General features: G+C 43.9%; 5 protein-coding genes and 1 non-coding gene across 10 annotated transcripts in view; 1 reads left to right on the top strand and 5 right to left on the bottom strand.

The window, feature by feature from the left end:
* Positions 1–23,278: 23,278 nt before the first annotated feature.
* On the bottom strand, positions 23,279–27,157 carry SLC25A1 (solute carrier family 25 member 1). Its single transcript, XM_038575909.1, is given in 10 exon segments — positions 23,279–24,675; positions 24,888–24,961; positions 25,043–25,158; positions 25,358–25,427; positions 25,429–25,463; positions 25,626–25,710; positions 26,175–26,313; positions 26,413–26,512; positions 26,658–26,765; positions 27,031–27,157. Coding segments are annotated over 10 exon segments (927 nt in total). The 5' UTR covers positions 27,116–27,157; the 3' UTR covers positions 23,279–24,560.
* Positions 27,158–27,831: 674 nt separating this feature from the next.
* Positions 27,832–122,877, bottom strand: CLTCL1 (clathrin heavy chain like 1). 3 transcript variants are annotated; one of them, XM_038575908.1, is made up of 33 exons: positions 121,982–122,044; positions 110,796–111,003; positions 103,702–103,970; positions 80,850–81,011; positions 79,377–79,490; positions 76,113–76,286; positions 74,791–74,988; positions 73,590–73,790; positions 73,342–73,494; positions 72,582–72,704; positions 70,864–71,001; positions 67,633–67,797; positions 66,869–67,049; positions 65,365–65,528; positions 64,105–64,230; positions 63,425–63,567; positions 62,850–63,084; positions 60,272–60,394; positions 57,673–57,818; positions 49,543–49,726; positions 48,291–48,483; positions 47,519–47,676; positions 43,066–43,230; positions 41,024–41,131; positions 38,408–38,575; positions 38,178–38,327; positions 35,728–35,859; positions 34,660–34,770; positions 34,262–34,432; positions 31,198–31,419; positions 29,149–29,224; positions 28,585–28,624; positions 27,832–28,365 (listed from the first exon to the last, which is right to left on the bottom strand). In XM_038575908.1, exons 1-32 carry the CDS (start codon positions 122,027–122,029, stop codon positions 28,605–28,607), a joined length of 4,929 nt encoding a protein of 1,642 aa, XP_038431836.1. In that variant the 5' UTR covers positions 122,030–122,044; the 3' UTR covers positions 27,832–28,365; positions 28,585–28,604. The 3 variants fall into 3 exon arrangements, with proteins under 3 accessions (XP_038431836.1, XP_038431835.1, XP_038431834.1); XM_038575907.1 differs by lacking the exons at positions 28,585–28,624; positions 121,982–122,044 and adding an exon at positions 122,745–122,877; XM_038575906.1 differs by lacking the exon at positions 28,585–28,624.
* A 20,420-nt stretch (positions 122,878–143,297) lies between these two features.
* Positions 143,298–143,404, bottom strand: LOC119866265. The gene has a single exon (XR_005379586.1). It is a non-coding gene; the product is annotated as a U6 spliceosomal RNA (small nuclear RNA).
* A 19,903-nt stretch (positions 143,405–163,307) lies between these two features.
* HIRA (histone cell cycle regulator) lies at positions 163,308–252,454 on the bottom strand. Of its 3 annotated transcripts, XM_038575905.1 has the most exons (25): positions 252,316–252,454; positions 232,739–232,801; positions 230,764–230,874; positions 229,456–229,546; positions 228,017–228,111; positions 221,565–221,660; positions 220,175–220,335; positions 218,196–218,363; positions 215,758–215,871; positions 213,860–213,930; positions 212,897–213,002; positions 211,188–211,403; positions 210,129–210,214; positions 205,555–205,752; positions 204,281–204,442; positions 186,053–186,257; positions 185,581–185,685; positions 184,179–184,327; positions 182,841–183,002; positions 182,269–182,327; positions 181,754–181,859; positions 180,122–180,244; positions 179,463–179,626; positions 177,299–177,387; positions 163,803–164,058 (listed from the first exon to the last, which is right to left on the bottom strand). In XM_038575905.1, the coding sequence occupies exons 1-25, from the start codon at positions 252,350–252,352 to the stop codon at positions 163,942–163,944; spliced, it is 3,054 nt and encodes a 1,017-aa protein (XP_038431833.1). In that variant the 5' UTR covers positions 252,353–252,454; the 3' UTR covers positions 163,803–163,941. The 3 variants fall into 3 exon arrangements, with proteins under 3 accessions (XP_038431831.1, XP_038431832.1, XP_038431833.1); XM_038575903.1 differs by lacking the exon at positions 177,299–177,387 and having other exon boundaries at positions 163,308–164,058; XM_038575904.1 differs by lacking the exons at positions 177,299–177,387; positions 230,764–230,874; positions 232,739–232,801; positions 252,316–252,454 and adding an exon at positions 230,555–230,749 and having other exon boundaries at positions 163,308–164,058.
* An 880-nt stretch (positions 252,455–253,334) lies between these two features.
* On the top strand, positions 253,335–257,038 carry MRPL40 (mitochondrial ribosomal protein L40). The gene is made up of 4 exons (XM_038575901.1): positions 253,335–253,496; positions 253,789–253,872; positions 255,203–255,361; positions 256,598–257,038. The coding sequence occupies exons 1-4, from the start codon at positions 253,444–253,446 to the stop codon at positions 256,920–256,922; spliced, it is 621 nt and encodes a 206-aa protein (XP_038431829.1). The 5' UTR covers positions 253,335–253,443; the 3' UTR covers positions 256,923–257,038.
* Positions 257,039–260,346: 3,308 nt separating this feature from the next.
* The window catches only part of C26H22orf39 (chromosome 26 C22orf39 homolog), a 4,179-nt gene continuing 1,642 nt past the window's right edge, over positions 260,347–262,883 (bottom strand). The window contains exon 3 of the mRNA XM_038575902.1: positions 260,347–261,422. Within this exon, the coding sequence (XP_038431830.1) occupies positions 261,294–261,422 (129 nt within the window). The 3' untranslated portion in view covers positions 260,347–261,293. The remainder of the gene's footprint in view (positions 261,423–262,883) is intronic.

Below are 262,883 nucleotides of genomic sequence, written 5' to 3'. Positions count from 1 at the left end.
TTAGAGAAGTTCTCTCCACCGTCGCCAAAGCTTGGAAACAACCCAGATGGCCACCAGCTGGTAAGCGGGCGGACACGCCGTGGTCCCCCACCCAGGGAGGGGCCCAGGGTGCCGGTGACAGGTGCGGCAGCACAGAGCCATCTCAGAAGGTTGTACCGAGTGGAGGAATGGGTCTCAGAAGTGTCCATACCGTGGGAGGCCGTTTATATGACACTCTGAAAATGGCAACAGGTCTGGGGAACAGAGCAGAGGTTGGGGTGGGGCAGGAACGGGAGGGAGGGTTTGGGGACCACTTGAGGGAGATGGAGGGGAAGGGGAAATGCTAAGGGGGAGGTCCACCCTCAGCGAGGTCAGGGTGCACAGCCTGTCTCACCAAGGTGGCTCCACCGAGTCGATGCTCCAGAGAATCGGGTCAGCTCCAGGTCACCGCTCACGCAGCGGATGCTTACCCCAGCCCTGCTACGCTCAGCCCCACACCAAGTTCATTGCGTTCAGGTCCCCAGGATTCTGGTCGGTCCCAGTTTCTGGACACACGCAGGACAGGAGAGCTACTGCGATGGGCTATGGCCTCTATTGCTTACTGTAACCAGGCACCACCTGTTCCCTCTTCCCCCACCTTTTCTAGATCCTCCTCTCCTAGGAGTGCCTAGCACTTCTGAAGGTCTGGGTGCCTCATCGGATGGGTCGGCGCAGTTGCTCCTCCCCGGGTACCTTGCCCTCCTCAGGCTGTGTGGCTGTATCGGCCCATTCGCAGTGACAACTGGGCAGGGAACACCACAGGACATCCAGGGCACAGGAAGACCAAACATCCCTGTTCCTAGGATCTGGGTGTGGGACCCTTGCCAGTATGGGTACCCCTTTGCTTGGTGGCATGAGGAGCCCAGAGTGACCTAGCAGATGTCATAGCTCATGTTTTGTGCCACTCTTACCGTGTTCCTGGTGAAATTACCCCCTTCTGAGACCCAGAACCAAAAGTTTCAAGAATGAGGACACACATTCCCCAGTTGGGTCTCCGGGAGTACTGGGGAGCAGGGTGTCCCATCTGGACCCCTGGGTCCATCAGTTGGAAAGCCATTACATGTCACACTGGTTTTCCAGGTGTCCCTTCTTCTGACTTCCTTGTCTCAAATTCTGTTCTTGCAATGTCTGCGCCCCCCTGAGGCAACCAGCTCAACTGTTTGCTGTGGCAAACGGGTGTGTGTCTTCCTTTCCTGGACACTTTTCCCTCCATACAACGTGGGCGATACAGCGCTCTGCAGAAGCTCTACCCTTTAGAAGGCTTTCCCCTCACTGCTGTCATTCAGGGTCACCCAAGGTGCAGTGAGAGAGGCCACCTGGGGGTGGCAGTCACTTGCTTAGGCAGCTTACCACGTCTAGATTTGCTCGGAGCTGGTCCTGGCAACGCCACTTCCATTGTGCAACGGTACCTTAAGTCTTGGTGGCTCTGACAGTGTCCAGCTCTGATGAGCCATTTTGGTCATGTGGTCACTTAATAGCCCAAGGTCAGATGCCCAGTTCCTGCTGGGGCCCAGTAACATGCCAAGAGCTGTTTTGTGAATGGTGTGTGGCGTGGTCTCACTCTAGAACCCTAAGGGCTCTGGTGCAGCTCTCCCATTGGAACCTACCAGAGGCCCCAACTCAACCTCTTTGTCTGCCGTAGCATTTGCCATGGGCTCGCCAGATCACAGGGCCAGGCGCAGAGCTGCTTGTGCCAAAGTCTACACCTCCTGCAGACCCCTCTGGGCTCCACTTAAAGTTGGCACGCTCTGTATCACCCAACAAACTGCTCAGGGCAGTATTCCCAAGTGCGGAACATGGGGCCTGGAAACCCAAAGAAGCCTCTCTGCAGTGTATTGTGTCTTAGTGATAGGAGGTGTGGATCATAATTACTTGTCCTGTACTTTGAAGGAATGTTCTAGCTTGGAACAACTAGCATAGGACCACTGGAGTCCTAGAAACTTGTTTTATCTTTTCATTATTGTGTTGTGTTCTTCATATATTTAAGACACAGTCCTTATCAGATATATAATTTGCAAAACCTCTCATTCTATGAGTAGTTTTCCACTTTTTAGATGGTGTCCTTTGAAGGACAAAGTTTTTTTTTTTTAAAGATTTTATTTATTTATTTATTTATAAGAGACACAAAGAGAAGGCAGAGACATAGGCAGAGGGAGAAGCAGGGAGCCTGATGCGGGACGCGACCCCAGAACTCTGGGATCACGCCCTGAGCCAAAGGCAGACGCCCAAATGCTGAGCCACCCAGGTGTCCCGAAGCACAAAGTTTTAAAATTTGAATAAATCCCATTTTTTCTTTGATTTTTAAATACTTCTGCTATTGTATCTAAGAAACCATTGCCAAATCCAAGAGCATGAAGATTTACCCTAATGTTTTGCAGTTTTATTTTATTTTTTTAAATTTTTATTTATTTATGAGAGAGAGAGAGAGAGAGAGAGAGAGAGAGGCAGAGACACAGGCAGAGGGAGAAGCAGGCTCCATGCACCGGGAGCCCGACGTGGGATTCGGTCCCAGGTCTCCAGGATCGCGCCCCAGGCCAAAGGCAGGCACCAAACCGCTGCGCCACACAGGGATCCCCGTTTTGCAGTTTTATAAACTACACAATTTATAGTTACATTGATCCATTTTGAGTGAAGATTTTTTAAGATTTTATTTTTTAAAGTAATCTCTACCCCCAACATGGGGCCTGAGATCAAGAGTCGTAAGCTCTGCCAACTGAGCCAGGCAAGCACCCCTTGAGTGAATTTTTATATATGACATGAGGTAAAGGTCAGCTTCGTTCTTTTGCAGGTGGATACCTAGGTGCCTTGGCACCATGTATTGAAAAGATTATTCTTTTGCCCGTTGCATTGTTTTTGCCCCCTGGTTGAAAACAAATTGACCAAAGGGTGAGGACTTATTCCTGGATTCTGAATTCTCCATTAACCTATATATCTATCCTATGGCAATACCATACTGTCTTGGTAACTGTAGCTTTGCAGTTAGTTTTGAGATTGGGAAGTGTGAGCTCTCTAATGTGGTTCTTTTTTTTTAATTTTTATTTATTTATGATAGTCACAGAGAGAGAGAGAGAGAGAGAGAGGCAGAGACATAGGCAGAGGGAGAAGCAGGCTCCATGCACCGGGAGCTCAATGTGGGATTCGATCCCGGGTCTCCAGGATCGCGCCCTGGGCCAAAGGCAGGCGCCAAACCGCTGCGCCACCCAGGGATCCCTGTGGTTCTTTTTCAACATTGGTTTGGTTATTCTGGTTCCCATGAATTTCCATGTGAATTTTAGAACCAGATTTATTAATTTCTACAAACAGGTTGGGAAGAATTTTGACAGGCATTGTGCTGAAGCTGTAGATCAATTTGGGAATTTTAACATTAGATCAACAATGTTAAGATCATCTTAACAACATTAATCCTTCCAATCCATGAACATTGGAAATCTCAATTTATTTAGATCTTCTCTTTTTAAGTTTTTTTTTTTTGAGATTTTATTTATTTATTCATTCATGAGAGACACAGAGAGGCAGAGACAGAAGCAGTCTCCATGCAGGAGCCCAATGTAGGATTCGATCCCGGGACTCCAGGATCATGCCCTGGGCCGAAAGCAGGTGCTCAACCGCTTGAGCCACGCAGGCATCCCTATTTAGATCTTCTTTAACTTATTTCAGTAATGCTTTATAACTTTCAGAGTATCCATTTTTCACTTCTTTGTTAACATTCCTAAGCATTTTATCCTTTTTGGTATTATGGAATAGTTGTCTTAATTTCATTTTCCAATTGTTCACTGCAAGTGTATAAAAATACAATAGATTTTTTTTTTGAGAGGGAAGGGGCTAAGAGAGAGGGAGAGAGAGAGAAAATCCCAAGCAGGCTCCATGTCCAGTGCAGGGCACAGCAAGGGGTTTGATCTCACAACCTTGAGATCATGACCTGAGCCAAAATCAAGAGTCAGATGCTTAACCAACTGAGCCACCCAGGCGCCCCAAAATACAATAGATTTTTTTACATTGATCTTATATCCTGAAACTTGCTGGACTCATTTATTAATTCCAATAGGAGACTCTGTTGGATTTTCTGTGTACAAGATCATATCAGAGAACACAGCTTCATCAGTGAACACAGCTTTTTACTTCTTTCTGTACAATATCCATGCCTTCTACTGCATTTTTTCAAAAAAATTTAATATCGAATTTATTTATTTATTTATTTATTTATTTATTTATTTATTTATTTATTTATTTTAGAGAGAGAAAGCAGGCATGCAGGTAGAGGGGGAGGGAGAGAATCCCAAGCCAATTTAGAGCTGAGTATGCAGCCTGTTGTGGGCTCAGTCCCACAATCCCAAGATCATGACTTGAGCCCAAACCATTAGTCAGATGCTTAGCCGACTGAGCCACCCAGGTACCCCTACCTTCTACTTCATTTTCTTGCCTAATTGTCCCTAATAAAACTTTCAATACAATGTCAAGCAGGAGTGGTGAGAGTGGGCATTCTCATGTAACTCCTGATCTTAGAGAGAAGGATTCAGTCTTCATCATTAAATATGTTAGCTGTGGGTTTTTCATAGACATCCTTTACTAGATTGAGAAAGTTCACTTTTTAAAAAAAGATTTATTTATCTACTGGGGAGCCTGGGTGACTCAGATGGTTAAATGTCTGCTTCAGCTCGGTTGTGATCTCCAGGTCCTGGAATCGAGCCTATGTCCGGCTCCCAGCTCATCTAGGAGTCTGCTTCCCCCTCTCCGTCTCCCTGTCCTCCCTGCTCATGCTCTCTCTCTCTCAAATGAATGAACAAAATCTTTAAAAATATATTTATTTACTTTAGAAAGAGAGAGAGAGTGCTCATAAGCATGTGAGTGCAAGGGGGGGCAGAGGGAGAGGGAGAGAAAGAGTCTCAAGCAGGGGATCCCTGGGTGGCGCAGCGGTTTGGCGCCTGCCTTTGGCCCAGGGCGTGATCCTGGAGACCCGGGATCGAATCCCACATCGGGCTCCCGGAGCATGGAGCCTGCTTCTCCCTCTGCCTGTGTCTCTGCCTCTCTCTCTCTGTGACTATCATAAATAAATAAAAATTAAAAAAAAAAAAAAAAGTCTCAAGCAGACTCCCCACTGAGCAAGGAGCCCAACAGGTAGTGGGAATCAGGGATCCATCCCAGAACTCTGAGATCATGACTTGAACTGAAATCAAGTTATCCACTTAACTGACTGAGCCACTCAGACCCCCTGAGAAAGTTAATTTGTTTTGAGTGTTTTATCATGAAGGGGTGCTGTGTGATCCTTTTGGTTTTTGCAGGGTGTCAGACTAATGAATTAAATTGAGTTTCACTAGAGATCAGCACCCTACTTGCATCCTTTAAGTCTTTAGCCATGACATAAACCTCTGCTGTTCTTCCAGGAAGCGGCATTGGTTTTTTGGTGGTTTTTTTTTTTTTTTTTAATCCTTTTGAAGGGGGTCAGTTCAGGAGTTTTCACTTACAAAATAACTCTTATTCTCAAGGTCAGAACCACTGTGGAAGTTTTGCCAAACGCTAAATGTCTTACAATTATACATTCAAAAATTGGAGAAGTAACCAGTGGGTAGGTTAGGAACCCCATGTGAAATGGAATCAGGCCAGTTCTCCATTTGTTACCTGAGTCCTCTACACTCAACTCTAACGTGGAGGCTGTGATGGTATTTTGCGTTCCAGGTATCAGTGATGATGTAGAGCCCACTGTAAAATGGTCTGGGTTTTCCCTTTCTCCAGGATGCAACCATTTGAGTAAATGAACATGGTCCTTTCACAGAGCGATTAGGACATCACTCCTATATACATTTTTCATGGTGTTGCTGGATCCTTCCCCATGTGAAAGAGACTTCAGTAGATGAGGTCTGAGAACTGGCTGGAAATTGGGCAAGGGATTGTGACAGCCCCTTGGGCTCAATGATCTCAGCTTTCTGCTTTTCTATTATTTTTATTTATTTTTTTTAATTTTTTTTTTTTTTTTTTTATTTACTTATGATAGTCACAGAGAGAGAGAGAGAGGCAGAGACACAGGCAGAGGGAGAAGCAGGCTCCATGCATCGGGAGCCTGATATGGGATTCGATCCCGGGTCTCCAGGATCGCGCCCTGGGCCAAAGGCAGGCGCTAAACCGCTGCGCCACCCAGGGATCCCTATTTATTTTTTTTAATGTGGTAAAACGTACATAGCATAGAATTGACCATTGTAATCATTTTTAAGTGCACAATTCTGGGGCACTGAGTATATTCACAGTGTTGTTAAGTATAGTCACAGTGTTGCATAACCATCATCACTGTCATTTCTGGCACTTTCCATCAGCCCAGACAGAAACTCTATAGTCATTAAACAATAACTCTCCATTCCCTCCTACTCCCAGTGCCTGCCAACTGAGGGTTACCGCCGAGTTCCATTGAATGGATATACCACATTTTAAAATCTGTAGGTGGGGATTGGTTGCTACCACCTTCTGATTATTGTGAATACTGTTGCTGTGAATGTGGGCATACAAGTACCTGCCTGAGTCCCCACCTTCAATTCTTTTGAGTATATATACCTAGAAAGAAGCACAATTGCTGAAGCATATGGTAATTCTGTTCAGCTTTTTGAGAAACCATCAAATTGTTTTTCCACAACAGCAGCACCATCTTACATCCCCACCAGCAAAGCACAGGGGTTCCAATTTCTCCACTTCTTTGCCAACATTTGTTATCCTTCCGTTTTTTAAATTTATAGTTGTCATAATGGAGTGGTATCTTGCAGTTCTGTATTGCATTTCCCTAATGATTAATGATGTTTAGTATCTTTTCATGTGCTCACTTGCCATTTGTATGTCTCCTTGGAGAAATGTCTATTTAAGTCCTTTGTTCATTTTTTAAAAGATTTTATTTATTTGAGAGAGAGAGAGAGAACATGAGTGGGAGGGGCAGAGAGAGAGAGAGAGAGGAAGAAACAGACTCCCTGCTGAGTGGGGAGCCCAATGCAGGGCTCCATCCCGGGACCCTGAGATCATGACCTGAGCTTGAGTCAGACACTCAACAGACTGAGCCACCCAGGCATCCCCTTTGTTAATTTTTATTTATATTTATTTATTTATTTATTTATTTATTTATTTAATTTTATTTTATTTTATTTTAAATTATTTATTTATTCATGAGAGAGACACACAGAGAGAGGCAGAGACAGAAGCAGGCTCCCCGTGGAGAGCCTGATGCGGGACTTGATCCTGGACCCTGGGTTCAGAACCTGAGTCAAAGGCAGATACTCAATCGCTAAGCCACCCAGGCCCCCCTGTTCATTTTTAAATTGAGTTGTTTTGTTTTTGTTGTTATTGAGTTTACTTACATTATTTTGCCCAATATTTCATTATGAAAAATTTCAAAAGTTCAGAAAATTTGAAAGGTTCGTGAACATCCATATCCTCACTACCTAGATTCTTTGATGAGCGTTTTGCTTTATTACCTATGTATGCATCCATCCATCTCCATCTGATTTTTTTATGCATTCCAAAATAGGCTACAGACATCAGTACACCCTACATCTAAAATCTTCAGCACGCATATCATTAACTAGAATTTAATATTTGTTTGCAAATTTAAGGTAACATTTATATACAGGAAATTACACAAATCTTGAACGTACCATTTTGTGAGTTTTGACAAATGTATACACCTATGCTATCCAAATCCCCTATCAAGACATAGAATATTTCCATCACTCTGGGAAGTTTCCTCATGCTCCTTCTGGATAATCACCATCCCCAACCCATCCTCAAGAGGAAACCGCTGCTCTGTTTGTCAACGTAGGTTGCTGCTCTGAGAGTTCATTGAAATGAACTCCAATAATATGATCTACTCTTGTATAAGCTTCTTTTGTTCAGCATAACATGTATTTGTTTACTTTTATTTGCATTTATTTTATGCAGAATTTTCTCCTGGACCATTTAGTTTTATTTCTTTTTTAAAAAAAATTTTTTTTTTTTTTTTAGTTTTATTTCTTCATTTTCTTCTGGGATATCTTTTTCTTCTGTGCAACCTCTTCTTCTGGTTTAGGGACAGTTTGCTCTTTTTCAGTAAGGCTCATCTCTGTGGCAGGGAGAACTCACATACGGGTTAGCCTGAACATGTGCTCTGTAAGTTCTCACCACACTTCAGGGGGTTTTGTTCACCTGGATATGCTCAATGACCACAGAATTACATCTAAACCCTTAAGTTCAGCATTGCTCTCTGCCTTTTTAAGCATGTGCAGTAAAGATTCAGAACTGTTTTTGGGTCGCTGACCCTGTGTCCAACCCCATTGTTTGGCCTGAGCACACCTACCAATTCCACCATTGCAGCGACAGAATGGCACACATTGCATCTGCAAAGTGACATCCTCCAGATACTGGGTGACTTTTCAGATATGCATACCCTTGATGGCCTGGGCAGTTTCACAGGTGTTCTTTGAGGGAACACAAAAGATTCGAACTTCTTGATTTGCATGATTCTGTAGGGTTTTGTTTTCTGGGTCAAGTGCATATAGCAAACCATTTTCAGAGATCACCTCAGACCTTTTACAGGAAGAATTCAGCATAGTATTTTCAAGATTCATCCATCTTGTTGTGTTGTTTTGTGCCAGTCTTAGCCTCTCAATAACCAATGTTGCGGTTGGACCAGCCCATGGTTCTTATTATGAGTGCAAGATACTTTTCAGCAATAAACATCAGGAAACTTTGAAAAAATAAGAATGTATTATTTACAGGAGCTGAAATTTACACAGCACACCCAGAGCCACACAGCAAGGTCATAGGTAGGGAGAGAGAGAGGCACACACCTGGGGTTTTACTTTTATTGGGGTTAAGGGTAGAGACCTAAGATTTCAGGGACTCGGTGTTTTGTTTTGTTTTGTTTTTTCTAAGATTTTATTTACTTGTTTGAGAGAGCACGAGAGAGATAGCATGAGCAGGGGGAGGGGCAGAGGGAGAGGGAGAGGGAGAAACAGACTCCCTACTGAGCAGGGAGCTGATGTGGGGCTCGTGGCTGGATCCCAGGACCCTGAGATCATGACCTCAGCCGAAGGCAGGATGCTTAACCGACTGAGCCACCCAGATGCCCCTCAAGGGCCTCAATATTTCTTGGTGAATTTAAAACCTAAGAGCAGAAATTTAAAGCATGGCAAGAGAAAAAAAAAAGAGGCCCAAATGGTCAATTATCAAAATCAACCAAGCTCTCTAAAACAAAGGAGACTCAGTGGAGGAAAGGGGCCTGGTTCTTTATCTAGTAACGTGGCTGGCAATATATTTATTGGAGATAATCCATCTCTGAGGTAGATGCCTCAGCTATCAAAGCTTAAATCAGGCACTTGCCTTACAAAAAAGAAGAAATCTAACTGGGCTTACACCATATGTGTGAATCAGAAATTTTTTCTTCTTATCACTAACTAGTACTCCTTTGTTGTGAAGATATTTTCCTGTTTTCTTCTAAAAATGTTGTAATTTTACATTTTGTGTTTAGATCTACAATGGCTCTCAAATAAATTTTCATATACGGTCTGAGGCAGGAGTTAAAATTAAATTTTTTCACATAGATACCTCATTGTTACAGCACCGTTTATTGAAATAGTTGTCCCTTCCCTGTTACATTTCACTGGCACCTTGTTTAGGAGTAAATGGCCTATTTCTAGGCTCTCTATTCTGTTCCACTGACCTACTTATTGATCCTTATGTCAGTAGCACAGTTGATTGCTGTAGCTTCACAGAAAATTTTGAGAAACATCTCCATGGGTTCTCCAAGTTTTTTATTACTTTTCAAGATTGCTTTGGATATTTCTGGTCCTTTGTATTCCTATAAAATATTAGATTCATTTCTTCAGGAAAAGCTTATTGGGATTGTGTTTACAATTGGATTGAAACTATAGATCAAGTTCGGGAGAATGGATATCTTAAATATATTGACCCTCCAAATCCATGAACTTGGTATCTTGCTCTCCATTGATTTATATCTTCTTTACGTTCATGCAGCAATATTTGTAGTTTGCAATGTAGATGTCTTACAGGTTAATTGTTAGATTAATTTCTAAGTATTTCATGTTTCTAGATGCTACTTGTAAATGGAATTATTTTTAATTTTTCAATTATTTGTTACTACTATAATGGAAATATAATTAATGTTTATATATTAACTTCATATCATGACTGTATTAGTTTGCTAGAGCTGCTGTAACAAAGCACCACAACTAGGTCATGTAAAACAACAGAAGCTCACACTTCTGGGAGCTAGAAGTCTGCAAAAAGGGTCTTAAACAGGACCATACTCTCTGAAGCCTGGAGAGAAATCTTTCCTTACCTCTTCACAGCTTCTGGGGGTTTGTTGGGAATATTTGGCAGTCCTGGGCTTATAGTTATGTGACTCCAATCTTTGCTTTTGTGTTAACATTGCATTTTTTTCCTGTGTGTCTCTTTTCACATGGATGCATTCTTCTGAAGACACCATTCATGTTGGATTAGGGGTCCATCCTACTCTGGTAGGACCTCATCTTAACTAATTACACCTGCAATGACCTTACTTCCAAATAGAGTCACATTGTGACATACTGGGTATTAGGACTTCAACATATATTTTTTGAAGGGGAAATAATTCAACCTTGCTGACTTCACATATTAACTTATAGAACTCTTTAATTTGGATTTTGTAGATACACAGAGATTTTCTATATAAAAGGGTATGCTGTCTGAAATACCATCTGTCTAGTTTTACTTCTTTTACAATATTATAACTTTTATTTCTTTTCTCTTCCCTTATAGAATTATCCAGACCTCCAGCACAACATTGAATAAAAATGGTGATATCAAGCTTCTTTGCCTTGTTCCCAATCTTAGAAGGAAACAGCTCAGTCTTTAAGCATTAAGAATGATTATAGGGCAGCCCTAGGTGGCGCAGTGGTTTAGCGCCGCCTGCAGCCCAAGGTGTGATCCTGGAGACCTGGGATCGGGTCACTCATCAGGCTCCCTGCATGGAGCCTGCTTCTCCCTCTGCCTGTGTCTCTGCCTCTCTCTCTCTCTCTCTCTGAATAAATAAATAAACAAATCTTTTTTCTTTTTTTAAAGAATGATTATAGAAGCAGGTTTTTCAGAGATGTGGCAAAGATTTTGAAGCAACTATTATAACTATGTTCAAGGATATCAAAGAAAATATATTCACGATAAGTCATAAGATGGGAAGTCTCAGCAAAGAAAAAGAAACTTTAAACAAGAACCAAGTGGAAATTCCAGAATTGGAAAATACAATATTAGAAATAAAAAATTTACTAGATGGGCTTACCGGTAGAGGGGAGGTGACAGAAAAATCAGTGAACTCAAGATAGATCAATATGAATTATCCCAACCTGGACAATAGAGAGAAAAATGATTGATTTAATAAATGAACAAAATCTCAGGGATCTGAGAGGCCCTGCAGTAGCTTCATGCAATCTATCAGGTGTGTTACTGGAATCCCAGAAAAAGCAGAGGGATAATGAAGGTGTGTATTAGTTTCCTATCACTGTTGTAACAAGTTGTCACAAACTTGGTGGTTTAAAATAATACAAATATATTATCTTATATTTCTGTAGGTGAGAAGCCTGACACGGGCCACATAGGGCTAAAAGCAAAGGGTTAGCAGGGCTCCATTCCCTTCTGAGAGAAAGTCCATTCCCTTGCCTTTCCCAGCTTTTAGAGGCTGCTTTGGCTCACATTTCATTCCCACATCTTCCAAGACAGCAATGGTGGGTCACTTCTCACAATTGCACCACTCTGACTTCTCCTGCCCCCCTTCCACTTTTAAGGGCCCTTGTAATTACACTGGACCCCCTGGAATACTCCAGGATAATCTCCTTATCTCAAGGCTCTAAATCTAATCACATTTACAAAATCCTTTCTGCCATGTAAAAAAACATATTCCCAGGTTCTGGGAATTAGGATGAAGACATCTCTGAGGAGATCATTATTCTTCCCACCACAGGGAGGAGAAAAATATCTGAAGAAATAATGGTTCAGCTTTTTAAAAAATGTAATGAAAGACATACGTTGACAGATTCACTGAGGTCAGCATTCCCTCAACAGGGTAAACACAAAGAAAACCACGGCTAGACAGAACCTTGTCAAACTGAAAGCACTGAAAATAAAGAATATTAAAAAATAACCAGAGAAACACGGCACATTATATACAGGGAAAGGATACAAATGTTAGCTGACTTTTCATCAGAAATGATTGAAAGACAGGGGGCCTGGGTGGTTCAGTTGGTTGGGCAACTGATTCTCAGTTTCAGCTCAGATCAGGATCTCACCGGTTGTGGGACTGAGCCCTACATCCAGCTCCCTGCCTAGTGAGGAGTCTCGGCTTGAAGATTCTCTCCCTCTGCACCTCCCCCCACTTGCACGCGTGCAGGTGAGCTCTCTGTCTTTTTATTTTATTTTATTTTTATTTTTTTTTCAATTTATTTATTTATGATAGTCGCAGAGAAAGAGAGAGAGAGGCAGAGACACAGGCAGAGGGAGAAGCAGGCTCCATGAACCGGGAGCCCGACGTGGGATTCCATCCCAGGTCTCCAGGATCGCGCCCTGGGCCAAAGGCAGGCGCCAAACCGCTGCGCCACCCAGGGATCCCTGTCTTTTTTTTTTTTTTTTTTTTTTAAGATTTTATTTATTTATTCGTGAGAGACACACACACACACAGAGAGAGAGAGAGAGAGAGAGAGAGAGAGAGAGAGAGAGGCAGAAACACAGGCAGAGGGAGAAGCGGGCCCCATGCAAGGAGCCCGACGTGGGACTTGATCCAGGGTCCAGGATCAGGCCCTGGGCTGCAGGCAGAGCTAAACCGCTGCGCCACCAGGGCTGCCCTATTTTCTTATTTTTAAATCTTTTTTTAAAATTTTTATTTATTTATGATAGTCACACACAGAGAGAGAGAGAGAGAGAGAGAGAGAGAGAGAGAGAGGCAGAGACATAGGCAGAGGGAGAAGCAGGCTCCATGCACCGGGAGCCCGACGTGGGATTCGATCTTGGGTCTCCAGGATCGCGCCCTGGGCCAAAGGCAGGCACTAAACCGCTGCGCCACCCAGGGATCCCCCTATTTTCTTATTTTTAAGTAGGCTCCATGCCCAGTGTAGAGCCCAATGTGGGGCTTGGACTCATGACCCTGAGATCAAGACCTGAGCTGAGGTTGAGAGTGGGAGGCTTAACTGAGCCACCCAGCTGCCCCAAGAAAACTATTGATATAAGCACAACATAGACAAATCTCATAATCATTATTCTGAATGAAAGATACTAGTCCCCTTCCCCTCTAAAAGAATACACATTATGTGTATCTTGAAAGTCTATAAAATGAGAAGTGTGAATTTTTGGAGGTGATGGTTTCATGGCTGTATATATATGACAAAACTCATAAAACTATACATTTTATTTTTTTAATACATTTTAAATATATGTGGTTAATAGTAGTTTGTGTCTCAGTAGGAAAAAAAAAAAGCTATTTGTCAATTCCAAAATCTAGAATCATTCCGAGGCTGGTTTTCACTGATTGCCTTTCCTCTTCTACATGGCCCATTATTTCTTGTTTCTTGGTATGTCTAATCATTTTGGATTGTATCCTGGACATTGTGTGATCTATCATAAAGACCATAGTTTCTGTTATGTTCCTCTGAACTTGTTTTGGCAGACAGTTAATTTGGCTGAATGGCAACTGCAAAATTTGTTACCCCTGTAGTGTAAGGCAGCTAAAATCTCTGTTCCATTATTTTAGCCTTGGGTGGGCTACTTGGAATCTATTCTCTACATGCATCCTTCAGACGTTACCCAGAGATCTGGGCAGAATTTCTATGCAGAGTTTGGGACTCACCCTCCGTGGCTCTCTCTGAGGTCTCCCCCCGCACTTTACAGTCACTATGGTTCTGAAGTCAGCCTCAAGCAGAACAGCTCTTGGAACCAGTAATACCTTCCGGGCTCTTTTCAAGTTCTAGCCACTCTACTGGAGACTTCCTGATAATGGGAAACTCATGTTTTTTCCCCATGTGTTCACTCCCCTCTAGTTCCTGTCTGTTCACTATCCAATATCTTCAGATTAAAAATATACATATATATTGTCCAGAGTTTGTCATTGTTATTCATAGGACTGGTCCAAAACCTAGTGACTTCATGCTTACCAGAAGTGGAACACTTGTCCTTTTATTTATTTATTTATTTATTTATTTATTTATTTATTTATTCACTTCTCATTTTATTTTAATTTTTAAAAATTTTTATTTATTTATGATAGTCACACACACACACACACACACACACACAGAGGCAGAGACACAGGCAGAGGGAGAAGCAGGCCCCATGCACTGGGAGTCCGATGTGGGATTTGATCCCCGGTCTCCAGGATCGCGCCCTGGGCCAAAGGCAGGCGCCAAACCGCTGCGCCACCCAGGGATCCCTCACTTCTCATTTTAAGTATCTTTTGAGGGACGCCTGGGTGGCTCAGCGGTTGGGCGTCTGCCTTTGGCTCCTGGCCTGATCCTGGATTCCCAGGATCGAGTCCTATATAGAGCCTGCTTCTCCTCCCTCTGCCTATGTCTCTGCCTCTCTTTTGGGGTCTCTCATGAATAAATACATAAAAATCTTTTAAAAAATAAATATCTTTGAAGCTTCTCTAAGTTGCTAGATACTGTTAAGCCATCCCTGCAGATCCTGTAGTCCAGGCCTCCTCGACTATTTTTCTATCTGGCAATCAATAGAATAAGCATTTCCCCTTGCTCCTTGCAGTTCATTCAGCGCCCAGCACCTGCTACACTAGGCTCCTGTGGTCCCGGTTCCCACGAGGAAGCCAGTTCTGTCGCGGCATCTTCCTCCTCACCCACAGGGGGCAGCAGGGGCCTCTCTGGCTTCTCACAGGGCACTCCTTTCACCAGGCCCTGGGAAGGATCTGGGGCGCTCACAGGCAGCTTGTGGTTTTTCTAATCATGAGCCCCATTCAACATGCTACTTTTCTGAGTCTTCTGATCTCTTTCTTTGCATTTTTTCCATGGCTATTTTAGTATCTCCATTTTGTTTGCTGTAGACCACGACTTTTTCCCATAGGTCACCCTGGCAGCGTATTCGAATTATTTCTTTTTAAAATTTTTTATTTATTTATTCATGAGAGACACAGAGAAAGAGAGAGAGAGAGGCAGAGACACAGGCAGAGGGAGAAGCAGGCTCCATGCACCGGGAGCCCGACGTGGGATTCGATCCCGGGTCTCCAGGATTGCGCCCTGGGCCAGAGGCAGGCGCTAAACCGCTGCGCCACCCAGGAATCCCTCGAATTATTTCTTGAGGGTTCCTGTAGAGTCTCCTGTGTCACAGGAGAGTACCTCTGTGTGGATCAGCTCTTCCTTATCAATCCTTGTGTCCCACTTTCTCCATCGACTGCCTTCAGGGTTCCCACTAAGGCATCTTGTCCTGGTTCTTGCCAGCTCTGCTCAGACAAACCTGCAGTACCCCTTGCACACCACCCATGCCCTCCCAATGGACCCAGCATTTCAGTTAGTCTATGCTGAGATATGATCCTATTTTGGGGTGTGGTGGCTGACAAGGGAGGCGGGGGTGACCCAGAAGCAAACACTGTCTGATACGGTGCCTATCTCTTTTGAGGTGTGTGCAGAGTTCTGATGTATGGTGGTGTTACCCATGGATGAATCCTAGAGGGTTCGGGGGAGTCTGGGGTTCAAAGTGCTCAAATCCATCCATCCAGATATCCCCACTCACTCCATGTGTCAGGGTCCCATTTCTTCAGTATTAGGGCCCTGACTTTGATGCAAAGAGGCTTAACTAGGTTAAGATCCCTACTCTGCAGTGTCTCATCTTCATTTTCCTCAGGCTGCAGGGTCTCTTGACATGTGCCAGGTGGTCTCTGACACTCACTGTTGATTAATATCTCTGAACTTGCCATGTTCTCTCCTTAAGGAATCAATAATACTTCGCAACGGCCACGGCTCTTATTGGTACCATTTCCTCCCTCCTTCTCCAGTGCCTGAGACAGTGCACCGGCTACTACCTCCTTCTCCACTGTTTCCTATCCCGATTCTCCCAGGTGACAGTTTTCAAAGTCACACTGCTACTCACGCCAGGCGCTATGAATTTTCCATATGTCATCAGTGATGGTCTCTCATTGCCACCTGGTTGCTAGGAATCCAATTGTAGAGTGCTGTCCTTAAGGTCGGTTTCCTGGGACCACCTGCTCTGGTCAAGGCCAAGTTCCCTAAACGCAAAGCCTGATACTGAGAGTCTTATCCAAATGAGATGTTTTTGAGGGTGTGGTCTTAGGAGTGAAGAAATCTGCATCAGTTTGCTAGGTCTTCCTTAACCACGTCCCACAGTCTGTGTGGCTTACCACAGTAGAAATTTATTCTCTCAGTTCTAGAGGCCAAAGGTCCAAAATCAAGGGGTCCACAGGGCCGTGCTCTAGGTGAGAATCTGTTCCATGCCTTTTCCTTAGCTTCCAGTGCTTCCGGCAATCCTTGGTGCCCCCTGGCCTGTAGATGCATTGCTCCATTCTATGTCTGTCATCACGTCACTTTCTCCTTGTGTGTCTATGCATCACGTGGCTTTTCCCTCTCTGTGTGTGTCTGCCTCTGTCTCTTACTTCTTTTAGTTTTTTTTTTTAATTTTATTTACTTATTCATGAGAGACACAGAAAGAGGCAGAGACACAGGCAGAGGGAGAAGCAGGCTCCATGCAGGGAGCCCGACGTGGGACTCGATCCCGGGACTCCAGGATCACACCCTGAGCCAAAGGCAGGCACTCAACTGCTGGGCCACCCGGGCGTCCCTCTGTCTCTTAACTCTTATAAAGATATCAGTCATATTGGATTAAAGGCCCACCCTATTCCACTATGACTTCATCTTAATTTACATCTTAAATACAGCTGCAAACACCCTATTTCCAGTTAAGTTTACATTCACGGGTACCAGGGTTTAGAACTTCAACATCTCTTTTTGTGGGACACAACAGAGGTGTAAGGTGAGCAACCATTCTGGTTTGGGCAATGACATTTACCTTCTGGTAAAGTCTTTAGTGTCAGGAAACTGAGATGGTCAGTTACCCTGGAAGCAGGACAGGGCAGGGTGAGGAATGGAGAGTGCTAGGTGAGAAGGTGGTCTTGGAGTCAGCTTCCTGAAATCCCATATGGAAGCACTGGTGGCTTCACAGATCTGAATTGCCTTGAGGCAAAGTAAGGACCAGTCTTTTGCACCCTTATGCCAGTCAGTTCTTGGCTGAGCTCTGCCCTGAGCAGAGGGAGTGTGGGAGGGCCCGTCACCAGGGACAGTGCTTCAAGGTGGAGGCAGCTGTGCTCCATTAGCCACCAACACTCAAAGCAGCAGGACAGATGGGCTGACCACTGAAGGCATCCGGACAGAGTCCCAGCAGCCTCCACGACGCCACCCATGGGCGCACACCCGTCTACTTGACCCCCTTGGTAAATGGCCCACCTTTCTACCTAGTCACCTGGATAAATGCACACCTGTCCATTCAGGTTTCGTGGCCCACCTGCCCACTTGAGCGCCTTGGTAAGTGCTCACCGGCCACAGGGCCGTCCCAGCCTCAGAGGGGTGAGCCTGCCCACAGAGCCAGCAGTGATCTCTACAAACAAATCCAATCAGAGTGCTCCCCTGCTTCATATTCTCAGGATAAGAGGATCCTGAGGATTAGTCCCTTTGCGTCCGTGGTCCCCCAGCCCCTGGACTTTGCCACTTCTGTCCGTCTGCCCCACTGGCCTCTGGCTTCTCCCCTGATGCCCACATTCCGGGTCAGCTCCTCCAACGAGTCTAGTGCACAGCCAGCCTGGCTCGTCTCAGGCCCACCCCAGGGCTCATGGTGGTCTCTGCAGAGGGGCCCTTCCTACTCACCCCACTGCAACACCAGAGAGCTCAGGGCCTCTTTCCCTGCACACGCTCCATCAACAATCCTAGTCAACACTGGATGCCCTCATTTCTGTTTTCCACACTGAAGAGCAGACCCGGCTGCTTCCAGGACTGGTCAAAGCCGGTTACTGCCAAAAGAGAGGGACAGATGCAGGAGCATCAAGGGCCATGGGAAGAATGGATCTGCAGAAGAGCCCTGAGAGATCGTCGGCTTTGGACAGACACTGGAGTGCAAGGCAGGCGCAGCAAGGCCCCGGTGGGTTTGGGGGTTAGGTCTCAGCAAGTGCAAGGATGGTGCAAGAGGGGAGGGGTCCTCGCATCCAGCAGAGAGGCAGCCAGGGTGGAAGTGGGGAGGGGTCCTAGGTGCAGTCCAGGGCTGGGTGAGGCAGGCTCAGGATGGAGGTGGGGAGTTGGGCTCCTGGAGGCAGCACCCCTCCTTTCTCCTCCCCCTCCTCCTACATCCCCTCCTCTTTCCGGACCCCCTTTCCTGTTTCCCTCCCAGGCCCGGCAGGCGAGGCCATCAGGATTCCCCTGATTGCTTTCTTTCATCCTGGTGCCTTTCTCTGCAGCAAACGCTGCTAATGCCTCCTTTATCACGGAATTAGGGGATTTAGGGCCAATAGCACAAAGAGGCCTTCTATAGCAGCCATAATCAAACGCCAATCGGCCGATCTTGAGCGGGCCGGGGAAGAAAGCGAGCGCCGGGGATTAGCGCGGGACCCGCGGGCCGGGCGGGCTGAGATAGTATCGGCGCGGTCGCGGGGCTGAAGCCGCGGGGAGGGCCCGGCCACGGCCACAGAGAAAGGCCGGCTTAGCTGCTCAGCGCCGGGGATTCTGAAGCCATTAGGGGGGATTAGCACCCGGGTTAATCTGCTTTGGCCGCTCAATTGTCAGCAGGGAGTGCGCCAGCGGTGGAGGACACCTCTGGCCCCGAGTGGCCACGGGACCTCTGCGGTCCAGGCCCAGAGGCTGCTCTCGGTTTCCCCAGCTGCCTGGGCCGAGCCTGGTCCTGAGGAGCAGAGGTAAGGATGCGCACCCCATTTCATCAGGCCAAGGGGCTGATGCAGACACCTACCCCCTAGGTGTGAGTGCAGCCAGGCTCTTGGCTCTAGCCTCCCCCTCTGCCAGCCTTTTTGGGAGATCAGAGAACACGGTCCCTGCCCATCCTTGGGGACACCCTTCCCTTCTGTCCTCCCCCGCACTCCACCTCTGGCCTGATCACCGCTTGCAGCCCTGGGGGTCAGCTTCCCCACTGAGCGTGGGTTCCTCAGTAAAGCATACACCGTCCCCATCATGACCGGGAGGCAGGACACAGGCCGAGGGATGCTGATGGAGATCGCAAGGAGCCACCACTTGCAAACCCTTCTTGGGTCTCTCTTGGGGTCCCTTCTCAGGGTCTGGACCCCCGAGGGGCCTATTTGCTGACTTATTCAGTCAGAACTGATGTGATGCTGCCTGCTGTCTCCCCACTGCTTGTCTCCAGCCCTCTCGCACTAGCTGAGGCCAGTGGGGCCGTGCAGACTGGGGCCTCCATAGGTCCTGGATAGTCCTTTGTCTCTGCCTGGGTTTTCCCATCTGCGAAACAGGGCTGGCTGAGAGAAGGAAAGGTCCAGCCAGGAGGCGCCATGGTCCAGTCGCACCACCTGTGCTCACTGCTGCCTGCTGGAGGGACACCCTCCAGCCCCTTTGCCTCTTCCTGGGCTGCTAACGACAGGCTCCTAGAGTAGGAAACTCAGAGGGGTGTCAACACCCTAGGCAATGAGGATGTGGCAAGGCCACTGTGCCTACACAAGCCCACGGCCAGCAACAGATGGCTGGTCCGAAGGTGGCCAGGCCGGCACGATGGGGCGGGAGGCGGCAGCGGAGAGGCTGGTGGAGCCCCGTTGGTGCCATCCCCTGACCCCATCTCCTCTCCCGCGGCTGAGGCTGGGGGCACCGAAGTAAACACATGCGAGGGGAGGAAAAGACGGTCTCCCAAGTTCCCTTCCCTCCCTCGGCAGAGCCCTGTCCAGCCCGGGCTCCGTGGAGGGGACACGCGGAGCTACAGGCCCAGGCTCTGCCCCGGGAGCTCGGCTGTGGGCGCCCAGGCAGGCAACCGGGCGCCGGGCCAGTCCCCACCTGCACGTAGGTGGAGCGGACCGCGGCTGCCGGTCTGGGGCGAGGCGGAAGCGCGCTGCCGCGGGGAGGCCCAGCCCGGGGCAGCACCTGCAGGCGGGGCGCGGGGGGCGCGGGGGCGGCTTCCTCCGGCCGGCAGCGTCCCGCGGGGACAGTCGGTCGCCGGCGCGGGGCCTCAGCGACTCGGGGGAGCGGAGAGTGTCGGGCACCGGCGGTAACACGCGAGGCCCGCGGGCTCCGGCGGCGCCCACCACCGGCCTCCGACGCCCCAGCCGCTCCGAGCGCGGCCGAGCCCCAGGGCGCGTGCGCGAGCCTCCGCCGGGAGCGCGCCCGTGACGCCATCAGCGCGAGCCGCCCCGACTTCCGGGCGCGAGCGTCCCCGCCGCGGGCGGCCGCCGTTCCGCTCGGGCTCTCGCTGGCTGTCCCCAAGGCCGGGAACACAGGTGGGCCCGGGCAGCCCCCAGGGTGCCTTCTGCGCCCGCGGGCCCGGCCCCGGACCTCCAGGGCGAGGGCTGAGAGACGCCCCGACGGCCTGCGGCCTCTCGCAGCCGCCCTCGCTCCTTCCCCGTGGCCCGGTCCGGACAAGGCCCCGGGTCACCAGCGCGGGCGGCGGATTACCTTCGCCCGTCGCAGCCCTGCGGGGTCCTCGTCAGGTCACCGGGCGGCGCGGGTGCGGAGGGCGCTGCGGGGCCTCGGTCAGCCTGTGTGGGGCCCCCGGGCGCAGACGGACGGACTGGCCGCGCCGCCCGAGGCCCCCGCGTCTTCGGTGCTTTCGGCCGGGGGTCGGGCGGCAGGCCCCGGCGGTCATCTGAGCTCCGCTTCGGGGCAGAGGCGGTGGGATGCGTTACCCCTCGAGGTCACTTCGGGACAGCCCCCCCTCCACCGCGGCCGAGCCCCCCGGGTCCGGCCTGCCCGGTGGAGGACTCTGGGGAGGTGGGCGTGGCCTGCCTGGGACACAGATGACAGCCGCTGGGGAGGGTCAGGGTCCGCCCCAAACTGAGGGGGGCGGCGAGAAGGGGAGCTTGCCCTCAGGGGTATTGCCAGGCGGGTGTGGAGGAGGGGAGATGGAGACCGACCGCAGCGGGGCCGCCTTGCTTCCCACGGGTCACCCACGTGGTTGCCTGGCTCAAGTCCCCCGCAGCCCTGAGTGTTGTCCGGGGCCTCCAAGTTGCCCTTTGCGGCCAGCTCTTCACTGCATGCATCTCTGGCCTGGTCCCTGGGGCGACCAGACCCTGCTCCCCGATCTGGTTGTGGCAGGAGCCGCTCAGACACCCCCCCCCCATTCTGTGCCCCTCCCCAAGGACCCTTTCTTTGTCTGGGGAATCTGAAAACGCGGAGGAAGTACAGAGAGGAAAATACTCTGGCATCGTCAACTGAGATTCTGTTGGCCATAAAGGCTGAGGGCACGATCCGAAGAACAATTCTCTTTGTTGGCTAAAAGGGGACAGACCCACTTCAGGAGTGACTGGGTTTTTTGTGCAGTAAACTCTGCCTGCCATTCATCACCTACACAAGGACACAGAAAAATCCAGGGGATGCCTGTGCAGTAGGGGCAGAGCAGGGGGTGGGTTCAAGGCAGCAGGGGGCTGGAGGACAGCTGCGGGCGTGCGGCCCCGCCTAAAGCGGTAGGACACCCGGCCCCAGCCCCGCAGCAATGACCACAGAGCTGGCGGCCGGCCGAGCCCTGCCCAGGAGTAGCCACCACCTCACCCTCTGCTCGGTTGCCCTGGCCGAGGCCATTGTCCCCTTTGGCTACATTAGGTTAGGATCCCCCGCTCGAGGCCATGCGTGACAGTGAGGCTGCCTGAGGCCGAGTGAGGCTGGCTGTGGCCTCCGGCCTCGCACTGAGGCCCTGAGTGGGGCCGGGACACGGTGACCTGGACTCCCCACACTTGTCAGCTCCCATCTCTCCCCTGACGTGCAGACCCCCCCCCACCTCCTGGGGTTCCTCCACCGCACCCCCTACCCACAACGGGGCTGTGTCCAGGTCTGTGGGAGACGGGGTTGGAAGTTGTTCTATCAATTACTTGAAGACCTGCACACATTCCTCCTCTGTTCCCCCACTGCCACAGGGCTACGGTCCCCGTCGTCCTCCTCTGCACCCTTTTGGGGTCTTGGTTGAATGCAGCTGGGCTCCCTCCAGGTCCCTACCTGCTTGTTCAGCTGCTCTCTGCACGCCCGGACACCTGCTCTTTCCCGCATACAGGACACCCCTCCCCTCCTGCCCCCTCCCTCAGGTCTCCACAGAGAACCAAGGCCGCCTACTAATTCAGGCTGCGTGAAGGGGGTGGGATTGCCTCCACCACAGTGGGTGGCTCTTCTGTAATCACAGCCCCAGGGGGCTGGCCTCCCATTGTCCACATTGTGCTGGAGGCACAGGAGAGGCAATGTGGCCCCGTGATAGGGTTCCTGGCCCTCCTGGAGAGAGGAATGGGACCTAGGTTGCTCCTAGGTGGGGTTAGCTTCAGCCCTATCCTCCCAGTGACTGAAGGGGACAGGCCTCTGGGGTGCTGGTGTGCAGCCAGTGAATGGATACCATTCTGGACAGTCAGTGTTGGGGATATCGAGTCCCCTTGGGGCTCAGCACTGGGCTTGCCTGCTCTACGAACTACCTGGAACTCTGGGAGACTGTAAATAATCTCCTGCAACCCAAACAAAAACTACACATGCGAGGGCTTACTGTATTAGGCATTGTACTAAGCACTCTAAGGATGGGACGGGTTTTTCAGTCACCCCATTTCACAGATTAGGAAATTGAGCTTATACCTACCCTTACACGGTGGGCAAATGAGAGCCAAGGTTCTTTCTGTTCCCCACCACTGTCCACAGATGCTGGCTGCTGTGTGCCCCCTGGCCTCAGTGGCCTGTGCCATAGGCAAGCGCTGCCTGTCACCACAGAGCTGGCGGCCTGTGTCTGGGCCTGCATGCCCTGGTATGTGTGTGGGAGACAGCCGCTGGCCTCAGGGGGCAGGCAGGCTTTGCTGTGGGGCTCGTTCTCCTCAATTGTGGCTATGATTGGTATCTCCCAAGAGCACCAAGTGTGCACTGCCCAGTCCTTCAAAACCATTTTCCTTGTACCCCTATGCCTACAAGTGTTCCTCGGATCTTGGCGCTGTGGGAGGTTGCGGGGGCAGGGCACTCTCCCCTAAAAGGAGCAGCTCTAAGGACCAGACCTGCTTACTGAGAGGCTCCTGTTGGCAAGTTATTTCCCAATCTGAGCCAAACCCTTGAGTGACTCTTACCCATAGATCACTTGGACAGCAAAGTACCTTCTGCCCCTGCAGTCAGAGGCCCTGGTTTATTCCATCCTGCTCTCGGATCTCTTCCACTTGGCCCTGGGTTGTGGTTCCCAGCTTCTGATCTGGGGGCGAGGTGGGGTCCTGGGGCCCTGGTTGGGCGGTTCTACTCCCTGCTGCCCCACAGCAGCTGTCTCTTAGCCAGGGTAAAGAAGTGAGCAAAGCCCCCCTGCTCAGAGCCTCAGAAACTGGATGCCCCAAAGCACTTCCCTACAAGCAGACCACAGAGAAACTGTGAGGGAGTAAGGTATGCGGGGCCATAGGCTGAGGGGCAGTCAAGGGTCCTGGCGTGCAGTCTCCCAGGCCCAACCCCTGGGGATGGGCAGTTCTCACTCTGTTCACTCAGTGCTGCCTGCCAGGTGACCCCAAGGGCATGTCTACTAGCTGACCCTGCAGAACCTTGCCCAAAGGCCACAAGCATGGCCTGGAGAGAGTCCAAATGTTCCTTGGCTTCATGGAGCCAGGCCTCTTGGGAGCTGACGCTGTGGCCACAGCTGGCTCACCCACCAGCCTGCCTGCTGCCCTCCTTCCCTGTACTCCTGCCACTGTCCTCTGGTGAGGCGGTGGGCCTGCTCTCTGCAGAGGCACAGCCATTGTTATCCCATAGATGGGCCCACACAGGGACAGGAGGCTGCGACAGGATCCGGTTTATTCTGCCTTGGGAGGGTGGTCCTGAGAGTGGCGGATGCCACCCTGTCCCGGGCGGAGGGAGGGCCCAAGGGCCAATTAAGGCCAGTGGCGGGAGAAGCAGGGGGCATGTAGCCCCTGGAATGCGGTGAGGCCAGGCTGAGGCCCGGAGGCAGCTGTGGTAGGCTGGAGCAGGTGCCCCTGCTGCCCAGGGTGGAAGGCACCGGGCTGGGACCGGGCCATGGCTACAGGGCCGTGGACCCAAGCCACATGGGCACCCCGGGAAGCGGGGCACAGGGTCACTTGACACTGAACATGAAACACAGGCACACGGCTCATGAGTAAGCACATGGACAAGTGGGCACAGATTCAAAGGCCAGACGGATACCTAACCTTGGCCAGACACATGGACACAATAGTGGTGTCATACACACCACAGGGGACGTACGGCACTAAGGGACATATGGACTCGATGGCTACAGGGGATAGACCCAGGCCATGGAGTGCAAGGAACAGGGGAAAGGGGCCTTTTGGCACGACTGCACTGGAATTGTGAGAAGAGGGCAGTGGGAGTACTGGTCTGGAGGCACCTGGGGGCAGCCCCCATGCAGACCCCCTCAGTGACTCAGTCTGTCTTCCATACTTTGTTGAGTAGCTTCACCACTTCATCGTAGATGACAAACACGATGGCCACATCCAGGCAGACCCGGCCCAGGCGGGGGATGGTGCCCTTGTAGAATCTGGGGTTGGAGGGGAGAAGGCAGATGAAGAATTGTCCCTGGACAGTGAGGATGGTCCAGACACCAGAGGGACAAGGGCAGGAACCTAAAGGTAAAGACTCCCTGGAGGATAGCCTGGGGCTGGCAGCAGTTATGGGGGGAGGCCCAGGTAGAAGGCCGGGGAGGGCCTGGAGTGGGGACTACAGCCCTGGCCCGCCCCCTGCCACACTCACGCCTTGAGCCCCTCATTCCTCAGGATCTGCAAGCCACAGTCCCATGTATTCCGGTATTTGTGCGCCTCCAAGCCCTGAAGGACAGCAGCATGCCACAGGGGGTTCAGCGGCTAGCCTGTCACAAACTCCTACCCCCTTTCTGGCCCCACCCTTACCTGCATGCGAGTCTTGATCACATCCAGAGGAGTGTTCCCGAAGACACTGGCTGCACCAGCCACAGCTCCAAACACTCCAGTGATCAGTGGGTTCATGGGCTTGTTGGGGTTGTCCCCTGGGTGGGGGTAGGGTTTCAATCAGAAAGTGATAGGAAGTCAAAGGGGAGGGCTCTTCAGGGCTGGGGAGGAGCATGGACCAGAGCCTTTGAATGTGGGGGCCCCAGGAGGTCCTGGCCAGGAGGATTGAAGAGAAGGAGCCTAACCCAGAGTGGCTGGAGGTAGGGTCTTGGGGTAGCCGACCCAACAGATACATACCTCTGTACCAGTTACGCAGGGAGGTCATGACGAAGAAGCGGATGGCCTGGTTAGATCCCTGCTTCAGCACAGGTGGCTGTGAGGCCCTGGTAGGTCCCCTTCAGCCCTAGGGGCAGACAGACATGGGAGTCATACTGGTGTCTTCCAGGCCCCAGTCCGGGGAGTCGGGGGAGTGGCGCATTAGAGCACCAAAGTAGGAAGGGGGAAATGCAGGCCAGTCTGGCCAAGGTCCCTCGGCCGACCTGAGGAGGAAGGCATCATGGCTCACCTTGTTCCCGCACAATCTCCCGGACCCCATGGAAGAATCCTCTGTACTTGGGTTTGGGAGAGGTCTGGTCGTGGATGAACTTCACCTGTGAGAGGGGAGCAAAGGCACTGGTTCTCAGGATTCCACTGGAAGGGCATGCTTCACCCTTTGCCTTGCAGGCAGGCCCAGGGCCCAAACAGCAGATCAAGGTTGGAGGTGCAGCTCTTTACCTGGAAATAAGGCCACCCAAGGCCACGAAGGGACACAAGGCCCCAGGAAACAGAGGGCTGGCCAGTCTCTGCAGTTGTATTTGCTGGTTATTTCCCACAGCTTAGGCAGGAAACATGCATTATCTTATGTTTTCTGTTTATAAAAGTGTTGTTAAAAATCCTAATGTCACTTGCTCCATTGCCTTTAGGACAGAGTCCAGTCTACAGCACACTTCCTGCACCCAGCTCCCTAGGCCTGCCCCCTGCACGCCTTGCCAGGCTCCATGGAGCACAAGAGCAGACTGGCCCCGGCCACCCCAGCATCCCTCTGCACCCCTCTGCACCCCCTACCCCTCCTCACCTTGATGGTCTCCATTGGGCACACGACCACCACAGCTTCGGCGACGCCGGCACCCAGGCCGCACAGCAGCCCCCGGGTGCTGTCCAGGCGTCCCTGGGGATCCCGCATGTGGTTGCTGAGGAACTCAAACATCCCGAACCTGGGGACGGGGGTGGGTGGGGGTGGGGCAGTGGGGTGAGAGGGGCTGCAGCCGCCCGGGGTGCCCTCCCTCGGCCGCGGCCGCCCCAGCCCGCCTCACCTGACGGCCGCTTTGGGGATGGAGCCGTAGAGCAGGGAGCTGAGGCCTCGATACAGGCCCAGGACGCCATGGCTGCGGACGGTCTGCCGCACGCAGTCCCCTGGAGGAGGGGGCGTTCAGCGACCCCAGCCGCCCCGAGACCCGCCCCCCGCGGCCCGCCAGGGCTGCTCCCGCGCGCAGGGGCCCGCCGTGCCGGAGCCGCGCCGCCCCTCCCCTCCCCTCCCGCGCCGCAGCGCCCTACTCACCGATGCCCCGGTACCGCGGAGGGTGCGAGCGCTCGTCCAGCTGCAGCTGGGTCTTCACGTACTCGGTGGGGAAGGTGATGCAAATTTCGATGCCGCCCGCCAGGCCGCCTGAGGGGACCAGGGACCCGGCCCTGAGACCCCCGCCCGGCGCCAGGCCGGCCCGCCCAGACCTTGTCCCGCGCCGGCGGGGAAGGGGAGGGCCCGCGGCGGCCCCCGCCCCACCCACGTCGCCCTGGCCCGTGGGGACCCGGGCCGCGCCCCCCGCCCGACCCGGAAGTGGGGCGGGGCCTCGGTGTCCCGGGCCCACCCGGAAGCGTGGTGGGGCCGACGGAGGGGGCAGCCCGGGGGCCCGTGTGCCGGGGAGGGGGCCCACCTGCCAGGATCGCCTTCCCCGGGTGCGTCAGCTTGGCCTTCCCGGACGCGGGCGCGGCGGCCGCCAGGGCGCGGGGCGCGGCCATAGCAGGCGGGGAGGCGGGGAGGCGGGGAGGCGGGGCGCCCGGCGTCGGCCTCGGGTCCGAGCCTCCTGCTCTCCGCGCTCGGTCCGCGGCGGCGGCGGCGGCGGCCGGTTATGGCCCGGGGGGCGGGGCGGTCGCGTCAGCTCCCGGGCTCCGCCCCGCGTGGTCCGAGCCGGGCCCCGCCCCCGGCCCGCCCCGCGCCGGCCGGGAAACTGAGGCCGGGGCGGGGCGAGCGAGGCAGGCGCCGGGGCGGGGCCGGCAGCCTAGCCAATGGCCGAGCACAGAGACCTTGGGAGGCGGTGCTGTGCCCCGGCCTGGAGCTGCGGGTCAAGGTGCAGTTTCTAAAACCCGCCCCGGCCTCTGGCACAATCCGGCACGGGAAGGAGCTTGTCTCGTGGTCTTTGCCTCGGCCTGAGCGGCTGGGTCCCCGGGAAGTCGCGGGCGGAGAGACGCGCAGGCCCTCCCCCAGGACACACGGGGCTCGTCCCGTTCCCGGTGCTTCAGGGTTTGGCATTCCGACACCCAACGGGCAGTGCAGCTGCCCTTCCCCCTACGGTATCTAGAGCTCCATGGGGAGCACGCAGGAGAAGACCCCCGGTGCACCCTGGCTATCCTCCTCCTGCGCGGCTTCTTCCCCGAGCAGACGCAGGTCCCCATCCCAAGAGGCCCCAACAAATCTTTTGTCCCCTACCACCCACACCAGCACCAAGCAGGGAAGCTTTGCCTTGATAAACCGACTTTAATATTCATGATCGGTAGGAGGCTCAGGGCCAGGTTAGAAAGTCTGTTGTCTGCAAAGGGGCCTGGAGCCGGCAGATTCGCCAGTGCAGAGCGAAAACTGGGTGCCCCTCCCACCAAAGGCGGGGAATCCCTGATGAGAACTCCCCAGGAATGCTGGCTCCAGCCAGAGGGCCTGGAGGCAGGAGTCCACCAGAGCTGGTCGTCTTGTGCAGTCAGTGGCTACCCTGGCCGCCCCAGGTGTGAGGATGGTTCACAGGCTGCCATCACTGGGCCTCAGCAAAAATAAATAATGTCCAGGTGTCCCCGCCTCCCATCAGGATCCTCTGTGCTTCTGAGGTGACATACTCCTTGAGGTCAATAACCCCATAGAGTTGTGTAGCCACTGAGCGCCCACTACACGCTGAAGCCGTACACAGGAGGCTGGGCGAAGGCAGGTGCAGCAGTATATCCATAGGGGAAGCCAGCAGGAGCAGGGCCTGCAGCAGGGCCTGCTGTCAGCATCAGCTGCTGGCCTGCAGAGGGAGAAGCAGAGTTAGGTAAGCAGAGCTCCTGCTGCCCCCAAGTGGCCAGGGGCCCGAGGAGCAGGGTCACAGACCAGCCCTGACCACCCAAGGCTCAGGCACTGGAGAACAGGTGCCTGGGGGCAAGGACAGTAGGAGCTGCTATTGTGGGAGCAGCCACAGAGGCTGGCCAGGCTAGGGGGTAAGCTAGTCCCAAAATGGGACACTTACTTAGCTCAAATGGCTGGGTCTCAATCATGCCCATCAAAATCTAAAAAAACCAGATTGACATTAATGGTGGTGGTAGGGGGTCACAATGATCGTGAGGACACAGTTGGTGGGAGACTTGAGACTAGGCTCACGTGCTGTGTGCTCACACGACACCCTCAGGCATTTGTTAGCCCTGCAACACACTTCAGACCCCAACCAATCTGTCTGCTCAAAGGCCAGGCCATCCAGACAGGCTCTCAAGTCAAAGCCAGCAGCAGCCTTGCTGCCCGGAGCCAGGCAGAGCAGTGCACAGCAGCAGACCCGAGTTAGGCAGTTGCTAGGCAAAGGAGCAGGCAGGGGCACCTTCGCAGAAGGCACGTACCCTCCGAAAAGGGAGGACGATGGCTGTGCACATTCCTGGATACACTGACCTCTTCACACCCAGCAGCTGTTGGGTGCTTCTGTCCCCCACCCTGTCCATTCCCTCTCGGATCTGAAGCCCAGCCAGGGAAGGACACTATGAATCACCTTCCCTCTCTCCCCTCCCTAGGGACAGGGGACTAGGGGCAATGGGGGACCACCTACCAAATAGGAGAGGGGCAGGCTCCACCACATGCTCCTCTCGCTTGCGCAGGCTCTCTGAGGCGTCTAGTCTGTCTACCTGCAAAGAGGTGAGAGCACTCAAGTGCTTGCCTGCCAGGCCGTGTTCAGTCTGGGTCAGGAGGTGAATGTGGGGCAGGGAGGTGGCACACAGCCTCCAGCAAAGTCAGAGTGGGGGATGGCTGGAGGGCAGAGGCTGTACCCACAGTGACCACTGCCCTGCTCCACAAGAAGGTGAAACCTCTATAACTGGGTAGGACATGGAATGGCCAAGGGGGCCCTGGTGACCTCTGGCTGTTGTTCCAGCCCAGTGCTTTCCAAGCAGGCACTGGGCTGCCTGGTGCATCAGAGCAGTGGCCAGTGACTGCAGGCTGCATGTGCGGCACGACTCATAGGGCTAGGTCCTCCTCTGGATCAGGGACACTGCTAAGACAACGTAGCACTTCCTACATCCAGCTAGTCCAGGCTGCCCTGCCCCCCTTCCTGAGGAGATCAGTCACTTGACATGTAGGACATCCCACCTGGCAGGGAGGATGAGCCACCTCAGAGAGAGGGGCAGCAACAGCCATCTGAGGACAGGCTGCCTCCTTGCTCTTCCTTGAGGCTTCAGCAGGGGCTGCCCATGCAGTACCCACAGGCTGGAGCAGACACACATATGGGGAGGGAACAGAGCAAGGCAGTGCCAGGGGCCTGCAGGGCAGACAGCACTGTGTGTCTGGGGCATCCCTCCTACCCCTTTGCCACCCCCCACCCCCAAAACAAGAAGAAATTCTTGTGTGCACTTGGGCCCAGGAGGGATGAGGCCAGGTACCAGAACATTAGCAGAAACAGCCCTGTTACTGGCCCCGTTACACCCCCTTCCCCTTCCCTCCTTGGGACCAGAGCTGAGGGGAGGAAGGAGCAAGACAGTGCAGGAGACTGGCAATCCACTCTCTTCCTTCAGCTAGCTCACACTCAGACTGAGATCTAAGCTAGGCCTGCCCTCCACTGAGAGAGCCAGGGGGTTCAGAGGTGTGAGCAACAACTTTCCTGCAGCCTTAGAAACAAACCAGACTAGGTGACAAGGGTCTCTGGACAGTGGCTCAACTAGGCCCCAGACAGGAACTCCTAGGGCTTCAACACACAGGGAGAGCTAAAATCAGACACTACCACCTCATTAAACAGCTCACCAGCCTGCAAAGAAAGCCAGAGTAGGATGCTAGGGCCACTAAGTGACATCCGGAATAGTAGAAGCAATTTACTGAGACATGAGTATGGCCCTGGGGCCAGGAAGATGTGGGTCTGAGCCCAAGTCTTCATCAATCAGCTTTGGACCCAAACCCATGACTACAGCTGTAGAGGGGATGATTACCTACCCGTCAAGGTGTTGCCATTCCTACTAAGTGCTCAGCAAAAGGGGGGTTACCATGACAGGTATGCCAACAAATGCACCCCAAACTCCACTGGAGGTGCGCTGAAAGGTTAATAGACCATATGGGGATGGAGCCCATGGGCTGTGTGCTGGTGCCTTGCTATTCTCACATCACAAAAACCCTGGGCTGGGGATCCCTGGGTGGCGCAGCGGTTTAGCGCCTGCCCTTGGCCCAGGGCACGATCCTGGAGACCTGGGATCCAGACCCACGTCAGGCTCCTGATGCATGGAGCCTGCTTCTCCCTCTGCCTGGGTCTCTGCCTCTCCCTCTCTCTCTGTGTGACTATCATAAATAAATTAAACAAACAAACAAACAAACAAACAAACAAACAAAAAAACCCTGGGCTGTGGGCAAGCACATAGTGCACAGGAGAGCTGATGTAAGGGGAAGAAGTGCTTACTTCTATCCAGAGGCCCCCAAGGTGATTTTCTAGAATAAGTTAATGTTGGGCAGAAAACCACTCAACTGTGAAGGCAAAAGGCCCCTCTTCAAGGTGAGAGGGGCTGGTTGGACAACTTGGGCTGGTCCCACACAGGCCACTGGCTACCACATGGCCTCTGTGGACCTAGGCTAGCGTCACAGCCGAGCTACATGGGGGATCCAGGGCAGAGCCTGTACTTACTTTGCTAAGGTACTCTCTCATCACCTGGATGAAGTAGGGCATGGCCAGGTCCACAAGGTTGTGTCTCCAGGCCAGCTCCAGCACCACATCTGGGGGAAGCAGGTCATAGCAGGTGAAGAGAGAGGCTGCGAAGCACTCTCGCTTGCCCTCCTCCAGGAACCACTGCAGCAACTTCTCAGCCAGCTCAGCATCCCTGGATTCTGCAGCATGCTGCATGGCATCCTGCAACCAAGGCAGACACACAGCTCAGGTCTGTCCTGCCCGAAGCACATTCTGGATCGGCAGGACATCCTGGCCCGTCTAAAATAAAGAATTATACCCACCCAGTGAATAGTCACCAGCAAATTAGTGATTTCAATTTTCTAATCACAATGATAAGAACTGAACAGCCTAAACTGCCAGTGCGTGCGTCAGCTCCTCGGACCCTCCAACAGCCCTCTGTAGCAGGTATCCCACCATCTCCTTGAGGACCTGAGACCGAAGCCCGAAGATGAGGCCTCTCAGCTGACAGGCACAACCAGTCTCAAAGGCATTCTAGTTGCCTACTAATTGCTGACTGCCATCATGGTCTCAGCTCCTTGCCTGCTCAGTCCTCTGACACGAACCTCTGAGGTCTGTTTGGGAGACTCTCCCATGGGACCCAACATCCTGTAAGCTAGCTCTGTGGAGGCCCCCCTCTGGATCCTCCTCCTAAAATGATCCTCTCCCACCTGCTTGTTGCTGTCTGCTGAATCCTGTGTCATCCCCACGCTGTTCCTATGAAGGCAACTGGCCTTTTTATGGCAGGGGTGCAAAGTCAGCGGAGGCTCAAGTGAAAGCTCCAGGACGCCTTCAGGTCTCCTTGGACCTCTGACACCAATGCTGTCGCTGCTCGGCACTTTCTCTGCATGTCCTCCAGTCCAGCAGAGCCCACCCTTGGTTGGCTCATCTTCAATGTGCACCTAGAATTTGGCACTTCTCTCCCTCCACAGGCCTGGAGACCATCTCACAAACCCTCACAGCCTCAACTGCCTTCATCAGAAAGTGGACGTTTCCAGAACCCTTGTGCTTCAACTGTCTACAATGGCAATTTCCTAGAGGATTCAGGTGCAGTGAGGCCCACAGATGATCTCAGTCTGTGCCCTCCTCCTGCAGCCTAGAACCAAGCTTGATTCTCTCACACCTTCTTACTTCTTGTAAAGTAAGACCTGGCCCATGTCACTATTGGGGGACTTCTCTACCTTGTCCCCATCCCTCAACCTCCCTCCCAAACTACTGGCAGCACTTGCCAGGGCCCTGCTCCAGGCCCTCGCCCTGTCCTTCATCATCTCCAGCCTGTGACTATACCTCTGCAGGCTCCTGTTCTTCACTTGTGGGCGTGAGGTATCTGTGAACCTATTGTCTGTTCACACACCTGAGTATGGGCCCCTAGCCCTCACCTTCCCATGTCCTGATACATTTCCTCATGCCCCACCTGTCCCGCTGTTCCTCAACAATCCCAGCCTCCAACGTGAGTTACCACCACCTCTACTCCACTGGCTTCTCAGGTAGAGTGAATACACCTCAAAGTGGCTACCCCTAACAGCCAAACGCCCACTATGCTTTTACATCCAAGCTCTGCAATCTGGAAAATGTGCTTCTTATTCCTTTATGACTATTCCAGAAGCTAGCACTGGCCACTCACCAATCCCTCCAGGTGGCACACTGACCAACCACTCACTCAGGACTTCCATGTAGGGCGGGCTCTACTGCTAAGGCATGGCTGACACTTGCATATGTGTATGGGGTGGGGGCCTGTGCATTGTGGGCCCTTCTAGCACACAGTGGCCTCCACTTACTAGATGTATCATCACACCCCCAGGTATGACAACCAAACATCCCCTGGGGGTCAGAATCGCCCTCGCTAAAAACCAGGGCACTGGAAAGTATGCCCACAACTTGCTGCCTATGGCTTTGTCCTTGTGGATTCTCTTCCTGGCACACATTGCTCTGAGTGGGACTGCTGGCTGAAGTGGACAGATGCCCTTCTGGCAGTTCTCATAGCACTGCTTGCTCACTCACTCACTGACTGAGTGATAAGGGGCTGCACTTTCAAGACTCTGGTATGCACACTGGCAGGATGGGACAGCTGGGACCCCTAGATGGGGGCAGCTTCCCACTGGTGTGTTGGAGCCCCCACTGCCGCCTCCCAGCACCAGAGCCTGAGCACCCTGACAAATTGTCTCAGAGTTCCCTTTGCAGGAGCTCTGTCAGCATCTGAGGTAACACCATGAGCACTGTCACTAAAAGAGAGGACATGTCACATAACAGTCCCAAACTGGAAGTAACAATTGGGATGAAGCTTGATGTGCCCCTGATATCCAGGGTTCTCTGGCCTCAGCCAATGTGCTCTGAGGGAGATGCCTGTCCTCGTCCTAGAAAGGAACTCAGGAATGACAAGGACAGTTCTGGGAGTAACATCTTTAGGTCAAGCTCATGGCTTGGGAAAAGGCTCTCCAGAAGCTCCTTGCATGGGGACCCCCTGGATATCAGCTTAGCCACACAGCACATTACAATAATGGCCCTCTCATGCAACTGCACTTTACCCCACTGGGGAGATGCTGAGGCCAGGTGGAGCAAAGGGCCTGAGACCTCTCCAAGCAGCCCACCCTGGCTGCCAGATGCCCAGATCTGGATCCAGACCCGAGGGTGGTACCAAGCCACCACTCAATGGCAGAAATAAGTATTGTGAATGTGATTTTCACTTTGGAGTCTTTATTCCCCACATTTTTTTTTTTAATTCCCCACATCTTGATGGATAGAAAGCAAAGTAGGTGCCAGGTGAATGCTGCCACACTCTGCTTAGGGAAGAGTGAGACTCACAAATACCTGCCAGGAAAGACTGAACTCCATGGGAGCTAGTCTTCTGATCCAAATAACCGTGAAGAGGCTCTATGTTAATGATAGATAAGGATCCTAACCCTGTGTTCTACAAGCACATCTCCCTTAACTTCATCCTTCTTGTCCCCACCATGAGGGTCTCCTGGGAGGGGGTGGTGGTCATCAGGAAGCACATGGGGGGTGGATGGAGCACTGGGACACTAACCTTGTAGAGATGGTCCTTCTTGCAGAGCTCCACACTCTGGGCCCACCGGCTGTTGCCCTTGTATAGATAAGCTGCAATGCGCCTGAACTCAATCAGCTGGTGCTTCTCCAACCGCTGTGCCAGGGCGATGTTGTCAAAGTTGTCGTAGGCATCGATAGATGCCCTCAAACCCTAGGAAGACCCAGCCTTTCGTGGGTGAGGGTCACAGTGGAATGGACAACCAAGAATTACTCCCTGGCAGTTGCTGCCACCATGACCTCAAAAGGCCCCTTCCCATCTCCCTCTGGTGGGATCCATGACCACTCCTGTGCAAGGTCAGCCTTTGGGGAAGAAGGCTGGTGTGGAGAAGGGCTCTCCAGTCCCTGAGCGCCCAACATGGCTGCTTCCCTCACACCCACCTGGTAATCCTCCTCTTCCGTCAGTAGGTGGTTGAGAGCCTCATTCACACTCTTGTTGTTGTGGCTCTGGACTGACCGCAGGTAAGGCTTCACTAGGGGCAACTGGCCTGCCTGACGAGTCAGGAGAATGGTTAGGGTACTCAGGCAAGTCATCAGGGCACTAAGCTGGGGGCCCTGGGACACACTGATGGGCCAATGCATACAGCCTAGCTCCAGGTCTCCTTCTGGACACCCACAACTGATATGCTCTACACATACTAACACATGAAGGGCTGTCTGGGTTACTAAACAAATACCATTTCATCTATGGACATTTTGGTGGAAGTACAAAGCTATATCTGAAACCTAAAGCGGTTTGATACATTTAATTTTTATATTTGCTAAGGATCAATTTAATAAACTACTCATTAAAGGATCCCTGAGTGGCTCAGCGGTTTGGCGCCTGCCTTTGGCCGGGAGCGTGATCTTGGAGTCCCAGGATCAAGTTCCGCATTGGGCTCCCTGCATGGAGCCTGCTTCTCCTTCTGCTCGTGTCTCTGCCTCTCTCTCTGTGTCTCTCATGAATAAATAAAAATCTTTAAAACAAAACAAAACAACTATTCATTAAGGAATGAGTGCCTGGATGGCTCAGTTGGTTAAGTGTCTGCCTTCGGCTCAGGTCATGATCCCAGGGGCCTAGGATTGAGGCCTGTGCTGGGCTCCCTGCTCAGCAGGGGGTCGCTGCCTCTCCCTCTGCTGTTCTCCCTGCTTGTGTGCTCTTTCTCTCAAATAAATAAAATCTTTTAACAACAACAACAAAAACTTTAGGGACGCCGGGGTGGCTCAGTGGTTGAGCATCTGCCTTTGGTTCAGGTCATGATCCTGGGGTCCTGGGATGGAATCTCACAACGGGCTCCCCGCGGGGAGCCTGCTTCTCCTTCTACCTGTGTCTCTGCCTCTCTCTGTGTGTCTCTCATAAATAGATAATAAAATCTTTAAAAAAAGAAAAAAATTTAATTAAGAAACTACCATTCAGATGACCTTGGCCCAACACACCCTTCTCTGGCCCTGGGATGCTGGCTGACTCACCTTTGAAAAGAAGCCAACAGTCCGGGTATGGTCTAGCCGGGGCGCCAGCACAAGCAACAGGTCATTGAGGAGCAGAGGTTTGTAATCCAAATAGAACTGAAGGGCTTTATAGTAGAGCTCCACATTGGCAACCTGGAGGTGGGGACAGAGCTGAGGGTTGGCCTCTGTCAATCTCCAGACTGCCCCACCCACGTGTCTTAGATGCAGCATACTCTACTGTAACTCCTGGTATTTGCTCAAACGTACTTTATTAGCAAGGCTTGTTGTGAACGCCCCTTTTAAGACCACATACTCCCTCCCAACATGCCCCCTTTCCTACTTCTGACATTTTTCTCCTCAGCACTTGCCCCTCAATGACCTAAGAGGCAGACGTTTGTTTCCTACCTTGCCCTAGTATTTGACAGAGGTCGATGCCCAACGAATAATTTCTGTTGAGTGAATGAAAGAGGGGTAACAAGCCACGATAAATCCAAACACCAAAATGTGGTTTTATCCAAGCAAGAGTCCCTCAGTCCTCCCTGGATGTGCAGCCTGAGCTGTAAACAAATCCATAACACATCCTATTATGTCTACATTGCTCTCAGGTAAGACGCCATGGTGCTCAGACTGGGCACCCTGGTACACAGAGGAGGAATGAGTCACTCCAGGCTGACCCTGTCTATTTTATGGATGGGGTCACTGAGGTTCACAGTGATGACATTAGCTCAAAGTGACAGAGACAGCAAATGGCTGAGATACAACCCAGGCCTGTGTCACCCCTATCTGGCCCTCCACCGCTCAGTCTTATGGTCAGGTGATTCTGAAGCTCTCCTGTTATGTGCCCAGAATGCCAGCAATGTCCTCTCTGACAGGTACCATTCCAGCTGGTGTCCTCTACCTCCCTTTCTCCTCCACATGTGACCTGACAGGAGGCTCACATGGCAGACGCAGATGCACCAATGTGTTGCACCAAGAACAGAACTCAACTGTCAACTGTGTGAACACTATTTTGCCACAAGAAATGGTCTTGTCTGCAAGCATGAGACCTAGGGCCCAAGATGCCATGATGCCCTCCGTCTCTCCTCTTATCCTGACCTGAAGCTTCTTATCCTGACCACCATCCAGGTGGACTGAACTCGGGTCATGGGCCACATCAGCTGCCTGGACAACTTAGAATGCTCCAGATACCACTAAGAAACAGAAAGCACTGCCACCTCAACCATGGCACATCATCAATTTTAAAATGCACCCTGATTATCATTTGAGTTCAATGTGAAAAAAGCACGCCTAGAATTGATCAGGTGTAGGTTTTCCAGCATGGCTTTCACGTGCTGGGGGCACAGGAACGTGAACTCCGGCCACCCTTCCTCAGCAACCTGCAGACCTATACAGGGTGGGACATCTGCAGGCAGCCACTGATTCCACATTCCACCACACTGGTATGTGAATAGCACTGACATGTGACCCCAGACACTGAGACCTGGCTAGGCATCCCACCTGTCACCCACACCTGCCCCCAGCAGCCATATGTAGAACAGAGGCAGACAATTCCCTGGACCCAGACGGTGAGGAGTTCACATGCTCCCCTGTCCCTGCCACCCTGGGAGCAGTAAGACAGACACACAGTCAAAATGCCATCTTTCACTGACAGACAACAAATGGGAAAGATCTGTAGACAAGTTACTCGTATAAGGCCACTGGGACAAAACGAGGACACTCAGAGCAAAAGACCCGGGCCTGATGACAGAAAACTTCATGTCCCTACCTTCAAACATACAGAGCTCACAGAGGAAAAGAGAGGCTTGAAAGCTGGGCCCACTCTGAGCCCAGAAACAAAACAGCAGAGGTCCACTCAGTGCTTGCACCCAGACCTGACACCTGCCAACATGAGATGGCAGCTGGGAGACTAGTTCAGCACCCTGGTTTATCCCAACTAGACTACTGGAGGGTGGAAACTCCTAGGAAGGGCAGGGACCCAGAGGCCAGCAGATCCAGGCTCAGGACTCCACCTCCACAAGTGGCTCTGAGGGTGGCAGTTTTGGGAGGAGAGATGTGAAGAAAAAATATGCCAGATGGTAGGAAATATGAAACAACAGGAAATGATATAGACAGAGTCTGGAGGTGGGCCCCAGTATGACAGGGCAGAAGGAAGAGCAAACACCAGGGTGTGGCTGTTCAGGACCGTGCATGGGAGGGAGGGAGGGAGGGAGGGAGGGAGAGTGGCCCTGGCCCCTGTCCCACCTGCAGACCAGCTATGAGGTCAAGGCCAATCACTACCCATCCGAAACATCTGTCCCCTCTGTGCAGACAGAATCCCCACCGCCCGCACAGAGGGCACAGAGACTCACGGGATGAAGGCAAACACAAACACACTCTGGGCACACATGCTGGCAGTCATCCTAGCCCCCCGACCCCCGCAGGGCAGGCTGGGCAGAAGCAGAGGGGGGGATGATGCTCAGGCACCCTCTGACCTTGGCAATGACGTCCTTGAACTGTCCTTCCCTCCAGGCGTCAGTAGGGTGATTGATCATGGTAAGGACGGCATTGTCATACTCCTCATACTTGTCATAGAGGAACACCAGCTCTGCCCAGAGATGCGCCTGCTCTGCCGCTCTCAGCACCTGCGGGGACAGCCATGGCCGAGGGCTGGGCTTGTGCCACATAGGCTCACGGCAGCTAGAACCTTGGAGGGCTACATTACCTTTGGGATGTTGACTCGGGACCAGAAAAGCTCCAGGTGCTCTGGCATCTTCTGAGGCTTGAATTTGGAGTAGAGGATGGCCAGCTCTGTGAACATGCCCATGTGGGCTCGCTCCAGGCCCAGGGCAGCCTCCAGCAGAGAGATCAGTTCCTCAAAGTATCCCCGATCCTGACAGACCGACAGACATACTTGGCGTAGGGCTAAATGTACTCGGAGTGGCCAGCCCTGCTCCCTCTCTCGTATGCGCTCTGGTTCCAGCCTGCCTGGCATGCCTAAGCTGAGTCTGACTGGGTCTCATCACAATAATGCCCGAAAATCTCCAGGGCCACCCCCAGGGGACTTCACACTCTCCTCATTGTCTTCACTCTACGGATAACCTTGCTCCTGCTTCACTGAGAAATGGAAGCCATTAGAAGCAAATGCCCGTGTTGACCCTGCCATCATCTGTACCCATGTTGTCTGCTGGCGAGCTGCTCATGTTCCTGCTTAGGACCCAGCCAACCTGGAGCCCAGGCCCCAGCACCTGCCACCTACTGAGGCTGCTAGGTCAGTAACTGTCCCTTTCTCTCTGGGCACCAGCTTATCCCTCCACAGCTTGCCTTGAGCAAACATCCTACTAATTTTCTCATCCTGAAATGCTCTCTCCTGACTCCATGGCCCCTACCATCTCTACCCACCGATTCTCTACTCTTTCCAGCAAAACTCCTCAGCAGGACCCTGCCTGGCTGACTATCCTTCCCTCCTGGGCACAGCCATCTTGTTCTCTGGAGCTGCTTCTTGCTTTACCCCAACATGCTATTTCAGCTATTCTTTATCTGCTCCCACCCCCCACCCCCCATGCCCTCACTTAAGTTGTATGTCTTTATGTTCCATCTATGTGTCAACCAATGGATCCTATTTCACTTCTCTAGCTGAGCTTCTTCTCTGAACACCCAGGCCCTGTTTCCCTCTGCCTCCCTGACACCTCTATATGAACATCCAATTGGCAGCTCAAACTTGGTGTGTCCAAAACTTAACCCTTGTCCTTCCTTCCACTAGTCTCTTTAGTCTTGCCCATGTCCACTAGGGAGAACCTCAAGTTGTTCAGGCCCAAAATAAATGGAGTCATCCTTGTCTTTTCTCTCTTAGTCATACACAATCCACTAACATATTGACTCGGTTGCACACTCAAAACTCCTGAAACCTGACCACTTCTTACCCCACACCACCCACTTCAGGGCTCTCCGGGCTGCCACCTGCACCGTCCCCCACCTGCTTATCCCCAGAAGAGTCTGTTCTCAACCTGCAAGTCAGAATAGCCCCTTATGCTCAGGTCCTGTGTCCTTCTGTGAGTCTTTCATGAGGGCCTGTGTCCCCGATCTCCCTTCCCCAGGACCCTTCCTCAAATACTTGGCATATTCCTGCCTTTGGACTCTGCTCTGGCTGCTGATTCTTCCTTCAAATATCCCCATGACCAAGCCTCTCAACTTCTCCATGTCTCCTTTCAGGAGAGGTCCTTTCAGGACCCTCTCAATAACCCCTCTGTGGTTTCACCTAGGCCCTCCTGGTCTTAGGCTCCACTGCCCTTGTTAGGCTCCAGTGCCCTTGTCACTCATCACTTCCAAACATGTGTGTTGCCTGTCAACCTCACTGAATGTAAATTCAACTGAGTGAGGGTTTTTCTGTTTGGTCCGCTGCTATCATTACCTAGAATAATGCCCAGCATATGGCAGGTGCTTTAACACCTGCTGAACAAATGAAATATTTGTTTAGTCACCAGACTGCTTCATTACTTTCCCTGTCTACTTTACAGTTTTATTTTGTGAACTTCTGTAGAATAGGAAAGTGTATGTCAAGAAAAGTCATCCAGCCTATCTTGACATTTTAGTCTCCAGTGGCACTCATTTTCACAAGGTCACAGCCCCTTGAACCCCGTGACTTGCTAAGTCCCCCCATAGTCCTTACTATACAGTCAGTGAGGGAGGCTGGGGCTTGAGTTCCATGTGACCAATAACACTGCTGAGCAAAATCAAACTTTTAGTCTTCCCTGCTACCTTCACACTTTCACACATATAGTTCCAGGATTTCCAGACAGAGGCCCAGGCCCTCAACACACTTGATGTCTGTCAACCACCTGACAGTGAAGATTAACTAGGATACCAACACGGGTAGCTCCCACTCTTCTAAGGCCTCCTGGGTTCCCTCCCCTGGACTGTTGCAGGCCCCCTGTCTCCATGGTACCTGATAATCATACCCTCTGTAGGCCACATTCTGGGGCACTAGGATGTGGGCTGTGTCTCTGCCATGACTGGCCCAGTGTTCCCGGCAAGGTATCCAAGGGTTATCCAAGCCACTGGCTGGGCTTCTGAAGGTCCAAGGACATAACAGGAGGGGAAGGGCACTTAAAACCACAAATATCAGCCAGAAGTGAGGTCCAGGATATCTAACACACCCATCCAATTTGTGGACAGGTTGTCTAGCACATGAAAAGACTTTCCCGTAGAGACAGTGCTTTGTATGACTTCCTGTGGATGTGACCCATACTAAGGGGATAAGCGACCCTCTATGTGGAGTGTTTAGGTGTTACTTGTTACCTTCACTGTTAATAGAGATAATCTCTGGTCAGAGACTAGTTACCTGGTAATAGTGTATCAGCTCCTCCAGCTCATCTGCGTGAATGACAATGTGAAGACCACACAGCTGTGCAAGGCGGAACTCCTGCCCATCCACACATGCAAAGCACACCTATGGGAGGCAAGGCCAGACAGTGTGAATGTCCCCAGACGGGGCACAGGGCCCCAACAGCTGGCTACCAAGGATGTAACTACAAATGCAGAAATACCAGCAGACGGGGTTTTTATTTTTATTTATTTTTATTTTTTTATTTATTTAATATTTTTTAAATTTTTATTTATTTATGATAGTAAGAGAGAGAGAGAGAGAGAGAGAGAGAGAGAGGCAGAGACACAGGCAGAGGGAGAAGCAGGCTCCATGCACCGGGAGCCCGACGTGGGATTTGATCCCAGGTCTCCGGGATCGCGCCCTGGGCCAAAGGCAGGCGCCAAACCGCTGCGCCACCCAGGGATCCCCAGACGGGGTTTTTAAAGTTAGATTCTGAACAAGTAAATAACTGAAAGGTGAGCTGTATGAGACTGGGAGGAAAAAATAATGAACTTTCTAATCTGCAGGCCAAGGGGATGTTTGAGACCACAGAGAGAAGGCGGCTCATGTATTACTTTTAAGTCCTGAGATGTTAAGGTCTCTTTAGGTGACAGGAAAGCTATGCTGGCATTTCAGGTTTGGGGTTTGAAAACACTTTAACAAAGCTCAAGAATAGCTGTCAATGGAGCACAGTTCATCTGAGTGCTGTTTATGTGGGAGGAGCTTATACTTTAATAAATATTTTTCTAACTGGGCTTTTGTTTTAAGATACTCTGAGGTATATACACATAAGTTCTAGGGAGTAAAAGCAGCCCCGTGCATTTCTGCTCAGAAAGACTCGAAAGAGGCCCCTGAGTTGCTCTTCTTCCTTTGTCATTTCCTTTTGTTTCTTTATTTCTAAGATTTTATTTATTTATTTATTTATTTATTTATTTATTTATTTATTTATTTGAGAGAGACAAAGACAGAGACAGAGAGTGCGTGTGCAAGAGAGCACAAGCAAGGGGAAGGGCAGAGGGAGAGGGAGAGGCGGAAGAAAACCCCTGCTGAGCAGGAAGCCAAGTGAGGCTTGATACCAGAACCGTGGGATCATGACCTGAGCCTAAGTCAGACACTTAACCCACTGAGCCACCCAGGTGCTCATAAGCTTGCTCTTCTTTCAATGGCTACAGACAGTCCTCATACCCACAGGCAGAGCTGGCTTCTCTTGAGGTTTCCCAACTTCATCTTCTATATACGCATGTGTTTTCATGGTAGATGAGGCAGGAAACCCAGATAAACAAAAATAATCCCACAACCCAGAGATAATTGGTCGTTACCTTGAGACACAATTGTTACCCACTATTTTCCCTGTGATAGAGCACCCACCAGCTCTCTCTCTCACACACTCACAAACAGAAGGGAATTACACTGGACATTCTACTTCGATTTCTCACAGAATACTTCAAAAACCTTCCCTCCTGTAACCCTGCCTATGCAGTTTGGTAGTTACAATATGTATACTATTTAACCATGCCCTTGATATTGGACATTGATGTTGATTTTAATCTTTTATTAAACAGTACTTCAGAGATTCATTGAAGCTAAATCTTTTGCACCTTTCTTTAAAACTTTTTTCTACTTACAGATACTGATAGTATCAGTGAGCTATAGATATGCCCTATCAATTTACTATAAAAGATCAACAATGCCAATTACAGTGATTACCCTGAGAATATGGTGGTTTATACAAATATCTTAAATCATGATACCACTGCTCAGACTGATAATTCCATGCTATTAAGACAGCTTCTGGGGGCTGATTGGTCCAACACGGAGTCCTCCAGGACCTTTGCTACAACCACAACTGATAGCTTATGAGATTCTCTGAGCCTTCCCCTGCTGAGAAGACTCAGAACCCTGCCTGGACAAGGCAGGCATCCAGACACATCCCATGTGGCACAACGGTGTGGAGGAAGGAAGGACAAAGGGGGAAGGCTTGAGAGACCAGTGGTCCTCTGAAGACCAACTAAGCTTACCTCCTTCCACGTGCGGGTGCTGTTGGCCTTGCGGCTGCTGTCCACTGCTGCCTGATATTCCCCGAGGTGGACCAGGGTGGAAGCTAGGCGGGCAAAGTTAGAAACGCTGCTGTACAACAGCTTGGCAGCTTCATACATTCCCTCCTCGTAACAGCGGTCTCCAACCTATGAACAACCGGGTAGCTCTGCTGAGACCTTCTTAAATGGGAAGATCCTCCAGAGGTAGTCTAAAGTTCCAATTGATAGGGTATTTCTGTTTTCAAAGAAGGTATCTTTCTGATCACACAGCAGCCTGGGCCACCACAGAGCTTCTGAAGGATGAAGCGTGACTCTCAAGCCCTGGACCCACACCTGCCTGCTCCTGTGTATGCTGGCTATCATCTCCCACAGCTGCACCCCGGTGGGCCTGGCCTCAGAGCTGTGCTCCTTGCTGCTTCTAGTCTCCTCTCCACAACAGCTGCCTACCAGAGAATAGCCTGCCAGGGATCACACACAGCCCTGGTTCTTGCTGCCATCCAAAGATCTCCCTCACTCCCTGACAGCTTTAGCTTCCTCTGAATTCCTCTGGTCTGAGGACCTTGTGTCTCTAATGGTAGCCAGTCACTGTCAACTGCCAATCCTGGGAAGCTTAGTACCAGAACCTACTCTGCCTGCCATCTCCCCTCCTCTCCAGCTCACCACCTCCAGCCCCCAACTCCTAACCCACCACTCCCATCTGCACCTGGCCAACTCTCCTCCTGGCTTGATGGCTGTTGGCAAGCCATGTGGGCTCTATCTTCACTCCCTTGGTTGTACTTGGCCAGACCCTAGTCTTGGTTAGAGCGGTTCTCTGCCAACTCCACACACCCAGGACTGCAGAGCTAAGTTCAGAGAGCTGAACTCCCAAGTGCTGCCTGGGCTCTCTTAAACTTCATGATGGTGACCCCAGAGGAACTCGTGACATTAGCCATCCTACTCCCTCAGCCCAGGTACTTGCTCCTTTCCATCATTCATTTCCTAGCTTCTCTCCCAAAATCTCCAACAGCTCAGGCTGAATGCTTGGTTCTCAGATCCTGAGGAGACAGACACAATCAGAAGATCCTGTCCATAAGCATCAGGACTGAGTCTGCCCCCTGCATCTGTGGTCCTCACCTGGCCACCTGGGCCAACTCACCTGGTACACACGATCCCAGCTCCCCTCCCCTACTCTAGGTCAGGGGCCCAGGAAGCCCTAGCAGTGATTTTGCCCTCTATCCTAAATCACTGCTATAAGCTTAAGGAATCACTACTGCTTTCCCCAGCTCCAAACCAAACCAACCAATCTTCACTGTGACCTCAGCCCAGCTATTGGCTACCACCCAGCTTTTAGCATTTCTTTTCAAGCAGTACTTCTCAGAAGAGGTGTCTGTGTGTCTTAAGAGCTGTCCCCAGTCTCTTTCTGTGCTCTCTGGAATCTGCTGCAATCAGTCTCTTGCTGATTCACCAGCAGGGTCACTGCTTTAAGTCACCAGCACACCATCTGGCTTCCCTAACACTCTCCTGGACAGATATATACTTGCTTCCCTGTACAAACCTTTGCTTTTGTCCCCGCTACCTCCAGCCATCTTCCTGCACCTGGGCTTAGGAGTGACCTAGTCTCAGGCCTCAGCTTCCCCCCACTGTACAGTGTCAACTGCACACTGAAGGCTGCCACTTTTACAGCTCTAGTTTCAAATTCTCCTTAGAAATTGGACTTCTGTACCCAGCTGGACAGACATCTCTGGATGTCAAGATTGAACTTGTCTGCATATGAGTCTTGACTGTCCTCAAGGCAGGCCTCATACAGGGCCCCACCTTGGCAGACACAAATCCATCTGTCCAAAACTGTCCCGTGCCACACATGGCACAGATGCCTCACTCCCGCTTCTCACTTAAACTCCACCTACAACCCAAGCATATCACCAGCTCTCTGCCACTCATCCCGATCACTTTCTCTGAGTGGCCATTGACTCTGGCCCGGGCTACTGAATCACTTATCTGCTCTCATTGCTTCTGTCTCTGTCCTTCAGTCTATTTTCAGCACAGCAACCAGCGGAGTTCTGTTAACCCCTAAGACCAGATCATATCCCTCCTCTGTTCAGTGTCCTCTTCCCAGACTGAAAGCCAGAATTCTGCCCATGGCCTCCAAGTCCTGACATGCCCTGCCAACAACCATCATTCCCCAGTGTTCCACCTTTGACTTAACTGAGTCCATGTTTGACTGTGCTGCTTCAGCCTCCTAGGCCACCTCTGCACTGCACTGTTCCTGCAATATGCCCAAACACTCCTCAAGGCACCCTTGAATAGGCTGTCCATGCTCAGGCCTCCTCCCCCACAGAGATGCAGACTCAAAAACTCACCTCTAGACATCTTCCTGGCCACCTGTCTAGAAGTGTACCATCCACCTCACCCACATCACCTGCCCTACACTGTCCACCCCTCCCTGCTGTACTTTTCTTCTATACATTTACCATTTAACATACAAGAAATTTCTTGAATGGATCATAAGATCTACAAAGACAGAAATTTGACTACGACTACTACTTTCACATCTGCATCCACAGTCCCTATCCTGGCACATGGAAGATACTCAAGAAAAGTTTGTTGAATGGATTAATTAATGAAGTATCATATCAAAGCACATGATCCTTTAAGACCTGTTATTGTTGACTTATAGGCAATACAGGGAAAATGAGTAAAATGACATCATGGGAATTCAGTCAGCAGAAGCCAGACTGTGGGAAACATAAAAATAGGTGGTGGGTTGGAGCTGGTTGATGTGTACTGAGCCCACCTTGGAGGACTGTGGAAGGCAGTGAGTACAGCCTTAGGGTCACCATGAACAGAGGCAAAGAACAAACAAAGCCATCTGAGTTTCCCAGGCCAGCTAGCTTTCCGGTAGGATTTACCTTTGGTGTGACCCAAAAGAGCATCTCTGGCTATGGTATTTAATGGGCTCCCCAGTTAGGAGAATTCTGTTATGAATTCAGAGGGAGATCTCGGACAAGGCTTCATTTTCTAACATCTTACTAATTTTCTGATTATAAAGACAATTTAAAAAGTTTTGGTCACCAATCAAAACAAAACTTGGCAAAACGGGCAAATGAAAGGAAAATGGAAGACTACTGCCTAAACTGTATCTTTGCTGTCACACTTGACATGTTTTTTCTAAGTACATAGATATGTTCATCATATTGTACATGCAGGTTTTCACTCAGCTGCAACTTACCTCAAAAGATTTTTCTGTCACAAACAAGGCTCTAAATACCTGTAATGGCTATATTATATTCCACTGATGGATGGTGTTTCATTATTTCCTTTTTTGGGACACTGGCTTTCAACTATTATTGGTATAAACCATGGTGCAATGATTAGATATTTATATTAAAGTTATCTGTACTTTTTTTTCTTTCTTGGGATTTATTTTTACATTTAGACCTATGAGACCCATGATTAGGAATATACATATATGTAGAACTTTTATGCATTAGATGAACTGATACTTTCCTTTGTGCTTTCTTCAACTGCTTATATGCTTAAAAACTCCTTCCTCATGGAAAGACTCAAATAGATATTTAAAACTTTTAGATAAAACCCCCTCAACTTTTACCTATAATTCTTTCATATGGAATTTTAGTTACAGAATTACATGATGAACTTTTAAGCCCTTTCAAAACTCCAACCTAATTTCCAACAGCTAATTGGATCTTACTTTGTTTTTTTTAAATTTTTATTTATGATAGTCACAGAGAGAGAGAGAGAGAGAGAGAAGAGAGAGAGAGAGAGAGAGAGGCAGAGACACAGGCAGAGGGAGAAGCAGGCTCCATGCACCGGGAGCCCGATGTGGGATTCGATCCCGGGTCTCCAGGATCGCGCCCTGAGCCAAAGGCAGGTGCTAAACCGCTGCACCACCCAGGGATCCCTGGATCTTACTTTGAAATAAAGAATCCTAAGTCCACTTTTGTGTTACTTATTTCAGTAAAGTGTGTGTATTCTTTACAGAGGGGTTAGAATATATTCTATTAACCCTTCATCTCTATCACTTTTTCTAGGGGTAACACTGTATGCCAGGAAATAGACTTTACAGTTATTTAGATCTTTCTTTTATTTAACACTTTCCCTTAAGGCTTATTTAAACATTTTGGTGTTCTTCCTACTTTAAAAAATATTTTTCCCATTATGTTATTTGATAACTGCTGACATATGGAAAAACTCTTTTACCTGGCTAGTTAGTTCACTTTGTTCTCCCATGATAATAGCTAGAATACTGGCACATAGTCCTGGCACCTTTTTTTAGGAGTATCTTTCTGATGTGCACAGCCAGGGCCCTTAACTTCCATACTAGGGACAGTAACAAAGCTGTGGCTTGTTTCTCAGGGTCAGAGATCTGGGCCACTCTAGGGAGTAATCCCTGAACCTGCCTGTAGCAGTTCACGGTCCCCAGGGCACAGCCTACCTGCTGGATGTGGGCATTGTTGGGTCCATTAATACAATCTTCTAGTTCAGACAGACGGCTGGTTTTAGCCAGGGCAAAAATAAGTTCAGTCTCTACATAGGATTCTCGGCCCTTTTTCCTGGCCATCTGTAGAAATTTAACCAGATCCTCCCAATTGTCTAAAGACAGAAAATAGAAATAGGTTAATCCAGAGCTGCTAAGTTTAAACAGGAGGCTCAGTTCCTCCCATTCTATCCTCAGGTAAGATGTTTACACTCCCACTCTGCCTTAGTGAGGGCTTGGACTCCAGGTAAGGTCTCGGAGGACTTTTGTCTGCTAAGCAGAGCCCTATCCCAGATGGGAGAGACAGAAAGAGCAAAATCACACAGGGGCTGACCCCGGGGATGGGAAGCTCTACATCATCAAGTAAAGACCTCACCAGGAGAGAGGATGCTTATTCCAGTCCCTGGAGAAGCAAGCACCAGTTAACTGGAAAGGCTAGAAGAAGCTCTGGACCTAAGGTTCTGACCTTAAAATTATTATGATAGTGCTATCCATTGTGCTTAAACTGTCCAGTCAACCAAAGAGCTAGTGTCTAGTTAACAGTCAACTAAAGAGCTAGTGTCATTAGCAGATTAATAGTAATAGATTCTTTTGGAAAACTTTTACTTAGTGGTGTCTCCAATATTTCTGGATGCGTAACATGTGCAGATTCCTGGGAAGGCCACATCCTTCTCTTGCCAGGCTTCACACCAGTGAGAAGCAGAGCCTCAAGGAGAGGAAGTTCACTTACTGCTCTTGCTGGCTGCCTGAACGACCTCTAAGTAAGAGGAAGGGTCGTCCGCTCTGATGTAGGAGTCGATGGATTCTTTCACCAAGTCTTTCTGGAGCTGGGCGCGGGCCAGCTGACTCCATACAGCAGGCTCATTACATCTCTCTGCAAACTCGTATGCTCGGTCCAGGTTTCCAATGTGCTCAATCAGGACCTAGGGGTTATAAGAGGGCACTTATTTTTTACCACACCTAGTCAACTATAGGGAGCAGATTTTTGTTCAAAATGTAGAACATTTTGCCTAAAGCTGCATGGCCATTTCAATTCAGTCCAAAGCAACCAGGCATTAAGTATTTCTCAGATGATGAATGGAAGGAAAAGATAAGACCTATACTGTACAGGAGGAAGATGCCTCATGGAGAAGAGACACTCCAAAAAAGAGAAATAAAGAAATGGGAGACAGTCAAGCTAAGCTTTTTGGTCCAGAACAAGGACATGGGAATTGCCCTTGATCCTGGTAAGACAGTACAATGGAGCATACAGGGTGTAAAAAGCCTCAAAGGAGCTACTGTAGGGAATGAAATAGCTTATCAGGAAGAAAATACCCTTGAAGGGTACTGTCATCTGGAGGCCTGGGGTGCAGCAGTTGCCCCCTCATACAGTTTGATCTCAGAGCAAGGCCACAGACCATGTATGAACCAAAAAGAGGGGTGTTTATGTCTGAGATTTCACAGGCAGGTACAGAAAAATGGTAAGGGAAGAGGCAAGGACATAAAGAATCTTGGTGAGAGAGTAATTAAAGTGATCTGTCCCATGGTTTATAATTGATTTGGAAATAAAACCAGAAAAGACCAATAGGCTGGGAGGAAACAGAGGAGGGTTATGGGAAGGGCTCTTGGTGGGGCTGAAGGTGGGCAGGAGGGCTGGCAGGACTGCTCTGGAGAGGTGACTGCTCTGGGGAGGTGAGGTAGCAGGGGGTGAAGGACTGGAACAGTCATCACATGCAAGGACCTCAGTCACCAGGGCTGATCACATGACCTGGCTTCAGGTACCCAAGTCTAGAGGAATGACCGGGGGTGACTGCCAGAGAACAGGAGTACTAGCAGAATAGGAGCCAACAGGCTGGGAAGACAGGTTACTGGTGAAGAGAAGAAAAGAGCACAAGAATCTGAGAGAGACATCGAACAGCCAGATGGGGGTGACGACAGATGATGATGAGGACTCGTGTGGCAGAGGTCACTAGGGTCTACCATGACCGCACTCAGCAGCCCACCTGGATTGCTGAGGCGTTTACATCAAACTTGCGGAAAATGGCAAAGGCCTCCTCATACAGTGCGCTGCTTACGGCGATGTTTGCAATGTCTGGGGCATCGTAGTTGTCCAGGCGGCTGATGTACTCCATGACCCGTGTGCGGTCTGCCTTAATGGCGGTTAGGATCAGCAGATTCTGGAGATTCCTTAGGAGAGGTGGTAGTCAGCACAGTGTCACAGGAATGAAAGCCACACGACACTCTTTGGCAGGTTGACCGGCCCAAGACTCTCAATTTAAAAGTATTTAAAACACACACACATGACTAATGAATGATACAACAGAATATTTATAAAGTATATGTGGTCCAAAGTCTTGAGAAAGCACCAGGTAGGAGAAATCAGAAAACCACCCACCACTGGAGGGCTGCTGTGGCTTCTCCAGAAGCAACCACCACCCTTACTTCACAGGCTTTCCTCTAACAGCTTTTTTTTTGTGTGTGTGTGTTTTTAATAGTTCTGCCATATAAATTGTATATCTAGGGGTGCCTGGGTGCCTCAGTGAGTTGCCCATCTGTCTTCAGCTCAGGTCATGTTCCCAGGATCCTGGGATCGAGCCCTAAGTCAGGCTCCCTGCTCAGAGGAGAACCTGGTTCTCCCTCACCCACTCCCCATTTTTGTGATCATTCTGTCAAATAAAGAAATCTTAAAAAAAAAACTGTCTATCTAAGCAATATAGATAGTTTTGCATGTTTTTGAACTTTTCTTTAATCATACTAGATGCATTCTTATAAAATGTTTTATTTTGCCTTATTTAAAAACATGGGGGGAAAATCAAGGTAATGTACCATATTAAGAATCTAAAAAAGAATAACATGAACATCATGTTGACTGAGAAAAAGTATCTGACAAAATTCAATACCCATTAATGATAAGGACTCTAAGCAAACTAGAACTAGAAGGGAATTTCTTCAATCTGATGATGAAGGCCATCTACATAATATTCACAGCTCTCAATACTGAGAGACTGAATGCTTCTCCCCAGGATCAGGAATAAGACAATGATGAACACTTTCCCCACTTTTATTCAACATTCTACTGGAGGCTCTAGTCAAGGCAGTTAGGCAAGAAAAATAAATAAAAAGCATCTAGACTAGAAAGGAAGAAATAAAACTGTCACTATTTATAAGCAACAAAACTGATAGAAAATTCCAAGGAATCTATGAAAAAATCCTAGGAGAAATACATAAGCTTAGCAAGATATTAGGATAACCATTAAGTCGTTTGTAGTTCTGTATACTAGCAATGTACAATTGTAAACAAAGAAACCCCTACCGATTTACAGTAGCTCCCCAAACATGAAATATTTAGGTATTAATCTAATAAAACATGTACATGATCTATATGCTGAAAAATATAAAATGCTGATGAGAAAAAGTAAAGATCTAAATAAACGGAGACATGTTGTATTTATATACTCAACATAGTAAATATATCAACTGTCCCCAGATTCGTCTATAGATCTCATGCAATTCCAGTCAAAATTCCAGGAGGTTTCCCTTTTGATACAAAGCTAATTCTAAATCTTGAACAAGAATAAAGTTGGAGGGGGCAGCCCAGGTGGCTCAGCGGTTTAGCGCCGCCTTCAGCCCAGAGTGTGATCCTGGAGACCCAGGATCGAGTCCCACGTCGGGCTCCCTGCATGGAGCCTGCTTCTCTCTCTGCCTTTGTCTCTGCCTCTGTCTCTGTCTCTCATGAATAAATAAATAAAATCTTAAAAAAAAAGAATAAAGTTGGAGGAATCATGCTACCTGGCCAAGTGATTTTTGGCAAAGATGCAAAAGGAATCTGATGCACAAAGGACCTAACAAATAACCCTGGAATGACTGGATATCCACAAGAAAAAAATGAACCTAAACCTAAACCTCATATGTTGGTGGGCACTGGACCACAGATCTAAATGTAAAACTGTAAGACTTTTAAAAGGAATTTAGAGAGAATTTTTGACCTGGGACCAGGCACAGAGTTCTTAACACCAAAACACAATCCATAAGAGAAAAGTCTGACTTTGACTTGATCCAAATGAAAACTTTTAAGGGCACCTGGGTGGCTCAGTTGGTTAAGCATCTGCCTTTGGCTCACATCATGATCCTGGAATCCTGGGATCAGACCCTGTATCAGGCTCCCTGCTCAGCACTCTATCTCACTCCCGCTCTCTCAAATAAATACATAAAATCTTAAAAAAAAAAAAAAAGAGAAAACTTAAAAAAAAAAGATTTTATTTATTCATGAGAAACACACAGAGAGAGAGACAGAGGCAGAGACACAGGCAGAGGGAGAAGCAGCTCTCCATGCAGGGAGCCTGACGTGGGACTCGATCCCAGGTCTCCAGATCACGCCCTGGAGGCAGCGCTAAACCACTGAGCCACCAGGGCTGTCTGAAAACTTTTTTATTTTATTTTTTAAAGATTTTATTTATTTATTCATGAGAGAGAGAGAGAGAGAGAGAGAGAGAGGCAGAGACAGAGGCAGAGGGAGAAGCAGGCTCCATGCAGGGAGCTCGACGTGGGACTCGATCCTGGGACTCCAGGGTCACACCCCGGGCTGAAGGCAGGCACTAAACCGCTGAGCCACCCAGGGATCTCCACGAAAACTTTTTTTTTAAAGATTTTTAAATTTATTCATTCATGGGAGAGAGAGACACACAGGGGGGCGGGCAGAGACATAGGCAAAGGGAGAAACAGGCCCCATGCAGGAAGCCTGAAATGGGACTTGATCCCAGGTCTCCAGGATCACGCCCTGGGCTGAAGGCAGTGCTGAACCGCTGAGCCACCCGGGCTGCCCAAAGAGAAAACTTTTGATCTTCAAATGATGCTATTAGGGGAATAAAAAGACAACCTCTACACTGGGAAAAAATATTTGTAAATTTTTTTTGCAATCGAGTCCGATATGGGACTTGATCTCAGAACTCTGGGATCACGACCTGAGCCAAAAGCAGATGCTCAGCCATTGAGCCACCCAGGTGCCCCAAGGCAAAAGATTTAGAAGGATCCTTGACCCAAGAGAATATATGGAGGGTAAATAAGCACAGGAAAAGTTGTTTAACACCATTAGCCATTAGGGAAATGCAAATTAAAACCACAATGACACACCACTATACACTTATTAGAATGACTAAAATAAAAAATACCGGTAATACCAAGTGCTAAAGAAGATGTAGAGAAATTGGAATTCTCACACATTGCTGGTGGGAATGCAAAATGGTACACTCTGAAAAACAATAGTTTGGCAACTTCTTAAACAGTTAAACATATATATACCATGTGGTTCACCAATTGCTAGATGTGTTCAAACAAAAATCTGGACACACGTTTATAGCAGCTGTATTCATAGTCACCCCAAACTGAAAACAATCCAAAATGTCCTTCAATGAGCAAGTGGATAAACAAACTGCTGTACATTCATACCACAGAACACTATTCACCAATAAAAAAGAACAAACTGGGATCCCTGGGTGGCGCAGCGGTTTAGCGCCTGCCTTTGGCCCAGGGCGTGATCCTGGAGACCCGGGATCGAATCCCACGTCGGGCTCCCGGTGCATGGAGCCTGCTTCTCCCTCTGCCTATGTCTCTGCCTCTCTCTCTCTGTGTGTGTGACTATCATAAATAAATAAAAATTAAAAAAAATATTTTAAAAAAGAACAAACTATTGATGCAGATAACTTGGATGAAGCTCAAAGGCATTACACTGTGTAAAAGAAGCCAGCTCTCAAGAGACTGCATACTGATTCCCTCTACATGACATTCTAGAAAAGGCAAAACTGCAGTGATGGTGATGAATCACAGATGGATGACTGTCAGGGGATGTAACTGTAAAGGGTAGTTTACACAAGGCAGTTTCATAGTGAGGGAACTGTTCTGTACCCTGACTGTGGTGGTAACTTACACAAATCTTAGGCATGTGTTGAAATTTCTAGTATTGTACATCCCCCATAAAAGGCCAATTTAACTGTATTATAATGAAAAAGGAGGGAAAAAGGTATTAAAAAATTAGGTCCTAGATTCACCTGTGCTGTTGGACAGCATTCATTTTCTCTGTGACATGGTACTCCACTGTACGACAGTACGACAACCCTTTTACAGTTGGGTATCTGGATTGCTCTCAGATCTTTGTTGCTGGAAATTGTGCTTTGTGCATTCTTGCACATGTCTCCTGATACATGTGAGCCAAGTTTCTCCAGAGTTCTGAACCAAGAGTGGAAACCCTTCCAACATGCACTGCTTCCCAAGAGGAATGCACATTTCCAACAGGGCATATAAGAGGCCCAGTTGCTCCACACTGTCATCAAGGCTGATTAGGAGAGCTAGATCCTTGCTGCTCTGCAGGAGGAAAGGGATGGCACACAGCAGTCACACTGTGCTTCCTTGATGGCTGATGAGGCTGCATTCCTGCCGTAGGCTCACAGGCTGTCTCTCTTGCTGAAGGATCACTCAAGTGCTTTGCTGAGTTTTCTAACAGGTTGAGTTTTTCTTTCATTTTGTTCTCTGGGCTAGTTTTTGTTGGTTATGTATGTTGCAAATGTCGTCTGTTTGTAGCTTACCCTTTTCTCATTATGATAAAGTTCTTAAGTTTAACATAGTCCTATTTACTAGTTTTTCAAGCGGTTTTTATATTTTCGTGGCTGGCTTATGTGTGCATTAGGCCACAAATACATTCTTCTTCTAAACATAAACTCTAAAAACATTATAGTTTTGCCTTTATATTTAAATCTTTACATAGTATGGCACAGAGGTCCAATTTTAATTTTTACCTATATGGATAATCAGTTGTCCAGACATCATTTTACTGAAAAGTCTATTATTTCCTTCTGCATAACCAACTCTGTCATAAATGCATGTTTTACATATGTGTAGGTCTATTTTAGGGCTCTTTGCTCTACTATAATGGTCCATTTCTCTGTTCCTTGCCTAAACCATCAGGACTTGATTTAATTTTATAATAATTCTAGATCAGAGTAAGTACCTTGCCATCCCTAAACCTACTCCCACCTCTTGGGTGACTTATTATTTGTGTTGGCAATCTTGATTATTCTTGGCCTTTTATCTTTTTTGATTTCAGTCCCCTTGCATTAAAATCTCCTATCAAGTTTCATAAATAAACAAATAGAGAGTTTTATTGGTATTGCAGTAAATCTGAATGATGTGGTAAAACTGATGTCTTTTTTTCCTTAAAAAAAACTTAAGATTTTACTTATTTATGAGAGAAAGATAAAGTGAATGCATGTGCGCATGAGCAAGGGGAGTTGCAAATGGAGAAGCAGGCTCCACACTGAGCAGACAGTCTGACATGGGGCTCGATCCCGGGACCCTAGGATCACAACCTGAACTGAAGGCAGACACTTAACTGAGCAAGCCACCCAGGTGCCCCTGATGTCTTTTAGTATGTGATCATTCATAAATTTACATCAAGCTCTTTATCATGGTTGAGTGGATAGGATTATAGAAGTTTGTCTTTTCATTTATTTGTCTCTTGATTTGTTTTTTTTAAGAACCATGTCTATTTGTTGAATAGATGTAAATTCATTCTAGTAAGCTTATAATTCAACAGCTATATTATTTTTATTTACTTTAAAAATGTATTTACTATGGTCTTTCTTTATGTATACTTTTTAATATGCTCATTTTTAAAAAAGATTTTATTTATTTATTCATGAGAGACACAGAGAGAGAGAGAGAGAGAGAGAGAGAGGCAGAGACACAGGCAGAGGGAGAAGCAGGCTCCATGCAGGGAGCCCAACGTGGGACTCGATCTCGGGTCTCCAGATCACACCCTGGACTGAAGGCAGTGCTAAACCGCTGAGTCACCAGGGCTGCCCTAATATGCTCATTTTTAAAGCTAATTGTTCTATCAATTACCCAGAGATGTGTTAAGATGTTCTAATGTGGTGAATCTGCCTTTGTCTTCTTGCAGTTTTGGCAATTGCCACCTTACATATTTTGAAACTATATTATTAGGTATGTACGAGTTCAGAATTATCTCCCCGATGAGTTAAATATTTCATCATTATATATAGTAGTCCCCCTCAGCTGCAGGTAATTATTCCAAGACCCCCCAGTGGGGGTTTGAAACCACAGAGAGTACCAAATCCTACATATATGATATTTTTTCCTGTATATATATCCTTTGATAAGCTTTATTAATCAGGTACAATAAGAGATTAACAATAAAAACTCATGATAACATAGAACAATTACAACAATACATTATAAATAAAATTTATGTGAATGTGGTTTCTTGCCCTCAAAATATCTTGTACTGCACTCACCCTTGGGATGATGTGAAATGCTAAAACGCCTATGTGATGAGAAGTGAGGTGAATGATGTAGGCACTGAGATATACTGTTAGGCTATAACTGAGCTTCTGACACACTATTTTCAGACCGAATATAGTTAACCATGACAACTGAAACCATAGGACATGAAATCATGGATAAGTGGGGGACTACTGTACTGGCCCTTTTTACTATTAATGGTTTTTACCTCAAAGTGTATTTTGTGTGACACAAATATAGACCATATAATATATATAAGTTTTTCTAGTAATGGTGTAAGTATATAGGGATCTAGTCTGCCATACTGCCAACTCTGGCTATTTACACCTACACAGAAAACTATGTCTGATGAAGCAGCCAGTCCTAGAAAGAGGGGCAAGAACTTGAAGGTCCCCTTGCATGTATGAGAAACAACAGTGTTCAAGGAGTCAGCACACAGAATCAGAACCACCTTTAAGTATTTTTCTGTGGAAAGTACTAACAAGCTAGTATCTATCAAAGGAGGTTGACCAGACAACAAGATGGAATATCCTAGTCACCTCAGGCATCCTGTAATCAAGAAGGGCTCAGGATTCCATTAAAATATAATTTTACATTCCATAATTTGCCATTTAGCATTTCTGAGTTTAAAAACAAACACATACACAAAAATATGCTTTAACACATGCCACAGGCCTTGAAAGCCCTTCTGGCCTACAAAACAAACCTTACAATTAAATCTTTACAGCAGGATTTATGGTGCAAATATACTGGTCTGTTTGACACAGAATCTCTGATAATGAATTTTAAAGTGGAGATTAAGTGCTGAGTGTGACCACATTGAAGCATGCTCTATTACTTCCAAAGTGTCTGCCCATGGAGCATCTGGGTGGCTCAGTGGGTTAAGTGTCTGCCTACAGCTCGGGTCATGATCCCAGGGTCCTGGGATGGAGCCCCATGTCAGGTTCTCCTTTCAGTGGGGAATCTGCTTCTCCTTTTCCCTTCTGCAGGTTGTGTCTTTCACTCTGTCTGTAAGTCAGTCGGAGAAGGACAAACATTATATGTTCTCATTCATTTGGGGAATATAAATAATAGTGAAAGGGAAAATAAGGGAAGGGAGAAGAAATGTGTGGGAAATATCAGAAAGGGAGACAGAACGTAAAGACTGCTAACTCTGGGAAACGAACTAGGGGTGGTAGAAGGGGAGGAGGGCGGGGGGTGGGAGTGAATGGGTGACGGGCACTGGGTGTTATTCTGTATGTTAGTAAATTGAACACCAATAAAAAAAAAAAAATAAATAAATAAAAATCTTAAAAAAAAACCCACACACACACAACAAAACAAAAACAAAAACAAAAACAAAAAAAAAACCCAACAAAGTGTCTGCCCATGCTGTTGTTTCTGCCTAGAGTGTTCTTTCTACCAAAGCTCTTACTCATCATGTCTCTACATTACATATCCAGCAAGTCTTCCCTGATACATGACCAGATTTAGTTTTCTTGGCATCTGTTTCCAAGCTTTGTTCACCATGATTTCAAGAGTTTAACATGCTTGGGACATAGTAGGCACTAATGAATATTAGCTCCCTTTCTGAGCATTGTGGTTAAAAAAGAATAGTGCAGCCCAGAGAATCAAGAGGAAGGATGGCTTCCTGGAAAAAGGAGAATTTAGGTTGGGCTAGAAGACATAGGTAGGACTGAAAATACAGAACACAGTGAGAAGACACTGGGGAGCAGTCAATGAGGCTGGGCAGGTGAAGAAAGGTCCAACAGTGTAATGGAAAGTGAACGTCAGGCAGGTGCTTGAATCTGACCCAGTCAGCACTACCCTTGGCATACCCTTACCTGTGCTCACTGAAGACCGAGTTATCCAGAACAATCTTCTCCAGCAGCTCAATCAGTTCATTAGGCAGATCAGCTGTCATGAAGGCTTTGACAGTGACTGAGACCTCTTCAGGATCCTGTGTTTCTGACAATGCCGTCTGTACCACCTGGTTTTAAAAATCATTTGAAAGAACTTGATTAGATACAGCCAATTCAAGACTATCTTTGAAGCTAAACCGAAGGGAAGGATTCCTCCATGGCAGTCTGAAATAGTCACAGAGAAAACAGATTTCTCAAGGCAAAAAGGGAAGGTTGTCTAAAGGAGTCCATTTCAGAGATCTCTGCCTCCTCTATTTGACAGTTAGTTGCTCTCTCACATCAAAAGGGCTGCAGATTCATCTCTGCCCGAGTGAGCATACCGCAAATTTACTCCACACTCAATAACACAGTGCACTAAACAGGCAGCTGAAATGCATGTCTGCTTTCATCTTTGTTTTTTAGGTCACTGTTCATAGCAAATACGGCCTCCATTTCTCTAATGAAGACACCACTCTAGTGAAGCTCTTGCTACCCTAGAGCACCACTGGCCCAGCCCACTTCCAGGCCTGCAGTCCAGTATACCCTGAGCTCCACAGCCCTCAGAACAAGGCCAAGGGAAAGACTGGGGAAAAAAAAAAAAAAAAAAAAAAAAACTGGCCACACCACCCCTCATCCAACTACAGGTGTCTCATTACAAAAAAAAAAAAAAAACTCACAAGTGGGGGAAAAGACACTTTCCCAAAGAGTACACTTCCCAGATGACAGCAGGCTAGAAGGTCAGCATCGTTCTCTTTATTTACACTTTGTGCCAGGGGCCTTTGGTGGCTTCAGGATCTATCAGTTTTGCCAAGTTTGGGTGTTTATCAGGGGTGAGCAATAGTAGTGCATTAAAGAGAAAGAACTGACAGCTCAGAGAAGGTATGACAGATAATAGATGATACACAGCTCTGGCCATGAGCTTTTACCCTGCAAACAGGAGGGGCTGCAATAGAACTAGAATCAAAGCCCAGTCCACCTTGCAAGTGGCCACTGTATACTCAATGGCCTCATAAGATACAAAAGTTCTTCTGAGGAGTTTATAACAATCCTAACAGTTATTCCAAGGAGTTTGAGGAAAGGGGCTATCACAGGAGATAAATAACAAAAAGGGTGCACTTAAGGGAAAAGAAAACTGTCATAGCACACAGAATCCATCCAGAATAGGAGGTATTTCCTGCCATCATGACATCTATCCATTCTTGAAAACCTTTGAGTGCTTTAAATATACACTGTTTATTTTAAGGGCAAAAATAAATTTCCATCATCTATTTGAGTCAACAGGATGCCTAATCTAAGGTTACTTAAAGAAGCTGCTGCCTCTAAGTAAACTTTCCATAATGAGCTAGCTTCTCCTCCAGGCCTACAAGCAGTCTGCCTCTGGCCTCATGCAGTCTCTCTAATTAGAGAGGTAAGGTAGGTAAATGCCCCCTAGGAGGTGGCTATGAATATTCAGTCTCAGCAGACATAATGACAGGATTAGCAGCCCTACACAGACATGGGGAGACCAAGAGACACTCTGCTGGCTTCAGTTCAGCAAAGCATTAAAGCTGCTCGAGCCAATGCAACATGGCCTACAAGACATGTCAGGCAGTTGGACAACACCTGGAGAAGTATCTGTTGTCTGTAAATCTGGAGATAGATCGCTAGTGGAATATAAGCCTACTCTGTCCCAGGCCCTTTGCTGCTCAGTATCTGTCAAGTCTGGATGAATGAATCTTCAGGCAAATCTTACAGATGGGTAACTCCAAAGTTAATATGAGATCCAAAAAACCAGTCTTCTAGCCATCTAAAAGTGTTCCAAAATGAAGTTTATTAATAAAAATATAATGGCAGAAACATGAAGAACAGTGGACAGAAAACAAGAAGATGAAATTCAGGAGAGATAGAGGTGAAACCCAGCAAGTGCACCCAGTGGTTGGTAATGCACACAAAGGAGCAGAGGCACTTTAGTTGACAGGCTCAAGGCTGAAGGCCACTTCTTGGACCAGGGTGTCTTTTTCCCACCTTGGTCTTAGCCTACCCTCCAAAGAGTATGCCCAGCAGCTGAGGGGAGAGTGGGGATGGTGAAGTATCAATTGTTGCCTTGAAGCTATGGGAAGCCTACCAAGTGGTTGAGGTTGACACCCATCCGCCAGACTGCACATAGGAGGAACCCTGGCCTCAGCACTGGAGGAGAAGGAGGCAACTAGATAGTTATAAGAGTGCAAGGGGTTCCTCAACAAAGGCAAGTCCAGCTGAAACAATCCTGAAAGTCATTTACCTTGTGTCACCGGGGGCTGAGCTGAAAAAATACTAAGGATCCAGCATGTAGGCATGCCATCAGATATTCCTTTTACTGGAGCAGCACATCCCTGCTTTGGAGATTAGGGCCAACTCTGTGCCTTTAACCAGTAAACTCCAGAGAGGATTCACAAGATAGTCTGTCTGGTCACGCGTCTGAAGATGTGTTAGACGTAATAGTTCAACTAGTCACTCTGGCCACAATATGGTAAGACAGCAAAATGCAGGCATGCATACCCATACTCCCATTTCCATTCCTCACCTGGTCAATCAGCTGTCTCCTGGACGGGTTAGTCTCCTCAAGGACATGAGCCCAGAGCTCAGGATCCTTCCTGCGCACCAGGTAGCGGGCCTCACTCTTGAACAGAGAATTCTCATTGCAAACCTGAAATGAGCACACTAGTGTGTATAACACAACCAACCAATGGATGCTACTTAAGGGACCCACCCTAGTCAGTTCCCTCTGTCCCCAACACTTGTTTAGTGTCAGCCAGAGCCTAAATGAGAAACAGTACTTTGACATGTGATAAGCAGCATCCCAAATGAGTGACAATGCACTTCCCAGAGTGACAAATTAGCTCAAAACACAAGTTTCTCAGTTTAAAACTTAGAATGGGTATGACTGTGAGGCAGCTCCTCTCCACAGCAACCTGTTGCCCTAAAGTAGTGCTACCCAGCAGAACTTTCTGAGACAATGAAAATGTTCTAGACCTGTGCAATGGAATGCGGTGCATGAAGGAGGGACTAATTTTTAAATTTTAGCTAACTTAAACAGTCATCATCTCTAAAATGTTATCAGAATAGCCCAGAACTGGTACAAAACAGCATATATGCTACATTTCAAGGCCTATAAACTTTATTTTTATTTATTTTTAATTTTTATTTATTTATAATAGTCACAGAGAGAGAAAGAGAGAGAGGCAGAGACATAGGCAGAGGGAGAAGCAGGCTCCATGCACCGGGAGCCTGATGTGGGATTCGATCCCGGGTCTCCAGGATCGCGCCCTGGGCCAAAGGCAGGCGCCAAACCGCTGCGCCACCCAGGGATCCCTCAAGGCCTATAAACTTTAAAATACAGGGATCCCTGGGTGGCGCAGCGGTTTAGCGCCTGCCTTTGGCCCAGGGCGCGATCCTGGGGACCCGGGATCGAGTCCCACATCGGGCTCCCAGTCATCCCAGTGCATGGAGCCTGCTTCTCCCGCTGCCTGTGTCTCTGCCTCTCTCTCTCTGTGACTATCATAAATAAATAAATAAAAATTAAAAAAAAAAAAGAAGTAAAATACACTTTCATTGATTGAACTTGAGACCCTTTTTCTGAGTGTTCTAATACACATCTCTAAGAAACCAGCTGTTTACTGGAACATCTCAATGTGTGAGGCACTTGCTAAGGCCTAGTGGGTATCAGACTGGCTGGGTACCACAGGCCAGGCACAAGGCTAAGTGCTGCATGTGTGTCCATGGGCTGCTCATGTGTGCATAGCATGACTTCTAGCTTGCCCCAAAATCTCACTGCAGCTTCTCCTTCTGACACAGCAGACCTTAATGAGCATTTTTGGGTCTGAACTCTGCCTTACTAAAAGGCGATGTCCAGGTAGGACAGATGAGTGTAAAAATCCCTGAGAGGTCACTGAACTGAGTTTTAATAAAAAGGTGGTAACATTCAGCCAAAAGGTTGGCTTATGGTATCAAACCAACTAAAGTCCCAACTTCACACAAACTGGCTCCCTAGAGACTGTAAGACAAGGTGCTGTGTCAACCTGGCCTATCACTTGCATGGTCAGTGTCCAAAGCTAAAGTAGGATGACAAACTGGTACACTGCTCTTGAGCTTTGGCTCTGTATGCTTGATACCCTAACATATTCCTTCCTCAGTTGCTGAGTTTCTACCATGTTGTCAGGCACTCTGAGGTGCCCAGGGCAAACAGATGTCTATAGATCTTACAGTCAAACAAACATCAGGCACACCCACATGAGATTTCTGGAGTTTAAGGTCACAATAAAATATGTAGATCCAACCGAGGGCAGAGGTAAGCAGACCTGAGGTGGATGTTCCAAGGAGGGGCCAGTTAAGAGCTCATGGTTGGGAAGAGTTGGCAGAGGGTATGTGTAAGAAGCTGCCTTAAGGAATATAAATAATAGTGAAAGGGAATATAAGGGAAGGGAGAAGAAATGTGTGGGAAATATCAGAAAGGGAGACAGAACATAAAGACTCCTAACTCTGGGAAACGAACTAGGGGTGGTGGAAAGGGAGGAGGGCGGAGGGCGGGGGTGAGTGGGTAACGGGCACTGAGGGGGACACTTGACGGGATGAGCACTGGGTGTTATTCTGTATGATGGTAAACTGAACACCAATAAAAAATTAATTTATTATAAAAAAAAGAACCATAGTATAAAATACAAAAAAAAAAAAAAAAAAAGAAGAAGAAGCTGCCCTAGAAGAGCAGGAAGTGCTAGGGCACACAGGATGGAAGCATCCAAGGTAGAGAGGCAAGAGGGGAGGTAGTCAGGCTGCTGAGGACAGGACTTGCAGTTCCCAGAGGAACTGTGTGAACCCCAAGTCAGACTAAGGGGCTCAATTTTGCCCTCAGGACACTAAGTAACCTTAAGGACTGTAAACAGAAGGCTGACAGGTCAGACTTGGAGCAGCAGCCAGGCTTATAGGTACAATATATACAAACAGGGTATAAGGCATCTGAATGAAAAGGAAACCAAGTTTATGGAAATGTACCACATGATCTGCAACTGTGGGGCTCAGAGGAAGTCCTCAGCAGCCCCCACTGATGAAGTCCTGCCACAGGAAGCCAGGGCAACAGCTGGCAGCTAGGTGTATTTGCTCCCCACCTTAATGAGTTCAAGATCACACTGCCCCCTCTCGTAGGCAACGCAGGCCAGATGTGGGTCCCGTTTCTCACAGTAGCGGCCCACCACACGGCTGTCATAGTAAGCATTCTCTCTCAGGAAGCGCTCGGGGCTATTGTTGCTATCAATGTAGATCTTGGCAAGTGCATTGTGAGTGGCAGGCTCTTCACAGCCTTCGTGACTCCGGGACTCCAGCCAGGGAAGCAGCAGCTTTAGCCTTTGGAACAAAGAAGAACATCATAAAAGTCTCAAAACGAACATCCTAAGCCTCCAGGGCAGACCCTGAACTCTGAAGGTTGCTTCTAGAAACAAAAATCTCATTCTATTAACCTCAGGTTGTTCTAGGGACCAAAACAGACTTGAGTTCCAAACTTATTTTAATTGTTACATTTTCCTGAAAGATCTGCAGTACCAATAGCAAATAACTCACTACTATGAATCCAGCCATAGAGACAGTTTACTCTTGGGGTCTGGAGGCTGACTGAAAGGGATCTTGGAGAACTTAACAGCAAATAGAACCCAGGGGCAAGAGAAGATACCAAGCTAGGATCCCTTACCTGTTTCTTTTTTCTACTTCAGCCACCAGCTCATCAGTAGAGAACTGTCCTCTCACCACCATGATTAAGTTTTTAATTACTTCCTCAGAACAATCCACATCAAGCAGCCCTCCAACCACAGCAGGGATCCGGCTAGGGTTGACCTAGAATGGTCAAGGTGGTGACTTCAGTGCTGCAGGCACAGGTCACTGCTACAAGTTCCCCAGTGCCTGGACACTGTGGCTGTCTTAAAGGGCTCCTGTGGTGGGCAGAATGCATATTTGAAACTCTAAGCCCTAATGTGACTGTATTTGAAGATGGGCCTTGAAGGACATAATTATGGTTCAATGAAGTCACAAGGGTAGGGCCGTAATCAAAGAAAAGGCCATGTAAAGGCACAGCAAGAAGGCGGCCATCTATAAGCCAAGGAGAGTGGCTTCAGAGAGAACCAACCCAAGGTGGTGGGGTCAGCACCTTGATCTTGGGACTTCCGGCCTCTAGAACTGTTAGTAATAAATGTCTATTGCTTAAGCCACCCAGCCTGTGGTATTGTGCTATGGCAGCCTGGGTTAAGATACCAGTAGTCTCAGACACATTCAGGGAGCAGAATCAGTCTCTCAGGTGTAGGTTATTACCACCAACCAAGGCACAAAGGTAGCCAGGTGTCACTTGGGAGCCAGCAGCGACGGTCCCAGTAGTACCTTCTGAACGTAGATCTCGATGTACTTCTGCAGGTTGTTGCGGTATAAGTACAAGACGAGGTCATGGACAAAGTCAAACCGATCACACACAATGATGAGGGGAAGCTGGTCTGTGAGCTTGGCCTCCTGTGTTTTGGGAAAGCACAGAACAAAGCAGGCAGTGAAGACCCCACAGAGCTAGACTGCAGGAATCAGGAATAAGCACAGGGATGGCGCTGCTTCTATAGAAAAGCAACTCTAAGAAGACTCAGGATGAGAGTTTGTTCTAGAGATGCTATTGTTTTAAGTTATTTGCTTTTGGGGATATAGAGTTTGCTTTGGGAAACAATAGAAAGATAATACTATTTGGTTAAAGAAGAAAAGAACTCTGCTAAATTTGGCAATACCATTGCAAACTGGTCCAAAAGCAAATACCATTTGTGTTAAGATAAGCAGCCCATTATGTATAAATGCGACCCAAGCCTGGCAGCAGACAGTGTGGGCTACTTTCAAGAACACGTGCCAATAAGGGCTGCCTTTCTGGGCAAACAGCCACACTCCATGGAACATCAGCCATCAGTGCAGGGGGCTCCCCCCAACCCACTGCCAACACACACAGTCCATCATAATAACGCCTCCCCTCATTTGGCCATACCTACATGACACTTCTCAGGTGCCCTTGCACCTTTGCAAGGTTCTGGGTATGGCCATGTGATCCAGTTTCCTCTAATGGAATGGGAATCGAAGTGCCACATGCCACCTGCAGTCTCACCCATAAAAACCACCCATGCTTACTCCTCTGAACTCTCTTTCCTTCTTCCTGTTGACCATTCAAGGTGGTATGCTGAAGATGGCAAAGCAGCCATCAGCCTGGTCCTTGAAAGATGGTGAAATAGAAAGCCACCCTACTTTAGCTCCACATTTACCCCAGTCTGTGCATGAGGAAAAAATACACTTCTCACTTTTGATGCCACTAGCACTGAGTCACTTATTTGCTTCTATAGACTTTCCTAACCTAATTAACAGGGGCATAGTTGGGACATTGTTGAAACATAATGCAGCAATAAACTAACTCCCTCTACTCATACATTGGATAATTAACAGCATAGCCTCATAGGTTGTTAAATGAGCAGTGGCCTCCTCCAAGAACTTTAGGCCATAAAGTAGAGCTCTGCACTAAGGACCTAGGGAACACTAATGGAGACAAAGCTGGCTTTCCACCTCTTGGGCAGCTGCCTGATGGTTTGCTCAAGGAATGAGGCAATGCCTGGACACACTTACCTTCAGGAAATTCTTCACTCGCTCTGGATTGTAGCAATTACTCTCCCGGCATATCCTCTCCACCTCCTTGATCTGCCCCGTCTTACAGGCAGCCTGAATGTATTTCAAGTGCACATCTGGATCTTGGCTGAAGTTCACAATTGAGCCCAAGAAGTAGAAGAGGCCTACAAAGAGAGATTGTTTCATCTTATGCCATCATAATATCGACCTGCCTTTTCCACAGTCACAGCCCACCTGCCCTTGAAGGCCAGCCCACAACAGCAATGCTCCAGTCTCCCAGCTCACATAGCCCACTCACAACTTAGAAAATCTACATGAAGTTCTTCTGCTTTGGCATCTCCCCCCAAATAACTAGTTCTGATTTCCATCAAATTTGGGAGGTATACCTGAGATGTTCTGATGTAAAATACTGTGTGTGTGTGTGTGTGTGTGTGTGTGTGATCCTTCTGGGGGGCCCAGGCACACCCTATCTTCAAGAATAATTCAAATTCAGGTAACCTAAGAGGGCTGTGTGACTGCTGCCCTAAAAAAGACAAACCAGGGAGAGAGGAAAGCAGAGGCTTTCAGTGGCAGCCTCCCTGACACTGAGCTGCTGGCACACATGGAGCCACTGTGGACTGGGCTGCAAGGTGAGTCACAAAGCACCGTTATTCATCAGAGGCTGAACATCTCCTGACTCTCACAGAAGCCAGCCAGGGAATACTGGTGATAAGAACATGACAGGATACCACAGAGAATACCACTTTCTCTGAGGAGGTCTTTGGCTTTAACCTGGGGGAAGGAACCAGAGCTCTGAAAACAGACAGCTCCCACTGACCCTACTCTACTGCCATCTCCTCACCCAGTGCAATCTAATAGCTGCTGCAGCCTTTCCTGCAATGGCGTCTTCTGACGATAGGGGCAGCTTCCTATAGGCAGGTCTTGCCTTTACTCCTCCAACATTCCAGCCTCACTAGGTCCAGGGAAGTGGCTTAACACCTCACTGGACAAATGCTCAGTTTCTATCCCTGCCCCAGCCTGTCTCCAGCAGACTCTCACCTAGGAAAGCCATCACCTTCACCAGCATATTCTTGGTGTGATACCCATAGGAGGACAGAGGTGGCTAACCACAGTCAGGCCTGCCAGCCCAACAACCATACACCACTGAGCCTCCATGGGGCTTTAACTTGGGGGACGCCAAAGGCACTGCCCTCTTAGGGCCATGCACTAGTGCAAGTGGCTCAGGCTTTCTGGTGAACATTCAGCAGACTGTGTGACACAAAGATACTCAATTCCACAGAGGCTCCAGGGACACAAGGGGGATTCTAACTGTCCCCACCCAACACCAACCAACTAATTTCTTCCTTTGCAAATGCCAAAAAACTACCTAAGCTGGGTAACACGCACCAGACAGCAGAAATCTTCTGCCAACGACCGACACATCGGCCTGGCCTGAAGGAAGACTGTGAGATTACTACAGGCACCTGAGCAAGAGGTGCAGTTGGCTAGAGGCTGTGAAGTTTACCTTCGTAACTCTTGAAGGATTCAAAGAGCTCCACCAGGGACTGTGTGCCCAGCTGCTCGTGGTACTTGGAGGCTACCTGCACACACAGCTGAAGGTTCTGTCTGATACTGGCAGACAGCAGAGCATGCAGACACGCCAAAGAATCCTCAACCGACAAGGAGCCAAAGAAGCTGATGAGCCACTGTGAAGCAAGGAAGAGTTTGTCCACAGCTAAGTACCATTGTAGATGTTGCCGACACTGGCAAAATAACTGGGTCAATTCTTCCCACTGAGTGTCAAAAATATAAAGAATCTTCACTTAAGAGGACTGAAAAGCAACTATCCCTTGTGGTAAAAAGTACGAGCCAGGAGTGAACTTAGGATAAGATACTAAACTTCAACTATTCATTAAGCTGTCCCAGACCCTGCAACACCCCACAGTTGAAAGAAAAATCTATTCTGTAAATGGAATGCAGTACCAATTAGTTTCTGCTAATGGTTTTAGACAACCCTGATAGAGCTGTCAGTATTAATAGGTTCTTTCGGGCTAAGTCAAAGGTAGACAATGGAAAGAAAGAGGTGATGCAAGCCCAGCTGTGTGGGTAAGCAAGTGGAGCTTGTGTGGGGGCTAAATGAGAACTGTATATAGCAGTGACGAGGTTCATGCACAGGGAAGATACATGCCACAGTCCTATAACCACGTACGTAGGAAATTTTGGGAGCATGTGATCCTAGTGATAGGTGGGTGTCATCCACAACAGGAGTGCCCCAAGGGTGCATGATACCTCAGGATTGAGAAGGTGAGTGTGGACCACAGCCCTCTTGATGTCGTAGAGGTCAGTGTAGTGCTCCAATGCACGCTGCAGGAGGCCTGCCTTTTCACAGAGCTGGGCAATGTGGGCCCGATCATAATGAGTAAACATCTGATTTCCAAGAATGGCATCTGCAACCTGTGAAATAGTGAGGTCAGGAAGAAAGTCTAAATGGTGGCAATTTTAAGAGCAGCTGCTCAAACCTTATCCCTCAGGGCACAGCTCCAGAAAGTGCTCATAGGAGAGAGGGGCTTCACCAGGTCTAGGTTCTTCCCCACTTCTGAGCAGAACCCTAGCCAACCATCCAAGCCACGTAAGGCTCTTCAAACAAGGCTCTAGGGTACAAAGTGAGGTATGTATAAAAGGCTGACGTTCTGCCCTAAAGCGTGTTACTTGGGTCATTCCAGACTATTACTCTGGCTTTTTAGCCATCATATCTGTACAGTTTTCTATGGCAAGTGAAGGTCAATGTCAGGGTGTGAGTCTACAAGGGTCTCCCTTAATGAGCTCAATCCTTGGACTAGCAACAGTTAAGATTAGACCTGGAAGTAACAAATCCTTTTGGCATTCACTAAGCATCTCAATTTGGTAAAAGGCAGAATTAGGGGTATGTTTTGTGGGAGTCGGGTATGTGAGAAAATAACTAACACTCCTAGAAAGAATTCTGGTAAGATTTAATATCTATCATCTTTAAACAAGCAATCTCTGGCCTAAGAATGAGTAGGTCAACAAGCAACCTGTTATCTTGTTAAGTGATCTGACCCTCAGTATCTAACTAGTATCAAGTCTTGATGAGATGGGTGTCACCCAGCACACTCTTTCCCAATCCTTCCAGAATATGGAGCACCAACCAAGTATGCAGTGTCCACAGACCTAGTCTAACAACATGCTGCTCCAGGGAAATGCATACTCTGTGTTCCCTATAGAGGAAACAATCCAGACCAAGGGCTAAGAGGAGAGTTTTGTAATATCTGGAACTTATCGATGTCCCTACTCTTTGTTTTCTCCAGATCTGTCTTTACTATCCTCTTTAAAAAAAAAAAAAAGTTTTCTCATTATAGCAATAGCGTCATTTAAAGAACTCAGAAAATACAGATGAGCCAAGAAAGAAAATATCATCCAGCCTCTGACATCCAGAGAAGACTGCTCCAATATTTCTGGTGTTGTGCCCAGCTGTGCACCCATCCAGGCTGACCCTCTTTCAGGTTTGGGCTTTTCTTAGGGTCTATCTGCTCAGTTCCTAAGTGGTGCTTAGTTGCTGTTTCAAAACTCATTTACTAGGACAGCTTGGGTGGCTCAGCAGTTTAGCGCCTGCCTTTGGCCTAGGGTGTGATCCTGGAGTCCCGGGATCGAGTCCCACATCAGGCTCCTTGCATGGAGCCTGCTTCTCCCTCACCTGTGTCTCTGCCTCTCTCTGTCTCTGTCTCTGTGTCTCTCATGAATAAATAAAATCTCAAAAAGAATCTCATTTATAAGATTTCAACAGAACACCAAACAGCAAATTAATAGCATTTTTGCTTCCTAAAGGTAGGGTATGAACCACACAACAACAGCTGACTTGTGGACTGGATACCTGAGATCACAGAACAATACAATGAACATACTGTTTCCTAATCACAAAAACAGTACATGATTATAAAGAAAAAGAAACTGGAACACAAACAAGTAAAGAATAAAGTGAACTATGATCTTGTCCACTCAGACGACTGTGGTTAAGAGCTTGATATAAATTTCTCCAAACTCCTTTCCTGCATATATATCCAAAATTAACCCAAAAAGGCACATAAATGTAATTTAACGTCACCCCTCAACTTTCAGTTCAAGAAATGCCCTGCCACAATGAGCTACCACTTCACACCCATTTAGGATAGCTATTATTTAAAAAAAAAAAAAAACACATACAGAAAATAGCAAGTGTTGACAAGCATATGAAGAAATTGGAACCCTCATATATTATGGTAAGAATATGGTATAACTGCTTGGAATACAGTATGGTGGTACCTCAACAAGTTACATTCAGTATTACCATATGATCCAGCAATTCCACTTCTGGGTGTACACCCCAAAAGCTGAAAACAGGAACTCACTCAAACTGATCGATACCTGCATATATTCACAGCAGCACTATTTGCAATAGCACAAAGTGAAAGCAACCCAATGTCTATCAACAAATAAATGGATAAACAAAATGTGATATACACATACAAAGGAATCTTATTCAGACATAATAAGGAATGAAATTCTTTTTTTAAGATTTTATTTATTCATTCATGAGAGACAGAGAGAGAGAGAGAGAGAGAAAAGAGAGGCAGAGACACAGGCAGAGGGAGAAGCAGGTTCCACACAGGAGAACGTGAGGACTTGATCCCCGGTCTCCAGGATCATGCCTCAGGCTGAAGGTGGCGCTAAACCACTGAGCCACCTGGGCTGCTGCCCTGGAATGAAATTCTAATCCATGGTATGACATGGATGAATCCTGAAAATAATATGCTAAATGAAATAAGCCAAACAAAAGAACAAATATATGATTCTACTTATATGAAGTAACTAGAATACGCAAATTCATATAAAAGGTACATAGAATAGGGGGTTACCAAGGACTGGGGAAGGGAATGGGGAGTTACCACTTAATGGGTATAGATTTTCTGTTTGTGATGATAAAAAGTTCTGGAAATACATAGTGGTAACAGTTGCACAATATTGTGAATTTAGTTAACGCCACTGAATTGTGTGCTTAAACATGTTTAAAACTGGGGTGTCTGGGTGACTCAGTGGTTGAGTGTCTGCCTTCGGCTCAGGGCATGATCCCACAGTCCTGGGATCAAGTCCTGCATCGGGCTTCCCACAGGGAACCTGCTTCTCCCTCTGCCTATGTCTCTGCCTCTCTCTCTGTGTTTCTCATGAATAAATAATATCTTTTAAAAAATGATTAAAACAGTAAATTTTTTTATGTATACTTTACCACAGTGAAGAAAAGAAGAGAAAGAAAAGAAAAAAGGAAGCAAAAGAAAAGATGCCCCAGTTGTAATTATTTTTATGAAAGTTTTGCACCATGGATTCTGGAAATCTCTTATAAGAAAGTCCTAGAGAATGTCCACTGAGACACGAGCACATCCCAGCCCAAAGCCTCTGTGTTTAGGTGTGCGAGTCCTACACAGAAACAGGTCCTTTGTCCCTTGGTTTCAGCCTAGAAATAGCACTTGCCTGGGGTGCATGAATCAGGTTCATCTCCAACAGGCGAGTCTGGAGGTGCCCCTCAGCTGGGCGATTATTTTTCAAAGCATCCAATAAGAAGGAAGTACACTGCTGAATTAAACTGTTTTCCATGAAAACATCTACAATCTGAAACAGATAGCAAGCCACATTTTTACCCAAAGGAAATGGTTTTATTTTCTTATTCAAATAGTTCCTAAAGATGAATCTCATTTAAAAATTCAATAATTAGCTCCTTCCTTTGCATTTAAAAACTTTTAATTTATTTTAGTAATCTCTACACTCAACATGGGGCTCAAGCTTACAACCCTGAGATCAACAGTCACATGCTCTTCTGAATAAGGCAAGTAGGTGCTCCTGCATTTTCTCTTATCATCAGAAGTCAAGTAATTCATGGCCATTTTTTATTAGGTAATTTTGTGAAATTTATCACCCATGTCATACTCACCAACAGGGCATTTTATTCAAGTCAATCAAAGGAAGTAGTTGTATCAGTATGAATCCCCAAATTCCTCTACAGTGATCCAAGCAATCTTAACAATCTATTACTTAATCAAATCCTAGAGGCAGTCAACACCTGGTTTCTAGCCCTTATACTCTTATTATTCAGGCACAGTTAAGAAAATGCAAACATTGACTTAGACACCAATCATTAGAGTTAAAATATATATTAAAGAATAAGCCTAAGAAGTGAAATATAGGTAATGAATTTATGAATTTGTAACTGTTTCCAAGTTTAAAATACAAGAGAAAGTTTATAATAAAAATACTTCAGGGGTGCCTGGGTGGCTCAGTGGTTGAGCATCTGTCTTTGGCTCAGGTCGTGATCCCAGGGTCCCAGCATCGAGTCCCACATTGGGCTCTCTGCAGGGATCCTGCTTCTCCCTCTGCCTATGTCTCTGCCTCTCTGTCTGGGTCTCTCATAAATAAATAAAGAACATCTTTTAAAAAATACATAAATAAAAATACTTCAGGAATATGAAATATAATCCAGATATAATCTGGAGTTTTTTTTCCTCTTGAGATCTATGTAAATTTGCCTCAAACCCCTTAATCTCCAAAATCTGCAAATTCCAAGATGTATATAACCTAGTGTGACTGTATTTAAAATTGAATCTATACAGGATATTGATTTTGCTTTGCTTCAAGCTTCATTACACATCTCTGCATTACCCAGAGCTCTTTACACACAGTTTAATGAAGGTGACTTGACAGGTGTTTATATCTAAACACTAACTATGTTATGCTAAAATAACAGTCTCCTGTTCACCTACCTCCAGGTTAGCCAGACACCCACAAGATGAAAGTCTGCAGACTCAAAAGCACTCACCATAACCAGGTATGCAGGCAGAATTGGGTGGCTTTAGTCAGCAGAATATAATGAGGTGGGGCTGGGGGTGGAGTGGGGCCACCATTCCCAATGACATCCTCACTCTCCACCACAAACCACCACAAAGAAACAAGATCCTCACAACCTGACACATGAATCCTCTAAAATACTTCAAAAAAACGGTAAATGATATGTATTCAAACAATAAAAGACTAGAAGACAATCTTCTCTGGTACATCATATCTTTTAAAACTGGAAGATTAACAGCAGACAAAGAAAAGAATTGAGACACTAGTAAGAGTAAAAAAAACAAAAGGGAATCTTCTTGACAGCTATACAAGCCACAGAAAGCTGTCCCAAACAATCAGCCAATGCTCACCTGGTCAATATTGGCCAATGGCTCTTCCTCTCGCACTAGCATCTGAGAAAACTGCAGGCCCTGGTCTGGACTGATCCTCATTACACTTCTTAGCAAAAAGATCCAGTCTGGGACATAGCCAACCTAAAAGCAAGGGAACACCCATCAGAAAAATAAACAAAACACTGTGAGTGGCTAAACAAAAATAAAAACAATAAACAACTCCCATTTTTTGTTTTAAACTCGTGTTTACAAAGAAATGAGGAACAATATAAGCATGTGTACATGCTCGGCCTCTGCCAAACACAACAACCCCTTCAGTGTGATGATGCCATGTATTGCAGAGGTGCAATCAACTACACAAATAGCCTGGACCACAAAAAAGTCACTCCAACCAGTGTGCCAGCTCTGACCCATACCCAGCACACAAGCCGGTGAACTTTGGGCACAAGCTGCTGTGGAAGCCTGGGAAACACAGGATTAACACACAGATGATGCTGAGGAGGGTGAGGGAGAAAGAAGAAAAAGAACAAAATAAAATTACAGGAAAATCCCCAACTGGAAGGAAATTGGAAGGACTGTAAACATAAGACAGGAAAATAAAAAACTGAAGAGAATAAAAGAGGATCATTATCACTGAATGACAGATGCTAACAGCAACATCAACAACTCACACTAGAGCACGTCTGTAGGAGGAAGGGTATTTTATAAATTTCAGAATCAGCAACCACTCACCACTAATTAATTATCTATGAAATGCTCACGGTTAGGCATATATTACCTTTTTGGCATAGAGGACAATTTTCTGGAATTGGCCTGTTTCTGCAAAACATTGGATAACTTTGCTTGGCACATTTGCCCGAAGATATACACTCAGAGCGAGTGTAGGGTCAGCAGTTTTGACCAAATCTCCAAGTTCTTCTGAACACTCCAGCTGTGATGTGCCAAAGAGACAGGATTAGGACCAGAGGAGCCTGTGACCTTGTTTTCAAACTGTGCTGAGGGTTGTGATTTCGTAAGTGTTTGTACCTTATCTTCTTTCAGCCACTTTTCTAAGAGTTGCTTTCGTCCCTGCTGAAGCACTGGACGGCAAAGTTCTAAGGATTCAAGTTTATTGAGCTGACCCTGGTCAAGCAGGATTCCAAAGTACTGGAGCAAAGGAGAGGCCTGCCCCGGCTGGGCAGGAATACTCTGGAACTTCCGAACTGTGTCACTGGTACGCAGGACTCCCTGATGACAAATGGAAATATAGGTTGTTATGTCATTAATCACAGGCTGTCTCTTTACTTAACTGGCTTATATTTTTAAAAAATCTGCCAGGGATCCCTGGGTGGTGCAGCGGTTTAGTGCCTGCCCTTTGGCCCAGGGCACAATCCTGGAGATCCGGGATCAAATCCCACGTCAGGCTCCCGGTGCATGGAGCCTGCTTCTCCCTCTGCCTATGTCTCTGCCTCTCTCTCTCTCTCTCTCTCTCTCTCTCTCTCTGTGACTATCATAAATAAATAAAAAAAATTAAAAAAAATCTGCCAATGGAAATTCCTCACTGAATTAATTGTCAAAGACAGAAAGTCCTCTACCAAGGCAATGGCTTCCATCTTCAACAAAAAACCACGAACACAGTGGGTCTCAGTTCCACAGATGACTTCTAGCAAGGGTGAGAATTAGGCTTCTAAATCAGCTTTGCAGTAGTGAAGTTCTACTACCACTACATTTTAATTCAAAATACTCGAAGTCCTGGGTGAAGACTAGAAATAGTTTGTTCATATGCATCACTTGAAAGAAAAAATCCTTTCAAGGAGGAGCAAATCAAAACCCTTTATCTGCTCAGAAGCAGATCTAGGCCTAGGACAATTTATTTTAATGAAATAAATCAAAGAAAATGCCCCAAGCAGTACTATTAACATTCCAGATGAGTGGAGAAAGTAGAATAGAATGTGACTAAATAAAACTGGGGCATAACCACTTGATGTATAATATATCTCTGTATTTCCTATGTTAAGAAGCTGGGTGTGAAATATCTATGCACATAGGTAATAACTGAAAGAGAATTTTAAAAAATATTGTAGTAGGATTGTACTTTTCATTGATTTGTCTCATTGTTATGCCAGTGGCATAAAATTTTAAAGCTAAAACAAATAACAAAACAGTAAGACAATCCAACAACAGCAGTGGAATGCTTTTATAACTGATTTCACTCTCAGACTAGAACACAGCATTCGAGGGCCATTACCTTTGGTGCAGATGCTGCTACTTTCGCAGCTTCAGCATAGCTCCCCTGCGCAAAGAGGGTACTGAATTTTCTCACAAATAATTCCTCTGCCCCAGCCAAGTTGCTACGAATGGCCAAACGCAGACCAAGGTCTGGATTCTGAAGCACAGTGGTTGCATAATTCACAATGTTATCTTCCTCGACACAAATGGACAGCACCTATAAAGACCCAACAGGTGAGACTGGCCTACCATAGAAAGTGCTCCATATATACCTACTGCCAACATCTCGCCCGTAGGCACTGCAGTATCAGCAAAGTTCTAAAGCTCATGCTGAGTATCCCTAGAACATTGGCTCTAACAGTGACAGGATGCACAGGAGCCAAATACCTAATGATAATAAAACAGAACTTCATGACAGAGCTACAGCATGGTCAAATGAGAAAAATATCAGGTTGCATGGATACTGACCAGTGATACATTCAAGATAACTCTGCCAAAATCACTGGGTGTGGGGGTGGAACTGACAGTTTTTCTTCTCAATCTTCTTTTTTTTAAAGCACGGGATCCCTGGGTGGCGCAGCGGTTTGGCGCCTGCCTTTGGCCCAGGGCGTGATCCTGGAGACCCGGGATCGAATCCCACGTCGGGTTCCCGGTGCATGGAGCCTGCTTCTCCCTCTGCCTATGTCTCTGCCTCTCTCTCTCTCTCTCTCTCTCTCTCTGACTATCATAAATAAATAAAAATTAAAAAAATTAAAAAAAAATAAATAAAGCACAGATTTCCTTCTTTTAACTGTTTTAACTTTAGTTGAGAAAGGTAATTTAGGTAGCATAGCACCTGCCTTTCAACCCTCCCCAATTAGCCTAGCCTGAACATGTTAGTGGTGTGTATCAGCCTGAACATGTTAGTGGTGTGTATCAGAACCACTGCTCCACTGGTAGAAGCTTTGTGCAGGACGGGAGCTACTCCTCTCGGAATTGATCCTGTTTAATGGTGCTGTCCAGGGGCACCTGGGTAGCTCAGTCTGTTGAGCATCTGCCTTTGGTTCAGGTCATGATCCCAGGGTCCTGTTCGGTGGGGAGCCTGCTTCTCCCTCTCTCTCTGCTCCCCTGCTCCTGGTCTCTTGTTCTACCTCAAATAAATAAATAAAACCTTGAAAAAATGAAAAAGAATAGTGCTGTCTGAGAGGTGAAGTGATGGTAGGAAGGAGAAGGGAGACATGGGTGTAAGTTGAATAACAGGAGCTGATAATATTTGACCACCTTCCTGAGGAAGGAGGAAAAGTTAAGCTCCAGTCCCCAATGAATGGAAAATGTGGGAGATGAACCCTCAAAGTTCCATACCTGTCCCTTTTTGTTGACACCGATAATTCCAGAAGTAGGTTCATGTGGAGCAGTGACAAAAATTGTGTCAGCACTAATACGGTTCATGTAAATGCACACGCCAGACTCTAGGTCATACAGATGAAGATAGCCATACTTTGTGATCAAGTAAATAACTCCATGTTTAGCTCCAATCTACAGGGAGAATAGAGAACAACAGGTAGAAATGTAAGTAAGAAGAAGCCAAAGAGGACAAAAGAGCTCATAAATGATGAAAGAGGAGTTTTCAGCCCAAGAGATCATTTATCATTGGTGGGAGTGGATCCCAAGTTGATTCCAGTCATATCCATTTGAGAACTAGTTTTAAAGCCAATACTTTGCTTGACTTTTCTCAAATAAAGGTGCAATAAATCAGGCTATTCCATTTGTCTTTCAGGTCTAACTATCTTCTCCCCACTTCCTTACCAAATCCCTTTAGAAAAAGCTGTGAGTTCATAAAATAAGGGGAAAGTTCTGGATAAACTTAAAAAAATTATTATAAAACCCATAGTAATTTTATTTTTTAAAAGTTTATTTAAGTAATCTCTATACCCCAAGTGGGGCTCAAACTCATGACCCTGAGATCAAGAGTCACATACTCCTCCAATGGAACCAGCCAGGCACCCCAAACCTATAGTGGTTTTAAAGTATGGTAGTAAAAAAATAAAGTGAGTACCAGCATAGGAAAAAATATAAACAAACAGAATTGAGAACCCTGAAATAGAATCAAATGTACATAAGAATTTAATATAAATGAGTAGATATTTCATATTAGTGGAAAACAGACTTTAACCAGTATACAGTGCTGATACAACCAGCTGTCTATATGGCGATGGAGGATGAGCATAAAGAACTGTCTCTTTGGGTGCCTGGGTGGTTCAGATGGTTAACTGTCTGCCTTCAGCTCAAATCGTGATCTCAGGTGCTGGGATCAGGCCCCAACGTCATCGGGTTCTCTGTTCAGCAGGGGGTCTACTTCTCCCTCTGCCTTTCCTTCTTGCTCATGTTCTCTGTCTCTCTGTCTCAAATGAATAAATAAAATCTTTTTTTAAAAAAGCCCTGATCAAAAAAAAATAAAAAATAAAAAAAAAATAAAAAAGCCCTGATCTTGAACATGAGAGACTCCTAACTCTGGGAAACGAACTAGGGGTGGGGGAAGGAGAGGTGGGTGGGGGGTGGGGGTGACTGGGTGACGGGTACTGAGGGGGGCACTTGATGGGATGAGCATTGGGCATTATTCTATATGTTGGCAAATTGAACACCAATAAAAAATAAATTTACAAAAAAAAAAAAGACTAAAAAAAAAAAAAAAAGCCCTGATCTTATTATTTTTTTTTTTTAACATTTCTTATTTATTTATTCATGAGAGACAGAGAGAGAGAGGCAGAGACACAGGCAGAGGGAGAAGCAGGCTCCATGCAGGGAGTCTGACGTGGGACTTAATCCTGGGTTTCCAGGATCACGCCCTGGACTAAAGGCGGCACTAAACCGCTGAGCAGGGATCCCTGGGTGGCGCAGCGGTTTGGCGCCTGCCTTTGGCCCAGGGCGCGATCCTGGAGACCCGGGATCGAATCCCACATCAGGCTCCCTGCATGGAGCCTGCTTCTCCCTCTGCCTGTGTCTCTGCCTCTCTCTCTCTCTCTGTATGACTATCATAAATAAATAATAATAAAAAATGTTTAAAAAAAAAAAACGCTGAGCAACCCAGGCTGCCCTTCATCTTACTCTTTAAAGTAAATTCCAGATGGGTCAAAGATTTTAAGCAAATAAAACCAAGAAAGTAATAGAAGCAAATATGGGTGAATATTTTCATCACATTGGGGTGCAGAATTCTTTACAAAACATGATATCAAAGCCACACAAAAATGCAAAATCTTCCACAAAATGGAATATACCACAAATAAACTTGAGATGACTGGAAAGAAATACCTATTTGAAACACACCAGACACTCAGTACCCCAAAACTACAGAGTTCTTACAAGATAAACACCCCAAGAGAAAAAAATGCCAATATTAGGAAGAGGCAATTAACAGGATGTATAGGAGTGCTAAACCCATCCCATCTTAACAATAATCACAGGTAGGGAATGAACATCACTGGACACTGTCCAGAGTGGTTGTGCACCTGCCCCTGACCAGTAGTTTCACTTGCAGGAGTTTATCCTTGGACGGAGCATTGGACAACAATGCTCCTACAAGTGTTACTGTAAACATAAATACCCAATGGGTGATTGTCTACATGAGTCAGGGACATCCACCGAACAGATGATACAGACATTAAAATATTATATGCATTTAATTGGTGTGGGATAGTCTACAACACAGTGAAAGAAGGTCATAAAGCTGAAGGTCAGTGCTAAGACACGTCATAAGACTCTTTTTGTAAATATCTTCACAAATGCATGCATACGAAGATACTTCCAAAGGGGCAGTCAGTTTTCAGTGGGGTAGGATTTCAGTCGCTATTTAATTCTTTGCTTATGTTTATGGATATTGATGGATATTTATGGACAATATGTATTTCTCTAAGACAGAAAAAAGGCCAATTTCACTTTGTGGGAAAAAAATGCATTTGATTACATATTTATTTCCAGAAGTCTAGCTTAAAAAATTATCATCTAAAAAATACTTTAAAAAGAAATCATTAAGTATTATCAAATATTTGAGAACAGGAAAAAAGGCAAACAGCTAAACCATCCTACCATTATGGTAGATCCCTAAGAATAAACATTTATTTCTCAAAATATTAACTAAGAATGTCATATCTACTATAGAAATGCCAATGATGTACTGAGCAGAAGAGTAATAAGGGAGAGTAGATTGTATGCTCTTACATATATAATGTGATCCCAATTTTGTTCAAAAAGTGTATCTAACTTTTTAAATATGACAAGTAGTGAGATCTTCGATGTATTTTATATCCAACTGGTTCAGCTACAGAAGATTGTTTTCCTCTTTATATTTCTGTAGTACAGTAAACATCTAATCTTTTATAATAAAAAGGAAAAGGCCTGGGACTTTGGTATGTGAGTTGTACAAAGTTCTTGTTTGTAGAAAAGAGTGCTCCTTTCCAGAGAATGTTAAGACAGCATTAGCTAGAACATGAGCATCGACATTATCTTCTCCACAATCTAATATTATCTATTTGGGCATCTTCTGAAGCACAGGAACCTGCTATCTTCTATTCCCCTCCCCACAAGATCTGTGATTTGTTTGAACTCACATAGTGGGCAGCACATTCATACCTGCATAGCCACTGGGAAATCAGTCTGAGCCTCTGGAGGGAAAAACACATCCACAGCTTTCTTTACAAAAGGCTGGTTTCCTGCTGCAGGCTGCCCGACTTCAATTATGTGCAACTAGAGAAGAGATTTAAGTCAATGTAAGTAAACATATTGGTGGTAGACTGATGCTAACCAATGCCCAGTGGTAAGCAGAGCCATAGCCCATGCTTTGTAGGGCTAAAGATAAAACTTACATCAAACAAAACAAGACAGTCTTGGAGTGCTCATGCTATTCATTAACCTGCTGCCTACCACACCAAGGACACAGGAAAAACCAACACCAGCAAACATGAGCAATGTTTAGTACCACATTGTAAGCCAAGTCACTTCTCCCCTCTCTGGGCCTTAGTGTGGAAGCCCATGAAACAAGGGGCTCTCCTGGACACAGCTCAGGCTAACACAAATCAGCCGACAAGATACTGTAACTGAATGCCAAACTCACAAGACAGTCAACTGTGCCAAATGCCTGAGAGTTTTTCAAGGTTATGTTGGGGTAGTGGTGCTAAGAATCTTTGGAAAATCAGAAAGAATGAGAGTGAACAAGGGGCTTCATCCCTGCTACTATCAGAACAGCTTCAAGTTCCTCTCATCTAATGAGAAGGTACTAAAGCTAGAACAGGTCTGGAAAAAGTCACGAGTAGGGGTGGATCAAACACACAAAACAACAAGGGTTGGAGAGGGTGCCCAGCAGAAGAAACTGACGAGTGTACACTTAGAGAATAGTTTGGATTTGGCCTGGCAGAGAGGAGCTGGGAAACACCAAAAAGGCTTGAGGCAAGCAGAGCGATGGGCTAGAAGAGGAGGATTGATGTAGGAAGTGAGCAGGGGCCCCTGGGAGTTAAGATGCAGGGAGACTAAAACTTCTAGCATACAGGCACCTGAAGAGAAATGGTAGTTTGGAAGAATTATTTTTGAAAGGTGAGGTGGGTCTGAAGACCTAATAAATGACTATTCTCTAACCCAAATACAGGTAACAAGGGGCTGGTCTGCCATAGAAGTGACACTTGCTAAAGATGGACAGTGGCAACACAAACAGAATGGAGCTAGAAAGCCATGGCTTCTTGCTTGGGAGTTGGGAAGGATGGTGCCATTGCCAACAGAAGGGGGGGAGGTGATGGGTAAGGAAGCCAGGCTTCTTTGGGAGGTAGAGGGAAAAGGGCAGGACTATGGACAGGTGGCATCTGCCTGTAAGAAAGGAACAAGGAATTGGAGTACAGACAAAACTCAGATCCACATAAGGAGACTACAGAACCATTCCTGTAAGTACAGCTGGGTGTTGTTCTAAATACTGTAAGAGCCTTCATTTACATGAAGCACCTGCAGGTCATTCCCCACTCCCAATTATAAATTGGTTTTGAAATGCGGGTTAAGTGGCTACCAATTTACACTTATACAGACTCCCAACACAAAGAGAAGACAAAGTAGAGAGCTTACCTTGCCCCCTGTGGGACTTCGTACAGCAAAGCAGAAAAGGGTGGCAGGCTTGGTGTTCCCCTCGCTCTTGAACTCTGCAAAAGCAGCAGCATGGCCTTCTATGGGTTGTGAAACCTTCCTATCCACAGAGTAGAGCTGCATTGCCCCAACTACACGGTTTTGCTAAGACAAGACATTTGCAATGAAAGGGAAAGAAAAGAGAGGATATAAATTGTTAAAACAAATGTTTCTATAATGAAAGTCTCATATGTTGATATAGTTTCTCTAAATAAAAAACAAGCCTATTTTTTAAAGATTTTATTTATTTGACACAGAAAGAGAGAGAGCACGAGCAGGGGGAGCGGCAGGCAGAGGGAGAGGGATAAGCAGGCTCCCTGCTGAGTAGGGAGCCCAATGTGGGGCTCAATCCCAGGACTCCAGGACCATGACCTGAGCCAAAAGTAGATGCTTAACCAGCTGAGCCATCCAGGTGCTCCCCAAAACAAGCCTATTATATATTAAAGACACGATATAACTCTAAATCTGATATGGAAAGACGGCTGCAAACACCAGGGAAAAAATAAGATGACAAACTTCTTGATTTGTTAAATGTAAAATGTGAGTATATACACAGGTATGCATTTAGACATATGTTTGTGTATATGTGTAAGTGTACATTCCATGTTTGCATATGTTAATAAATATACACATATTATACAAACACATAAATATTCATGTAAAGTCTTGGGAAGCAACTCTAAAGGAGTAGTTATATCAAGAGGAGGAAGTTATGGGCTAATTCTGAAAATTGGGTTTCTGAAATCTATAAATAGCAAAAACTGTATTCAATAAACCCCAATAAGGCTGGTATCTTTTATAAAACTTAGAATGTACATTTTTGGGCAAAGAATTTTAGTACATTTGTATCCAATGTCAAATGTTCAAAAAGCTAAGTAAATGAGATATGACAGCATCACAGCTCAAGCTCTTAGAATTCAACATTCAAATCGCCACCCCAGCCAAATGAGGCCCCATACAGTCGGTGGATAAAATTCAGATCCTCAATGTATCTGCCACCTACTCCCACTCCTTAGAAAGGGAAAAAAAGGCTTCAACATTTTTCTTTTTAAAGAACCTTTCCTTTGTACCTCTGTACTGCACACTTATGTTAAAGTACTACGGAAAGTAGCAGTTCATGCTACAACACTGATGAACCTTGAAAACATGCAAAGTGAAAGAAGCCACTCACAAAGGCCACACATGAAATATTCGGAATAGGGAAATCCAGAGAGACAGAGTAGACAAGTGGTTGCCAAAGGCCGAGACGGGGAAGAAATAGGAGAGCAAGTGGTAGATAAATGTGTGCACTCTAACAGAAGAATGAACAAGAAAAGTTTTTTTTTAATTTTTAAAATATTATTTATTTATTTATTCATAGAGATGCAGAGAGAGAAAGAGAGAGAGAGAGAGAGAGAGAGAGAGAGAGAGAGAAGAGAGAGGCAGAGACACAGGCAGAGGGAGAAGCAGGCTCCATGCAGAGAGCCTGACGTGGGACTCGATCCAGGGTCTCCAGGATCACACCCTGGGCTGCAGGTGGCGCTAAACTGCTGCGCCACCAGGGTTGCCCAAGAAAAGTTTTAAATGAGAGTAAGGACAGGACAAGACTCACCCTCCTGGGTGAGGATGGGAAGATTGGAGACCATATGGAGACAGTACCTTTAAGTCTCAATGCTAGAGAAGACTAACCTAAAGCCAAGAAGAGGTGAAGCAGAGAAGACCTGAGATCAAGCCTGAGACCTGGACTCTGCACTGCCTGTCCTCATGTCCCACCCAGAGGCTGCATGTGCGGTCTTAAAAAAACTCCCTGTGCCTATTAAAAGTTAGGGCCGCTTCTGAAACTTAGGCTCCTGTCTGGTAGTCCATCTTGCAGGAGTGCTGAGTGTGCTTTGGGAAAGGGCATACTGAGGACTGTAGCTGACAAAGTCTCAATGTAAAAATGCTTTCATTTGGGACGCCTGGGTGGCTCAGTGGTTGAGTGTTTCCCTTTGGCTCAGGGCATATCCCGGAGTACTGGGATCGAGTCTCACATCAGGCTCCATGCAGGGTGCCTCTGCCTGTGTCTCTGCCTCTCTCTCTGTGGGTCTCTCATGAATAAATAAATAAAATGTTTTTAAAAAATGCTTTCATTTGTGCCAGGCACCATGTGAAGGGCTAAGGATAAGGAAAAAATGAATGTGACTCAGACCCTTCCCTTAAGGACACATGATAAGGACTCTGGCAAGGAAGCAAGCAACAGCAATACAGAGTGCTGTTATGGCCCAGGATAGAATGATATGCTGTGACTTCATGCAACCTGGTGAGTCAGGAAAGTCTTCCTAGTGACTCCTAAGCTGGAGTAAGAGGTCACAAGGTGAAGAGGAAAAGCTGTTTTAAACAAAGGGAAAACATTTACAAATGCTTAGACAGGGGGTTGCAAACCATGGTCTGTGGCCCAAAATCCGTCCTCCATGTTATCGTCCTGTATCCTTTTAGTTGAGATTAAATTCATATACCTAAAACTACCCATTTTAAAGGAAGGATTCGATTCAGTGGCATTGAACATTCACAATGTTGTAGAACCATCCTCTTTATGTAGTTTCAAAACATTTTTATCATCCAAAAAACTCCCTGTGCCTATTAAAAGTTAGTTCCCATCTCCCCGCCCCTCAGCCCCTGGCAACCACCAGTCTGCTTTATCTCTACAGATTTACGAATTTCATATAAATGGAATCATAAAACGCCTTTTGTGTGACTTGTTTCACTCAGTGAGGCTTTCGAGGTTTATCCATGTTGTAGCCTGTATCACTAATTCCTTTTTTTAAGCCTAAATGATACTCCATTTTGTGTAAAAGTCATATTTTATCCATTCAGCCAGTGGTAAACATTTGGGTTGTTTTCATCTTTTAGCTATGACAAATGCTGCTGCTATGTTTGCGCACAAGTTTTTGTATGGATGTTTTTTCATCACTTTTCTTGGGTAGATGCCTAGGAGTGAAATTGCTAGGTCAAATGTAACTTTATGTTAAATTTTTTGAGGAACCATCAATCTGTTTTCCACAGGAGCTGAACCATTTTACATTCCCACCACTGACATACAAGGATTCCAATAACTCTGCATCCCTGCCAAAACTCATTATTTCCCATTAAAAAAAATTATGCCACCATCCCAATGGGTGGTACCTCATTGTGGTTTTGACTTGCAATTCCTTAGTGACTAATGATGTTGAATACCTTTTCATGTGCTTGTCGGCTATTTGTATATATCTCTGGATAAATATCTGTTCAAGTCTTTTTGTATATTTTCTATTTGGGACATCTTTTTGTAGTTGAGTTACAAGTGTTCTCTATACATTGTAGATATTAGATTCTTCTCAGATATATGATTTACAAATCCTATTCTGTAGGTTATCTTTTCTCTTTCTTAATAATGTCTTTTGATTCATAAATGTTTTTAATTTTTTTTATGATAGGCACACAGTGAGAGAGAGAGAGAGGCAGAGACACAGGCAGAGGGAGAAGCAGGCTCCATGCACTGGGAGCCCGACGTGGGATTCGATCCCGGGTCTCCAGGATCGCGCCCTGGGCCAAAGGCAGGCGCTAAACCGCTGCGCCACCCAGGGATCCCCAATGTTTTTAATTTTGATAAATCTAATTTACCTATGTTTTCTTTTGTTGCTCATACTTTGGGTGTTATATCTAAAAATCCATAGCCAAATACAAAGTCATGAACATTTCTCACATCTTCTAAAGGTTTTACAGTTTTGCCTCTTATATTTAGGTCTTTGATCCATTTTGAGCTAACTTTAAAGATTTATTTGAGGGAGAAAGCAAGAGAAACTAAGTTGTGAGCTGGGGGAGGGGCAGAGGGAGGAGAGAGAGAATGTTAAGCAGGCTCCATGTGCAGCATGGAGATCGTGACCTGAGCCAAAATCAAGAGTTGGGACACTCAACAAACTAAGCCACTCTGGTGCTCCAAATTAATTTTTATATACGGTATGAGGTAGGAATCCAACTCCATTCTTTTGCATTTGAATATCTTGGTGTGCCAGCATCATTTGTTGAAGAGAACAGTCTTTCCCAATTGATTGGTCTTGCCACTACTGTCAAAAATCAAATGTCCATAGGTGTATGGTTTATTCCTAGACTCTCAGGGGTGTGTGTGTGTGTGTGTGTGTGTGTGTGTGTGTTTTAAGATTTATTTATTTGACAGAGGAAGAGAGAGAGCACAAGTAGGGCAAGTGGCAGGCAGAGGGAGAGAAGTAGGCTCCCTGCTGAGCAGGAAGCCTGATACAGGGCTTGATCCTGGGACCCTGAGATCATGACCTGAGCTGAAAGCAGACATTTAACCGACTGAGCCATCCAGGCATCCCTGGACTCTCAGTTCTATTCCATTGGTTTCCACTGTCTATCCTTATACCCATGGATTTTGGTTGTTGTTGTTTGTTAAATACTTGTGTGATAGTATAGTAAGAAATACATATTCATTTTTGTCTCTTGTTCCTGGCACAGAACTCCTAAAACCTTTAAAATATCCTAAATGATATGAGTGACAGGTGCATCTTTGTGACACAAAAGCCTATGGGGGATCTTAGATAGCTTCAAGTTTGGAACTTTATGTCCCACCCCTCTGGAGACAAAGTTAATCCCCAAAGACCAATGCAAATCTACACAGAAACCCCCAAGTGACAGAGTTCAGAAAGCTCCTATCATCAAAGCAGTGGTAGGGTGGAGGGCCTGCATGGGGCATGGAAGCTCCATGCATACCACTTTCCTCCATGCCTTCCTTGCCTTATACATTGCTTCCATTTGATTGTTCCTAAATTGTACCCTTTTTATTTTATTTATTTATTATTTATTTATTTATTTATTTATTTATTTTAATTTTTATTTATTTATGATAGTCACAGAGAGAGAAATAGAGAGAGGCAGAGACATAGGCAGAGGGAGAAGCAGGCTCCACGCACAGGGAGCCCGACGTGGGACTCGATCCCAGGTCTCCAGGATCGCGCCCTGGGCCAAAGGCAGGCGCCAAACCGCTGCGCCACCCAGGGATCCCAATTGTACCCTTTTTAATGAACCAGTAATAAGTGCCTTCCGAGCCATTCTAATAAATTATTGAACCTGAGAAGGAGGTTGTGGGAACCTCTGATTTATAGCTTGTTGGTCAGAGGTGCTGGTGGCCTAGGACTAGAGAGTGGCATCTGAAGGCATGGGGGCAGTCTTGTGGGACTGAACTCTTAACCTGTGGAGTCTGCGCTAATTCTTGGATATCCAGTTGGTGTCCACAGGGAATTAGAGAATTGTTTGATGTAGAAAAGCCAACACTTGATGTCAGAAGCATAGTGAGAGTCAAAACAGCTTTTGGCTTGGATTTTTTTTGTTGGTTTTTATTTTTGTCAGTAAAGCACAAATAAGTAACACTGTGATTGATAATCTTTTCTTTAAAATATTTCTCAGAGGAGGGGCAAGATGGCAGAAGAGTAGGGTCCCCAAATCACCTGTCCCCACCAAATTACCTAGATAACCTTTAAATCATCCTGGAAATCTACGAATTCAGCCTGAGATTTATTTATTTATTTTTTTTTTTTTCAGCCTGAGATTTAAAGAGAGAACAGCTGAAACGCTACAGTGAGAAGAGTTCATGCTTCTATCAAGGTAGGAAGATGGGGGTGGGGTAGAAATAAAAAAACAAAAGGCATCCAAGGGGGAGGGGCCCCGCGAGGAGCCGGGCTAAGGCCGGGGCGAGTGCCCCCAGGACAGGAGAGCCCCGACCCGGAGAAGCAGGAGCTGCACCAATCTTCCTGGGCGGAAAGGGGCCCGCGGGGTGTTAGAGCAGGACCCCAGGGGGGCGGGGATGCCCTTGGGCTCCCTGGGACACTAACAGACACCTGCGTGCCCAGGAGAGTGCGCCGAGCTCCCTAAGGGCTGCAGCGCCCACGGCGGGACCCGGAGCAGCTCGGAGGGGCTCGGAAGGCGGCTCCGCGGAGGGGGCTGCGCGGCTCCGGGGGCAGCTCCAAAGCGGCGGCTCCGGCAGAGGAAGAGGCTCCGTGCAGAGGGGGGGCTGCACGGAGGGGGCTGCCCGGCTCCGGGAGCAGCTTGGAGGGGCTCGGGCGAGGCTAAGCGGAGAGGCGGCTGTGTGGCCGGGAGCACGAATCCAACAGCGCAGACCCGGAGCACAGGGTGCCGGAAACAGCCCAGGATCCGGCCACCCCCCGGGACAGGCAGAGGCCGGGAGGGCCCAGGACAGCAAGGACGCTCCTGCCCCGAGCTGAGAAGATCAGCGGCCCCACCCCCCGGAGCCTCCAGGCCCTGCAGGCTGAGAGCTCTGTAGTTACTGCGGGAGCTGAATCCAGGGCTCTAGAGCTGCCGCAGCCACTGGGGTTGTTCCTCCTGGGGCCTCACGGGGTAAACAACCCCCACTGAGCCCTGCACCAGGTAAGGGGCAGAGCAGCTCCCCCAAGTGCTAACACCTGAAAATCAGCACAACAGGCCCCTCCCTCAGAAGACCAGCTAGATGGACAAGTTCCAGGGGAAGTCAAGGGACTTAAAGCATACAGAATCAGAAGATACTCCCCCGTTTTTTTTTTCTTTTTGATTTCTGATTGCTTCCCCCACCCTTTTTTTCACCTTTCTTTCTTTTTCTTTCTCTTTTTCTTTTTTCTTTCCTTTTCTCTCTTTTTCTCCTTTTCCCAATACAACTTGTTTTTGGCCACTCTGCACTGAGCAAAATGACTAGAAGGAAAACCTCACCTCAAAAGAAAGAATCAGAAACAGTCCTCTCTCCCACAAGAGTTACAAAATCTGGATTACAATTCAATGTCAGAAAGCCAATTCAGGGATCCCTGGGTGGCGCAGTGGATTAGCGCCTGCCTTTGGCCCAGGGCGCGATCCTGGAGACCCGGGATCGAATCCCACGTCAGGCTCCCGGTGCATGGAGCCTGCTTCTCCCTCTGCCTGTGTCTCTGCCTCTCTCTCTCTCTCTCTCTCTGTGACTATCATAAATAAATTAAAAAAAAAAAAAAGAAAGCCAATTCAGAAGCACTATTATACAGCTACTGGTGGCTCTAGAAAAAAGCATAAAGGACTCAAGAGACTTCGTGACTGCAGAATTTAGATCCAATCAGGCAGAAATTAAAAATCAACTGAATGAGATGCAATCCAAACTAGAAGTCCTAACGACGAGGGTTAACGAGGTGGAAGAACGAGTGAGTGACATAGAAGACAAGTTGATGGCAAAGAGGGAAACTGAGGAAAAAAGAGACAGACAATTAAAAGACCATGAAGACAGAGGGAAATAAACGACAGCCTGAGGAAGAAAAACCTACGTTTAATTGGGGTTCCTGAGGGCGCCGAAAGGGACAGAGGGCCAGAATATGTATTTGAACAAATCCTAGCTGAAAACTTTCCTAATCTGGGAAGGGAAACAGGCATTCAGATCCAGGAAATAGAGAGATCCCCCCTAAAATAAATAAAAACCGTTCAACACCTCGACATTTAATAGTGAAGCTTGCAAATTCCAAAGATAAAGAGAAGATCCTTAAAGCAGCAAGAGACAAGAAATCCCTGACTTTTATGGGGAGGAATATTAGGGTAACAGCAGACCTCTCCACAGAGACCTGGCAGGCAAGAAAGGGCTGGCAGGATATATTCGGGTCCTAAATGAGAAGAACATGCAACCAAGAATACTTTATCCAGCAAGGCTCTCATTCAAAATGGAAGGAGAGATAAAGAGCTTCCAAGACAGGCAGGAACTGAAAGAATATGTGACCTCCAAACCAGCTCTGCAAGAAATTTTAAGGGGGACTCTTAAAATTCCACTTTAAGAAGTTCAGTGCAACAATCCACAAAAACAAGGACTGAATAGATATCATGATGACACTAAACTCATATCTGTCAATAGTAACTGAACGTGAATGGGCTTAATGACCCCATCAAAAGGCGCAGGGTTTCAGACTGGATAAAAAAGCAGGACCCATCTATTTGCTGTCTACAAGAGACTCATTTTAGACAGAAGGACACCTACAGCCTGAAAATAAAAGGTTGGAGAACCATTTACCACTCAAATGGTCCTCAAAAGAAAGCAGGGGTAGCCATCCTTATATCAGATAAACTAAAATTTACCCCGAAGACTGTAGTGAGAGATGAAGAGGGACACTATCTCATACTTAAAGGATCTATCCAACAAGAGGACTTAACAATCCTCAATATATATGCCCCGAATGTGGGAGCTGTCAAATATTTAAACCAATTAATAACCAAAGTGAAGAAATATTTAGATAATAATACACTTATACTTGGTGACTTCAATCTAGCTCTTTCTACCCTCGACAGGTCTTCTAAGCACAACATCTCCAAAGAAACGAGAGCTTTTTTTTTTTTTTTTTTTTTTTTTTATTCATGATAGGCACACAGTGAGAGAGAGAGGCAGAGACACAGGCAGAGGGAGAAGCAGGCTCCATGCACTGGGAGCCCGACGTGGGATTCGATCCCGGATCTCCAGGATCGCGCCCTGGGCCAAAGGCAGGCGCCAAACCGCTGCGCCACCCAGGGATCCCAGAAACGAGAGCTTTAAACGATACACTGGACCAGATGGATTTCACAGATATCTACAGAACTTTACATCCAAACTCAACTGAATACACATTCTTCTCAAGCGCACATGGAACTTTCTCCAGAATAGACCACATACTGGGTCACAAATTGGGTCTGAACTGATACCAAAAGATTGGGATCGTCCCCTGCATATTCTCAGACCATAATGCCTTGAAATTAGAACTAAATCACAACAAGAAGTTTGGAAGGACCTCAAACACGTGGAGGTTAAGGACCATCCTGCTAAAAGATGAAAGGGTCAACCAGGAAATTAAGGAAGAATTAAAAAGATTCATGGAAACTAATGAGAATGAAGATACAACCGTTCAAAATCTTTGGGATGCAGCAAAAGCAGTCCTAAGGGGGAAATACATCGCAATACAAGCATCCATTCAAAAACTGGAAAGAACTCAAATACAAAAGCTAACCTTACACATAAAGGAGCTAGAGAATAAACAGCAGATGGACCCTACGCCCAGCAGAAGAAGAGAGAGAGTTAATTAAAATTCGAGCAGAACTCAACAAAATCGAGACCAGAAGAACTGTGGAACAGATCAACAGAACCAGGAGTTGGTTCTTTGAAAGAATTAATTAGATAGATAAACCATTAGCCAACCTTATTAAAAAGAAGAGAGAGAAGATTCAAATTAATAAAGTCATAAATGAGAAAGGAGAGATCACTACCAACACCAAGGAAATACAAACGATTTTAAAAACATATTATGAACAGCTATACGCCCATAAATTAGGCAATCTAGAAGAAATGGACGCATTCCTGGAAAGCCACAAACTACCAAAACTGGAACAGGAGGAAATAGAAAACCTGAACAGGCCAATAACCAGGGAGGAAATTGAAGCAGTCATCAAAAACCTCCCAAGACACAAGAGTCCAGGGCCAGATGGCTTCCCAGGGGAATTCTATCAAATGTTTAAAGAAGAAATCATACCTATTCTACTAAAGCTGTTTGGAAAGATAGAAAGAGATGGAGTACTTCCAAATTCATTCTATGAGGCCAGCATCACCTTAATTCCAAAACCAGACAAAGACCCCACCAAAAAGGAGAATTACAGACCAATATCCCTGATGAACATGGATGCAAAAATTCTCAACAAGATACTAGCCAATAGGATCCAACAGCACATTAAGAAAATTATTCACCATGACCAAGTAGGATTTATCCCCGGGACACAAGGCTGGTTCAACACTCGTAAAACAATCAATGTGATTCATCATATCAGCAAGAGAAAAACCAAGAACCATATGATCCTCTCATTAAATGCTGAGAAAACATTTGACAAAATACAGCATCCATTCCTGATCAAAACTCTTCAGAGTGTAGGGAGAGAGGGAACTTTCCTTGACATCTTAAAAGCCATCTACGAAAAGCCCACAGCAAATATTCTCAATGGGGAAGCACTGGGAGCCTTTCCCCTAAGATCAGGAACAAGACAGGGATGTCCACTCTCACCACTGCTGTTCAACATAGTACTGGAAGTCCTAGCCTCAGCAATCAGACAACAAAAAGACATTAAAGGCATTCAAATTGGCAAAGAAGAAGTCAAACTCTCCCTCTTCGCCGATGACATGATACTCTACATAGAAAACCCAAAAGCCTCCACCCCAAGATTGCTAGAATTCATACAGCAATTTGGTAGCGTGGCAGGATACAAAATCAATGCCCAGAAATCAATGGCATTTCTATACACTAACAATGAGACTGAAGAAAGAGAAATTAAGGAGTCAATCTCATTTACAATTGCACCCAAAAGCATAAGATACCTAGGAATAAACCTAACCAAAGAGGTAAAGGATCCATACCCTAAAAACTATAGAACACTTCTGAAAGAAATTGAGGAAGACACAAAGAGATGGAAAAATATTCCATGCTCATGGATTGGCAGAATTAATATTGTGAAAATGTCAATGTTACCCAGGGCAATATACACGTTTAATGCAATCCCTATCAAAATACCATGGACTTTCTTCAGAGAGTTAGAACAAATTATTTTAAGATTTGTGTGGAATCAGAAAAGACCCCGAATAGCCAGGGGAATTTTAAAAAAGAAAACCATATCTGGGGGCATCACAATGCCAGATTTCAGGTTGTACTACAAAGCTGTGGTCAAGACAGTGTGGTACTGGCACAAAAACAGACACATAGATCAATGGAACAGAATAGAGAATCCAGAAGTGGACCCTCAACTTTATGGTCAACTAATACTCGATAAAGGAGGAAAGACTATCCATTGGAAGAAAGACAGTCTCTTCAATAAATGGTGCTGGGAAAATTGGACATCCACACGCAGAAGAATGAAACTAGACCACTCTCTTTCACCATACACAAAGATAAACTCAAAATGGATGAAAGATCTAAATGTGAGACAAGATTCCATCAAAATCCTAGAGGAGAACACAGGCAACACCCTTTTTGAACTTGGCCACAGTAACTTCTTGCAAGATACATCCACAAAGGCAAAAGAAACAAAAGCAAAAATGAACTATTGGGACTTCATCAAGATAAGAAGCTTTTGCACAGCAAAGGATACAGTCTACAAAACTAAAAGACAACCTACAGAATGGGAGGAGATGCAAATGACATATCAGATAAAGGGCTAGTTTCCAAGATCTATAAAGAACTTCTTAAACTTAACACCAAAGAAACAAACAATCCGGGATCCCTGGGTGGCGCAGCAGTTTGGCGCCTGCCTTTGGCCCGGGGCGCGATCCTGGAGACCCGGGATCGAATCCCACATCGGGCTCCCGGTGCATGGAGCCTGCTTCTCCCTCTGCCTGTGTCTCTGCCCCTCTCTCTCTCTCTGTGACTATCATAAATAAATAAAAATTAAAAAAAAAAGAAACAAACAATCCAATCATGAAATCGGCAAAATACATGAAGAGAAATCTCACAGAGGAAGACAATAGACATGGCCAACATGCACATGAGAAAATGCTCTGCATCACTTGCCATCAGGGAAATACAAATCAAAACCACAATGAGATACCACCTCACACCAGTGAGAATGGGGAAAATTAACAAGGCAGGAAACAACAAATGTTGGAGAGGATGCGGAGAAAAGGGAACCCTCTTACACTGTTGGTGGGAATGTGAATTGGTGCAGCCACTCTGGAAAACTGTGTGGAGGTTCCTCAAAGAGTTAAAAATAGACCTGCCCTACGACCCAGCAATTGCACTGTTGGGGATTTACCCCAAAGATTCAGATGCAATGAAACGCCGGGACACCTGCACCCCGATGTTTCTAGCAGCAATGTCCACAATAGCCAAACTGTGGAAGGAGCCTCAGTGTCCATTGAAAGATGAATGGAGGGATCCCTGGGTGGCGCAGCGGTTTGGCGCCTGCCTTTGGCCCAGGGCGCGATCCTGGAGACCCGGGATCGAATCCCACGTCGGGCTCCCGGTGCATGGAGCCTGCTTCTCCCTCTGCCTATGTCTCTGCCTCTCTCTCTCTCTCTCTCTCTCTCTGTGACTATCATAAAAAAAAAAAAGTCTAAAAAAAAAAAAAGAAAGATGAATGGATAAAGAAGATGTGGTTTATGTATACAATGGAATATTACTCAGCCATTAGAAATGACAAATACCCACCATTTGCTTCTACGTGGATGGAATTATGCTGAGTGAAGTAAGACAATCGGAGGAGGACAAACAGTGTATGTTCTCATTCATTTGGGGAATATAAATAATAGTGAAAGGGAATATAAGGGAAGGGAGAAGAAATGTGTGGGAAATATCAGAAAGGGAGACAGAACATAAAGACTCCTAACTCTGGGAAACGAACTAGGGGTGGTGGAAGGGGAGGAGGGCGGGGGTTGGGGGTGAGTGGGTGACAGGCACTGAGGGGGACACTTGACGGGATGAGCACTGGGTGTTATTCTGTATGTTGGTAAATTGAACACCAATAAAAAATTAATTTATTAAAAAAAAATAAAATAAAAGATTTCTCAGACATGACGATCTCCTTATAAATGATCAGGATTCCTAAAGGTATTTTTAACAACTTTGAGATATAATTCATTTACCATTAATTCATTCATTTGAAGCATACTATTCAATGTTTTTTAGTTTATTCACAAGATTGTACAATCATCACAATATAATTTTAAAACACTTTCATCCCTTAACAAAAACCTCATTAACAGCCAACCCTCATTCCCACCTCCCACACTCCATCCTCAAAGCAACTGCTTATCCATTTTCTATCTCTGTAGATAATTACTATTCTGAATGTCTCATAAAAATGGAATCATACAATATGTGGGGTTTTTTGTGCCGACACCTTTCACTTAGCTTATTATTTCCAAGATTAAGCATGATATAGCATATATCAGTAGAGATGACTTGAGCAATATGAAGAAGGTTAGGGTCATAGACCCAACACAGTAAAAAAATTCATGTATTAACTTTTGACTCTTCAAAAACTTAACTACTAATAGTTTACTGCTGACCAGAAACCTTACCAATAACATAGTCAAATAACACATATTTTGTATGGTATATGTATTATGCACTGCATTCTCACAAAACTAAAAAAAAGTGTTAAAAAATCATGAGAAAATACATTTACAATACTATACTGTATTTATTGAAAAAAAATTCGGCTGTAAGTAAACTCATACACTTCAAACCCATGTTGTTCAAAAGTCAACTGTACTTCATTTCTTTTTAAGGTCAAATAAATATCCCACTGTCAAATATCTACACAGTAGATATATTTATCAGTAGATGGACTTTCGGATTACTTCCACGTTTTGCCTAAAATAGTGTTTTAACTGATGGTTAACAGAGGGGAGGTGGGGGAGGTGGGTTAAGTGAATTTGATGGGGATTAAGGAGTATATTTGTGATGATCATCAGGTGTTATATATATTGAAAGTGTTGAATTGCCATATTGTACACCTGAAGCTAATATGACACACTATGTTAACCAATTGTAACTTACTTTTTTTAAAATGATTTTATTTATTTATTCATAGAGACAGAGAGAGAGAGAGAGAGAGAGAGAGAGAGAGAGGCAGAGGCACAGGCAGAGGGAGAAGCAGGCTCCATGCAGGGAGCCTGATGTGGGACTCGATCCAGGGTCCCCAGGATCAAACCCCGGGCTGCAGGCGGTGTTAAACCACTGTGCCACCAGGCTGCCCTGGAATTTACTTTTTTAAAAAATTTTATTTATTTATTCTCGAGAGACAGAGAGAGAGACAGACAGACAGACAGAGAGGGCTCCATGCAGGGAGCCCAACGTGGGACTCGACCCCAGGTCTCCAGGATCACACCCTGGGCCGAAGTCAGGTGGCTAAACCACTGAGCCACCTGGGCTGCCCAACCAATTGGAATTTAAATTAAAACTCAAGGTGGGTTAGTGAAGTAAGTCAATCGGAGGAGGACAAACATTATATGTTCTCATTCATTTGGGGAATATAAATAATAGTGAAAGGGAATATAAGGGAAGGGAGAAGAAACGTGTGGGAAATATCAGAAAGGGAGACAGAACATAAAGACTCCTAACTCTGGGAAACGAACTAGGGGTGGTGGAAGGGGAGGAGGGCGGGGGTTGGGGGTGAATGGGTGACGGGCACTGAGGGGGGCACTCGACGGGATGAGCACTGGGTGTTATTCTGTATGTTGGTAAATTGAACACCAATAAAAAATTAATTTATTATAAAAAAAAACTCAAGGTGGGGGGTGCACCTGAGTGGCTCAGTTTGTTATGTGTCCGACACTCGATTTTGGCTCAGGTCATGACATCAGAGTTATGAGATTGAGCCCTCTGCTGGGCTCTCCACTGGGCACGGAGCCTCCATTCCTTCCTCTCCTTTGCTTTGTCACATAAAGTACATATTTCTTTTTGTTTTTGTTTTTTGTTTTTTTGTTTGTTTTTTGTTTTGTCACATAAAGTACATATTTATACATCATTAACACAGATTTATAATTATTGCTTTAGTAGTCATCTTTGAACTCACATAAAAAAAATAGTCATACACAAAAACTACCTTTATGCAGTCTTTTATGTTTACCTATACAGTTTACTCATACTGTGCTCTTTAATTTTTTTTTTTTAAATTTTTGTTTATTTATGATAGTCACACAGAGAGAGAGAGAGAGAGAGGCAGAGACACAGGCAGAGGGAGAAGCAGGCTCCATGCACCGGGAGCCCGACGTGGGACTCGATCCTGGGTCTCCAGGATCGCGCCCTGGGCCAAAGGCAGGCGCCAAACCACTGCACCACCCAGGGATCCCTACTGTGCTCTTTATTTCTTCATGTGGGTTTGGGTTACTGACTTCCATTTCCACCTGAAAGATTCACTTTAGTATTTCTTATAGGGCAGATGTGTTAGAGACAAATTCTCTGTTTTTGTTACTTGGTAATGCCTTAATCTCCCCTTCATTATTTGAAGAATAATTTTGCTGGATATGGAATTCTTGCTTGACAGTCTTATTTTTTTTAAAAGCACTTTGATTATATCATACCACTGCCTGGATGGGTTCTATTAAATCAATTGTTGGGATCCCTGGGTGGCGCAGCGGTTTGGCGCCTGCCTTTGGCCCAGGGCGTGATCCTGGAGACCCGGGATCGAATCCCACATAGGGCTCACGGTGCATGGAGCCTGCTTCTCCCTCTGCCTATGTCTCTGCCTCTCTCTCTCTCTCTCTGTGACTACCATAAAAAAAAAAAAGAAATCAATTGTTAATCTGAGAGTCCATTGTGTAAGTTTGCTTCTTTCTTACTGCTGTCAAGATTTTTTGTCTTTTGATAGTTTAATTATGATATATCTGGGTGTAGATTAATGGTTTTCATCAAATTTGCTAAGTTTGGGGCCATTATTTCTTCAAATATTCTTTTCCCCTTTCTTTCTCTCCTGTGGCACTTCCAGTATGTGTACTGACTCACTTGATGTGTTCCACAAATCTATGAGGCTTTTTTAAGTAGACTCTGTGCCCAGCATGGGGGCTTCAACTCACAACCCTGAGGGGCCAAGAGTCATATGCTCTACCAATTGAGCGAGCCAAGCATCCCATAGGCTGTTTTTTTTTTTTTTCAATACCACCTAGTTCTTTATTATTATGATTTATATGGAGAGACACTGTTCTCATAATTTCCTTTAGTTCCCTGGACATACTTTCTATTAGCTCTTTGAACATACTTAAAATAGTTGACTTACAGTCTTTTTGAAAATAACTCCAATGTCTGGGTTTCCTCAAAACAGTCTCTACTGACTAATTTTCCCCTCTTTGAGCATGGGCTATACTTTGTTTCTTTGCCTATTTCATTTTTGGTGCTGTTGTTGAAAGGTGGATATTTTAAATAGCATAAAGTGACAACTCTGGAAATCAGATATTCCACCCCCCACCCCGGGCTTATTGAAGTTGTTTGTTTAACAAATCTCCTGAACTAAGTCCGTAAAGACTGTATTCTTTGCCATATGTGGTCACTGAGGTCTCTATTCAGCTTAGTGGTCAGTTAATGATTTGAAATAGATTCCTTAAATGCCTTGAGTTTCAGCCTTTGCTGAGAGGGTGTGTATGTGTGGAGACATACCTTCAATACTCTGGCAGGCAGCTTACAATACTGCCTTGGCCTTCAACCTTCCTGCTTGTACAGAGCCTCAAGGTCAGCTAAGGGTGAGAGTTTAAGGCCTTGTCAATCCTCTCTTGGTGCACAGCTCTGTGCATGTACATTTCCCAAGAATATGCTGAAACATTTGAAAGCCTCCTATGAACATGCTTTTAATTTTTTTTAGCCAGCTTCTTATTTACCTCAAGTATTACCATCCTACCAGGCAGTTGTGATGTTAAACAATTGCTCCTGATGGTACATCACAACCATCCCAGGAGGTAAGGCCATTTGCACTGAGGAAGAGTGAGTCAAGTCAAATAAAAGGCAAGGTCTGTGAAAGGAGATTTCCAAGAAACTATTACATAAGTCAAATAATGACATTTATCTGGGAAAGGTGCTTTGGGGAGAAGTTCTAAGCCTTTCTTGCCTCCTTCAGAGGCTGTAAGGTTGCTGTATTTCATCAATTGGTGGAACAACATATTGGTTTTTAACACTATCAGAAACCGTACAGAAGGAGATGGGACTGGCACAAGTTAAAATGTCACCAAACTTGCTGTTCTGAGATGTAGCAAATTTTCTTAAATAAGAGTTCTTTGGATTTTTAAGCCTGTGGTTAATTTCTAGAACTCTGAAAAAGTTGATTTTGGAAATTTTTTGCCATTGTTCTCAGTGCTTTTATGGAGGAGCGAATTTTCAAAGGCCTGTATTCCACCAATCCTGCTGATATACTGTGTTTAATATTTTATGTGGATGTATATTTACATTTCTCTTGGGTATATAAATGGGAGTGGAATTCCTAGATCACACAGTAATTCTACATTTAACTTTTTGGGGGATTGCCAAACTATTTTCCATCAACACTCTGTGTTTTACATTCTCACCAACAATGTATGAAGGTTCCAATTTCTCTACATCCTTGACAACATTTGTTATTGGCGATCTTTTTGATTATAGCCATCCTAATACGTGTGAAGTCACATCACATTTTTTTGGGGGGGGGGGTTGTTTCGTTTGTTTTTTAAGTAAGCTCTACACCCAATGCGGGGTTTGAACTCATCACCTTGAGATCAAGAGGGGCATGCTCTTCTGAATCAGCCAGCCAGCTGTCCCTCACACTGAATTTTCAATTTGTATTTCCACAATGACTAAGGATTTTTTTTTATAAAGACTTTTCATTTATTTATTCATGAGAGACACAGAGAGAGGCAGAGACATAGGCAGAAGGAGAACCAGGTTCCCTGCAGGGAGCCTGATGCAGGACTCAGTCTCTGGGATCACGACCCAAGCCAAAGGCAGAGACTCAACCACTGAACCACCCAGATGGTTCAGTAGCCCCAATGACTAATGATGTTAAACAAATTTTCATGTGTTTTTGGAGAAATATCTGTTCAAATCATTTAACGATTTGTAAACTGGATTATTTGCCTTTTTATTATTGAGTTGTAAGAATTCTTTATATATTCTGGATACAAGTCCCTTGTCAGATATATGATCTTGAAATATTTTCTCCAAATGGCGGGTTATTTTTTCACTTTCAAATGGTATCATTTGTAGCACAAAGGATTTTAATTTTGTTTTACCTGTTTTTCTTTTGTTGCTTATGCTTTTGATGTTGTATCTATAAAGGTTCTGCTTAACTCAAGGTCACTAAGATTTGCTATGTTTTCTTCTAAGAGTTTCATAGCTTCAGCTCTTACATTTGGGTTTGATCCATTTTGAGTTAATTTTTAGTATGTTGAGAGGTAGGGGTTCAGTTTCATGCTTTGGTATGTACAGATATCCAGTGTCCCCAAACCATTTGTTAAATGGACTATTATTTCCTGTGTTGAATTGTCTTAGCATCCCTATCAAAAAAATAAACTGATCATAAATGCAAGGATATTATTTCTAGACTCTCAATTTTACCTTATTGATCTATATGTCTACTCTTATCTTGGTACCATACTGTCTCGATGACTGTAGATTTGTAGCAATTTTTGAAATTGGGAAGTATGAGTACTCTAACTTTGTTTTCTTTTCATCAAGACTGTTCTAGCTATTATGAGTTCTCTGCAATTCCATATGAATTTTAGGGTTAGCTTATCAATTTCTACAAAGAATTTATCTGGTATTCTGACAGAGATTATGTTGAATTTGCAGATTAGGGTGTATTAACATCTTTTTAAAAATTTTTATTTATTTATGATAGTCACACAGAGGGGGGGGGCGGGGCAGAGACACAGGCAGAGGGAGAAGCAGGCTCCATCACCCGGGAGCCCGACGTGGGATTCGATCCCGGGTCTCCAGGATCGCGCCCTGGGCCAAAGGCAGGCACTAAACCGCTGCACCACCCAGGGATCCCAGTGTATTAACATCTTAAAAATATTAACTATTATGATACATGAACATGAAATGTTTTCCCATTTATTTAGATCTTTAGTTATTTTCAACAGTGTTTTGTAGTTTTAAGGATAAAAGTATATAACATATATATAGAGAGAGAGAGAGACACTTACAAGTATATAACTTATACATATAAACACATATATAGTTATATAAATTATATACTTCTTTTATTAAATTTATTCCTATTTTATTCATTTTGATGCTATTATGAATGGAATATCATTTTTAATTATTCATTGAAAGTGTATATTATCTTGCATTCTATAACCTTGTACTTGTTAGTTCTAGAATTTTATTGGATGCCTTAAGATTTTCAATATGTAAAATCATGTCATCTGCAAACAGATGTTTTTAATTCTTCCTTTCAAATCAGGATGCCTTTTATTTCTTTTTCTGATTGTTCTGACTAGAATCTCTAGTCCATTGTTGAACAGCAGTGGCAAAAGTGGACATCTCTGCCTTGTCTGATCTTAGGGGTAAACTTTCAGTCTTTCGCTATTAAGTAAGATGCTAGCTGTGTGTTTTTCTCAGATGCCTTTTATCAGGTTAAGGAAGTTCCTTTCTATTCCTAGTTTGTTGAGCATTTTTATCATAAAAGGTGTTGGGTTTTATACTGTGCTTTTTCTATGTCTGCTGAGATGACCATGTGGTTTTTGTATTTTATTCTATTAATACTGTACATTATTTTCATTGGTTTTCAGATATTAAACCCACCTGATATCACCAGGTAAGTCCCACTTGGTTGTGACATACAATTCTTTTATATGTTGCTGGATTCAGTTCACTAGTATGTTGCTGAAGATTTCTGCATCTATATTCAGAGGAGATAGTGGTTTGCAGTTTTTTTGTGATGTCTTTGGTGTCTGGGTACTAATGGCCTCATAGAATGAATTGAGAAGTGTCCCCTCCTCTTCTATGTTTTAGAAAAGTTTGTGAAGGATTAGTACTACCTTTTCTTTGAATATTTGATAGAATTAACCAGTGAAACCATCTGGGTCAGAGTTTTTCTTTGTAAGTAGTTTTTTCATTAGTAATTATCTTAGCTTGTTATATAGGACTATTCATATTTTCTATTTCTTCTTGAGTCATTTTCATAATCTATGTTTTTCTGGGAATTAGTCCTTTCATCTAAGTTATATAGTTTGCTGGTATACAATATTCTTAGTATTCTCTACTAATTTTTTTTATTTCTGTATGGTTTGTCCCACCTGTTTTGAAGCCATGCCCATTCACTTATGTACTGTCTATGGCTGCCCATACTATAATTTCACAGTTGAGTAATTGTGACAGAGACCAAATTTTGGGGGCCCACAAAGCAAAAAAATTTACTATCTGGGTCTTTATAGAAAAAATATGCTGACCTCCAGCTAAGAAGAACAAAGTAACATTTGAAGTATGCAGGTCAAACTGGAGCAAAGGGCTTTTAAGAAAATATTAGAGGCAGTTAAAAAGTGCAGAATGAATTAACTGTTGTCTTAGTTTTATAAGTCTCAGCTCAAATTTCATTCCAACCCCTCAGACATAATCAATCCTGGGGGAACAAACATATTTCCAGACCAGATTCAGTACCAAGACAGAGTTTCATGGAATAAAGAGGAAACTCAAAAACAAAAAGTATTCTGGGCAAGTATTTGGGAAAAGTGATAAAGGCTACCCTGTGAGTAACTTTGTTCCTTGGTTGAGAGTCCTGCAACTCTACGTACCTCTTTCCAAAAGCAACATAAAGGCTCAAAAAGTACAGCTTTCCCACTGACTCTTGAATAGTATGAAGGGCTATGGAAGAGAGATCTTCTGGCTCCCCTGCCTTCACAAAGTAGAGTGAATCAATTTTTTCTTTTCATGCCCATACCACCTTGAAAATTCACCATGACAGCATATGTCATACAGATTTTATCTGTCTGTAACTCTCTCGCAATTCATCCCAGCATCTCCAGGCTCTCCTCAGCCCTAACATCACAAACACTCCTGTCTTCATTTATATTAGCAACACCTGAACCGTCTGCAACCTCTGTCCACCATTAGGGCCAGCAACATCCAAATCCTTTCAGGGGAAAGCCAAAGGTAGAGTTTTCACATGAGAAAAACTTCATAAATAGCATCTAATCTAGGGTTAGTTTCCTTCCAAGAGGAAATCATTCAAGCTAATAGATGATACATCACAGAAAATGTCCTAGGTGTAAAATTATTCCTTTTATGGAAGCCTGGGCAATCAGACCCAAACAAGCTGTTATGGATGAATCATAATATCATGTGTAGGGGCAATGGGATTGCCCATTATTCTAGATATATATTCCTATAAATACACTGTCATTCCAGCTTAACCCTCAGCCCTGACAATAAGTAAGTGAGGCTGAATGGAAGTCATGGACCTATCTATAAAAGGCTCTGTGACTAAGCAAGTCCTTATATTACACAAAAGAACTCCCACATCATCTGAGGATGCAAACTTGTCAGTGTAATACAAAGATGAAGGGTTAGAGCAGATATACTTCAGTTCTCCCTTATCTATATCTCATTCTAAGACAAATGCTGGGCCATCATCCAACTCTCCTCTCCCTGAGAGGAGTCCCATGCATCACCAATTTCTAGCCATTTCTCCTCTAAAATCTAAAGCCTTGCATCGGGGCACCTGGCTGACTCAGTCATTAGAGCATGTGACTCTTGATCTTAGGGTTGTGAGTTTGAGCCCCACATTGAGCATAGAGATTACTAAACAAAATTCTCTCTCTCTCTCTCTCTGTGTCTCAAACCTTGCCTCTACTGTTCATCTCCAATGCCAGTGCTTCCATCTAAATCACACATGGCTTACTTCTCCTGGGAGCTGCAGATTGGAAGAGACTTCTAAAGTGAAGAGAAGTACTCCTTCCATCTTTGCTCGCTCTTTACCTTTCTCATACATGTCTTTATTCCAGAACATGCTATATGGTTTCTTCCTGTATCTGCCTATCAACTAGCTTCCCAGCCTCCAGTCTTCATGGTGGTCCCTCCTCGACATCACTGATAGCATTATTTCTATGCCATCATGCTACAGAGAAAGAAAATAAATCATATCACTTTCACTTTAAAATCTGCTGCAGAATTCCCACTGCCAACAGCATGCACTTCAGTCTTGCCCCCACTGATCTCTCAGCCTCTTATGCATCCTATAGGTATCAGCCAAGGTGATACCTGAGACTCACATAAAGAGCCATTCTCTTCCACTTCCATGCCTTTGCATACAGTTTCCTTCCCAAGTGCACTTTTATAGCTGGCAAAATGCAGCTTAAGAGGCCCTTTCTGGGATCCCTGGGTGGTGCAGCGGTTTGGCGCCTGTCTTTGGCCCAGGGCTCGATCCTAGAGACCCGGGATCGAATCCCACATCGGGCTCCCGGTGCATGGAGCCTGCTTCTCTCTCTCTCTCTCTCTCTCTCTCTCTATCATAAATAAATAAAAATTAAAAAACAAACAAACAAACAAAAAAGAGGCCTTTTCTGTTGTGGTCCCTCTCTGACTTAAGGTATTTTCTTACAGCTTCCACAGCACTGTCTTGAAATGTTTGACAGTTTTATAAGTGCTAGAATTCTGTATTTATACTCTTCCCACTAGGCTATGGAAGACCATTCAATGGCCAGAATTAGCTAATAAAGATCTAAAACCAAAAATCCTGTAGTCAAGTATCTGGTGACTAGATTAGCCACCAGGAATGAAAAAAAAGAAGCACAGCAGAAAGTTACTGCTTCTATCATAAAAATAAACAAATTAGTAAGGGCACCTGGGTTGCACTGTCAGTTAAGTGTCTGACTCTTGGTTTCAGCTCAGGTCATGATCTTAGGGTTCTGAGATGGAGCCATATGTCAATCAGGCTCTGTACTGAAAGAGGAGTCTGCTTAAGACTTTCCTTCTCCCTATGCCCTTCCACTCTTGTACTTGCTCACTCTCTCTCCCTCTATTAAAATACATAAATGAATCTTTAAAAAAAGTATATGAATTAGTAACATTCAATTAAAGCCCTTAAAATAGAGCCCCCAAACTACTTTCCATAAACCTATAGGTTCCAAGTGGCTTTACAAAATTCCTCAACAATTAACTTCTCAAAACTATGCCAGAAATAGTTTACAGAATGAGTATCAGTAATCTGATGGAATACAGAGTTAAACTACAATTCTTATACAATCCAAAGTTTGAATTTCTTGTAACCTCTATTTCTTTTAGGCCTGGACCTATTTCTTCTGCCTCAACCCTAATACTAACTTCAGTATTATACCTCTACATTCCATCAGACCAGTCCCTGAAGGCAGCCAAAAGCTTACCTGAGCTGAGATGCCAATGAGGAGCAACCACTTCTGGTACTCATCAGTCCGGTAGTGGATCATCTGGCACCCTGACAGACTGGCATGTCTATCAAACATCTTCACGGGTTGAGAGTCACCTTCCATGCTCCAGTGGTAGACTGTGGTCTCAGTCACCAGGGCAACAGTGTTCACAGAGACCCATTTCCAGAAAATCACCTCTTCTGCCATTGTATGAGACTTCATTTTACTCTTCATTTCAATATTAAAGATCTGAAGTGTCTTCCCAGCTAGTATTTGATGTGATGGAGATTAGAGAAAGATAAATTAAAAATGTGAAAGACAAATTCTTACACTCCTAATTCTGAATCGTTTTAATGTTACTTTAAGTTGTACTACTTACAGGCAATCTGATTAAGAAGGGAAAAAAGCTGCCTCAGTAGTAATTAACCACACTTTGATGTCTCAATATTGAGAAGAGCCTTCTTCAAAAGAAGAATGTAAAAGTGTGTGAATATATAATGTATGAGTAACAGTCAGAAATTAGTTCTTTTGAAGCAACTATCAGGAGAATCAGTTTTAAATTGTTATCTTCTAGTTTTAAAATGTTTCTGGATAAGTCAGCAAAAACAAGACTCAAAGATTTCAGTTTTACAAAAGGAAAATCATTCTGAAGGTGGATGGTCCTGATAGGTGTACAACAACATAAATGTACTTAAGACCACTGAACAATACACTAAAAATGGTTAAGATAATAGACTCCATGATATATATTTAGCTGCAACTCTTAAAAATTGAAAAAACTTGGAGATTTCAATACCCCACTCTAAATAATAAAACAACTAGACAGAAAAATATACTTGAACATTACTGACCAATTCAACCTAACATCTTTAGAACACATTACCCAATAAGAAAATACAATACATTCTTTCCAAGTATACCTGAAACATATTCTAGGATAGATCTTATGCTTGGCTATTAAAAAAGTATCAAGAAATTTTAAAATTTAAAGTCATATAAGTTATCTGATTACAACAAAATTATTAAAAAGCAACAGAAAAAAAGTGTGAGATATTCCCAAATTTTGGAATTCAACCACATACCACATGCTTCTATATAGCCCATGCATCAAAGAAGAAATTACAAAGAAAATTAGAAAATATGTTGAACTGAATAAAATAACAAGTACAACATATCAATTTTGGGGTTGCAGCTAAGGCACTACTTAAAGAAAAAATATCATTTTAAACATCAAGATCATAAAAGAATATCTCAAACCAATAAAGTTTCCAACTTAATAAACTATAAAAAGAGTAAACTAAACCCAAAGCAACAAAAAACAGAAATTAAGAATAGAGTAAAAATCAAGGAAGGAAACAAAAAATAATAAAGAAAAATCAATAAAATAAAAAGTTGACTCTTCACAACAATCAAGAAAATTGACAAAATGATCAAGAAAAAAAAGGTAAGATCCAAATTACCAAAATTAGGAATAAAAGAGAGGACATCAGAGGTGATCTTGGAGAAATTAAAAGGACTATGAGTGAATAGTATGAACAATTTTATGTCAACCCAGTAGAGGACTTAAATAGAGAACTTGGATATAAATTCCTAGAAAGAGAAATTACCAAAACTGACACAAGAAAGAAAAATCTGAACAAATTTACAGCAAGTAAAGAAGCTGAACTCTCAGTTTAAAATCATCTCACAAAGGAAAACCCAAGCTCAAAAGGCTTTCACTGATGAATTCTATCAAGTACTCAAAGATGACTCAAGTAACAAGTCTCTCACAAACTTCAGGAAGCAGAAAAGGGACCACTTCCCACCTCATTCTGTAAGGCCAATACTAACCTAATTCCAAAGTTAAAGACATCACAAGAAAACACAGACCAATCATCATAAAAACAGACAGAAAAGTCCTTAAAACAGGAGTGAACCAAATCCAGCCACATATAAAAACAATCATGGGGCACATAGGTGGCTAAGTTGGTTACATGTACAACTCTTGGTTTCAGCTCAGATCATGATCTCGGGGTTGTGAGATCAAGCCAAGCTCTGCGTTGGGCTCCATACTCAGTGCAGAGTCTGCTGGAGAGTCTCTCCTTCTTCCTCTTTCTCCCCTACCTCTTCCCCCTACTCTTGCACATGCTATCTAAACAAACAAACAAAAAATCTTTTAAAAAATACTTTGAAAAATATGAAGTTGGAGTACCAACACTGATTTCAAACTTACTATAAAGCCATAGTAATCAAGTAATTGGCACAAGGTTGAGGATATGGATCAATGAAACAGAATGAGTGTCTAGAAGTTGATCTTTCTATTTATGGTCAATTGACTTTAACCAAAGGTGCTAGATAATTCAATGGGATATTCATTCTCAACAAATGGTGCTTGGACAAGTGAATGCCCTTACCCCACCAAAAAAATGATGATGATGATGATGATGACAAAAAGGAGGAAGAAGGGGCAGCCCGGGTGGCTCAGCGATTTACTGCCATCTTCAGCCCAGGGCGTGATCCTGGAGACCCGGGATTGAGTCCCATGTTGGGCTCCCTGCATGGAGCCTGCTTCTCCCTCTGCCTACTTCTCCCTCTGCCTGTGTCTCTGCCTCTCTCTGTGTCTCATGAATAAATAAAATATTTAAAAAAAAAGAAAGAAAAAGAAAAGGAGGAAGAGGAAGAAGAAGAAAAACCTTACACCCTTACCACACACAAAAACTAATCCCAAATAGACTATGAACTTAAGTGTAAGAGTTAAAACTTAAAAAAAAACATTAGAAGAAATGCAAAACATCATCATGACCTTGGGCTAGGCTAAGCATTCTCAGGTAGGACTCCAAAATCATGATCCATTAAAGAAAAAAACTGGTAAGCTGGACTTTAACAAAATTAAATTTTTTCTTCAAAAGATACATCAAGAAAATAAAATGATGAGCTACAAAATGGGAGAAAATATGTAGATCACATATTTGATAAATGATTTATATCCAGGATATATAAAGAACCCTTAAAATTCAGTAAGACAAATAAGCCAATTAAGAAATAAGCAAAAGATTGTAGATACTTCTCTAACAAGATATGAGTGGCAAATAAAATAAAACAAAAAAGATATATAAATGGAATTGCTATGATTAAAAAAAAAGACAATATTATAAAGCTTTCATATATGTTGCAAAAACTAGAATCCCCATACATTATTGACAGGAACACAAAATGTACAGCCATTAAGAAACAGGCAGTATCTTAAAAAGCTAAAAAAATTTATCATATGACCCAGCAATTCTACTCCTAGGTATTTATCTAAGAAAAATGGAAACATACATCCACGCAAAGACTTGTCAGCAAGTGTTCATAGCAGCAATATACTTAATGGCCAAAAACTGTAACCAATCCAAATGTCCACAAACTGATAAACAGAGAAACAAAATGTGATATATCTATAGAGTAATGGAGTACTGGAATCTTACTCAACTATAAAAAGGAACTAACTACTGATACAAGCTACAACATGGATGAATCTCAAACATGCTATGCTAATTGAAGGAACCCAGATGTAAAAGACTGTATGTTGTATGATTTCTTTATTTGAAATGTCCAGAAATGGCAAATCTATAGAGTCAGAAAACAGATCAGTAGCTACCTAGGGCTGAGGGTGGGAGTGGGGAACAACTGCAAATGGGAATAAAGGAACTTTCTGTAGTAGTAGAAATGTTCTAAAACAGAGCATGTTGGTGGTTCCGCAACTCAATAAATTTACTAAAAATCACTGAATAGTACACTTAGAATAAATGAATTTTATGGCATATAAATTATACCTGAATAAAGTGGTTAAGAAAGAAAAGACTAGACTAGCAGTTCAACTGTAGGATGGGGGTACCTTTTAGTTTCCAATAGCCTGGGATCACAGAGGGAATTTCCACTAGTTCAAAAACTTGTCAGGTTGTCCTTAGACTGGTTAAGAAGAACTTGTTTTACACGACGTACTAGATATTTAGTGTCACAAAGAGAATAAAACAAAACAAAAACCCTACCAATCTCCTTTGGGAATCAACCTGCTGTTAGACTCTAGTTGCCAGGGTGAAGAATGTGCTACCACAAGGGGGCTCCATCCCACCACCTTTCCTCTCCCCAACTGGGCTAAGAGCTAACTACTAAGCTGGCACCACCCTAGCCTATACACAATCCACTTCTAAAAATTAAGAAAAAAGGGAGAGTTTGCAAAAAGAAACACACATGACTACTCAAAAAGCTATGTTTCTTTATTTTTTTTAAGATTTTATTTATTCATGAGAGACACACAGAGAGAGAGGCAGAGACAGAGGCAGAGGTTAGAAGCAGGCTCCATGCAGGGAGCCCAACGTGGGACTCGATCCCAGGTCTCCAGGATCATGCCCTGGGCTGAAGGAGGCACTAAACCACTGAGCCACCTGGGCTGCCCAAAAGGCTATGTTTCATAATAAAAGTAAAAAATATACTTGGGCCAGTAATGCAAGTAGTCAGTCAACTTTTTCTATATAGGGACATATATGATCTTTGTCACATATTTGTCTGTTTTTACAACTCTTTAAAAATATAAAAACCATTCTTAGCTTGGTGATGTACAAAAACCAACAGTTTACTGACCCCTCACTTGGAGCATTAATGTTCCACTAAGATGATGAGCAACTAATGAGGAATTCTACTCCTCACTTCCTCCTCCTTTAGTCAAAGGTAAAAATTTATCTCTGGTTTTATTTATTCTTTTTTTAAGATTTTATTTACTTATTTATGAGAGACACAGAGAAAGAAAGGGGCAGAGATGCAGGTAGAGGGAGAAGCAGGCTCCCCACAGGGAGCCTGATGTAGGACTTGACCCCAAAACCCTGGGACCCTGACCTGAGCCAAAGGCAGATGCTCAACCACTGAGCCACCTGGGCATTCTGTATCTCTGATTTTAAAATATTCACCACAAAAGCACCAGTACAGAGTTTCCAGAGAGACTGGGGTGAGTGAATCTGCTCCAGGCTTCTCCAGAAGGATGGGCAGTGATATGGGCTGAGAACCTCAGGAGGTCTCAGCCAGATAAAAGGACAGACTGTGAAGGAAGACCTTTTTTAAAAAGAGGTTCATCTCATCACAAACCTCTTTCCAATCACAAGACTTCACCAGTCAAAATGGGGTATCTGTGAGATTCAAGACCAGGCCCCTTCACTTCACTTTCATGCTTTCACAATGGGACCTATGGAACAGCTAAGTCATACGACGCAATAAAAGTATAATTAAATTATCTCTGTAATACAGCCACTGTTCAAATACCATTTTTTTTTTAATTCTTAAAGACAGTTTTCCTCATTTTGGTCTAGGGTCTTTGAATCACACTGTGATACTTGCCCACAATTTGTAGTATAAGAGTCCAAGATCATTCTAATGGTCACAAGATTGCCGTAAAAATAGGATACTTGAAATTATATCACTTTGGTTCCACAGCTCACACTTACTCATGTAAAAGAAAACAACACTCAATTACTATAGCTGAAGCAATTCATATGAACACTAAGAATGGAAAGAAAAAAAAAAAATAAAGAACAGCCCCCGCCATTAGAAAGCTGGCCTGGTCTTCACAGCCAGGCCATGTTGCTCTCCTAGCAGACATAAACCATCTTAGACAAGTCCAAGACCATGATAAAGTGAGACAAAGCAAGGTCGCTTCAGAATTTTATCTAAGTACAGACAAAAACAAGGTAAATGTGCAACCCACAAAATATGAAACAGCCCCTCTCGTAGCTGAAATGAGTGCCTGCTACTTCTTTAACCAATGCCAGTTTTATCCTCGCTCTAGTCTGTCCTTCTCTATAGATAAGATTAAGATAACCTAATAAAATTACTCCCATTTTCTAGCAGCAATCTACAACAAACTCCTATTTCCTTAGACCATCCCCCAAATCCCTCAACCAAACCCCAAATCCTACAAAAGGCAAAAGGTTCTTTCTAACACCCTCAAATAGTAGTATGATACATCCCAGCTCCCCATGGTGTTTTGTCCTCGCTGAAACAAGTAATAAACCCAACTTATTCAACTTCAGGTGTGTTGCCAGTGGCCTTTGGTTGAAGAGGACTGACAGCATGTAAATACGAGTTCTCTCCATTCCCTTACCACACTCCAACAACCTCTTCCAGGAGATCCATAGTGCACAATGGTAAAGAGAACTGTATTAGAGGACCAGGAAGACTAAAATGCTGGTCATCTGTGAGACCTGCAGAGAACATCAAACAGCAAACGACATGATAGATAAGGGCTCTCAAAAGTAATGAAAAATAGAAAATGCAGAAAAGCCAAAAGGTCATGAAGAATCCATAAAGGTTAGCAATTTCTTCAATTAAAATTAGTTTACACTGCTTACACTACATGGTCATAAGTTTCAGATGTCTATTTACCTACTGAAAGGACAAAGTAGACCCTATTTCTGTAACAAAAAAGAAGCACAGGCAAAGCTAATATTTGGCATTCACTAATTTTAGCTCCAGAAAAAACTCTCACTTTTCAAGGTAGGTGGCAATACACTTTGCATAAAATACTAACAAGTCCAGTATATACATAATCCTTTCAATTTCCCAAATCATGATAATATGAAAAGATTTTATACTCTCAAAGTAACTAGGATGTTTCAAGCACCCAATATTCCCTGATTTCAGGGAGGTAAAATTCTATTAATCAACAGCTATACTGTCATTGATGTGCTTCACAGGAGAAGTAGTACCTTGGCTCATATTCCGGGATGCCTGGAGCACCACCGTAAAGCAGCCCATCATGAGGTCCAGGGTACCACATGGCCCTCCTGGGGAACATATGCAGTGTGGTGTTAGCTTTTCCAGATGTGTCAGTCATGAGGATGAGGCCTGGGCACTCTCTCCTGTATTTGGTAGTGTGCATGATGTCTCAAAAAGCTGGGGTGCTCAGGGGCCTCTGGTTAAATAAGGTATGTAAAACAGAGCTTTGGCTAAAACTTTTGGAGTTTAATTTAACATTACCGATGACACTTCCCTGTGAATTTGCTGACAGTTGTCTGATATTTAAGGTAACACAGCAGGTAAAGTGAAGTAAAATTCCTTTCTGAAAATCCCATCAGGCTTACCTTTCAGAGCTATCACCTTAGAGGCTGGATTCATGATGGCACTCTCAGCAGAGATGGGCCGTCTGATTGGCACCATTGGCTCACTCATGTCAATAATCACTACTTGCGCCTGTTCGCCAACCTTCTCTCGGACACATATAAACTTATCAGATTCCATGGTCAGTGTGCTAAATCCAATGTTGGCTGGATTAATTCCCAGGTTCTGGAGCTAAATAGAAAAGAAACATTTGATTAAAAGCAAGTCTTTCCTCTCTGAAATAGATTAAATCTAGCCTATCATTTCCCAAAGCCTAACAGAAGGAGGAAGAAAAGTTAAACAAGAGTTTAGAAAAAACTTAACATTGACTATTTGAGGCAAACACTGACTTGTGTTTCTATACCTTTAAAGGCACAGGCAATGCATCAACAGTAGGCTGTGAATCAACTCTCAAGGAACTTTTTTTTTTTAATTTTTATTTATTTATGATAGTCACAGAGAGAGAGAGAGAGAGGCAGAGACACAGGCAGAGGGAGAAGCAGGCTCCATGCACCGGGAGCCTGACGTGGGATTCGATCCCGGGTCTCCAGGATCGCGCCCTGGGCCAAAGGCAGGCGCCAAACCGCTGCGCCACCCAGGGATCCCTCAAGGAACTTTTGATCCTGCAGGCTGATGAGAACATACAAGAATAAGGATAATACCAAGAAGAGAGAAGGATGCCACGAGTGATACAGATGGGAAAACATCTGGTTGAGTGTTGGGGGGGTGGAGGAGCCCACAAAGAATACCTCACAGATAAGCCCATAGTTGAGGAGAGCCCATAGTTTGGAGAGGTGAAGGTGGAGGAAGAGAGGAGAAAGGAAGAAAAGACAAAAACTGATTTCTCTGAAAGCAAGCAATAACAAAGAACCAGCCAAGAGTTTTTCCTTAAAGCAACCCCACATATCATAAAATCTGATTTAATTTCTCAGTTTACTTTCATTTTTAAATTTCTTTTAAATGTATTTATTCATGATAGACATAGAGAGAGAAAGAGGCAGAGACACAGGCAGAGGGAGAAGCAGGCTCCATGCAGGAAGCCTGACGCGGGACTTGATCCCGGGTCTCCAGGATCACGCCCTGGGCCAAAGGCAGGCGCTAAACTGCTGAGCCACCCTGGGATCCCCTCTCAGTCGGTTTAAATATTTCTTGGCAAGTCCAAGGTTAACAAAAAGTCAACACATTTGGTACATCTTTGGAGGCAGACTGCTTGAACTTGTGTAAAACTTAAATCAGGTGCCTTTCTCCAAAGGTCACTTTACATAGTGCCTATTTTAAATAAAAACCTATGGATGAGGGATCCCTGGGTGGTGCAGCGGTTTGGCGCCTGCCTTTGGCCTAGGGCGTGATCCTGGAGACCCGGGATCGAATCCCACATCGGGCTCCCGGTGCATGGAGCCTGCTTCTCCCTCTGCCTGTGTCTCTGCCTCTCTCTCTCTCTCTCTCTCTCTCTCTGTGACTATCATAAAAAAACAAAAAAACAAAAAACCTCTGGATGAGATAAGCTTCAATGAAATACTCTGGGAAAACACACACTCAAGAAATTTCTATCACCCTTATAAAGAATGGTGCTTATTTCTATAAAACTCCCCTGCTCCAACCTATCTACAAGGTATCTTTGTTTCTAAACATTGTTCTGCTCAACCCAAACCCTACTGCTACTGACTTAACCCTTTAGTACCTGTTACTCTGTGTGAACTTGTATAAAAGAGTATGCTAGCAACAAAGATTAGGGACCATTTGTTAAAAATAACTACCAGCCTTTGGAAGAAGCACAAACAAGGCTGTTCAAACTGCTAGTGTAATTCTTTACTCTATCTTTTTTTTTTCTATGAACTCCTCAAAAGCAGGGATTGTATCTTATTTGTTTCTTGTGGTACAGAGTCTAGCATATATTGAACATTCCAGCTGCTGAGTGGAACAGACTACAGGACAACAGGTCACCTCATCTTATCTTTCTGCTAACTCAGGAGACAAGTATGCCATGCACAATTTACACAACACAGGGTTTTCAGATTATCTTCCCAAAGCCACCATGCTTATTAATGATGGAGATAGTTGTGAATAAAGCTTGTGCTCTGGACCACAAAATTGAGTTGAAATTCACATTTTATTTTCACACATCTGAAATAGCAGCTTAATGCAATTGTAAATGTAGTGTAGTGAATGAAAGCTGAGACTTTCTCATAGAAAGTAATTTTCATACATTCGTTCCATAAATAAGTACTGAATACACAGTACCTGCTAGCCACTAATTAGACTCTGAAAGCAGTAAGATACATAAGATATAGTTAGTCACAATATCCAGAGCCCACAGGCTGCGGAGACTAACGATCACTATTTGGTTGAACTATATGAAGATGCTGATAGGAGGGCACTGAAAAGTTCCCTTGGGGGCAGAGGGAGGGGGAGAAGCAAAAGGGTGAAAGAAAGTTCCCAGGAGACCTACACAGTCTTCCTTTCTCATTATGAATTATTGTAAGCGTTATACTATATTAACATATAGTAACATTTCGCGAGCACCCTAACACTCAAGCACCCAACACCCAACACTGTCAAATCTTTACATTTCAGAGCCATATATTTAAGTGGACCTAGATTTTCTAAATTTTCATTTTATTCTTAGCTTGGGATTATATGGCTACATTCTGATTTCAACTCCAAATATCAAGAAATATTTGTACTCAACCTCTTGAGCACAGTAGGTTCTTAAGTATTAGTGACTGAGTCCAGTTCCTCACACAAGAGCATATACACATATTCATGGCATTCTGAAAAGGTAAAATCACTTCACAAATCAAGACACTGTTTTAATAGCTGAGAACAGTGTATCCAAAAATAAGAGACTATTAGAACTAGAAGAAAGGAAGACAGTGGTTCTCAAGGGGCGCTAGTATCCTGTAATCTCTGGAAATGGGCAATTCGAATTGTACAATGACTAGAGAACACTAATTAGCTAGCATTTACTGGGGCCAGGGATGTCAAACACAGGACAATTCCACAAAAAGAACTTTTACATCTAAAATATCAAATACCGGCGTGCCTGGGTGCTCAGTCAGTTGAGCTTCCAACTCCTGATTTTGGCTTGCGTCATGATCTCGGGTCGTGCAATCAAGCCCCGAGGCAGGCTACATGCTCTCCTGGGGGGCGGGAGGGGGCTTTAGATTCTCCCTCCCACCCCTGCACACCCTCTCTCTATTTCTCTCTCTAAATAAACAAATCATAAATATGTAAATAAATAAAATGTCAAATACTATGTTTTCTCATTAGTAGCTATAACTAAGGACTCCTGATTCCTATAATAATTATTCTGAAAGGTAACACAGATACACATTTAAACAGCCAATATATATGAGTTAAGCAAAAGTACACAAGATACTATCTAATAATCCTTTTCTGTTCTCAAGACCCGCAATTAAATGAATCCAAATTCAAATCTGACACTGGGGAAAACATAAAAAGAAATTACTCATCCAACAGTCCTGTTGCTTCTATATTTAAAGGGCTTAGGGACAGTAGTCTGACTGGGAGGGAAGGTTGCAGCTGTGTTTACATAGGGCTGTTAGTGAAAACACAAACTGCCAGTATCAAAGAGCCAGAACGTTCCAGTTACACTGAACATCCAGGTTTTTATGCCTCTCTTTGAAAAACCTAGTCCTTTTTCCTTTGTATAAGTCTCTGCAGGCTCACTTACTTCTGCCTTATCCCTATGCCCAGCACATGGTCGTTCAATAATTAATTAGTAAAGAAGTTAACAAGTTTTAGGCAGTCAAGAAAATAATTTGAAGTAACTTAGAAATCTTTTATATCTCAAACTTATCAGCAAGCTTTTTCCTACCTTAAAGAGGGAGCTCTGTAATTGAGGACCTAGGAAGAATAATGATACTGAGGTCCTTCCTAGGAGTAACCTAAAATTCTAGGACTAGGTTAGCTCAGAGTAGTTTAAAAACAACATTTGTAGAGTGCTTTATAGAACCTCTCTCAAATTACACCAATGTAGGTTTTCTGTATTTTAAAACCAACGCACAAGACCCTATATTTATACCTGTTAAATGTCAACTAGTTGGATCCTAGCCTGTCAAGATCTGCCTGGATTCTAATTTTGTCATTGAACTTTGCTAGGGCAGCTCTGCGGCATCCTTCTTCAGCCAGCCAAGAGATGGTAATCTTTCCCTGGCATGGAGACCGCCAGCAGGTCCCAAGCAAGAGAAACAAAAGAAAATACAGAATAGACTGAAAGCAATAGATTTATTGAAGCAGGAAGGGAAAGCAAAGAAATACAGGATGGGGTGACAGGTGTCAACAACTACAGAAGGATATTAGTAAGCAATACTGTCAAATACATGCTGCAATCTGTGTGTAATCTTTTTTTTTTTTTTTTAAGATTTTAGTTATTTATTCATGAGAGACACAGAGAGAGGCAGAGACATAGGCAGAGGAAGAAGCAGGCTCCTTGCAGGGAGCCTGACGTGGGACTTGATCGCTAGACTCCAGGATCACGACCTAAGCCAAACTGAGCCACCCAAGCGTCCCAATCTCTAGGTAATCTTTTATTTTTTTATTTTTATTATTTATTTATTTTTATCTGTAGGTAATCTTGAAAGAGCTTCAAACTCTGTTAACTTACAAAAGCAAAAGGAGGGGAATTTTAAAAAAAAGATTTTATTTATTTGACTGACAGAGCACAAGCAGGGGAGTGGCAGGCAGGAGATGAGAAGCATGCTCCCCACTAAGCAAGGAGCCCAATGAGGGGCTTGATCCCAGGACCCCAGCCAGGATCATGACCTGAGCCAAAGGCAGCAGCTCAATTGACTGAGCCACCCACGCGCCCCAAGGTGGGGAATTTTATAGCAGGATTCTTTAAATTATTTTTTGAAAGATATAATGATTTTTAATAGTAGTTTCTTTTGGGAAAAGACCCAGTGTTTGAACAGAAAGGTTTACTTTTCATTTATACTTTCTATTTAGGGCTATTCTTCCCATGTATACGTATTACTTTAAAGCTTGTTCCAGGCAGACTTTGCCCCAGCTATGGACTTTGCTCAAGAACCTTGTGGAGAGGGACCTTGACTAAGATCTTCCTAGTACATGGTAACTCTTTTAACCCAATAAATTCAAAAAGTACTTATGTAGTTTGGGGATTTTGAACATTTAAAATATGCTCAATAGTAATAATTTATTCTTCCAAAGAGGACCTGTCCAAATACATTTAATATTTGCTCACTTAACATGCCACTGTTGTGGACACACTCACAAAGGCTGACCCTTCCACATTCTCTGGTTACTTTCTTCACTTTGTAAATAAGAAAGTCAGAAGGTAATGACTGACCCAGTATCTCCTTCCAATACAAGAATCATCAGTCCACCAAGAAGCAAAATTTAACAGCTTATACAAGACCATAAAAACATTTTACATGGGTGCACAACAATTTCAGGACACAAGCAGCCTACCGCTGTTTGTCTTAGTATATCAAAAACCATTTCACAAAATAAGATGGCTACATAATGGCAACTTAAACTAAACACATACTAGGCTGTGAGTACAGCATCCCTTTCAGAGTGACTCCCCGCTTCTTCACCAGCAGCCACAGATACACATGAACTGTTTTCAATTCACGCTCAATCTACTCCTCAAAGTGCTGCCTTCCCTACTCATGTGCAAAAGGCTTCAAATATCAACCTCTTTCTTTAATTATGAATGACTAGAAGATTGATTCAATACAGTCGCATGTGAGACTCACCTGGAAAGAAAGGCCAAAGTCCTTACCTCTCAGAGATCCTGATTTAATGTTTAAGGTGCGCACTTATGTGTTTCTCAGCCTGGGCTAGGAAGCACTGATTAAGACTAGTGACCACCTTGCTCCTATAATTTACATAGATCACCTTGGCAGACTCTGTAAGAACATCACCTCAAAGATATGCTACATAACCAAAACTCTAAGGGAATGCATTTATATGTTCTTTGTGTATTGAGCTGTGTCACACTTCAAAACTCTTTCAAATAACTATTCCTCTTCTGAATTAAGGTGTCATTGTTTCTTAGCTCTTTTGCTTTTTTCCATTCTAGCATAAAGAGCAACAACTTTCAAACTTAGATATTGGAATATAAAAAAGTTAAAATAGTACATATAAGAAAAATATTTCTGCAGGATAAGTACTCCTCTCAAAATCAGGGTGACAGGATAAATAAATTCATATAAATTGTAACATCCCAAGCTGAAGTTGAAGGATGCTTTATTACAATGCATTAGATCTAGAAGTGCAGCTTCTGCTCTTGGTACATTTCTGAAAGGTTCTTTGTAGAATAAAAGTTCCTATACACTAATTTTTTTCTTTTTTTTTTAAAAAAAGATTTTATTTATTTATTCATGAGAGACACAGAGAGAGAAGCAGAGACACAGAGGGAGAAGCAGGCTCTATGTGGGGAGCCCAATGTGGGACTCGATCCTGGGACTCCAGGATCACGCCCTGAGCCAAAGGCAGACGCTCAACCACTGAGCCACCCAGGCACCCATTTTTTTCTTTTTTAAAGATTTATCTTAGAGAGACAGAGAGAGGGGGTGAATGCACGAGGGGGCGGGGGGAGGAGGAGAGGGAGAATCCCAAGCAGATTCTCCCACCTACTTTGCATGAAGCCTCTCGTGGGGCTTGATCCCATGACCCTGAGATCACGACCCCCAGCTGAAATCAAGAGTTGGAGACCCAATTGACTGAGCCATCTAGGTGCCCTGCTATACACTGATTTCTATTTTCCAACTGACCATTATAAAACTATTGTTTTTCCTCTAGGGAAAATCTGGCCCAAGAATTTTCATATGAAAGAAACCAAAATTAAAAACAGAAAAAAATAATAAGATTCATAAAATGTAAAGTGATAATATGGTAGACACAGGGTAGGGGCAGAAAAAAAAATGTCAGTGATATAAGCAGGAGTATATTTTTTAAGATTTTATTTATTTATCTATTTATTTATTTAGAAAGAGCAACAACCAGGGTTGGGGGGTAGGAGCAGAGGGAGAGGGAAAAGCAGACCCCCCCCCAAAGCAGGAAGCCCGATGCAGGGCTTGATGCCAGGATCCTGAGATCACAACCTGAGCTGAAGGCAGATGCTTAACCAACTGAACCACCCAGGCACCCCTAGCAGGAGTATTCTTTTTTTTTTTTTAATTAATTAATTTATTCATGACACACACACACAGGCAGAGACAGAAGCAGGCTCCATGCAGGGAGCCCGACATGGGACTCGACCCTGGGCCTCCAGGATCACACACCCTGGGCTGAAGGCGGCACTGAACGGCTGAGCCACCCGGGCTGCCTGTAGCAGGAGTATTCTTAATAAAATAGACTTAAGAATAAATTGGTCACAGGTGAGCTATATGGAGGGCCTGGAAAAGCCTACAAACTGTATCATTAGACAATCTACATTATAATTAGTTATTGATTATACATTTTAATATGAGATTGGGTTCCATTCCTTCAAAGATCTCAAGCCTGTTATATACCAGGCAGTGGGAATACAACTGCAGATAGGAGGAGATCCTGAGCTTACAGTACAGTAGGGACCTATATACCATATGGTTAGGGCCATCATGAGGGAAGCCCTAAAGCTATGGGGGCACTCAGGAAGGACTCCTAATTCTGACATGTCACGGACACCTTCCTGTCATTTAAGCAGATAGATACCAGAAGGCTAAGTAGTACTTGGCTGGGTAATAAGAGTGAAGGGAGGAATGTTCTGGAAAGAGGCAATAACCTGCAAAAGCCCAGAGGTAAGAAAAGGTCCTGAAGGACAAGATGGGGAGCAGCAAAAACCTGAGCAGGTGCTGGATTAGGCACAGCTTTACAGGGCATTGGAGAGTCTGGCATTTTCATCCTGGAAGCAAGAGGGAAGCATTCACTGACGAACTTTAAGCAGATGTTTAGCCTTTGAGAAGATCTCTTTGCCTGTGTGCTAGACTGGAGGTAGAGGACCAGAGACAAAGTTAGTGCAGCCATCTAGGTGAGGAATGCTGGCATAGTCCAGGGTCATGTCAGTCATGCTCAAAGTGGCAGAATAATGCCCAAAATACACAGGAGGAAGAATCAACAAGTTAGGGAGAAGTCATGGCTGTCTCCTAGGTTCCTGGCTGGAAACTGGAGAAGATACACATTTAGAGAAAAAGAGGAACCCTATTTGGAACGTGATGTGTTTGAAGAACCTATGGATCCAATGCCCTTCTCCAACAGACAGCTGTCATCATGGTAGTAACAAATAACAAGAATAGAGTGTTTTATTATGTACCAGACATAATAAAAATTTTACAAACTTTTTGTAAAATTATGTCCCACACCTTACATTTACCACATTTATTTTTTTTCATTTACCACATTTATTAACTCAAAACCTCACAACAGCTCTATGAGGTAAAAACTGTACCTTTTACCTTTATATTATAGATGTAGAAATGTACTTACAAAAAGGTTACAAAAATTGCCCAAATGCACTTGTATGTGCCTGAGTCCAGATTTAAACAAACCCTTCCATTGGTCTTCAGTCTGTGCTCTTAACCAGAGCCTTTTATTGTCTCTCCTTCATGTATCTCTGAGGATCAGCAAAAGTATGTAGCCTGCCTATGAACACTGAGCATATGGATATACATATAAATCACCCAGTAGAGCATACAGAATGAAGAGATAAAGGGTAGGGCAGCCCAAGTGGCTCGACGGTTTAGCATCGCCTTCGGCGCAGGGCCTGATCCTGGAGTCCTGGGATCAAGTTCCGCGTGGGCTCCCTGCACAGAGCCTGCTTCTCCCTCTGCCTGTGTCTCTGCCTCTCTCTCTCTCTGTGTCTCTCATGAATGAATAAATAAAATCTTAAAAAAAAAGAGAGATAAAGGGACTCAAGACAGACCCCAGGCTTATGCCTAAGAGAAGCTCACAAAGAAAACTGGGTTGTGGGCAGAGAGATAGGAGAAACCCTGGGAGACTGTGGTACTAGCAAAAGCAACAGAAAAAGGGTCATAAGGCGGCAGTAAAGCACATTGTCAACTGTAGATGTTTGTAATGCTGGGATTTGAGTTCTTTTCTTTTTTTTTTTTTTGAGCAGGGCTTAGCAAACTACAAACTTTTTGTATAGCCCAACTAAAAGTGGATTTTGCACTTTTTACAAGATTTTTTTAAAGGGGAGGATGGGAAATATGTGACAAGAGACACAATGTGGCCCTCAAAGGCCTAACCTATATACCTGGTCCTTTACAAAAAAAGTCTACATTTCAACTTGTGACCTTGGCAACAACAGATGCAGGGGAAGAGTGGATGCAAAAACCAGACTGCAGATTATTGAGGAATATAAGGGAAGGGATGGAGTCATAAGGTGATTCTTTCATGTCTAGCTGTGAAGTAAGAGCTTCAAGGGGACAGGGGAGAGGGAGAAGTTTGTTTGCTGTAAAGACAGAAGAGATATGAGCATGGTTAAACACAAACATGGAAGAAGCCACCACAAGGGAATGGATGAAATCAAAGGAAAGAGAAGATGCTACTGAGTAAGGCCCTGTTAAAAGGGGGAAGAATGTAGGATCCAGAACACAAAGGAAAAAATGGGAAAAACCCACTTCTAAGATAACAGGAAAGCAGAAAAGGGCAACTACAGACAAGTTTTCAAGACTGCAGGCATGAAGGTGAGGAATATCCCATTTATGGCTTCTGTTTCTCCAACCATCTGCTACCAGCAAGGGGGAGTAGTGGGATCAGAGATTTAAGGAACAAGCGGAAATTTTGAAATGTGTGCAGCTAAGGGAGAGTGTACAAACTAGAAAAACAAGGAGTGCAGAGTAACCTCAACAGCTGGTTAATGCTGGAGACCACAAACCATATTTACATAGCCTGTATGCTAACAAGGCACAAGTAGTTTCCAGATAATAGAATATATCTCTTCAAGGCATTATGAACTTCAATAGGAATTTAAAATGCGTTACTGCTTCCTTGCCTTCTGAAGAAAACATATTTAGTGGCTAAAGCACAGGCTTTGGAGTCAGAGATCAGGATTAGAACCCAAGCTGTCACTTTCTAGCTGTGTAATTTTACCTTTATTACTTACCCTCTCTGTGCCCCAGTTAGATAAACACTAAGTTAAATGAGGTTTATAAAATACACAATATAGTGACTAGCAGCAGAAATGGCTCAATAAATGGCACATATTATTACATTGTTCTAATTAACAGCAGCAGTAGTATTTTGCTATTTCACATTACTGTCAAGAGATGGGCGTTCAGGATACCTTCTACCTCCACACAACTACAGCTGCTGTTATCACTAACCAAGTGACAATGGAGGAATACTCAGGGATCAAGTTTTCAATCTGTATAATAGGTGGATCTAGCCAGTCACTATACTCCCAGGGCCTTTCCCATTTGGATACAGAGTAAGAAGTGCTCTATGCTGTGAAAAAAGAAAGAAAGAAAGAAAAAAAAAGACCTTCCGATCCACCACATTCCTTGCAATACCACAATTTAGCCACAAAGACCTGAGTCTAGGGATGCATGTGTGGCTCAGCGGTTTAGCGCCTGCCTTCCACCCATGATCCTGGGGTACCGGGATCAGTTCCCACATCGGGCTCCCTGCATGGAGCCTGCTTCTCCTTCTGCCTGTGTCTCTGCCTCTCTGTGTGCCTTTCATGAATAAATAAATAAAACCTTAAAAAAAAAAGACCTGAGTCTGAATCCTGCTCTTATTTGCCAAATGACTAGACAAGTTATTTAAATTTTTAATTTATTTATTCATGATAGACACAGAGAGAGGGAGGCAGAGACACAGGCAGAGGGAGAGGCAGGCTCCACGCCGGCCCACGCGGGACTCGATCCCGGGTCTCCAGGATGGCGCCCTGGGCTAAAGGCAGGCGCCAAGCCGCTGAGCCACCCAGGGATCCCCTTGACAACTTATTTAACATCTTTGTGCCTTGGTTTCCTCAACTAGAAAACAGGGATCTTATGGGATTGTGATGATTTTTTTTTTTTTAAGTCGGCTCTATGCCCAGCAACAGGGAACTCCAACTCACAAGGGTGAGATCCAGACCTGAGCTGAGATCAAGAGTCAGACGCTTAACAGACTGAGCCACCCAGGAGCCCAGGATTGCGATGATTTTACATAAAGCACAGCGCCAATGGCAAGTATTCATGTAGCCCTGCCTCCTCACCTGTAAAAAGGGAATCACATCACCGCTCAGGTGACACAGGCTTGTCATGGAGTAGAGCACTGCGCACCGTGCCAGTCCACGATCCTCGGTCACACACAGGCAGCCCAATCTGTATTTCCCTGAGACACAACTCTACTGGGACAGTAGGAGATATAACAAACTGCGACCTCACTAAACAGCTAAACTTTTGGGGTGTCACTGCATATTGAAGGGTGCCTCTTCCTCCCTGATCACACGGCTTGACGACCCTCCCCCCACGAAGCCGCCCCAGTGACAGGGAGCCAACAGACGCAGAGTCAGATGGAAGGATGGAGGGGCGGAGAGAGAGCATCAGGCTCAGGCACGGGCTCTAGAGTCGCAGAGCTCGCGCTGCAGTCCGGGTGCCCCGCTCGCCGGTCTGGGGGCGCACCCACCCCGCGCTCCCAGCACGCCCTCCGGCTCCGGGGTCGGGGTCCCAACGCCCGCAGGGCTCTACCGTCGCCGCCGGACAACGGGTCTCGGCGGCCAGCACCCCCGGCGAGCCGCTCGCGCCGGCCGCCCGCCCCCGCCCTGGCCCGGCCGCGTCTGCGTCCGCGGGAGTCGGGGTCCGGGTCCAGGGCCTGGGCCGGGGTCTGGGCGGCCGGCCGGGCGGCGTCTCCAGCCCGGTCCCCCGGGAGGCGGGGCGGCGGGGCCGCGGGGCGGCGGGGGGCGCGGCTGACAGGACGGAGCGCGCGACCCGCCCCCTGAAGCCCGCCCAGCCTCGGCGCCGGAGCCCGGGCCTCACCTGGAAGTGCTCCTGGAAGCGGATGGGGAGGATCTGCGCCATGGCGGGCGCGGGGCCGAGACGGCGGCGGAGACACAAACCGAGGCGGCGGCGGCGGCGGCTCCCCTCACGCGGGCAGACGGGCGGCGGCGGCGGCGGCGGCGGCCGCGCAGGCGCAGTGCCCCATCCCGCGTCCCGCACGCGCCTGCCTCCGCATGGACCCTACGCGGGATCCCTCCGCCCGCCTCCAGAGGGTCCGCGAAAAGTAGTCCCTCGCGTAGCCGCACTTCCAGCTCTCCGGGGCAGGAACCCGTCTGCGCTGGGGAGGCAGGTGTGCGCGGGAAGGTGCAGGGGGCCCGGGCCAACCCCCAGCTGGTGTCCCGGGCAGGTGTGCGCGGGAAGGTGCAGGGTCCCGGGCAGGTGTGCGCGAGAAGGTGCAAGGGTCCCGGGCAGGTGTGCGCGAGAAGGTGCAAGGGTCCCGGGCAGGTGTGCGCGGGAAGGTGCAAGGGTCCCGGGCAGGTGTGCGCGAGAAGGTGCAAGGGTCCCGGGCCAACTCCCAGTTGGTGTCCCGGACAGTTGTGCGCGGGAAGATTCAAGGGTCCCGGGCAGGTGTGCGCGGGAAGGTGCAGGGGGCCCGGGCCAACTCCCAGCTGGTGGTGTCCCAGGCAGGTGTGCGGGGAAGGTGCAGAGGTCCGGGGCCAGCCCGCAGCTGGTGTCCTGGGCAGTTGTGCACAAGAAGGTGGAGGGGTTCCGGACCAACTCCCAGCTGGTTCCCTAGGCAGTTGTGCACGAGAAAGTGGCAGGGTCCCGGGCCAATCCCCAGCTGGTGTCCCGGGCAGGTGTGCACGGGAAGGTGCAGGGGTCCCGGACCAACCCCCAGCTGGTGACCCAGGCAGGTGTGCACGGGAAGGTGCAGAGGTCTTGGGCCAATTCTCAGCTGGTGCCCTGCGCAGGTGTGTGGGAGAAGGTGCAGGGGTCTCAGGCCAGCCCCCAGCTGGTGCCCTGAGCAGTTGTGCAGGAGAAGATGGAGGGGTTCCGGGCCAACTCCCAGCTGGTACCCCCCGCAAATGTGCAGGAGAAGGTGGAGGGGTTCTGGGCCAACCCTCAGGCCAGTGCCTGGGGCAGGTGTGCATGGAACAGGCAGGGGCTGCTCCCCGCAGCTGCCCAGAACTGGTGTGCTCCTGAAGGTGGATGGAGTCTCTGGTCCCAGTGAGCCAGTGCTCAGAGCGGGTGTGTGAGGACAGGGACCAGGCGCTGGCTGCCCTCCGCAAGTTCCGAGGTATGGGGTTTTCAGAAGAGGTAAACCAAGTTCCTGGACTGCCCTTGCCTAGAGCCTCCTGTGTGTAGGGTGGCGGGCAGTGGGGAAAGTTCTACCTCAAACTCTGGACAGTTGAATTCAGGAATACTCTTTTTTTTTTTTCCTCTAGGTACAGATGTGCCTAAAACACTGTGAAAGGAGTCTGGGAAGTATGGGTGCAGATGAGTGTGTCTGCTCGAGGCTCAGCCCTCACTTCTGTAGGGAGCGTCTTTCCTGCCTCATGCAATCTCCATAGAATGTGCTGTATGGGAATTTCAGGGCAAAGAGCCTGCCAAAATCACATCTAGCATTAGATGAACAACCAAAGGCCACTGAGGGTCACCTGGGCTGTCTGTGGTAGCACAATAGTAGTAGCAGATCCGGAACTAGAGCCCACACCTGCTTTGCCCAGCGGTTAGTTGTTTTCTGAGGCACCATTTGAAGACGTGTTTTGCATGCAGATGGCTCAGCTGCATAAAGGAGGTTTGTCAGGGAAGGGAAAGCCTTTGGCATTCTGTGTATGCATTCCCACACTGTAATCGATACCCTGTATGCTTCACGTTGCTCACTGGTAATTTTAAGAAATTAATACTCTACCGTGAATAATACGGTGATTGTGCAATTATTTGCAAAATAGCTTCATAATCTAGTCATCCAAGAATATGTTAAAGAATAAAGACTGCTCTCTTTCAAATTAAATCTCTTTTTCAGTATTAGGCAAGACCTTTGCAGACTGCTGTTTTCAACATCTGTCTGGCCTCACCATCTAACACTGCAGCCAGCTTTTGCTATGGGTAATAACACTCAAATCTCTCCATTTTGGCAATTATGCCTGTGACTCTAAGTACCCTTTAGACCAAACATATAAATTCTTTACTATTAATAGTATTGCTCCCTAAATCATCATCCCCTTATAAGGGAGGGGGCATTTTGGGGGTCAAAACTAAAAATTTACATCCTAGAAGAAAGAATTTCAAAAAATTGTGGTTATGCAAAATAATAGGATTTTTAATAAGTTTAGACCTCGCTGTGTGTCTATACTTATAAAGGAACTGAAAATTCTTGATTTAAGGATTTGAGGGGGTCCCTGGGTGGCTCAGCGGTTGACTGCCTGCCTTCAGCCCCGGGTGTGATCCTGGAGTCCCCGGATCGAGTCCCACATCGGGCTCTCTGCATGGAGCCTGCTTCTTCCTCTGCCTGTGTCTCTGCCTCTCTCTCTTTCTCTGTGTCTCTCATGAATAAATAAATAAATAAAATATTTTAAAAAAAGAAGGGTTCTAGTTTTCTCACCACTGTTCAGTGACTTGCATATATATATTTGTAAATTTACATATTTTTGTATATTAATGTTGTACCTATCCACAGGGCAAAAACTTGGGTAATGTGGCAGAGGGATATGAAGAGAGTAATTTAGTGATATTGATGCATGTGCACTTTCGTGTTCTATCTAGGGTATCTATTCTGCGGTTGTTCTTGCAGACCTTCATCCTACAAATAAAATCCAAGGAAGGTTAGCAGTTCATGGTAAAAATAAATAGCCAGCCAGCCAGCCAGCCAGACACTCAGAGAAACAAGGCACCACAAGAAAGAACCAGGAAGACCAAGAAGCAGATACAGACTCAAAGAGGTTGAGAAAATGAGATTATTACAAACAACTTTTAAATTACTATACTCAATATGTAAAGAGACCTAAACAACAGCTTTAAAATACTTGTGGGTGGGATCCCTGGGTGGCTCAGTGGTTTGGCGCCTGCTTTCGGCCCAGGACATGATCCTGGAGTCCCAGGATCGAGTCCCACATCGGGCTCCCTGCATGGACCCTGTTTCTCCCTCTGCCTGTATCTCTGCCTCTCTCTCTCATGAATAAATAAATAAAGTCTTTAAAAAATAAACTACTTGTGGGAAAATACATCCAGGAAACCTCAAACTATAAAGAATGACCAAGCAGATTTGAAAAAGAAATAAATGAAATTTCTAGAAATGCAAAATGTAGTAGAGGACAGCAAAGCCTTGCCACAATATTGTAAGTGGGCCCAGAATTATCTAATCATGTTGTGAGGTAAATAAAATTAGAATAAAGGAAGGACAAGGATGGGAACAGTCAGAATTCAATCAGGAGACAGAAACCACACTCGTTATTTGAACAGAGGGAAATGAATATAAACAACAGTTGACATGAAATTAACCTTATTAACTAAATAGCTAGAAGGGTAAAACAAGGACTCCAAGTTACTATGGAGGTACAAGTGCAGGAAGGAATTAGCTACCACTCGTAGAGCTCAAGGATAAACAGAAAGAACCTGAAAATATTCCAACTTAGAGGAAGGCCACTGGAGATCTGGAACTCAGGCTTCTGGGGAGAGGGGTCGGCCAGCTAGAGCCAAGGTTTCTAAACCTAGAGGAGGGTCTCTCCAGGACTCATGTACATGGCTAGTGAGGGGCAGTGGGGCCAGGAGGCAAAGTTCCAAGGAAGAGGGGCACTGAGGTTGATTCTGCAAGTCTTTGAAAAACTTCAGACTGGATTCAGCCTCTGCTGTGGGAAGAATTTGCCCTGTCTGGTTGAAGTGTAGCTGAGACGATGTTCACAGGAACAGGTCCTGTAGTCATTCACCAGTGTCCTTACAGGCAGAGTCTAATGAAATATCTGCCAGCACAAAAATACTTGTTTCCAGAGTCTCAGCCCCAGCACCACAATACAGTTTATATAAGGGGAAGGGAAGATGGAACTGAAAGACAAAACTTAATAACTGGCACAGAAAACATGTTATATCCAAATTGAAATTCCCGTGTGGCTTTCAGATAAATGAAATTAAAAAGCCCATGGAGGACTTCTGTTTCCAGAGAGCACCAGAGAACTAACAAGGGAATGAATAATTATGAAGCCAATATCCAAGAGAAAAAGGAAATGAGAGGTCAGCCTCTCATTTGGGATGATCTTTCTTGAGAGGCATCTGCCAAATCCAGAGGAATGGTTGAAAAGCTAGGACCCTGAGCAGCATTTTTATCACATTTATGCCCTAGATGGAGAAAGTTTAAGTCTGGGAACCACCAAGGAGGTACCCTAATGTATTGCTGGGGATCATGAATTGTTTGGGATGCCATTCAGATCATACCTGTCCTTGCCAGCAGTAAACATAAATTCTCTTGGGAGAGAGATAGCCTCATGATAGGCCTCACATCATTTCTACTATTGTTCATATGCAGTGATCGTGCTCAATAAGAAGTAGGCATCCAAGGAGATAAGACAAATGATTGTAAAACAAGAGAAATAACAGAAAAACATATCTGTAGAGGATTGAAGTAATTCAGGTTTCCCAAAGACTTTTAAGGGCTGTGCTTAATATGGTTAAGAGGATGAAAGACAAGAATGAGCATTTTTTTAAAAATATTTATTTATTTATTTATTTATTTATTCATAATAGACAGAGAGAGAGAGAGGCAGAGACACAGGCAGAGGGAGAAGCAGGCTCCACGTCGGGAGCCCGATGGGGGACTCGATCCCAGGATCTCAGGATCGGGCCCCAGGCCAAAGGTAGGCACCAAACCGCTGAGCCACCCAGGGATTCCCAATATTGAGAATTTTATCAGACCTGTGAACTGTAAGAACCAAATGAAAATTCTATAACTGAAAAATATAACTGAAGTAAAAAAAATTCAGTGGATAGTGTTTGTTAGCAAGTTATACATTGCTGAAACGAGGAAACTAATAAAGCTAGACTTAGCAATAGGAGAAGGACAAACATATGGTCTCATTTATTTGGGGAATATAAAAATAGTGAAAGGGAATAAAGGGGAAAGGAGAGAAAATGAGTGGGAAATATCAGTGAGGGTGACAGCACATGTAAGACTCCTAACTCTGGGAAATGAACAAGGGGTAGTGGAAGGGGAGGTGGGTGGGCGGATGAGATGACTGGGTGATGGGCACTGAGGGAGGGACTTTACTGGATGAGCACTGGGTGTTATGTTATATGTTGTTAAATTGAACTCCAATAAAAAATTTTTTTAAGAATTACTTAAAAATAAATAAATAAATAAAGTTAGACTTAGGTCAGAGGAATATATCCAAATTAAAGCACAGAGAGAATAGGATAGAAAATACAGAATATAGATGAATATGGAGGCTACAGTACCAAGGTCTAACATATGTGAAATTGGAGTCTTTGAAGTGGAGAGAATGAAGCAGAAGCAATGTCTGAAGAAATAACGGCTTAGGGTTTTTAAATTGTTGCAATCCATGAAGCCTCAGGTTCCAGAAGCATTATGACTTCAGTCAGAATTGGTACAAAGCAAACCACACTTAGGCATGTCATAGTAAAACTGCTGAAAACTTCAGACAAACAAATCTAGAAACAGCCGGAGTGAAAAGACAGATTACTTTCTAAGGAGCAGTAACTAAGCTGAGAACTGACTTCTCAAACAATAGAAGCCAGAACACAGAAGAATCATACCTTCAAAGTGTGAAGAAAAAAAAAGTCCTGCTAACCTAGATTTTATATTTGAAAAAAAAGCCCTTTAGGAATATAAAGGAAATGATATTTGCAGACAAATGAGATCTGGGGAAATTCATTACCAGTAGACCTGACCCCCCCCTCCCAAAACACTACTAGATTTTCTCCAGGCAAAAAAAAAAAAAAAATTATCTCAAATGGTGAATCAGAAATATAGGAAGAATAAAATTCAAGAAGAAAATGTGTAATCTAAATGAAAGTTACCTGTATAGTACAAAATAATAATGCCTTCTGGGATTAAAAATATCAGAATTATTAAAAAAATCAAAATTAAAATATATGAGAATCATAGTATGTAATTTAGGAGTGGAATAAATGGATTTAAGGTATTATCAGGTCAAAATTCAAGCATCATCTGAGAAACGTGTACAAAGAGGTTAGATTTATAGTAGATTGAATGGTCCCATGTCTTAATTCTCTGCAATAGGACTCATCCATAGTCTTGCCATGGTTTTCTCATGAACTGAAAGTGCCTCTTCATCCCTTGGTTTCAGATTTGCCCCTGTGACTTTCTTCAGCTCATTGGGGGTTAGCAGGCATGATAGAAACAGAGGTTTTTAATGTCCTGCATTGTTTGGTGTGCACTCTTGCACTTCTGCTGCATCCATGAGTCCCAGCCTTTTCAGCTTGAAGCTCAGAATGGAGCATGTAGAGAAGAATCAACCCCAATCTGAAGCCTGAAGCAAGATTAGCCAAGATCATCCAAACCCCAACCAAGCCACAGATCTACAGTGAGATTTAATTTTTTTTTTTTTTGAAGTAGGGCAGCCCAGGTGGCTCAGCAGTTTAGCACTGCCTTCAGCCCAGGGCATGATCCTGGAGACCTGGGATCTAGTCCCACGTCGGGCTCCCTGCATAGAGCCTGTTTCTCCCTCTGCCTGTATCTCTGCTCTCTCTCTCTCTCTCTCTTTCTCTCTGTGTGTGTCTCATGAATAAATGAATAAAATCTTTTAAACAAAAGTAAATGTAGTTTTTTTTGTTTTGTTTTGTTTTTTAGTAAATGTAGTTTTAAGCATAAGTCACAGAGAGGTTGAGATTGTTACATTGTTGTGACAATGTGGTAATTGCCTTATTCTGGTAATACTGATGGATACAGAAATTGGTTCTTTTTTTTAAGATTTTATTTATTTATTCATGAGACAGAGAGAGAGAGAGAGAGAGGCAGAGGGAGAAGCAGGCTCCATGCAGGGAGCCCGACATGGGACTCGATCCCGGTTCTCCAGGATCAGACCCTGGGCCGAAGGCGGCGCTAAACCACTGAGCCACCCGGGCTTCCCCAGAAATTGGTTCTTAGAAGTGATGTACTTATATGACAAAACCTACAAATATATGGCATTGGTTTGGGACCAGGCAGTGGGGTAGTAAGAACCTGTTTAAAACAAAGTTGAAAAAATGGAGATCTATATTATTAATTGACAAAATAGCCTCTGGTAAATATTATGGGCTAAATTATGTCCCCCCAAAATTCATATGTTGAAGTCCTAACCTCTAATATCTCAGAATGCATCTGTATTTGGACACAGGGTTTTTAAAGAGGTGATTAAATTAAATGATGTTGTTTGGATGGGCCTAACCCAATCTGACTGGTCCTTAAGAGATTAGGAAACAGATGCAGAAATGGCCATGTGACGACATAGGGAAATGAAGGCCATTTATAATCCAAGGAGAAGGACCTCAGGAGAAACAATGCTGCTGACATGCTTGTTTTTTTTTTTTTAACTTCTAGCCTCCAGAACTGTGAGAAAATAAATTTCTGATGTTTCAGCCTCCCAGTCTTTGGTACTTTGTTTTGGCAACCCTAGTAAACTTACAAGTAATTTATGAGAAAAAAACTATCTAATGAACTTTGCATCATTGAGCGAAAAGAATAAGGCAAATGTTGAAAACATGGGCTGGTTGCTTCTAGCTTCACTTGATAGGGTTCTACCGCATGCACACAAAAATGCACTCACAAAATGACCAGTTTGTGGGGCACCTAAATGGCTCAGTCAGTTAAGTGTCTGCCTTCGACTAAGGTCATGATGCCAGGGTCCTGGGATCAGAGCTCCATATCAGGTTCCCTGTTCAACAGGAAGCCTGCTTCTCCCTTTTCCTCTGTCCCTCCCCACTACTAATGCACAATTGTGTACACACACACACACACACTCTCTCTCTCTCTCTTTCAAATACATAAATAAAATATTTATTGAAAATTCTCTGAAATAAAATCTTTTGGGCACTGGGTGGCTCAAAGGTTGAGCATCTGCCTTCAGCTCAGGTCATGATCCTGGAGTCCTGGGATTGAGTCCCGCATCAGGCTCCCCGCAGGGAGCCTGCTTCTCCCTCTGCCTATGTCTCTGTCTCTCTCTTTCTGTCTCTCATAAATAAATAAATAAAATCTTTTAAAAAATAAAAACCAAAAAATATTAAAAAAATAAAAACCTCTTTAAAAATCTTTATTAAAAAATAAAATGACCAATTTGCAAGCTGAATTTAGAATCAATGGTGAGAGTGAAAAAGTTACAGCATTGGAAGATAAGACTGTTTCTAAATCAATCAAGTGTGAGGCCAGTCCCCACATAACCTCAGGAAGAAGCCCATGTCTAAAACTTGGCAGTAAGACATGGGCTGAGGGTAAATATCAACTGAAGATGTAGGTGTGACGTACTTTGTTAGGGTGGCACCTCGTAGATCCTTGCAGCTGGATAGGGGATCCCTGGGTGGCTCAGCGATTTAGCACCTGCCTTCGGCCCAGGGCATGATCCTGGAGTCCCAGGGTCAAGTCCCACATTGGGCTCCCTGCGTGGAGCCTGCTTCTTCCTCTGCCTATGTCTCTGCCTCTCTCTCTCTCTCTCTCTCTTTGTCTCTCATGAATAAATAAATAAAATCTTTTTAAAAATGGGTGCTCCTATAAAGGTTCAGAGTATGTTTCTGTAGAAGCCTAATGTGCCCAAAGTAAATCCAGAGACATGTCTTGAAAAGAATTTTGGGTGTGGTTCTGGCACATAGAGTTTTTGGCACATGGAATCAAATACAGGGAAAACCCACTGCTAAGGTGTGAATGTTTGTTCCCCTCTACCCAACCAAACTCATATGTTCAAATCCTAATCCCAAGATAATGGTATTTGGAGGTAGGTCTTTGGGGGTGATTAGGTCATGAGGGTGAAGCCATTATGAATAGTAAGATTAGCACTCATAAAAGAGGAATGAAAAACCTCCCTTGCCCTTTCTACCTTGTGAGGACACAGTGAGAAGTTGGCAGGGCCAACTAACCTGAAGGAGGGCCATCACCAGAACCAACCATGCTGGCACCTTGTCTTGGACTTCCATCCTCTAGAACTGTGGGAATAAATTTCTGTTGTTTATAAGCCACCCAGTCTGTGGTATTCTATTGCAATAGCCCAAAGGACTAAGATATCCACAAAAATTTTGAGAGTGGTATTGACAAAAGCACCAACACAGTAGACTGAAAGACAGTGATGCTGGGTCCTGAACTTTCTGCAGGCGGAGCATGCTGAGAAAGCTATCAGTCACTATAAAGGCATTTTGTTTGATGTCTTCTTCAAAAGTGGCCAAGGAGAATGATGGAAAAGCATGATCTCCCTGAGGGTGGAGCTAAAAACAATGGTCAATAGTGAGCTGGGGAATGGTTCACAAAGAATATTTCCTACTCACTGGGTAGGGATGCCTGGCAACTTGTGCCCAGAGAGATTTTGTAATTACTAAGAGGCAGTGACTTCAGGATTCCTCTCATTCTTCCACTTTACCACCCCCATTCTTTGCCACTGGGAGTATTTATTGTAGTTTTCTTGTTTCTTTTCCACCGTTGTACATTAGGTGGTTGGGACAGGGAGAGGGAGCAAGTAACTTGTATATTTAGTGTGTACATCTATATCCCAGCTGATATGGATCTTGAAATCCTGGACTCCAAGCCTGATGCTGTGATTCATGGAAGTTTTGAGACCTTAGAATAGGATGAGAATATTTTTCATGCAGAATTATAATGAATATTTGAGAACAAAGGTGTGGGTTAAGATAGTTTGGATTAGGGCAGCCCAGGTGGCTCAGCGGTTTAGCGCCACCTTGAGCTCAGGGCCTGATCTTGGAGACCTGGGATCGAGTTCCACGTCGGGCTCCCTGCATGGAGCCTGCTTCTCCCTCTGCCTGTGTCTCTGCCTCTCTGTGTCTCTCATGAACAAATAAATAAAATCTTAAAAAAAAAAGATAGTTTGGTTTATTATTCAAGTAATATTTACTTTCTACGCATTCCCACTATTGAGACAGTATATTTTTCCATGGTATTTTTAGGCCTAACCATATGACTTGTTTGGGCCAATGGAATATAGATGGAAATGACATGGCATGAGTTCTTATAACCCATCCTTCAAGACATCAGTTACTCTTCTGAGAACTTCCTGCTCCATCATAAGCAAAACAAGCCCCAGGTAGCCAATGTGTCTCATGTCTGAGCCCCCAATAGAGGTACATGGACAAAAGACAAAATACAGAGTCTGCTCAAGATTAGGAATCTAACAGGAGATCTTCCTCACATAAAAATGGGATCCCAGATATTGCCTTCAGGGTCAGGATGACTCAACATCAAGCCAGTCCCACCCTGAGGAGACATCAAAGAAAGTTGCTTGGGTGGGGAGGCAGACGTCCTTCTAAGATGTATACACTGGCAGGCCAAATTTGTATCTTTTAGTTTGTCTATAAAACCCCAAGCTATGAATGAATTTAGTCTGTGGTGCTCTAACTGGTAGTGCCACCTAGGGGCCTGGCTAAAGCAATTCTAGTGACCTTCAGAAAAAGGCACCTTTGTCCAAAACCTCAAGAATGTCTCATCAATAATATTCCAAGGAAATTAGTAGCTCACAATCAACTAATAACACAAGGAAATAATGTGCAATGAGGTAGAACAAAAAGAAATAAAGACAGCAGAAACAGACCCACAAATAATTCAGGTATTGGAATGATCGTTCAAATCGAAAAAAAATTACAGTACCTCAAGAATTAAAAAGAAAGAAGACTGCTCTGTGATTCATCTACTTCTAGATGCGTGCCCAACAAAAATACATAAATACATCCATCAGAAGATATGTATTAAAACCCATTCACTTTAGTACGGTTTATAACAAATTGAAGCTGTCCAAATGGTCACTGACAGCAGAACGGATGAATGAAGTGTAGTGTGGTCTCATAACACAATATTATAAAGTAACAAAAGAAAATCCCAAAGCCTTTTAAAAAAAGTACACATAATGTTATGGCAGATGCTCACAAACATAATGTTGAACAAAAAAATCAGACACAAAAGAGGACATATTACATGATGCCATTCATTTAAAGAACAAAAATAGGCAAGAGTTATGTATAAAAAGTAGGTTGGTACTTCTGTTTGGGGGGTTTTGTGACGGGGGGGGATGGCAGAGTATGTCAGGGATGCTGTTCTGTTTCTTGTTCTGAGTGTTGACTATATGAGTGTTTTCCTTTTGTGAAAATTCAGTGAGTGACTCAATTGTATTTTGTTTAGCTGCATAACAAAGTTGCCCAACTTAGCACCTTAAAACAACAAATATCTATTATTTCAGACAATTTTTGTATAAAGATCTTAGTTTTGTACAAGAATCTTGAATTTTGTGCAAGAATCTGAGTGAGGCTACCACAGGATGTCTCATGAGGTTATAGTCCAACTGTCAGCAGGAACTGGGTGAGTGTGGAGAACAAAGGCAAGAGAGAAGAAATTAAACCTCCTCAAAACTGACAGCCCATTGACAAGTACTTGGGTCAGGCAGGGTGACCTTCCTCCAGGAACTCTCTACTGCCTCACTGTTAATGGTTTGCTAAAAGCAAAAGGCAACCTTAGCTTGACATGAGACTGACCTCCAGGATCCCATAAGTCATGGTGACATATGAAAATTCCTTTGGAAAATTCCTTTATTTTACCCCTCCGCCTCCACCAAAAACACATTGCCAACCATCCTTCAAGCATATGGCCTTCTGATATACATCTGAAGGGTCTCATGATAAAGGTTTTACTAGGCCTTAAATGACCTTATCCTAACAACAGCTAGCCCCCCTCAAGGTCCTAGAAACCTTGCTTCCAAATTCCTCAGAGACTTATCCTTAACCCCCTTCCAACTTGACAGTATGTAATTGGCCACTCCTCACAACCCCAGTGCAGCTCTTTCTGCCCATAGGTCCTGTTCCTGTGCTTTAATTAAACCACCCTTTTTGCATCAAAGATGCCTCAAGAATTTGTTCTTGACTATTTGCTCCTGAACTCAAACATTTTCATATCAAAATGATTAGAAGTCTCAACAGGAGCTGAAAGATTCACTTCTATATTAATTCATGGACGTGTTAGAAGGCCTCAGTTCCTCACTAGCTGTTGGCTAGAAGCCTCAGTTTCTCCACATGGGCCCCTCCAAAGTTGCCTAAGTGTCCCCATGACTTGGTAGCTGTATTGCTGCAGAGTGAGTGATGAGAGGGAGTAGGTGAAAGTGAAGGAGAGGAAGAAGGGGAAAGGGTGAGGGAGGAGGAGAAAATCCCAAAGTCTTTTTAAAAAAGATTTTATTTATTTATTTGAGAGAGAGAGAGAGAGCGTGTGTGAGCAGGATGAAGAGCAGAGGGAGATACAGAATCCCTGCTGAGTAGGGAGCCCAACATGGGGCTCCATCCCAGGACCCCAGGATCTGACCTGAGCCGAAAGCAGATGCTTAACAGACTGAGCCATCCAGGCGGCCCCAAAGTCTTTTTTAATGAGGTATCAGAGTGACACTCTATTATTCTATCTTATTATAAGAAGTGAATTACTAAGTCTAATAATTTGGACTTAGGTTAGTAGTCATGGACTGGGGAACTAAGCTCCAGTATTTGAAGGGAGGAGTATTGTATTAGTCAGCTTGGGCTGTCACAACAAAATACTGTAGATTGGGTAGGTGGTTTTTATTTTTATTTATTTATTTTTTATTTTTATTTTTTAAGATTTTATTTATTTATTAGAGACAGAAAGAGAGAGAGGAGATAGACACAGGCAGAGGGAGAAGCAGGTCTCGATCCCAGGTCTCCAGGATCACGCCCTGGGCTGAAGGCGGTGCTAAACCGCTGAGCCACCCGGGCTGCCCGGGTAGGTGGTTTTTAAACAATAGAAAATTATTTCTTATGGTTATGGAGGCTGGAAACTGAGCTCTAGATGCCACCCGATTCAGTTCCTGGTTAGGGCTCTCTTCCTGGCTTGCAGATGGTTGTCCTTCTGCGTGTCTTCACCTGGGAGAGGTAGGTGTTGGGGAGAAGGAGAGGGAAAGCAAGTGGGAGAGTAAGAGACCATGTACTCTCTGGTCCCCCCACCTTTTTTAAAAAAAGATTTTATTTATTTATTCACGAGAGACACACAGAGAGAGGCAGAGACACAGGCAGAGGAAGAAGCAGGGATCCTGATGCAAGACTCGATCCCAGGACCCCAGGATCATGACCTGAGCCGAAGGCAGACGCTCAACCACTGAGTCACCCAGGTGTCCCTCTGGTCCCCTCTTATAAGGGCACTAATAAGAGGCTCCCATCATGAGGAGCTCACCCTTATGACTTCATCTAAACCTAATTGCCTCCCCAGGGCTCGTACCACCAAATGCCATCACATACACACACCCACACACACGCGCGCGCGCGCGCACACACACACACACGAATTATTTCACACAATTATGGAGGCTGAGATCTTAAGATCTCAGATCTTTAGTCTTAGGACTAAAGTCCTAAGATCTTTAGTCTGAAGGCCTGAGACCCAGGACAGCCAATTGTGTAAATTCCTGTCTGGGCCCAAAGGCAGAAGGAGATTGGTATCCTAGCTCAAGACAGTCAGGTGGAGAGAAAATTCTCTTGCACTGCCTTTTTTTTTCTGTTCAGGCCTTCAATGGTTTGGAGGAGGACTGCTCACATTGGGGAGGGCAATCTGCTTTATTCAGTCTGTCAATTTGAATGTTAATCTCATCCAGAAACACCCTCACAGACACACCCAGAATAATGTTTAATCAGATATCTGGCCACTTTGAGATCCAGTCAAGTTGACACATAAAATTAACCATCACAAAAATCAAAAAATTTCTGAATATATTTTTAGGAGCACTACACTATGTTTATATGTATCTTCCCATACATATATTATACTTCATTAAAAGTTGTAATAAAAGAAGCTAGAAAATATCTGCACAGGACAATAAGCCATAAGAAACAACCCAACCATTTTTTTATAGCTTTATTGAAATTTCTCAAATTGAACATATTTTAAGTACAATTTGGTAGGTTTAGAATATAAATATACCCATGAAACCCACAGCACAGTCAAGATGATGAATATTTCTATCACTCCCAGAAGTTTCCTTGTGACCTTTATAATCTGTCCCATTCCGTCTCACCCCCAGATGATCCTTCTTTCACTGTAAGTTTAGCTTGCATTTACTAGGGCTTTATATAAATGGAAGCATATACTATATATTATATTTTGTCTGGCTTCTTTCACTCAGAATAATTATTTTTAGATTCACCCATTTTTATGCCTGTATCAACAGTATATTATTTTTATTGCTGAATAACATTCTATTTTCCATTGTATGGATATGCCATAGTGTATGTAACCACTCATTTTTTTAAAGATTTTTATTTATTTATTCATGAGAGACACAGAGAGAGAGAGAGAGAGAGAGAGAGAGACAGGCAGAGGGAGAAGCAGGCTCCATGCAGGGAGCCCTATGTGGGAGTCCATCCGGGGTCTCCAGGATCATGCCCTGGGCTGCAGGCGGTGCTAAACCACTGCACCACCCAGGGCTGCCCAATCCACTCATTTGTTGAGGGACATTGTGGTTGTTTCCAGTTTTTGACTACTACAAATGAAACTGCTGTGGGATATTTCTATACAGGTGTTTGGACATACGCTTTCATCGCTCTTGGGTAAAAACCTAGAAATGGAATGGATAGGTCATAGGTAGTTGTATCTTCTAAGTTTTAAGAAACTTCCAAGCCCAACCTGTTTTCCAAAGGGTTTTAATCATTTACATCCCATCAGCAGTGTACGAGTTTCATTTTCCCTGCATGCATATCAACATCAACACTTGGTACGGTCACTCTTTATTTTTTATTTTTTTTATTTATTTATGATAGTCACAGAGAGAGAGAGAGAGAGAGAGAGAGGCAGAGACATAGGCAGAGGGAGAAGCAGGCTCCATGCACCGGGAGCCCGATGTGGGATTCGATCCCGGGTCTCCAGGATCGCGCCCTGGGCCAAAGGCAGGCGCCAAACCGCTGCGCCACCCAAGGATCCCGGTACGGTCACTCTTTAATTTTAACCATTTTAGGAGGTGTGTGAAAATATCTTATTGTGGTTTTAATTTTAATAATCTTCATTTCCATACTAATTAAAGATGCTGAACATCTTTTCAGATACTCATTTACCGTCTATGTATGTTCTTTGGTGAAGTATCTTCTCAACTCATTGCCCATTTTTATTTTTTTATTTTTTTAAGGATTTCATTTATTTATTCATGAGAAACAGAGAGAGATAGAGAAAGAGAGAGAGAGAGGCAGAGACATAGGCAGGGGGAAAAGCAGGCTCCCCACTGGGAGACTGATATAATACTCCATCCCAGAACCCCGGCATCACGACTTGAGCCTCTCAACCACTGAGCCACTCAGGTGCCCCTCCTCATTCCCCATTTTATTTATTTTAAAAGATCTATTGAGGAACTCTTGGGTGGCTCAGCGGTTGAGCATCTGTCTTTATTTATTTTCTTTATTTATCTGTCTTTATTTATTTTCTAAAGATATTTATTTATTCATAGAGACACACAGAGACAGAGAGACGCAGAGACACAGGCAGAGGGAGAAGCAGGCTCCATGCAGGGAGCTCCACGTGGGACTCAATCCCAGGACTCCAGGATCACACCCCAGGCTGCAGGCGGCGCTAAACCGCTGCGCCAAAGGGGCTGCCCTCAGTCCCCATTTTAAATTGGCTGGTTGAAGAAATTCTTCAATTGAGAATTGTTGAAGAAATTCTAAAATATACAAAGATATTTTATTCTTTGTATATTCTAGATATCTTTGTATATTCTAGATATAAGTCTTTTATTGGTTATCTTTGTATATTCTAGATATAAGTCTTTTGTTGGTTATATATTTTATAAATATTTTCTTCCCAGCTGGGGTTTTCCTTTTTCATTTTCTTTACAATGTTGTAAAAAAACAAAATGTCTTAGTTTCTTTTGTGGCAAAACATATATAGCATAATACTTATCATTTAATCATTTAAGTATTTAATTCAGTGGCATTAAATATATTCACAATGTTGTATAACACAACTATGTATCATTACTATGTATAACCAAGATTTTTTATCATCTACAACATAAACTCTGTACCCATTAAAAAATAACTTCATATTCTTTTTTTAAGTTTGTTTGTTTGTTTATTTATTTATTTATTTATTTATTTATGAGAGACATATAGAGGCAGAGACTCAGGCAGAGGGAGAAGCAGGCCCCATGCAGGGAGCCCGATGTGGGACTCGATCCAAGGTCTTCAGGATCAGGCCCCGGACTGAAGGAGGCGCTAAACCACTGAGCCACCAGGGCTGCCCAATAACTTCATATTCTCTTCTCCCCCAGCCTCAGCAACCACTATTTTACTTTCTGTCTTTATGAATTCGCCAATTCTAGGTAACTCACGCAAATGGAATACATTTTATTTGCCTTCGGTGTCTGACTTTTTAAATTTAGCATAGTTGGGGCACCTGGATGACTCAGTTAGTTAGTTAAGCCTCTGGTTTCAGCTCAGGTCATAATCTAAGGGTCATGAGATTGAGCCCTGAGTCAGGCTAGCGCTCAGTGTGGAGTCTGCTTGAGATTCTCTTTATCTCCCTCTGTTCCTCCCCCTGCTTCTGTGCACTCTTCTCTCTCTCTAAAATAAATAAACAAACAAACAAACAAATAAATGAATGAATAAATATTTAAAAATTTAGCATAGTGTCTTGAAGCATATTTCAGTTTCATTCCTTTCATGGTTGAATAATATTCTATTGTATCCAAATTAGAAAGAAAGAAATAGGGGCAGCCCGGGTGGCTCAGCGGTTTAGCGCCGCCTTCAGCCCAGGGTCTGATCCTGGAGACCCCAGATGAGTCCCACGTCAGGCTCCCTGCATGGAGCCTGCTTCTGTCTCTGCATCTCTCACTCTCGCTCTCACTGCGTGTGTGTGTGTGTCTAATAAATAAAATCTTTTAGAAAGAAATAAAATTATCTATGTAAGTGACATGATCTTAAATATAGAAAATCCTAAAGATTGGACAAAAACTGGGGCGCCTGAGTGACTCAGTGGTTGCACGTCTGCCTTTGGCTTAAGTTGTAATTCCAGGGTCCTTGCATCGAGTCCCACATCAGGCTTGCTTCTCCCTCTACCTATGTCTCTGCCTCTCAATTTGTGTCTCTAATGAATAAATAATAAAGTCTTTTAAAAAATCATACAAAAATTATTATAACTAATAAATAAATTCATTAAAGAAGCAGGATATAAAATCAAAAAACAAATTAATTAACATTTCTATTCACTAACACTGAACAATCTGAAAAAGAAATTAAGAAAACAATTCCAGGGGCACCTGCATGGCTCAGTTGGCCTGATTTTTGAAATTTTGGTTTGGGTCATGATCTCAGGGTTGTAAGAGTGAGACCTGCATTAGGCTTCATGCTCAGCAGGGTGTGTGCTTGAGATTCTCTCTCTCCTCCCTCTGTCCCTCTCCCCATGCTCTCTAATTATTTTTTTTAAAGATAGATTTATTTATTTATTTATTTATTTATTTATTTATTTATTTATGATAGACATAGAGAGAGAGAGAGGCAGAGACACAGGCAGAGGGAGAAGCAGGCTCCTTGCCGGGAGCCTGACATTGGACTTGGTCCCGGGACTCCAGGATGGCGCCCCGGGCCAAAGGCAGGCACCAAACCGCTGAGCCACCCAGGGATCCCCTCTAATTATTATTTTTTAATATTTTAATTATTTGATGGAGAGAGAGAGAGTTCACACAAGCAGGTAGGGGGAGAAGCAGGCTTCTCAATGAGCAGGGAGCCAGATGTGGGGCCTGTTCCCAGGACATCTGGAACACAACCTGAGCCCAAGGCAGATGAAGTAGATATTTACAACTATAAATGTCCTTTGAGCACTGCTTTTGTAGCATACCATACGTTTTGGTATGTTGTGTTTTCTTTTCCATTTGACTCTAAGTATGCTTTTTATTCCCTCATGAGTTTTTTCTTTGACTTATTTATTGTTTAATTTCCACATATATGTGAAGTTTTCTCTTTTCCTTCTGTCATTGATTTGTAACTTCATCCTCTTGTTGTTAAGTGAAAATACATTGTATGATATATATTTTAAAAGATCTATTGAGGAACTCTTGGGTGGCTCAGCGGTTGAGCATCTGTCTTTGGCTCAGGGCAGGATTCTGGGGTCCAGGATCAAGTCCCGCATTGGGCTCCTTGCAGGGAGCTTGTTTCTCCCTCTGCTTTTGTCTCTGCCTCTCTCTCTGTGTCTCTTATGAATAAAATAAAAAATAAATAATAATAAAATCTTTAAAAAAAAACTATTGAGACCTGTTTTGTGACCTATTTTATGGTCTGCCCTAGAGAATTTCCCATGTGCTCTTCAGAAGAAATGTATATTCTGCTGTTTCGGGTAGAGTGTTGTGTTTATGTCTGTTAGGTCTAGTTGGATTCTTGTGTTGTTCAACTGTTTTACTTCCTTATTATCAATATGTCTGGTAATTCTATCTATTTTGAAAGTTAGCTATTGAAGTTTCCAACCATTATTGTAGAACTATTTCCCCCTTTAATACTGTCAGTTTTTTGCTTCATATATTTTGAGGGCTTGTCATTAGGTTTGTAAATGGTATTATATTCTTTCTGTAAACCTTTTATTACCATACAATATATTTGTCTATTGTAATATTTTTTATTTAAATCTATTGGTCTGATATTAGAATAATCATTCCAGATCTCTTTTATTTACCATTTGCATGGAATATCCTTTTCTGTCCTTTCACTTACAACCTATTTGAGTTTTTGGATCAAAAGTGAGCCACTTACAGGAAGTATATAGCTGGATCATGTGTTTTAATCCATTCTGTTAGTTACTATCATTTGACTGGTAAGTTTAATTTAGTTACATAAAGTAGTAACTAATAAGGAAGGAATTCTACTATTTTCCTATTGCTTTCTTACATGACTTATGGGCTTTTTTTGTACCTCGGTCTCTCCATTACTGTCTTTTTTATGTTTAGTTGATAAGTTCTGTAGTAAAGTTTCTATTCCATTATTTCCTTTTGTGTATGTTGTATATATCTTTTGTCATTACCATGGGGATTAAATTTAATATCCTAAAGTTATAACTATCTAATTTGAATTTACACCAACTTAACTTCAGTATCATACAAAAACTCTATTCTTATACAGCTAGTTCTCCTTCTTTTCAGTTACTGATGTCGCAAATTACATATTTATATTTTTGGTGCTCAATGCCATAGATGAGTAACTTTTTAGCACTTGTCTTTTAAATAATGGGGAAAATAAAAAATGGAATTACAAGGCGAAATTACAATAACAATAGCTTTTATAATTTCCACATTTACCAATTTTTATTTCTTCATATAGTTTTGAGTTGCTGTCTAGCATGCTTTCATTTCAACTTGAAGGATCCCCTTTAGCATTTCTTGTAGAACAGCTCTAGTGGTAACATATATGGTCAGCTTTTGTTTATCTGAGAATGTCTTAATTTCTGCCTTATATTTTTGAAGGACAGTTTTGCTAGATATAGAAATCATAGTGGCCTTTTTTTTTCTTTCAGCACTTTGAATATATCACCCAACTATATTCTGGCCTCCAAGATTTCTCATGAGAAATCAGTTGATAATCTTATTAAGGATTCCTTCCTGTAAGAAACTGCTTCTTTCTTGCTGCTTTCAAGATTGTTTTTGGATTTTCATATAGTTTGACTATAATGTATCTTGGTGTGAGTTTTTTTGTTGGTTTGTTTATCCTACTTGGGATTTGTTGAGTTTCTTGGATTTGTAGATTCATATCTTACAGCAAATTTGGGGAGTTCTAAGCCATTATTTCCTCAAATATTCTTTCTACTTCTTTCTCACTCTCCTATATTTATGTGATTTTGACAAGATATATTTAGATCATTTTATAGTGTCCCACAGGTCATTTAGGCTCTGTTCATTTTTCTTCTTTTCTTTTTCTCAGACTAAATAATTTCAATGGTCTTATCTTAAAGTTTGCTGATTCTTTCCTCTGCTTCTTCCAATCTGCTTTTAAAGCATTCCAGTGAATTTGTTATTTCACTTAATGTACTTTTCAGTTTGAGAGTTTATTTTTGGTTTCCTTTTTTAAAAAAATATGATTTCTATCTCTTTATTGATATTCTCATTTTGTTCATATATCATTTTCCTGTCTTTTTCCATGTTTTCCTTTAGCTCTTTGAGTATCTTTAAGAAAGTTATTTTTTTAATGTTTTATCTAGTAAGTCTGATGTCTGGGATTCCTCAGAGATAGTTCATGGCAATTTATTCTGTTCCTTTAAATGAGCTATACTTTCTTCTTTGTTTTTGTATGTTTGTAATTTTTTGTTGTTGTTGAAAACTAGACATTTGAATTTCATAATGTGGTAACTCTGGAATCATATTTTTTCACCTTCCGCAGAATTTGCTCTTTTTTATTTTTATTTATTTATTTATTTTTATTTATTTTTAAAATATGGAACACTTCACAAATTTGCGTGTCATCCTTGCGCAGGGGCCATGCTAATCTTCTCTGTATTGTTCCAATTTTAGTATATGTGCTGCCAAAGTGAGCACAGAATTTGCTCTTTTTTAAAGTTGTTTAAGGGAGTCGCTGTTTGGGACCAGCAAGAGATATTCTCTTGTCTTTTCTGATACTTTGTTTGCTTGGGCATGCATAGGGGCTTTCTGAATTCCCTGGCATACATGTTAGATTTTGAATGTCATAATCCTTTACTGTCTGATTTTCAAAGGGGGAAAAAGGTAAAAAGAAAAACAGAAAAAAAAAATACCTCAAGGAATGTTACTTTAAATCCCCTGGAAGCAATTTCAACTGGTGCAAGTTAAAACAACAATGGCTAGCCTCTGGGCCTGCATCTCAGTGGTCAAGAGCATCAGTCAAAAATCAGAATACCAGACACCAATATTTGAGGACAAAGTCCTTATTGCTCATAGTGAGAAAACCAAACATTAATATTTGTGACAAGGTCCTTATTGCTCATGTGGTTCCAGAAAGCCACACCAGGAACCAAGATTATGATTGCTTGCCACAGGCCTGGTGGATGGAGGATGGGTAGCCATTACTGTACTGAAATGGAAATTAATAAAAATGAGCTGTAATTTATGACCCAACCTTTTCCCAGAAAACTAATCATTCAAATAGACTTGAATTCCAATATACTTACATCAGACAGTTTCTGCTAGTACAATTTTTATGTAGGTGGAAAGATAGATTCCTGATTCTTCTTACTCTTCTATCTTCCTTTACTTCACTCCAATGTTTTAATGTTAATGACATATGCTTTATATTTCTCTTTTATATTTCATGACTTTATGTTATCATTAAGAACCCCCAGTTACTAAGATTTCCTCATATGTTTTCTTTTATAAGCTTTATAGTTCTTACATTTAGGTCTTTACTCCATTTTGAGATCTTTAAAAAATATGTGGTATGAACTGAAGTTCATTATTTAAACAAATGGATGGCAAATTGTTCCAGCACATTTGTTGAAAATATTGATTTTCTTTAGGGGCACTTAAAGAAAATCAGTGGCTGGGTGGCTGATGGCTCAGCCATCAGTGGGTGGCTGATGGTTGAGTGTCTGCCTTTGGCTCAGGGTGTGATCCCAGGGTCCTGGGATCAAGTCCCATGTCAGACTCCTTGCAGGGAGTCTGCTTCTCTCTCTGCCTATGTCTCTGCCTCTCTCTCTGTGTCTCTCATGAATAAATAAAATTTTTTTAAAAAAGAAAAAAATTTTCTTTATTAAGTTACTTTGACAACTTTGTTGAAAATAGATTTACTGTATATCTTTGAGTTTACTTCTGGATGCCCTATTCTATTCCATTCATCTATTTATACATTTTTGTATAAATATCATACTGTCTTAATGACTGAGCTTTAAAATAACTCAAAATCATTGTAGGTCTTCCAATTTTTTTCCTTTTTAAATATCCTTTTGGTTATTATAGTTCCTTTGCATTTTCATATAAATTACAGAATCAGATTGGCAGGGATCCCTGGGTGGCGCAGCGGTTTAGCGCCTGCCTTTGGCCCAGGGCGCGATCCTGGAGACCCGGGATCGAATCCCACGTCAGGCTCCCGGAATGGAGCCTGCTTCTCCCTCTGCCTGTGTCTCTGCTTCTCTCTCTCTCTCTGTCTATCATAAATAAATAAATAAATCTTTAAAAAAAAAAAAAAAGGATCAGATTGGCAGTTTCTCAAAAAGAGCTGATTGGATTTTGGTTAGGAATTAATTTAACCTATAAATCAAATGCATGGGCTGAATTCAGGGGAAACTATGTGCAGAGTTCTAGGGTCTTTTCCTAGTGGAGTCACACATGCTGAGTTACCCCAACAAAAGATGTCACGACATGTGTGAAATGTCATCCAGATAGGTTATTAGAGACTAAATATGCATGGTTTTGATGGAGGGATGATCACAAAGACAATATTTTTCTGGTATATAACCAAATCCCAGGCTGCCAGAAGGAAAGCAAGTGTTTAGCATAAACCATATTGTTTGTACAAAATTTAGGCATAATAGTCCTCTATTACCAGTTAATGATAGAAACTCTCCTGAAATCCATTTCCAGACAATAGTCAAGGGCCAACCTTATAAGATGCCATCAGAGCATCGCAGTCAGGCCAAATATTTTAATCCTTTTCTACGCTGTTACCATCATTTATTTTCCCATCTTTTACCTTTTAACTGTTCTATTTTATTGTGTTAAAATACATATAACATACTTTTCATCCATTTTAAGTGCACAATTCAGTGGCACTAATTATGTTCACAGTGTTGTGTACCATCCATTCACTTTTAACCTATCTATTTTATGTATAAAATAAGTTTCTTCTAGACAATATCTATAGCAGTTTGTTGCTTTTTATCCAACCTAAAAACCTATGCCTTTTAATTGGGAATGTTTAGACTATTTATATGTAATGTAATCATGGATTAGCTTGGGTTTAGGTCTTCTGCCTTGCTATTTTTAATTTGTCCTATCTGCATTTTTCTTATTTTTTTCTGCCTTGTTTTGCTATTTTTGTTCTGCTTGTTTGAAATGAACGGTGTATTTTTTATAGTCCCATTTATCTCCATTGTGCCTTTAGTAACTATAACTACTTGTGTTATTTTTAGTGGTTGCACTAGAGTTTACAATACACATATTTAATTTGTCACTGTCTACCTTTAAGTAATATGATAGCATTTCACATATAGCATAAGAATTTAAAACATACTTCAGTTTATCCCCTTGCAGTCTGTGCTATTGTTGTCATACATTTTACTTCTTCTTCCTACATGTTATTAAACCCCACAATATATTGATATTTTTGCTGTCAACCATAAGCAAGAAAATTATGATTCACTATCCAGTTTTACCCATACCATTTGATGAAAAAAAATTTCCTTCATTAAAATGTTTTTGTTTTCTTTTTCTTTTTCTTTTTTTTAAGCAGGAGTAGGAGGCATAGGCAGGGTGGGGGGAGGGGGTCTTAAGCAGGCTCCACCTCCAGCATGGAGCCTGATGTGGGGCTCCATCTTACAACCCTGAGATCATGACCTGGGCTGAAATCAAGAGTCAGATGCTTAACTGACTGAGCCACTCAGGCACCTCTCCATTCAATTGTCTTGATACCTTGATGAAATGTTGTGATGTCTTTGTCTGTTTTTTTCCCTAAAGATTTTATTTATTTATTCATGAGAGACAGAGAGAGAGAGAGAGGCAGAGACACAGGCAGAGGGAGAATCAGGCTCCATGCAGGGAGCCTGACGTGGGACTCAATCCTGGGTCTCCAGGATCAGGCCCTGGACTGAAGGCAACACTAAACCACTGAGCCATCCGGGCTGTCCTTTTGTCTGTTTTTTTTTGTATCAGAATGATACTGGCTATATATTCCATTCTTTGTATATGCCACATTTTAAGAAATCTATTAATAACAACATGACTCTAGCCCCTCTTGTCCAGAAACCCCTGGAGTACATTGTCTTCGATAGTCACTCACAGGCAAGAGTCTTTGTGGAAGTCCAGGTTTCTGGTGGAGAAGTTCCAGCATACAATTGAAGCAAAAAAAAGAATTTGAATGCATTGGAGATGGTAAGAGGAATGGTTTGGTTTACCTGAATCACCATTTCTCCAAGGTGCCACAGTTCAGGACCAAGATATCTTATCTCAGTAGATCCTTTTTTAAAAAAGATTTTTATTTATTTATCCATGAGAGACACACAGAAAGAGAGAGAGGCAGAGACACAGGCAGAGGGAGAAACAGGCTGCATGCAGGCAGCCAGATGTGGGACTCAATCCCGGGTCTCCAGGATCAGGCCCTGGACTGAAGGTGGCACTAAATTACTGAGCCACCCAGGCTGCCCTCAATAGATCCCTATTAACCACATTGCAGACTCCTTCAAAATCCTACCCACAAGCTACTAAGGATGCCTGCCTCACCTGAAGATGCCACCAACTGGTCCATAGGCACCCCCAGCATTCCATGTACCTCACCTACATGCCACATCTGTGGCTGGCTCCCTATGTGTGTTCCCAATAGTGATGGTGAGAGTAAGTTCTGGTAAATGGCTTGTGAGCATGCAAAGAAAACCAGCCCCAAACTGCAGGTTAGGGTGAGACAATAAACATAAACTTTTCCACCATGCTTGGGAAAGAAAAAGGGAGAATATAAGCACCCACCATGGTGCATTGAAGGATTGAGAAAAGATGTCAAGCTTAAGAATCATGCCACCAGAGAGAGCAAAAAGTGTACACTAAGTATATCCATGGAAGGACTGAGAAAACCTCAGAATCACTAGCAGAGCTGACAGAAGGTTATTTCTCTCCTGAGTGCAGTTAGTAAGATTGGAGGAAGTGACTGCTACTTCAATGCAAAGACATCAATGCAAAATTTCAGGAACTATGAAAAATCAAGGAAACATGACACCCCAAAAGATCACTATAATCTACTAGTAACCAGTCCCAAAGACATGCAGATCTGAGATTTACCAATGAAGATTTTTCAATGAAGAATTGAAAATAGGTGTTTTAAGGTAGTTCAATGAGCTACAAGAAAACATAAAGAAATTAAAAATTCAATGAATAATTCAATGAAATTCAATGAAAATCAGAAAAATATACACAAACAAAATGAGAAATTCAAAAAAGAGATAGAGATTGGGGTGCCTGGCAGGCTCAGCCAAAAGAGCATGCAACTCTTGATCTCAGTACTATGAGTTTAAACCCATGTTGGGTGTAGAGATTACTTTAAAAAATAAGACCTAAAAGGGATCCCTGGGTGGCGCAGCGGTTTGGCGTCTGCCTTTGGCCCAGGGCACGATCCTGGAGACCCGGGATCGAATCCCACATCGGGCTCCCGGTGCATGGAGCCTGCTTCTCCCTCTGCCTGTGTCTCTGCCTCTCTCTCTCTCTCTCTCTCTCTCTCTCTGTGACTATCATAAATAAATAAATTAAAAAAAATAAGACCTAAAAAAGAGATAGAAATAATAAAAAGTATCCAAATAGAAATTCTGGAGCTAAAGAATATAATAAATGAAATAAAAAATGAAATAGAGAACATCAACAGCAGAATGGATCAAGTGGAAGAAAGAATATGCAAGTTAAAGACAGGAATTTTGAAATCATCCAGTCAGAATAGAATTTTCAAAAATTGAAAAAGAGTGAAGAAAGCCTACATGTTATTTGGGATACCACCAAAAGAAACAAATTGTAAATGATTGGAGTTCCAGAAGGAGAAGAAAGGGAGAAGAGGACATAAAGTTTATTTGAAGAAATATTGGCTGAGAACATCTCAAATCTGGGGAGAGATTTAGATTACCAAACTAATGAAGCTCATAGGTCACCAATCAAACTCAACCTAAAGAGATCTTTTCCAAGACACATTACAATAAAAATGACAAAAATCAAATTCTAAGGGAGAATCTTAAAAGCAGGAAAAGAAATGAAGCTTGTAACCTACAAGGGAACTCCCATAAGACTATCAGTGGATTTCTCAGCAGAAACCATATAGGGCAGGACAAAGTGGGATGATATACTCAAAGTGCTGAAAGAAAAAAATGTCAGCCAAGAACACTGTATTTAGCAAATCTGTCCTTCAGAAATGATGGGAAGATAAAGATGTTCCTACACAAACAAAAGCTGAGGAAGATCATCATCACTAGACATGCCTTATAAGAAATGCTGAAAGGAGTTTTCCAAGCTGAAATAAAAGGATACTAATTAATAACATGAAAACATTTGAAAATGTACAACACATCAGTAAAGGTAAGTACATAGTCAAGTTCAAAAAACTCTAATACTATAATATAGTGGTGTGTGTTAACCAGTTACTCTAGTATAAAGGTTAAAGGACAAGAGCATTTAAAATAACTATAGCTAAAATATTTGTTAATATAAAAAGAGGTAAATTGTGACATCAAAAATATATAAGGAGGGCAGTAAAACAGTTGAATTTTTGTATGTGATCAATGTCAAGTTGTTATCAACATCAAAATAGACCTATAAATGTTTTATGTAATCCTCGTGATATCAACAATGGAAAAACTTACAGTAGAATCACAAAATATATATCTATAAATATTTCACAGAAGCCTCCACAATGGAAAAATCTATAGTAGGTTCACAAAAGATAAAGAGAAGGGAATCAAAGAATTATCATTAAGGAAAACTATCAGTTCACAAAGGAAGGCAACAAGAGGGGGAGAAAGAACAAGGAACTACAAAACAGCTAGAAAAAAATTAATAAGATGACATTACTTATAACTATCTAAAACTCCTATTACCTGGTAAGACTTCACCTATCAATGATTATTATAAATATAAATGGATTAAATTCTCCAGTCAAAGTCATAGAGTGGCTAAATGGTTTAAAATAAAAATAAATAAATAAATAAATAAATAAATAAATAAATAAATAAATAAATAAAAAAACAAGACCCAGGTATATGCTGCCTACAAGAGACTCACTTCAGCTTTAAGGGCACACATAGATTAAAAGTAAAGGAATGGGAAAAGATATCCCATGTGAGCAGAAACCAAAAGACAGCAGGGATAACTATGCTTATGTCAGAAAATATATACTTTAATCTAAAAACTGTAACAAGAGGGCAGCCTGGGTGGCTCAGCAGTTTGGCAGGCGGGATCCTGGAGACCAGGGATTGAGTCCTATGTTGGGCTCCCTGCATGGGGCCTGCTTCTCCCTCTGCCTGTGTCTCTGCCTCTCTGTGTGTCTCTCATGACTAAATAAATAAAATCCTTAAAAATAAATAAATAAATACATACATACTGTAATAACAGAGAAAGAAGGTCATTGTATAATAACTAAGGAGTCAATTCATGAAGAGAATATAATAATCACAAATATAATATGCACCCAACATTGGAGGATCTAAATATAGTAGGCAAACACTAATAGATCTGCAGGGAGAAATAGACTACTGTATAATATAGTAGGGGACTTCAATACCTTACTTTCAATAATGGATAGATAATCCAGATAGAAAATCAATAAGTAAATCTTGGACTTGAAATATAGTTTAGACCAAATGGACTTAACAGACATATACAGAACATTCCATCAGGTAGCAGGAGAATACACATTCTTCTCATACACAGAACATCTTTCAGGATAAATTATATGATAAGTCAAAAACCAAATATTAGCAAATTTAAGAAGATTGAAATCATACCAAGTATCTTTTCTGATCACAATGGTATAAACATAGAAATCAAGCAGTCTTAACAGGGGAGTTTATAGCAATAAATGGCTATAGTAAGAAGAAAATCTCAAATAAACAACCTAAATTTATATCTCAAGTTACTAGATAAAGAGCTATAAACCAAGCCCAAAGCTAGCAAAAGGAAATTAAAAAGATGGCAGAAATAAATTAATTAGGGCAGCCCGGGTGGCTCAGCATTTTAGCGCCACCTTTGGCCCAGGGTGTGATCCTGGAGACCTGGGATCGAGTCCCACGTCGGGCTCTCTGCAGGGAGCCTGCTTCTCCAGCTGCCTGTGTCTCTGCCTCTCTCTCTGTGTCTCTCAAGAATAAATAAATAAAATCTTAAAAAAGAAATTAACTAGAGACCAAAAAAATAATAGAAAATGTCAAGAAGAGCTGTCTTTTTAACTGTAAAAAAGTTGACAAATCTTCAGCGAGACTAAGAAAAAAACACTCAAATTAAATCAGAAATTAAAGAGACATTACAACTGATACTACAGAAACACAAAGGACCATAAAAGACTACTAAGAACAATTATATACCAACAAATTAAATAACCTATAAGAGATTATTGATTCCTATGCTACCTAGGACTGAATCATGAAGATTAAATATGAAGAGACAAATAATGAGTAAGGATACTGAATTAGTAATAAAACAAATCTCCAAATAAAGAAAAACCTAGGACCAGATGGTTTCAATGGTGAATTCTGCCAAACATTTTAAAGAAGAATTAATCCCATTCATCAAACTCTTCCAAATAATTAGAGGAGTAAATACTCTCAAACTTTTGCAAGGCTAGTATTACCCTGACACCAAATCCAGATAACAAAAGAAAACTATAGGCTAACCTCCTTGATTATCATAGTATAGATGCAAAACTTCTCAACAAAATATTAACAAATTAAATTCAATAGTACATTAAAAAGATCATCCATTATGATCAAATGGAATTTATCTCTGGGATGCAGAAATGGTTCAACATATGCAAGTCAATAATATGATACACTGTAATAAAATGAAATATAAAAATCATATGACTGTGTCAATACATGTAGAAAAATTATTTGACAAAAAACAACATTGTTTTATGATGAAAATTCTCATCAAATTGGGTATAGAATAAAGGTCATCTATGACAAGCCCACAGCTAACATACTTAATTGTGGAAAATTGAAAGTCTTTCCTCTAAGATAAGGACAAGACAAGGGGGTAGCCCCGGTGGCACAGTGGTTTAGCACCGCCTGCAGCCCAGGGCGTGATCCTGGAGACCCTGGATCAAGTCCCACATCAGGCTCTCTGCGTGGAGCCTGCTTCTCCCTCTGCCTGTATCTCTGCCTCTCTCTCTGTGTGTCTCTATGAATAAATAAATAAAGTTTTTTTTTTTTTAAAAAGAACAAGACAAGGATGTCTACTTTCACCACTCTAATTTAATATAGTACTGGAAGTCCTAGCCAGAGCAGGTAGGTAAGAAAAATAAAGACAAGACATCCTGGGGCACCTAGGTGGCTCAGTTGGTTGAGCATTTCCCTTCACCTAAGGTCATGATCCCAGAGTCCTGGAATTGAGCCCCATGTTGGGCTCCCTGCTCAGAGGGGATCCTGTTTCTCCCTCTCCTTCTGTACCCGCCCTGCCCCCTGCTCATGCTTTCTTTCTCTCAAGTACACAAAATACTATGTACTATGTTGAACAACAACAGTAATAGTGAAAAGTAAGGAATAATTAAAAGTAAAAAATAATTAAAAAAAGAAAAGGCATTCCAATGAGAAAGGAAGAATAAAATTGTCTGTTCGCAGATAATATGATTTTATATATAGAAAATCCTAAAGACTAGGGGTGACTGGGTGGCACAGTCAGTTGAGCTACTGAGTTGAGTGACTGACTCTTGGTTTTGACCCAGGTTGTGATCTTATGGATCCTGAGATTGAGCCCCACATAGGGCTCCATGCTCAGCACGGAGTCTGCTTCAGATTCTCTCTCCTGTTGCCCCTCCCCCTGCAAATAAATAAATAAATCTTAAAAAAAGGAAAAGAAAATCCTAAAGACTCTAACAAAAACTATTAGAGCTAATCAACAAATTCAATAGTTGCAGTATACAAAATCAACATACAGATATTAGTTGCATTTCTATACACTAACAATAAACTATCTGAAAGAGAAAGAATGAAAATCATCCCAATCATATAGCTTCAAAAACAATGAGGTACTTAGGAATAAATTTAACTGAGGAGGTAAAAGACCTATATACTAAGAACCATGACTTTGATGAAAGAAACTGAAGAGGACATAAATGGAAAATCATCTGTGTTTATGATTTAGGAAAATTGATATTGTTAAAATGTCCACACTACCTAAGGGTCACCTATCTACTTGAAAATTGGTAAGAAACTAGATCTTAAACGTTTTCACCACAAAAAAGAAATGGTAATTATGTGAGGTGAGAGAGGTCTTAACTAACCCTACTGTGGTAGTCATTTTGCAATATGTAAGTATCAAAACATCACATTGTACACTTGAAATTTACACAATGTTATATGTCAATTATATCTCAATAAAGCTGGGAAGGAGAAATGTCTCAAATCAATAATATAAGGTCCTACTTCATAAACCTGTAAAAAGAAAAGCAGGAGCACCGGGTGGCTCAGTTGGTTAAGTGCCTGCCTTGGGCTCAGATCACGATCCCAGGGCCCTAGGATCTAGCCCTGAGTCAGGCTCCCTGCTCAACAGGGAGTCTGCTTCTCCTTCTCCCTCTGTCCCTCCCTCCTAGTTGTGTTTCGTTCTCTCTCAAATAAATAAATAAAATCTTAAAAAAAAAAACCAAAATAAAACCCAAACAAGCAGAAGCAAATAAATGGGAGCATGAATCAATTAAATTGAAAGCAGAAAAATAGAGAAAAATCAATTCAACTAAAACTTCTGAAAGATAAATAAAACTTTTGTTTCTCTAGCCTTCATGGATGTATCTTGCAAGAAGTTACTGTGGCCAAGTTCAAAAAGGGTGTTGCCTGTGTTGTCCTCTAGGATTTGGATGGAATCTTGTCTCACATTTAGATCTTTCATTCATTTTGAGTTTATTTTTGTGTATGGTGCAAGAGAGTGGTCTAGTTTCATTCTTTATTGGGACTTCATCAAGATAAGAAGCTTTTGCACAGCAAAAGAAACAGTCCACAAAACTAAAAGACAACCGACAGAATGGGAGAAGAAATTTGCAAATGACGTATCAGATAAAGGGCTAGTTTCCAAGATCTATAAAGAACTTATTAAACTCAGCAGCAAAGAAACAAACAATCCAATCATGAAATGGGCAAAAGACATGAACAGAAATGTCACAGAGGAAGACACAGACATGGCCAACAAGCACATGAGAAAATGCTCTGCATCACTTGCCATCAGGGAAATACAAATCAAAACCACAATGAGATACCACCTCACACCAGTGAGAATGGGGAAAATTAACAAGGCAGGAAACAACAAATGTTGGAGAGGATGTGGAGAAAGGGGAACCCTCTTGCGCTGTTGGTGGGAATGGGAACTGGTGCAGCCACTCTGGAAAACTGTGTGGAGGTTCCTCAAAGAGGTAAAAATAGATCTGCCCTGCGACCCAGCAATTGCACTGTTGGGAATTTACCCCAAAGATACAGATGCAATGAAACGCTGAGACACCTGCACCCCAATGTTTCTAGCAGCAATGTCCACAATAGCCAAACTGTGGAAGGAGCCTCAGTGTCCATCAAAAGATGAATGGATAAAGAAGATGTGGTCTATACAATGGAATATTCCTCAGCCATTAGACACGACAAATACCCACCATTTGCTTCGACGTGGATGGACCTGGAGGGTATTATGCTGAGTGAAATAAGTCAATCGGAGAAGGATAAACATTATATGGTCTCATTCATTTGGGGAATATAAAAAATAGTGAAAGGGAATAAAGGGGAAAGGAGAAAAAATGAGTGGGAAGTATCAGAAAGGGAGACAGAACATGAGGACTCCTAACTCTGGGAAACGAACTAGGGGTGGTGGAAGGGGAGGTGGGCGGAGGGTGGGGGTGACTGGGAGACGGGCATTGAGGGGGGCACTTGATGGGATGAGCACTGGGTGTTATTCTATATGTTGGCAAATTGAACATCAATAAAAAATAAATATAATAAATAAATAAGTAAATAAATAAATAAATAAATAAAACCTATTCTCAAACTGTCCAAAAAATAAAAATAGAAGGAAAACTTCCAAACTCAAAAAAAAAAAGGATAAATAAAACTGATAAATCTGTAGCAAACTGGACAAAGGGGAAAATGAAGCCACAAATGACCAATATTAGGAATGGAATAGGGGATTAAATATGAATTATCATTACAAACTCTGCAGACATAAAAAGGACAAGGGACTAGTAGGTACAACTACATAAACATAATTTTGTTGAAATGGATCAGTTCCTCAAAAAACACAAACTACCACACATATAATATGAAGTAATCTGGATAGTCATGCAAATATTAAAGATATTAGATTTGTAAATAAATATCAAAATAGAAGTCTCCATTGCTAGATGATTTCATTAAAAAGTTCTACTAATCTGTTTAAATAATTGATACTAATTCTATACATTGTCTTCCAGGAAATAGAAGAGGAGGGAATGCTTCTAAATATATTTTATGGGGGATCCCTGGGTGGCTCAGCGGTTTAGCGCCTGCCTTTGGCCCAGGGCGCCATCCTAGGGTCCAGGGATCGGGTCCCGCATTGGGCTCCCGGCATGGAGCCTACTTCTCCCTTCTCCTGTGCCTCTGCCATTCTCTCTCTCTCTGTCTATCATAAATAAATAAATAAATCTTTAAAAAATTACATATTTTATGAAGTTAGTGTTACCCTGATACAAAAGCAAGACAAATTGTATAAGAAGGGAAAGTACAGGCATGAATGCACATTACAAAGACACACACACACACACACACACACACAGAGGCAGAGACATAGGAAGAGGGAGAAGCGGGCTCTATGCAGGGAGCCCAATGTAGGACTGGATCCCGCGACTCCAGGATCGCCTTGGGCGGAAGGCAAGCGCTAAACCACTGAGCCACCAGGGATCCTGCATTATAAAAATTCCTAAAAGGATACACACACACACACACACACACACACAGATACACATATAAATAAATTTATATAATATATATAAATATATATATCCCTATATATATCCCTATTATATCACATACACATGTCCTATTATATCCTATTATATATATATATATATCCTATTGAGGATATACATATATATTTTATATATGTATATGGAACTATATACCATAATCAAGTGGGATTTATTCCAGACATGGAAGGCTGGTTCAATGTTCAAGTATCAATCAATGTAATCCACTGTATTAACTGGCTAAGAAAAATTATACCATCTTATTGACTGAATTATTGCAGAAAAAGCATTTGGCAAAGTACAGCATCTTTTCTTAAAACTCTTCACAGTGTAGGGATAAAGAGAGCATATCTCAATATTATAAAAGCCATATACAAAAAGTCTACAGTGAATATCATTCTCAATGGGTAAAAACTGAGAGCTTTTCCCTCAAGGTCAGGAACATGACAGAGATGTTCACTATTACCACTGTTGTTCAACATAGTACTAGAAGTCCTAGCCCCAGCAATCAGACAACAACAAAATTTAAAAACATCTGAATCAGCAAAGAAGTCAAACTCTCACTTTTCACAGATGACGTGACATCATACGTGGAAAACCCAAAAGACTTCAACCCAAATTCCTAGAACTCATACAGGAATTCAGCAAAGTGGCAGGATGTAAAAATCAATGCACAGAAATCAGTTGCATTTCTATACACTAACAATGAGACAGAAGAAAGATAAATTAAGGATTCGATCCCATTTACAACTGCACTAAAACCCGTAAGATACCTAGGAGTAAACCTAACCAAAGAGGCAAAAGATCCATACTCAGAAAACTACAGAGCACTCATGGGAGAATTGAGGAAGACACAAAGAAATGGAAAAACATCCCATGTTCATGGATTAGAAGAACAAATATTGTTAAAATGTCTATGCTACCCAGAGCAATCCACACATTCAATGCAGTCCTTACCAAAATATCATAGAGATTTTTCACAGAGCTGGAACAAATAATCCTAAAATTTGTATGGAACTAGGAAAGACCCCAAATAGCCAAAGGAATGTTGAAAGAGAAAACCAAAGATGGTGGCATCACAATTCTGGAGTTCGTGCTATATTATAAAGCTGTAATCATCAAGATACTATAGTATTGGCACAAGAACAGACATAGAGATCAGTGGAACATAATAGAGAACTCAGTAATGGACCTTCAACTCCATGGTCAACTAATCTTCAACAAAGTAGGAAAGAATATCTCTTCAACAAAGAATAGTCTCTTCAACAAATGGTGCTGGGAAAATTGGACATGCAGAAGAATGAAACTGGATCACTTTTTTACACCATACACAAAAATAGACTCAAGTGGATGAAAGACCTGAATGGAATTCAGGAATTCATCAAAATCCTGGAGAACAGAAGCAGCAACCTCTTTGACCTCAGCCACAGTAAATTCTAGCTAGACATGTCTCCAAAGGCAAGGGAAACAAAGGCAAAAATGAACTATTGAGACTTTATCAAGGTAAAAAGCTTCTGCATAGCAAAGGAAACAGTCGACAAAACCAAAAGACAACCAACAGAATGGGAGAAGGTATTTCCAAATGACATATCAGATAAAGGGCTAGTATCCAAAATCTATTAAGAACTCATCAAACTCAACACCCAAAGAGCAAATAATCCAATTGAGAAATTGGCAGAAAATATGAACAGACATTTCTCCAAGGAAGACATACAAATGGCCAACAGACACATGAGAAAATGCCCCACATCACTTGACATCAGGGAAATACAAATTGAAGCCACAATGAAATACCCGCCCCGGGGATCCCTGGGTGGCTCAGCGGTTTAGTGCCTGCCTTTGGCCCAGGGCGCAATCCTGGAGTCCTGGGATCGAGTCCCGCGTCAGACTCCTGGCATAGAGCCTGCTTATTCCTCTGCCTCTCTCTCTCTCATAAATAAATAAATAAATAAATAAATAAATAAATAAATCTTAAAAAAAAAATACCATCCCCAAGTCAGCCAGAATGGCTAAAATTAACAAGTAGAACTTAAAATGTCACCTCTGCACCTAGCCTTTTACTGACTGTGAAATAAAAGCTGTTAACATTGAAAAAAAAATTAACAAGTAGGGAACGACAGATGTTGCGAGGATGCAGAGGAAGGATAACCCTCTTACACTCTTGGTGGGAATGCAAGCTGGTGCAGCCACTCTAGAAAACAGTATGGAGGTTCCTCAAGAAGATGAATGGATAAAGAAGATGTGACACACACACACACACACTGGAATACCACTCAGCCACCAAAAAAATGAAATCTTGCCATTTGCAATAACATGGATAGAACTGGAGGGTATTATGTTGAGTGAAATAAGTCAACCAGAAAAAGAGAATTATATGATCTCACTCATATGTGGAATTTAAGAAACAAAACAGGATCATAGGGAAGGGAGGGAAAAATAAAACCATGAAATCAGAGAGAGACAAACCATAAGAGACTCTTAATCATAGGAAAGAAACTGAGGGTTGCTGGAGAAGAGGGCTGGGGGGATGAGATAACTGTGTGAGGGACATTAAGGAGAGCATGTGATGTAATGAGGACCGGGTATTATATAAGACTGATGAATCACTGAACTCTACCTATGACACTAATAATACATTATATGTTAATTAATTGAATTTAAAAAGTCACAGAATGGGTAATATAAAAAAATGGATCAAAGTCCTAAATATAAGAGCCAAAACTATAAAATTCTTAGTAAGAAACACAGGGGTAAGTTTACATAACCTCAGATTTATCAATGGTTTCTTAGATATGAAACTGGAAGAATAAGCAACAATTGAAAAAAACTGGACTTCATCAAAACTGAAAGCTTCAGAGACATTATCAAGAATGTAAAGAGCAACCTGCAGAATGGGAGGAAATATTTGTAAATCATACCCAATAAGGAACTTGTATTAGAATGCATAAAAAACCCTTACAACTCAATAATAAAGACAAATAATCCACTTTAAAAATTGGCAAAATCTGAAAAGACATTTCTCTAAATAAGATATTTAAATGACCAATAAGTACATTAAAAAATGCTCATCATATTTAGTCACTATGGAAATGAAAATGAAAACCACATTGAAATACCTTTCCACACTCAGTTGGACAGCTATAATAAAGAAGTTAGATAGTTGGTGAGAATGTGTATAAATCGGAACCCTAATATACTACTGGCAACAAATGTAAAATGGTAGAGTCATTTGGAAGGTAATCTAGAAGTTCCTCAGTTAATTGAGTCACCATATGACCTAGCAGTTCTACTCCTATGTATGTATTCATGAGAAATAAAAACATGTCCATACAAAAACTTGCACACAAATGCTGATGGCATTACACATAATTGTAATTTCACAAAATGTGAAACTGACACAAATGTCCATCAGTGGATGAATAGATAAGCCAAATGCTGTAATCCAAACAATGGAATATTACTTGACCATAGGAAGGAATTAAATATTAATACAGGCTACAACATGGTTGAACCTTGATAACATTATACTAAGTGCAAGAAGCCAATCACAAAATACTACATATTCTATGATTCCATTTATATGAAATATCCAGAATTGGAAATTATAGAGGCAGAAAGTAGATTGATGGTTGTTTAGGGATGTTGGGAATGGGTCATAATAAAGCCTATGGAGTTTCTTTTTGAGGTGATGAAAATGTGACAATGGTGATGGTTGCACATATGTGTGACTCTACTAAAAACCATTGAATTGTACATTTTAGATAGGTGAACAGCATGTTGTGTGAATTATATTTCAGTAAATTTTTTAAGGGCAACACGAGGCATTCTTGTATTGATGAAAATGTTTTATATCTTTAAAAGCAAACAGAAACAAAACCTAGGAATGGTTCCTATGGTAAGCGTATATATTTAACTTTATAAGGACCATCAAACTTTATCAAAGTGACTATGTTGCTTTCCTGCTAGCAATTTATAAAAGTTCCAGTTGCTGTACATTTCATCAATATTCAGTATTACATATAATTTTTAAAAATTTAAGTCATTCTAATAGGTATGTCTTGTTATGTCATTGTGGTTTTATCATCATTTGCACTTTCTTTTTTTTTAAGATTTATTTATTCATGAGAGACACAGAGAGAAGGCAGAGACACAGAGGGAGAAGTAGACACCTTGCAGGAGCTGGATGCCAAATCCCGGATCCCGGGATCATGACCTGAGCTGAAGGCAGATGCCCAACTGCTGAGCCACCCAAGCGTCCCTCATTTGCAATTTCTGAATGACTAATGTTGAACATCTTTTTGTGTACTTATTTAGTTGTCTTCCATGTATCTTTGGTGAAGTGTTCTAAGTTTAAAATAATTAATTGCAAAAGTAGTTGAATTTTAATTAAATTTAAGTTACAACAGAACAATAATTAAATTTCACAAAATTATAAACTAAAACCAAAACACAAATAACCTTTAAAGATGAAGAACAATCAGGAGAAAATATTTGCCATGTATGTGAAAGGACAGGGATGAGGTCTAGTATGGGAAGAGATGATGGGTTTTGCTTTCTCTTGGTGTACCTGCTGTGGATATATACAATCTCTCACTGCACCAACCTAACTGTAAAGGGTTCTGACTTTTCATGTGATCTGGAGGCTAAAGTGAGGCTAAAGTTGGGAAGTGCCCAAGACAATTAGGTCAGAATTTTGAGAGATAAGGAGTGCAGCCCTGGGAGATACAGGCCCCCAGTGTTTCCGCTTGCAAATGAGGTCAGCAGGCAGAGGTAGTGGGAAGGTGTGAGCATCAGTGGACAGAGTAGGGAGGTCAATAGGCATTAGGGGTAGGATGAGGAGAAAGGGGACAGTGGCATAGGAGTCACCAGCAGAAGCACAAAGAATAAGGGTGGAGCAATTTTTTTGCCATGATTTCTCCAAACACTTTTGTCATCCCCTTTTCTCTTTTCCCCTGTCTTTTGAGGACTTCTATTGCTTGTATATTACATTACCTGATGCTGTCCCATGGATTATTGACACTATTTTTTTTCTTTCTTCTTACAGATTTTTTTTACATCTGTTTTGGAACATTTTTATTGCTATGGCTTTACATTCACAAATCTTTTCAAAAAAAAAAACAAAACAGATCTTTTCTTCCACAAGGCTTCATCTTTTTCATCTCTAAAGGTTTGTGACTTTTTTATTTTTTTATTTTATTATTTTTTTTAATATATATATTTTTTATTTATTTATGATAGTTACAGAGAGAGAGAGAGGGAGGCAGAGACACAGGCAGAGGGAGAAGCAGGTTCCATGCACCGGAAGCCCGATGTGGGATTCGATCCCGGGTCTCCGGGATCACGCCCTGGGCCAAAGGCAGGCGCCAAACCGCTGCGCCACCCAGGGATCCCTACTTTTTTATAGTCTTCTATGTTTGTACTTAATTTTTTGAACACAATGGATCGTATTAACCATTTTAATGTCCTCTGCTAGTTATAATCTCTGTGTAAGTTCAGGGTCAGTTTTGATTGATCAGTCAAGATTGATTATTCTCATTTTGGATTGTGTCCTTGCTTCATGTGCCTGGTAGTCATTGTGAACTTTACTGTTGGATGTTGCATACTTTTGTTTTGTTATAAAGCCTCTTGAAATTTGCTTTGCAATGTAATTAATTAGTTGGAACCAGTTTGATCCTTTTTGGGTCTTGCTTTTATTTTACTTAGATGAATCTGGAGCAGTATTCTAATTATTTTTCAATATTTAGGCAATATTTCCTGAGTACTCTACCCCAAGCCTATAAATTACAAGTTTTTCTAGTCCGGTTGGTAGGAACAATACTTTTCTTAGCCCTGAGTAATACGTAGGCAATTTTCACTTTAATCATTTCAGGTGGTTCTCTGCCTACCATGGGCTGTCTCATTTGCACAGCCTTACAGTGGTCAGTTGAGTATGCATTGATAGGGTAGGGCTCCCTCTACTGAGCTCCAGGGTTCTCTATGGAGCTTCTCCTATCTGGTATTCTGTCCTGTGAACTCTGGCTGCCTCGGTCTCCCTGGGCTCTCAGCTTTATTTCTTTAACTCACGTAGTTGGCTGGGTTCTACCTCAGTTTCCCCTTCCTTTGCTGCAGCCTGGAAACTCTGAGTAGTAAGCTACCGCATTCATAGAGCTCATCTTGTTTGTTTTTTCCATCTCCCAGAGTTACTGTCTTTTGTTTTCGGATATTCAGTGTCTTGAGATCATTGTTTCATGTATGTTGACTGGCTTTTTTGGTTGGTTCAGGTAGGAGGGTCAATTTGGTCTGTTATTCTGTTTTGGCTGGAAGAAGTCCCTGACATCTTTCTGCTTATTTTCCTATCCTCTCCAAATAATAGCATCAGGTGGCTCAGTCAGTTGGGGGTCTGACTCTTGATCTCGGGGCAGAAGCCTACTTAAAAAAACAGACAAAAAATTCACAAATAATAGTGTAAAAACACTGACTGTTAAAGTTTTCTTCTAGGAGGCATTTGTAAAGCACCAGGACTTTGCCTATATGATCCTAGTTAGTCCTCACAACTATGCAGGTTTCCTTAACTTCCATTTGACAGTTGAAAAGCAAGGCCCAGATTTTTGCTGGTTTGGATTCCGGACAAGCCTGTCAGTCCTGAGGCCATCTGCATCTTGTGGTCCACAAAGTTCTCCATGCCATGCTGCAGAATTGCCAGGGGAGCTGCCTGACCCACATCGCATCTCTGGCTCCTCATTCCTTAAAGAAAAGCTTATACTTGCAGCCTGGCTTTTGAAGTGTTCATACCCACAGGTACTCTGTACACTCCAGCTTTTTCAGGCATGCATGTATGCCTGTGTCTCATCCAGCTACTTGACATGAATGAGAAGGCAGTAAGATGGCCACTAGGTAAGAAAGCTTCCAGAGAGGAGAAATTAGTGGCCAGAGTCCAAATCCAGGCCTCTGTCTTGAGACTCAGGATCCCACATAGCTGGCAGGGAGGCAACCCTCAGGTACGTAACACAGAGGTAAAGATGTTCCATTCTCACCATGCTTGAAGATTTTGTGATTCCGGCTATTTCCTCTCCCGTGGGTCAGCTTCTGGACCACTTTCTAGGAAAATCACAGCTTTCAGATAATTCTTCAGAAAACACAAGTCTGTACTTGCTGATTTCCTTCCATGAAATTGACAAGCCTTTGGTGCCCAGCATGATCAGGGACCAAGAGGCACAGCAGAGCTGGAAGCAAAGACCTTAATGCCTGGTTTGGGAAGAGACTCATGGGAGGTGGCCTACCTGCTAGCCCCAGAAGCCTGAGATGCTTCATGGTCAAGGAAATGACCTCCATGCTGGGAAATGAGTTTCTCCACAGAGAGGTTGAGGTCATTAGATGACATCAAAGATCCTTCTGGTTTTGATGTTCCATAACTGCCCATTTTGGGATAGGGATCAATAGTAGGGGTAGGAAGATAGAAATTAGAAGGAAAAGGCAGGGGAAGCCAGGATGATTTGGTATCCAATGCGTGTTCATTTATTTTACACTTACAAAAGAAATCGCCCACCCCTCTGCCCCATTCCCCAAAAAACAGTCTCTTTTTACAAACATTTAAAAATTAAAACCAAATGAAGATAGACAAGTTAATTTCAGTACAATTATTTTTCAATGTAGCTGTCATAATTAGAGTTTAAATTTCCTACAAGTGACCAATGTCCAAGTGACTTATAGGGAAATCCTGATTATTGGCCAAAAGGAAAATTCCATATTACAAGTTAGCAAATTCTAGTACAAAAATAGTCCGTGTTGGAATAGCCTTTCCTTTTACATAGGTCTCAGGTCAGTCTACTGACTGCATAATACACTAACATTTCAGGGTTCTCTCTTTCACAAATGGCTCATTCGTCATAGCTGAAGCAGCACGGTGCCTGCAGTGGCAGGGACTAGTGTCCACCTCGGGACCGTGCTGGAGACGGCAGGCCTGGGAGTGCCTCAGTGACTCCAGGGCAGCAGGGCAGGGCTCCAGCCCCTGCTCTATACGGGGATCCTGGAGGGAGGGATGAGTGGCTGGCAGAGCTGCCCCGTTCTGAGGGAGCAAGAGGCCCAGGACATAGGGGAAGTCTGCCCAGGTTGCTGGGCCAGCGCTGGCACAGGACAACCCACCTCCTGCCAGTGTCTCCTCGTCCTTCTGTAGCCTGACGAGGTGAGAGGGGGCCCTGCACGTTGTTAGTGGCGAGAGTGTGGCCCTGCCCTTGCTGCAGCCAGGGAAGGCCTGGGCAGGCTACTTGTCCCTCAGGATGTCGAGCTGTTCTTGACACTCGGTAAAGAGGCGCTGAAAGCGGAGATTCTGCCCAATGACTGGCAGCAGCTCCTTCAGTAGCTCCCTCTTCCGCAGACCCTGTGGACACAAAAGTGACAATTGAGTGCAAGTGTCAATGAGGAGACCTGGACTGTGCTGGGCTTCCCTGGTCAGGCAGAGGCCCTTGTGCCCATCTGACCCCCAGACATCCCCTGGAGAAACTACAGATGGTGAGAACAATTTCTCTACATGCTGGGAAGTACCAGGCAAGCTAAAAGCCTGAGCTGGCGCGTGTGAGGTAGGGTGGCAGGGAGCAAGGGAGGGACACAGTGCAAGGATACAGCAAAGAAAACTAGGGTACGTTCTGCTCCTCTGTGTCCCCTAAGTCTGCTAGCACAGTCATTGCTGGCCTTCAACTACACTGATTAGTGGCCACAGTAGCTTGGTCTTTCAGAGCAGGATGGAAGTAGAATATTAGGGGTAGAGGGGCAGGTGGCTGGCCATCCAGGAGGAGTTGTTCCCTCATGTGGATGCTCTCTGGGGGCGTGAGGTCAAGTCTAAGGGGGGAAGAGGCACCTGGGAGGCAGTGGCTGGCCTTAGTTTTACAATCCTGGGGCATCTGTCTTTGGGCCTTGCCCAAGACTCTTTCATGCCTGGGTGGATACACTGGCACCATGGTCTGCCTGGGCTCCTCTGCAACATGTACTGCAAGGAGGGATCTCCACTGCACAGAACCCTGACTGAGGAACACAGCTGCTGCTGCAAAAAATAAAAATAAAAACCACCAAACGACAATACTGACTGCTGGAAGAGAAGGAAGGCCTAAGATATTAAAATAAGTATGGTATCAAGACAAGGAATTATAGAAAAGAACCAAGTATAGATATTAATTTTGAGCAACACAGTGGTTAAGGGATGGGATCTGCAGGAGAATGGGTACTGCTGAAAACCAAGTCTGAGTGGAGTTGGATGGAGGACCAGGCCATGCCCGAGGAAGAAAATGTAAGAGGAGAAACCATATAGGAAAAGTAAAGGCAGATGGAGGATGACAGATGGGCCTAATATCTACAAAATGAGTCCCTCAGGAGAGAGAGAAAGGAGAGAGAAGGAAATATTTAAGGAAATAATACAGTTATTTCATGGAATTAAAGAAAATCAAATGGCCTTAGGTTGAAAGCCTCCATGAGTGCTGATCATGTAAGACACAAAAACATAATTAAGGCCATATATGAAAAAGCCACAGCTAACATGCTCAAGGTGAAAAACTGAGAGCTTTTCCTCTAAGATCAGTTATAAGACAAGTGTGTCCATTCTCTACTACTTAGTTTTTCAACATAATACTGGGAGTCCTAGCCACAGTAGTCAGATAAGAAAAAGAAACAGGAAAAAAAAAAAAAAGAAAAAAGAAAAAAGAAAAAGAAACAGGAATCTAAATTGTTAAGGAGTAAGTAGTACTTTTGCTATTTGCAGGTGACATGATACTACTATACATTACTACATAGAAAATCCTAAAGACTCCAAAAAATTACTAGAACTGATAAATGAATTCAGCAAAATCAAAGGACAGAAAATTAATATACAGAAATCTGTTGCATGTCTTCACACTAATAATAACAAAGTGGCAGAAGAGAAATTAAGAAAACAACCCTATTTACAATTGTACAAAGAATAATAAAATACCTAGGAGTAAACCTAACCAAGGACATGAAAGACCTTTACTCCAAAAACTATAAAACACTGATCAAAGAAATTAAAGATGACACAAATAAATGGGAAGATATTCCATGGTCACATATTAGAACAACCAATATTGTGAAAATGTCTGTATTATCCAAGCAGTCTATAGACTTAATGCAATCCCTATCAAAATACCAACATTTTTCATAGAACTAAGGAAAAAAAAAAGATATGGAAAGACTGATATTTAGATACTTTAGGATGAAACATAGAGTTTGAAAATATCAAAGATAGAAAAAACCTGGAAGTTTCTTAAAAAAACAAAAGCATATTTATCACCTACAAAAGAGGGACCAAGATATACAATAAAGTAGTATTTTTAATATATTAGAAAAAAACCTCGTTAACTTAAACTTTTTTTTTTTTAATTTTTTTTATTTATTTATAATAGTCACAGAGAGAGAGAGAGAGAGGCAGAGACACAGGCAGAGGGAGAAGCAGGCTCCATGCACCGGGAGCCCGACGTGGGATTCGATCCCGGGTCTCCAGGATCGCACCCTGGGCCAAAGGCAGGCGCCAAACCACTGCGCCACCCAGGGATCCCAACTTAAACTTTTTTACTCAAACAGATATTCATATAAGAGTATAATAAAAAATATTCTTAGGCTTTTAAGACCTCTAAAGGTTTGCCACAAGAAATATCCACCATGAAAATGTTTTGGAGGAAATATTCAAAGAAGACATAAATCCAGACAATGCTAAAAGAGATACGAAAAAAATACAGTCAACTCTGGCTAAAAAATTAAAGCTAAGAAGGAGATACCATGACACACCTATCAGAATGGCTAAAATAAAAATACCGACAATACTGGGACGCCTGGGTGACTCAGGTCATGATCCCAGAGCTATGGGATCAAGTCCCACATCCGGCTCCTGCAGGGAGCCTGCTTCTCCCTCTGCCTGTGTCTCTGCCTCTCTCTCTCTCTCTGTGTCTCTCATGAATATGTAAAATAAAATCTTTAAAAATAAAAAGTAAAACAAAACAAAACAAAAAAACAAAACAAAACAAAAAAAACAACTCTGGCTAAAGTTTATATTGGCCTTAAGAAAACCAAGAAAACAAAAAATACAAAAGGCTTAAGCTTGGTGATAAAAGATAGAGAAAGATACATTAGAAAAGAATAAAAAAAGAGCTACTAGTATTATATAAATACCAAAGTAGATTTTGTGACAGAAACATCACTGGGGAAAGAGCAAGTCAAAAGAGAGGGACAAAACCACCCTCGGGGATATTTTAATACACATTCAAATAATGATGAGTCATAGCAAGGCAGAAATCTGCAGATTCAGGTGGTCTGAACTGAACAGTTAGTAAACATGACTTAATGGCATATACAAAATGAAAACAAACATTCTTTGGTACACATGGACACATAAAAAATTGCTCTAAAAGCAAACCTCAACAAAATAGCAGGTATTATGTAGACTGCAGATTGGCATGCCAAATACAGCCTACTATCTATTTTTGTAAGTAATTTTATCAAAATGCAGCCATACCTGCCTATTTGTTTACACAAATACAGCAGAGTGGAGTAGTTGCAACAGAGACTAGATTTACAAAGCCTGAAATGTTTACTCTCTAATTCCTGACAGAGGAAGTTTGCCAACTCCTGATATAAATCCTGTTCTCTAACCAAAATACAACTGAGTAGAACTTATGACTAATTAATCAATTAATTCATTAAATTAATGTTAGTTAACTGAAATTAAAAATGGTTCATACAAGTAAATGGTAATAAAAACACTAACTGCTGTCAAGTTGGTGAAATGCCACAGAAGTGAGGCTTTCATGAGGATACTCAGACACAATAAAATCTTTGAAAAAAGAAAAAAATAAAATGGGATGCCTTGGAGGCTCAGCGGTTGTGTCCGCCTTCAGCTCAGGGCATGATCCCATGGTCCCAGGACCAAGTCCCACATCGGGCTCACTGAGGGCAGCCTGCTTCTCGCTCTGCCTGTGTCTCTGTCTCTCTCTGTGTGTCTCTGATGAATAAATAAACAAAATCTTAAAAAAGAAAAAAGAAAAAAAAAGGGATACTTAGAAACATAAAACATCATATATCAGAGAGATATATATCATCATATATCAGAATGATAACCAATTACCTAAGCCCAACCTATGGTATTAGGAAAGAAGGAAGAAAAGAAAGAAAGAAAAAGACATTAGAAAAAAAATTCTTAAAATGAGCCTTTATGACTGGCTAAAGAGGGGAGCCAGTCTGCAAAGACTGGGAAAGGTGGTCATTTTTTTTCAAATGCCTAATATCAAACAAAAGATCAGAGGGCATACAAAGAAACAGAGAAACACAGATATGGTTAGATATGGTACTGACCCATTCAAAATAAATACTTCCAGAAACTGATGCTAAAGAAACACAGCCCTGGAACTTATGTGACAAAGACTTTAAAACAATTGTCTTAAATATGCTCAAAGAGAACACGAACAGATAGACGTATCAGGAAAATGATACGTAAACAGAATAAGAATATCAACAAAGAGGTAAAAATTATAAAGAAGAACCAAACTAAAATTCTAGAGCTTAAAAACATAGTAAAAACTAAATAGAAAAATTCACTCGAGGGGTGCAACAGTAGACTTGAAGAGACAAAAGAAAGAATCAATGAACTGGAATTCAAGTTATTTGAAATTACTGAATACAAACAGCAAAAAGAAAATAGAATGAAGAAAAATGAAAATAGCCTAAGGGACTTACAGGACACCAACAAGCAGACCAATATATGCATTTTTGCAAGTCCCAGAAGAATAACAGAGAGAGCAAGAGAGAGGAAGAGAGCTTATTTGGAGAAATAATGGCTAAAAAGTTCCCATATTTGAGGAAAGACATGGATTTACAAATCCAAGCTCAACAGACACTCCATGTAGGAAAACCCCAAAGGAACCCATATTGTGACAGATTTTAATCAAACTAGGGGTGGTGGAAGGGGAGGGGGCGAGGGGTGGGGATTGAATGGGTGATGGGCACTGAGGGGGGCACTTGACAGGATGAACACTGGGTGTTATTCTGTATGTTGGCAAATTGAACACCAATAAAAACTAAATTTATTAAAAAAAAAAGAAAAAGAAAAAAATACAATAAAAAAAGAAAGAAAGAAAGAAAGAAATACAAGATGGGATACTTGTCCTAAGGGAACTTACAAACCAGTAGAAAGGACTGACCCCATAACACACAACAGTGACCTATCCATGTCAAGACAGAGTGAAGCATTTGTGTCTATGAGATGGGTTGTATGTCTCTCATTAAATATTTAAGGACAAATGGATTTTGCCCTTGAGGTATTACACGGATTGAGAAAAATCAGCAAAAGATAAAGGCCAAACTAGAGATGATTTTTTAAGTGTTGTATTCGGGGGGAAAAAGAAATACTCACAAGAACCATCCCTTGATGTTTTATCAGTTGTCATGTGTACACACAAGGCAGCACAGGGTCAGGATGGACAGCGTTGGCTCTGGAGCCAGCCAGTCTGGCTTCAAACCAGACTCAGGATTCTTGGTCAAAGTCCATAACTTCTCTATGGCTCAGTTTCCCTATCTCTCATGGAGGGATAGTAACAGTACCCACCTCAGAGCATTATTATGAGGACTGAAGGAATGCGTTTGAGGAATGCTCTTAAAATAGAGCCTGACACAAAATACATGCTTGTAAGAATCTGTTAAATGCATTAAATACTTTGAAAGCAGAAACGTGGCTCATTAAGTAAAAAGCATACTCAATAAGGATATTTCTCAGCAGGAACACTGAAGGCCAGAAGGCAGTGGGATGACGTATTTAAGGTGCTAAGAGAAAAACTGACATCTGAGAATACCATATCCAGCAAACTACCCTCCAAAAACAAAAAGACATTTGAGAATACTATATCCAGCAAAACTACCCTTCAAAAACAAAATGAACACATTCTAGATAAACAAAAACCAATGGAATTCATTACCATTAGATCTACCCTACAAGAAATACTAAAGGGAGTCCAAGTTGATATGAAAGGATGCTAGACAATAAAATATAATGTTCTCTGGTAAAGGTAAAAATAAGGACAAATATAAAAACCCATATTATGTAATTTTGTTTGGTAATTCCATTTTTCATTCTAAGATTTAAAAGACAAAAGCATAAAAAACTATGATTCTATGTTAAAGGCTATAGAATATATAAAGATATAATTGTGACTTCAATAACATAAAGTAGGTGGAATGGAACTGTAAAGGAGTAGGCAATGTTTCTATATACAATTGAAATTAAATTGTAATCACTTTAAAATAGATTGCTATAGCTTTAGAATGTTTTTGTTACACCTGGTTATCAAAAAGAAAATATCTATAGAATATATATAAAAGGAAAAGAGAGAATCAAAACATGTCAAAACATGTCACTAAAAAAATAAACACAAAGTAAAATAATAAAGGAGGAAATGAGGTACAAAAAGCTATGAAACATACAGAAAATAACAAAATGGCAATATTAAGTATTTATCTGTCAGTAATTACTTCATTATTTTTTTTTGAGAAGAGAGAGAGAGAGAGAAGGGCCATCAGAAGAAGAGGAGAGAGAAAATCTTAAACAGACTCCATGCATGGTGCAGGGTCAGATGTGGGACTCAGTCTCCCAACTCTGAGATCATGACCTGAGCCAAAATCAAGAATTGGATGCTTAACCGACTGAACCACTGAGGCACCTGCCAGTAATTACTTCAAATGTAAATGGATTAAACTCCTCAATTAAAAAAAAAAAAAAAGGTAAAAATCCAGAATCAAACTATATGCTATCTATAAGAAACTCACTTTATATCTAAGGACACACATAGGTTGAATATGAAAGAATAGAAAAAGATAGTCCATGGAAATACTAACCAAAATGGCTATACTCATATCATAGAAATAGATTTTATTTAAAAAAACATTACAACAGACAAAGAAGGACATTGTAAAATGATAAAAGGGTCAATTCACCAAAGATGATGTAACAATTATAAACATATGCAACAAACATCAGAGCTTCTAAATATACGAAGAAAGCATTGAGTTGAAAGGAAAAATAGTTTTACAATAATTGAAGGAGACTTCAATATCCCACTTTCAATAATGGATACAACTAGATAGGGGATTAATAAGGAACCAGAAGACTTAAAAAAGCAATATAGACCAATTGTACCTTATGTACATATATAGAACATTCCACTTAACAACAGCAGAATATATTGTTTTCAAGTGCATATTGAACATTCTCCAGGAGAGACCACATGTTGGATCACAAAACAAATTTCAATAGGTTTAAAAAGAATGACATCTTAAAGGTATCTTTTCTAATCACAATGGAATGAAACCAGAAATCAAAAGCTAAAGGAAAAGTGGACAATCTGCAAATATGTGGAAATGAAACAACACATTGTTAAGCAATGTGAAGAAATCACAAGGGAAATTAGAGAATATCTTGAGACCAAGGAAAATGAAAACAACATACCAAGAATTATAGGATGTAGCAAAAGCACTTTTTAGACAGAAAAATCATAGCTGTAAGAATCTATATAGCAGGACCTCAAATCAGTAACCTTCCATCCTTTGAAACTAGAAAAATAAAGGCAAGCTAAACCCAAATAAAAAAGAAGCAAGAAAATCATAGATATTTGAGTGAAAATAATAAAGAGAATAAAAAAATAGAGAAAAGAATGAAACCAAAATATACTATTTGAAAAGATCATAAAAATTGATAAACTGTTAGCCAGATGGAAAAAGAGAAAAGAATGGAATGATAATCAAATCAAACAGGAACATTACAACTGATGCCACAAGTCAAAATTATAAATAAGGGAATACTATAAACAATTGTACGCCAACAAATTGGACAATCTACATAAAATGGACAAATGCTTAGAAACACATTGCCTACCAAGACCAAATCATGAAGAAATACAAAATAAGAATGAATGTATAACTAGCAGAAGACTGAATCGGTAATCACAAATTTCCGAACAAAAAAGAGCTTATGACTGACCAAATGGCTTCACTGGTAAATAGCACCAAATATTCAAAGAATTAACAATCTTCAGTTGATGCAAATTTTTTTTTTATCAAGTTCAACACTTTCATTACAAAAAGAGACTAATAATATAAGTCAACTACTTCATAATAAAACTACAAAATATGGCTGAAAGAAATTAAAGAAGACTCAAGTAAATGGAAAGACATCCCCTGTTCATGGACTGGAAGACTTAATATGGCTAAGACGCCAATAACATCAAAACAATCTAAACAGAATAATTCATCCTAAAATTCATATGGAATCTCAAGGGACCCTGAATAACAACAAGACTCTTGAAAATGAATGCTGGAGGCCTCACAGTTTCTGACTTCAAAACTTATTTCTGTTCTTTCCATAAGTGGCCTGAGGTGACCTCTAAAAACGGTTCACTATTCACTTGATCCAGAAAGCCCTACAAAATCATGCAAATCACGAGGTTCAAGCTTTGTGTTCATTTTATGAACATATCAATGGTATGCGTATCTGAAAAGCCACCATGTATCTGAAGGATATTACTTTATAGAAGCAATGTGTGCCATTCTGTTGCTCTAATGGTTGAGTTGGTAGGTGTGCTAAGGCCAAACAGTGGGGCTGGACAGGGTTAGTGATCTGAAAAGAGTGAATTTTTACTACACAGGTTAAAATGCAGAGTAACACTGAACTTAAGGGTTTAGATGTAGATTCTCTAGTCATTGAGCATATCCAGGTGAACAAAACCCCCTGACGTGTGGTGAGAACTCACAGAGCACATGTTCAGGCTAACCTATATATGAGCTCTCCCTGCCACAGATATGAGCCTTACTGAAAAAGAGCAGACTGTTCCTAAACCAGAAGAAGAGGTTGCACAGAAGAAAAAGATATCCCAGAAGGAAATGAAGAGAGAAAAACTTAGGGCCTGGGAGTAAATTCTGCATAAAATAAATGTAAGTAAAACCCACAAAACTTATTTCAAAACTATTGTACCTTTTAATTTTTGACCTATGTGACTATATTACCATCCAAAATAAAATTTTAAATTAAAAAGCTGAAAAATTTAATTAAAAAACTGAAAGGATGAAGTAAATTGCTATAAACGAAGCAGTATATTCTGCTTGTCTGTGTGGCACCAGGGGAAAGCTTCAGGCCAGAGGATCTGCCCTCTGGCCTGAAGGCTGGTGTCAGTATCAACTGCCACCAAGTACCAGCTCCCACTTTGGGCTCTAGTATGTCTCCTTATTGTTTAAGGCAGCGGCCTGGAACATAGCTCATCACCACATTTCTGGCCATTGTTACAGGTCCCACCATGAAGACTGGCAGAGGGAGGTTTCCAAAAGCAGGATCTGGCTGGGGAGACTGTGCATAGGGCTCAGGCACCTGAAGGATAGTTGCTTAGTGGCCCAATCCTTGGTTTCCTGTCTCCCTCCTGTGCACATTGAACCATGATCTTTGAGACAAAGAAGTCTGGACCTTTGGGGTCTCCTGAAGCAAACAGGTAGCTCATATCCCAAAGAATAATTTCCCAGTATATAAAGAGTTCCTACAAACCAGTAAGAAAAACATATGATGACAAAGTATTTCAAGAAATAGTTAAAAAAAAGGAAGTGTAAGTGGCTCTTAAATAAATTATGTTTCTAATAAGCCTCTTGGGAGGGTTGCTGAAGTCAGCAATGTTGGTTGTTAAGTCCATCTTCCATCTACTGCTCCACTTTCCCAGCCACCTTGAGAACTAGTTCCATTTGAATGGCCAATTCTTATCATAAAAGTGTTCACAAAGAAACTCAACAAGAGAGCAGAATACTCATAGTCAAACTTGCTCTCAATATCTAGATAAAGAGATAGTAAAAAAGTTTTTTCTTTTTTTTAAGTTATAAATTCAGCATAGTGCTGATGTCAGGAGGGAATGTGGTAGACATTAGGAGTTGGCTATGTCCACACCTGCTCTAAGACCTCTTTTCTTCTACATACACTTTACTGTTCATTTCCCCAGACTCCCTTGCAACAAGGGTGCTCAAGTGACTTGCCAGTTGACTATAAGGCACAGACTAGCTTTTGGGAGAGCTTTCCTTATTCTGGTAAAGAATGGTAAATATTTCTGGTACTGGCTTCCCCTTGTCCCCTCTTTCCTTGAACTTGGACGATCTCCAAGAAGGAGCATTATTTACCTGCAGCTGGAAGTATCTGTCATAGGCCATGAGCAGGCCAGCTATGTTAGGCAGTTTACAGAAGGTGGAAAGAAGGTAGGACCACACTGATGGTACTCCTGGGAAGGGAGCCCCAGGCTCTTCTGGGCAAAGCTCCAATGAGGTATCCTGCTTGGAGCTGGCAAGAACAAGTCTCAGGAAGGGGTGGGAGAAAAAAGCACATGGCTAATAACTCGTGGCCTGTTTGTGCCTCCTTCCCTCTGCGCCACATTGGCCTAGCACGCTTGCCTTTAGGCTGAGCCAGGAAACTGTTATGCAGAGCTCCAGCTGATGTCTTGGGCTAAGGCTCCCAGAATGGCAGCTGAATCAGAATGAAGCTCTAGAACTTGGCCAGGGGAGAGGTTGATCAGGGACATGCTGACCTATCTCCCATCCAAGATGTCCTGTCAGGGTGTCCTGGAGGTGACATGTGCTAGGGAAACAGCTCTACTCTTACTGTTAATTCAAAACAATGCTTACTGTTGAGAACAGGGGATCAAGCTACAAAAACAGAAATGAGACCTCAGAGAACTAATGTGCTGGCAAAAAAGGGTTGAGCTGGAATGTGAGGAAGACAGAAATCCAGAGAGGGATGCCTTTGCCTTGGAACATCTATTGATGAGAAAGAGGCTGAGGAAGTTTCTACCAGACTTGAGGGCCTAGGGGGATCAAAGCAGGGACCAAAATGAAAAGTGGGGGTCCCTTCTTTTGGCTACCCCAAAGAATAAAGGTAAACTGGAAATAAACCAGCCCCTACACAAATGAATGTCTGGCTTTGAATCCTGAGATAGCCCAGAAAACCTGAACTAGGTTGAGGGGACTTTGTAGTGCTGGTGCCTCAAGAAATGGCAGCAGCAAATAAAAGTACTCTGTGAAAGAAGGTAACATCACAAGGCCTCAAACCATTTCTACAAATAACTTTTCAAATAATACGTCCAGCAGACAGTTAAAAATAATCAGGCATATAAGGAAATAAGATAATATAAATGAAAACCAGTAGAGACATTTATAGGCAATAGAAACAGATCCACAAGGGCTCCTGATAGTTGAACTATTAGACATACAACTTTAAAATACTACTCAGCCATCAAAAAAAAAAAAAAAAGTAATCTTGCCATTTGCAATGACGTGGATGGAACTAGAGGATATTATGCAAAGCGAAATAAGTCAACGGAGAAAGTCAATTATAATATGTAGAATTTAAGAAACAAAACAGAATCATAGGGGAAAAGAGGAAAAAATAAAACAAGATGAAATCAGAGAGGGAGACGAACCATAAGAGATTCATATCATAGGAAAGAAACTGAGGGTTGTAGGAGGGGAACAGGGTAGAGGATGGGGTAACTGGATGATGGGTATGAAGGAGGACATGTAATGTAATGAGTACTGGGTGTTATATAAGATGTAAATCACTGACCCCTGCCTCTAAATCCAATAATACATTATATCTTAATTGAATTTAAATAAAATAATAAATTAAAATTTTATAATCCAAAAAAATAAACTAAAATAATTAAGCTTACTAGGCTCAAGCAGATAAAAGACTAAATTGAAAATCTGGGGGTGGGGGAGAACTGAAACTATAAAAAAATGATAGAGCAAATTTTAAAAAGAGGATGTTACATCTCTCTGATGATGGAGAAAATGGAAGGGAAGATATTGAAGAAGAGAACCAAGGAAAATCCACAGAATGAGTGAAAGAAACACTTTGAGCTTTGTGAAACTTCAAAACAAGAGAGGGTGCCAAAAGAACATACAAAGCAATGGAAATCAGATTTTCAGCAGAGATTTTAGCAACAGGAGATAAGTCTGTGGCACCATACCTTCAAAGATGTAAGGGGAATTGAACTCTGAAGTTAGGATTCTAGTAACCAACCAAATTAGTATCTACTGCAACAAAATAAAAAAAATAAAACACACAGGCCAATCGCACACCAAGGCTTGTAGAGCCTGTGAGGTGTGACCCTCCAACCTCTCACCCTCCGTCTGCTATTCTGCTTGGCTATTCCTTCCACACTGCAAGCCCTTTCACCTCAGGGTCTTTGGCCTTGCTGTTCCCTCTGCCTGGATGTTCATCCCCCAAATATCTGTGGGGCTTTGCCCCTCACCTTTTCTGGTCTCTGCTCAGTTAGTTAGGACTTCCTTGATTACTCAATATAAAATAGCATCCTGCCAGTATCCCCCTGGCCACTTTACTTTATGTTTGTTCACAGCACCCACTCCCACCAAACACAATACATATACTTGCTCAGTTTAGAATCTGCCTCTCTGCACAAGAATGTTGACCTATGAAGGTGGGGCCAGTCAGCTTTGTTTACTGCTCACTGTCGCATGCCTGGACAGAGCAGGTGCTCCATCAGTATTTACTCAGTGACTACATGAAGCAGGGGAGCTAACTTTTATCCATAACCCCCATCCCTCACCAACCTGCTCCTTCCAAGGCACTAGCAGACACATGTGCAAGCCAAAAAAATTGGAGGTAACTGTATGCATGTTGATTATTCTCCATCTCTTAATCTATTCCATAGTCATCCATTCACCCAACAAGCCTTGCTGGGTCTGCCTCCAAAATACAACTCAGATCTGTCTCCTATCCCCTCTCCATGGCCATCACACTGATCCAAGTCACCTTCATCTACTGCCAGGACTGCTGCAGAAAATAAGCCCCAACTGGTTCCTCCATCAATTCACATCACCTCTGCTGACTGATCTAGGTCACGTCATGTTGCAAACTCTTCCAAAAGCTCCAGCTCCTCACAAGATCTCAGGGATCTCCTTCTTGTTCACCTGTCTTGCTTCATCTCATATCACCCTCTCCTTTGCCTACTATGCTCCAGCCACAGTGGCTTTCATTGTACCAAGCCTGGTTTGCATTCGCTATTGCTTCTATGTACCAGGAGACTCCAGGTCTCTGTAGAGCTGGCTCATTCTTATCCCTGGCTTTCATCCTAAAAATCCCCTTCTGTCTTCCCTGGCCACTCATTCCCAGGCACCCTCATCTGATTGTTTTGCTTATTTCTGGGCATAGTATAATCCATAGTCTAAAACTATCTTGGTGACTGAATTGCTTCCTTGCTTCTGTCTGCCTTGCTACCAGCCTGGGAGGTCCATGAAGACAGGGAAGGATCTTTCATCTTCTCCACTGAACAAACCCACAGCCCCTGGCAGGCAGCTCTCCTCAGCACAGGTGTGTGCATGGCTGAGCACTTCCTAGCCCCCTGATGCCAAGGATACAGATGCTGCCTGCAGTACGGTGCTGGCATCTCACCCTCTCACTGATGTTGGGGCCCAAGGCAGTGTGCTCAAGAAGTCTAACGGGGAAGAATTTGAAAGCACTTTGGCTTATTTTTCATCTCCACTTTCACTTTTCAAGACAGAATTCTTGTGGCAAGAATGAAAGCAGCACCTACCACTACCGTTGACTCCCACTGGCTTCCAGTGGAGTAGTGAACCGGACCCAGTAAGTCTTTGCATATTTCTCGGAGTCGGTATTCAAACCCTAATTACAGAAACAAAACAAAACAAAACAAAACAACAAAACAAAACAGAAATAGGAACACATTACAAAAAGAAATAAAAAATCAAGAATATGCTAAGTTGTGTATATCAAACCAGATTGAACAAATGTTTATTTTATTGCCTGCTTTGGGCAAAATGCCTCTTGTATGTCTCAAAGTTTGGGGCACTGAGACCCATAATGACAGACTCACTTATGAACCCACTCCCTTGACAGCATATACAGCAGCCCTTTGTTGTGCTGGGCCCATGGGAAAAATGAGATGTGGCCAGCTCTGGGACAAACTCCCCAAGGTGATGGGAAAACGCAGGAATTGTGGAAGGAGGGGAGTGGGCTGGTCAGATTTGTTTCACAGAAGATATACTGGGAGTGAGAGGAGATCAGCAGGTCAGGAGGCAGCCTTCAGGAAGTAAGAGATGGCAAGGGTATGAATTTAGGCTGAGGAGGTAGTGACGGAGCAAAGACAGGAGAAGCAGTCACAGCCTGTCAACTCCTGGGTTATGGCATAGCCACATGGAGTGCCAGAAATGCTGGTGGCAGAACCTGGGGGCCTGTCAGTCCTGGCGGCAGCTGAAGCCACAGGAAATGATGAAATCACCCAAAGATGAGGGTAGAGAATTAAGAGGGTAATGCTGGAATCTGAGGAATTTTAGAAGTAAGAGGGCTCTCCCTTTATAATTTGAGGCCTTATATGGTCGAGGAAGCAAGAGATAGAGTGGAGGGGACTTGTGTATGAACATACACGTGTGGAAGATGGAGAAAGAGAAGCAAATGGTAGAAGTGACCCCACAAGTGGGTGCAGGCGCCAGAAGAGGCAGCGACTTTGTGCAGAACTTAGGATGAGTCCCAATCAACACCCAGGATGAAGCAAATTAGAGGAGCCTAGAGAAGTCTCCCCAGTGGAATGGGGTATGAGGCCCAGATAGGACAGGAGCACCCCAGCAAAGGTATGGGCTTGGGAAGATTGAGTATTTAGAAGAGTCAGTGACCACGCAGGCTGGGCGACCACACAGGCTGGGCAACCACACAGATTGGGCAGGAAGAGAAAAATTAAACTTATCACTGGAGTCTGCTACGGAGGGGTGAGGGGCTTCAAGTTGGGTCAGCCAGGTTTGTTGTCATCAGAGGTGTACATAGACACACAGTTATGTCATCAGGGGCAATCTGACATGTTTGAGTTCTGGGAGTGACATTTGCAGGGGCTCAGCATGTTTTTTTTTTTCTTTTCTGTACTCTTGTCAAAAAGCAAATCAGGAAGGCCAGGAAAGGCTGTGGTGAAGGCTGTTCTGTGACCAGGCCTAGAGCTGGGTGGTAACACAGGGAGTTTTTGGAGAGCTGGTTCCCAAGCCACAATCCTGGAAGCCAAGCTCAGCGAGGAGGAAGGCTAGTAAGAAACAACCTCACACTTGCCTAGAGGAGAGACGAAAGGTTGCCCTGAGCACAGGATGGCCACCTCTTCCACATACCTAGCTTTCTTCTGGCCAAAAGGGGAAAAGGAGGTAGTGGGGGAGATACTGGGAAGGGGACAGAAGTGCTGGCAGGAAAAGCTGGGCTGGAAGGCCATGAGGAGGTGCTGGACAGGCTGGCCCTTCCAGGGCAGGAAGGGCTTTGAGGGAGAGAAATGCAGGCTCATTGGATGCTACCAGAAGATGCCCTTCCCTGGAGTGACTGGCTGACCCCTGAAGCTCCAGAGTATGAGGGAGGGCAGGAGTATGAACATCTCATCTGCTCCTCTGGAGCATGTCTATCTGAACATCTTGTGTACCCACCCCCTCCCGCTGCCAATCCTCCTGACCCTCAGGGCCTACCTGATTCAGGATCTCAGAGCCTATAATGGGTTGGGTGCCTGCTGAGAGATGGGGGCTGAGGGCCGTCTTGCTAATGGTAGAGCTGAGGGCCAGAGGCTCTGGGGGTGAACATAGGAGACTCAAAGACAGGAGAGTGCAGAAAGCCCTAGGCCACTGCATCTGCCTTGATTCATGGGTTTCCAGGAGGGTAATGTTGGGATAAAAACTCAGTCAGGCTCAGGAAGATGGAAGGGCCACCAGAAACCTTACCTTCGTTCACAAGGTACCGAGCGTAGAGAAGGAGCCAATGGCGGTACTCATGGCTGGACTGCAGGGTGAGTGCTGCTGCAACCTGATTCTCCAGATAGGCCAGGGTGGTCTCCTGCTGCACTACATGAGGCACGGAGAAGAGCCGGGCTGCCTGTCTTCCTGAACTGCAGAGACCGGCAAAGCAAGCATCATGAGGCAGTGGGCACTGCAGGGGTTAGGAGGCTGCTACTGTGAGCCCCTAGGCACCAGTAAGGAGCCAGTAAAGGGGCAGGTGTCAGATTCCATGATAGCTAACCTGTTCCCATGTCCTAGCCACAGGCCTCCTGGCCACTCAGCACCTCAGGTATATCCCACCCCGTACCTCCTATCTATGCCCCTGAGGTGACAGATCAGCAGTTCATTCCTTCCCACCCAACATACTGCCCATCAGAGTGTCCATGACTCATAGCACCTCAGACCGCCATCTGTGCCCTGAAGTGACAAGGCTGGTAACCCAGTACCCTGAGATATTACCTAGTGTGGACTCACAACCCTTGGCACCCTCGAGCCTGCTTGTGCTAAATAGCAGCTAGGCATAGGGGGTGGGTAGTTAGAGAGCAGGCCTGGGTGGGACTGTGCTTCATGACCTGGCCACCTCTCCCAGCACTTGGGTCACCTACGTGGAGGCACGGCCCTGGACTATGGCTAAAGGTCCGGAGCACAGCATGGCGTCCTGGGGAGGCAGGCTGCTCCTGAAGTCCGCACACTGGGCCAAGGAGTCCTGCTTGTCAGAAACCAGGTTCCTGGGGAGGCAACAGCAGGAGCAGAGGTCAGAAAAACCAGGAGGCCTACCAGAAAGGCTGGTGGTGAGGCTGCCAAGAAGCAGGCATCACATGACCCTCTGCCAGAGTGCCAGCAGAGGCTGAGTATCACTGCATTCTCTCCACAGGGCCCTCAGGGACAGGTTTCATAATGAGTCAAAATCAGTGACAGTGAAGGTCATCAACAGGGACCACCTGAGCTCTGTGATCTCAGAACTTGAGGAGAGGGGCCTGTGTATGAAATGAGTGTACGATGCCTAATCTGCCCAGGGGTCCACATGGCCTGGCCCCTGGAAGCTTCTAGGAATGCCAGCATTCCAGACAGTCAGCTCTTCACCTTCTCTGGACCTTTCACATCTTTGTTGAAAACATTCAACCCACACTTTAAAAATAGTTGGGTGTGTAAAAATGTGTCCAAAATACCAAGCCAACATTTTCTTCTTAAATAACCAACCTGTTTCCATTATTATAGCAATCACATATAATACACAAGAGTTTGCAACTTGGAAGAGCTGGGAATGGGGAGTTTTGGGTTGTTTTTTCTTTTAAAAAGATTATTTTATTTTTTATTTTTTAATTAAAAAAATTTTTTTTTTTAAAGATTTTTTAAAGTAACCTCCACCCCCAATGTGGGGCTTGAACTTACAACTAAGAGATCAAGAGTTGGATGTTTTAAAGACTGAGCCAGCCAGGTGCACCACCCCAAACACCAACCTTTTTTTTTTTTTTTTTTTTTTTTTAAACTTAAGAAAGAAATCTCAATGGGAGGATAAACTTGTACCTAGCAACTCTTAACAGAAGACGTCTGGAAGGCAGCTGGTTTGGGTATGTAGGACCAAAGGTGGAGGCAGGAGAAAAGAATTTCCGAGTGGCTGGTACACAATGTATATACTTCATATGTCTGGATTAAAGTCTTAGAGGAGAGGGCACCTGGGTGGCTTAGTTGGTTAAGCATCTGCCATCAACTCAGGTCACGATCTCAGGGTCCTGGGACCAAGCCCCACACTGGGCTCCACGCTCAGCATGGAGTCTCCTTCTTCTCTCCTTCCTCCCTGCTACTCATGCTTTTCTTTCCTATTCTCTCAAATAAATAAATAAAATCTTTAAAAATAAAAATTTTGGAGGAATAGAGATTTTATAAATACAGAAAAGGGCTCCAAGTTCCAAAACGGGCCGAGAAAAGACACAGACCATGACACACGGTGATTATGTTACCTTACTAATTTGCAAAGTCAGCCAGAAGTGCTACTTAGCTTCTGCTAAGATACAAAAATTGAGAAATGGTGGTGAAGCTGCCCATAGGGACAGTGGGGCCTGTACTGGCAGATTTGAGCACTCTCCTCTAGTGGACAGGGGCCCAGCAGGTCTGCCACCACGGTGTTCACTCTAGGGCCTGTCAGGAGAAACTGAGCCAGGCAGGCCTGATCGCTTTTGTTCCAGCTCAGATGGATACTCTCTCAGAGGGGCAGGGCCAGGAGCTGGCTTACTTACCATGTAGAAAGTGACGGATTAAAGCAGTATGCCTTCCCATCGGACAGGTTCATCACTGGGATTCCATGCTGTGTCAACAAGATCTGTGACACCGTCATATCACTTCCTGGGGAGACAGCACAAGAATGGATTCTGGGTGCGTTCTTATCAGCAGGTGCCTGCATATGCACCTAAGGAAAAATGTAAATCACAGCTTCCACAGTCCCAGCAACAGGTGCCTTAACACGGACTCACAACAAGGCAGTCACTGTTCTACTCTGTGCATGCTGGTCTCACTGCCACTCAGGCTGCTTGTCACCTCTCAGGGACCCATTCAACTATGCCCCTGGAGAGAATGCATCTCCCTACAATCTAAGTATACCCCCTACAACATGAAATACCTTGGGCTGGGCCCAGAGCTTGGTTCTCCATCTAGGCTGAATAGGGTGCTTTCAGGTCAGGAACCCAAGCTGCCCTGCCTTGGTATGCCCTGTCCCCACCCCAGGGAACAAGAGGTGGTCTACTACTGAGGTTACCTGCCAAGATGGAGTGTAGAGATTCTTCTTTCACCACAACCACCTGTCTGTGAACATCCCTAGGAGGGAGATAGGGAACAGCTTACTCTGCAGCTGGGGTAAAAGCATCAGAACATGCCTCGGTAATAAGACCCCACTCCATGGTCCCTGGTGCACACCCAGCCCTGCTTCCCTGAAAGGGGCTTCGTGCTACAAATGGCTTCTACTATGTGTCACTAAGTGGCACTATGCTACCTCTGCATAAGTCTATAGCAGAGGGTCTAGGCAACAGAGCTGTGGGGACTGCCACCAACACCATGTCAACTCTGGGAGAAGTGTTGCCATGCTCTGGTAGCTAAGATCACCTTCCTGGCCCCTAGCACATGCAACCAGGCATTGTGATTTGTCATAAGGATGGCAGCAGGATGGCTCAGGGATCCTTAGGCATTAAGATCCCCAGGCCAGGAGGGCCCAAGGACATGTCGACCAAGTGGCTTCCTTTGCTGCCTTCCATATTCCTGCAGTGATGGGGTATCTGCATAGCTCCATCCTATCCTGCTTGGAGCCCACTCCACCCGGGACCTGCCTCTCACCAGACAGACAATGTGGCTGCAGCAGTGAGCGCCATGACGTAGGAGCCCGTGCAGTGCAAAGTAGAGATTGGGGACGGCAGGAGGATGGGAGGGAGGAGGCGGCGACCACAGGCGGAGAACACGGACAGCATCCTCTTTTCACAGGCGACACATACCACGTCACTGGAAAGGCAGAGAGGGAACAGGTGTCACAATCATTGGGAGAGGCTGTGGCAGAGGCAGCAGCCCTGAAATGCAGCAGCTTCCCTCTGTCTGTGCCTGCCCTGTGCCTACTGTAGTCTTCCTCTGAGCAGGTGCAGCCAAGGGACAGAGGCTGTGCAAGGGTTTACTGCAAGGACCACAGAAGCAGGGTGGATGGAGCCTAGCCTAAATAAGACCTCTGATTAAAAAGAATGTGTTCTCTTTCCCTTCAGGGGCTGCTTCAGCTTTTCGGAGCTCACATTAATGCTGATCGAGGGGGAGCCCACAGAACAGCCAGCACACAGGTCTATTTGCCCTTTGTGGGTGCCTGGGATCGGGAAGCTCAGTTTGCTCATCTTGGCAGAGAACGAAAAGGAGATACAAAAATGATGGTTCCTTCTAAGTGTAATATCAGGGTCCCATGGCAACCCTGACCTAAGATGGAAGGCCAAGTACTTACAGACACTATGAAAGCATTTAACATGCAGCCTCATGATAACTGATTAAAGGTCTAAGTAATGTAACTGTATCTAAGCCAATTATCTTTGTAAAATCCTTCTAAGAGTATCAAATACAGGGTCCTGACTGGAGACCCTAAGCCCCAGCAGGCACCTGAGGAAAATGCTGGCCCCTTTTCTAGATTAAGCGCATGTGAAAACCCCTCCAGGGGACTGTGGCCTCGAAGTCCATGGGAAGACTCTGGGGAACTAACCACTGAATTAAGGTGTACCCTCAAAGTGCAGAATATGGAGAGGGCTGGGCTGGGGACTCACAGGACAATTAGAAATCCATCCCGACCTCCCTAGATGAAAATCTGGGGTCCAGAGAAAGAACCATTCCATATCAGTGAGCCTGGAACCTGAAACTAGGAGTCTGTCCAGATAAGATAATCAGAACATCTGGATGGAAATCCTGCCTTGGGTGACCCTCTAAAGTAGTTTTCCCACCTATAATACGGTGATAATTATGCTGACTTTATTAGGTCTTGGGGGACCAAGAAGACAAGCACATGCTTAGCCCAGGGCGAGGGATGTATGTATAGGCCTCTGTGGGAGCTAGCCTACAGGCAGCGCAATGCCTTCTGCCTTGCCACATAGCATAGCACATGGTGCTTGCTTGACATTAAAAGCTGGGCTGGGCAAAGATCCTTCCCCTTACCAGCTGCCGGCAGCAGTGAGAATCCGGCTGGTGAGTACCGTCTCCCACTCCTTCCCTTCCCGGTTACACTTCAAACGACTTAGCTTCACGCCCCCCACGGCAGTCACTTCATTCTCCACCTCGATGTACATGGAGGGGTCAGAGCTCACCTGGGTGGAGGAAAGCAAACACAATGTCTTTTCAGGTGATGGTGGGCCCACTGAGACTTGGGTCATGTGCCAGGTGAGGTGATCAGAGGCCCCAAAGCAGGAGCAGACACAGAGAAACAGACAGAACCGGTTAGTAAAGAGGAGCGTGATGGTGTGTGCAGTAACAGAGTGAGACAAGAAGGCCAGAGGTCTGGATGTGTGGCCCCTAGGGCAAAGAGAGGGCTGAGAGCTGGCTCAGTCTCATCTCTCATGCCTAGGGAGCTGATGGATGGATATCCCCGAATGGAAAACTCAGGCAGAATGACTGAATGGTTTGCACTCATGTAGCCACAAAAGTGGGTGAGCTAGAGCAGAGGGCTGGATGTAGCTGGGAAGACACGCCCTTTCACAGACTCCCGGAAACCAAGAACAGACCAAGCAGCACTCAGTGGTAAAGCCCCTGGATGGGGGGTTGGGAGTCAATGGCTAGAGTTTGGAAGGGGGTTTGTGTACCCTGGCTTTACAAGCAGTAGCAACAAGAACAAACCACGTGGATTCCTATCCTTTGGCCCAGAAGGACTTGTGGTGGGAAGGGCTGACATCGGCTTTCTGGTGTCCTATGAGGACCAACCTGCATGGGGCAGTATGTGGCCAGTGGAAAGTGACCTGCATGTGGGGTACTAGGTTTCCTGAGGATGTGCACCTGAGCTGAGTAACAATAGGCATGAACCTATGGCATGTCCAAAGTCAATTGCTAGATGGAGTGAATGCAAGGCCTCTGGGCATAAAGGATTCTTTGTTCTAGAGCTGTGTTTTCAACAAGCCATGAACCTACGCTTCTACTCCAAGAACTCAAATAGGCCTGATGATGACTCTGCTCGGTCCTAGGAAGTAGACAGGACCAGTGAGCTGATTGGAAGATAGGCCACCATCATGCAGCCCAACTGCACCAAGCCTGAGGCTGCCAGGGCTGAGTGTGGGGCTCAAGGAGGCTTCCAGAGAGGATACCTGAGACAACCCTTGAAGGAGCTAGCCATCTAGAAGATGGCAGCAGGACTGTAAGAGCAAAGCACAGAGGAGAGAAATGTGAGGTGGGGGCAGCAGCAAGGGAGCTCCTGGGGAAGAGGGTATTGAGTTGGCCCTGATTAACTACAACTTGTCCCAGAAAGTAATGGAGAGCCACTGAAAAGCAGCCCTAAGTCAGTGACAATTCAAGGTTTACACAGAGAGGGAGAAAGTATGCATGCTTGTGGGGAGGTAGGAAGCCTGCTCACCTGGAGAGTGAATGCTCTTTGGGGGCCTGGCATGGGCAGTTTCAGTGCAGGTGCTGGTACAGACAAACACACGGCGTCCTTCTCTGCGGTCAGGGCAGCTGGGGACTACAAGAGCAAAAATATTTCTAAGCCCCACCCCACACTATAGGGCAACGTCAGGTAAAGGTGAGTCACCTAGTGGTGAGGTCAGGCCAGTTCCCTAGGCATTTCCGCCTACTCTGTGAGGGTGAAAGTGCAGATGAACACCATAAAGACCCCACTTCCAGATGAGTAGCTGACTCCAGGGAACTGTTCAAGGACTCTGAGTGGGCTGAGGGCAGGTGTGGGGGACTGCATATCTATGCCAACTGTTCCACACTAATGAGGCACACTGGCATGCACGGCCTCTCTCATCCCACTCGGGCATGTGCGGATCCCAGCACTGAGCTCATAAGGTAGGCTGGGGGAGACAGCATGGGCCTGCTGGCCTCACCTGGACAGACAAAGACACAGGCATGAGCCGAGAGTCCTTCCGAGGCCGCCCTTTCTTCTTCTTTTCCACTGTTTCCACCTCAAGCTCCAGTTTTCGCTTGGACAATGAGGAGGGCTTGGTCACAGGGACCTTTTCATCACTATCACTGCTGCTCTCCAGGAGATCCCGGGGCCTCAGCTCTTTCACAAGGTTCTGCTCTTTCAACCTGCGCAAACACAGATACCCGTGGCTTTCTCCATATGACTATTAAGTTTGTAATAATTAATAAAATCCACACTCATCACTAAAAGTTAATAAATAAAAATAGTAAAAAAAAAGATTTCTGGTTTCTGTTCCAAATTCTGTTCCACTTGCAAAGAGCTTGGAAGTTGTCACTCCTAACCTCAAAGTAAGAGGAAAGCTGAAAATCAACTTTTCTTACATTCATCAGAAAAGTAAGGTCACAAGGCAAACTGCCACCCTAGAAACTGGAGCTAGCAGGTGAGGACAGAAAGCCAGAGCTTACCTGGAGTTGGAGCTCCTGGAGCCCTAACTGGTAGAAAGAATTAAAGTAACTGGCATACTGCCGGGGGCTGAGTGAGGACTGACTTATAAGTTAGAACTCTTGGGGGTTCAGTGGCAGGAGGGTACCCATACTTAGGTTTACCTCCAGGAGCTCTAACAGGCTCTCATAGGTGAAGATCAGGGATGGAAAAATCCCGTGTGTTTTGGGCTGGGGAGGGGGAAGAAAAACCTTAACAAAACCCTGCCTTCAAGGGAAACTACTTTACTAGAGCCCCATGTGACTCAGGGGCAGGGCAATTAACCAACTACAGCCTAGGCACCCCCTACAGCCCCCAACCAGGCTAAGGAATTCTTCTGAAGGTCATGGCCCAGGGTCACAGGTCCAACAACAACACAAGATTTAATCATAAGCTAACAGAATGCTTATTTTCCCCCAAACCTTACCACCAGTTCAACAGGGGTCTGGTATAACAGGAGTAGAATAACTAATTTGAAGCTAGCAGAGAGTAGTTCGTGAGTTTTAAGGAAAGAAGCCGGCTCCATAACGAAGACTGCAAGGTAGAAGCTTGAAGTGCTAATGTAGAAGCTGCAGCAAGTTATCCAGAAGATCTAGCTAAGATAATTAGCAAAGGTGGCTATACTAAATGACAGATTTTCAATATACATGAAACAACCTTGTATTAAAAGTAGAAGCTGGGGATCCTTGGGTGGCTCAGCGATTTAGTGCCACCTTCAGCCCAGGGCGTATTCCTGGAGACCCGGGATCGAGTCTCCACGTCGGGCTCCCTGCATGGAGCCTGCTTCTCCCCCTGCCTGTGTCTCTGCCTCTCTCTCTCTCTGTGTCTCTCATGAATAAATAAATAAAATCTTTAAAAAAAAGTAGGAGCTGGGGGTCCCTGGGTGGCTCAGCAGTTTAGCGCTGCCTTTGGCCCAGGGAGTGATCCTGGAGTACTGGGATCGAGTCCCACATTGGGCTCCCTGCATGGAGCCTGCTTCTCCCTCTGCCTGTGTCTCTGGCTCTCTCTCTCTCTCTGTGTATCTCTCATGAATAAATAAAATCTTTTAAACAAACAAACAAACAAACAAACAAACAAACAAACAAGCAAGCTATCTAGTAGGACTTTCATAGCTGGAGAAGAGAAGTCAGTGCCTGGCTTCAAAGGACAGGCTGACTCTCATTAGGGGTAAATGTAGCTAGTGACTTTAAGTGGAAGCCAATGCTCATTTACCATTCCAAAAATCCTAGGGCCTTAAGAATTATGCTAAATTTCCTCTGCCTATACCCTATATAAGCAGAACAAAGTCTAGATGAGAGCATATCTGTTTACAATATGTTTTACTAAGTATTTTAAGCTCACTGTTGAGACCTACTGCTCAGAAGAAAAAAAAAAAAGATTTCTTTAAATATATTACTGTTCATTGCCAATACACCTGGTCACCCAAAACTCTGATAGAGATGCATGAAATTAATGTTGTTTTCATGCCTGCTACCATCACATCTGTTCCGCAAACCATGGATTAAGTAGTTTTGACTTTCAAGTCATATTACTGAAGAAATACATTTTATAAGGCTACAGCTGCCACAGATAGTGATTCCTATGATGGATCTGGACAAAGCAAATGGAAAACCTTCTGGAAAGGATTCATCATCTAGATGCCATTAAGAACATTCAAGATTCATGGGAAGGGGTCAAAATAGCAACATGAAGAGGAATTTGGAAGAAGTAAATTCCAACCCTCATGGATGACTTTCACGGGTTCAAGACTTCAGTGTAGGAAGTAACTGCAGATATGGTGGAAATAGCAAGAAATGTAGAATTAGAGGGGGAACCTCAAGATGTGACTGAACTGCTGCAATCTCATGATAAAACCCGAATGGATGAGAAGTTGCTGCTCATGGAGGAGGAGAGAGAGTAATTTCTTGAGATGGAATCTACTTCTGGAGAAGATGCTGTAAGGATCATTGAAATGAGATCAAAGCATTTAGAATACTACATAAATGTAGCTGATAAAACAGTGGCAGGCTTTGAGAGGACTGACTCTAATTCTGAAAGAAGTTCTGCTGTGTATAAAATCCTATCAAACAGCATCGCATGCTACAGAGAAATTGTTCATAACAGGGAGAGTTAATTGATGAGGCAAACGTAATAGTCTTAAAGAAGCTGCCATAGCCACTCCAACCTTCAGCAACCATCACCCTGAACAGTTAGTAGCCATCAACACTGAGCAAAGACTCTCCACCAGCAAAAGATTATGACTTGCTGAAAGCTCAGATGATGCTTAACATTTTTTAGCAAGGAAGTACTCTTTTCCATTTAGGTATATACATTGCTTCCTTAGATATAATGCTATTATTGCACACTTAATAGACTACAGTAGGTTGTAAACAACTTTTAACATGTACTGGGAAACCAAAAAATTCATTTGACTTGCTTTATTGCAATATTCTATTTATTGTTGTGGTCTGGAACCAAACCTGCAATATCTCCAGCATATGTCTGTATGACATTCTAACTCTAATTAGAAGAAAACTGGAGTAGCTATATTAATTTCAGAGATAGTGGACACCAAAGTAAGGAAAATTACTAAGGATAAAGAGAAACATTACATAATAAAAGGGTCAATTTTCCAAGAAGACATAGCAATCCTTAATGTATACACGCCTAACAACAGATCAAAATACAACTGTCAAAAACTGATAGAACCATAAGGAGAACTAGACAACTCCACAATTATAAGTGGAGATTTCAATTTACCTCTCTCAGTAACTGACAGATCCACCAGACAGAAAATCAATAAGGAAATAATCAGATGAAGAGTACTATAGTTTATTTGAATTTAGTTGATATTTATAAAATACTTCATATAACAAGAGCAGAATATACATTCTTCTCAAGATCACATGGAATATTCACTAAGTTAGATCACATTCTGGGTCAAAATACATATTCTAACAAATTTAAATGAGTAAAAATCATACAAAATATGCTTTAAACACACAACAGAACTAAACTAGACAACAATAACAGAAAGATCCCTGGAGAAACCCCAGAGATTAAACCACACACTTTTGAACAATATATAGTTAAAAAAAAAAAAAAAAAAAAAAAAGCCTCAAGCGAAAAAGTATTTAATTAAATGAAAAAAAAAAAGTAATTTATCAAAACTTGTAGAATACAGTGAAAGCAGTGGTTAGGGAACTTTATAACAGAGAACCTATTTCATTTTTATTATTTTTAAAAGATTTATTTATTTATTTATAGAGGTGGGGAGGGACAGAAGGAGAGAGTCTTAAGCAAACTCTGTACTGAGCATGGACTTCAATGCAGGGCTTGATCTCAGGACCCTGAAATCACCACCTTAGCCAAAACCAAGAGTCAGATGATAACTGACTGTCAAGTATGCACTCCCTTTATTATTATTTTTTAAAGATTTATTTATTTTAGAGAGAGAGTATCCAAGAGTGAGAGTAGGAGGAAGGACAGAGGGAGAGAATCTTCAAGCAAACTCTGCTGAGCGTGAACCCAGACATGGGGCTCAATCTCCTGACCCTGAGATCACAACCAGAGCCAAAATCAATCTGGTTGCCTACCCAACTGAGCCACCCACGCTCCCCAAGAATGCCTATTTTAGGAAAGAAGAAAGACGTGAAATGAAAAACCTAAACTTTACCTTTAGGAACTAGCAAAACTTTAGCAAGCAGAAGGAAATAAATAATAAACAGCAATATAGTAATATAATAATAAGGCCATGATAAGCAAAGTAATATAAAGCAAGTAGAAGAAAATAAATAGTAAAAATTGGAGGAGAAATCCATGAAATTCAAAACAGGAAAACAATAGAGAAAAATTGGGGATCCCTGGGTGGCTCAGCGGTTTGGTGCCTGCCTCTGCCCCAGGGCATGATCCTGGAGTCCCGGGATCGAATCCCACATTGGGGTCCCTGCATAGAGACTGCTTCTCCCTCTGCCTGTGTCTCTGCTTCTCTCTCTCTCTGGGTCTCTCATGAATAAATAAAATCTTTAAAAAAAAATAGAGAAAAATCAATTAAATAAAAGGTTGATTCTTTGAAAATAATAAAATTTATAAACTTTCAGCCAGGCTAATCAAGATAAAAAGAGAACACAAATCACTAATGTCAGAAATGCAAAGGGGCCTTCACTACTGCTCCCACGGACAATAAAATGAACATAAAAGAGTATTATGAATAATTCTAAACCCACAGATTGGATAACTTTGATGAAATGGATCAGTTCCCTGAAAAAAACAAAAAACAACTAAAATTCATATAAGGAAAAATAGCTAATCTGACTAGGCCTAGTAAAGAAAATGAATCAACAATTAATAACCTTCCAAGAAAAAAAAGTACCAGGCCCACATAATTTTACTAGTGAATTCTACCAAGTATTTAAGGAAGAAATTATACCAATTCTCTAAAATACACTCCAGAAAAGAGAAGCAGAGGAAATAAATCTAACACCCATGAGGCAAGCATTACCCAAATATAAAAACCAAATACTGATAAGAAAAAAATAAAACTATTACAAGAAAAAAAAACCTTTTGGACATAGATGTAAAAGTTTTCAACAAAATATTGGCAAATTGAATCCAACAATGTATAACAACTATATACAGTAACCAAATGGGGGATGCCTGGGTGGCTCAGGAGTTGAGCCTCAGCAGTTTGGCTCAGGGCCTGATCCTGGATTCCCGGGACTGAGTCTCGCATAGAGCTCCTTGCATGGAACCTGCTTCTCCTCCCTCTGCCCGTGTCGCTGCCTCTCTTTCTGTATCTCTCATGAATAAATGAAAAAAATCTTAAAAAAAAAAGAAAACAAAACCAAACGATATTTATTCCAGATATGCGCACGAACTCAAAATTCAAAGTGGTTAATGTAATCTATCACATCCAATAAAGCTAAAGAAGAAAAATCTTATAATCATATGATCTGGCATTTGACAAAACCCAACATCCATTCATGATAAAAACTCCTAATAAACCAGGATTAGAGGTGAACTTCCTCAATTTGATAAGGGATATTCACAAAAAACCCTAGAGCTAACATCATACTTAATGGTGAGACACTAAATGCTTTCTCCATAAGACTGAGAGGGCAAGGATGTCCCCTCTCACTGCTTCTATTTAATATGGTACTAGAAATCCTAGCTAATGCAATAAGATAAGAGAAAGAAATAAAAGGCATACAGGTTGGGAAGGAGAAATAAAATTATCTTTATTTGCAGATGACATAATTGTCTTTGTAGAAAATATCAAAGAATCAAAGACAACAACAAAAAATGGAACTAATAAGCAATTATGGCAAGGCTATAGGATATCAAGTTAATATACAAAAGTCAAGGGTGCCTGTGTAGCTCAGTTGGTTAAGTCCTGCTTTCAGTTCAGGTCATGATCCCAGGGTCCTGGGATCAAGTCCCGCATTAGGCTCCTTATTCAGTAGGGAGTCTGCTTCTTCCTCTGCCCTTCCCCCCTGCTCATAATCTCTCTCTCACATAAATAAAATCTTAAAAAAATATATGAAGAAAGTCAATTGCTTTTCCAAATACCAATAATGAATAACTGGTATTTGAAATTCTAAATACAATACTATTTACATTAGCATCAAAAAAATGAATTAGATATAAATCTAACAAAATATGTCTAAATTCCATATGAAGAAAACTATAAAACTCTGATTAAAATAAATCAAAGATCTCCATAAATGGAAATATTCCATGTTCATGGATAAGAAGAGTTAATATTGTTAAGAGGTCAATTTTTCATTATTTGATCTAGAATTTTTTTTTTTTTTTTTTTTTTTTAATTTTTATTTATTTATGATAGTCACAGAGAGAGAAGGAGAGAGAGGCAGAGACAGGCAGAGGGAGAAGCAGGCTCCATGCACCGGGAGCCCGACATGGGATTCGATCCCGGGTCTCCAGGATCACGCCCTGGGCCAAAGGCAGGCGCCAAACCGCTGCGCCACCCAGGGATCCCTAGAATTTTTTTTTTGATCTAGATATTAAATGGAATCCCATTAAAAGCCCCAGGAAATTATATTGTATATACTGATAAACTTATTCTAAAGTTACATGGAAAGATAAAAAAAAAGCCCTAGAAACAGATCCATACAAATATAGTCAAGTGATCTTTGATTAAGACAAAGGCATAGAAAGGATAGTCTTTTCAAAAAATGATGCTGGAACAACTGGACAACCACATGCAAAAACTGAATCTAGACACCTTACATCTCCCACAAAGATTAACTCAAAATGGAACAGATCTACATATAAAATGCAAAACTATAAAAGGAGAACTTAGAAGAAAATATGGCAGGAGGTCTAGATGAATCTGGGTTTGGCAAATTTATTTTTTACACTGCAGTGCTTACCATGGCAGTGTAGTTACCATCTGTCACCATACAAAGTTATTATTGAATAATTATTGAATATTATTATTGAATATATTGGCAATGAGTTTTTGATACAATGCTGAAAGCACGACCCATGACAGAAAAAATCTAATTCAGTTGGACTTAATTAACATTAGATTGAATATGTTGGCAATGAGTTTTTGATATAATGCTGAAAGCATGATCCATGACAGAAAAAAGTCTAGTTCAGTTGAACTTCATTAACATTAGAAATTTCTGCTCTAAGACACTGTTAAAAGAATGAAAAGACAAGCCAAAGACCAAGGGACAATATTTGCAAATCACATTATCTGAGTAAGGATTTGAATCCAAAATATAAAGAATTTGTAGAACTTGCCAGTAAGAAAACAAGCAACTTAATCCAAAAAATAAAAAAATTTAAACGGGCACCTCACCAAAGAAGATCCAGATGGCTAATAAGCATATGAAAATAGTCAACATTAGGAAGTGTAAGTCAGGGAACAGAAAATTAAAACAATAATGAGGGATCATTCAACACTTATTAAAATGGCTAAAACCTAAAAAACTTATAACTGTGGACAAGAATGTGGATCAAAGGATATCATTGTTGGTGGGAATTGCAGTCATTGTAAAAGACAGTCTGGCAGTTTCTTACAAAGCTAAATCTAGTCTTATCACACAATCTAGTGATTGCACTTCTAGGTACTTGCTCAAAACTGACTTGAAAACATGTATTCACAGAAAAAGCTATGCATGAATGTTCACAGCAGCCTTATACAATGTTTATACATACTGCGCCAAATGGAAGCAACTAAAGTGTCCTTCAATGGGGGAATGGATAAACTGTGGTACATCCATACAATGGAATATTACTTGATAATAAATGAACTATTAAACCATAAAAATGCATGTAAGAATATTAAATGGATATTGCTAAGGGAAAGACAAACATTAGAAAAGGGTATATCTGGTATGATTCCAATTATACGACATTCTAGAAAAGGCAAAACTATGGAGGCAGTAAAAAGTTCAGTGATTGGGATGCCTGGGTAGCTCAGTGGTTGAGTGTCCGCCTTTGGCTCAGGGTGTGATCCTGGGGTCCTGGGATTGAGTCCTGCATCGGCTCCCTAGAGGAAGCCTGCTTCTCCCTCTGCCTCTCTCTCTGTTCTCTCAAGAATAAATAAAATCTTTAAAAAAAAAAAAAAAAAAGGTTCAGTGATTGTTCAGTGATTCATGGAGGAGGAAGGATAAACTCCTAAAGTACAAGGATATTCAGGGAGGTGAAATTACTGTACATGGTGATGCTGGACATAAGACATTATGCATTTGTCAAAACACATACAACTGTACAACACAAAGAGAAAACTCTAAATGATGGACAGTACTTCATAAAATTAAAAAAAAATTTTTGAAGTGTAGGACTGACTACCTACTGGAGTGTAATAATGGAATGCAACTGTGTAGGAGAACATTCTTGCTTACGAAGGGACTCTCATACCAGGAAAGAGAGAAGTTTTGTGTTTCTATCATGGGTAGAGTAAAAGTAAAATCAAAACTGGCAAAAGTGACAAAGAATTGGTGAAACTAGGTGAAGGGTACAAAGGCATTTAATGGACTATGTTTCCATGTTGCTGAAGGTTTTCAAGTTTTCAAAACAAAAGTCAATAAAAAACTCCACTTAGAAGTCCTTGGTGCTGCTGATACAGAAACACAGTATCTCATGCATTTTCTTGCAATTCTCCATTGCAATCTGTGTATACGTGTATGTGTACATTGTATGTGTTTAAATAGTGTTTCAGTAGTTCTTGGTGTCTTCACAAAGTTGTACGACAATCACAATAGCAATTTCAGAATATTTTCATCATATTGTACGACAATCACAATAGCAATTTCAGAATATTTTCATCATCCCCAAAAAAAAAAAAACTCCCTATACTTCTTGGTATCATTTCTCAACTCTGGTCCCACCAATTCTCCCATTTGCCACAGCTTAACTTTGTATTTCCATAGATGTCCCCATTCTGGATATTTCTTATAAATGAAATCACAGAACAAGAGGTATCCAGGATTGGTTTCTTTCACTTAGCATGTATTCAAGGTTCATTCATGCTGTAGAATATACTGCTACTTTACTCCTTTTTAATGACTGAATAATATTTCTTTGTATGGATAGCCATACCTTGTTTATCCATACTTTAGCTTATAGACATTTGCTTAGTTTCAAGCTTTGGGCTATTACACATAATGCTGATTTGAACATTCATGTAAAAGTTATTTGTTTAGGCATGTTTTCATTTTTCTTGGGTGTTTTCCCAGCACTGAAATTGTGTCAAATGTTAAGTTACATTTAACTTTTTATTTATTTTATTTTTATTTTTTAAAAAGACTTATTTATTTATTTATGATAGACATAGAGAGAGAGAGAGGCAGAGACACAGGAGGAGGGAGAAGCAGGATCCACGCCGGGAGCCCGATGCGGGACTCGATCCCGGGTCTCCAGGACTGCGCCCTGGGCCAAAGGCAGGTGCTAAACCGCTGAGCCACCCAGGGATCCCCTATGTTTAACTTTTTAAAGAACTGTCAGACTATTTTCCAAAGTGTCTGTACCATTTTATATATCTACCAATTTCTTCACATTGATACCAACACTTAATAATCTATTTTTTGATTTCCCAGCAGTGTGAAGTATAATCTTGTGGCTTTACTTCTATTTCCCCAATAGCTAATAATGTTGAGTATCTTTTCATTTGCTTATTGGCTACTTGTATATCATATTTTTAAAAATGATTTTTATTTATTTATTTTTGAGAGAGAGAAAGAGATTGTGAGTAGGGAGAGAGACAGAGGGAGAGAGAGAGAATCCTAAGCAGACTCTCCAACTGAGCATGGAGCCTGATGTGGGACACGATCCCAGGACCCTGGGATCATGAACTGAGCTGAAATCAAGAGTCAGATGCTCAACTGAATGAGCCATCCAGGCACCCCTTGTATATCATATTTTAAAAATGCCCATTTAAATCCTTGGCCCACTTAAAAACTGCATTAGTCTACTACTGAGTGGTAAGAATATTTGTATTCTAGACATAAGTCCTTCCTTAGATACAGGATTAGCAAATATTTTCTTCAGTTCTACAGTTTTTTTTCCCCATCATCTTGATGGTCTTCTTTAAAGCAGAAAAGATTCAAATTTTAATGAAGTCCAATTTACCTTTCTTCTTTGACTGCTTGTGATTTTGCTGTCATATCTGAGAATTCATGAACAAATCCAAAGTCACAAAGAATTTTGTAGTTTGGCTCTTAAATTTAGTTCTTTGATCAATTTTCAGTTACTTTTTAAAAAAGATTTAATTGATTTATTCGAGAGAGAGAGAGAGGCAGAGACACAAGCAGAGGGAGAAGCAGGCTCCATGCAGGGAGCCTGACGTGGGACTTGATCCTGGGTCTCCAGGATCACGCCCTGGGCTGAAGGCGGTGCTAAACCGCTGAGCCACCCGGACTGCCCTGAGTTAATTTTGCAGTGTGAAGTATGCAGTGTGAAGTAAGGATCTAACTTTATTTTTTTGCATGTGGATATCCTGCTGTCCCAGCACCATTGTTCGCAAGACTCTTCTTTCTCCATTCATTGAATAGTCTTGGCGCCCTTGCTGAGAATCAACTGACCGCAGACATGTGAGTTTATTTCTGGGATTTCAGCTCTAATCTTCTGATCTATGTATCTGTCCTTGGTAGTACCACACTATATTATTGTTCTGTATTAAGGTTTTAACTCAGGAAGTGTGAGTTCTCCAACTCTGCTCTTTCTTCCCAAGACTATTTTGGCTATTTAGGGGCCCTTGAGTTTCCAAATGAACTTTGGGATCAGCTTGTTAATTTCTAAAAAGAAGCCTGTTGGAATTCTGCAAAGGACTGTGTTGAATCTGTAGACCAATTTAGGGGCTACTACCATTTTAACAATATTGTCATCCAGAATGTCTTTCCATTTATTTAGGTCTATCTTTCAACAATGTGTTGTAGTTTCCAAAGTATAGTTTTTATACTGTATTCCTTTTGTTAAATTTAATACTAAACATTTTATTCTTCTCTGTGCTATTGTAATAGAACTATTGTCTTAAGTTCTTTTTTTTTTGGATTGTTCTTTATAAATGTAGGGAAATGTAAGTGATTTTTATATATTGATCTTGTATCTTGCAATCTTGAAGTCATTCAGTCTAGAAATTCTAGTACAATGTTGAACAGAAGTGGCAAGAGCTGACATCCTGTCTCGTTCCTGTTCATTTTCCTTAGGGGGAAAGCATCTGGTGTTCTACCATTAAGTATGATTTTAATTATGTGGGTTTTTCAAAGATGTCCTTTTATCATGTTGATGGAGTTCCATTTATTCCTAGTTTATTTGTTTAGGTCATGAATGAGTGCTAGATTCAATTATATGGTGTCTGTTTTTGCTCTATTGATATAGTATATTATTGTATCAGCTGATTTTCATATGTTGAACCAACCTTGTATTCCTAGGATAAATCCCACTTGGTCATGTATGATTAAAAAAAATATATGTTGTTTTATTTTTGAGGATTTGCGTGTCCTTATGCATAAGAAATATTGTAGTTTTCTCCATCTTTGCTTTTGGTATCCTCATGATACTGGCCTCACAGAATGAGTTGGGAAATGTTCTCTTCTATTTTTTTTAAAGATTTTATTTTTATGTAATCTATGCACCCAATGTGGGGCTTGAACCTACAACCCTGACATCAAGAGTTGCACACTCCGGGGCAGCCCTTGTGGCCCAGTCGTTTAGTGCCGCCTTCGGCCCAGGGTGTAATCCTAGAGACCTGGAATTGAGTCCCATATCAGGCTCCCTGTGTGGAGCCTGCTTCTCCCTCTGCCTGTATCTCTGCCTCTCTCTCTGTCATGAATAAATAAATAAAATCTTAAAAAAAAAAAAGAGTTGCACACTCCATTGACTGAGCCAGCTGAGTTCTGCTCTCCTACTTTTTAAGAGTTTATGAAGAATTGGCATTAATTTTTTTGATTGGTAGAATAAATTAGTAAAGCCACCTGGACCTGGGCTTTTCTTTGTAGGCTATTGTTTGATTACTTATTCAAATTTTTCACTTGTTATAGGTCTCTTCAGATTGTCTATTTCTTTTGTCAGTTTTGGTGGTTCATATCTTTCTAGAAATTTCTCCCATTTTATTTAAATTATCTGATTTATTGGTATGCAATTAAATGTAATACTTTCATCTTTTTTATTTTTGCAAAGTCAGTAGTAACATTCTTATTTCTGATTGTCTTTATATTGCAATTACAACTGAATACAACTTCATGTTGTTGTTTTTTTTTCAAATAACATGCCATGTGAACTATTTTTCCATAGTACTTCAGTTGTCATAGATATTAATTAGGGGCTACAAAATCAATAGCTTATTTCCTCAACACACTTCTTTTTTGAGGCAGTTGGCCAAATGCTCTCTATTATAATCATAATGCTGCAATAGATATCTCTGGACATGACAAAATCCCTGGGTCAGACACCATCACTGGACACCTTTCCTCAAGGAATTCATGGTAAATTACATTCCAGCCTATAGCCTCAGAGCCCTCATACCTACTTGCATTCTCTTTGCTAACCAGAATGTGTGAAAATGGACTCTAGAACTGTTAGCCCCTCCTTTGGGCAACGTCTTCTGCTGTTCTTCCTCTTGGTAGCACCAGGTCATATAAAGGTAGTCAGGCACACCAGTGTACAAATCTTGAACTCTTTCCATCTGTACCCATGTACAGAACTGGGAAAACCAATAAATTCCTAGTTCTGCTCCATGAAACCAAAGAGCCTGCTTCTTATTCTTCTGATGCCCTAGAGCAGGGCAAAACATTCACCGCTGGGGGTGTAGATTCATGTTCTAGAAGCCCTAAGTTAGTGCTTCTCAAAATCCTTCCCAAAATCCTTTCTAAAACTTCTGATTTGTAATTATAGTTTTATAAAATATAATAAGAATGTCAAACTGTTATATAAGCTTCTAAATTATTTGATCACTTTCTGAGCTCAATACCAATGCATGAACCCCACTTGCTTAGCTCTACCCTAGTTCAAGCTACACCACTCCCTAGGGGTAGGACTTCTTTGAGAGCCCTCGGTAGTCTTCCCACCTCCTACCTCTGCCCGACCATCCCATTCAGGGCCCCTAGGCTAGGGACCCACTGAAAATTGCACTTCCTAGCCTATGTGGGCCTGTACCAGAGGTTGCCCAGTACCCTTAGGAGCATAGTCAATGGACCTATAGCAGCTGTTCCCTAGATCCAGATATCTGCTGAGGAAGAGCACAGCTGGCCAGAGCTGCCCCACTTACCCCACTTACAAATGGGCTCCATCCTAGGTTCTGCCGGCACAGGCCACATTGGAAACTGCCTCTGTGCCTTTCACTAACACGTAGCCTTAAGGCAGGATGGAGAGGAGGACCCACAGGTTCAACTAGGACTGCCACCCTGTACCTGGGAGGCTAGCATTAGGCCCCCAGACTCATTCAACACTTTTGGCAAAGAAGTACCAGTAAGGTTACAGAGACCAAATTGCCAAACCACCATGAGGTATAGTGAAGGAGTAACAGAGGAACTGATATGTACTGCTCACTGTGAGACCCGGATCAAGATATGGCTTTAGAGGCACTCCCTTCCTCTTCAGTCTTCAAGATCTATCTCCTAGGAATTAGGTACTCCTCAGAGAGCTATTTTACCTGGGGGAAGATGGGCTGACAAAGATGGTGTCTTGCTTAAGATTACCCACCAGAAAGGGGGTAGTTAGGACTTAACATCAGAGTATGTGGCTCTGAGTGCTGCTCCTAACTATGTATGACACTGTGCTCCCAAAGGAAGACCTCCACTGATGGGTGATTTAAAGGATTCCTCTTGGCTTTTACTGAGAATCAATACAAGAAACGGCCATATCAAGAAAACTGTATTTTCTGTTAAACTTTTATAAAGATACTGTGCTTTATTTTATTCTATCTTTCTTATATGAGGATCCAACCATAACTTCTTAGAATTTAGCACCAGGCTCTTGGGAGCCCCACCAGGTGTTCTTACTGCCTTAAAGGCAGGAAACTCAGCCCAAAGTGAATGCTCACTCACTGCTATTTTCAAGTGAATGACAAACTTGATGCTACCTTGATTCTATAGTTGTTCCTGGAGCTGTACATATGGCTGGCTGACAGGTCTTGTGAGACCCTCAGTGACACAGCTGTTGAGGGACCAATCATGGTGGCATGAGGGCCCAGATCATGCTATCAAGATTGCTTTTCAGCAGCCTAATTCAAGGGGTATGCCATGTGCTCCTCCAATCAGGGTTTGTATTCCCCAAGACAGAAAATAGTACAGCAAAGGTCACAGAAACCTATTAGACAAATGTGGAGTGCCTTTCCCAACTAAAAGACAGTTTCTGTCTATGGTGCTTAGTTTCTCTAAGGTGGGGATTTAGGTTTCCTTATTCTGTTCAGAACTCACTCCATTTCCAAACTGAGTTTTCAACGTTTGAATTAAGCCTGAAAACATTAGCCTCTCCCTCTTGACAATTACCCTATAGCATGCCCTCTTTGAGGGAACTCTTGCTAAGTGCACTGTCCTTTCTATCTGCCCTCATCTCTAGTCTCCCCTCAAGTTCTACTTCCTCGCCTCTGCATCAGCCAGTTCCTCAGATGTAATGCTCTATTTAGCTGGGTCTTATCTGCTGTTGCTATTGCTCTTTGTGGCTTTTCTTTTTTTTAAGATTTTATTTATTTATTCATAGAGACATAGAGAGAGAGAGAGAGAGAGAGAGAGAGAGGCAGAGACACAGGCAGAGGGAGAAGCAGGCATCAGAGAGAGTCAGACGTGGGACTCGATCCAGGGTCTCCAGGATCACACCTGGAGCCGCAGGTGGCGCTAAACTGCTGTGCCACCGGGGCTGCCCCTCTTTGTGGCTTTTCAATTGCAATTTTTTAATTTCTCTTTTCTAAAAGTAATTTTTGAGGGGCACCTGGGTAGCTCAGTTAGTTTGTGTCTGACTCTCAATTTCAGCTCAGGTCATGATCTCAGGGTTGTGAGACTGAGCCCTGTGACACTTAAGATTCTCCCTCTCCCTCTGCCCCTCCCTGCTCCATCTAAATAAACAAAGATAAGTAATTTTTGGTTTATTTCCATATCTATCTGATCTTTTTTGATGGTTCATTATTCCTTTTGAGCCATAATTCACATACTACAAAATTCATCATTTCAAAGTAAAAAATTCAGTAGTTTTTGATATACTTGTACAGTTAAACAACTACCACCATCTAACAGCAGAGCATTTTGATAATCCCAAAAAGAAATTCTGTATCTACTAGCAATCATCCCAACCTACTCTTCCTTCATCCCTGGCAACCACTAACCTACTTTCTGTCTCTGTAGATTTGTCTATTTGTCTATATTGGACATTTCATAGCAATGGAATTAAACAACATGTGGTCCTTTGTGACTGGCTTTCATTTAGCATAATGTTTTCAAAGTTTGTATGTGTGGCAGCATGTGTTAAGTCCTCTAATCCTTTTTATTGCTAAATATATTGAATGGGTATACCACATTTTGTTTATCCATTCATCAGCTGATAGACATTTGAGTTGTTTCTACTTTGTGGTTATTATGAGTAATACTGATATGAACATTTGTGTATAAATTTTTACATGAATATGCTTTCAGTTCTCTTGGGTATATATATAGGTATGAAATTGCTGGGTCATATGGTAAATCTATGTTTAACCATTTCAGACACTGCCAGATTGTGTTCTAAAGCAGTTGAACCATTTTAGAATTCCATCAGCAACTTATGAGGGTTCTGATTTCTTCCCACCCTTGTCAACACTTATTGTCTGATTTTTTGATTATAGCCATCCTAGCGTGTATAAAGCAGTATCTCACTGTAGTTTCCAATTTGTATTCCCTGATGACTAATGACTTTATGTGCTTATTGGTCATTTGTAATTTTTGGAAATATTTCTATTCAAACCTTTTGTTCATTTTTAAATTGGGTTTTATTGTTGAGTTGTAAGTTCTTTATACATTTTGGATCCTAGAATCAGATGTAAGTTACAAATATTTTCTTCCATTCTGTAGGCTGTCTTATCACTCTGTTGATAGAGCTTTCTTTAAAGCACAAAAGTTTTAAATTTTGATGAAGTCCAATCTATTTTTTCTTTAGTTGCTTGTATTTTGGGTATTATATCTAAGAAATGGTTTCCTAATCCAAGGTCATATAGCTCTACATCTATTTTCTTCTAAGAGCTTTAAATTTTTAGCTCTTACATTTAGTTCTTTGACCCACTTTGAGTTAATTTTTGTATATAAGATGGTATATTAATCTTTCGCCTCACATTTTATCTTTCATGTCTCTGTGATTAAGCATATTTATCTTATAGTCTTTATCTGGCAATTCTCTATGATAATTTCTATGATCAAATTTATAAAAAGTTCTAAAGCTACTCATTATGTCTTTGTAATGCATTGTTTCTTTATGTGGTTTGCTACTCTGGATTTTGAGTCCCTTTTTGTCAGTACTTCATCAGTGGGAATGCTGTATATTCTGGGGTCAGGGAAATGTCGCTGGCAGAGGGGGGGTTTGCATGGGTTTTGCCAAGTGCCTCTGGGTGTTAATCAAGTCCAAATTTCCTTTTTGTGTTCATTTCTTTGCTTGATTTCCAGATGACCTGGGTAGTGTTAATCACCCCCAACTCACAGGAGGGAAGGTATATGGCTATACAGTCTATTTTCCTAACCCTGAGGACTGGCTGAGACATTTCAACTTTTTGGTGTTGTTCTCACGCTGCCCTTCAGGTTTTTTCTGTCTTCTCCCTCACTGAAGTGTACTTTCTCAAGCAGCTTGACTTAATGCTAGTGTCTTAGTTCCAACCCTGTACATGGCTCAGGCTTAACATCCTCTCTTGAATCTGTATGGCCATCAAAACTTAAAGTCACCATGTCAGTAATCCCCAGCCCAACATCCACAGCGTGGTCCTACCCTGGGTTTGGCTCCTGCGGACCTCCCTTACTTTCTCATGAACTGGTTACATGTTTTAGGGATATGTATTGTAGTTCATCCACCATTTCAAAATACTGAGCAGCAAGAAGATTTTCAGATCCTCCATACTGCTGGACAGAGGAACTGCTAGATCACGGAGATCACATGGACCACCTGTATATGAAACAGGTACAATCACACTACAGAGTAGAATATGAGGCTCTACATCAAGATCATAGATGCAGCAGCTGACTTGGAGAGTCCTCCCATGCTGGTTTCCAAAGGCTATTCTCCAAGGAGAACAAATCCTGATCAGATAAGCAATTTTGAGATCATGAGTCAAGTCCTGGGGACAGTGTACTACAGTTTTAGCTCTAAGACATCATCTACTGCAAGGTCAGGTCTCATCACAAATGCTCCCTTCATTGAGCATCTGCTGGTTGTGTGGCTACTCCAACAGTCTGTGACCAATGTCCTTGCATTTGGCTGATAGTGGCACAAAGGCTAGGTACATCCATTCAGGGCTGCTGAGCCCCTATCGCCTCAAGGTGGAGTGCAACCCCAAAAGGACATAATTACTTAAGCCCATGGCCCCTCTGTAGGAGGGGCCCAGTCCACCTCTAACTGGCCCAGTCAACCTCTAACTTCCCCAGCCCCCAAATAACTGGGCTATGCAGTGAGCTAGCTCTATGTTGTGGTAGGTTCGTGGGGGTGGGGACACACTCCCCAGAAATCAGAAAAGTTCTGTGCCAACATACACACCTGCCCTGGCCACACTCCTGCAATTCTAAGAAACAGACTACCTCCTATATAGCTTGGCTGTTGTGTGCTAAGGGGGGTGCAGAGAATGGGTGAGTAGCATAGAGCCTGCAAGAACTCATAAGTCTATCTAATTTCATAAAGACCTCTCCTCTATCACTTTTTATCTCAGCTCCCAAACGCCTGGTCAGTTCTGAGCAAGCCATTACTTCCATGGTGCAACAGTGTCAGAGCCTCCTGTTCCTCTTCTGGGCAAACTCTGGGCTCTGTTCAAATGATGACCTTATTCTCAGCATAGTCTCTGCACTGATCAGACCTGGTGTTGTTGCCTTCATTGGCCTTTATGCCTGTTCTGTGGCTCCCATGGCTCCTTCTAACCACCTTCCCCCTTGAAGAAGCTACTTTCTCTTACGACCCGGGGGCTCCTGAGTATAGAGGGATGAGAGTCTGCACTTGCATGGGAAGGCAGGCTGCTTGGTGGGAAAGCAGACACTGCACTGCTGGCTAAGACTATACCCTCTCTGGTCTCTTGGGGCCCCACACAGCCACCACCTACCTTTCCATGGCTGTTGGAGTCACACTGGTCAAGGCAGGAGCACCTGGCGTGGCTTTGGACCGCTCAGTGAATCGGGAGTCAAATGCTTTCATGGGTTCAATCTTGGACGGGGTTGTTAACACGGAGGGTGACGATGCAGCAGGAGTAGAGGTAGCATTCACACTGGGGGTGGGGGGTAAGAATGTGGGAGAGCACATCAAGCACAATCCATCAAGCATTTGGGAGTCCTAGATTTGTGTTACTTGGAGCCAGTTAAAAGGGCACAAACAAACTTATGTAAACACAATTTCAAGATGTAATTAATAGTCCTATTTCTTTACTACTTTAATGTGTTAAAATCTGGAAGTCTGGCTAACTAAGGAGATCATAAGCAAATGCATTCATGTTTGTGCCCCACTGCATTGTTCTGAGAGCTTCTGGGGGTAGCATGAGGCCTAGAAAGTAGCTCTTACCATCCTTTTATCCCACAATACAGTCGTATTTTCACAATCTGAATACAGCGTCTCTACCCCAAACCACTCCAAACCACCAGCTTTTCCCGCTTCCACAAATGGTCTAACAAGAAGATGCACCCGGAATCCTTAAGCCACTGTCTATTCCTGGCCTTCATCCTTGCTCAAACACACTGTGGCCTGAGTGGCCCTTCTCATCTTACCTGGACAATTATGCATTCTTCATATTCTCCTCCAAGCACACACCTCACAGCCCTTATCTTCTCCATAGGAGAGGCCTAAGCATGAGCCTGCAAGCTTCACCCCATGCCCAAGCACATCACACATGCTGGGTCCCAAAGCCACTGGCCCTCCTACTGACCACATTCACCTGCCTGGACCCCAGACTAGATACCTGGCAGGCATCTGGGAGCCCCTTCCTCCTCTCCCAGGACCTGCAGGGCCAACTGTTAAAACGTCTCTCAGATCTAGAGCTGTCTGACCTTCCCCAGATACCCTTCCTGAGATGACTGGTATGGCAACACTCCTGACTGTGCAGTGAAGAGGGCCTAAGCCACTTCCAGTGTAAAATTGCTGAAAGGTAGGGCTGACCCTGAGGCAGGCCATATGTCCCTAGCCAGTTCCCACCCTTAGGAGCACATCTTGGGACTGCATCTTGTATCACAGACTCACCTGAACAAGAACTCCCTCCCAACCTGGCCCTCATAACAAAAATTAAGCATCTTTCTTTTTTTATTGAAGGAGCCATGAAGTGTCAGTGCAACTGTGTCCATATCTGAACTTTCCCCAGGGATAGGAGCAAGCCTTGGCATGCCCACTCACCTGTCCTTACTGACAGTATCACCAGCCGGCCTGGCGCCAGTTGTTGCCACAGGCTCTGTGGAGGGCTTCGAGGCGCCAAAGGAGTTGGGGGTACTGGAGTCCAGTGGCAGTAGCTGTGGATTGCTATGAGAGGAGAGCATGGTGCCCGCCAGGGAGCCCGAGAGTGGGATGCTGTTAAAGAATGCCGTGGAGAAGTCCCTGTTGTCAAGAACAAAAATCAGCCTGGGAAATCAGATACCACATCAAGTACTTTCTATGTTTGAAGTAATTTTTTTCTGGGTCCAAAGGTGAAGTATTTTTGTGGAAGAAAATGTGCAAAGTTAAGAAAAGTAAAAAGAAAACTAAAATTATGTCATATACTATGTGTAATTGAATCTAAGATGAGCTGGTACTTTGTGTACCACTAAGAAAGAAAAAGTTACTACCAAATGTAATTATTAGATATACACTAATCTAAGAGATGTTAAAATGTGCCAACATGTGTCTCAGGATTCATGAAATGCAGCCTATAGGGCAAAACTCCCTTTCATTATGGGCTGCATGGATATACCACAATTTACCTAACCAGCCTCCACTGAGGAATGCCAGGGCTGTCTCCCAGCTTTTTCTTTAGTAGACACTGCTGTATTAGGAAGCAAGATACTGCAGTGTTAAGGCTAAGAGCTCTGGGCCAACCCAGCCAGGTTTCACTCCTATGCCATACACAAGCTCTGTGACCTTAAGCACTTTTACCACTCTGAGCTTCAGGCTCCTATCTGCAAAACAGAAAGTGACAGGACCCTCCTTGTGAGGTCGGGACTAATGTGGTTAGCATAGCACACACTTAGAATACATAGTAGCTGCTCAAAAATGCTCCCCTATTATAATCATCATTGTACCAGTTGTTTCACATATTACATGGGATAAATTCCTAGAAGTGGAATTGCAGCAGCAGATGGAATGTTCATTAAAGAGTTTTGATAAATAGTTCTTAGTATATAAATATCAAGTTTTGATAAAAAGTGCCTTCCTTGGAGGTTTAAATTCCAGCTCTGTATGAGTGCTTATTTCCCCAAATCCTCAACAGTCTTACCAAATTTCTTGATACTTGACAATCTGATGAAAAACAGTTATCTTACTATAGTTTTAATTTTCAATTATTTTGACGTGAGATTCAAATTTTTTCATATAGAAGCATTTGATTTCCTTTTTTGGTGAACTGTTTATATCCTCTGTATATTGTTCTATTTGGTTACTAGTCTTTATTATTGATTGTGAGACTTACTTATTAAAAAAATTCCTTCTATGAGCAGGAAGTATTTTCCCTAGAATTTTGTTAAAAAGACTTTAAGTAATCTCTACAACCATTGTAGAGCTTGAGTTTACAACCCTGAGATTAAGAGCTATGTGAGCTTCTAACTGAAGCAGCCAAGAGCCCGCCGTATGCTGTGTTTTGACTTATCGTGCATTTTCCTTGCCCTCAGAATGTTATTTTTATGTGGTCCAAATTTTGTGCCATTTTAAAAAATGACTTTTTTTTAATCATAAAAATATTTTTAGGGAATCTTCTAAAATTTTAAACAATGTAAAAGCTGAACATTAAGAAAAAAAAAAATCTCTGACCTGTTCAGAATTTATCTAATTTTAAGCTGTGAAGTAGGGAATCCAACTTTGTTTCTGGAGGGTAGGTAGTCCTGATTCTCATTTATTTGATTAACTGATGTTTCATTACCGATGCAAGATGCTGTTTTTAAAATTCCCTTCAATATTTGGGTTTACTTTTGGGTTTTCCATTGCATTCCACTGCTCTATTCATGTGTCAGTACCCATCTTATTCTAGTTTACAAGTTTTAATTTCTGGTGGAGCTAGTCTTCCCTGATTTTCTTTTTTCAGAAATATTTCAGCTATTCTTACTTATTTTTCCCTTTAATTTAGAATCACCTAATTCTGAAAACACTGTCGGTTATTTGTATGGGCTCATGTTGAAAGAGATCTATCATTTTATAATGTTGAGTCATCCTAGGGAATAAATGGTATTCATTTCTAGTTATTTCTTTGAATTTTCTTTTAGTTCTCTCAGTAGGGTTTAAATTTTTTCTTCATAAAGATCTACATTTCTTTGTTACATTCTAGGTATTGCATCCGTGAAAACGATTTCTTCCTTTTTATCTTCTAAAGGTAGTTGCAGCTTATGTACATTTTATTGCCTTCTTGTCTACGGCAGTTTTCCCAGTTGATTCTCTTGTAGATCATACCATCTTTAAATAATGATACATTTTACCAACTCCTGTCCAATTTATTCTCTCTCTTGACTAACTATATGAGCCCAAACCTCCAGACCAATGTTAAAGTATGGTCAACAAGAGTGGACACTTGTTTTTCAATTACTTTAAGATAGGTTTTATCAAGTTAAGAAGTATACATCTATTTGTATTTAACTAAATTTTAAATCAGAACAATGTTTAGTAAAATGTCTCAGGCATTTGCAGAGATGATCAAATATTTCTTTTGATTTTTTGACATGCAGAAGCAAATTAAGTTTCCCAAAATTCCGACCACCCTGCTTCCCTGAAATAAACCTTAATTGGTCATCTTTTTTAGCAATGTAACACGCTGTAAGTTTGTTACTATTTTATTTAGCATTTTTGCATTTACATTCAGAAATGCGATAGATCAGGAACTTATTATGTTCTATATCTTCATGTTTTTGATATAATTATGTTCAAGAAAAGTTTTGCAAGTTTTCCTCCTTTTTCTATTAATTGCAGTATTTTCAATAGTATTAGAATGATCTGTTCCTCTAATCATTAGAATGAAAACTTTATTAGAATTTCTCTGTAACACCTTCTGAGTCTGGTGGCTTTTGGTAGATTAGCTCTGTGACATCATCCTCTATTTTCTTCTATAATAATTCAGTTGTATAGATTTTCTTCAGTTTTGATCATTTTATTTTCCTCAAAATCATCTACCTTCAAATTTATTTGTACAGAATTCAGTAAAAAAAAGTCTTTCAAACTTTCGATTTATTCTTTATCTGTGATTATTTCCATTTAAAAAATTTGTGGCTTTTTGTTTTCTTGCTTGATTAGCTAAGCTAATCTTGATCTATTCTGTTGCTACTTGCTTTAACATGGGAATCAAGAGGGCAAAACAGCCTTTAAGACCAAAAGAATCAAGTTCTGGTGCCAGAAATATGTGCCCTGTGGCAGAAAGCTGGTTTAAGTCCAGGTAGAAAGCCACCTACCACCTCTGTCTCCTCATCAAGTAAGGCCTGAAAGGATCCATAGAAGAAAAGCACCACCATCACCGCCACCTCCATGACCCTCACTCCCACAAGCCCTTCAGTGTTCAAAGCACAGACATACTGGTCTCATTTGGTCCTAATATAAACTAAGCATGTGGCATTACCCACTGATAGGTTAACAATGGGAAAAAGGCTTGATCAAAAGGAAAACTACTCTCCAGGAGGAGTCAGGAGACCCGGTTCTGGCTCCACCTGATCAGGTCTCTGCATACCCTAACATGAGAGGTCAGATCAGCATTTCATGTGACTGAAGGTCTCTTCAGACTTCAAGGAAGATTCAGAACTGCTCACGGATGAACAACTGCAAAGTGCAGGAGGCCACCATGTGTGGTGCCTTATGCAGATCGGTTGAATGAGTATAAAACCAGAATGAATCACCTTGATAGTGGGGGGTCTATTTTTTTCATGCAGGGCCTTATCATCCTTTGAATCAACATTGTTTTGGGGAGAAGGACCAATATAAAAGCAAGTCTGACTACAAATGCTGAGACAACATCAAATGGTGACTGATTCCACTTCCCCCTTCTTTGCTTCCTCAAGAAAATGTGCCTTAGAGCCTTATTCTCTGTCCAGCAATTCCACCTCTGGGAAGTATCCTGAGGTAACAGTCATGAGCGTGCTCAAAAATTCATTAACAATCACAAAACACCGGACACAAACTTTTAAGTCCACAGTTAAGGGGCTGGTCAAGTAAATCATGGTGCATTCACAGCCTGGGAACCTGGACAATCAGCAAGCCAATGCTTCAGAGGACTATTTATTAAAAAGGATGCAAGGTCAAGATACAGGAACAAGTGGGGAAAAAAGACCAGAGATACAGATGCCAAAACGTTAACAGTAATTATATCTCAGAGACTGGATTACGGGTAATGTTTATGTCCTTTTTTGGGTTTTTAGTATTCAACAGTGTGTATATAGAAGGGAAAAATGACACAGAAAAAAAATCAGTCCGACTTCTCTCCCTGGTGTCTTCAATGCCCCACCAACAATGAAGCACAGCTGGCCATGTAGACACACTGGCCCTGTGAAGGCGCCCTCGCCCTCCGGCCTGTCACAGGTTCCTCCCTGCCCACCTTCTGCATGAGTCAAATGCACATAAGGCTCTGTAGGAAGCACAGGGCTTTGAGGCTGGTGGGAAGCTGGGCTCACCTCTCCCATTTCCAGATTCTATGGGTCAGATTGGCTCAAGAGCCTGTGAAGACTCTGATTATGAAAGTGCTAACTGGTGAAAGGAGAGAGGAAGACCTCCCCAGGTTAAGGCCACAGAAAGCTCGGTGAGTGAACAAGTACCCGGTGTCCAGCTGTGCTATGCAGAGAGGTGTGATTCTTCTGCGACCATCTGCTGTCCGAGTTTCAACTTGTTTCTTCAAAAGATTCTGGTAAAGTAGAGTAACATATATGAATATAAGTTTCTGCCAAAGTACCTCTACATATAAAAAAAAATAAGGCTTCTAAAGGAAATGATTTTTAACTTCCCTTTCTATGGCCTTTCAAGTCCAACTAAACTAAGCCACTGAATCAAAGAACAAGAATTTTTGTCAGGGTGTGTGTTTGAATTTCTGCACCATAAAGCAGTAAGGGCAGAAAGTTCCCAGTTGAACTAGCTGCAGCACTTTGCTCTCCATCACCAGCACTGCAGGCCTGGCTAGGTTTCCTGGGCAGTAAGCACGTGCCAGTCTGGCCACTCCTGCCCAGCAGCCATGGGGCTCACTGAGGGAACAAATGAATGAAACCTGCACTTGCAAGCCACTCCTGTCTCTAAGCTGTGATACGCAAACCTTTCATCAGAGTCATTTCTTCCACTGCAGACTCATAAAACCAAAGGTTCCCAGTCACACATTGTGTCTCAATCACTTGGGGAGGTTTGTCACCCTGTACAAGCTCCTGGAAATGGTTTAAGCTCCCCAGATGATCCCAATATTTCCTGCTCCGTTCCTGCTCCAACTCCACTCCCACCCAGTGAGACATGGGCTTCCAGAGGAAGAAGTGAGGAGCCCACAGACATCTCCTAAGGACAGAACCTGAAACCTACTCTTCTCAGTATCTAGAATTTCCTAGAAAGGCGAGAAGTGAGGTTTGGAAGTTCCCACAAGAGATGACTTCCTCTAGAGTTTCTTGGGACAAAGAGGCCTTTGGACAAAGTGCCTTAGGCCCCATTAGTACCTCATGCAGCTGACGGCAATAGGAGCAAGTGGCCCCAAGCTGGCTTAGCCCTGGGTTCTGTTCTAGGTACTGCATACACTTACCTCCCTACCATTCGTATCTGTGCTCTGTTCAGACTGCACACTTCCCTTGCCCTGTCCCTGGGTGTGTACTCAAGTCCTCGGTGCTATGGGGCTGAGCCCTCACCTTCCTAATGTCTTCCAGACTTTCCCCATTGACGACGCCAGCAACTGAAGCAGCAGAGCTCGTCTCTCTAGATGAGGCACTCTTCTGGTCCAGCTGTTGTTGTTGCTGCCTGCGTTGGTATTTGAGCATTTCTGGGTTCTCAATGACAGCTGTGGATAGCTGGGCTTCAGTCATGATGGCCAAGCTCTTGCCATACGTGGACTGGTGAATACGGCTCTAGAGGAACCAGAGAGAAGTGCAACAGACCAGTTGTGAGCAGCAAAGTGGTAGACCCCATGTGGGCAGGGACAGTGTCCCCAGCACATCAGTGACTGGTGTGATTTATACAAGGATGTGCTAATGACCAACATGGAGGCCAATAGGACATATGCCTCATGGCAGAGGATACTAGGCATGGGGAGGTGATGCCCTGGGATCCATTTCTGCAGGGCCTGGTGTGCTGTTATGTGGCCAGGAACTTCCTTCTCTTGCTACTTGTCCCTTCTCCCTTCACTCTCTCCCCTGGACTCTGGAGGCAGAATTAAGTTTGGCAGATGTTTACCTGTTTCTTAAACATGGGGTCCCTGCCTGCCATTTGAGAAATGATAAGCTACATAGTGTTATTTTGTAGGGTGCCCATCTCCTTCCAACCAACCAGGACTCTCCAAGTGGGAAGGGAGTACACAGGTTACCAGGTTACCTAATGACAGTAACAGGGTAGAAAGAAGACTTGAAAGAAAGAAGACTTGAGGCCACTGAAACACTCATCCCTTCACTGACAACTGACTCTTGGGGGAGCCAGGCCATTCTAGGTGCTGCTACAAAGCAGAACTCTACCCCTAAGGGGTTTACATCATAGTGGGAGGTCCACACAGTAGCTTATGAGGGGTTCTCCCAGCAATTGCACCTTGAAGGGGAGAGATGCCCACCTGGTCTGGGCTTTCATTAGGCTCCTTTCAGACAAACAAACACATTCTGCTAAGTGTTGTCAAAGGCCCCTTTGTAGAAACATCTGCTTTCTAAGTCTACGGTCCATAAAGCATGGCCTTTCCCAAAATCCTTAAAAGCACATGGGCCACCCTGTCCTGGGCAAAGCACAGAGGGGAGGAGGCCTATGGGCATGGCTCATGGTTCTATTCTCATATCTAAGGGTCATATATAGTCTCTGCAAAGGGCCACACTATTTTCTGAGGCTTAGTTACTTCACTGATAAAATGAATGAGCCCTGCCTTAAAAGGTTTTGTATAATTCGTATGAAATAAAACATGCAAAATGCATGGCCCGGAGTCTGGTATGCAATAAATGCTAAGAAATAACCAATATTACTGTTATAGTTGCTGCTTCATGGCATCTATGTCCTTACAAGACAATGAAGAAAATGATGTGAGCAGGGGCCCTTGAGATCATTCCCACTATCTCCCAGGGTAAAAACCTCCCTGGGTGTGGCTAATTTTAAGCTCAAGAAAAGATGCCCAAAGTTGTTTTATTCTTAGTTCCAGAATGGATTTCTGACACAAATAAGAGTCTCATCTTTAATCTATCTTGTAAAGAAGATTAGCATTACAATCTATAAAAGATACCCAATAATACCTTAAGAAACAATGTCCCCATGTATATCCTAAGAGGAGGGTCTAATCAAAGGGGCCTCTCAGAGCTATGGCGGCTATTTCTGTGGCCTGAGAGCAAGTGCAGCATTCAGGCCACTAGCTGGAGGTATACTGTTCTTTTACCTTCTCCTCCTCACTCAAGGGGTCTCCAAGCTCATCCTGGGAGAAATCTAGAAACGCCACAGAGCCATCCATGGAGCACACCAAGATGCCCAGCCCGTTCAGAGTCCTGAAAGAGAGGACCATTAGCAGCCTGGGGAGCAAGTGCCTACGGGGCTTACCCATACCTCCAAGGCTGGACTGGGGGATAGCATGCAGGACTCTAACAGATGCTGGAAACTCTTCATTCCCTTCTGTGGAATTCATTGGTAGGGTGGGGGTAGGGGAGACAATCATATCTAGAAGGTTCTGGTGCCCTAAGCATATATACAAAGTATATCTTATGTATTTTTTAAGAATTTCCTCTTTAAAAAAAATTTTTTTTAAAGATTTTATTTATTTATTCATGAGAGACAGAGAGAGAGAGAGAGGCAAAGGCACAGGCAGAGGGAGAAGCAGGCTCCACACAGGAAGCCTGATGTGGGACTCAATCCTGGGTCTCCAGCATCACGCCCTGGGCCGAAGGTGGTGCTAAACCGCTGAGCCACCTGGGCTGCCCTCATTTTTGTTTTATTTTTGAAAACATTTTTAAAAAAACATGAAGTGTACATCTAAAGGAGGTCATTGAGAAGCAGAAAATGTGTCTCCACACTTCTAATCTGGTTCATACAACAACAAAGTGAAGTAAAACCAGAATCACAACACTTTCCTTTTCCCAAATATGTTTGCCTGAGGAGGTATTTTCCAGGGCCTAATGCCAACAAAGCAAGGAGCATAGCAGCAGACATGCTCCCAATGGCAGGCCCAAGCTGCCCTTTTCTGAATTATGTGCAGACCCAGCAGGGGTCTGCTCTAGTTGCCACCCCCCAAAATTGGGGGCGGGGGGAGTCCCTGGCTGCCTGACCCTAATCGCATCCAGAGGCCTTATGTTCCAACATGTGGCTTCTCTTTTCCTAGCCCGTGCATTGTAAGAAGAATCCATCTTACCAGGAAATATCCATGATGGATTTGTCGAATAGCTCATGGATGACAACCAAAGGCCGTTTCAGACACGTGAGCTGGAAGGAAAGAAGCAGCAAAGGCTAATGAAATGAATGAAACTGCTTTCTGTCCACTTAACTCAGTTACCACCAACAGTACTTAAAGCCTTGGTCTGAGTTTTTGTTGACATATTTGACTCTATTCAAATAGCAACCAGCAAGATCCCAAACTTTGGGAACCAAGACCTGCCAAAATATGCATTTTCAGTATGGCCCCTGTCTGAAGGGCTTGCTCTGGTCTGGCAGGGGAGATGGCCGTACACATAGACAACCAAGAATGGTGGTTCTAGAAAGGCCATGATCTGAGCAGAGGTCTATAAGCAGGGACAGGATGCCAAGGCCTAGGCAAAAGATGAGGCAGCAAAGTAGCACCAAGTAGCACCATGCAGCACCACCAAAAGCAGTTTAAGTTGCTCCAAATCTAGACCCAAAGTTAACTACTATTAACACCTGAGTAATTTTTTTGGGGTCTATCCTGAACAAATATTTTATTCTTTGGCACGATTGTGCTTGCTTTTTCATTTGATACATAATAAGAATGTTATTAAATATATTGAAACCTCTCTTTTTTAATGACTGCATGACACCATGTGTATACTTGTATCTAGTCACTTAAAGGTTGGACTGTATGCCATCTCTACATTCCCACAGCTCACATGCTAGAGTATGACCACCTTGCTTACAGGTCCAGGGGCCACAGTGGAGTGGGCTGGGAGGGAATACCTTCTGCATGGCTCCCAACAGGTGCTGTTTCTGGGGGGAAGAGCTGCTGCAGCTACCCTAGTTCTGAGGATAGGGAATCTGAGCTACCTGGATCTCATAAGAAGAATCTTGCTCCTCCTCCAATTCTACTTCCAGAAAAAAATAGCCCCATCTCTCCTCCCAGAAAATATGCCTGCAGACCACTAAAAAATCTGGAACCTGTGTGAACCCCTGACCTCAGCATTATAAGAAAATGAGCACGTGATCAGTGATGTTTTGGTCAAAGAACCACAAAATGGAGCCTTAGGCCAAAAGGAGCTTAGGAAGAACATGCCTAGAATTGCCTATAATGGCAGAACCTGGGTTCAGGTTCTGAAATGTCACATGAATAAAGGCCTGAAAAAAAAAAAATCACAGTGTACACAACAATTAATTTCTCCGACAAACAACTATAATAAATGCGGCCAGAAGATAACCTCCAAGTCTACAACTATAAGTCCATTCTGTTTATGTGGCAATTAATAATTAGTTTGGAACAAACTATTGATTACTAAACATAACAATAAACATGAATCTTAACAATATTATGCCAAGTGAAAGCAATGCAAGATGCAAAGAAATACTGCACAACTCATCAATATGACAGACATCACTGGAGTAGCTGCATTGGCCAAGGGGTATTGGGAAATGGGGCCTTGACTGGGCAGGGATGAGGGGTTCCTTATCATATTAACATGTATGATAATACACTACAGTGTATACTTTAGGTGAATACATTTGCTGTACATTATATATAGATAACAAAGGTTTTCTGAAAGGAAGCAGACATGACATGGCATCCAGTGCCTATGAGGACCATCCAGTGCCTTGTGTCCTGAGTCTGGACACAAGAGCTGCTCTGACTGGGTCCCAGGGTAGCCTCTCCTAGCTAAGTACATGCCTAGTCTCGAGTCCTTCCTCCTTCCAGGGGTAACGAGAGGGCCTAACCTCAGGTGTGGGGCAGAAGCACACACTGAGCACCACCAAAAGTGAGGGGGAGGTCACTCTTCTTTCAGGCCTCTGGGCTCTACCTCCTTCACCAGCTCCTTTCCTTCTCCCTGAAGGAGCCACAAAAGCTCTTGGGCAGGGGGGGTTGGGGCTCACCCAGACAGAGAGAGAACGGTCCTTGCTGCCAACAGCACAGCAGCAATATGGGCAGCTGGGCTTTGCAGAACTTCCATTCTTCTGCTTTTTTTTGAAGATTTTTGGGTTGAATTTCTAAAGCCAAACAACAAATGTTAAAATAATTAATCAAGCATCAAACATATACCCCATGCCAAGTATCAGAAATATATAATACCAGCCTGTCTACGGGAAACCCACACTGACATTCTCCCAGCCCCAAGCACTCAGCATGCTTTACTTCATCTTCATAACTACCTGGGAGGCATTTTGCTGAGGTTGAAATGGAGTTTCAGGGAGGCTAGGAAATGCGGGCCAAGTCACCCGATGAGTAAGTAAGTGGTCAAACAAGGATTTGAAGCTGGCTCTACTAACTCTCCATTTCTGGGCCTGCAGCCAGACTGACAGCATATGGGAGCTACTGAAACTGGCTCTCTGAATTCCCCTTGGCCTGGGCAAAGGCAGTTCCAGGACCTGGCTTTAGGGACAAAGTCTTGACAGAGGGCAACGGGATTATCAGATATCTATTCCATTAATCCCTTCCTTCACTGTAGTTGTTGCTCAGAGTCAAAACTGTCTAGCAGATCCTGATCAACCCTGAATAATCTCACTTGGCCAGGGATGGTGGCTAAGTCATGCTAAAATGTACACTGGGGACCATCCTCACAATGTAATCTGGGTGCTGCTTTTGGCAAGGTTGGAAGTACACAATGAGTTCCTGCCACATTCCTGGATTGAAAGGAGTGGGAACTCTAGATTCAGAGCGGAATCCCCTAGCCAGGACAACTGAGGAGGAAGGGTGGATCCCTGGAGACTGATATCAGCTGGCCTGGCCCACAGGGCTTCTAATCCCAGAGGGCAGGCAGGAATGGCCAGTGGTACACAGAGACCAGACAACATGGCACCTGGAGGTGTACACCCTGGGTTTGAATCTTCAGCTACCCTGAGTTGGCTGAGGGGCCTCAGTACCGCAATCTCAGAGAGCCACTCATCCAGTGCCTATGAGGACCACCTGATAGTCATGTGGAACCACTATGCTAACCTGAAGCGGTGATTTTCTAACATTTTCCTAATAAGGACCTGGTTTCAAAGTCCTACATGGGCTCCAATACAAAAAAAATTAAAGCAGCAATATTTTATTTGTATAAAACATATATATATATATTTTAAATCACAGCATATAATATTTATTATCACCATTTTAAAGATTTATTTTAGAGAGAGAGAGAGGGAGAGAAAGAGCATGCAAGCCAACATGTAGGGGGAAGGGCAGAGGGAGAGGAAGATAGAGAAATTCCAGTAGACTCCCTGCTGAACGTGGAGTCTGATGCTGGGCTCAATCTCATGACCCATGAGACCATGACCTGAGCTGAAATCACGAGTCAGGTGCTTCACCAATTGAACTACCCAGGCACCCCTATAATATTTATTGTTAATTCAAACAATGGGAAGGATGAATCCATTTTAAGGAACACAAAAAATTGAGATCAGGAACCCAGATGATCTTTTTTTTTTTTTTTAAAGATTTTTTTTATTCACGAGAACCACACAGAGAGAGGCAGAGACATAGAGGGAGAAGCAGGCTCCCTGCAAGGAGCCTGATGCAGAACTCGAACCCAGGACCCCAGGATCGTAACCTGAGCCAAAGGCAAACGCTCAACCATTGAGCCACCCAGGTGCCCCTTATCTTTCATTTTTATCAACCTTGGCCCACCAACCTATTTATTTTGCTTTGGTTGCCCAGTGCTGAGAAAATCCTCGTTAATGGTAGCCCGTATCTTCTGATACCCTTCACCTTCCATGTCAAGAATGGGCAGGGCAGCTCAGACTCAGGTGATCCACAGTATAGCCTCACAGCTATGACTAACTGCTGCTGGGGTTCAGGCACACACACTGTACCTGTGTTCCCTAGAGTCTGGCACTCGTTAGGACCATCATGCTTTTTTTTTTTTTTTTTAAAGATTTTACTTACTTATTCATGAGAGACACACAGAGAGAGGCAGAGACATAGGCTGAGGGAGAAACAGGCTCCTCACGGCCCAATGTGGGACTCAATCCCAGGAACCCAGGGTCATGACCTGAGCCAAAGGCAGACGCTCAACCACTGAGCTACCCAGATCACTATGCTTAAGCACCCATGACCTGACCCAAATGTATAAAAAGGCTAGTGTGGAGCTATAATGTTTCTAAAGATTGATTTTTGTAATACTCATTAAAACATGTATGTATTCTGTTTTGTAAAATCTGTTTAAAAATTATGAAACATAAATATGAAAAAAAATTATGAAACATAAGTAAAATGAAGCATGCAAGCCATAAGAATGTGACATGTGCTGACTCTCAGAGCCCACCACCTCAGTCCCACATGTGATCCAGCCTTGGGGCCAGGCCCTACTCAGGTGGAGGCTAAGCATACTCACCACGACTGTCACAGCTTTCCGGTGCCCGACAAAGTCCATGTTGGTCTTCCAGCCCTCCCGTTCAATGATCTGGGCAGTGGGGCCAGAGTTGTTCATGGCGTGGGCAGATACCAGGTAGTGCCCATCCGGTGACCAGCTGAGCCGTAACACATGGGTCGTCCCTCCACACTGAAAGAAGAAACATCTGTACTTGGAGGCAGCTCAAGACCAACTGTGTGACCAAAACTCTGTCCTTAAGAATAAAGTGGACTTCTAATTTAGAAATATATGGTGATGGAGCATGTACACAAGCTTCTGGCTATTCTGACAGCTGTTAACATTCCAATCTCTCCAGATGATCTAATAAAAAAGGCTGTGTCAGATGAGACTGGGAGCTGCAGTATCCTATATTCCTCTATGGATGCTGAGCACAACAGAATGGCATAGACCTGAGGGGACCAGTAGGATAGCCACCTCTTTTAACTGTCAATTCTGTTTGGGCCAAATCTATCTGGCCACTGACCTCTTTCTTTTGCCTAGCACATTAACTCTATCACATTAGGTCTGCAGAGCATTGACTTCAGTGGAGAAAGAACTCTGTGGACCTCTAGGAGCCTGTCTCTGTAATGTAGCCAGTGGCAATGAGCCACTATGTACTTTCTCTAGCCTGCTTCAACTGAAGTGGTGGTACTCGCAAAGGAAAGAGCTTCGTAAAGTCCATATAAACCATAATATGTGTAGCAGAAAGGGACTGCTCCCCTGACCTCGACTAGGGCTGAAGCAAGGCATCCCTCCACATTATTATTCCTGCCAAATGAGAGGACATGAGCCAGAAAACCAGTTCCCTAAAGCTCAAGGTCAGTCTAGGGGCAGCCTTTAAGACTTAGGAATTAAGATCTTGCCTCATAGCCCCAGAGAAGGACATGACAAGGCGTGGACTGAGTGCAGTGATGCATCGGCCTCAACTTTCATCTGGGTCACAGATGCAGGCGGTCCAGGCCCACCCGAGGTTGAGGAGTCCCGCCAGCTCCCACTGGGATTCCAAACATTCCTACCTATCTACCATAGCTGCCCCCAGGAACCCTGCTAGTGGGACCCTGCTGCCTAGTTGCTGGAGCCCTGAGGGGAAGCTCCGGAAGGCAGGAGGGCCCATGTCCCCTGTACCAGGCTGCAGCCAATGAGCGCAGGGTTAAGTAGGGTGAATAGTATTGCTAATGTGGTGCTGTTGGTTTAGGGAAAACTGAATACATGATTTCCACCTTCCTTCTGCAGCCAGCCCTAACCTGTGGGCAAATGTCTGTATCTCCTGCAAAACTTGCTCACAGCCCTTCCTCTGATGCAATCAGCACTCCTGGGCTGTTTCTGCACATTCTGGACAACTCATCACCATATTCATAACAGATGTGAAAGTCTACCTTCACACTAGGCTCTAACCTTTAAGGGAGAGACTTCATCTCAGTCCACTTTCATTTCCTTTATCTAGTACTATCCTTCTCATAGTAGGGACTTAAAAACAAAATCTAACAAATAATGGAGAACTTGAACTCTGATTCCACATGAAACAAGAACGCAAATAAAGGAAAAGGTAGTAAGATACTATACAAGTCACTGTAGTCTGACCTCCAGACATTCTGCACACTGTACTGTTTATACTACCTAAGAAAAGAAGCTGGCAGGCCTGTAAAGTGCAAATCAGTGAGTAAAGCCACAGCACAGTCAGAAAAAATAAAAGATAGGGCCTCCTCCACCTGTGTGGCACAATGGTATAGAGGAATCACCAAGGTTCTTTTCAGTTTTTTCTCACTTCAAAGTTGGACATTTAATACAGTTTGAGAAATGGAAGATTTTCATCATTTGACTCTTGGGCCCAAATGCCCATCCCAGAAAATGCTGACCCGTCTGCTCAGGCCTCTAGACTCTGCATTCACCCACAAGGTCTGGACCCCAGCCAACTCCTCTGTCCACAGAGGCCAGGGAGGCTGCTGGACCGAGCTCCTTACCTCATCAAAAGGCTTGGTGATGCTGGTCTCCAACTGCCAGTCTAGCGTTCTCCACACCTTTAGGCTGCGGTCATCAGCTTGAGAGGCAATGTATTTACCAACAGGGTCCCAAGTCAACCCCTTTACCAAGCCAGAATGGCCTCTCAGAGTAGCTAGAATTTCTGTGGAGGAAAAGAATAGATTGGAAAAGCATTAGCTAGGGGAAAATGACGAGTCTACATAGAAACATGAGCTGTAATCCATGGGCAATGGAAAGGCTGGCCAAGAGAAGGGAACTCAGGAGTCTACCTTGGCCAGCTCCCAACCCTGGGCACAAGCAGAAGAGCCCCCTCTGATCTTCTGTTAAGACAAAAGCAACCTGAAGGAAGAACTGCTCCTGGGAGGTGGACACTGTGATTTTCTTTCAGTCACAGCTAATACTGAGCCTGCACAGGTCCCCTAAAGGGCAGGCAAACAGGGATCCAGGCTTGGGCCAGAGCCAAATTCTGCCCCTTTGACTTGTTTGCAGTTGGCAGCTCTGTCAGGGGTTTCCCCTTCAGAACAGAAGGCCATGCCCATCTGGGCTGTAACATCAATATTTCTGATTATGAACCACTCTGGCAGCTCCCTGATAAAGAACAGGGCTGACAGCTCAGGGGGACACAGCACTGTGCTGAAAGTTCTTTGTAAGTCATCACTGAGAACAAAAGTGTGCAAGACAGCACATCCTAGAGGTCTGCAATCTAAATGCCACCCCAACTCTAAATCTGGCCCTCTGTGACCTGGACAAAAATGCCCCCATACACATAGTAGCTTATAAAGAGAGAAAATGACATGGGTCAAGTTCATGGAGGATGCTTTTTAGCCCACGAGCAAAATATATTCCAAATACTAACAAGGAATAGAAGTAGCTTAAGAGTTATAAACTGCAGTGAAATGCCAGGTCATGCCATCCATCTGTTATGACTTTAAACACATTAATAAGAAATACCAATCTTTTGCACAACTGGATTTGTTAGCCTTTATCTGCTTAAGGGCTTCAGAGAGGAGATGTTAACTAAGTGGAAGGCCAGAAGCCCAGCAGTGAGGAGGCATGCTTTCAAAGATATATGTGTGTGTAGGGGGGTGCCAGATGCCCAAGAACATGCAACGCTACCCTATCACCTTCATGACAGGGTGGATGTGGCACATACATGCTAGCACTCAGTTACTATTTTTCTTTAACATATACCTCTTTTAAAACCTTAAACAAGTGTCACTGAATAAGAAAAAAAGAACTGAATTGCTGACAAGACACATGTATCTCCATTCACTGTGAGATACTTATTACCACCAGCCTTAGGAGACAGAGAGCCCACCCTGCTCCAGATGATCAGCCCATTTTTGCCACCACCCAGTCAGAGGCCCAGACCTGGGAACTTCACAGCATTCCAGATGACGACAGTATTATCCACACTGCACGAAGCCAGCCAGGCATCATGGGGAGACCACGCTACATCCATCACATCTGGAAGACAGAGGGCTGGCAGTGAGTCTCTTACCTGGTGTGCAGACTCAGCAAGGGGGGCACTCGACACTTGACTGCCAGGTGGGCCTGCAGCCCCTAGCATCTGACATTTTAGGAAACTTAACTTCAGATAATCATAACTAGACTGTTTTTTAACCAATCTGCAAAACTACCCCACTAAGGTTTTTGAACTGGTCATGACATTTGAAGCATCTATGTGACCTCGCTCATCCCTCTGACAAACAAGGTAACTAGGGGCATAGCTGAGAGTTTGGGGCCAAATAGAAGAACCCTGGCTCTGATACCTGCTGGGTCTGTGGCCTCAGGCTCGCTAAGCATGCTTCTCTGATCCCAAATGGGCCTGAGCCCTTTGAGCATTACAGGCACAACACTCAGCAGAATGCTTAGCACACAGCCAAAGTTCAACAGCTGCTGAATAAGCGGGAGGCCATTTTTAGGCCTTTCTCAAGAACTGGACCTCACCTCTAAGACCCCATCAGAGCATCCCTTCCCTAGAGAGCCCCCAAACGCAGTACTCATGTTTACTTCTTTATGAACAGTTTTCTCATCTGTAAAATGCAGATTAAAAAAAAAAACACCCTATGCTCAGAGTGTTATTATGAAAATTAAATGTGAGAATTGCTGTAGCACGGTGCCAGGCACACACCAAGGCATCGATAAAGGTCAGCTGTGATGGTGACGATGACTGGGCCCATCTTGCCGTGCAGATGTGATTTTTCTAGCCTCTGTGCCTGGTGCAGTGCTAGGTGTACAGAAGAATGGCTGGCGAGGCGAAGAAACAGAAACACAGCAGCAAGTTAATAGCTATCTAGTCCTCTCCCCATAAGATTTTTTGAAAAAGTGTAAGCAAAATACTCAAAACTTCTATTTTTTTTTCTATTTTAAAAAAATTTTCAGGGACAGCTTGATGAATTTTCTCCACAAGGTACTGCACTTTGTATTTCACACTGCATACACACTAGGGTGCTGCATTTAGTATCCTCATAGCCTATGTGATCCTGAGGGCTTCGTTTGTTCGGCTGTGCATTCTAGGTCTTTGAAAGCATTCACTACCATAAACAGACCTAATTCAACAATGAACTGTTAACTCGGTCCCAAGTTTTTATGCCAACAAGCACACAGGTGTATGCCACTCTCTACACTCTGGCTTATTTCCTGTGACTGATATCCCAAAGTGGGACTCTAGGCAGAGTGCCTGAAGATTTTTCTAAGTCTGGACTCTAACTCTGTAGGCTGCTTTCCCGAAACCTCTAGGACTTCACACTTTTATAAGCAGAATGTTCATTTAAAAATCCTCTTATTAGCTTGAGGGTATGATTTGTTTCCCTCATTTATTAAGTACATTTTGATGTTTAAACTTTGATTAGTAAAAAGTGAACATTTTTCATATCTGTCTAAAGTCTTCTTGGACTGTTTTGCTCCTACCTTCTGTCTGTTGGGAACTCTTTTGTTCAGTGGGTCTAACAAACACCAATGTAGTGCTTATAAAAATGAGGACTAAAAACCTCCTCTAGGAGCTTAGAGGCCAGGAGGGGCAGACATGTTAACATCAGAATTTCACCATGGTACCTAAGTCTGAGAGCAGAGAAGTGGTCAGCTGGGAATACCAGAAGAGAGATGTGATTTTTCCATCCAATTACCATGGACTACTGATAATACAGACATTAGCTTCAAATTCTATCAGTTTATCTTCCTATCCTATAGGAGATTTATGTAGTAAAATCTCTTATTCTCCTTTGTGACCTCTTTTATTGCCTGTTAACCTTAAAAATATTCCCTCTGCTAGAGGTTTGATGAATATTCAATTGTTTTCTTCTGCTTTAATTATTTAGACTGTTTCTCTCTTTAATATCTAGAATTTATTTCAGTGCATGGTGTATTTAGTGAGGCTCTACATTTCTCTCTCCTCATCTATAAACTGTGTTGGTTGGTTTCAGTCTAGCTCTGTCCTCTTCTGGGTCTTTCTTGAGCATTCTCTAATGAGGCTTCCATCCAACTTCACCAACATGAATAGCACTTAGCTAAGGCCATGGGAGGCCTCCATATCAAGTCCAGTGATCAGTATCCTCAGTCCTCACCTGACCTCAAAGCAACATGTAATGGGCTGCTCAATTGCTTCTCCCTCAAACATTCTTCCACTATCTAACTGGCCTCCTCTCCATCACAGCCTTTTTCACTGGTTCCTCATCACCCCCAAAGCCCAGCCTAGATCTACCCTTGGTCTCCAGTCCCACATATACTTCTTCCCTGTACTCCACTCTCACATATCAAAATGCTTATGCAGCAGGGCCACTTATACCTCTGCTAGGCAATGCAAACGTGCCCCAAAGCCAATTCCTAAATATTTCCTTCAGCAAACATTTCTGTCCCACCCACACACCTTCCATCAGGTGATGGTAACTGTATCCTTGACACCCTCCACACCAGTTTCCAGGAAGCTGTCCTGATTCCTTTGCTTATCTCACACCCTACATACCATCCCCACTGCTCCTCCTGACTTCCACTGCTGTGACCCAAGTCCCCCATCTCTCACCAAGATTATGTCAGCAGTCTCGTCGGTGGTCTCTCTAGTGCTGCCTATAGTCCATGCAGCTGCTACAGGCCTCCTTACTCCTCTGCTCAAAACCCTGAGCCTTCCCATCTCACTCAAAGACCCCTTCACAGTGGCCTAGAAGGCCTGCCCCTGCTTCCCTCCCTGTTCATTCCCCATGTCCTAGCCTCAGGTGGTTCTCTGAACATATCAAGCACATGTCCACATTCCAAGGCTGCTGTCCTGGCTATTCCTTTGGCCTGGAAAACTCTCTGAATGTGCACACCATTGTCCTCTAACCTCAATGTGGTCTTCCCTTGGGTGTCACCTTCTCAGGAAGGCCTCCCGGAGAATGCCATCTTATTTTGCTCCATAGCACTTATTTTCTAGTTTCTGATGTGACTAGTTGTCTGTTTCTAAGAATGTAAACTCCCTGAGAGTAGAAAAGCACCCAGAACATATCAGGTTCTCAATAAATATTTGTTAAATAAACTTGGGGGGAAAAAAGCATCTTTATTTTATTTGGTCTTTCCATTTATGAAGTACCCATTTTATCTCTCTCAAAAAAGGTTTGTGGTTTAATTCTTACAGATCTCAAACATTTCTTGGTAAGAGCATTCCCGAGTATTTACAATTTTTTCTTCCTGCTGTGTAAGTGTTCTCTTCGTAGCATCAGATATTCTAATTCACTATTACTAGTGAAAGATGAATAATTAAAAATTTTCCTATATATCAATTCAACAACTCATTTTTATTAGTTCTAGGTGCTTTTCAACACTTCTTAAGTTCTAACAACTGTGAACTTAATGTTTTGCCATTAGTTTGAAAGACATAGGACTTTTTTCATGTTAAGGAAATAGCTTCCTATGTCCACTTAAAAATATTTTTATTGGGGGGATCCCTGGGTGGCGCAGCGGTTTGGCGCCTGCCTTTGGCCCAGAGCGCGATCCTGGAGACCTGGGATCGAATCCCACATCGGGCTCCCAGTGCATGGAGCCTGCTTCTCCCTCTGCCTATGTCTCTGCCTCTCTCTCTCTCTGTGTGACTATCATAAATAAATAAAAATTTAAAAAAAAAATATATTTTTTTATTGGGATGCCTGGATGGCTCAGCAATTGAGCATCTGCCTTCGGCTCAGGGCGTGATCCTGAAGTCCTGGGATCGGGTCCCACATTGGGCTTCCTGCATAGAGCCTGCTTCTCCCTCTGCCTATGTCTCTGCCTCTCATGAATAAATAAATAAAAAATCTTTAAAAAATATTTTTATTAAAAATTGATGCTGAATTATCTAATATCCCTTTCAGAACACCTCCTAAGATGACTGTTTTTTTGTTTTGTTTTTGTTTTTTTTTAAAGGATGCTCCATGCCCAACTTGGGGCTTGAACTCACGATCCTGAGATTAAGAGTCACATGCTCTACTGACTGAGCCAACTAGGAGCCCCAAGGGTCTTTTCTTATTTAATCTTCTAGTATGTTGTTATAGTAACAGATTCCCTTTACACAAAACTCTCACTTTTATATAAATCATGTTTAGTCAAAATGAATTACTGTTTTTAAAAGTTATCAAAGTCACGAGCATACGTTTTATTTTTTCATATTCGTCTATATTTTTACTATTATTTTTTTAGGTTTTGGGAACCCAGGGTGACAGCTTCCTTTGAAGAATAAATATTTCTACATTCTGGAATAATTTTTCTTAAAAGCTTGAAACAATACATCAACAAATCAAAAAGTAATTTTGAAAAGGAAGCATTTCTGATTATTTCAAAATTTTCACTGGTTATTTAAGTTTTCTTAACCTTATGCTGTCAATTCTGAAAATTCCTATTTTCTAGAAAACTGTATTTCTTTTAGCATTTTTTTTTTAGTTTAATAAACATTATGCTATACTCTGATAATTTTTTTCCCTCTGGGTTAAATGTTTCTCTAGATCCTTTACATCTAATTTCACCTAGGTTTTTTTCCCCCTATCCCCTCCCCATTAAATATGCCAACTTTGCTTTCAAAGACCCAGTGCTTTCTATTTATTTCTGCCTTCTCACTGATGTTTCTTCTTAAAGAGTTCTGCTCACAGCTGCTATCAGGACCACCAAACAAGGAGTGGGTGTTTCTGCTGAAAGTAGGCAACTCGACTTGCCTGGTAAAGGAGAGCCCTGGCATGGTGGGCCTGGAGAGAAGTTGAGGTTTGGCTCAGTCCAAGTCTCAGGTTAAGGAACCCATCAAGAGCCTCATGGAAGCCCCACCTTACATTTAAACACCTGCATGGATACTTTCTTCAAGTTCCAGAGGAGTCCAATTAGACTCTGTGGGCAATTGTGAGTAAGTGAGGTTAAATTACACATTTTTATGGTTATCAACAATTATACAATGCTACTCTGTCAGCTTTTAAAAATGTGGAATTAGGGGCAGCCTGGGTGGCTCAGCAGTTTAGTGCTGCCTTCAGCCCAGGGCGTGATCCTGGAGACCCAGGCTACCTGCATGGAGCCTGCTTCTCCCTCTGCCTGTGTCTCTCTGCCTCTCTCTCTCTCTGTCTCTTATGAATGAATAAATAAAATTAAAAAAAAAATGTGGAATTAAGCTATGGTCACCAAGAGATGGGTTTGTTCACCTTTAAATTGTCTATGGAGTATCTGTAGAATATATACTGTCAGTGGATTACAACCGATGCCTTTCAAACCACTCCCTCTTGCCCTATCTTCTCCCAGAGCTCCAGGCTCAATTCCAATGATCTTGTGACATTCTTCACTGCCCCTACTCCCAAAACTCAGCATCCCACGCTGAATTGTTGTCCACTCTTGTAAGCCCACTATCATTATGGTCTGAAAGGGGACACCCCTGGCTATGCAGGCACCAGCTAGGAATCTCTCTCATCTCTCCCCAGCTTTGTCCTAAGAATTTCCCAAGTCAGTCTCTCCCCTCCAAACCAATTATCCCAGACCCGGTTCAGGTTTTTGTAGTTTCCATCTGAACCACTGAAACAAGCTCATTTTCTACAACTGTGTCAGATCGATCTCCCTCTTACACCTCAAAGGTTTTAAAGCCTCCCTATCTCTTCCACAATAAAGGTCACCTTCATTAACAGGGAACATAAGCCTTCAATGATCTGGCCCTTGACATTCAGCCAGCCCCACTCTGTTGCAGCTTCCTGCCTTGTATGCAAAGTTCAACTGTGCTGAATCCATGCACACCAGGCCTTTCTGGCTTCTGCTATCCCCCTGTCTGGAAAATGCTTCAGGCCATTCTTGGGCACTAGACCACAGGCTTTCTGAGGTACAGTCACTGGCATCCCTGCATGAGTGTACAGCACATGGCTTTTGACTGCTATTAACTGACCTTCCTTCTCTTCAGTCCAAATCTGCAAAATGTGTCCTTTTTCATTCCAAGTCTATTAAACACTTTGCAAATATACGCAAGGTCAAGGGGGTCATTGGGCCCCTTTTCATGTGTGCTAGTTTCTGTGGAATAAATAAAGTGTGCTTACGGACTTAGTGATCCACTGATGAAGGTATTGATTCAGTTCACCAGGATAAACAGCAGAACATGGGGATTTCTACATTGAAGATATAAACATATACCCCATGAGGGCAGGAGTGGGGGCACTGAATGCAGCTGGAGGCAGGCAGTGGAGACAGTGACTACAAAGACCCTGAAGGACAGGCATGGTGTGACCAATGGTGATGGGGAGGGACGGCCCAGACATAAGGCTGTTTTAAGGACCAAAACAGTCCACAGGGGCCATGGAGGTACTGCTGCTGACCTCAGACAGCTGCCAGGGCCGCCCACCCCAACAGGCAGCCCCACTCACCGCCTGAGTGACTCCGGAGGATGGAGACACATCGCCACTGCTCCACATTGGCAAGCTTACCACTGGAGCCAAACACGGTGCTGGGGCCGATGTACCTGTGTGAAAGAGGAGTCAGAAAGGCACTCCAAGCATGCTCTAGGCACTGCACAGAGATACTCACTGCAGCGCGGCTTATCATGGCAGACAGAACAAAGCAAAATCAGGCAATGGCTGGAAAGCATCAAATTGCTGAACAACAGGGGCTGATTAAGTAAGTCATGTTCCATGCACTTGATGAAATACTACATAGCCATCACAAATCTTGTGGTAAAAGACTATCTACTGCATGGGGAAATGTTCACCATATATAATTAAGTGAAAGAAGCTGGCCACAGGACATTCTATACAATATGATAGATATCATTATGTAAATAAATAAATAAAATACATGTAACATGGATATCATCTATGCATGGAAAATGGATCAGAAAGACAGACATGAAAAATACCAAAATATTAGCCATGGCTTTCTTTGGATGGTGATTTTTATATATTTCTTCAGATTTCCAAACTATACACTAAATACGTTATTTATGTTGACTAAAACAGCAAAATCAATGACAGTCTTTTTAAAGCCCTCTTGCAAAGCATTGAAAGCACAGGTACTAGCTCTTGCTGTGCAAGCAGTCTGGGAGTTCCCCATGGAGGTAGCACTGACACAACTGATGCACAGAGCCTCTGTTAACACAATTTGCTCCTATAGAACTCTTTACGAACTCCCAGAAAGAGCTCACTGAGTGAGCCAAAGGAGACAGCGCACCTCTGTTCTCATGGCCATGGCGACAGGGTCACTCTGGCTAAGCAGTGAAGTAGAATCTGGTTTCCTAGTCTGACTGGCCCCAGAGTCACTTAGTGAGCTGGTTATGTAGTAGAGTCCCAGGACCCACCCTGAGAGGCTCTAAGTTTATACAAAAAGTTTTCTAGGTGATGATTAGTTCATTATGGGTACAGAGCAGGCACTTTCAAGGGGGCTCCTTAGAGACCTAGGGTGTGGCTGACAGAGAATGAACGGCAAAGAGGGTGGGCTCCAGATCCCCTCCCCCAGATTCCATCAGAGCACTTTGACTTTGACTTTTACCTATGTTGTATGTTGGGAAATTTCATTTGAAAAGCAAAACAAACAAAGCTACCAATGTCAGCAAAGGAAACGATTAGCATTCCTCTTCAGGTGGAAACTCTGCAGCCCCGTGAGGGGGCGACTGAGCAGGTCTCCAGGCAGGTGGGTGGCCTCCCAAAGCCTTAGTCAGGCCCTAGCTGCTCCTGGACTGTGTGTGCTTCCTGCTACTCAGGAAGTTGGAGCTCTAGGGACTTCAGTGTCAGAGTAGGGAAAGGTGACTATGATTAAGACCAGCAAAGAAGCTTCTAAAAATAAAATGTGAAGAAAGGAAAATGATGCTTACGTAGCCCGCTTCCACACCATAATCAGTTTGTCATCTCCCCCAGAAGCTAAATACATCCCACTGTTTGACCACCGCACACAGTTCACACATGCTGGGAAGAAAAAAAAATAGGGTGATGAAAATCCAATAGTCACGCCCATTTGTTTTATGCAGAGTCTGGCAAGATGCAAAGGGTTTATAAAACCTATTCTCTCTCAACTATTCAAGGCATCCACTATGGGTGAGTCCCAGAAGAACAATCCAGATCAAATACTATCCTACTTATGCTGTAATAACAAATGACCAGGACAGAGTTTGGAGGGGGAAAGTCTATATAACCTGAGAAGTGTTAGTGCTGGATGAAACAATACAAGGAAGTGAATTTCCATGAAAACTGATAACTAAATCTCATTATTTCAAAAGGGTTACCTCATGATGAGATGTGTTTCTGAGCAGGGAGAATTTTTGAAATGAGGGCATGAACTAAAAAGGCTGAGATGCCTTTTCCAAAACTTTCAGGGGAACAAGCCTGCTAGAGCATAAAACCCTGACTTCATCCCATCTAACACTTTTAAATTTGGATTTTCCAAACTTGTCAGCACTTCAGGTTGTCTGGTTCTGCACTTATAAATTAAAACCAGCAGAAATGCCTCCTAGGCCCCCAAATGGGTTAGAGCCTCTGGGAGCACTCGCAGCTCAGCCTTTGGGAACCCTGCAATACAAGGGATATATCCAAGTTGTAGGACTTGTGTTCTAGGTTGGAGGGCACGGAGGCATATTGGGAGAGCAAAACACACAGAGGTAAGGGAGGGGACATAACTGTTAATGGAGCATCTCAGGGGAGGCAGCTAGGTTGGAAACCAGAGCCAGATACAGTCACCCTGATGCTCAGAGGCAGGAAAATAAGGCGCTAAACATAGGAAAGGAAACCACAACACTGTCCAACCATCAAAAGATCCTGGCAGAGGGCCTCAGAGTGACACAGTGGCAATCTGAGACATTTTGGTGAATTGTCTTTAATACACCCTTCCCCAGAACCCTACTGCTTCCAGGTTGCTGGCCCCAAAGCCCCATGGAATCAGGCAGTAACGACTCATGAGCAGGAAATCACCAGAGGTACCTGCAGACTGTCCAAAGATGGTTCTGTGGGCGGGCCGAGTCTTCTGCCGAATAACTCACCCAGGTGTGCAGCCAACATCTGTGCCTTCAGACAGCAGGCCGAGGGGAGTTACCGCCGCACGGGGCCTTATCTTTCTAATTACAAACACATGTGCTAACCTTGGGCACTCTGCCAACACGCAAAGCCTGCAAAGGGCCACTCTGTAATACCTAAGTGATTGTCCATCTGGCAAAGCATCTTGGGAATATTTTCATCCTTCTCGTCATCCTCCTGGAGGACTGGAGACATATTCCAGATCACAACCTTCCCAGAATCCTGTCCTGGAACGAAGGAGCAGAAATAATTCAATGTTCAAGAAGTAGAAATCTGATACTAACTCTGAGACATAGTCCTCATTTAGCTTTCACAAACTATAAGGGACTGGATTGGAGAAGAATAAATTTGCATTACTCACGTAAGTTATAGAAAAGAAATGAAGAAAAGTGCTAATAGGGATCAAAAAGCATATGGATTTAGTAGTAGGGGGAAGCCAACCTGACTTTGAAAAGAACTTTGGACTAGAAATCAGGAGAGGGGACTGAGCTCTAGTCTGTCTCTAATACAGATCCCTTAGGAGCCCCTCTATAGAAGCTCCTCATCCCTGCCCAGACCCTCACTCCTCATCCGTAAGCTAAAGAGCTAGAAAAGCTGATGGATGTCCCAGGATCCTTTCAGGTATGTACATGGGAACCCTACCAACCAAGGGGAACAGCACATCCCTCCCAGTACTTTGATCCCTTTCTAGGTGCTGCCTGGAGTCCATGGCTGCTTCCAGAGCTGACTGGATGCTTTGAGACCTAAGTCTGAATTAAATTGCCCTGAACATAGGAAAAAAAGGCTGATTACCTATCTGCCCTCTGCTGTCACCTACAGATGGGAGATCAACCAAAGGAAGGCATTTAGGGTTCCCGGGATCATAAGGCGATGTACTATTCTGCTAAAAAATTTATCTATGCATTTGACAATGATTCTTCTTCTTCTTCTTTTTTTTTTTTTTCTTTTGGCCATGATTTTTCTTTCTAAGCTTTCAATTTACTGGTAACTAATGAAAGTCTGGCCCCTTATTTAACTCTTACAGAGAAGCAAAAACCAATAAATGTCTACAAATGGGCATGTCAGAATTACCATAAGGCATACCTAAAGCTGCCTATTGGCCAGTATGTAAAAATGTTTCCTACACAGCTCTTCCTGACCTTACTATACTGAGAAGGGTGGGAAGGTATGCCTCTTCTTATGGATGAGGGAAAAACTCTGTCCCCCAACTTAGTCCAATGCTCGTAGGTAACATCAGGGGGTACCTTCTAGTGCAGTCCACAATGTCCAGAAGGAGATCAAGGCCTCCCTGAATACCCTTGCAGCAGGAAGTCCATAGACAACGCACCCTGTAGCACCTGGCTTGAGTACCTGGAACTCACAGAGGTGCTCTGCAGGTGCTGTCCAGGAAGGCACTGGCCAGAGAAAGACACTGCTCTAGGCCAAAGCTGCTGGGGCTAGGATCTGTGGGAATGCTACCTTGTGCTACCATATATACATCTTGGTGTCTTGGCTTGAAAAATGACTGTCTTTCTAAGCAGGGCTGTTATTGTGACACTGCAACACTGGATGAAGTACACTGTGGACCATATATTTTCAAATGGCATGGGCACTTTTACTTGCCCACAGTGTACTTGTTCTCTATCTTAGTCGAACTCCTCTGAGGCCAAAAGATGAGCCTAGTAACTATATGATCACTTCCATATTTACTTTAACCACTTCTTCCCCTTTTTCAGATGAGAAAGTGCTGCCAGAACGAAGATAAGGACCCAATCTTAGCCTCTGGAGCTGGGAATCTATCCATGGAACCACCCATCATTCTCCATGTTCAATACGCTGCAGCTTGGGGATGCAAACTGATTTTAACATTAACCCAATGAACAGGAATTAGAAAGATACACCTATTACCAAAATATTTATACAGAGCAAGCACATTAGAGCCAAAAAAGGATTTTGATTTAACCTGTTCAGATAATAGATTATAATAATACATTTTAAATGGAGTCATACGCATATTGAAAAACGTTAAGTATTCTATCTTCAGCTCAGTGGGCAACCAGGAGAATCAGAGCAAGGTGTCAGGACTGTGAGTGCTCCCTCTTGTGAACGTACCTTGTCCTCCAGTTGCGAACTTGGTCCCGTCAGGGTGAATATCAACCGAAAAAATTGGCTTGCCTGGAAACAAAGGAAAAAAAAACACACACACAACATCTACCTTGGCTTGTATTCACTGGAGAACAGCAAAAGAGTTAAAAATTTTGAAATAGAGGTTATTTAAGTAATATCTCTCATCACTGCTCCTAGGAAAAAATAATAGGCTGCCCATAAATTACCTTAAAACTGCAGTGATCTAAAAGTTTCAGTTAAAGTATGAGCTGCTGGAAGACTCTCCAAGTGACATTAAATAGCTGAGTCTAAAAGGGAGACAAGGCATTCTGTCACTAAAACAACTGAGTCCATAGATCGCCTGAGCATTTGCACAGAGGTTCAGCAGATAGTAGGTGGCCACATAGTGGGGACGTGCTTTGTAAAGGTTATGAGGTATTTATGCAGTATCTCTGAGTCACAGGGTTTACCTCTCCAGCCATCTCTCCATCCCATGGACCTGCACTTATTAGCTGGCAGCTTGGACACAAGCACCCTGGCCTTTCTGCCTCACTGTCTGACAGCTGGGTAGGACCAACAGCTGACTGTGATCACAGGTATCACCTCCCTCATGCTTCTGTTTGCAAAAATTCTCCTGTGTATTTGTGCTGCATCAAAGTCCATAGAGAATCAGCCTTCTTGGCATCTCTGATGGTTGAACTTCCTCCACAGGATGTACCCTGTTCAACTGGATGTTCAGTCCCTCTAGGGGGAAGGACTATAGTTTTTAGCTCCTTGGAGTCTCCATAGGGTGCAGAGCCCATAAAGCTGTATGGCTAGCTTGGTGGATCAGACTGGCAAAGGCGTCATGACAGCTTGAAAATCCAGCAGGCTAGAAGTATTCCTGAGACCTGGGCCCTATGGTGTTTGTCAGCTCCCTGGTATGCTTCCATGCTAAGAGTGGCAGGTCAATTGTTGTCAAGTTCATCACCATAGCCTCAGCTTCTAGCATAGGCCCAGTGAGTGGTGGCTCAGTAACATTCCTTCAGTGACAATCAGAAGCATGACAATAGACTGAACATCAGCAATCACTATTATAAACAAGGTGCCGTTGCCAAGGAGTCTCTTGGTTGAGGCTGCTCTGTCTCCATTACCCAAGAGGAGTTGGCATGGACACCAGAAAGAAGGTTACTAGCACTAGAATCACATGATGGCAAGTACAGGCAGGGTAGGATGAGGCAGGGGCAGGCAGTGGCTGAAAGTCCTCCCAGGGCTACTGTCAAAGTGTGGAAAGTCAAATATTGGTACCCAAAAAGGCAATCGCCAGCATGAGCCCCAAACAATAGACGGCTCACCTTACCTTTTTCCACAGAGCCACACCCCTAACAGGCAAACTGAGCCTGAGCTTCCACAAGACAAGGGGAAATGTGCTCTCCTTCTTGTCATTACATGGTAGTGGGGAAACAGCTGTGTAAGGCCACCAGTAAGCAGATGTGCCAAATGCCAAGGGCCTTATTTTGTCTCAGAGAACAAGCAGAAATCCTAGGAAAGTTGGAAATCACATCACATATTATTTCATCTCTACTACTTACTGAAACCCAATACAAGGGCTGCTACAGCAGGCCCCAGTCATCCTGGCAGCTCCAGCTTTGTCCCTGAGACCCTCAGTCACCTCCCAGCCCATACCTAAGAGCCAGGGCTCTATAATAACAGGTCGAGTTCAACCCAGTAGCTGATTGCCTTCCTGGAGTACATGCAGTATACTCAAAGCTTCCCCAGATGTGCAGACCCTAATTAGCCCCATCTTCATCTTTAAGAAAAGAATCTAGACAACTATATACAGTGAGTAAAAGAGTGGTAGGTACTGGGGGAACACAAGTAAGGACTGGAAATGTTCAAATTGGTGCTCTGGTGCCTATGCACTCAGACCTACACTGGCATGCCACATCCTTCCTAGGTCAGGTAGCTGCCACATGTTTTAAGCCTGAGAGCCTGACACACTGCTGCTGAGCATGTGCCACATTTTCCCAGAGGCTGGGAAACAGGACTTGAGGGAAGCAGTAGCAAGAAGGTGGCTTTCTTGACCACTTGGGCCATGACAAGTGCCTGACAGGGAAGCCTCAAGAAACAAGTAAGGACAATTAGGGCTCTGTGCCCAGGCTAGAGCTATGCACACCATGGCATCTAGTGCTGAGCCTGAAGTTCAGTGTCCTGCCAGACAACAGAGGAAGGGGACTAATTAGCACCACTAAGAGCCTTGTGAAATTCAGAAGAACAGACATCTCCAAGTATGGTGAGGACAGTGGCAGGAAGCCTCAACCCCATCAGTGCTGCCATCTCCACTCAGGACCTCCTAGAAAACTGCAGTGGGCCAGTCCTTGTAGATGCCAGCCATGCTACTCCTTCCAGGAGAGACAGAGCCACAGTGGGTATAGCCCAGTGGAGCTCTCCTTCCCAGCCCATGACATGCTCTACTGAGCATCTGATGTACCTCTTCAAGCCCTGCAGGCAGCATGGTCTGGTGTATTCTCTTAAATCTCACACTGTCCCATGAAGCGGATAGTTCTGACATCCTCATTTGACAGAGGGGGGAAAATGAGGCACACAAGTTAGGAAAGTTGCCCAAGGTCACACAGCTGCCTTCTCCAGACCCTGAGCTTTAAGTATGTAATGTGCTGCCCTTCCAGGTGAAGCTAGGAGGGGACATGCCTGGAGATGCTGGGAGGGCTCAGATGATACTGCCTGGAGGGAACTGATTCAAAGCTCATAGGTGAAAGGTGAAGTAGGGAGCGAGAGCCAGAGCTATGCACACATGCGTAACTAGTCCTGATGACCTGGACTTGGTCTTGGACTGCTATACTAAGCATTGATCACCCTCTGGCAAACCAGATTTCTCAGGACTCCTGACCTTGCATGCTTCCCTTCCCTTGAATTTGGGTTAGTTCTGTGATCTGTTTTAACTAACAGAAGTGACTGAAGTGATGCTGCTCCAGTTCTGAGATTAAGCCTAAAGAAGTTCAGCTTTTGCCCTCTGGAAAAAGGCAGTTTCCATGTAATAAGAGCATGTACTCTGAGACCACTGTCCTGAGACCCCCAAGCTGGCCACATAGGAAAGGTCAAAGAACCCAGATGACAGTGAGAACCAGGGCTCTGACACAGGACCCAGGGTGAACTGTTCTGGCCCCAAACTGCTCCAGCCATCCCAGCAGGTACTGTGCAGAACTAAGATGAGCTGCCCTGCTGAGCCTGGCCAGGTTTCACAATCACAAACAAATAATAAAATAGCTATTGTTTTAAGCCAGCAAGTTTTGGGATAGTTTGTTATACAAGAGATAACTCAAAATGCTAATTCATTCAGTTTTCTGCCTAAGGCAACTGGAGCTGCATATTTGTCATTTTCACCAAAAAAAAAAAAAAAAGTTCTGACTCAGCATCAGACTTGAGAAGGCCATCAGGGAGGAACATCCACCTGGCCATAGGAGTACTTTTCAGTTCCTTAGGTCTGTGAGATACTGTATTATATGTCCCTTCAAGAAGCACATCAAAATGACTCATGTGCAAGTCAAAGACAAACCTGACTCCCCAAGAGCACACATAGTCAATCCGAGCTGAGCAGAGGGGCTCCGTTGCACAGGTACCCACCACAGCCCAAGTCTTCCCCACCATACCCATTCACAGCATCAATGGGATGTTTTCTCATCCATCCACCTTGGTGGTTGTCTATGAGGCCTGCTATGGGACTAAAGCTACGAAAGGTTCAACCCTACCCTCAGGAAGCTCTCAGTGGCAGGTGTCTGCACAGGTGGAAAGCTACCTAAAACAGCTTGGGCTTCCTACAGAAACCACAACTGAAGTGAGTCCCAAAGGCTGAGGAGGAGTCAGCCAGAAGGGTAGCAAAGGGAATTTCAGGCAGAGGGGACATGGTATGGAATGCAGAATACTCCTGACAAGCTGCCAGAGTACAGGGAGTGAAGAGGCTCAGGAGATGGGTAGGGGCCAGCAAGACCCCACTGAGGAACTCAGACCTTCCTTTATAGCTACCTCTGAAGCAAGGGAATGCCAAGGTCAGATTCACATTTCAGCTCCACACAGCTGTGTAGGGCACGGGCTGTTTTAAAGACTGGAGGAGGCTTCAAGGCTCCAAGGAAGGCAGAAACGAGGGCTGGGAACAGACCTGGATTTAAACAGTGAACATGCTTGGGCAGAATTTTCAGCCCTGCCACTCAACAACTATGTGGCCTTGAGTAAGTTCTTGAATGTCTCCAAACACTAGTTTCCTAATCTGAACAGTGTGGAAGAGACAGGTACCCTTACAAACATCTTCTGAGAGAGATTAAGATGCCATGCCACATTGCTTCAAAGATGCACACATGTTACATGTGAACACTTCTGAGATCACGATGTGCTTTGGTGAAAGGTGTGACTGGGGTAATGGGCACCACGTTTCCTTTTGTAGAAATGTGCCACAGTCAAAGAAATATGGTAGTGCACCTACACAAAGCCATCAGCATGATGCTGACTTCCTACCTCCTTCCAGCACTAGACTCTTTAGTCCAAGGAATACAGTGGTTCACATTCCCTCAGCAGGAACGGACCTCCTTTTTTTTTTTTTCTTTTTTTTAAAATTTACGATAGGCACACAGTGAGAGAGAGAGAGAGAGAGAGAGAGGCAGAGACATAGGCAGAGGGAGAAGCAGGCTCCATGCACCGGGATCCCGACGTGGGATTCGATCCCGGGTCTCCAGGATCGCGCCCTGGGCCAAAGGCAGGCGTTAAACCGCTGCGCCACCCAGGGATCCCCCCCCCCTTTTTTTTAAAGGGCTCTTTGAGGTAGAGCTGAGGGAAAGGATCTATGGCTTGACTAGTTACAAAACTTTTCCTGTGGAACAGCACAATATTAAAGATGAATTCCCGGGATCCCTGGGTGGCGCAGTGGTTTGGCGCCTGCCTTTGGCCCAGGGCGCGATCCTGGAGACCCAGGATCGAATCCCACATCAGGCTTCCGGTGGATGGAGCCTGCTTCTCCCTCTGCCTGTGTCTCTGCCTCTCTCTCTCTCACTGTGTGCCTATCATAAAAAAAAAAAAAAAAAAAAAAAAAAAAAAAAAAAAAATTTATAAAGATGAATTCCCAACTACTTCCTGCATTCCATCTTTCTTTGTACAAAAACAGAGACAAAAGAGAAATTAATCCAGTACCTGGGCCCTAGAGCTGCCAGGCAATCTCACATCCTCTGAATGACAGTGGCCAGCATGTTCTCCCTGTACACCCACCAAAGCCCGTTCTCCTTGGGGCTCTGCTTCCACGTCACCCTTCCTGGACACCTTGCACCCCTCCTCAGACAACAGATAGTACCCTGCTGTCACTCTCTCCACAGAGCTATGACAGCCACTGTTCCCTGTCTGGGAGCTGCCAATCTGACGACTGCAGCATGAGTGCTCTCCTTCTGGCAGGAATAGCGTGTAAGGTACAGAAGCTGAATTCTGACATGTGTGGCCAGAGAGAATCCTCCTCCTTCACATGAGGGGAAAAGACCCAAGGAAGGAGGCCAAAATGTAGAACTTAAGAATAGCTGGCCCTCTTGGTGGCCTTCAGATCTGTGGTTTGGACTCCTGTCTTTGGGCCTTTACAATCTGACAGCTCACCAGACAGATCCAACTGCAACACCTGTGAGCACGTCCTGCTGGAATGGAAGCTTGGGGGAAGTTGAGGCCCTTTGCCTACTGCACATTGTTCCTAGAAACACTTCTGTACAGCCAATTAATACCTGGTTTTAACAAATTTTGGCAAATTTGTAACTAAAAATGAAACATGGGGAAATGTTTGAAACATTAATTAAGCAAAAAAAGTTACAAAACAGCATTAAAATATAAGGTGGGTGCAAAAGACATGATCTTGTATGTAGAAAACCTTGAAGATTCCACAGAATAAAAAAATTTAATAAAGTTGAATGACATAAAATCAACAAACATTAGTTTCATTTCTATACATCAACAGTGAAAAATCCTAAGAAGAAACTAAGAAAACAATTCCATTTCAAATAGAATAAAAAAATTTTTAGAAATAATAAACTTAACCAAGAGGGCCAAAGACTTGAACACTGAAGACTAGAAAACAGGACAGAAAGAATTAAAGACACAAATAAATGGAAAAATATCCTGTGTTCACAAACTGAAAGACTTAATACTGTTAAGAGGTCAACAATACCCAAAGTTCTACAGATTTAATGCAATGCCTATCAAAACTGCAATGATAGAGGCATTGGCTGGCTCAGTCAGTACCAAGTGTGCGAATCTTGATCTCAGGGTTGTGAGTTCCGGCTGCTTGTTGGGGAATAGAGTTCACTTAAAAAAAAAACAAAAAACAAAAAACAAAAAAGCAATGACATTTTTTGCAGAAATAGAAAAAACAATCCTATTATTCTTATGGAGTCTCATGGGACCCCGGATAGACAAAAGAATCTTGGAAAAGAACAAAGTTGGAGTCTTACACTTCCTGGTCTCAAAAGTGACTACAAAGCTACAGTAATCAAAACAGTGTTTTATTGGCATGAAAAAAGACCTATATACCAGCATAGCAGAATAGAGAGCATAGAAATAAACCCTTGCATATGTGGTCAAGTGATTTTCAACAAGGGACCAGTCCATGAGAAAAGGACAGTTTTGTTAACAAATGATGCCAGGAAAAATGAACACTCACATGCAAAAGAATGAAGCTAGATCCTTATACATATACAGAATTTAACTCAAAATGGATCAATGATCCAAATGTAAAACCCAACACTATAAAACTCAAAAAAAAAAAAAAACATGAAAGAAAGTTCAACACCACTGGATTTGGCAATGATTCTTAGATATAACACCAAAGACACAGGCATTTAAAGAAAAAAGAAAAGACAAATTGGACTTCTTGAAAATTAAAAACTTTTGCCCACCAAAGGGCACTATCAACAGAATAAAAAAGCAACCCACAAAACAGGAGAAAATATTTGTTTTTTTTTTATTTTTTTAAGATTTTATTTATTTATTCATGAGAAACAGAGAGAGAGGCAGAGACACAGGCAGAGGGAGAAGCAGGCTCCATACAGGGAGCCTGATGTGGGGCTCCATCCCAGGTCTCCAGGATCACGCTCTGGGCTAAAGGCAACACTAAACTGCTGAGCCACCCCGGCTGCCCCAGGAGAAAATATTTGTAAACCACATATTTGATGAGGGATTAATGTCTAGAAATACAGAGAACTCCTAAAACTCAATGACAGAAAGCAGAAAAAAACATTCAAAAATGGGTAAAGGACTTGAACAGATATTTTTCCAAAGAAGACAGACAGATGGCCAACAAACATAAAAAAGATGCTCAACATCATTAGCTACCACAAAAATGCAAATCAAAACCAGAATGAGATTACCTCCTCACATCTATTAGGTGAACTACTATTGAAAAAGAGAGAAGGAAAGAATAACAAGTGCTAGTAGGGATGTGGAGAAATTGGAATCCTGTGCATTGCTGGTAGGAATGTAAAATGGTATAGCCACTATCAAGGCAGTATGGACATTCCTTAAAAAATTAAAAATAGAATTACTCGGGATCCCTGGGTGGTGCAGCGGTTTGGCGCCTGCCTTTGGCCCAGGGCGCGATCCTGGAGATCCGGGATCGAATCCCACATCGGGCTCCCGGTGCATGGAGCCTGCTTCTCCCTCTGCCTGTGTCTCTGCCTCTCTCTCTCTCACTGTGTGCCTATCATAAAAAAAAAAAAAAAAAAAAAAAAAAAAAAAAAATATTAAAAAAAAAAAATAGAATTACTCATGATCCAGCAATTCCACCTCTGGATATATATCCAAAAGAACTGAAAGCAGGATCTGGAAGAGATATTGTACACCCAGGTTCACAGCAGCATTAGTCACAATAGCCATGAAGTAGAAGCAATATAAGAATTCATTGACAGATGCATGGATAAGCAAACTGTGGTGTATACATATAACAGAGTATCATTTAGCCTTACAGAGGAAAAGGATTCTGATGCAGTCTACAACATGGATGAATCCTGAAAACGTTATAATTAACATAGGCTAGTCACAAATAATACATGATGTAATTTATATGAGGTCTCTAGAGTAGTCAAATTTATAGACAGAAAGTAGAGTGGTGGTTGCCAGGGCCTGGAAGTAGGGAGAATGGGAAGTTTCAGTTTGCAAGATGAAGAAGTTCTGGAGATTGGTTTTACAACAGTGTGAACATACAAAACACTACTGAATTATACACCTGAAAGGTGGTTAAGATGATAAATTTTGTTAAGTATATTTTGCCACAACTTGAAAAAAATGCTAACCCAAACCAAACCAAACCAATCTATCTATATACCTATATAACTCTATCCACACACCTACCTACCTATCTGTAAGGTATGGGGCATGAGAGGGTTATAAAAGGTATTCATTACAACTCCTCAATGCCTTGACTATAGTGGTGGATACATGAACCTACACAGGTGAAACACTATAGAGAACTAAACAACCAGGGGTGCCTGGGTGCCTCTTCAGTCAATAAAGCCACTGACTCTTGATTTCAGCTTAGGTTCTGATCTCAGGTCCCAGGATTGAGCCCTGTGTCGGGCTCCATGCTCAGCACAAAGTAGGCTTGTCCCTCTGCCTCTGCTCCTCCTCGGCTCTCTCTCTCTCTCTCTCTCAAATAAACAAATAAAATTACTAAAAAGAAAAAAGAAAAAAGAAAGAAAAGGAAAAAAAAAAAAAAAAGAACTAAACTCCTACCCAAACACAAATGAGTACAAATACAAGTGGAGAAGTCTGAGTAAGACAGATGGATTGTGTCAATATCAATGTCAATGTGATATTACACTGTTTTAAAAATGTTACCAGTGGGAGAAACTGAGAAAAGAGTACAAAGAATCTCTTAGTATTGTTTCATTCCACTGTGTGGTCATCTACAACTATCTCAATAATAAGTACACACATATCTATGGTCTGTTTTTAAATATGCCTGTGTGGGGCAGCCCAGGTGGCTCAGCAGTTTAGTGCTGCCTTCGGCCCAGGGAGTGATCCTGGAGACCCGGGATCCAGTCCCATGTCAGGCTCCCTGCATGGAGCCTGCTTCTCCCTCTGCCTGTGTCTCTGCCTCTCTCTCTCTCTGTGTCTCTCATGAATAAATAAATAAAATCTAACATATATATATATATACACACACACACACACAAGTATATATGTCTGTGTGTAGTAATATAAAATAAAGGTAAATATCAAAACATCAGTGGCTGTCAGCAAAACAGACTCCTAATGCAGGTAATAATGTATATTTACATCTACAACCAGCCATCTCTCGAGAGACGTGTGCACCTAAACACTCTAATGTGCAGCTCGTTCCTCTATCCAGCTGTCTACAGACATTTCATCTTTAACTTCTCCACAACGGAACTCCCAATCTTCCACCCAAACCTGCTCTACCCATCATCTTCCCATCAGCAAAGACCATGCCTGGGACAGGGGAAACCAACAGGCCCAGCACAACACGCCACCCCCCCATGACTTTTCTGGCCTCATCTTCTGACTCCGCCCCCAATCATTGGCCTCATGCCCTGGCCTCCCCTCTGTTCCTAGACTGCGCAGGAGTGCTTCCACAGAGTGCCCTGCACTGCTTCCTTCCTAGACACACACATTCTTTTCTCATCATTTTTTAGTCTTTGCTCAAATGCCACCCTCTCACTGAGATCTGCCCTAAGCACTCTACCTGAAAGTACTACTTCCTCAACTTGGCACAACCAATCCCAATTCTCATCTACTTTTTTTCTTAGCAATTTCTTACATATTGTATAATTTCCTTTACTTCATGTTTGTCCACCCCAACCACCAGAATGTAAACTCTGGGAGCTCAGTAATTTTTGTCTGTTTTAGTCACAGAGTCACCATGGTACCTAGAGCTGTGGCTAGGCACACACTATGTACTTGCTAAGTACTTGTTAATTGCTGGAGAAAGTCTGCACCAGAGGCCCCAAATTCAAAAACACCTTCAGGGTCGCTAGCATCCCAATCTTTGAAAGGCAGGGTCTTCATCTCCTGAACTGAGGACTCAGATGTCACTAAGCACCTGCAAATGGGAGGCATGGCCTTCCTTGGCTGGTTCACAAAGCCATCTGTTGCTGTTATCTCTATTGCTTTCAACCACAAAACTTCTCCAGTCTCCTCAAGTAAGCACTACCACGATGACATCTCATAGGTATCAGGTGGCTGAAAGATTCAAAACATAGCACAGGAAGGAAGCTGTAGCAATCATGCAACCGTTTGTGTGTGTGTGTGTGTGTGTGTGTGTGTAGCAATCATGCAACTGTTTTAGTGTGTCTGTGTGTTTTGCCACAAAGTGAAGTAAAAGAAAGTTACAGACATACCATTTATAAACCTTAATCACTTCTCCTGCAACATTTGCCAATGCATAATCAAGGAAGTTTTGCTAATAGTCACTACCTGTTTCTTCATACTTTTTTCTCCTTTACTTTTGCAGAACAGAGATATTCCTTAAAAGTTACCTGCAAAATAGATTTCTCTAAACATAATCATCTCTTCTATACAGTTTCCATTAGAAAATTAAGAGCAGGGACACCTGGGTGACTCAGCGGTTGGGCGTCTGCCTTCGGCTCGGCGTGATCCCAGGATCCAGGACTGAATCCCGCATCGGGATCCCTGCATGGAGCCTGCTTCTACCTCTGCCTGTGTCTCTCTGCCTCTCTCTCTCTCTGTGTCTCTCATGAATAAATAAATAAATGTTTAAAAAAAAAGTAAGAGCAATTAAAACATTTCTATGGGGGCTGGAAATCTATTAACTGGTTTACAATTAAGAAAGTAACACTACGGCTAATAATACTGTATCCCACACTTGAAAGTTGAGGAAAGTAAATCTTCAAAGTTTTCATCTCAGGACTCCTGTGGGCTCTGTGGTTGGGCGCCTGCCTTTGGCTCAGGTCGTGATCCCCGGATCCAGGATCGAGTCCCGCATCGGGCTCCCTGCGAGGAGCCTGCTTCTCCCTCTGCCTATGTCTCTGCCTTTCCTCTCAATCTGTGTCTCTCATGAATAAATAAATAAATCTTAAAAAAAAAAAAAAAAAGTTTTCATCTCAAGAAAAAAATTCTGTATCTATGTATGGTGATGGATGTTAACTACACTTACTGTGGTGATCATTTTGTGATACACAAATACAGGATCATTATGTTAACATTAATGCTATATGTTAATTATACCTCAATTTAAAAAAAAAGGAAAAAAATAAACCTGCAGGATTTTTTAAGTAGAAAATGCACAGCAACATTTTAGCTATTCCAGTTATACCTGCAATGCAAGATCTGAAGGGGGGTATACAATAAAAACACTGAATTTGTCATGGTATCAGGGATTTGGCTAAGATCTTAAAGAATCTAGATACTTTTACATCGTGGTATGTACACTAAATAAAATGTGTTTTTTTAAAAGCACCAAGTTACTCAGTTATTTCTTTCCAAATGGTCTCAAGGACCATATAAAAAGTTTTAGCATTTTCTAGTTTTTCCTAAATTGAACAAGTTATTACTGTGATAATAAGAATTCTAAGTGCCCGATCACAAAATGCTTCATTATCCAGATCCACTCATACACCATAAGACATATCCTAGTATAATTATATGACAATTGTCTCTAGCCAAAAATGTAGGTGTTTGTCCTATTCCTTAACAATATCTCTAGAATAGAGCTCCAGTGTTTTCAAAAGGGAGAAGATGAAGAAGCCATTTATCAAACAGGACACTGGGAGAGGGAGGCCCCACGTAGTGGCATCATTTGGCTTATCTTGTCTAATTGAATCCCGGCTCTTCCTTTCCATCTGCTCTATTCTCTTACTGATCTCACTGGACGACAATGCTGCCCTTTGCCCAGGAGCCACCTCACATCCCACATTTTACCTTGGTGACTCTACCTTCACAGTATGTTTATAACTTTCTAGAGGTGCAAACATTCCATATCTTGAGTTGGGAATGAGTTAGAGAGTGTATTTGTTTGCCAAAATTCATCAAATCGTATACAAACTGTCTATACATTTCACTATGTGAACTATACTTACATATTTATATAATTTGTGTACCTAATTTTATATAATTAAAAATATATAAAATATGCAAAAATAATATACATACACTAATACAGAATCCAGCCATTTCTCATCAGCACAGTTACCTCCATCACCCTGGTCCAAACCACAGTCATCTCTTGCCTGGATCATTGCAACTGCCTCTTTTTTTTTTTTTTTTTGGCTGAATAAAAACATTTTTATTTCTTTTTTTTAATAAATTTATTTTTTATTGGTGTTCAATTTACCAACATACAGAATAACACCCAGTGCTCATCCCGTCAAGTGCCCCCCTCAGTGCCGGTCACCCATTCACCCCCACCCCCCGCCCTCCTCCCCTTCCACCACCCCTAGTTGCAACTGCCTCTTAAATGGGTTTCCCGGCTCTCTTTTTGCTCCCACACCCATTTTAGTCCCAGTGCAGAAGTCAGAAGGATCTGTAATAGTCAAGTCAGGCCACATTATTCCTCTGCTCACATGGCACTGGGAACTGAAGTCTAACAGACACCAGGTCCCAGTCAATCCCCAGCTCTCTCCAGCCTCAACTCTTAGTGCTCTTGCCCATTTGCTGCTCCACTCTCACTCCAAATCAGAGACATCCATGCTATTCCTCAAACCCACCAGGCACGTTCTGCGTGTTCTCTCTGGCGGGAATCCTCCTCCTTCAGATAGCTTCCTTCCTCACCTCCACGAGGCCTGGCATGGATGCTGTGGTACTAGGCTAGGGCCCTTCCCTCCAGGAATGAAGCACCTGCCCCCAGCTGCAGGAGTGTTGGCAGCCTATGAAAACTCCCAGGGGAGGTCTTCTCCATAGGGGACCCACCCTAATGGAAGAACTGCTTTGAGCAAGGTCAGGTCTCCTCCCTAGGACAGCCTGGGCCCAATGACTGTGGATGTGGCTATAGAAAGCCCTGGCCCTTCACCCAATTCAGGACACTCACAAGGACTAGCTGCAGAGCCTCCAAAAGGGTCGGGCTGCAGCTTGTGTTGCACTTTTGCACTACAGCTCAACTTCTTCCTGTCCAGTCCTGATTCCAGCACTCTTCAATAGTTTTCCTGTACACAAGCCTCTCTCAGAGTCTGCTTCCTGTGAAGTCTGCTCAAGTTACCTTCACACTCAGGCTTTCCCTACTTAAAATTCTCTCACCCTCCACCCCTACCACAGCACTCCTTATCTGTCTCTCCCCACACCTAACGCATCTAATGCTCTCTGCAACTGGTCTTGTTTATGATGTCTGCTGTTGCTCTAGTGAGCTCCCCTTCTTCATCAGCCTGTCCACTTAGACAAGATGCCTCCAGCAAATAGCCCTCCCAGTCTCACTGTCTAGAATGCATGCATCATCACATGCTGTTCCCCAAAAGATCCTGCTATGCTGCTTGGTTCACTGCTACATTTCCAGCACTTAGCCCTGGCACACAATCTGTACTCATTATTCATTGAATGGTGAATTCACTGAGTGTCTCTCTGTGCAGGACCTTCTGATGGGACAATGCAGCAGACCTGGAGTCAGTTCCTATGAAGGTCTATTCCTGGCCCTCAAATGAAGCTCACTGCCTCTTCTGGCTGTCCCTCATTACAGGGCAACTTCCCTATGACTTGGTCTGTCCTAGGTTGGTTAATGCATCAAAGCAGGTATTGCTTTCAAAAGCAATGAGTTTTGACCTAAATGGATTTTCTTTTTGCCAGAGGTGTTCTAAACCTCTTGCTGTTTGTTTCATCTATTCTTTTCCCTAAAATGCTCTCAACCCTCCCCGGGCCTCTGCTTCTGACACTTCCACAGCAGCAGTGCCTTTCCTACCACCACAAACCACCTCCCATCAAGGCTCAGCCCTAGGTACACTGACAAACCAGGCCCTTGTCCCTAGAGCTATCATGGCTCACTTTTGTGTAACTCTGGTTTCTACCTGCCCTGTATTCTAGAATGTGGTCTATCTGTCCTTCTCTCCCACCTACAACACAGCCTTCCATACAAGCCTTATTTACCTCTGATCACCACAGGCCTTCTCTCCAGAAGGGTTCAAAGTTTTGTTCATTAATAAGCAGAAGATCCACATGTGTGTTATCTAGGGTAAAATGCCACCCATTTTCTTCTGAATCTTCATGAGGAATTTTGGTCATTTAAGAAAAAAAAAAAACATGGGCAGTCCCGGTGGCCCAGGGGTTTGGCACCGTCTTCAACTCGGGGTGTGATCCTGGAGAGCCGGGATCGAGTCCCGTGTCAGGTTCCCGGCATGGAGCCTGCTTCTTCCTCTGCCTGTGTCTCTGCCTCTCTCTCTCTCTCTCTCTCTCTCTCTCTCTATCATGAATAAATAAATAAATCTTCAAAAAAAATCAATCTACTGTCTTCAGGCATGACTCAGTGAGAGAGAGAGCATGAGAGAGCTCAGATTTTCTGAGCCTTCACAGGTAGCAGATGAGGCTGGTATTATTGGCTTCATTTAACAAATCAGGAAATGAGATAAAAAGAACCTTCTGTAACACATATTTGGTGAGGGAGCAGGGCACAGATAGACTCAAGACTACCTGACTCCAAAATAAAAAGCAAAATTCTTGTCCTCAAGAAGCTTATAATCTATCTGGAACCATGAGACGAATACACGAAAAGGCAAACAATGATAAAGGCAAACAATGATAAATGTTCTTGTCTAAAGCAGGATTTCTCAACCTCGGCACCGCTGACATTTTAGGCCAGCTTTATTGTGGGGGAATGTCCTATATGCTGTAGTGTTTAGCAGCAGACCTGCCCTCTATCTGCCAGTAGCACACCCCTTCAGTTGTGAAAATAAAACATTTTTCCAGATATTGGCCTGTTTAAGAACCCCTGATGTAGACAAACTGCAAAGCTTATCTTAATGACCACTGCAATCATAAAATATCACCATCAGGATCCCCCCCAGCCTGTTCTCAGAGATAGGTCTGCAGTACCCCTCTAGCAGCTGTGCAGGCCCTTTCCACACCCACTGCTGACTTCATTATTGTACCACACTGCCTGCATTGCCCCTTCAAGCTTATTTATTTTCATCAGTATGTGTCTCAGAAAGATGTCTTGAAATCCTTTCTAGAAAGACACAGAGTAGGGGGGAAAATAATCCAATTACAGGGCAGGAGGAAAAACACACACCATAAAGCAATGTGATTAACTGACAAATTATCCCAGTGTTGAAAATTTGCCAAATGCTTTTTTACAACAATGCCATCAAAGTGTGAGCCAGAGGCCAAGGGAGGACAAGAGTTCTTTCAGTTTGGTCCTTCTGGTTAGAATGGGCTTCCCTGATAAGCTGAGCACAGACACTGTCTGACCAGGAGTGAAAAATTCCAGAAACTCTTAGGAGAAAAGGCCCAGGGATGGGAAGAACCATGAATCTAAATGAAAAAAAAATTTTTTAAAGATCTTATTTATTCATGAGAGACACAGAGAGAGATAGAGAGAGGTAGAGACATAGGCAGAGGGAGAAGCAGGCTCCATTCAGGGAGCCTGATGTGGGACTTAATCCAAGTCTCCAGGATCATGCCTTTGGGCTGAAGGCGGCACTAAACCGCTGAGCCACCCAGGCTGACTTCAATGAAATTTTCTAAATTAATTTTTTCTACAACCAAAATTCATTCACTTTCTGACTTAACTTAGAAATGCACTTTATTTTGGCCAAGCCTAAAATAAAAATAAGTATATAAGGAATACTATATCCAAGAACACAGAGTAAAACAGGCATATGTGTTAACAGTGGCTAGCACACATAACTTCCATATAAGTGATAAATATCATTAGCTCTTATTGTGTATCTTAATTTTTTTTAAAGACTTTATTTATTCATGAGAGACACAGAGAGACAGGCAGAGACACAGGCAGAGAGAGAAGCAGGCTCCATGCAGGGAACCCGATGTGGGACTCGATCTCAGGACCCCCGCGGTCACGCCCTGGGCCGAAGGCAGGTGCTAAACTGCTGAGCCACCCAGATCCCCACTGTGTAATTTAAGACTGTCTTTTATATTTGGCTACAGAATGAAAGCACAGGAACAAATCTTATATTTCCTCAACTTTACCAAGGCCTAGAAGTGAAGTCACAAGCCTAAGAATTTACAGCCAATAAATGATGGCATCTTGAATCCAGTCTGATTCCATGTTCAAGGCTCATTCTGCTGTGATGTAACAACTTGAAGATTTATTACCTTACCGATCACCTTAGAGCAGTGATTCTCAACTGGGGCTGATTCTGGCTACCAGGGGATATTGGCAACATCTGGAGACATTTTGATTGTCACAACTGGGTGTGTGTGGGGGTGGTGGCACTGGTATCTCGACGGGTTGAAGCCAGGGATGCTAAAACATCCTATGACAGACACTTGGGATGGTCCTCACAACAATTATATGGTCCAAAATGTCAACAGTGCTGAGGCTGAGAAACCCTACCTTACAGGAAAGTTCTTGCCACTATTATTGGTCAGGAAAATGGAGACTGACAGTATGCTCACACCCCAACAGGTAATTTTTTCTTTGCCTGCTCTATTCTAGCTGGCCTCTCCACTGCGGCTGAATGGATTCTGACAGAACAGGGAAAATGCTGGGCTCTCAGCTCCTTCCTTCTTGGGAGTCCCAGACACCAGAAAAAGTATGTTCAGTCACATAAAGAGTCAGGAGACATGAACGCAGAGTCAAGAAGCCAAAAAGTGCTATGATGCACTCTCCACAGCACCATGGTCTTAGGGGTTTGTTAATCCAAAATAAGCGTGACTTCACTGGCCACTACCCACAACTCTGGTTTCTGGCTAAGCAGCCCCTGCTCCCAGCAGCTCCAACTATTTACCAGTCTTCAAGAGACTGCTCAGGAGTGACCCAGATCATCAACATGTCCTTCAAGATACTGGTAATTTACCCTGGCAGTCCTTTTGAACACTTAAAGAGACAGAGGCTGATTTTAGGAAATTTTAAAAGAAAGGAAAGTTAAATCCTATCCTGCCAGGCTCAGTTTCTTTTATTACTATCTCTTAGATTTCTAAAGCACTGGGAAGCACTTCTGTGTCTACCTTTGCAACCTAAGATCACAACTATACTATGAAGAAAGCATAGCAGATACCATCCTGTTCCATCCTAGGACCACGGAGGGACTGCAGCAACAAGACGCCAAGGCCCACTGCTCTACCCACTCTGTCAGGCTGGGATGTTTGGCTGCTGCTTCGGTCGCAGACTCTCACTCATTTGTACCTAATCACTTAAGCGTCTTGACATACTTATGCTTACATAGCATAACACTTATGTCCTATGGAAGAGCTTATTATGGCAAGAGGTAGAAGAGAGACTGAAGAAAGGTAGACTACACACAAAAATTGATCTAGGGGGTTCCTAGGCATGTCAGTCAGTTGAGCGGCTTTTTTTTTTTTTAAATATTTTATATGTTTATTCATGAGAGACACACAGAGAGGCAGAGACATAGGCAGAGGGAGAAGCAGGCTTCACGCCCTGAAGCTGAAGTCAGACACTCAATCACTGAGCCACCCAGGTGTCCCTGAGTGGCTGACTCTTGATTTCCTCTCCAGTCATAACCTTGGGGTCTTGTGATTGAGCCCCTCATCTGGCTCTGTGCTCAATGGGTAGTCGGCTTGAGGATTCTCTCTTGAGCTCCCTTTGCGTCTCCCCCCTGTTCGCACCCTCTCATCTTCTCTCTCAAATAAATAAGTAAATCTTTAAAAAAAAAAGATCTAGACCAAGCATTTTTTTTTTTTTTTTAATTTATGATAGTCACAGAGAGAGACAGAGAGACAGAGAGAGAGGTAGAGACACAGGCAGAGGGAGAAGCAGGCTCCATGCACCGGGAGCCCGATGTGGGATTCAATCCCAGGTCTCCAGGATCGCGCCCTGGGCCAAAGGCAGGCGCCAAACCGCTGCGCCACCCAGGGATCCCCTAGACCAAGCATTTAAAAATAAAAATTCCTTCAGACCTTCACTTACAGAGCAAAATTTTTTCCTTTTCTGACTCACGAGCACCATAATTTATAATTACTGAACATTTGCCCAGTTCTCCAGGGAAAGATATACACACTACACATCAGGAAAAGCTCTTGGAAGTCAGGTACAGGAAAAAATGCAACTAAAGTTGCAAAAGTTGCACTTTTGCTTTCATGCACAGTAAGCCTACCTGTGTATGTGTAAATTACAGAAACTTCAGCTTACCTGTTGCAACCAATATTTACCATAGACCCTCTGTACAGAGGTATTGTTGAATGTAGCAGGGAATACAGAGGGGAATGAGGCAGTCCCCTGCCCTGAGGGAGTGGGTGGTGGAGGGGGGGCCTATGGAAAGTACACCCACAGGGACAGGGCACATCTAGTGGAATAAAACAGGAGGAATGTTAACAGAAACTGTAACCTCATCTGGACCCTGAAAAATGAGAGAGATGTCACGAACCAAGACAGAAGGGGAGAGAACACATGTGACTGAACCAACATAGAAGTTCAATCCAGTTGCAGCAGCAGAAAGCATCCTAGAATTAAGTTCAAAACTAAAAAGCTACACGTCTTAAAAGGGGGCCTGTACTTGCTCTCAAAGAAAATACTAGCTCCCTCTAGTCGAGCTGCAAAGTAGAAATGAGGAACAAGACAGAATCAGGGTGACCCTTTTCCTGCCAGCAGAGACAGGCTGGAATCAGGGCTACTGGCCCCAGGCTGCTTCAGCGCTGTCAGCAAGGGGATGGGGGGTCTCAGATCTCTCTCTCTCTCTCTCTCTCTCTCTCTCTCTCTCTCTCTCTCTCTCTCTCTCTCTCTCTCCCCTCACCTCCCTGGGGAGCAAGGGCCACCTCCTGCAGCAGCTGTGCCAACACAGTACAACTATGAGGAACTGCTCTACCAGTCTGGGGGGCTGATTTGTCCTCAGCCACAAGATGGGAAGTCTGTTTCTCCGGGGTGTGCTTTGGGAGGCCCCTCTCCTCCATCACTCCTTGCCCGGGGGCTCCAACCCAAGACACCCTCACATCTCAGCTCAGCATAAAGGTGGTTCGTTCAGCTGGGGGACCTCGGGGACCAAGCCACAGGTCCCCAAATGGGAGCACCGTCACCGGATTCAGGCCTCGGCCATGGCAGTACCAGCCCCACCAGCAGGGTTGGTTTCAGGTGTTCACCCCACCACTGAGAGGCCACAGTGGGGCCCGGCCCCGGGTTTCGGCCCCTGGACCGTCCGAGCACATCCTGGCGGATGCAGACGAGTGGCAGGCGCTGGCCGGCGCCCAGGGCCGCTCCCCGGAGGCGGGCCGCGGCTCCTCCGCGGACCACGGGTGGGCGACCGCGGGCGCGGTGCAGGCGCCGGCGTGCGGGCGGATTCGCCGAGGCCGGGCGGAGCACGTGCCCGTGCCCGCAGGCTGCCCCGGGCGGAGGACAAAGTCCGCTCCGCCGACCCCCCGCAATTTGGGCACCGGGCGCGTCGGGGCGAGGCGGGCAGGGCCTGCGCGCCGCTCGGACCTTCCCGCAGACCCCGACCCGACTCCGGGCTCGGCCACCCGCGACCCCTGCGCGCACTCACCATTGTGGTTGACCCAGGTCGGCTTCAGGAGCTTCATTGTTCGGCCGCCGCCGCCGCCGGGCTGAGGCGAGAGCCGCGTCCCTCAGCGCGCCCGGGCCATGGAGCCACCGCCGCCGCTTCCTCCCGCGCCGCTCTCCGGCCGCCGCCCGCCCCGCGCCCTCAGCGCCGCCGCGCCATCGCCGGCCCGCGCCCCCCGCCGCCGCCACAGCCGCCCCCTGCGCTCGGCCGCCGCCGCCGCCGCCACAGCCGCATCCCCTGCGCCGCTCCTCCTCCGGCGGCTCCCGGGCAACGCCGGAAGTCACGGCGCGCACCTGCCAAATCGCCCCGGCGGGAAACCGCTCCCCGCGCGGACGGGGCCGCCCGGGCTCCTCCACGGGCCGGGGCACAGCGGGGCGGCTCCGCTGGGGGCGCGTCCCGGGCGCGGCCGCCGCCAAAGGGGAAGCTAGGAGGACTGCCGGCGAGCGGCGCCTCGAGCGGCGGCCTGGGCCGGCGGGGTCAGGCGGGGTCGGGACGGCGCGGACGGCCTCTCCCCAGCTCCACCTCGCCGGTTCCCAGTCCTACTCCTGAGCTAGCTTCCGTCATTCATCGGTACGCGTTTATTGGGCGTCTCGCGAGGGCCGGGCCACGTGCCGGAGCTGGACGCTGTGCCTGCGGGGACCGCGGCCCTGGGCTCGGACAGACGTGGGGGGATGAGCAAGCCCCGGGGGTGGGGGTCACGGGGGAGGCCGAGACGAGCGCGCTTATGGAAGATCGGGGCCGTTTTCACAGACGTGGGCACCTGGACCCAGAAGGACGCCCGCCCGGCCACTCCGGCTGCACTGCGGGGCCCTGGCCCTGGCCCTGGCGGGGACGCCACCGACCGGCCGGAACCACGGCCGGCGGGGTCCTGCTCTCGGCCGCTGGCAGGAAGCGGAGGGAGGGCGCCGCGGGAGGTCCGAGGCGCTCGGGGCGTGACGCGCGCCGCCGGGACGTGCGGGGCGGGGCCACGTCGGGGGCGGGGCGGGTTCCGCCCCCGGAACGCGCGAACGCGGGCCGACAGCTAGGCCGGAGCTTTGCGCGGGGCGCTGCGGGCCGGACCGCCAAGGGGCGCGCGCCCGGAAGCGACCTGTGGAGAGCGGCGGAGGGGCCATGGCCGTCGCGGCCCTGGGAGCTTCCGCTCGTGCTCTGCGCTCGCGGAGCGGGTGAGTGCGGCCCCCAGCGGGGTCGCGAGGCCCCTCGCCTGCGCTCTCGCCGGACGCCTCGACCACTTTATCTAAGAGGGGAGCTGGCGCTGTCCGCTTGCGCCCTGGCGAGCAGGGACCCTGCCCGAGGGCTCTCGAGGGGGCGGGAAGTTTTGGGAGGGCTCCCACGTTGACCTTGTCACATCCAGCGGTGACCAGGGCGCCAGGTCTTGGGGGGGTAGCATAATTGCTTCCTCTTTTCCTGTGTAGTGAGGAGAATCGGGTATTTATTATATCTTCCTGTGTCCTTCAGGCTTTTGGGCCCTTGGCAGACACAGATGAGAGAGACTCACCAGCGAGCTGCGTTACTGTCCTTCTGGGAGCTCATTCCCATGAGGTAAAGGGCCCTGGGCCTGACCTCTTCGGGGGCCTGGGGCGGGGGTCAGCGGGAGACCCATGTGCGTGTGCACAGAACAAACAACACCCCTGCACGTTGGATTTGCAGAATTAATTGCCAGGAAAGTTTCTTGTGTAAATTCAGATGGATACTTTTCTGTCTTTCAGCATTCTGTATGTGGAGTGCTGCTGCCTGTAGTCAGAAAACAAAACAAAAAAATAAACGTAAAAATGGTTTAAATAAAAATTAGTTTTAAAGGGACTGTTGTATGATTTAGAGGACACAGCGTGGACTTGTGATTCCCTGGAGAGGTCGGCAGAGGCATAAGGATGAGATTTTCCACCTGGGAGGTCTGGATGCTTTCTTAGGGACTTGATTGACAAAGCTGAGTCTTGATGCTAGAGGATTTTTTTTTTTTTTTTAAGATTTTGTTTATTTATTTGAGAGAGTAAGAGAGCACAGGTTGGGGGGGGCAGAAAGAGGGGGAGAAGCCAACTGGTGTTCAGCAGGGAGCCCACCTATAGCAGTGGGGCTGGATCCCAGGACTCCAGGATTATGACCTGAGCAGAAGGCAGACTCTTTTTTTTTTTTTTCTTTGAAAGATTTTATTTATTAATGAGACAGAGACAGAGGGAGAAGCAGGCCCCATGCAGGGAGCCCGATGCAGAACTCAATTCCAGGACCCCAGGATCACGCCCTGGGCAGAAGGCAGGTGCTGAGCCGCTGAGCCACTCGGGCTGCCCAGAAGAAGGCAGACTCTTAACCGACTGAGCCACCCAGGTGCCCCTGAGGATTTACTTCATTTTTAATAGTATGTTATTACCATAGAACATATGTTCCTGAGAGTACCTCAGACATCCTAGTGCTTTAGGACATGGAAATTTGTTAAGAAATCCTGAAAAGTCCACAGGGACATGCCAGTCACTTTCTTACACTAAGTCTTACTCAAATCACTTTTACAATCACAAATCTGTTTACAGTGTGAGTAATGATTTTCTAATTTGCCAGCTTGGTATTTCCAGTTTACATTGCAACTCTAAGGTACCTTTGAACCCAATGCTCAAGATGAGTACGTATTCTTAATTTATATCCTGATGCCCCATGAAGTTTTCTGGCTCTTCTTGGGTTGACAGTGCTCACACAGTTCTCACAAGGACCCTGGGCTGGAGGCCATCTCCTTTTCACACTCAGCGTGTGAGGTTAGACCCATGCATAGTTCTTTTCCCAGAGGAGACCATAGTATGAGTTCCCGGCACTTCACCCAGTGCCATGTCTCAGGATGTTTGTGAGACTGAAGAGGAAAATGTCTAATGTTTGCTTTATCCGTTAGAGCAGAACCTCTACGAAAGAAGAAAAAGGTAGATCCTAAAAAAGATCAAGCAGTAAAGGACCGTTTGAAAAAAAGGATCAGACGACTGGAGAAAGCTAGCCAGGAGCTAATTCCCATTGAAGATTTTATTACACCTGTGAAGCTCTTGGATAAAACAAGGTAAGGGTCCTCTAGGGTTGAGGTTCTTGGGACAAAGAGTTCCATCACCTTCAGGCAGTTCTGTCTGCATTTCATGCCTGTGACAGGAAGAGGTGAGTGGGCATGGGCTGACTAGGTCCTAGTCTCTGTCTTGACTCTGTCTTGTGGGAGTTGGCAAAAAGCATTCCTGGGTGGTGCTTTTGAAAGGCTGAAATGGGAAAAAAAAAAAACAAAACTCAGAAATAACTGTTTGATAAGCCAGTTCATATTGTTGCTTTTTTGCAAGATGAGTTTTGGCTGTGATTGAAGACTTGGGCCTGGGTCTGCAGCCACTGCCCCATCTTGGTGGTAGAAAACCCTTAGCCTCTAGCTTTTTTTTTTTTTTTTTTTTACGATTTTATTTATTTATTTCATGAGAGACAGAGAGAGAGAGAGAGGGGCAGAGACACAGGCAGAGGGAGAAGCAGGCTCCACGCAGGAAGCCTGACATGGGACTCAATCCTGGGTCTTCAGGATCACACCCTGGGCTGAAGGCGGCGCTAAACTGCTGAGCCACCCAGGCTGCCCTTTAGCCTCTAGCTTTTTTTTTTTTAAGATTTTATTTATTTATTCATGAGAGACACTGAGAGAGAGAGACATAGGCAGAGGGAGAAGCAGGCTCCTCATAGAGAGCCCGACGTGGGACTCGATCCCAGGACCCCGGGATCATGACCTGAGCCGAAGGCAGATGCTCAACTGCTGAGCCACCCAGGTGCCCAGTCTCTAGCTTTAATATACTGATGCTCCTAGTTGGAATGTGTTGTGTACAGGCTTTACAAGGTTGATGCCTTGCAAAAGGTGTGTATCACTTATAAAGTAGCACCTTGCCATACAGGTGGGACATGGCAGGTGCTTTTTGGTATTTTACAGCTGCCCTGGGCTTGGGTGTCCATTTTCATAACACCACTTTACATTTCCACAGTCACCTCTCACCAAAAGTAGTCTCAGGCTGGGATAGAGGAGGTGCTACCGGGTCTTCTTAGAACATCGCTGATTTTTGTGTCCACGTAAAGCAAATGACATTGGCTTCCAGCATCAGTTGCAGCTGCTACCACTTCAACATTCCATTCTTTGATTTGTCCCTAACTTCCACATTTTTCCTGAGTCCCATCTGTGTCTGGAAGTGGGGACACTTGGGTCATAGGCAGTCTCCCAGACTACCTGGCCAGTGAGATCGGTTCTCCCTAACTTCACACCTTTGGATTTGTGTGTTCCAAGACAGCGGCCTAAGGTGGAGCTTCCCTTTGAGGAGAGTGAGCGGAGAGCTCTGCTTCTCAAGAAGTGGTCCCTGTACAAGCATCAAGAGCACGAGAAGGAGAGGGATGCCATCACTTCTATGCTTGAGTCCCAGCAGGAAGCTCTGGAGGAGCTGAAACTCATATCCCCAGAGCTACATGAAGAGGCTACCAAGCGGGACCCCAATTTGTTCCCCTTTGAAAGAGAAGGGCCAGATTACACACCACCAATCTCCAGCTACCAGCCCCCTGAGGGCAGGTACCATGACATCACCAAGGTGTACACACAGGTGGAGTTTAAGAGGTAGAGCTGCAGGCACCTGTCTGCGGAACACAGTGCCCTTTCAAGCCAGAATAACCAGGGCACAGGCCTGCTTGTCACAGAATCCGGCATGCTGTGAATAAATACGTTTAATCAAGTGTCTCTGTCTTGTTAGAGTCAAAATTAGTTCACCTGAGGATTGATGGTGTTGAGAGATGCTGCCCTTATCTGATACTGGGGACAGGATGACCAAGACTTCTACCGCTGCTCCCCATTTAAAAGGAAGATTCCAGTTGTGTGGGGCAGACACTACCAGCAAGAGACATAGAGTACTTCAAGGAGAGGTGAAGGATGTGCAGCCTGTGTGCTGTGTGTTGTCTGCATACCTGCCTGTGCAGACAGAAGAGGCAGGGCCTTCTCATTAGGCAAATGGAGTATGAGAGCTTCCTCGCATCTTTGGCAGGGCCAGCTTTGGGTTTTAAGCTGGGGAGGGAGGCTGAAGAGATTGGAACAAGCCTGGGACACACTACTTAATGTTGCTGTGTTCCCTAGGAGAGTGTGGCACCTGGTTCTTATTCAAGTGTTATTAGTATGGAATAGTAAATGTTTTAGTGTGTTGGGCTGCCAGAACAAAGTACCACAGACCCAGGGGCTGAAACAACAGCAATTTCTCAGTTCTGGAGGCTATAACTCCAAGGTGTTGGCAGGACTGGTTTCTCCTGAAGCCTCTCTCCTTTGCTTATAGAGAGCTGCCTTCTCCCTGGGTCCTCAGGGTCATCCCTCTGTGCCTGTCTCATATAATAAGGGTACCAGTCATATTGGATTAGGACCCCATATGATGACCTCATTTTAAATTAACTACCTCTTTAAGCATCCTTTAAGTCACATTCAGAGGTTCTAGGGGATAGAGCTTCAACACAGGAATTTGGGGGGTGGGGTGGGGAACGACATAATTCAGCCCAGAATAGTAAAGGTCCAGTAAGCAAATACAGCCATTTCTCCTAATGACTTGAATTGCTCCCTCTGAAAGGCTTTAGGTTTTTCACTACCTTACTGTAGATAAACCAGGGAAACATTTCCTTGAGGAAAAATTCGGATTTTTTTATCTCCTTCCAAGGTGTTTTCCTGGTGTATGGTTCACTTATGGTTTAAAAACTTACCAAACGTTTTTACTGGAATAAAACACTGCCTAAGGATTCTAAGTTCTTTAGCTCTACCTGAGACAAACACTGAATCCAGCCACTTTTCGCAGCCTCACTGCTATGTCTGAGGTCCACACCATTGCCACCTTTTGCCCGTTCTGCAGCAGCCATGTGGGCACTTCCCGCTTTTAAGCTCCTCTGCACAGCAACCAGAGGGCTCCGTGGAACACAAGCCAGAGCAGGCATTAGGCTGTCTACCATCCCCATCCACCTTCCCCCTGTCAGCACATGGCACTCAATTGTTCCTTGTGGCCTGTGTGCCCCTTCCTCTGCAAGGTTCAAGGCCTCTTCATCCAGGTTTGGGTTCAGATGCTGAGGCCTTCTCCACCTCCCTGCCCATTGCAGGTGCTTTGTAGTAGTGTTTTATAACATGCATGTAGTTCCATGCATTAGGTTGTATCATCAATTCATGCATCACAGCCAGCAATTTTAACTTTATATTTTGAAGTAGTTAGATTCACAAGAGGTTGAAAATAAAGATGTAGGGAGGGGCTATGTGTGGTTTTCCCAGCCTCCCCAAGTGTTAACATCTTACACACCAATACTGTCAGTACCCAGAGACTGACAGTTACAGGCCAGAATGTATCCCGGTTTCCCACTATGTCTACGCTCATCCGTGTGTATGTCTAGCACTACACAATTTCAGAACACATGCAACTCTATGAATCATGGTTCCATTACCACAGGATACCCCTTCGTACCCCTTTACAGCCACATCTACACCCCCTTTCCACCCCTAACCCTTGGTACCATTAACTATTCTCCCTATTATTACATCATCTTGCCAATGTTACATCAATGGAACTAAGTCATTGCATCCACTTAAGATTTTTTAACTTGGAAAAAAAAAAAGATTTTTTAACTTGGCATAATTTCCCTGAGTTTCACCTAAGTTGCTGCACGTACAGTGGTTTATTTTTGGTGGCATAGAACTGCAAATGTCATAGAAATGCAAATGTATCACACACCATACGAAGGACTGTTCTGTGAAGCTTGTTTCAACCATACATGCAGTATATGAAGATTTGCCAAATCATTAAAACACTTATTATGGGTTTTGTGCAAAAAATTTAAGAGCTACTGCTCTATCTTCTCACTGCCCATTTTCTTCACAGCACTTATGATTATTTTAGACTTATTTAATGAAGTATAAATATTTATGTCTGTCCCCTAAACTCAACTGGAACTCTTCAAGGCAAGTTGCCCATTTCAAGACTGTAATCCCAGAGCAGCTGGCATGTAGCAGTTGCCCAGATGTTGTGAAGGGTGAACACAGGAGCAGATGTAGGAACATTCTGTGCAGGGAGGATTATCTGTCAGTGTGGAACTCCTTGAACAGCAGAGAAGGAATATGACTTCCTAACAGAGCAGTTAGTGGTGGGCAGGCCCTGGCCCTAAACAAGGACGTAGAGTGTGGATCCCTTCAGGTGAGCCCCTCAGGACCACTGTGCCAGCTGTGACTGCAGCCCCACCCAGGGACCCCAAGGGATCCTATGCAGATTGCAAAATTCAAATGTCCCTTCCTGTGTTTCAGAGTGAAGAGAATGCTTGTAGATTCCCAGCAGCCTTACCTCTCTCCTTTGCTGGAAATGCTCCAGAAAGTAGTCCACAGACACAAGGGAGATACCTTGGTTGACTGAGATATCAAGACATACACCCTGAGACAGGCTTTTTATACTCACCTCTGCTCCTGGCTCCTATGTGCGCACCCCACCCCCACCACTCACAGGTACACAGAGTTACAGGGAAGGACCACTGGGGACTTGTGTGCACACACCACCACCACTCAGGTACATACACATGGAGAGGCTTGGGGTCCTATCTGCAGATCCCCATCACTTACAGGGATGAGCAGTCGCAGACTCTTGGGGTAACACAAGAGAAGATGCACATGAGAGGGCAAAGTCTATTCTTTATTGTATGCCCTTCTGAATTGATGTGATTATTTTGCCCCAAAGAATGAGTTAAAAGATGTCTGACTCACTGCCTGTGGCCAGGTTGGGGCCCAGTTGTGAAGGAGGTACTAAAATCCTGTGAGGGAGCACAGCCAGCCTCACCCTCAACACCACATCATGGAGCCAGCTCTGCAGTCAAGAGATGCCAAAAAAAATTTTTTTTAAGATCTTATTTATTCATGAGACAGAGAGAGAGAGGCAGACACACAGGCAGAGGGAGAAGCAGGCTCCATGCAGGAAGCCCAATGCGGGACCCAATCCTGGGACTCTGGGATCACACCCTGAGCCAAAGGCAGATACTCAACCGCTGAGCCACCTAGGAATCCCACCAAATTGTTTTATTAGTGATTAAAAGGCCTCTTCAAGAATAGTGTTCTTGTTGGTTCATATGCATATATTTTAAAAACATCTACAAGTGTGTAAGTATACAAAATTCCAATACTACGAGCAGAACAGTGTCAGGTGCTGAATCTAAAATCTTAACTACTAAATTGTGGTTTAATTTTCAGCTTCTATTTGAAATCAAATGTGCCAAATGGTGTTAGCTATAATCTACATTTTCTATGTTAGATATAATCTACAAAACTGACCAAGGGAAATTTTAAAGCAAGAGACCAAAATTCCACGTGTTTTGGGTTTGGGTTTCTTAAACCAAGAGTCTATGAACGCTTTTAATGCGAGGTTGTATATTCTATAGCTGTATGCATTTTTTTTTGTATGAATTTCTTAAAACCCAGAGTCTTCAAGAGGTTCATCTCCTACAAGAAGAAACACCCCACCTGTGTCCGCAGAGGAACTTAGTGAGTGGGCTGTAGCTCCGTGTAAGCACCAGGGGCTGGCAATGCAGTCTCACCAAGCCAGCACCAGGGAGGGTGTTCACCACAGAACAACCATTGAGTTACTTCATTTGTGTGTCCACATGGGTCAGGGCTACCACTCGAGTTTACCTGAGAGGGCTGTTGTGCTCACGTGGGGGTAGCATGAACCAGCCTGACCCAGCTGCTCATTGGGATCCGCAATGGTGTTTGGCAGCCTGGAAGCTGTGCAGTGGGTGAAGTTGTCTGTCAGAGCCAGGCAGTGGCAGGGCGCCCTGAATGCAGGTCCGGGGTGGGCAAGTAGACCTGAGACCTCAGGCTTCATGTTCTAAGCTGAGTGGAAACTCTCAGGGACCCACTAGGCTGCTTGGGCCGGTCACCATCCTTCAGGTCCTGCCACAGCCCCACTTGAAACAGATCAGAGGAAGCCATTCTGGAAAGCTCATCACTGGTCTTTCTCCTCCTGTGGTAGTGGGAGGTGCCAGTCCGCAGGAGGGCTCTGCCTCAGGGTCCACACCAGGGCGTGCTTCCGTGTCGCCTGGACTCTGGCACGCTCACTCTCACAGAGGGACCGCTGTGCAAAGGAGACTCCAGTCACCTTGGGCTCCCATGGTCCTGTACCTCCCTCCTCCTTAGCACCCCCCACCCCCCAACAAGTCAAAGTGTATGGCACATACACTAATACATCTAATAAACCTTGGCGATTATGCTGTATTAAAATGCACAAATTGGGATCCCTGGGTGGCGCAGCGGTTTAGTGCCTGCCTTTGGCCCACGGCGCGATCCTGGAGACCCGGGATCGCATCCCACGTTGGGCTCCCGGTGCATGGAGCCTGCTTCTCCCTCTGCCTGTGTCTCTGCCCCCGCCCCCCCCCCCCCGGCCCCGTGTAACTATCATAAATAAATAAAAATTTAAAAAAATTATAAAATGCACAAATCTAGATCATTCTTTCTCTCAAGCTCCTGTGAAAAACTGTGTAGATCATCATAATTTGGGTAAATTTTAAAATTTCTTCTGGGCCTCAGGACTTGATGCCTTCAGTCGACCTAATCAGATTTACCTGCTGAGATCAGCATGGTGCTGAGCTAAGAAGAGAGAAGAGTCTGAAAGAGTGGCCACAGTGGGGAGGATGAGGCAAGAGACACGTGCGCAGGGAGCCCCAGACAGATGAGGAGGAATCCAGAGGAGAAAGAAAATAGGTGCCACTCAACTAGCTGGCTTTTTTTCTGCCATTCTCCTCCCAGAAGGAACACGGGACAGCACCTTATGAAAGGTGCACTTGGTAGGTGCCAGGCACTATGCTGGCCTTTTTATATATATAATTTCACCTCCTCTATCTAATTATCTGTCTTTCCTCAAGCTGTATTGTCTTAAACAGTGTTTTTGTTCTTATTTAAAAAGCAATCAAATGCAAAGAATATGAAAAATTTCCAAGACCTCTGTCCCTGTGGTGAAATTAAGTTTCCCCAACCCAACTGAGACATAAATGTTAGGGCTACATGTTTTCCTGAAGATGGAATCACTTACTGGCTAGTGTACATCCTCCATTTTTTACTAAGCAACATACATACAGGTACCTTTCCCTGCCCAGATAGATTATTATCTATTTTTTTTTAATGGCTATGTCATATCCCACTGGGTCGACGAAGTTATTTGGTTACATGTCTATTAGTGGCATCTAGGGTGCTTTCCGTTTTTGCACTATCACAAACAGTGAGGCAACAGATATTGTGAATTTTTTAACTGTGCACTATTACCCAGTTACTTCCCTAGGATGGGCTTTCGGAAGTAAAACCAGGCAGTCAAAAGGTATCCTTTTGACAGATAATCAGAACACGTAACACTCCACCAATACTGCATAAGTACCCCTGACTCTCCAGACCTTTATCAGCACTCTGACACTTCACTGGGCAGAAGCCATTTGTCAGTTGACCTTGTATACCAGGCCATTTGATTTTCTTTTTGAATGAATTCCTTTCTCATGACCTTTTCCCACTTTTCTATTCTGAAATCATCCCCATTTTCTTACCGATG

Source organism: Canis lupus, chromosome 26 (genome assembly GCF_011100685.1).
Source record: "Canis lupus familiaris isolate Mischka breed German Shepherd chromosome 26, alternate assembly UU_Cfam_GSD_1.0, whole genome shotgun sequence".
In the NCBI taxonomy this organism is placed as follows: domain Eukaryota; kingdom Metazoa; phylum Chordata; class Mammalia; order Carnivora; family Canidae; genus Canis; species Canis lupus.
The sequence above is the reverse complement of the archived record's forward strand: the minus strand, read 5'-3'. Positions and strand labels throughout refer to the sequence as shown.

Coding starts and splice junctions, on each gene's coding strand:
- CLTCL1 (XM_038575906.1), bottom strand. CDS start 122,029: ATGACAAGCCTGTGTCACCTGAGCGGTGATGTGATTCCCTTTTTACAG. Junction 111,004..121,981: donor ATGTGATTCCCTTTTTACAG/GTGAGGAGGCAG, acceptor TTTTCTATTTAG/CTCCAGAACCTGGGAATTAA. Junction 65,529..66,868: donor ATCCTTCAAGAGTTACGAAG/GTAAACTTCACA, acceptor CTCTCTTTGTAG/GCCTCTTCTACTTCTTGGGC.
- HIRA (XM_038575903.1), bottom strand. CDS start 252,352: ATGAAGCTCCTGAAGCCGACCTGGGTCAACCACAATG. Junction 179,627..180,121: donor GTCCAGGGCCGTGCCTCCAC/GTAGGTGACCCA, acceptor CGGTCTCTGCAG/TTCAGGAAGACAGGCAGCCC. Junction 164,059..179,462: donor TCGGTACCTTGTGAACGAAG/GTAAGGTTTCTG, acceptor TTGTGTCCACAG/GGTCTGCGGAAGAGGGAGCT.
- MRPL40 (XM_038575901.1), top strand. CDS start 253,444: ATGGCCGTCGCGGCCCTGGGAGCTTCCGCTCGTGCTCTGCGCTCGCGG. Junction 253,497..253,788: donor GCTCTGCGCTCGCGGAGCGG/GTGAGTGCGGCC, acceptor TGTGTCCTTCAG/GCTTTTGGGCCCTTGGCAGA. Junction 253,873..255,202: donor TGGGAGCTCATTCCCATGAG/GTAAAGGGCCCT, acceptor TTTATCCGTTAG/AGCAGAACCTCTACGAAAGA.